The sequence below is a fragment of the Crocodylus siamensis genome, chromosome 3 (genome assembly GCF_052110815.1).
Source record: "Crocodylus siamensis isolate JL-2025a chromosome 3, ASM5211081v1, whole genome shotgun sequence".
NCBI classification, from domain to species: Eukaryota; Metazoa; Chordata; order Crocodylia; family Crocodylidae; genus Crocodylus; species Crocodylus siamensis.
The window spans coordinates 127,912,566-128,200,923 of NC_143397.1; the positions used below are offsets into that span (position 1 = coordinate 127,912,566).

Sequence of the window (288,358 nt, forward strand, 5' to 3'; positions counted from 1 at the left end):
TCATCGTGGGAATAGTGCGAGATTGAATGTTAGCTAGTATTATATGTAGAAAGAATCATGCGTCTTGTTGGTCTTCAGAAAGGGACCAAGCGGGAACAAACTTCACTTACTCTAAGTATGAAAACCTTCTGAATTTCATGATACATTTATAAAATGATACATCCCACAGAAGTGACACCAATCTAAATGCCAGTTCATAAAAGGAAACTTTTCACGTATACTTAGAAACCATTTACCCTCTTGACTTGCAGGAAATCTAAATGCTGAAATAGCTAGCTTATGTACTGTATTTTATTACTGGAAGCATACTGTTGAATGCATTCTTAACGTACCAACAGACAGACAAGTCTTTATTATTTCAGGTAGTGCACTGCTGTCTATTAAAATTTATAGTTATAATTTGTCCAAAACAAAGCTAATTTAATCTTCACAGATTCTAGGCCTTCTTGGAGTGTCTAAAGAGGACCTGGTGAAAGCAAGCTGAGTTTTAAAATCCTCCATTAATTCGCACAAATTATGGCATGCCAATTCTGGTAGCTTAACACAGATGGGAGAGGAGTTTTATTGTTTTATACTGGAAAAGTCATTAGAGCTATGGCAATGTGCAGAAAGTTAGCCAGCAGAAGCCAGCTCTGTTTAAATCTTCCCATTCTCCATGATTCTAAAGCAACATACAGCCCTTTGACCAAAGTGATGTCAGTGGAAGTTGCACCTCAGAGGACAGCCTTACTTCTCACAGTGTGTTATTGTTCTGTATTATCATTTCAGGCTTCTTTCCACTTGTTAAACAAGAGTGGCTTCCCATTTCTTCCACCCCATTTACATCCTCTCAAGCAGCTTCTATGATGGAAAAGGACTTAGATCATGTAGTTAATCTCCTGCCAATGGAGAATTGTTCCTTACAGGATATTCTCCAGTCGAGTTTTAAATGATTCAAGCAATATTGATGCCACAGAGGTTGCTTTCTTCGACATTCTGCAAGGTTTCAATTTAACCTTTATAGTACTTGATACTTGTGGGCTACGCTAATATATTTCTTTGGATCTATGGTATGAAGCTGACTTTCTTCTCTGAGGGCTTGATCCAGTTCCCACTGAAGTCAATATAACTACTGACTTCAATGAGAGTTGGAGTGCAACCCAATCATTCCCTTTAAACTTCAGAGTTGTTTCAAGTAACGGATAACAGGAGGAAAATGCCTTCCATTGTTTAAAGCTGGGACTTTAAATTTTAAGGTGAAGAATAAGAAGTGCCAATTTAGATACATAAACTGTTTATCAGAACCCTTCCTTACATGTTGGTTATTTCTCTTCTGAGCTAATCTTGACACCAAGCCCTATTTATCTTTTCAGCATACTACATAAACTTGTCACTTTGATGCTTTGGATTTTTATAAGTAAGTATTCCTATCTCATAACTGCATGTAATTTGGCCTTTCAGTTTCCCATAAATGCCACAGTCATGTTTTATTGGATTTTAAAAAGGTACAGAAACAGTGTTTTGGATAGAGGTCAGCCTGCTGCACAAAACTTGGAAGAGAACCTAAGCAAAGCAGCTGATGCCAAGAGAAAAATCAAGCAATGATTCATGGTGTGTTTACACCAGGCAGGAGCTGGCTCACGGTGGGAGACAGCTTTCTGCTAGCAGACTGGAACTAAATTCTTAGACAACTTCATGCTGCCAAAGAATTTCATCATGGGGTTTCCTACAGAAACCTATTGGCTAATGATGCCTTACAGCTGAAAGGATATTCTGTGTCAGTACCCCACAAAGGGGTTTTTGGGGTTGCAGGATTTTTTTTTTCATTAAACTGACAAAAGAAAATATAGAATTGTGTGTCATAAAAAGAACATCGGAATACGGTCTTGCCTTAATGAAGGGCACAGAAAAATTACAACCCACCCATCCCTCTATGATAAAGCCTTGTGCACTTCCCCTGGCTCAAGCAATATGCTCCTAGCATTCAAATTCTGACTTCCCTCTTCTGTCCCTGGACAACTAAGCAGATCCTTTTTATGCTCCAGATAATCTGACAAAATCCATACTACTTACGTTGCATCTTGCCCAGCAAATTCTTACTTGTTTTTTCTGCCTATGGAGCTTGGTAATACCTCACTTTGAATTTCAAATATGGGTTGATAAAGATGTATGTAAAATTCATCACTGTTAATCTTTTGTGGCATGAAGACAACATGTACTTAAGAGCTAAAGAGTTTCTTTCAGCATTTCAAAAGGATTTAGGATCCTATGGATGAAGATAAACATCCAGTGTGGTTTTTCCCCATAGTCAAATCAATAGAAATCAGGCTTTTGAAAATCTAGCAATTCATCTGCATCTTTAAGTATCAGAATAACTGTTATAATTGAGTTTTAAAAGAACAGGACTAAAATGAATGCAATTTAGTAAGTGTATGAGGGGTGAATAGTTACTGAAGGTGACAAGTGGGTGTTAGAGGAAGAGAATTCAGTTTCAGTGACAAAACTTTTGTAAGTGCTAATTTAAATATCTCAGGTACATTCTGTAGGATGGGAATAAGGGTATTCCTGCCAACCGCTCCAGTAAAGTCAATGGGAAAAACAAGGCATTTATAGACGTGCTCTGGGAGGCAGGGCTAACAAGTTTTGCTAATTAAAAGTGCCTAAGTGTTATGTGCATCAGTGTCCCCATGCTGAAAAAATGGTGGCAGGGCACTTTGAACTAAATCTCAGTCTATGAGCTTTAGTTCAAAGTGCCCCGCCGCCATTTTTCAGCATGGAAACACCGACACACACAATGCTGGAGGCTGCAGGAGTGCATTCATTTCTGCACACCAGCAGACTTGATTGAGTCTGCTGCAGCACACTGGATTTACAGTGTGTAGGAGCAGCCTTCCTGCATGTGTGTAAGTGCCCACAGTGTTTTAAGCAAGGCTTCAGAAATCCACATTGAGCTCCAGGGTAGACAGGCCCTAATACTGATTTATTTGTTTGCTGCTAATAGTTATAAACTCACAAATTGGCCTGGCAAAGAAATATTTCAAAGCTTTAGTTAACAGATAAGAAATGCTGAGTCTTTATCCTGGCATTATGTATTTTATTCTCCACTTTTCACACAGTGCTGACATTTTCAGATTGAGCTGCACACATGCAGTTCAGCTCTGCATTTCCCCATTAACCAATCACCACCAATTCACAGTCAGTTACTGAAACTGCCCATGAGGTGTACTGTTTTCACCTTTTAGTGGCTTCATTTTCTTTTTGGCATTTCATAGCTATTGCCTTCCCTCTTGCTTCCTGTGCCCCACCCTCTCAACCAGATTTATACCTATTGGACTACTCGATACGAGATTCTGGTTGGCTGTTGCATCTTAACCATCTCTCCTGCAGTCACAATGTCATCGCTTGACATGTGTATCAACGATATTAAACATCAAAGTAAAGACTGCCAAATTCTCAATAATTTGTAATGGGGTTTGGGTATGTAAATCCTTTAGATAGTTTTAAAATTTTCACCCTGTGGTAATAATTCCAATGTTACTACTTTCTCCTGTTACCCAGAGATGGGGGTGTCCTATTGTTACCTCTACCTTCAACATGGGAAGTTAATTTAAAGCAGGCTTGTCCAACATACAGCCTGCAGGCCACCATGCAGCCCACCAAGCCATTTTCTGAGGCCCAAAGAGCTGTGATGGGAAATGAAAGTAAAAACTGTTTACTTTCGTTCCCTTCCCCAGCCCCTCAGCAGCTTCCTAATGGCTGCTGAGGGCTGGGGAAGGCAAGGTTCCCACATACACCATGGCAGCTTGATGTGCCGACATGGTGTGCCTGCAAATAAGAAATTAAAGATCTGTGATGCATTTCAACCAAGTATTTGAAAACTAGGAGGCATGAAACCATGTTAATAGAAAGCTCTGCTAACCTTTGGAAAAATCAGATCCCTGCAACAATTCTCTGGAGTAAATACAGCATGATGTCAACAGAGGTTTTGCATTCAAAAATGATTTTTACCCCTCTGCAAATTGTGGGCTTCCATGTGGACAAAGGCAGGGAATTAAGGGTGCATTGGGGTGGTACACTCCTCTCCAGCATTGCTAGGGGGATGTTTAAAATAAAACAGTGCTACCAAACCAAATTGTTTTTATTTTGGATTTTAAACCACATTTCCAGACCCATTTCACTGTCACTTCCTGCAACTTCATTGGTGTTAATGGTCATATGACATCACTTCCTGATGTGATACCGCTTCCTGTGAGGTCTTTGAATATGGCTTGCCAGCCCATGGAGTGATATAAAGTTCATGATCCGGCCCCACATTCAAAAAGGTTGGACACCTCTGATTTAAAGCAAAAGTCATGTAAAAAGCAATTCTCACCATTCCCCAAAGCAGATCTTCAGTTCTTGAAAACACACCCCTGCACAACTCAAGTTTTGGTTTGTGTTCTAGGAAGCCGGGACTAACAGTGTGGATGGAAGTAAAATACTTGAAACATTTCAGACACCTTTGAAACAATTCAAAGGGTCAGCCATACAAACGTATGTGTTTTTTGGAGTGTTGCAATAGTAGCTGAAGTGCTCCAAATTAGTACCTCTTGAAATGAAATATTATTTTGTAGGGTTTTACTTTGTTATACGTGCACAGGGATGAGGAACAAAAGGTCCTCAAGAATCCCATTGTGCTCCCTTGCCCTGCCACCTGCCTCCTTTCTCAGGGGAGGGCAGGAGTCTGGTGAAGGGTCTGGCAAGGTGACTGATTATCCAGCTCCTGGCTTCTACTCCTAGACCCCTGCCACTGGTGTGCTGGGGTCTCCAGCCCCAGTCCCTCTTACATTTCTTCTTGGGTGAGAGAGGGAAATGAAAGGAGAGGTTCAGGGGCCAGGGAGGCCCTGCAATGCTGCCACAGACCCCCCACTGCTGCCCCCCACCAAACCCTGGTGGGGCTGCAGTGCTAGAAGCATTCCCAGTACTGGAGTGCATTCCTAGCTTCTGCTGCTCCACTAGATCCCTGCACCCATGCTGCTTCTGGAGCCAGTCCTGTGAGACGGTGAGGTTCACTACTACCACAGACCCTGCAGGATCCTTATCATTGCCCCTGTGCCAGACGCTTGCTGACCTCGCTGTTTCGCTAAGAGATATCCTGTGCTCTCTGGAACAACCCCTGGCTACAGTGTGTTCCAGGAGCAATTCAACTGTGGGGGGCATGGCAGGAAGTGCATGTGTGTGCCCCAGGCAAAAAGCTACCCTTTGGAAAGTTTTCCAAGCCTGTTACACTTGGAAGCATTGCAGAGGTTACTTCTGTCTGCACCTTCAATTCATCAACTTGGAGGATGGTCAATCTTTAAAAAGCTAGCTGTTGTCTTTATAAACAATGACCTCCTCATTCAGCTCATACCTATAAGGGTAGTTGTCACTCATTTTATGACCAGTTTGCCTCACTGAAATAAACATTAAGGTACCTGCCAGTTTTACTGTATTTTTCAGTGATGCTTCTCTGTTTTCACAATGCAGATTCATCTCAGCAGGAAATTACTCTAGTAGTGTTCTTACTTATTTACAATTCAAAGCATGATAACACACTGTGGGATGCTAAGCTCTGTAGTCTTAGGTCTAGATTGTTGATTCAGGTATAGTTTGGCAGAGATAAGTCAAATCCCTGAAGGCTCTTTGGTGGTACATATGGAAGGCATTAGCATCCTCAGACCAATTGCTACTGGAATTAACACACCAGCTATTACTGGCACCCATTTTCCACTCTTAGCAGAGAATTATTCACCTTAGAAAACTTTACACCCTCCTTCTGAGGCATGGTTCTCCAGACAGATTGGCAGCTATAGCCAGAGAGAGCATGCTTGCTTGCCGACAGCTTTCTCTCTTCTGTGCCTATTGGACAAATCAGTCTACCTCCAGAAATAATGAGTGCTTCAGAATAAGTTCTGAAAGAAAGAACAGGCTTTGGAGGTATATGAAAAATGTGATAAAAGGCAGCATAGGTTTTCCAGAGGTAGATCAAGCAAACTGCTCATCTTAGGGAAATAGCATTGAATATAGTCAAGTCAAAGGTCTGCCCAAGCCAAACAGCTCATCAGGCTGGTGTGGTTAAAGCACACCAGCTTCTAGAGTCAACAGCACACAAAGAAGTGATGCAATTAGCTTCCCATCCAGTTCCACACCTGAATTAGACACTATGGGTGCATCTGCACATACACCCAACTGCTCATTTGTCACTGTGCAGTCATTTAGTACTTGCTAAAGCTTTATTAAGTACTAAATGACTGCATAGTAACTGCCGTAACTGCACAGTCCTGGCTGCACACAGGTTGTTTCCGACCCTACTGTGCAGTAGCATCTGCATCACAGTTTGTGCCTGCTGACAGCACGTCACTATAGCAACAAGCTACTTTGCTGTAGCTCGTCGCTATAGTGATGTAACATCTCATCACGCCCTCTATGAAAAAGATTCCTTTTGTTAGTTTTAAGCACACTACTTTATAAAGAGGATTATAATGATGTGCAGTTGCAGGAGCTGGGCTTGAGGACCTAAGAGATTACTTCCAGTCCTTATTCTTATTTAACGAACGTAGTCTTTATGGTGATCAGTCCCCTCACCACATAGCCCTCAGCCATATTGTTTTCCAGACCTTTATAATAATTTCAATACTGAAAACTCATATACCGTTTGTTGAGGAACTACTCCATGACTCATTCAGACTTCTGGCAGAGTCTCAAAGCACTGAAGCATGAGGTGGGGGAAAATAAACCTCTGTGTATTTCATTGCCCATTGCTATACAAGCTCTATTTAGGGCTTGGTGGTTCATGACACCAAGATAGTTCTACCCTCTTCCCAAATCCCCTTGTGATGTGAATGAAGGATCATGTTTTCTAAGCTGCTGATGTAGCACTCAGGGAGCTCGCTGACAGTTTGGAACTGGTGAGGTTATTCTTTACTATCCATGGAAATTCCAGCAAATGGATTGAGTGTATATGTCGATAATCCCTTTGGTGGCTCAGTGTTAAAAATTCTATAACCATTCCATGCTGCTGCTGAGCTGGAGACAGAAGGACAGCATAGCTTTTATTCCTCCTTGGTAGTAACCTGGTAAAGGATCATCTGGAAGCCAGTAGGAGCCTTCAAGTAGCATGTGCCAGAGGACAGACTGACTGCTTGGATGACCTCCAAAACTGACAGCAAGAATACTTCATCACCAACTGTGACAGCTTCGTCATGGTCTGAGTACTCAAACAGCCATGTTAAACCCAAGGAGTGCCAAGTGTAGCAATGCCCTGAATAAATCTATATGAGGAAACAGTTATTCAGAAGGAAGCCTTAAAAAGAATATACAGATATAGTGTGTGATACATTAAGAGGGTCTAGACAACTAGATGCAAGAGCTTGCCCTGCCACCTGCTTTTCAAGTGTATTCAGTTTATATTTTTATCCTTCATCTGTAATTTTAAAAGTTCTGTATCAGCAAATATTGTCACATCTTCTATAAAACCAGTGAAAATTGCATTCATACTTAGGTATAAGAATCTGATTCTATCCTCAGTTATAGGAACATGATTTTCATTGATTACACTGAGACCTGAAAAATTAGGCCCTGTGGTTTGGATTTTCAAACCCTGATCATTCATCTGAGGCACCTAAATTCACAGCCTTTTAAATAGAAGTATCCTGATAATGAAAATGTATGGGTACTATAAAACTAAAAAGTAACTTAAGAAGTTATAAGACTCCAGGCTTCTTAAGTCAGACATAGTTCGATGGTGGTATTGGTTAGTTCTATTTGTTTTGTAGCCCGATCATAACATTTGGCTATAATCTGAATACGTATATTCAATGCATATTTTACTCCCCTAAATTTACTGCATGCATTAATACATATTTTTGAGCGTGTTAAATTAAATACATGCTTTTATGTTAACAGTAAGTCTAAAAATCTCTTTAAATTATTCAAATTTCCATTTTGCTGCTAAAATTAGAAAAAAATTCTGTCTCTCTGTGAACTGAGACCTTTTGTGGTGGAAGAGCTTGCACATTTCTTAGGACTATGTAACCTGCAGTCTCACACTTCTGACAGGGTCACCCATGCCAAAACAGACCTGAGGGGAGTTTTCAGATAAACAACAATCCAGCCCCAAGTCTTCAACTGCAGATCACGCAGACGAAGATGTCAGGATTTCAATGGCTGTAAAGATGGAAGAAGGCTGCAGCAAGTTTGAGGTCTCCTGTTGCCTAGAGTTCTCCATTGCCACTGGGCCCAGATCTCTACCTTCTCAAGTTCGTGTGGTTGCTGTTTTCACGCACCAGCTTCCTCACATTAAACAAGTCATGGGCGGGCTTCTACCATAGGAAACAAAACAATCTCCTATAACAACCTCCAATAAGCCCTGTGGCAATGGACTAGAGGTGATGGAAACAAGACTAGGGAATTCAGTAGTCTCCATCCAAGAATCAGCATTTGAGTGGTGGTAGACTGATGACTGTCTTGCATCTGAAATCAGACAGAGGTGCTATTCAGCAGCTTCTGCCATGGCTGAACCATGCTACTCAGGATCCCCTCTGCTCACCCCACGTGGGGAAGAGGCTACAAAAGGTGTTCTAAACCTATGCTGTCTCATCTGCTCCTGGATGGATAACTGCATCCAGTGGGATCACTCTTTCTGCAGTCAAAAACATCATAAGACGACAATGTTTTCAACAACATGGAATGTCTGCACCTTGGTGGATAATCAAGGCAATGAATGATAGGGAAAAAAGAACTGCCATCATCTCCAGGGAACTAGCGAGATATGCATTGACACTGCAGCTCTGAGTGAGACAAGATGACTGGATGAGGCTCATCTGAGGAAAGAAGGTAGAAGCTATACCTTCTTCTGGAAGGAGAAACTGCCCCAGGACAAATGCAGTGTCAACTTCACCATCAAGAATCTGCTCGTCAGTCAACTTATGGAGCTTCCTGTGGACATTAATGAACATCTTATGACCCTCCATCTTAAGCTCAGGAACAACCAGTACTCCGCCATCATCACTGTATATGCCCCAATGCTTGAGGCTGACGATGATGTCAAAGAACAATTCTACTCCAACTTTGACCACATACTGGCTAATACTCACAAGAAGGACAAGATCATTCTACATGGTGTCATCAGTGCCAGTCAGACATGACCTGGAACTCTGGAGTGGCACCATTGGGAAGGAAAGACTAAGGAAAGCCAACTCCAGTGGTATCCTCCTCCTGAGTGAATGCATAGAGCACAGTCTTGTCATCACAAACACCATCTTCAGACAGAGTCATAAATACAAGATCACCTGGAGATACCCTCACTCTAAGCACTGACACTTCCTTGACTATGTTATTGTGAGAGTTCATGATCTGTTACACAATTTGCCAATGCTAAATCACGAGCGAGACCTTATAAGAGAGGATAAGACAAAGTGCCGCGGTTATTCATTAAGTGCTTAATACACACACACACACTACACATTCATTTCCAGATTTCTGTTTTGCACTGGTATACGTTACCAGTCTTGTTGTTGCTCAGATCAACTTAGTGGCCGGCTAAGCTGATCACGAGTAGAAGCCGGGCTCCTGCTGGTCCCTCTCGTCAGATGAACCGATGCTTCAGGATGACATGCAGAACAAGACTCAAAATTGATATGTCTCACCCTACCTTTTATAGCTTTGTCAATTAACTCAGTCCTCTGGGCTCTGCTGTATTATTGCTGTGTTCTTCCTTGAAGGTTGATTGCCATTGTTCTCTCACTGTTCTGGGGCAGATCCTTCTTGTTTCAATTTTTTATCTGTCTGCATTCGTCAGTCAGTCATCAGCTAATGTTTTCCTTTTCCACAGACACACTGTCACCCATTCACTCACACACACAGCATACAAAGGTCGAGCATTTGTGTCAAGCTATGGAACAATACAAAATGGAGTTTCATAAGGCAATATAAAACTCAAGAAAATGCATAAAATTTTAAAACTCTATTTGTATAACAAATTTAATAGATGTCTGTATCATGCAAGCCATGCAAGGAACCAGTGACTGGTGGATGGATCACTGTCTTGTCAGATCAGCATTCTCCAAAACTCCAAAAACAGCCAAAAGCAATGCAAAGGATTCTCCACACCAGATTTCTTCAAGACTCAAAGGTCTATAAAGATCTCCAACAGTGTCACCATGAAAAGCTCTCTGCCCTGTCCACAGATTAAGGCAACATTGAGGAACTCTGGAAAGGATTTAAAATTTCTATCCATATGGCCTATGCTGAATCTATTGGCTATACCATCCATTGACATCAACACTGGTTCAATGAGAGTGATGCCACGCTCCTAGTCCTCGTCAACTAAAAAGAAGGACTTACTCTTCTAGGCAAGATGACATTTCATCTCAGCAGAAGATGTATCAGCTGCTCAAAGCCAAAGATCAAAGGAGGATCCAGGAAATCAAAAGCCAGTGGTGGCAAGATGAAGCCAAAGATATCTAGCTCTGTGCTGACAAACATGACACGCCTAGCTTTTTCCAGGCAATGGAAGCCATCTACAGCCCAACTTCCCATGGCCCTACTTTTCTGCAAACACAGGATGCCTCTACACTCCTCGAAGAAAATTATTCTAGCCAATCTAGAAGAAAGAGCACTTTGAGGCACTTCTGAACTGTGAGTTGACTGTGGCTGACACCACCATTGAGTCCATTCTATAGCACCCCAGAAGTAGATCCCTTGCCTATACTCCTATCCTAGAAGAGGTCTGGCAGTGCCATCAAGGAAGCAAAGAACAAAAAGGCTACTAGACTGGATGGCTGATGAAATATATAAGATCAGTGGTGATGAACTGGTACTGAGATTCCACAAATTTATTCTTAGCACATGGAACAATAGATTCCTGGGGACCTGAGGGATGCCAACATCATGACTATCTTCAAGAAAGGGGATAAATCTGTGTGTGGGAGCTATCCAGGTACCTTCCTTTCCACAGGAGGGAAAATCCTTGCCCTCATCCTCCTGAATTATCTTTTACCTATTGCTGGGGCAGTCCTGCCAGAATCTCAGTGTGGTTTCAGACAATCCTGTGGGGCACTTGGTATGATCTTTGCTGCCCATCAGATTCAAGAAAAGTGTCAGGAACGACATCAAGATCTGTATATGGCCTTCACTGACTATACTAAGGGCTTTGATTCTATCAATCATGAACCTTGTAGAAAGTACTGGCCAGATTTGGATGTCCTGAAAAGTACATCAAGGTCCTGAAGCTCCTCCATGACGAGATGACTGTGAGCATTTTATGCAGCAGATCAGAAACAGATCAATTTGTCATCTGTACTTGGGTCAAGCAAGGATGTATCATTGCCCCAACTCTGTTCTCCATTTTCCTGACAGTCATCCTGGTTCTGTTTAAGGACCACCTTCCTTCTAGAATTGACACTAAGTACAGAATGGATGGAGGGCTCTTCAATCTAGGTCATTTTTGCTCAAAGACCAAAGTACTCAAAACAACCATCCTTGACCTTCAATATGCTGATAACTGTCATCTTTGCACACACTGACGAAAATCAAATGGCATTGGATTTTTTAATTTATCGAACTTTGGGCCACTCTCTCTCAACATCAGAAAGACTAAAGTGCTCTATCAGCCTGCTTCAGGCCATGAATGTGACCCCCTTTCCCAAATTACCCTTGAAGGGAAGATCCTGGAGGTAGTTAAACACTTCACCTACCTCGGTAGCTGCCTCTCTCAGAAAGTGAACATTGAGGAGATCCAGCACAGGATCCAGTGTGCAGGTGCCTCCTCTGGGAAATTGCTTTGGCAGGTTTTTATTCAGTACAATCTCTGAAAATACACCAAGATTCAAATCTACAAAGCAGTCATCATCTCCACTCTTCTTTATGGGCGTGAAACTTGAGTGACTTACTGTTGTCATCTCAAGAGCCTGAAGAGGTATCACCAACAATGCCCCCAGAAAATCCTCCACATCAAATGGTAAGATCATTGCACAAATGCTAACCTCCTTGCTGAAGCCAATGTTACCAACATTGAGTCAGTGATCGTCAAGCACCAACTCTGTTGGTCTGGATATTGTGTGCAGATGCCTGACTCAACTCCCAAAACAAGTGCTCTACTGCCATCTCACTATTCTTACAGCTATTGTTCTATGTTTCTTTGTTTCATCCACTTATTGTAACAAAAGCTGGCTGGGAATTTCCTAATAAAATACCTTTTCATTGCAAACTTCCCATCTGTTGAAACCGAAATGCACGTTCCAATTTTGAAAAGTCTGGAATTTCTGGTCAAAAACAGGAGGAATAGAATGTTGAGGGAAGAAAGGCAAGGAAGAGAGACCCATCTAACTATTCATGTTGGAGTAATCAATATTTTCAGAAAAGAGTCCACTCAAGCAGACTGCAGGTAGCTAATGTTCAAATACCTGTTCTGTGCGATTCAGAGCAGGGGCTTGAAGCTTAGTCTCCCAAATGCCATGTAAATACTTTTACCTTTTTGTACAGAGTCAGAATCCATCCTGTTGAAGCTGCTTCACCAAAATTAAATAGCCATTAAGAGCCCAGAGAGATAACAGGACTTATTCTATAACCCAGTGCTTATTACACTCACCTGGGATGTAGGCCCAACATTTGGGTCACTGCTACACTACTTATTTATTTATACAAAGCAAAAGACCTTCACCTCAAATACCCAGTAGTCTGGTGATAAAGACATTCATCTACACAGTGTTAATCTTTTTATCTGGATGCCATGCAAGGTTAAGCCAGATGTCTTTTACAAGTCTAAATATGCCGTCTAGTTACCTTCTCAACCAGCTGTGTAATCCTATACAACCACATCAAGTTGATTTGACGAGAAATACTTTCCATAAGAGTAATACAAATCATCTTTGGCTCAGAGCAGCATATTAAAGAAATTGTAATCCTTCTATATATCCATCTGTCCAAATACCTGTGTTTCCCCTCTGTGTTCCATTACACTCCTGCTGGCACCTGCCTGAAGAAGGAGCCAATCAGGATTAGGAAATTGGCAGAGTGGTGCAGACTTACTGCCTCCTCTGAAACAGGGAGGAGAAAGAGTTGTAGCTGGGCTTCATGCCACAGAACTGCTGAGATGAAGGCAGCTAAACTAGGCATAAAGGAACTTGGGGAAGCAAGCTGAAGGTGTTTTTCTGTGAGTGATAGGGATGGCGTGTGAAATGGTGATGCATATGGTTTTTTCCATTAATATGGATTACCCCTTTGGTATCATGGCTTTCTTTCAATAGGCAACAACAAATCTAGAAGATCTAAAATCATTATTCCTCTGAAAAATTAACAGGAAATTCAGACAGTAAGGACAGACTGACTAACAGAGGTTGCCCCTTCGGCTTTAACCTCAGTCACCGCTTGTTTTTTAAATTGGTTTTGGCTTGCCCATATTACAACAATGTCGCAAGGTGATTATCTCAGTGTATGGCTGTCATGGAGAAAGTGTAGTAACAGTGTACTTTGTGGAGCATAAGTAAGGTACATAGGAATATTATAGTCCAGCTGCACCACAGCCTTGATACTTTGAAATTCTGTTTGTTACCAAGAAATGTAAAAAAACAACACCCGAACTCTAAAAAGTGGTGACATAACCGATACGTTGTTCAGTAAATTCCCAGTGCAAACTGTAAACAGTTCTGCAAATCACTAATTAAAAACTGAATACTAGTGTGGCCATTCACAGATGAGTGTGAATTTAATGAGCAAACTGACTATATTGTTCACGATAAATTAAATACCAAGAAATGTCACTGCAGAAAGTCAAGTAATACAATTATTAAGGCCCCAGCACCATTAAAGGATATAGACACCCAAAGTGACTAATTCCAAAATGATGATCCTCCAAACCTTTGTTGTGCTGCTGCATAATAGTATTTATGGTGAAGTACCAAGGTGATGCCCCAATGCCCGAGTGTCATCAGTTGGACTGATGCAGCTGCTTTTTTTCTAAATAAATTTCTCCTATGAGAAATCTCCATTATATTAGAGACTGGGATGTATTGCTTCCTTCTTCAAGTCACCATATCTAACTCACGACCCACAGATCACATGCTGCCTAAGCTGCCATAGGCCACTGGCACCTCATCATAATATAGGATGTACCATGTATGATAGGTAGCTTATGTCCTCATTTGTCTCTTCTTTTGCCTCCACGGGGGCGAAGGTAGGGGATGTGGGGGGAAGGCTACGGTAGGACTGGAACTGCCTTGTTTGTGTCTATCTAGGCAATACTCTGGTTTATTCTGAAGATCCAGCCCAGCAAAAGCAACAGTATAGCAAGACCTAAGGGATGGTGGCTTCTATTCTATTGGAGGGATGTGGGCAAGGGGCTTCCGCAGGGCTTGGGCCTCAGGCCCGCACTGTTCAACATCTTCATCAGTGACTTGGACGAGGGGGTAAATAGCACCCTGTTCAAATTTGCTGATGACACTAAGATGTGGGGGGATGTGGGCATGCTAGAAGGGAGGAATAGGCTGCAATCGGACCTAGACAGGTTACAGGGGAGGGCGGACAAGAATAGGATGGGATTCAACACTGACAAGTGCAAGGTGATGCACCTGGGGAGGAAGAACCAGCACCATACCGACAGGTTGGGAAACTCCCTTCTTGTCAGTACAAAGGCAGAAAAGGATCTTGGAGTCACTACTGATGCCAAGATGAACATGGGCCAGCAGTGTGGAGAGGCAGTCAGGAAGGCCAACCGTACCTTGTCATGCATCCACAGATGCATCTCAAGCAGGGCCGAGGAGGTGATCCTCCCCCTCTATGCGACACTGGTCAGGCCGCAGCTGGAGTACTGTGTCCAGTTCTGGGCACCGCACTTCAGGATGGACGTGGACAACATGGAGAGGGTCCAGAGGAGGGCCACTCACATGATCAGGGGGCAGCAGGGCAGGCCCTATGAGGAGAGGCTACGGGACCTGAACCTATTCAGCCTCTACAAGAGAAGGCTGAGGGGGGATCTAGTGGCCATTTACAAACTAGTCAGAGGGGAGCAGCAGGCACTGGGGGAGTCCCTGCTCCCCTGTGCACTACCAGGAGTGACCAGGAATAACGGTCACAAGCTGGCAGAGGATAGATTTAGGCTAGATATCAGAAGGCGCTACTTCACTGTCAGGGCAGCTAGGATCTGGAACCAACTTCCACTAGAAGTGGTGCTAGCTCCTATCCTGGGGGTCTTTAAGAGGAGGCTGGATGAACACCTTGCTGGGGTCATTTGTCCCGAGTACTCTTTCCTGCCATGGCAGGGGGTCGGACTCAATGATCTGCTCGGGTCCCTTCCAACCCTAGACACTATTCCAAACGTAAAAATGTGACCTTAACAAAACCAGAGTCACATTTCTAAGATAAGTGATTACCCCAGATGAGGTAATGGACCCCGAAAGTTTTCTGCTGCCTTAGATTTGATTGTCACTAAGGATGTCTGTGCAGTCTAAGCATTGCTCATTTTTATCATTTATTCATTAGATCTTGTCTAATGTGGTGGCCTTACTCACAGCCTTTACTTAAGAACCAAGTTTGTTTTCACTGGTTCTCTGAATCCCAGCTGGCCTTCAATACACTAAAACAAGTTGTCCCCTCTGCCCCTATTTCAGGGCACCGATTCTTGCCTGTGATGCATCCAGTTGGGCTTTCCCCTCCCAGACATCTGACCCCACATATTGTTAGGGACTGAGGCATGGGCAATCTGGCCTAGTGGTTAAGCACTAGAGGCATGGGTACAGGTCAAGTTGGTCTCCCAGGAGCTAGGGTCATGGGGGCATCTGGTGCTAAACCTGGAACAAGGAGCTGAAGATTAAGTCAAGACAGATCAGGGCAAAAGCTAGGGCCAGAGCCAGAGACAGGGTAAGCCAAGGGTTAATCCGGAGGAGATGCCAAGAGTCCTCCCAGAACTAGAAGCCACAGTCAGAGCCAGGTGTCAAAAAATCAGACAATTATCATGGAAGTGCACAGAGGCTCAGAAGCAAAAACTTTTAACTTTGCTCAGACAAAGAGACTGCAGGTTGGGCCTGGCTTTTAAGGGCTAGAGCAGGTGGGGCTTGTTGCGTGTAGCTTCTGAGAACTGGATACTCTGATCGCCTCAAGCAGTCCAGCTGGGACCAGTGTGCTGCTCTGGGCTTGCTGCAAGTGACACTTGTTCAGAGGTTGAATTACCCTCATTTTCTGACTGGGGTGAGCTAGGTCCATTACACAAATCTCCCAGACACCTGGGCATTTCTTTCATGGAAGCTCTCTCCATAGAACACAACTGTTGGACAAAGAGCTACTGGCAATTTAAATGGTATTCAAAGGAGCTTAGCTCCTAGTCCAGGTACTAACTGACAACAAGAACTTGCAATAACTACCTGCAGAATGCACAAAGCTTAACATCAAATGACAAATCTGCTGATCTTTATTTTTACCCAATTTATTTTCATTATCATTTATTGTGCTAGCACCAAAGAACAATAAAGCTGGTGTATTGTCACCAAATGCTGTATATGCAGTACTCTGCTCACAAACCCATTCCACAGTCTTGAAACACAAATTTTTCATCAACAGCATCACAAGGAAAGTATGAAAATCCTCTTTGTGCCATGCTCCCCCTGTATCCATTCGCTGCTCAAATTAAACAGAGCTGACTGTCTGTCTGGCTCTTGTTTTTGGTTTTACAATATACTCCTCCTACATAAGGGGTGCCTATACACAACCAAAAGCAAGCTAGAATGAGAGGCACTTTATAGGAGTCATGATCCCCCACTGGCAGGACACGTCAATATTTCTAAAACCACCGGATCACCCTTCAAACACGAGGGGTGCCATAATTGTACACGGATATATAGAGATGTAATAAGTCCTGTAAAACTAGCTCCCCTTGGCTCAGCCTGGTATTTTGGGCCTACGTTTTGCTCCTGCTCTAGCCTTGGTGTAGGAACTGAGGGACAAATTGGGCCCCTCTGCCTGGAAAAGCGCAGGCTCAGGGGTGATCTGATGGCTGCCTATAAGTTTATCAGGGGTGTTCACCAGGATCTGGGGAAACATCTGTTCACCAGAGCACCCCAAGGGATGACAAGATCGAACGGTCATGAAATCCTCCATGACTGTTTCAGGCTGGACATAAGGAAGAACTTCTCTTTACTGTCCCAGCCCCCCAGGTTTGGAATAGACTGCCACCAGAGGTGGTTCAAGCACCCACTTTGAATGCCTTCAAGACACTTTTGGATGTTTATCTTGCTGGGATCCTATGATACCTGCTGACTTCCTGCCCCTGGGCAGGGGGCTGGACTCGGTGATCCTTCGGAGTCCCTTCCAGCCCAAATGTCTATGAAATCTATGAAATCACTACCTTTTATGGCCTGCAGTAGGAAACGTGAGGGCAACTAGCACTAATTATAGACATTAGTGGCAAAAAGAATATAATCCCAACAGCAGAATCCCTGTGGAAGAATCTCAGTTACTACAGGGTATAAGCAGCTGTTCTTTGCAAGCCTCTCAGAACAGGAGCAGTCTTTTCTTCTGTTTGCAAAGCACAGATGCCACTAGAAATCTGTGCTTTCCAAACAGAAGAAGACTGCTACGTGTAATAGTCTGAAGATGTGCTCAGGTTAGACTGAAGAGGTATTTTTCCCGACCTACAGCAGAAAATCTACACAAGGTGTAAGGGATCAGAACTTATCCACATGACAGGATCTGACTCTAGTCAAAAGTGGTTCCAAATGAAACAAAATCCAGCCCAAACTGTCTTCCAGGCTTGGCTGGTTCCATGGTTCCTCAGTCCAGACCTTCAGTTCTCTCTCATTAAAAAGTCAATCCCACTGCCCCTTCTGAAATGGGTCCCCTTATATCCAGGTGGTGTGATGAGCCACCTGCACCAGCAAGTCAGCACAACACAACTAATATTTTCCAGGAGCATTATCTAGCCTTAGGTAACAGGGTGAATTTCATGTTTCAATGCCAGCCTCTTACAGTTGGCTTTGCAGTTTATTGCATTAGTAGCCACTTGTGTCCAGCTATAAGGTATGAGAGTATGAGTGTACCATGTAAAGCAGAATTCATGAGGGTAGACTATCATTATGGACCAATGTGATTCAAGTATAATAAATAAATAAATAAATGTAAACATGCCTCAAATTCATTCTTTAAAAAAATAAAGCATAGAATAAAGTAAGTGAAGTCATACCCTTTGTAAGAATTTCAATAAAATTCATCAGCAGACATCAATTCAGCTAATAATTTGTAAATTGTAAACTCATTGCACAATGTTTGATCAGACATTAATGAACGAATAGCCATGTGAGCAACTGGGCACCGATCATATAACTTATTCATGCCAGACTTGCAGCTGAGCCTTTTGACCACTACTAGTTGTACAAAGCACAGCTATGTTATCACAAAGACTATCTGTTAGTGCCTAAGGAACAAAAATGAAAGGGCTTTGTTGTTTTTCAAATACTGGAGTTATTTGAACAGCAGTCAGTTCAAAACATTAAAAGTTAGCACATTCTCATGGGGAAGAAGGAAAAATGCAACAGTAAGAAGATAAAAAAGAGAATGGCTTACAGGGTTTAGCAAATGTATAATACATCCATTAAATGTACAGTTACATTCAAAGACTTGCATAACAGCATCCAAAATGGATTAGACTTCTATTTAAAATAGCTACATTAAAACTGTCACATTTGCATATGTAAACCTTTCATGAGTACATAATTTTCTGAATAGCCTTAGTCTGAAATATTTGAACGTACAGGAATTAGAGGCTGGTAATGTGTAGCCTTCCTTATACTAATCAGTTTACCGCATGAAACTACCGTAATACCATACATAGATGCTAAATCTTCCAGTAACATTTTTCTATTTAAGCAGGTGATTCAGCCTTATTATTTTCACTTTCTTCAGCAAGAATATGCTTTACTGTTTTTTCCAGATGTGACTTCTTAGAAAGCTGCTATGCACTGAAGTTTAGATAGTTGCTATGCATTTAAGAAAGGAAGCATTTGTAAAATATGCTGAGCTGTGGCTTCGAGTACATATTACTCAGCTGCATGGTTCATTGTTCTTCTTAAAAGCAGAGATGCCTGGTTTTGTGTACATAGCAGTTGACTGATATATGTTGCACCAAATTGGCCATTCTCAACATGGCCAACAGTGAGTTAACTGAACCCAGAAAATAATAGATAAGCCACAGTTTAAAAGCATAAAATATGAGATTCTTATTCTCAAATTATATATTGGGCAATAAGGCCAAAGTATTTGCATAATATCTATTGTCCTGTGTAATATGGAACATGACACCTAATATGTCTGCTCCTCTAAAGTATATGCAAATAATTTAATTCTATCTTGATTTTTAATGCATAAAATACAAATCTAGACATAGTGTGCATATGGTAATATATGGGGGAATAATTACACTATTTGTACAGTTCTCACATATCTAATACATTTTATGGAAAACTTATAGAAGTACCAGTTGCTCTCACTCCTTGGTGGTTGTGTCAAAAAATGCCTAAAAGCAACCGCTCCAGTTTTTCAGTCAAGTATGAGTATAATTTATTTTCCTCTATCCTCAAAAAACTCAGAGACTCTTGATTAATAATGCTGATCCTCCAATATCATTTATGCAAACAACACCGGTACAAATAGATAAAGCTTTTCCCCTTGCTTTGTTCAAAAGTGCCCCTTTCTCTTAATGGGGCCCTCCACATAGGCTCTGGTGGGTCCTTTTTGCTTATAGTTAGAAACCTTTGTGAATATAAAGTAATTAAAGTGACCACCGCATGACCCCTTCCTTTCTTCCCTCCTAAGACTGCATTTGTTTTCTGATGTCTAGTCACAAGCAAGAAAAGAGGAAAACTAAAAGTTAACTGAAATAGTTATTTTTATGACATCCTTTGTCATTAAAGGAAATTGATGGTACGTCTAGCCATATCATTGACATGTCCCAGGAAGGCTTTCCTCAGCAAGGCTATTCCTCAGGAAGGCTTTCCCCACCTATGTGCTCCCACTTGCTCATGCCAAACCTGGTAATACATTAGTGAAGCTGCTGCTGCTCTCAATCATACCAGAAGCTACATTTTTGAAGAGCAGCCCTGGAAGGTCCCCTCCAGAAGGGCTTCACTGCATTTCCAAGTTCAGCACGTGCAAACAGGAGCAGGTGGGTAGTGCACACTTGTCCTCCAAGGACACATTGTGGACATCATGTAGACATACTCTGAGTAGACATGAGGTTAGATAGTCTAGATATAGGAGGCCATGCTTTGCAGACATACAGTTCAGGAAAGTCAGGGAGAAATAGTGACAAGCATGAGAAAGTCAGACAATCTGACTTTAAAAAAAAATAGTGATTGTTCTCTATTATCTTCTTCCAACCAATTGCTCAGAGCATCCCCCATAACGGACAGCTAGACAAAGCATTAGAGCCCTCTCTAAGCCCTGGGTGCCCCCATTTAGTCAAAGAGCTGAGAAGTCTACATATAGTTTCATAGTTGCTAGGGTCGGAAGTGACCTGAGCGGATCATCAAGTCCGACCCCCTGCCATGGCAGGAAAGAGTACTGGGGTCAAACAACCCCAGAAAGGTGTTCATCCAGCCTCCTCTTAAAGACCCCCAGGGTAGGAGACAGCACCACTTCTCTTGGAAGTTGGTTCCAGATCCTAGCTGCCCTAATAGTGAAGTAGCACCTCCTGATATCTAGCCTGAATCTACCCTCTGCCAGCTTGTGACCATTATTTCTCGTTACTCCTGGTAGTGCTCAGGGGAACAGGGACCCCCCCAAAGCCTGCTGCTCCCCTCTGATTAGCTTGTAAACAGCCACTAGATCCCCCCTGAGCCTTCTCTTGTGGAGGCTGAACAGTTTCAGGTCCCGTAGCCTCTCCTCGTAGGGCCTGCCCTGCTGCCCCCTGATCATGTGAGTGGCCCTCCTCTGGACACTCTCCATGTTGTCCACATCCCTCTTGAAGTGCAGTGCCCAGAACCGGATGCAGTACTCCAACTGTGCCCTGACCAGTGCCGCATAGACGGGGAGGATCACCTTCTTGGACCTGCTTGAGATGCATCTGTGGATGCATGACAAGGTGTGGTTGGCCTTCCTAACCGTGTCCGCACATTGTTGGCCCATGTTCATTTTGGCATCAATGATGACTCCAAGATCCTTTTCTGCCTCTGCACTGACGAGAACGGAGTTCTCCAGCCTGTAGGTATGGTACTGGTTCTTCCCCCCAGGTGCATCACCTTGCACTATGCTTTATCTCAAAACTATAAGAATAACATTGTCAGTCATCTTAAGCAAAATGGCCTGCTGCATTATTTAGTAGAGATTCTAAGTTGAAGAGGACCCATCACTTCAGTAAAATTGTTAGCCTAACTCAGATAAATGGCTCATCCCTTCAGTGTCTGGAAGGAACTGTTCAAATCCTTGGGGGAATCATTGTGTATTCATGTGCAAAAGGAGAAATAGTTCCCTAGACTACAAAGAAACCATGTATTACCACTGACTATAAGGAGGATTTAGAAGTTTAAGATAAGATACCATTCTTTTTTCATTTGTGGAAAGTTATTTGCATAAATCAGGGGTTTCCAAACTGCAGTACGCATATCCCTGGGGGAATGCAAGGAATTTCTAGAGGTAAGCAGGAGAAATTGTGTAATGGCAGATTTCATTTTCATTATAATAATAATTGATGTTTAAGGGGTTAAGATATAAAACATATGCTCTTAGGAGTAAGTGGGCAGCTGGTAAAACTAGAAGGGGGTACACAATAAGAAAATGTTTGGGAACCTCTGGTATAAAGGTATAAAACACTTGCATCATCAGAACGCTCCAGGCAGCTTCAGCCATTACCTTTTTGCTTTGTTTCATCTTCAGCTGTGAATTTTAAGCATCTTACACATTTTCTCAGCTCAGCCATACAAAAAGAATGCCAGGCCTTTTCTTTCCATGCCTTGCTGCCCTTGTAAGTCACCATAGGTTGGTTCTGTGAAACTGATTCACTTGATCCCTAATGAATGGAAACCATGGAGGGATCCAAGAAACAATGCAAAACATGATAAGGTCACTGCTACTGCAACTCAAATATATTTTTCTGATGCAAAATTATGGATCATAAATAATTTTCTACAAATGCAAAAGAACAGTATCACATCTTAAACTTCTAAATCCTTCTTATAATCAGTGACACAGCGTGGTTTCTTTGTACTCTACGGAACCATTTCTCCCTTTGCACATGAATACACAATGATTCCTAAGGACTTGAATGGAAGCTGCTTGAATGAATCACAGTAGAAAAGTGCTATAAGAATCTTTTGCCTTTCCTGCTAGTCCAAGGGACTTCTTACACTCCTCTGAAAACTGCCAACATCTTAAGACTCCATGGAAGGTCAACTTAGAGAAAGCAGTCTTATTTCTGTCATAACCTGGTAGGTATCTTGAAATGGCCTAGTTCAATTTAGCCTTTAGTTATTTTGCTGTAATTTTTCACATGGAAAAATACTACTATAGATTTTTTAGGTAGACACCATGCAAAATCTATCATTTAAGATGACAATTTGCTGTACAGGAATGCCACAGAAAGTGACACAAAACTGATGATGAAATCTGATTTGAAGGAATTTGTCACTTAACATTTAAAGCATGTCTGTAACACCTGCACAAGGTAGGTCTGCAATGAGGTAGAGAACACCTACCCCGTACATACCAACTCCTGAAATGGAAGCAATATAGCCTCCTAACCATGGGCAAAGTTACTGACACGCACCCTGCACCACATGAAGGCAGCTTTATTACTTTCATTTTGGGAAGTAGCACAGGCAGGACCAGTGTACGTTACTCCAGTGCCCCCTAGTATAGTACCAATGTGATATAGACAGGCTTTTAAAGTCAAGCTTCCTCCTTCTAAGGGGGAAAAATGTTACGCATTAAATTTAATTATAAGGCTTGTACTTTTCCTTTTAATTTGCATTTTTGCCACATTACTTGCAGCAAATCTTGCCATGCTGTATAAGGCTGATCCAACGCCAGTTTTTAGTTCATCCTATATTAGCTCATTGCCACAAAATATTGTCAAGTCCTAAACATCTCAGACAACCAATTAAGTGAGAGCACTGCATGAAAGACTTCAAGCTTTGTACACAAAGTCTTAATTTTCTTCAGCATAATTGATCTGCCAGATTTAACCCTTGGCTGGTGAAGACTTCTGTAAGATGCTACCGTGCTTCAGATGAAGCATGAAGGAAAGTGAAAACTGATGGCACAGCAGTATGTTAATCTGAAATTCTCACCCTGTAACCACATCTGAGATCACTGTGTCTCAACAGCGGTGTTGTTTTAACAGTTCTGATCGTATATAAGTTAGTATGGTCATTTGTTCTTCAGGCATTCACTCATTCTATCCACCTCATATTTCTTTTCATACCAAAGTTAATAAATGAACTGCGCAGTGTCCAGATGATTTCCCTAAAAATTAAAGTAGTGGTTGAAGTATAATGAAATATGTGTATGTATTTCTATATGTGCACACACACATACACACACACACACACACAGAGCCCCTAAATGTTAATATATTGCTTAGAAATGACTGCCTTTTCATTTTTCCTACTATACCATTTTAACATTTAATATTTAACACACACACACACACACCCCTAAATCTTAACATACTGCTCAGAAATGACTGCCTTTTTTGTTTTTCCTACTATTCCATTTTAGAGATAAGGCTTGATACATTTCTGCAAAAAATAAAAATAATTTTAAGCCTACCCTGTCGAAGTAAAGATAGAGACAATTTGTAGAAGCCAATCCAACACCAGGGTGGTGGTTCCATATCACAAGGGAGCTGTAGCTCGGGAAGTGATCCCTAGTCTAACTCAGGGTGGTAAACGTTTCAGATGAGGAATATACCTTTACTCAGGAGTGATGTGGGGATAATTAAGCATTGTTAATAAAACTTGTAATACTTTATTTTCTGGTATAGAGAGGTGTAAGCAGATTCCTGGCCTGCTGTGCTCCCTTATGAGCACCTCAGCCCGTTCTCATAAGCAAAATAGTCCTTAGATAACAAGTATAAGCCAACAAAACAAAATCCTTCTGCTCTGTCCTCAATGAGAGATCCTCCTGCCCTGGTTCCCAGCACAGCAACCTAGGCTTCTCATGCAGCAGGCAGCTGAAGTCACTGCTTTCTTCCTCTTCTCAAACTGCCTCTTCCCAGGCTTCTCTTAGCCCTTTTCTCTGGGGTTTAAAATTCCCAGCAGGGCACTCCCTTGTTACTAGAAGGCCCACAACGGAAAGCCCTTAACAGGGCCAGCTGCCCTTTTTTAAGGAGATCAACCGCTCTCTTACAAGAGACTGCAGATGTATATCCTATGTGAGTTGATTCACCTTGGTCCAATTCTCAAGAAACAATACTTAAGACTGAAACAAAATAAACGTTCAATTAAAAAACTAGAAACATGCAGATATGTAGTTGAGAGAAGAAAAGAGATTAGGCAACTGGTCACCAGAGGAGAAGCAGAAGTAGAGACAGCCACACAGGGAAGTTCAGGTTAAATGATGCACACCCACAGGTGGTCTCAAAGAAATAACTATTTATACCATGGAATGCAGTGAATTGAAAAAGTGCAGAGCCATAGTCAGTCATGGTAGAGATGCTCGGCACTTCTATGGGCTTTTCTGAATGTTTCATGTTTATAGAGTGCAGTAGACTTCAAAAGAATGTAGCCTCTTCCCTCCTCAGAGAGGATTTCTGTTATGAGGTCATGGAAGTGTGAATTGTGCTGGTAGTCTAACTAACTTCAGATTTGATGGACAGCCTAAAATGAAACATAACTGAAAGATAAAGGAAACTGTATTCCCGAAAGAAATCAGACACTTGAACATCACTCTCCTTAAATGTGGAAAAATGTGGAAGCAGTTGGCTAATGTAGCAGAATTAACAACAGGCAGCAAAGTCTGAAAGTTTGGTGAGGTCAATATCACACAAAGCACAGACTAACTGGTAGCATTCCAGACAGGGTACTGGGGCAAGGAAGGGCATTTTATGAACAAGTCACTAATCAAAGTCTTGCAGATATTTGGGACAGCTGAGACTATTAATGTCACTGAAAGACAAAAAACAATACAAGAAATACAAACCATTCTTTCAGTAACTAAACAGATGTTTCCAGAAGACAGAGGTGGGATAGAAGGGGTTTGGGAATGTCTCTTCATTTGATATGCATTGAGAGCCAAACCCAGAGAAAGGCTTATGTGCCTAATTTCCACTTCAGGTATCTAGGAGTGGAACTCTACTGCCCCCCCCCCATGTGTAAATGACAGTTTTGTAACAGGGGTGTAGGTTGTACCCATATTGGTCTAAGGACATAGGCAGACAAGGTTCTTTAAGTATCTTTGGGTATCTGATATCTTTTGTTAGACCAGCTCAACATTTTCAGCCATGCTTCTGTGCTGTGGACACATGAGTGGGTGTGTGTATGCGTAGACTAAGCACGCACGGTGAGACTATGCAATGGCCAGACATGTGCATGGCTACCTGAGCCCTGGATAAAAGTGAAAGGGGAGGAAAGGGACCCTCTCATGCCACAGATTAAGCTTTACCCAGACCCTTCTCCACTGCACAAAAGATGAAGTGGATAGGAAGCAGTGCAGTGGGGAAATTTTTGCTCCATCAGGAGCAAAGGCTCAGACTAGAGCCTATGTCCACTGCTCTTCCAGAGAAGCATTCATTTCACTGAGCCAGACATATTCGGACTTGCTGGCTTCTTCCTTGCCCCACATTTCTCCTCCTTTTGTCAACCCTGGAGAGCTGGAAAGGGCATTAGAGAAGTGGGCAGGGCAGGGTACTGCAAAATCAGAAAAATGTCAGTTCAAACTCTTTCCTGGGCAAGGGGGACTTCAAGGCTCTGACTTTCTGGACTAGTGCCCTAACCATTCATCTGTCAGGACTAAAACACTCAAGAGTCCTCCTCTGGTATCTGTCAGTCATAGGCTTTGCAGCAGCTATATTCTTAGGACTTAGATGCAAGTACACATCCAGCTTGGGCATATATAAGTGGCCACATACATGCCCAGCCAGTTTATAGCCTACTGCATAAAGAGTCACTAATAGCTTGCCAGTCCAAGGAAGGACTTCAGTTGCTGTTTTTAGATGGGTACTAAAGACTCTAGTAAGGCCTTACCTCCTTGATGAGTGGTTTAATCTTCCCATTTCCCAAATATCTGGTCCTTCTACAGCTGAGTCAACTTTTTGCTGGATTTGTTGTAGGGCATGTGGCCCAAAGCACTGCAGCACTGCCCTGACCTGCTGGAAATGTTCTTCCCAGGTGCTTCTGAATATGACTACATCATTGATGTGTGCTACAGCACACTCTTGATGTGGCTACAGTATCTTGCCCATTAACTGCTGGACAAGCATATGTCTACACACATACTTATGTATGCACACTGCAGATATACAACTAGAAAGCTGCCACTTAGATACAGAAAGGGAAGTAGAATTCTACCATAAAAATACAAAGGGAAATAGAATTCCTCCATAAGCGCCATCTAAATCCAAAATGTAGATCCAGTTACACTTCCCACCTGCTCAACTTTTGCTTGTCTCTACAGATGCCTAATTTTTTTTGGCATGTATCTTCCCCCATGAAAATTCTTCTAAGTACCCAACACTGCCTAATAGCTGATGGTGCCAAAAAGCCAGACCCCTAGCTCATACCCACATCTGTCAGGTTCTACAAGTGAGGCATTGACAGAACAAGGAGCAACTGTCTCAGGTTGCAGCAAGGGAAGTTTAGGTTAGATATTAGAAAGAATTTTTTCACTAGAAGTGTAGTAAAACACTGGAACAGGTTACCTAGCTCCATCCTTGGAAGTTTTCAAAACCTGGTTAGACAAAGCTTTGTCTGGGTTAATCTAGTTGGGGATGGTCCTGCTTTGGGCGGGGGGTTGAACTCCTGAGGTCCCTTCCAACCCTAACCTTCTATGATTCATTCTCCATCCAACTCACCTAAAAGGCTTGAACCGGTGAGCATAGCTGTCAGATCAGACCCCATACCAATCCAGCCAGAGAAGGAAGTGGTAGGGGCACTCCTATTTTTCCCCAGTAGGCCAGTGTTTAGATGACTCAGTGGATGCATATCACTCTGGAGTTTATTGCTCCAAGTGTACTGTGTTTGAACATATGCCCAGGACCACAACACACTGAGCCAGGTTGGAGCAGCCCCACTTGGTAGAGACCTGGGGGTCAGCCTGCCAGCCTGGGGTTGCTATGACCCAGCTCAATATGCTGTGGAGCGGCTGGCTGGGGCACGGGAGACTTGCACTGAAGCACCATCATTGACCACAAAATGAACATGAGCCTGCAATGCGATGCTGTGGCTAGTAAAGCAACCAAAATGCTGGCTTGCATCCATAGATGCTTCTCAAGCAATTCTGGGACGTCATTCTCCCCTTGTACTCAGCTTTGGTGAGGCCGCAGCTCTAGTACTGTGTCTAGTTTGAGGCTCCACATTCAAAAAGGATGTGGAGAAGCTTGAGAGAGTCCAGAGAAGAGCCACGCGCATGATCAGAGGTCAGGAAAACAGATCTTACGATGACAGGCTGAGAGCCATGGGGCTCTTCAGCCTGGAAAAGCGTAGGCTCAGGGGTGATCTGATGGCCACTTATAAGTTTATCGGGGGTGACCACCAGGATCTGGGGGAACGTTTGTTCACCAGAGCGCCCCAAGGGATGACGAAGTTGAACGGTCATAAACTACTGCGAGACCGTTTCAGGCTGGACATAAGGAAGAATTTCTTTACTGTCCGAGCCTCCAAGGTCTAGAATAGACTGCCATCGGAGGTGTTTCAAGCACCTACTCTGAACACCTTCAAGAGCAAATTGGATGCTTATCTTGCTGGGATCCTATGACCCCAGCTGACTTCCTGCCCTTTGGGCGGGGTGGGACTCGATGATCTTCTGAGGTCCCTTCCAGACCTAATGACTATGAAATCTATGAAACCCTGGTGCTATAGCCAGCCCTTTCAGCATCTACACATGCATTGCTGCAGGGTAAAGAATTCCGCTGCAGGACAGTACTTGTATTTACAAATACTAACTTGAGGTGGAGTTAATTAGTTTCCTGTGGCCTTATAGTGTTGCCTGTGTAGACAATGAGAAACATTTACTGTGGAGATAATTAGGCAACTTGGCAGTAAACACCTCATGTAGGCACTCCCAGTATGTGGGAGACTTAGATTTAATTTCTGTTTGGGGCAGAGAATTTGAAGCCACATATACAACAAAATTAATGAATTTTCAAAGCTGAAACTCAGGCAGTTCTGATATTTGGTAAGCCCACCAAAACAAAGCTATTTCTCAGAAGATCTTGCCTGCTTTCCTGACAGTTTTTCTGTATACTCATGTACATAAGCATTTTCCAATTCACCTAATATAATGTCTATAACATGTCATGAGAAAACTTTTGCTTGCCAAATGGCACTTAGTAAATCATTTAGGGTCTGATATATTTCAGTTACTTCTACTTTCAGAAATGTTAAGTACTTTTTAAATGGATATAGTTGGGATTAGTAGGCAAAATATTAGTCAAGGATAACAACGCTGCTGGTGTGCCAAAAATCACACAAAAAAATATAATTAGACTGCTTTGTAATTATTATTGGATAAGAAATTGCTCTTTCAACACAAAAATAAAAATAAAACAAGCATCTAATTTTGAATCATTTAACATGAATGGCAAATAAACATAACTTCCCTTTTTTGAGAAATCTAAAGGTTGCTACAGCTAGTTGCTAAAGGTATTCTAATAAATTTCACTGTAAGATACTTTTCTTCTGTTGCCACTCAATGGTAAGAGGCAATTACTGCAGGATTCCCTACCTTGTTTATGCCCACTACTTAGCTGTTTAAAGGACTAGATTAATTATGACACATTCACCTGGGAAATATTGACACTTCTTAGTGCATGAAATTCTTTTCATTTCCTTGTAAGAGACTACAGATGCATTCTCCAGATACATATATACTATAGGAACAGAAATGATGCATAAATCAGTATAAGTGATCAGAAACTGGTTGAAATCTGTAACACAACAGAAGTTCAGAAGACATACACAGCTTCCAAAGTTGACAAAACTAGTTTAAGATAAACCTAGATGGATGTGATATCAGGCTTAACTGATTTAGGTTTAAGCAGTTTATTAAACTTCTGTTCCAGATCCCTTCCAGGTTCAAGTTAACTCACAGTCCTCCAGCATCCCAGGATGTTTTGCACCTCCCACACAAACCTCCTCTCACAGGGTGGGCGGGCTACTCTTGGCTCAAGCTGTCTGCTCCAGCAGAGCAGGGAGGCATGCTCTAGTGCCCCTGGCTTCTGGCCTGGGCCACTGCAGGTATGTGGCTGCATTTCCAGAATCAAAAGTAAATGTCTGTTCACTTGCTTATCAATTCAATTCATGTAGTTTAGACTAACCTGCAAAGATTACATTGATTCAGCCTCAGGCTTTTTGACTATCTTTACTTAGCCATAATGTAGAGAGCCAAAAAAGATCAGAAAGATCACTGCACTGCAGGGTAGAGATACCTAAGTTAGTTCTAAAGTTAAGTTCAGGTGCTAGTAGCACAGGCTCATCTAGTTTTCCCTGCTTAATGGCTTTCTCAGTAAGTTTAATAAACGTGTATGTGGATAGTGAAAGTGGGAGAGTAGGGAACAGCATATGACAGACTTTCTTTTGGATCGCTCTGCAAAGATCTGATACAGCTTTTCATAAGAGCTATAAGTTCTTACAAAAATACAAAAATTCATAAGTAATCCATGTTTTCAAAATCAAAATATATTTAAGAAATTTTAGGGCATTTTAAAAGCAAAGTCTGAATCCACAGAGAGTTATTTACTATATTAAAATATGTTGTAAAACACAAAAATCTTCAGAAATTCAATCTGGAACAGGATCGCAATGATACCAGAATAATTGACCAGGGAATTTGGCTCCTGATGTGCCTGGTTTCTACTTTCTGACATGTTTCTAAATATCTTTTTGGTCAAGGGAAATAATCAGTTTTTCAAACCTCATTAAAATATTTAAATGTGACAGATTTATTGTTGCTATTATTTAATAAAACCTCCATTCAAAGTACTAATGCTTACCCCATACTTCAATTGTTGAGTATTCCTTCACCCACTTTGAGTAACTTGAGAATCCAGAATGAATCAAGGCAATTCACAGTAGTACTTACTCTTGCTTTTTGTGCTAAACCTAAAGGGCAACCAGCAATCCCTGTGATTTCAGAATGAGACTATAGGGGCTTGTTAGAAGGTGTTAATAGCTGTAATTTGCACTCCTGCCCAAATCCTATGTTAAAGTTCATTCAGTTACTTTGCTAGCCTAAAATTACTGCTGGAATTGTATTTGGGATGGTGGCTTTCATCACTTTTCACCCTAAGGTAGTCCATGCAAGTTAATTAGCTATTATACTTTACTCATTAGGTAATTGTATTTTGGTAGAGAATAAAGTGCCCCCTTCCCCTCCCCATATAAGGACCTGACTATGTGGTTATAAAACAGGCAAAAATCCTGCAGATAACTCTGAGATTGTGCATTAATTCAGATTTACAACCTGCTTTGAGGTCTTGCTTGAAAAGAAGGTGCTACATACTGTAAATAATGCTGTTATATTAAAAACAGACCTGTTTTAAGGAATAATATGCATGGAGAGGTGATAACTTTATATCCTGTCATGAATCCCATCACTATGAAGGATTTTTAATTTCTCTTGAAATTCAATAAATGGTACTTTAACTGGATGCCTATCTGGCCTTGTCATTATTCTGAGTCTTCATCTAAAACTTACAAGAGGTATACGGCAAGTGTAGGCAACCCCTGACACACGTACCAGAGCATGACACACAAAGTTATTTTGCTTGGTACGCATGCCTTGGGGACAGGGATGGGGCTGTGCTGCTACAACAAGGATCGAGCCCCTTGTGGCTCCCCCACTATCCACCCCAGCCCACCAACATCTTAAATGTCAAGGTTGTAGGTCTTTTTGGCATTCTCCCCAAAAGTTTGCTGACCACTGGTATATGGTCTTAAAAAATTATTCATATTTTACTCTAATTTAAAAGTGCGCAATTAGCAGCAAATAGGGCTACATATAAATTGATATCAGTGACCCATAGAGTTTAAAATAAATTCTGTGCTGCCTTTGAATTCCATGTTCCAGTGACATGACAGATGCACGGGAAAGTGCTCTGTTTCCCAGGACCTAAGCCTATGGAGACCAGGCAGTGCTAACTTATTTCCTGGGGAAATCTGTAGGATGCCAACTGCATCATTCTCTCAACAGCCCCTGCTGGCTGAGGGACATTTCTCAAGGAAGCTGCTTAGTGCTGACAAGATCAGGGACTCCCAGACTCACAGCCTGTTTCTAGTCTCCATAATTTATGTAACTCCACTGAATTCAGTGCATTTACTCGTAATCTAAATCAGGGTCAGGGAGAAGAGCCTGTGGGTGCATCTACACAAGATGCTTAATGCGTAGTAGACTATAATTCTGCTGCACATTAGCACGTCAGGGCAAAAGCCATGTTAATGCACTCATGTGCAGTAGAATTAGTCTACTGCGCATTAAGCATCACAAAAAGTGTGGGCACCTTTGCTACTGTGCAGTAGTGCCAGCTACAACACATTTAGCTAGTACCTCATGAGGTACTAAATTTAATGTGTATTAGCAACAGCACATTAATGCACATGTAGACGTGCCCTGTGTGTATCCATCTTCTGCTGTGTGAGACTCATGTTAAGCTGGAGGGGAAAGGGAAGACTTATTTAAAGTGCCAGGGAAGACAAAAAAATCAAAAATGCAAGCTGATTAAAATAGACAGAAACAGAGAGAACCCTGAGGGAACAGAAATATATCATTTTTCCTCCTCTTCTTCAGGATTTTGCCAATGTGCTGCTTTGAAAATCCTCTTGTTGCAGAGAAAGTTCCCAGATCTCAGATTTGCTAATGACAGAGGGGAACTGAAGGGGTCAAGCTTAGCCTTGCCTCTCACTTTGACATGCTACCCTTTGTTGTGTTTGATGTTTTATAACTCTTGTCTCTACATTTCTCAAGGTACAGAGCTATGATTCTGTGGTGAGGATTCTTGAAAGCAGATCTCAGCAGGCTTTAGGCTTTCAGAGCTCAAGTATTGGATCAGTTATGCCTATTTTACCTCCCATTTAGAGCAACTTATCATCACAAAGTGGGAAAAAGTTGAACGGTTTTACACTAATAAGCGTTAAATTCTCAAAGAAAAGGCTCTTTGCTGTATGTAGTTAGATCAGCCCAAGGGAAGTGGGGTATACGGGAGAACCAGGCAAAAGTGATACTGTGTCACAAATTGAAAAAGGAGTCATTCTTTTGTTACTAATAGACACTTTAAAATATTTTGTCTGCTATAGGTGAGATGCAGATCTAGTTAAATGCAAGAATATTCAGAAATCACTGATTTCTAAAAAATGCTGCTTTATTCAGAGCATGTAGGAGAGTAGAATTTTGCCAGTTCAAGGAAGGCCAGAATAACCATTCTAATTAGTGCATGATGCACATGTGGCAGGCACTAAATATCCTCTCCAAATGCATTGCATTTTCTACAAAGAAATTAGCCTCCTGTTGACACAAAGATGCTGCATAGTGACTTTGGTGCTTCAGCAGATCTGGTCACAGTTTGCATGCTCTAAGTTGGATCTACTCAGGAGACAGAAATCTGTATCAATGTCAGTCATCTATTTTTGATTTTGTGCACAGTTAAAGTTAAAGACAGTATTGCCATAGAGTTGAGTGGGAACAGCATTAGACAAACAAGAAGCTTTAAAAAGCTCCCTGCCTCATTTATAAGCCACAAGCTGTGCAGACCTGATGGTAGAGGTAGGCGGCATGGGCAACTGCCCAGAATGCCATGGGCAGGGGACACCACACACGGAGTCCATGCTTACAGCAGCACTCTTCCCCTTCCCTGCCCCAACCCAGCTGATCCCTGCCCCAGGCAGGAGGAGTGGTGCCCAGCCCAGCTCTGCCCCCTTCCTCCAGCCACTGCTCAGGAGGACCCAGGTCAGGCACATGAAGGCGGCAACAGTAGTGCTTGCCTGCCCACCTGCCTGGCACACCATGCCAATCTGCCTCCCCACTGGACTGCACTACTGACTTCTGGAAGGGGAGAGGGGAGCCACTTCTTGTGGCAGTATACAAATTCACCAGGGAGGCAGCAGGGAATAGGAGATGCTCTGTTTACGAGAGCGCCCCTTGGAATAACTAGGAACAACAGCCACAAGCTGATGGAGAGTAGGTTTAAGTTGGACATCAGAAATAACTTATTCACAGTTAGGGTTGCCAAAATCTGTAACCAGCTTCCAAGGGAGGTGGTGCTCTCCCCTACCATGGGGGTCTTCAAGAGGAGACTGGACAAGCACCTGGCTGAGGTCACATGACCTCAGCACTTTTTGCTGCTACTGGCAGGGGGTCGGACTCTATGATCCTTTGAGATCCCTTCTAATCCTATCATCTATGATTCCATGAATAAAATAGGGGGGTGCCAAAATACAAGTTGACTTAGAACACCATTTTCCCTAAGGCCGGCTCTGCAGCTATGAAGAACAAAAACACAAGACCTATTGTGAATTATTCTGAATTACTGACATTATTCCGTGACTTGGAAATCATTTATTTCAAAGGGACAATGCAGGGAAAACAATTCTACTCAGTGGACATGTCTACACAGCTCCCGGCCAGCCTCAGCTGTTCAGGGATGTTTCTGCCTAGATGGGGTCTGGATGGGAGCTGCCCCAGAATTGGGCCAGGTCCTGGCCAACCCACAGCTGGACAGGAAAGCAGAGAGCTCCCCACTCCCAGCACTGCTCCCCACCAGTCCCCCAGAAGTGAGACAGCTTCTGGCCAGCCCCCAGAAGATCAGGGATTTCCCTGCCCAGCAGGGGACTGCCTGGGAGCTGCCCCAGAATTGGGAAAGCTTCCAGCCATCCCCAAGCTGTGCGGGGAACCTATGCTGGGCATGGGGCTTGTCCCTATGTGCATGGGACCAAGACAGCTCTGCAGTGGCAGCTGTCTCCCAGCCCCATGCACATCAGGACCCCTCCCAATGTGCATGGGGCCAGGAGACAGCTGCTGTTGCAGCCAGCAGAGCTCTCCTGGCCCTGTGCACTTTGGGACCATTCTCTGTGCAAGCCTGGAGCTCTCCCTGGCTGCTGCAGGGGGCTAGAGCAGGGTAAAAGCAGCCCTGTTCCAGGGTGCTCCCATTAGGAGCAGATTTGCTACCAACAGAGAGCACATGTAGACATGCTTCCAAGGAAGGCTTACCACACAGTATTTTACTGTGTGGTAAGCCTTTATAGAATGAATATCAAATGTAGTCATGCCCTGTGAGAATTAACATAATTACAGCTAGTCCTTTGTGGCTAATGTGCAATATATTACTTTTGCAGTAAGGGCCAGATTATGTTCTAGCTAATAGACATCTAACTGGAATTATATGCCGAAGTGTGATTTATTCCATGGTGTTCAAAGGGTGCCCATTAATGCACCCTCTTCTGTAAAATGTCATTGTCAGACCCTTAAATTCAAGCCACAAAGAGCAGCAAGGAGGTGGAAGACCCAACCCCCTTTGCATTAACTATTTTTCAGGGACTCAAACAGAGTTGAACAGAATTGTACTTGGATACTCTATTCTATTTATATGCCTCATAGGCAGAAGGGAGGGCAGGGTAACACCTTAGAGACTAACCAGTTAGTCTTTAAGGCCAGGTACGGACATTACATTTATTGTTTGGTAGGCACGCAGAAAGTGCTCTACAGTCGTAACTGAGCAGACAGTCAGGGCACATAAAGCACTGGAAAAATGGCATATCCCATTCTATGATAACCCTGGCTGGATGTGGTATCAAACTACAGCACTGTAGGTTAGAGCACCATAACAAACAAATATCTGTACCAGATCCCATTGTGACTCACGATAGGTCTCATTCCATTAGCAGCCCATGGGGCTTTGTAGTACCCCTCTCTACTCCCCTACCCAGGGCAGAGCACTAGCATTAGCCAGAGCTCATGTGGTGCCTCAATGCCAGGCTGGTCCCACGCCTAAGCAGTCACTGACAAGAGATAGCAAAGCCTCTGTCCCCATGCCCACCTGCATCCTCCCTCTGGTTACAATAGATCCCTCCACACAAGGAAAAGTACTTATTGCTGAATTTCTCTTATTGTACATAGTCATGGGAACAGTTGCGCAAGTGCTGAACGTGAGTCAGCTGCTATTTTGCCTCTACTCACAATTAACCTGTCTTATGAATTGATTCATCTGCACTGATTGCTGGCAATGAGCAAGTAAATGGAAGTAAAAAATATACTTGAAAATGCCCATTGGCACACCTAAGCATACTAATATGTATCATCACTATTTTCCATCTTGTCTGGGGAAACCAAATGTATGTGTAAAATGTAGATTGTGAGAAGCACTTATACTGTCTGTGCTAAATGCTGGATGCAGGACCCATGAGTCCAGTTCACAGACCTGTAGTCCTAAAAACCTTGGATACATTCTCTGTTCTCATGTTTTAAAGCCAATTTCTAATAATTCTGTCACTCCAGTAATGGCTTGAAATTGTGCACTTGATAGAAAGCTGTTTCTGACAGCCTGTTACAGAGATGCATAGCTTTTTTTGTCAAGATCCCACATTGTTTGCTTTATTAGTTACTGTTTTTCAGTTGTTGCTTTTCCTGGCTGTATGAATAATAATATCCAATGGTCTTGCTAGCCTTAATGTAATATTCCTTTCTTACAGCCGTGTGGGAACCATTATCTCAACCACTCGGCTCCTGCTGCAGTGCTAGTTTGTCCAGGATGACTTCCAGATTCTGCACCTGGACAAGCTGGCATGTGGCCCAACAGCACTTTTTCTCCTCCGCTCTGATACGATCCATGGGGAAAGTCCAATGAGTGCCAGCTAAATCTGATTCTCACGGAACAGACACTCACTGTATTGACCCCTCAGGGCAACCCCCAAACTCCCTCTTATGATTGTGGGCTCATCCTGGCCCTGGACTTGCCTCCTCTCAACTCCTGCAAGCTAAGCAATCCCTCCTGTTGTCTGCAGGCTCTGCATGTGTGCATGAAAGGCTGGCTTGTGGCAGACCACGTGATGGACCCAGGAAGAGCAGCTGAACACTTGCTGAGTGAATGAAAGATGTGTGTACAAGGTGCTCGCATAATGAAGAAAATTTGTTGTCATTTAGTATTTCCTTTAGGAAGTAAAGGCACCATAGGGAGATGTGTAGGCATGCCATTGAATAGAAATCAGTAACTGTCTGAAATACCCCACAAGAAAAATGAGGGGTTAAGGGCCAAACAGGAAATTGTAAAGAGCAACTCAGAGTACAAGGAAGTATGGTGAGAGCAACATATGCAGAAGGGCCAAAAGATACAGGAACAGAGGATAGCAGGGTTTTGGTGGAGGACTGTGTTATAGTCCTGTTGCTTACGGATATAGTGCAACCACACTGCAAAGTCACCAGAGGCAGTGAGTGGCTTAGGAGGACTCATGTCCAGAAGTTGAGCAGGGATTATAGGTGGGGAAGCTCTTTGGAACCGCTTCAAAATAGTGGTGGGAGCACTTTAACTAAAGACGCAGAGGATGCTGGAGCATGCTAGCACATTCCAGCAGACTTCCTGCAGGTGTCCCGCACATCTACAGGCACCCTTAGTTTCCTCTGATCATCTTATCACCCTTCTCTGAGGTAGATGTCCTTAGTTTGCTGACTGTCAGTAAGCTTGACCATCTGAGACTGCTTTAGATCATTTTGTTAAGGAACGCCTCCAGGAAGAGGAGGCATCATTTCAAATCTGCTGAAAATTTAAAAAACAGCTACCATTTCAGGGGTATGTTCTGTTTGCTGCAGTGAATATAATGAGCACCTATGAATGAAGCTACCCAGATCAAGTCTTTATAAAACCAAATAACATGTCATGAAGCAGCATAAAAAGGGGAAATGATTCACCCTTAGCAAGTTCACAGATGACCAAGCTGGGAGGAGTAGTGGATATGCTGGAGAGTAGGGCTAAGATTCAGAGTGACCTAGACAAATTAGAGGATTGGGCCAAAAGAAATCTCATGAGGTTCAACAAGGCAAAGTTCAACAAGGCAAAGAACAAGTACAAAGTTCTACATTTAGGATGGAACAATCCCATGCTCCAGTACAGGCTGAGGACTGACTGGCTGGGCAGTAGCTCTGCAGAAATGGACCTGGGTGTTACACTGAACAGTAAGCTGAACGTGAGCTAACAGTGTGCCCTTGTTGCCAAGAAGGCTAACAGCATACTGAGCTGTATTGGTAAAAGTGTTGCCAGCAGGTCAAGTGAAGTGATTATCCCCCTCCATTCAGCACTAGTGATGCCACAACTAAAGTACTGTGTTCAGTTTTGCACCCACCCTCACTATAGAAAGGATGTGGACAAATTGGAGAGAGTCCAGCAGAGGGCAATGAAAATGATTACGGGGCTGAGGGACATGACTTAGGAGGAAAGACTGAGGGAACTGGACTGACTTAGAGAAGAGAAGAGAAGAGAAGAGAAGAGAAAGCAGCCTTCAACTACCTGAAGGGTGGTTCAGAAGAGGGTGGCAGATGACAGAACAAGGAGCAATCATTTCAAATTGCAGCAAGGGAATGTTAGGTTAGATATTAGGAAGAATTTTCTCACTAGGAGGGCAGTAAAACACTGGAACAGATTATCCAGAAAGGTTGTGGACTCTCCATCCTCAGAGGTTTGGACAAAGCTTTAGCTGGGATGATCTAGCTGGGGATGGTCCTGCTTTGAGCAGGGAGTTGGACTATATGACTTCCTGTGGTCCCTTCCAACCCTAGTGTTCTGTGATTCTATGACTGAATATTATACACTGTTTTATAACTTACTGATTTTAGTTAGATCAAGATTTTCATTATATACTGTCAGTAGGCTCTACTTATGGGTAATCCCTAGCAAAGCCATCTCAAATGAAAGACAAGCCTACTAATGATTACTAGAAAGAATGAGATATAAAATGTAAAAAGTATGTTCTGTTCAGTTCACAAGGTATTGTTTTAAAATGGAAGCTCTTCAAGCAGTAAAATGTACACCCTGCCTAACAACTTCATTTCTGATGCATATGAATAAATTGATAGTTAATAGGCAGTTTAGTTAAAGAATGAAACAAGCTAAATAATATGTTAAGAATTAAACAGCTCCATTAAAATGAGTTTAAATAGGTACAGTACATTTAACCTAATATATTTTTACCCTTAAAATAAATGCAAGGAATCTTTTTTGTAACCAGATCCAGTTTTCCTTCTGATGGTAATATGGTATATTGGGTTTATAAATGAAGAGATGTTTAAAAGAAGAGGGTCTAAGTCCATCTAATCAGACTTCCTATGTAGAGTCCAGAGAATTTCAGTCACCCCTGTACTGAATCCCAAAATTTGGGTATGCCTTCCAGGTTTCTCCATTGGACGTTTTGTTGTCTGTGTTCGGTTAGACAAGATATTTAGGGGTACTCTCTGCTCCAGGGTGATGAGCTGTTTTGTTGACCACTACCAGTACCTCACTTAATAAATCTGTCAGTGACCAGAACAGGACCAGCACATCCAGGAGAAAGATTCAGTGCCTCTTCAGAAGGCTATTTCTGATAGAACTCCCTGGATGAAGTTTAAGGTCTGCTATTGCAGAGGGGTATTTAGAGTATCTCCAGATCAACAATAATTGCCTTCTCAATTCATTACATACTTTTCATTTTTGATGGCACGCAGAGGCCGAGACAAACTTCCAAAAGCCACTTCTCTTTAGAGGTCAACAAACAGGAAAGGGGCATGTTACGAACACCTAACTTAAGTTAAAAAACAATGAATGATATCTCAAAAGTACTCCTATTATTAACGTAAGATAAAAGTTTCATAATGCATCGTTATTATTTAGTGATATTCTGGATTTTAGCTGATTGACAAACTTGAAACTATTTTCTTATGAGAAAATGACATTTCTGAACAATGGGTTAACTGAAAAGTTCTCGTTTGGCTTAAATGATTTTCCAGGGGAAAAAAGTCAAAGATAACAAAGCCGCAGTTAGGGGGTTTGTGTAATTTCATCTAATCAGTTCTCCCTGAGGCATTGCCAAGGGTCTTTTAGAGGCTATTGACCCCTGTGCTTTTATGAATTTCCCCATGCCTTTCACTGAACACTTTAAATAAACAGAAGGGAACCTTCCCAGATCAATCACAACAGTAAAGGTCAAACTTCAACACTTTCATCACTGGAAGAATCTTTTCAAGTCACTTTTCTGCTCATCAGTTGCAGCACACACTGGAGTCACATGATAATCCTAACAATTAGCTTGTCAGGTATGAAACAAGGACAATAAAAGCAACAATTTTACCCTTTTTGCAAATAAACTAAAATGAAGCTAGTTGTTTTCTAAGATATGCTGAAATCCAGCTTCTGGGAAAAATTCTCCGGCATTAATCTAGAGCCTGTGAATGCTTACAATGGTGATTACAAGCATAATTGTTTTTGTTAATTTTAAGTTCTAAAATAAAACAGAGTTCAATTTCATCTAGATTTTGTAACTTTACCTTGGTTTTTTCCCACTGACACTAGAATTTTCAGTTTCAAGCTCAATACATATAAAGGTACAGGAAGGCACATAGAGAAAAAAAAACTTTATGGAAAGTGAAGTTCTGTTATCTTTGGTTTCTTTGCATTTCAGACACTTTATTGCTTATGTAAGTACAGGTACAGGGTTCTTAGCCCTGAAAGCTAAGCATTATTCTCCATCCACAGCTCAGATACAATATGCATAGTAACAGTGGACACTTCTCTTTTTTATTACTTCATTGCATCTCTAACTTGAATTAATAATTGGATTTACATGTCTACATTACTTGGCTGAGAATGCTAGAGGGTCACTAATTGCGTCTAATCCCAATCAGAAAGAGAACATTACCTTGGGCTTCTGAAACTCCAGCCCAGAAAACTCTGTATTTGGTTATTCAGTCCTGCAACATAATAATTTTTCTTATATATCCCCTACTCACAATGGAGAAGGCTGTTCTTGAAAGAGCTGTTCAAAAAGACCTGAATTGCCTTTATTATATCAATTGCAACTGCTCCAGCTACCTGAATTTGGGCTTCTCATAGGAAAAATAAATATAAAGTAATTTTAATCTGTATGTTGCAGTAATGCTTAAATTAATCAAACATGCTTGTGCCATTGTGCAAGACATCATATCACAGATAATCATCTCTACCCCAGAGCAGAAGAGACAGAAAGTAACAAGGGGATAAGACAAACAGATGAGCCAAGATAGAAGGAGGAAGGTGGGGAGATAAAATTATTAGTATATACACAGATTTTAATAAATTTGCGATAATGACTCATCACCTGCCTTCTTATGAAGCTGCAGTTTGACATATGAATTACGAAAGAGATTTGAGGATGGGTTTTAAACAGTAACTTTCCTTATTTGCGAGGGGTTCTTTCTAGAGAAAGGGATTTTTTGGGGAAATAAGGATGCCATCATCCATAGAGAAAACGCAGGAGTTGCTCTTGCTCTACAACACTGATTCTCAATCAGGGTACTGCAGTGCCTGGGGGTGCTGTGAGACCCTTTCAATGGTAGTGTGGGATGCCTCACAATATTAGCAGTTTGGCATGCAAACATTTACATGTGATTCTCAAGATAAACCCAGGGCTTTCAAATAGTAATCCATACTGTCAAAAACATTTTTGTGACATGACTTCTTTGAAACAGAAGAATTGGTCTGCTTTTCCATAGTCAGGAAATAAGTGAAAAGAAAGAGCTGGGATGTTCCAAGGGGTGCCTTGGGTCTATCATGGGGTGGCTGAGTCTAAAAAGGTTGAAAACCACTGCCCTGAGATAATGGTTCATGTAAGGATAAACTTTGAAGGGACTTAATTTAAATATTTAAAGCCAGAAAAGATGGCTAGATCATCTTGTCTGAACCTCTGTGTAACACAACATCATAGAACTTCATGCAGTTACTGCTGCCGCAAATGTAAAAGCTTTTCTCTTGCTAAATCCCATCTAGAAAGTAAGGGTCAAAAGTTTTGTCTGATGCAGTACAAGAAAAAAATTGAATAGCAGGACAAAGAGAAAAGGGTCCTTTTACATCATCTGATTAAGTGCATGTTGGTTCACAAAAGCTTGTACTCTATTTCATTAGTCTATTAAAGGTGTAGATCTATCCTGCCTACTAAAGGAAGGGAGGCAGGAAAACAGTCTCAGCATTTGCATTTTGAAGAGAACTGAGGGGGATGATTCACAGATTCACACAAGTTTAGGGCTGGAAGGGATGTTGTGAGATCATCAGGTCCAGCCCCCCTGCTCTGGGCAGGAGAGATTGCTGGGGTCAAATATCCCAAGCAAGGTGTGCGTCCAGTCTCCTTTTGGAGATCTCCAGGGTATGTGCCTGCACCATCCCCACTGGGAATCTAGTCCAGCGTCTGGCCACATGAACCATGAAGAAGTTTCTCCTTATATCCAGTCTGAAACCTTCTGCTAGGAGTTTATGATGGTTGTTCCTGGTTTTCCCCTGGGGCGCTTTGGTGAATAGTCGTTCGTCTAACCCCTGAGGCTTACCCCTGATATATTTATAAGCTGCCACCAAATCCCCGCAAAGTCTTCTCTTTTCCAGGCTGAAGACTCCTGTATCTGTCAGCCTTTCCTCATATGGCTCACTCTTCAGGCCTCTAATCATACAAGTGGCTCTTCTCTGGACTCTCTCAAGCTTCTCCACATCCTTCTTGAAGTGTAGCACCCAGAACTGGATGCAGTACTCCGGTTGCGGCCTCACCAATGCCAAGTAGAGCGAGAGAATAACTTCCTTAGTTTTGCTTAACATACATTGGTTGTTGCATACCAATGTATCATTTGCTCTGCTAACTAGCATCGCACTGGTGGCTCATATTCATTTTATGGTCAATTATGACCCCCAGGTCATAGCATAGCACTAACTAGCATAGCACCACTGAGCCTGTAAGTTTGTTGTGGATTTTTCCTTCCCAGATAGAAAACTTTACACTTCTCAGTGCTGAACAGTATCCAGTTCTGGTCTTCCCATTTAACTAATCTGTCTAGGTCCATCTGAATCATCAGCCTACCCTGATATGTGGCTGCACCTTCCCACAGCTTAGTGTCACTGGTGAACTTTGCCAGTGTGCTTTGCACTCCCACATCCAGATCACTGATGATCATTGATGATTCCGCAGGCATATTAGAAACTGACAGGAGACCAATAAAGATACAAGGGCCAAAATCTACCCAAGTAGTTAGATGCCAAACTGCCACTTCAGGCCCCTAAATATAAAAATTAGGTCCTCAAAACCCCTCATTCAACTGTCACCCAACCCATTAAGCACCTAAAGTCCTGAGCCAACTAAGTTTCTAGCAGTAAAGGTCCTTAGACATCTAAGAATCTCCTCTGAGCACATCCAGACCTGTGTAAATTAGTGGTTCCCAAACTGTGGGTTGCAGTGAGGCATGGCAGTGTCAGTGACATTGAGCTGTGCCCCTGGTGCTGCCCAGTGGGCAGGGGACACCTCAGGTTGGTGGCCATGGTATTGTGGCACTCCTTCCTGCACCAGGTCCTGCCCACTGGGCCACGAAGCACCTGGGGGGAGAGCAGCAGGGCAGAGAGCCCCCACCCCATAGGCTCCCCCATCCCATAGGCTCCACTCCAGCTGTGCCACCCATGGGGGAAGGGACGGGGGTGGGGAGGAAACTGGGCTCTGTGCTCTGCTCCAGATGCAGCAGCCACTGGCTCCTGTGGGCAGGAATCAGGGCTCAGGAGCTGCTGGGGCGGTGGGTAGGGGGTTGCAGGCCCCGGGGCACCAGGGTGGTGGGTGGGGGACTGCAGGTTGGGTGTGAGGGGCACTAGCAGGGCAAGGGAGCTATGGTTTGGGAGTGAGGGGCATTGGCAGGGCCAGGGGGCTGTGGGCTGGGAGTGAGGGGTCATGCTGAGGAAAAGTTTGGGAAGCACTAGTGTAAATATTCACAGTATTGAGCAGACTGGCACCTAGCTCATAACTAAAACCCATCTGGATCTATTTACCATATGTTCCTCCTCTCTGTCTCACTTGCAAGGCCCACTTTGGGACCTTTTTTCAGAGGACACCCACTAAATCAGACTTTATACAAACAAGCAGAGGAGGGGGAGCTGCCTCTCTCCCTCCCTCCCTCCCCAGCCTCCTGGTTTTACCCAACAGTCCATTGGTTCGTTAAAGCATTTCTCAGGAAGGTGAGAAAACTGAACCCGAGTCTCTCACACACTAGGTGAGGGCCATAATCACTAGGTTCTTAGGGAAGAAGATGGTGGGTCCTTCTCTTACTAAAATGGGCCCTGGCAGCAAGGTAAGTGAAGAAATGTTTAGTTGATGGGGCTTAGGCTTGATATAGGTGATGGTTAGGGCAAGACTTCAAAGGTTTTAGAAATGCTCAGAACCAGACATTTAAATGCCTGTGTAAATGCCAAATGTAAGTGTCTAAGGGATTTAGGCACCTGCTGCTTGCAGACATTTAAAAGAAACAACTATTCTTTAACAGAAGAAACAGCATGTTAGTTTAACCCAACTCCACAGCATGTGTATAGACTGGGCACTTCAGTGGGGCTTTATGACACTTTTATCTAACGCTGAGTCAATCAGCTATTAGATAAAAGCCCTGCTAAAGCGCCTGATCTATACAGACATTGGATGAGCAGGATCCAACTAATGCACTGTCTCTTTTGGGTATGCACTGGGCTTGGCACGGGAGTGCACCAAATTTAACATCTGCAAGCAGCCTATATAGTTAGGTGGCAGATGAATGAGAGTTCCCAGGATCTGCATTTTGGTTTATGGTGCCAACAGTGGCAAGTAAGTAGTTTTTAGGCGTCAAGTCCTTTAGTGGATCTAGCCCAAGATGATTGGGATTTGCCAAGAATTGTGACGGTGTCGGTGGAGAGGAGGTTGAACTGTAGCGATGTGTATAAAGAAAGAGCAAAATTTAGATTCTGTCTCAATATACAAGTCATAAAAAATAAATTGAGGGAAACACAAAATCAATACTATGGGCTTGAACAACACAAAGGTAATTATGTTGTGTACCTTCATAGGGGGAGAAGAGAAGAGAAAGGTATTTGAGGGAAATAAAGTGGCTTGTTTTGGTCATTCTAAGTTTCAGCTGCCAGATGGACATCTACAAGGATATATTATGTGGACACGTCAAGATATTAGAAGATTTTTTTTTAAATGGGTGCCTAAAATTTTGAAGACACTTTGAAACTCAGCATTTCTAAAAAATTAGATCACTTAGGTGCAGAAAGCTTGACAAAGGTTTCATGAGGAGGTGGCTAAAGTAGTGGAAAGCTGCACTGTTTTTCCAAAAAAAAAGTTAATATAGATGCTTGTAAATTCCACGTGTAGGGTTCTCAGTATGAATGTAAGTGAGGGGTCTAAGTGTGACACCAGGCATAATGCCCTACTTCTTCAAGTTCTTGAGTAAATGTAATAAGTGTAGATAGTTTTGCTGAAACTGGTCTAAAGGGACAAATTAATTCAACTTAATCAAGTTGTTTTTTGCTGGAGTAAAGTGTAAAATCTAAACATCATGTTTCTGAAGAATGTCCAAAGCTCTAGTTGGAGCGGTTACTAAATTTTTTGCCTTCGAGCTTGAAATTTCTTGGTTGTGAGAACATGTGTGAATAACAGTTAGCAAAAAGGCCCCTGGACTCCATTTCATTACTTGAGTGACAGTGTATGACAGAGGTGGTTTATGGTGTAAGAAATTAATGCCATGCTGAGCTTTACCGTAGTTCATACAACATAAACCCAGGCATGTCAAACTGGAAAATAAGAGTCTCAAAATATATCTTTTAAGTTTATATTTAACCTCCCGCATCTGTGGCTTTATGATTTGAAATGCTCTTTGTACAAACAACTTTTTTTAAAGAACTAGTAGCTCCAGAAAACTATGAATCTATTTATATGAAATGACAAAAATGGGAAACACATAAAAACACAGAAAGTTTGGGGAAGCTATAAGCCCTTCTTTTTCAAAATATACTACAGCGTCCAATCAAGGGATTTACATTTCCCAGGTTATTCCATAACTGACCTTTTTGCTTTGAAAATGAACAGTAAAAAAAGGCCTGAGTAGGCTAGCAGTGGGAATTCTATTGATCCCTAGAGTTAGATATGGGTAAGAAAAGAGATCTCTGAATGTTATTAGGGAGAAAAATGTTACTGGGGCTTACCATTTTAGAAGGAGTCTTTTAACTTCCCAGATATGGACTGTAATACCTGCTACCTACAATAGAAAGGCCCAGATATTTCTGGATGTGACAACAGGCATACTTTAGCAAATTGTCACTTAATTGATAAGAGGTGATGCAATTTTAGGGTGCCTATAGATGTGCTCGGGGGTGATGGGGAGGTTTAATAAGACTAAAACACTTCACAGTCGCATGTATTTCAAAAGAGCCATGAGGGATGCTTTTACTGAAATTATAGTTTCATAGTTTCATAGTAGCTAGAGTCGGAAGGGACCTAGGTAGATCATCTAGTCCGACCCCCTGCCTTAGCAGGAAAGAGCACCGGGGTCAGATGACCCCGGCAAGGTGCTCATCTAACTTCCTTTTAAAAATCCCCAGGCTAGGAGCCTGCACCACTTCCCCTGGAAGCTGGTTCCAGGCCCTAGCCGCCCTGACTGTGAAGTAGCGCCTCCTAATATCTAATCTAAACCTACCCTCCGCCAGTTTGTGACCGTTATTCCTGGTCACTCCTGGCAGCACACGGGGGAACAGGGACTCCCCCAATACCTGCTGATCCCCCCTGACCAGTTTGTAGCAGGCCACAAGGTCCCCCCTTAACCTTCTCTTGTGGAGGCTAAACAGGTTCAGGTCCCGTAGCCTCTCCTCATAAGGCCTGCCCTGCTGACCCCTGATCATACGAGTGGCCCTCCTCTGAACTCTTTCCATATTGTCCACGTCCCTCTTGAAGTGTGGCGCCCAGAACTGGACGCAGTACTCCAGCTGCGGCCTGACCAGTGCCGCATAGAGGGGGAGGATCACCTCCCTGGACCTGCTCGAGATGCATCTGTGGATGCATGACAGGGTACGATTGGCCTTCTTGACTGCCTCCCCACACTGCCGGCCCCTGTTCATCGTGGAGTCAATGACGACTCCAAGATCCTTTTCCGTCTCCGTGCTGGCAAGAGGGGAGTTCCCCAACCTGTAAGTGTGGTGCCGGTTCTTCCTCCCCATGTGCAACACTTGCACTTATCAGTGCTAAACCCCATCCTATTCTCATCCGCCCACCGTTGCAACCTGTCAAGGTCAGCTTGTAGCCTATTGCACCCTTCTAGTGCGCCCACATCCCCCCACATCTTAGTGTCATCAGCAAACTTGAACAGGGTGCTTTCTACCCCCTCATCCAAGTCACTGATGAAGATGTTGAACAGCGCGGGCCCGAGGACCGAGCCCTGCGGAACCCCACTGCCCACATCCTTCCAGGTCGAGAAGAACCCATCCACTACCACCCTCTGGGTGCGGCCCTCCAACCAGTTGGCGACCCATTTGACCGTGTGGGCATCGACACCACAGTCTCCCAGCTTTTTGATGAGGACAGGGTGAGAGACAGTGTCGAAAGCCTTCCGGAAGTCCAAAAAGACTACATCCACAGCAACCCCTGCGTCTAATGATTTGGTGACCTGATCGTAAAAGGCCACCAGGTTGGTCTGACAAGACCTGCCACTGATGAACCCATGTTGGTTGCCCCTGAGCATGCATTCCCCCGCAAGGCCCTCCTGGATGTGTGCCAGGATAATTTTTTCAAAGAGCTTACCCGGGATTGAGGTCAGACTAACTGGCCTGTAATTTCCCGGGTCCTCTTTTTTTCCCTTTTTGAGGATAGGGACCACATTGGCCCTCTTCCAGTCCTCCGGCACCTCGCCAGAGCACCACGAGTGCTCATAGAGCCGCGCCAGGGGTCCCGCAATGACCTCGGCCAGTTCCTGTAGAACCCTAGGGTGAAGATCGTCCGGACCAGCGGACTTGAACACGTCCAGCCTCTCCAGAAGTACCCTAACTAACTCCTCGCTAACCCTTGGCCCAGGCGTGTCTCTCTCGGGGCCCGAGGGGGGCCCAGCAGGGAGGTGGCTGAACTGGTCCCTACTTAGGAAGACAGAGGCAAAGAAATCGTTAAATATGTTAGCTTTGTCATCTGGCATGATGACTAAGTTGCCCATCGTGTCCTGCAGGGGCCCCACATTACCCAGGACCCTCTTTTTACCCCCTATGTATTTGAAGAAGGACTTCTTATTGTCCTTAATCCGGGAAGCTAGTCCTATCTCCAACTCTGCCTTGGCCCTCCTGACTGCCCCCCTACATCCTCGGGCGACTGTAACATAGTCCTTCTTGGTGATGACCCCATCTCTCCATTGGGTATATGCCTCCCTTTTAGCAAGGAGACATTCCCGGATGCTCTTAGTGAGCCATGGGGGTTTATGTGCCCTCCTGCTCCCTTTGACCCTTGTTGGGATTACCTCCCTTTGGGCATGGAGGATCATCTCCTTAAGGAGCAACCACTCACCTTCGACATCCGATTCCCGAATTAATTTAACAAGTTTTAGTTAAAACACCCCCATGGCCAATTTGAAATGTGGGATGCTCAATACATATGACAGTGAGGCACACTGAAGTGTTCTACTTAGAATGGTCCTGCAGACTTGATTAATCTACTTAGAATGATCCAGCAGACTCGAAAGCTGTGTCAGGTCATACAATGGATACCCAGATAAATGCAAAAGGTTCTTTAATCATATAAATAAAAAAAGATTGAGTCTTCTATGATGCATTCTAATTAGAACATGTTGGAGCATATCTATGGGCACCCTTGGATTTCATTTTGACAAGTAACTAGAACTTAACAGAAGAGCTGGTAGTAGAAAATAATCTTCAACTATGAGATCATAAACTGATACATTTTAAATTAAATGGAAGGATAAATAAACATAGGTCCATAATTAAAGTTCTCAATTTCAAAGGGGCTCACTTTGATAAGCCAGTTAGTGAAGTCAATTAAATGGATGAACTCAAGGACTTGACTGTAGAAGAGGTTTGGAATTTCTCAAGTCAAAGATGCAAAAGCTATCTGGAACTTGAATCCTAAGCAAAAGGAGAAATCCTGTAGGGAACAGCTCCAGACCTAACTGCATGAATAATCACCTCAAATAGGAATTTAGGAATAAATAGAAGAGGGCCTATATGGAATGGAAAAAAGGCGTAATCAGCAAAGAAACTATGTCTTACAGATCAGGAAGGGTTGGAATAAAGTGAGAAATGCTTAAATGAAAGTTGTGTCAGATCATGCAATGGATACCCAAAATCGATGCAAAAGGTTCTTTAACCATATAAATAAAAAAAGACCAGGGAAAAAAGTGAAGCTATTATGAAATAGGCATATGGTTATTACTAAGGATAATTTAGGTATGGCTCTAAAAACTAAATTAGTACTTTGCCTTAATTTTCAATTAGGCAATTATATTGAACACAGTGGTAAAAGCAGAATGACTGCTGAGAATGATGATATGGAATGGAAATTACCACATCTAAGGTGGAGAGAAAGAGCTTGATACACTTAAGTGGGGGGACTGTATCATCTGTATCTTAATTCTTATACAAGTAACTACACATCATTTTCATACCTGGATACACCAGAGATCCCGCGTGTTGGAGCAGACTCGATTAATCACATTGTTTTAGTTCAAAAGTGAACCACTGCCATTTTCTATACACTGACACACATTTTGCTACTTACACAACTGCAAGCGATGCAGCGCCAGGTGTTTTTCAAAATGCACAGCGCTGCAGAACTCACATGTGTAAATATGCCCTACAAATCTAGCAGCAAAGACTTTTAATGCATTTGTCATAAGATGCATTTGTCAATGAGCCAGTTTTGCTCAATCTGTTTTATGAAGCACTTGTGGAGAAGGTGCATGGCAATGTTCTGGTGCATGTGCTGCTAGTGTTTCACACCTCTGGAAGACTGTCCAAGCATGTAGTGGAGGGTGCATAAAGTCAGCATATGGCTGAGATCTTCCCACTGGAAGTGAAAGTGGGAGCCTATCTGTGCTTTACCTCAGTCAGGGTACTACCCCCTGCCAAGAAATACACCCACTTTATAGAAATGGGAAACTTCTCCCTAGCTTGCTTCTGCAGCCATGTGGTTGAGGACAAGCTAAACTTGGGGGCATCCAAATCCCAAGCCTCTGGGCATGGGTCTGCATGTAGGACGCCCGCCAAAGGGTTTGGAAGCATCTGAAGCCCCAGGCAGGGTTGAAGGATACTTGCCAGTAGCAGAGCCACATATAGTTCTTGTAAGACTCATGGATTTGGAATTGATTTGGCTGATTTGGCTTGGAACACAAAAAAAATTTCTTAAAAAAAAAAAAACATTAAAAAATGTGGTGATGGGTATATCCTTGACTGCTTGTAAACTCCACAAGTAGGGTTTTCAGCATAGTTAGCTTCCCACTGGCCAGCTTCCAGTGGGAGGATTTTGGCTACACACTAACTTCATGGAAATGGGAGATTCCTCCCTAGCTTGCTCCTGTGGCTGTATGGCTGAGGGCAAGCAAAACCTGGGGGCATCTGAACCCCAAGCTTCTGCACATAGGATACTTGCCAAAATATCTGGAAGTATATGAAGCCCTAGGCTGAAAATTCTGGGGTGGAAGATACTTGCTGGTAGATGGGCCACATATGATTCTTGAATGATTCAAAGGATTTGGAGCTGATCTGGCTAATTTGATCTGGGACTTTTAAAAATTTCCTTAAAAAAATAAAATGCAAGTTTGTCCTCAAGACCAAAATTCACTTCTCAGGTGCTTCACATATTGTTCTGTATGGATGACTATACAGTAACTGTCCATTCTGAACAGAGCTTGCAAGCACACTGGCTGCTTTGCAAGGGCTGCAGACAAGTCATGGCTCACAGTTAGCATAATTAAAGACCAATGTAATCTATCAGCCGGTTCCACCCAGAGTGATGTGCCACCCACACTGCACACTGGTGGAGACCAACTTTCTGTGACTCATGAGTTCCACCAGTTGGCCAGTGTGTTGACAGTTTGAATTAGTATTGATGAGGAAGTTGTTTTCCGCATCCTGAAAGCAAACACAGCTTTTGGCAAACTGACCGAGTGGTTTTTAAGGCTAGTTTAAAGCTATCAATATTTCCACAGAAATTAAGGTTTATTCTGGTTCTTATTACTTTGCTTTATGAGAGTGAGACCTGGATATTATACAAGCAACACATCCAACTCAACCTATGTTTCTTGCATTCTCTCCTGACAGTCAGATGATTTGCTGAGTATCCAGGGCTGAGGTGCTGAGATAAGACTGTTGTTACAGCAGTGAAGCATTGATAATGAAGGTGTAGCTCCATTGAGCTGGTCACATTGCACACAAGGATGATGAGCACATGTCTAAGCAGGTGCTAGATAAAGAACTGGAAGGCAATCAGAGAAAATGAGTCTCTCTGGAAGTTCCTCCTTATTCAGAGCAGCATACCAACTTACTTGAGAATCGCTGGCTGCCAGGACATGGTGATGTCATGTGAGGATCAAACCAGAAATATTGTGGCAATTTGCATGACAATTGCATCAGGCTTCAGAAGCAACAGTGGCAGAAGCCACAAACCATGCTCCTAGCATGGGACTGTAGCTTGAATTACAGCTTTTTGTCTCAAATTGGCTTGGTGGGTTACATGTGTACTCAACTGCACTGCTAGGAGTCCTTTGATCACTCCTTTGGCTGAGGCAGCTGGATTGATTGGCCTTAGATGTTTTGGCTGGGTTATTCCTGAATTTGTAGGACTGCCAATGTCCTTGTCTTGATGGATTTTTGGGCAACTCCTAAAATATTCTTCTATATGCCAATTATCATTCACTTTCCTCTGAGCATAAGGGCACCTTTTTTCTTTTTTATGCAACATGTAGTTAATTTGTGGAATACATTGCCACAGGAGGTGGTAGAGACAGATAGAATAGCCAGGTTCAAAAAGGGGACTGGATAGATCCATTCATGGTTATTTAACAGAATGGCTGGAGATCTTTTCTCTGACATCTCTAACCCAACAAACATCAGGTGCCAGGTAGGATATTCAGTAGGGGATAGATCACTCTAGAGGTATCCGGTTCAGTGCTCTCCCTGCATAGCCTCCACCCCTGCCACTGTCAGGGGCAGAACACTGGGCTAGATGGACCATTAGTCTGACCCAATATGGTACTTATGTTCGAATTTAAAGGCTCTGATCTATATAGCTGAACCATTTTGTTTTGTGATAAAGATACCTCAAAATCCTTTTTCCCTTCTATCTTGGTTATATTTTCCATTTGAAATGACAGAAACACTGGGTGTGACTCCAAGTTCTCTCTTAGGTCAAGGTCCCTGGAAAGATCTGTAGAACTGGAAGAACAAGGTTATATGGGAACTGCAGTTCACCTTTCCCAAACCCAAGGAATGGAAAGAGACACTCATTTCTAGACTGTCTGAGTCACAGCATTCCAGCTGTACCTCAGGAAACAGTAAAGTTCAGCACCTCCTCCTTCAGTCAGTGGGGAGCGGTGCAGGGAGGGGAAGAGCATAAGATCATGCACATTTCTGTCCTGCTGCGTATTGATTTTTATGCTGTCTTCATCACCATATCTGAACACCTTCCTGCAGGGCATCATGTGATAAAACATTTGTCATGTGTCATTCATTGTCTCCCTCATTTCTTCTCAAAGGGGGGGAATGATGTGCACAACATAGGAGTTTGGTTTTTGCAGTGAATACCTTTTGTTCTGTGACTGCCTCCTCTGATACAGACCAAGAAGTTCATCTTGAACTTGAAGCAGCAGGTGGGAAGGTTTCTGATGGTTCCTATTCATTGCACAATGTGGAACCAGGCCCTAAAAAACTGTCAGAAACAAAGTCCATTTAATCTGAACCCTTGCTTTACCAGATGCTTCAGAGAATGGTGCAAAAAAACCAAAACAACCCAGAGTGGCCAATTTGAAATCATTTTGTCATTGAGAAGCGTCTCCCAATCCTATCAATCAGTAGTTACTGACACTTTATTCTGTTGTATGGGGGTTTAGATTCCTTATCAGGTTACAGCCTTGTATGACATCACTATTCAAAATCTCCAAAACGTGCCAAAAACATTCAGAGAGGAGAAACAGAAAGGAGGCCTTGATATTTTGAATGTAGAAAACAACATGGATTTCAGGAGGGGAAAAAAAAATCAACAAACTTCAGAGGGAGAAAATAATATGAAAGGGGCAGGACATCTTTGTATGGAATTGCTTTTAATCAAATGATCATAGCAGCAGCTATAAGAAAGTTGAAATTGTGAAAGTATTTATCTATGAATTCTAAAGTTAACACGTTGAGTTTCATTGAAGGAACTGAGCAGTATTATCAGTGTGAAGCTATTATAATCTGATTTCTGTATTTGAAATACCTCTGAAGAGTCATGTGTTCTTTTTTTTCTAATCTTAAATAAATATGAATATTTTGGGCCAAATACTGTTCCACCTACTGGCCATTTCAGTGGAGTTTAGATGCTCCAGTGCAATTCTATCCTACCCTGCTCAAGTCCGTGAAAATCAATGAATTAATCTACTTTTGTAACATACCATCATCTGAATTTTAAGATGGAGTCACAAAAAGCAGGAAGGAGGGGGATCCACCCACCTTTTGTATTAACTGTTTTTAGCAACTCAAGCAGAATTGAATGGAATTGCACTGAGGCACCTAAGTCCACTCACACTCCTAATAAGTCGACAGGAATCTGGCCCTTTCAGTCCCCTACAAGTAAATCATTGGTTAAAATGTGAAATGTTGGCTGCAACATTCATTCTCTGTTTAAGTTCTGTATGGGAAAGACATTATTTTAAACATTAATTTTGTCAGAAAAGCTTTTTTTTCAACAGAAAAAAATCACCTACTTTAAAAATGGGTGATGTAGTTGTATCATGCTTTGGGAACGAATGTATAGGCCAGAGTGACCTAGGCCAGTTTAACTAGCCAAAAGGGGAGTGAACCGTTGGCAGGTGATGGGATCAGCATGTATACAAAGTCTCTGACACTGGTACCTCCAGAATTGAGGGTAGTTGAGATGTGGTTAACAGTCCAAAGTCTGGAAGGGAATTTAAGACACCTCTCCATGGCTCCAAACTTCCCAAGACTGACAGTTCTCTCCCATGAATATTTGCTAAGCTAGAAATATGGCAGGGGGTTGTAGCTGTAAACAATGGCATATGAGATCTGAATAGATGATCCAAATCCCTTGAGTACTGGGAATTTTTTTTAACAAAAACTAAAGTCTTTGTTGGCAAGAATATGTCCACTGCAGACCAGCTGGGTGAATCACGGTTTAACAATTCACGTGAACAGAAGTCACATTTTGATCCCACTCCTAATATAAGCATTCAGAATTCAGTGCAGCACTAAATTAAAACATGCTGCTCCACTGCAATTTCAGTTGAAATCTTGAAAATAATAGCACCATTAAACTAAATAGACTCCATGCCTTTGGGAGATAACAGAATAGGGGTTAGGGCTCTCACGTGCAAAGTGGAAGATCTGGATTCAGCCTCAATCTCCCACTTCCTGTTCCACTGGGACCTGGGCACCACTACAACAAAGCCAAAATTCAGTTCTGTCAATGTAAGGCATACTTTGCGCACATGTAAAGCATTGTGCCTTTTTGGGTACTTAGGCAAAGTTTTGGTACCTTCCAGCACCAAAGTGAATCACAACAGAGCTTATACAGCAGTTAGGTACCTAGGTATTCCAACAGACCCCCTTTTGAGCATGCTCAGAAGCCCAAGAGTCAATACCTGGAGAACTTTACAGTCCAAAATTGAGGGATTTGATAATTTTAGGCACTAAACGTACCAGGACCGGTTTGAATTTCTCTTAGGGATGTAGGCACCTATGAGTCCTATTTATATGCCAGTAAAACCAACCCAAATCAGATGCTTGCAGCCAAGTCCTTTTGCAGATCTAGCCCTCAGTACTGTATGTTTGAAAGCCAATTACTGGTAGTGCTGTAGGGTAAGCCAGGCTGAAAGCTAGAACTTGCTTTCCTGAAATATTTGTAGCTTGTGTTTGGCTGTAGTAAGCAAACCAGAAAATTCCTAATGTGTCATTGCCAGCTGCAAATGATGTATGAGAAACTCTATCAGAAGTGTGGTTCTATGAATCAGACCAAAATACTCTGCCAGCCCTGTGGCAAAAAGCTCCTTTAAATTGAAGCTGAGGAAGGCTAATCTACCCTTGACCTACAAGGAAAGCAAATATTTAGTCTTGGCCTCAAAACATATAAGGGATGTTCTATGTCTAGAGGTCACACATCTCATCACATACGTAAGCTGAGCACCATGCATTATCCAGATTTTTCTATTAAATTCGTGGTTTGCCTGCTGTCAACAGATTGTTCCCTGGTAGACCAATGTGACTTAAACAGAAGAGGGAGAAAGGAAGTTAGAAATACATGTAACGGTACTTAAAGTCACGTAAAACTCCTTTACACCCATGTTACGTATAGACTCAGATCTAGTTCGTTCTGCATACTCCTTGTTTCTCAAGTGCAAGTAAGTAGGCCCGTGAGAGTAGGCAGCTATTTGATCCGGCTTCGGATCCAGCTGCTTCAGGTGCCAGGGATCCAATCCAGAGATCCAGACTGGGTTTCTGCTTCGATCTGACTGAAGCGGCTCCGAAGCTTCGGAGCCGCCTCAGATATCCAGCCATAGGGTATAATGGGAGAATCAATGAAATATCTATAACTTTGTTGTCTTGTGTCTGATTTGGATGAAACATGCAGGGATGGTAGCCACTGGTGAGGCCACAAAGCCTGCTATGTTTCATGAAGATAGGTACAGGGGTTTGGGGAAAACTGCACCCCGAATTCTTGAAAGCAAAACTTATGTCATGTGTATGTGTTACATCACGGTGGGGTGAAAACCTCAGGGGTGGTAACCCCTGGTGAGGCCACAAAGCATGCCAAATTTCAAGTTGAAAGGTCCAGGGGTTTGGGGGGAACTGCACCTCAAGCTGCTGACAGGCAAAACTCATGACACAGATGATCCTGTGTATGCTAAGGCACAGCGAACTGAAAACTGCGGGGGTGGTGGGCCCTGCTCAGGTCACAAAGCCTGCCAAGCTTCAAGGAGATAAGTGCAGGGGTTTGGGGGGAACTGCACCTCAAGCTGCAACAAGCAAAACTTGTGACATGGGTAACACTGTGTGTGTTAAGGCACAGCAGAGTGAAAGCTGCAGGGATGGTAGCCCCTGCTGAGGCCACAAAGCATGCTAGCTATCGAGGAGATGGGTGCAGGGCTTCTGGGTTTTGGGGCCTTGCACCTCTAGCTGCTGACAGGCAAAACTTGTGACATGGGTGCTTGTGCAACTGATTGTGTCTGTATTGGGGCAGTTGATTGTCTGTATTGATTCCTTCCTCTCCTTAGTCTCTGGTTTTGTAGGTGTTAATTTATGCTAATTAACTGGTTACATTAGCTAGCTACTGTGTATTGGCTGGTACCTGAGTGAATCATGATTTACTGGTAGTAGCTTAGCAGCCAGGCCTGCAGTAGTGGTCCCCCCCGCTGCCCCAAGACAGACACAGTTGCACAAGCACCCACGTCACAAGTTTTGCCTGTCAGCAGCTAGAGGTGCAGGGCCCCGGAACACAGACTCCCCCTATACCCATCTCCTCAATAGCTAGCAGGCATTGTGGCTGCAGCAGGTGCCACCGTCCCTGCTTTCACCCTGCTGCACCTTAACATACATAGTGTCACCCATGTCACGAGTTTTGCTTGTCTGCAGCTTGAGGTGCAGTTTCCCCCAAACCCCTGAACTTATCTCCTTGAAACTTGGCAGGCTTTGTGGCCTGAGCAGGGGCCACCACCGCTGCAGTTTTCAGTCCACTGTGCCTTAACACACACAGGGTTATCTCTGTCATGAGTTTTGCCTGTCAGCAGCTTGAGGTGCAGTTCCTCCCAAACCTCTGTACCAATCTTCTTGAAACTTGGCAGGCTTTGTGGCTTCATGAGGGGCCACCATCCCTGCAGCTTTCACCCCCCTATGTTGTAACATGTAGACATGACACAAGTTTTGCTTTCAAAAATTTGGGGTGCAGTTCCCTCTGAACCCCTGCACAGATCTTCTTGAAACCTGACAGGCTTCATGCTCTCAGCAGACGCTACAACCCCTGCAATTTTTATCCAAATCAGACAAAACCAACAAAGTTATAGATATTTCATTATTTCCCCATTATACCCTATGGCTGGATCGCCGAAGCAGCTCCGAAACTTTTCCGAAGTGCTTTGGAAGCTCCGAACTGCTTCGGAAAGCCTAACAAAGCCAGCACTTTGGACATGCTGCTTTGAATGCTGAAGCATCCAAAGCTTCTCCGGATCTAAAGCACGGTCCAAAGCCTTGCACAGCCCTACAAGTAAGGTCTCTTTTACCTTTTGAAAGTCCAAAGGTCAGGTCTAGATATAAGCAGGCCACAGCCTGTGCCCAAACTCTCCCTGATTTAGTGTCTTCTTTTCTGAGGACCCTGCCCTATTTCTACGGTATCCTGGAGCCCAGGAGCAGGTAGGAAAAAAAAAGGGCTGGCCTGGCCCTTATCAGCCTCCATACTCTGAATTAGCAGCAGCCCTTCTGATGTTAATTCTTTCCCTCTATGCTAGTGGGAAGAGCAGAGTTAACTTAGATGCACCTTAGACCCCTTTATAGTAAGAAGAGTAGTGGTGAGAGCCAGACAAATCACAACCTCATTCCAATTTCCTACAATAATGTACACCCTATACTGCTGCTCAGAGAACCTGGATAAGAGAGGCAACAGGGCCATACAGTTAGAAGCCCTCATGGCTGCTCTGTCACTCCAGAAGATTCAGAGGATCTTCAGGAAATATCAAATCAGAAGATATTTCCTCTGCAAGACTCAGATTCAAGCTGAGAAGATGAAGAGAGGTGCCTACATGGAGTAACTAGGAGTGCTTGTGCTAATGGAATTACATAAATGGGAAGAAAAACAGAGCATCTGGGGATGGTACAGAACAGCTGCAGCTGGGGAAAAATGGCCCATCTCCCAAGCCCACATACGTGGCATCTTTTCTAGAGATCCTGTCCTGCAATAGGGAGTTTTGCAGCTGGTGCACTACAGCAGGGTTTGGCAATCTATGGACCACGTATTAGATCCCATGAAGAGACCCAATTTGGCCTGCAGAGGTATAATATGGCATGGGGGATCAATAGCATGGAGCTTCACTATTCCACCCATCCACTTTGCAGCACTCTCTTCTGCTGCAGTCTACTGCTCTGTGCTGGATCTGCAGTTGCCCTCACTGCAGAAGGGATGGAGATCAGTGTTGAAGGCAAGCCCAGACAGGGCTGCTCCAGAGGGTTGAAATTACAGCCCATAGTGGGGGCCAGGTCACAAAAAGTGGCCTGTGGGGGCCAAAGGTTGCCAATGCTTTCACTAAAATTCTTCTGGTAGCAATGACTAAGCCAGCGAACAAGCACAGAGGGTGGGCTTCATAACGCCCAGGAATGTGGAAATGCTGGGGAAGGGGAGACACTGAGGAAGACAGAATGGCACAGCAGTAGTAGTCATAGGGCTTGAGGCAATGACAGAGGTGCCATAAGAGGTACGGCTACAGTGGACCATTACAGGAACACAGCAACAACCAAACCAAGCAGGATCCAGGCATGAGAATGGAGTTGAAAGCAGGCTTGGCCCCTTTCTCTTGCCTTCCTCACCACCTTGAAGTTCTGAATGAGAAAACAGTTCTAACAATAACAGGTTTGGCATTAGAAGAGAACAGCTTTGAGTGTAAGGCAGAGGCAAGGGGAAATGTGCTGCATGCTAGGCAACTGGTGGCACAGTACAATATGTGGCTGACGGTACAGCTGACTGCTGCTCATTCAGAGGCCGGTTGGAGCACTGCACTGTGGTGAGCTTTTCACTGTGGAGCAGAGGAAGGTTAGTTGATTGGGAAGAACCACAGTGCACATAAAATAGGAGGGGAAAGGACTGAGAATGGAGAGGATGGATCAGGCAAGCAGGATAATCTCCCTGACAAGAGACCCCTAGGGTCTTTTTGAGGACCCTGAAAAGTTGAAGTGGAAATGGTGACTCTACCACACCCATTACAGGACAGGGATGCCTAAGTGAGGGTGTTTCCTTCCCCTTCGTCAATGCTGACCTTGTGAAGGAAAAGCTTGAGAGGCTGGACACCTTCAAGTCAGCGGCCATGATAGTTTACATCCCAGAGTACTCAAGGAGCTGGCTAGCATCATAGCTCAGCCCCTTGCACGGATCTTCGAGAGCACCTAGTGCTCTGGTGAAGTGCCCAATGATTGGAAAAAGGCCAATGTAGTGCCTATCTTCAAGAAAGGGAGGAAAGGGGATCCAGCAAACTACAGGCCCATCAGCCTGACCTCTATCCTGGGGAAGGTCTTAGAAAAAATCATCAAGGAGGCCACTCTTAATGGACTGGTTGATAACAGCACCCTGAGGGATAGCCAGCACGGGTTTGTTGCGGGTAGGTCATGCTTGACCAATTTCATTTCCTTTTACGAACAGATGACCTATCACCTGGACAAGGGGGAAGAGATTGATGTCATATGTCTTGACTTCAAAAAAGCCTTCAATCTGGTATCCCATGATCACCTCTTGGTGAAACTAGCCAAACTGTGGCCTTGGGTCCACCATGATCCGCTGGCTGGGAAACTGGCTCCGTGGTCAGACCCACAGATGGGTAATTGACGGCAGTCACTCATCATGGTGTCCTGTGACCAGTGGGGTCCCCCAAGGCTTTGTCCTTGGACCCATATTGTTCAACATCTTCATTAATGATGTGGACATTGGACTCAGAAGCAGACTGGCCAAGTTTGCCGATGATACCAACTTTGGGGTAAAGCATCCACACCTAAGGGCAGGGGAGTAATCTAGGCTGACCTTGACAGGCTCAGTAAATGGATGGACGAGAACCTGATATGTTTAACATTGAAAAATGCAAGGTTCTCCACCTTGGGAGAAAAAACCTGCACCATGTCTATAGGTTCGGCAGTGCTACACTGACTAGCACTACGGACGAGAGGGACTTGGGGGTTAGGATTGACCACAAGATGAACATGAACCTGCAATGTGATGCTGCAACTAGTAAAGCGAGCAAAATGCTGGCTTGCATCCATAGATGCTTCTCAAGCAAATCCCAGGACGACATTCTCCCATTGTACTCGGCCTTGGTGAGGCCGCAGCTGGAGTACCGTGTCCAGTTTTGGGCTCCGCAATTCAAAAAGGATGTGGAAGAGCTTGGGAGAGTCCAGAGGAGAGCCACACACATGATCAGAAGTCAGGAAAACAGACCTTATGATGACAGGCTGAGAGCCATGGGACTTTTCAGCCTGGAAAAGCGCAGGCTCAGGGGCAACCTGATGGCCACCTATAAGTTTATAAGGGGTGTTCACCAGGACCTGGAGAAACGTTTGTTCACCAGAGTGCCCCAAGGGATTACAAGGTCAAATGGTTATAAAGTCCTGCAAGACCGTTTCAGGCTGCACATAAGAAAGAACTTCTTTACTGTCCGAGCCCTCAAGGTCTGGAATGGCCCACCGCCAGAGGCGGTTCAAGCACCTACTTTGAACGCCTTCAAGAGAAACCTGGATGTTTTTCTTGCTGGGATCCTGTGACCCCAGCTGACTTCCTGCCCCTGGGGCTGGGGACTGGATCCAATGATCTTCCAAGGTCTCTTCCAGCCCTAATGTCTATGAAATCTATAAAAGAAAGTTCACCAGAACAATGGGATGTTTGTAGTGGTCAGCATGATACAGACTCCATGGCTGCAAAGAGGTCAGAAGACATGATAGACCTTATAGACTAGTTAAATCAAGTTTTATCTCTACTTAGAAATGCAAAGTTATTACAGAAATGACAAATATGACTTTTCATAACCCATTAGGAAATAAGTGGCATTTTTTTTCCAAAAGGGCATTCTGCCCTCTTGTGGTTTTATACCAGCATAGACCCTTTGACAAAATTGTCTTGTTGCTTTCCAATATTTTTTTTTTTTTGTACTGCTCCCTATCTCATTCCTCAGTTGTTAAAAAAAATCTGGGTTCAGACCTCAGGGTATAGTAAGCACACAGATGTCGATGTCGTAATGTGTTGTCCAACCACAACCATGACACTGCTGCAGATAATTCTCAATACTTGTTTATTTTGGAGTATCAAGTTCTATCTAGTGATGCTGTCATACAGATATCCCACCCTGTTACAACATTATACTTGTAAACTCAGCTTTTTACTCCCAGGCTCTGTTAATGATTCTTTCCATTGCTTAAGTAAGAGATCTGACTGGAAGCTTTATTGGTAGGTGTCACAGTTACAAGACCTTCTGCACCACCATCCCTATTCGAAGTCCAACCCAGTGTTCACATTCTTTGCAGGCCTTGGACCTTTACCAGACCTAAAGGTAAAATTTCAGTTTTCCCACACTTACCCTGGAAGCTATTGTGGTAGAGCACCTTTGGTGCCTGCCACTTTAAAGCCTTAGACCTAGCAGTAGAGCAGCCTGCAGGTGGTTGCACTCTCAATCAGGGGTCACATGGCCATCAGGAAGCAGTCTGAGTTGGGGAAGAGGGCTCAGCTGCTGGCAACAAGAGCAGGCCTGAGCAGGAAAGCCAGCAATTTGCTGGCTGCAGCTATAGGGAGAATTGCCTGGCTAGAGCTGCTGCTCACAATAACTTGAAGGTACACAGCAGGAACTATGGGGGTGGCAGGATGTTTCTAGTCCTCAGGAATAACAAAACTACACCTGACTAGGGTAGGGTGGTGTGGTGAGGTTGCCTGTCGTGTGGTGGTCCCCAGGAAATGCCACAGCAGTTGCCTTCTTAGTGAAAGCAGTGACCTCTCCTGGAAGATGAAACACCCCAGACTGACATGGTTCAGAATACACCATGGCTTCACAGAATAGCTTCCCCACAAAGGGGGCTTGATCTTGTATTACACAAAAGAGGCAGGGGGCATGCAGTAGTGGAATTGTTTGTCAAGACCTGAACTTGTGTTTTGATCCAGTGTCCATGTATCCACAACCCATCTAGATGAACTTTGAACCCTTTCCGTAAGCACTTGTGACCAGGGTCAGTGGAAATAAAGACACTGAATGGTATCTCCAGATAAATGTTGCTCAAATGTGTCCACTATTGAAAAGATAGTATCTGAAAAAGTAAGCAGTCTGTCACCTACAAAAGCTTATGCCTTTCTGAACCAGTTAGTTTCTAAGGCTGTGTCCAGACGAGCGTGGCCATGCAGTATGTGGCTTTGCAGACCCATCTGCAGCACCACACACTGCACATTCAGGTATTTCCTGTACTGCTACCTTGCATCACAGGGAGCTGGCGGGGGGGGGTTGTTTTTTACAGTTGTTCTCATTTTCTTTACCTTTTCCTCGTTTTCATTTGGATTGTTTTTCATATTGATCTAGATAGTTTTCCTTTAATTTCTATTTCCTTTACCATTTATTAGTTTCATAGTTTCTAGGGTCGGAAGGGACCTGAGCAGATCATCTAGTCCGATCCCCTGCCATGGCAGGAAAGAGTACTGGGGTCAAACGACCCCAGCAAGATGTTCATCTAACCTCCTCTTAAAAACCCCCACGGTAGGAGCCTGCACCACCTCTCTTGGAAGTTGGTTCCAGACCCTAGCCGCACTGACCATGAAGCAGCGCCTCCTGATATCTAACCTAAACCTACCCTCTGCCAGCTTGTGACCGTTATTCCTGGTCACTCCTGGCGGTGCTCGTGGGAACAGTGACTCCCCCAATGCCTGCTGATCCCCCCGACTAATTTGTAACAGGCCACTAGATTCCCCCTCAGCCTTCTCTTTTGGAGGCTGAACAGGTTCAGGTCCCGTAGCCTCTCCTCGTAGGGCTTGCCCTGCTGCCCCCAATCATGTGAGTAGCCCTCCTCTGGACCCTCTCCATGCTGTCCACATCCCTCTTGAAGTGCGGCGCCCAGAACTGGACACAGTACTCCAACTGCGGCCTGACCAGTGCCGCATAGAGGGGGAGGATCACCTCTTTGGACCTGCTCGAGATGCATCTGTGGATGCATGACAAGGTAAAGTTGGCCTTCCCAACTGCCTCTCCACACTGCCGGCCCATGTTCATCCTGGAGTCAGTGAGGACCCCAAGAACCTTTTCCGCCTCCGTGCTGACAAGAGGGGAGTTCCCTAGCCTGTACGTATGGTGCCAGTTGTTCCTCCCGAGGTGCATCACCTTGCACTTGTCTGTGTTGAAACCCATCCTATTCTCATCCACCCACCCTTGTAACCTGTCTAGGTCTGATAGTAGCCTGTTGCATCCTTCCAGTGTGCCCACGTCCCCCCACATCTTAGTGTCATCAGCAAATCTGAACAGAGTGCTTTTTACCCCCTTGTCCAAATCACTGATGAAGATGTTGAATAGTGCGGGCCTGAGGACAGAGCCCTGCGGAACCCCACTGCCCACATCCTTCCAGGTTGAGAAGGACCCATCCACTACCACCCTCTGGGTGCGGCCCTCCAGCCAGTTGGCGACCCATTTGACTGTGTGGGTGTCTACACCACAGCTCCCCAGTTTCTTAATGAGAACGGGGTGAGAGGCAGTGTCAAAAGCCTTCCAGAAGTCCAGGAAGATTATATCCACTGCTACCCCTGCATCTAATGATCTGGTGATCTGATCGTAAAAGGCCACCAGGTTGGTCTGACAGGACCTGCCACTGATGAACCCATGTTGGTTGCCCCTAAGCATGCAGTCCCCTGCTGGCCCCTCCTGGATGTGTGCCAGCATAATTTTCTCAAACAGCTTGCCTAGGATCGAGGTAAGACTAACCGGCCTATAGTTACCCGGGTCCTTCTTCCTGCCTTTCTTGAAAATAAGAACCACGTTGGCCCTCTTCCAGTCCTCCGGTACCTCACCAGAGCACCACGAGTGCTTGTAAAGCCGTGCTAGGGGACTTGCAATGACATCAGCCAGTTCCTTTAGAACTCTAGGGTGGAGATCATCCGGACCGGCTGACTTGAATACGTCCAACCCCTCCAGAAGCTCCCTAACTAAATCCTCGCTAACCCGTGGCCTAGGTGTGCCTCCCCCGGGGCCTAAGTGGGGCCCAGCAGGGAAGTGGCTGTTCTGGTCCCTACTTAAGAAGACGGAGGCAAAGAAATTGTTTAACATGTTAGCTTTGCCATCCGGTGTGAGGACCAAATTTCCCAACGCGTCCTGCAAGGGCCCCACATTACCCGGGACCTTCTTTTTACCCCCTATGTATTTAAAAAAGGACATTTTATTGTCCTTAATTTGGGAAGCTAGTCCCAGTTCCAGCTCTGCCTTGGCCTTCCTAACTACCCCCCTACATCCCCGAGCAACTACAGAATAGTCCTCCCTGGTGATGACCCCTTCTTTCCATTTGATGTAAGCCTCCTTTTTAGCAAGTAGACATTCCCAGATGCTTTTCGTGAGCCATGGAGGCTTGTGTGCTCTCCTGCTCCCTTTGATCCTCATTCGGATTAACTTCCTTTGGGCTTGGAAGATCGTCTCCTTAAGGAGCGACCATTCTCCTTGGACATCTGGCTCCCCTCCCCTCCCCTCCGGGACCTCAGCGCTTCTCCAACTATCCTCCTTAGCTCATCGAAGTTTGCCCTCCTAAAATCTAGGGCCGCTGCCTTACTGCATGCCTTTGCCATCTTGCGCCAGATGGTGAATTCCAGCAGGCAATGATCGCTGTCGCTCAGGTGGTCGAGCACCTGTTGCCCCCTCACCAGGTCATCACCCATGGCCAGCACTAGGTCCAACAAGGCATCTACCCTGGTGGGGCTGTGCACCTCCTAGGTTAGATGGAGGTCCTGCACTCTGTCCAACAACCTACATGAGCGTTCAGACCTGGCTGACTGTTCTTCCCAGCAGATGTCCAGGAAGTTCAGGTCCCCCATGACTACCACATCCTTAGCCTTCACTACCTCTTTGAGCTGACCCAAGAATTCCTGGTCAAGCTCTTCTCCCTGGTTGGGAGGTCTGTAGTAGACTCCCACCATTAAGTCTCTTTCCCCTCAACTGCCTTGTACTCTAACCCAAAGCACTTCAGAATGCCCCTCCCCTGACTCCTTGCTAATTGACGAGGATGTGTATTCCTCCTTAATATAAGTCTTACTCATATTTTTATACTTTTCATGTATTTTAAATTTTTCATGATGGATTTTTGTGTTTCAGAAGATTTTGTTGTTAGGGTTTTTTGTTTGCTTGTTTTGGTTTGTTTTTTAGGTTTTACTTTTTTCCATTTTGTGTGTGGCAGGGTGTGTTTTCTGAGCCATTTTTTATTTTGTGTGTGTGTAGTTTTGGATTTTTCTTTTGTTGCTTACTTTCCATGTTATTCTGCATATTTTATCTGCTAAAATTCTAGCCTTTTCATTATTTTTTCTCTTGGATTCTCTTTGCATTTTCTCAGTTTTTATGTCATTTTCCATATTTTCTTCTGTGTGTGTCTGTAGAAGAGTTCAGGATGACAAATGCTGTAATCTTGAATCCTTTTATATCTATGTGTGTTTATAGGTTTTTATGGTACAATATTTGGTTTTGTTGTTTACAGTATTTTTACTTAATACCATTTATTTTTTCCGTTTTTCTTTAATTTGTATAAGTGTATATTTTTTTTTCTTTTAGGATTTCCATGTTTTAATTTATTTTAATTATTTTTCTCTTAGAGTTGTATGCAATCATCTATTTGCATATTTGTATCCCACTTTAAAATTATTTGAAGGCATTCTACATACTTTTATGTCTCTCTCTAGGGAGTTAGTTTTTCTTCCTTATTTTTTTTTGCAAGTGTGTACCTACTCATTTCTTTATATCAATGCATCTAGAGCCAATCCAGTTTAATATACTAGCATCAACACTTACATCTATCTGTCCATTTACATAACTGTAATACTTGTATCAACTGTTTCTCCTATTTCCAGCATGTAGAATAGTAACTGTTTTTAAACAGAGGTATATTCATAGTTTCATAATTGGTAAAGTCAGAAGGGACTTGAGCAGATCATCAAGTCCGACCCCCTACCATGGCAGGAAAGAGTACTAGGGACAAACAACCCCAGCAAGGCGTTCATCCAGCCTCCTCTTAAAGACCCCCAAGGCAGGAGCCAGCACCACTTCTCTTGGAAGTTGGTTCCAGATCCTAGCCGCGCTGACAGTGAAGTAGCACCTCCTGATGTCTAGACTGAATCTACCCTCTGCCAGCTTGTGACCGTTATTTCTAGTCACTCCTGGCAGTGCATGGGGGAGCAGGGACTTCGCCATGCCTGCTGGTCCCCTCTGACTAGTTTGTAAATGGCCACTAGATCCCCCCTCAGCCTTCTCTCACGGAGGCTGAACAGGTTCAGGTCCCGCAGCCTCTCCTTGTAGGGCCTGCCCTGCTGCCCCCTGATCACGTGAGCGGCCCTTCTCTGGACCCTCTCCATGTTGTCCACATCCCTCTTGAAGTGCAGTGCCCAGAACTGGACACAGTACTCCAACTGCGGCCTGACCAGTGTCATGGGGAGGATCACCTCCTTAGACCTGCCTGAGATGCATCTGTGGATGCATGACAAGGTACGGTTGGCCTTCCTGACTGCATCCCCACACTGCCAGCCCATGTTTATCTTGGCATCAATAGTGACTCCAAGATCCTTTTCTGCCTCTGCACTGACGAAAAGGGAGTTACCCAGCTTGTAGGTATGGTACTGGTTCTTCCTCCCCAGGTGCATCACCTTGCACTTGTCAGTGTTGAATCCTATCCTGTTCTCATCCGCCCACCCCTGTAACCTGTCTAGGTCCAATTGTAGCCTATTCCTTCCTTCTAGTGTGCCCACATCCCCTCCCCCCCAATCTCAGTGTTGTCAGCAAATTAAAATATCTAACCTTTTAATGAGTACTGACATCTTGTAAAATGAAAGTCACATAATAGTCTTTAGCCATGTTAGACTGAGCTTGCTGTGGCTTCTTCTACCGGCTTGATGAGGTTCTTACAAAAAGGACTTTTCCTTTTTTGCATATTTTTTCAGGAGTTGATGTCATCATCACATTTCAGACCCCTACATGAGATTGTGATAAAAAGTTTACCGTAAACTAATTCAATTCACTTATAAATTTCTGTATTTACCTGTATGTTAGAAAAAAAAAAAATGGGTGATTTTTTTTTTTTATCTAGGGACTTCACAGTTATAAGTTGCATTATAACTTCACAATTGCTTTGCAGATTGATGAAATAGCCCTTTCCCTTCTTAATCTACAGTATTTACTTGAATCCAAGATGACTTCAAATTTAAGATCACTCCCCAATAATTAGATTCTAGACATGGAACATCTATGAATTTCTTATAATTGTCCATGTCTAGAATCTAATTATTGGAAGGTAGTCTTAACTTTGTCCTCCCAGACATACTGGTACAGTGGGGCAAGCAGCAGCAGAGGGGTAGGCAGTGGGGGGCAGGTGGCAGGAGAGTCAAGTGGCCTGATCCCTGACCCTTGCCCTCTACCCGCCTCCCCCCCATGCTTGCATTCTCTGATGCCTACCCTGCCCCATGGTGCCTGCACTTCTTAGCACCTGTCCCTCCACCATCACTTGCCCTTCCTCCTGCTTACCTCCCCTACTGCCTGAACCCCATGCCACTGCTTACCTTCCCATAGCAGCTCCAGCTGGGATCCACTCCAACCAGAGGCAGGGAGCACAGAATATGTGCTGCCTCTGGCCCCAGCCCAGCCATGCAGCACCTGTTGCAGCAACCTTGAAGCGGGTGCCAGAGCTGCCACTGCCACTCTCTGGATGTGAGTAAATACAGTATTTCATTTGTGATCTACCTTTTGTTTGGCTCAAGTTTTCAGTTAGTTTATCTATTTCATGCTCAGGAGACAGAGTACTAGCAATTCAGAAATAAGGTGTGTTGGAAGGGGTGCATGTGAAAAATGGCACAGTGGTTGTGCCACTTTTGGAATCACAGGATCATAGGGAAGTAGAACTGCAAAAATGTAACTGCATTTGCAGTTGCCCCTATGAAGATGCCAAGCTACATGCTTTGTGAGTTACTTTAAAGGCTAAGGCTGGGTTGATCTTTGATCTTTGCTAGTAGGCCTGCAGTATCAACACACACTACAGCGTACAGTTTCAACATTAAGCCTGAATTTATTAGTTTTAAGTTTTGAATAAAATTCTAAAATTCTTCTGTAATTTTTTTTACTTAGTACTAAGTTAGTCTGTTGCAGCCTAGAAAATCTAGATATAAATATAGCGTTCCTATAAAGTTATTTTAGCACAGTACAAAGAACTTTGAGAATGTGAGGCAGACCAGGTTTTGGAATTTAAGTGTAGTGAAATTTATCCTTAATTGTGAATTATATGCTGTTAAGATTTTTATTATCTTAAAATCGCTACAAAGTGAGGAGCAGCATGATCTTTTTATGTGGCGCTCAAGTCCATTCATGTCAGCCTCCTAAACTTTCTTCTCTGTTAGAAATCATAAAAATAAGGGATGATGTCTCTAACCTTTGTATTTTTGGTATCAATTAACTTTCCAAGTCAAAGAATCAAAATTGGACCCAAGTAGGAACCGTTTACTTGGTCAACCAACTCCTCTCCTTCCATTCATTCCTAGTGTCTATGTTCAAAACTATAGTGAACTTTGTCTGATCAGGCTGTGGCACTGGCAGGGCATAAAGGCTCAGACCTAATGAAAGACTTGCATTTCTGTGTGGGCAGTCACAGAGACTGCCACAGAACTTCAGATTTGGGAGAACTAAGACTCATTATTTGATGTGGGAGATCATTAGTCTCTTGGTATTAGGAAAAAGTAAAACAATTTGACTACAGATATGTAGAGTCAGCAAATAGCAAGGAAAGAAGGAGCCTGGCCAGTGCTGCTGAAACAAATGAACCCTGTATTTGTTTTTCCATGCCAAATTGCAAGAAATGAAACCTTCCATTAAGAAATAAGCAGCAAAACAATAATTCTGATTCCTGACAGTAAAATATACTTGGTGCCCTAAACACATGGAGTACACAATAAGGAATTGTGATTGTGGCACAAATTTTGGACTCAATAACTTACACTAAATTGTTTTTATACATTTACAGCAGCTAGAACTGTAAATTCTAATCACTGTTGCAACAGCAATGGCATCAGTGTTATAAAATCAGCTGACACTGCTTTTGTAAAAACATGTCCACCATTTCTTTCCTATACATTTCATATTCCTTTTTAAATTCAGCATAAAGCTCCAACAGCACTTTACATTTGCCTGGGAGAAGAAATCATATGACTTTTTGAATTACTGCCTTAGCTATGACTTGCAGGTATATCAAAAATACATCTGGGTTTTGTGGAGTGTTGTTGTCATATGTGTGACTAATGTCCATTTTAATTGGCGAAAAGACTCATGTGGGACTGCAACATTATAACCCATTTGACATATATGTTTTGAGATTACATAGGATTCACAGGCTGTATTCCAAAAGATGTGATCCCTGACCACTAGGGCAGTGCAAATGCCAGGGGTCTAGACTGGCATAGCATGCACATTCTACAGCCTACCATGCCAACATCCTCTATGAAACCAACTTCCAGATGGTTTCCTTTATGCAATCTGAGGAAGAAAGGGTACCATGTTGGCAGCTGACATCCTCTTCATGTTATTTAGTTATAGTCTACATTCATTGGAATGAATGCCTGAAACAAACACTAACATATCCCTTGGGCAGAAACAAAATAGACACATATGTTTTTTCCTATTAAAGCCATACTTTAACCAGTTCTTATGCAGATAGGCAAGAGCAGGGAGGAGGTTGCAAGAGCCTTACTAGGACCGGACAACCTTAGCACAGGGTAGGCTTTTTTCTTACTTCTCCAGGAGTACCTTGTGCCCCAAAGCAGGAGAAGCAGATGCAGTCATCTTTGGGTTGGCTATTTCACGTGTGCCAAACTTCAGACCAATAAGCAAGAAGGAGCAGGCTGCCCAAAGAAGGGACGTAGCAGTATAGGCATTCGACTGGCAGGATTAGAGAAGTGTTGAAGTCAATAGGGCCCCTGTCCAGGACAGCTTGTAGGACTGTAGCCTAAATATGCTTCAACAACAAAAGATTTTCCAAGGAAGTTGTGTTTCCAAGTGTATTTAATTAAACTCAGGTTAGGAGACCATGATATAAGCTTTTCAAGGATGATGATATGCAAAAAATGAGGCTGAGCTTGTGAGGTGTTTTTCCTGTCCAATTCTAGGTTCCTGGAAGCAGGAGATACTTTTACTGACTGTGATGTATCCATAATATTCTGATAATCTATAATAATAATAAGCTTATTCTGTCTGCCTGGTGCACTTTGATTGGTTATCTCAGCAGCCAATCACAGTGCTTACTGAAACAACCAAATCAGACTGCTCCCGACAGACAGAATAAGCCTGTTATTATACTTAGGTCCTGTGGCATTTCAAATAGATATGTAGGTAAGTCAGAGCTAGAATGAAGCCATGGGGCGGGCAGGCTCTGCCAAAGGAAAAAAAAAAAGTGGTGGGGGCCAAATCCTTTTTCTTTTCCTGGAGCCTACCCACCTTTCCCATGGCCGGGGGGCACACTGCCAGTGGGCCATGAGCTGTGGGGGAGTCTGCTTCCCTCTGCGGTGGCAGCACCCACCGGTATTGCCTGGGCAGGATGCCAGTGGGTGGGTGCTGCCTGGGGGGTGCTGCCGCCATGCAAGGAAGCACTGGGGTGCCCCACAACTCAGGGGCTCTGCGACTCACTGGTAGCTCACTCCCCAGCTGCAGGAGATGCAGGCAGACTCCAAGAGAGAAAAAAAAAGATCAGGCCCCTCGCTACCTTTTTTCCCCCCCTCAACAGAGCCTGCCTGCATGAACTGCTGTTGGTTGCACAGCAGTGCTTCCCTCCGCAGCAGCGGTCCATCCTGGGGCTGCCCAGCCAGGGTGTTAGCTGCGCAAGTGCAGCCCCAGCTCGCAGGCAGCACCTGCCACATCCAACGGGGCATGAGGTGCTGGAAGCCCAGGCACGCTTAAGGAAGTTCAGGTTTGGTGCGCATGCAGTACCTCATTCGCTGTCCCATGTACACTGTTACCAAATTTAATTGTAATATGTTGCACATGTATACTGTTATGCAATTAAAACATTAAAAAGGACAATTAAAACACTAAAAAGGGTAACTTCCTCATGTGTACAAAGGCCCTCTTATTCTATAACTATAAACAAGTCACAAGGTCAAACTTTTAACAAAATATGTATGTATATTCCTAAGCCTGTATTTACACGTGGACAGCTTTATGTAGCCTTTTCAAAGATGAGACGTTTTGATTCCGTTAAAGTATTTTGTTAAAGGATAACTAAAAATCTTGTATTCAAAGAAATACGTTTGCTATCAAAATTTAATTGCAAATGTTGTGTGGATTTCAGCTAGTCGAAATAAATAGTTTCATAGTTATCCACTGATCACATTGGGCATTTATACACATACCTTTTCGTCCCACGATGCGCTGGAGAGCCACCACTTTGAAGCAGACTCTATTAATCAAGTATTCTCTGCACATGAGCTGACACACATTGCGCTGCACCCCATGCAGTTGTATAAGCAGTGAAATGCATGTCAGCATGCAGAAAATGGTAGCAGTGCACTTTTGAACTAAAGCACCTCCAAGGAGTTTTAGTTCAACAGTGCACCATCACCATTTTTTTTGTGCTGACACATATTTCACCACCTATACAACTGCAAGTGTCACAGCACGGGGTACTTTTCAAAGCACCTGACACTGTGGCACTTGCATGTGTAAAAATGCCCACTGTCACATTTTCAGGTAACTGTGAAATACCAAAAATTTATTTTCTCCTAGAACTCAAATCGTGCTTTAGATTTATACTTTTTATAGCCTTTACTTTATACAGTTAAGATGTCTAGGTTGTTTGTGTGGTATTGAAACATGTGCTTGGTGTGATCTTGAATGCTTCCTTTTGATTTAGAATTTTGATATATTGATTTTAAATTTTAATCATTCTAGAAGGAAGTCAGCTATGACTAAATCTGCAATGACAAGGAAGATGGGCGCAATCCTTAGGTCAGAAGTTTTTGTCTATAGACAAAAACTTTTTAAAGAAAACCTAGAAGCATCCAGGCTTGGACAGAAAGGTTAAGGTGAAGTTTATATTTAGTTGTTTTTACTAAATTATCAATAAAGAAGACCCAAGAAAGTGGATATTTCTGATCTTGTATACCTGCAGACTTTTGTTTGGAACCGTGTCTTGGTTCCCCTGACAGAAACAGGTCCTGGGGGCAGGATACCAGTGGAGAATCATAAAGGATGCTCTACAACTATAAGCCTGTTACAGAAGTGTAACAAATCTAGACCAATCTACTTTTCAGCTTCAGTAAGATGTTGTTGTTACATTGCTCCCTGACACCCACTTCTGGACTGGCCCATCATCTGTTCTGGGTCTGTTTGCTTGCAGACAGTACCGTGTGAGTGGCTGGCACTTCAGCTCTGCCTGTTTACCCCCTCAGGCTCCATGCCCACACATCACTGTCCAGCTAGGGACCCCAGGGCATAACCGGTAGGCAGTCAGACACATAAGCCAATCTGGATGCCTGCGTATCACTACATATGACATTCTGCCTTGTAGGCATGCAGAGCAGCTCCTGTACTTGTACTGGGAGCCCCTACATCCTCACAGAATGCAGTGGAATACCACTTAGTTTCTAGGCATCCAGACTAGGCTTTTCATCCCAGGGAAATGCAGATGCCCAGACTGAATATTAGAATACCACCACTAATATACTACACTTCAAGCAAATAGCACTATATAGCTAATCTAGTACTATGGCACTGGCCATTCTTACTTAGAAGACAGTATATTTTAACCATTTGGATTCCACAGCCTTTTCTTTAACTCCAGATCTGAGCATTACATCACACATATTTCAGATAAGTTAATACTAACACAGCACTCCATGCATCCAAGGGCAAATAGCCTGCAATTCATCCACTGAGCTAGTGTTGCAGTCTATGTAAAGCCTGCAACACCTCAGAACTGTTACCTGTCAGCTCCATGTTCTTTGGGAACCCTGACACAGGATGCAGACTGTCTGACTCACAAAGAATCACCCCCCCCACCTAAACAGAAACTGATTAAGATGTAGTGAGAGACACACCTGAAACCCTCCAGATAAGGGTGACAAAAGTGAAACTGCCCTAGGTCTCATTTGCATCTGAGATGGCACCAGATGACCATTCATTTACATGAGAGATGGAGAACAGAAAGCCTGAAGCAGAGACTGCAGTTAATTGTGGGATCAGAGGAGCACTGCATGATGGGGAATCTGTGCTCCAAATGCTAATCAACCCTCACACCCAGCTCAGCATTTATCAGACAAGTTCTAATCTGGATTTACAAAGGACTTTTCCTCCCCACCCCCCCTCCCCCCCCACACACACACCTCTAAGCAAAAGTAAGTTTACTAGGCATCTCGGGCCGTACATTCCCCGGTCTCACTATGGGAGGCGTATGTAAACTTAATTGGCTAAAACTCGGTTGCCGGGTTAGGGAATGATGAGGCAATAGACCAAGTCCAAGGGGGTATGGATCACATTTGAACAATGGTACAGGGTTCATCACAGTGTCCAGCCCGGTGGACCCCTGACCACAAGTGTTGTCATACTTTTCCCGAGACGATTGGTGGAAGTCCTCTCCACAACAGGTTATGAACACTCCAATAAGTGCCTTAAGTCTATTAAAAGACTACAGTAAGATCTGGAAAAGTCATGCTAAGCTGAGGCTTGTTCACAGCAAGTAAAAATCCAAAACCCTGATGCTGCAATCTATTGTTTCTGAAGACACCAGGAGTTATCCCATCAAGTATATCTGCTATCCATAGGAATGTCAAGCTGGCTCCAAGTAGGTGTTTCCTGAGTATCAATCAAGTTCCTGAGATGTTCCAATCAGATAACCCCTTGTCAATAGAAAAAGACAATTTGATTTACACAATCGAGAATGCGTGAAAGAAGCTGAACTGAGGGTATAAAAATCTGTAAAAGCAGCAGCAGTGTGTGCTGACACCACCCGCTTTTTTCTGGAGAGGCTGCAGGAGGAAGATCATCTCCCTTCAAGGATCGTGCTGAGAACTTTGATCTGTCAGCTTTGCAACCCGAGTGCCTTGGACTGGTGAGATCCCAGCTCACTCTCTCTTTTCTCTTCTCTCTCTCTAAACATAGATTTCTGAACTTGAACTGTATTAGTTAAGCTTGAGCTAAGTTTCCCCAAATACTTAGTGAAACCAGGGTATACTGTGACTGTGTTTGTTTTTCCTTTGCATGTCTGTTACTACTAGTGTCAATATATATTTCATCTACTTAGCAATAAATAACTTTTATAGTCAAACTGGTAGTAATTGGGTATATTTTTCCTTCTTTACTTCTCTTTCCCCACTTGCTCTGCAGCAACGCTCCTTTTACCTAAGCTAAAGATCCCTGTGTAGCCCAAAAATACTGTGGAGTCTGCTCATCAAGAGGCTAAAAGATTGGGACATGCTCAGTTTGAAACACATAAGGGGATCAGCTTGTACAGGCTGATTGACCCAGTTTGGCTCAGACGTGCCCTAATGAACTGAATGCTGGCCCATGAGGGTGTCATCTGGACACCCAGCTGGATTCAGAGGTATTCTGTTTAACTGTATGCTTCTGTCTGACTGTAGTTATTGTTGCTCTGATGAACTGATTCTTGGCATATGAGGGTGTCAGCCTGTCCATGCTAATCAACCCGGCCAGGTCAGGCGTGTCACATTAATCTGTGTGTGTTTGTGTGTATGACTGATTTGGGGACTGGAAGAACCCAGCCCCACTGAAGTGAGTCCTGCAAGATAGCTCCATTGGGGGTGATGGCTTGCAGGGGAAGAAATACAGCTCCGTATAGAAACACCAGTAACACAAGCAGCACATTAATAGAATTACCAAGACGCTAGCCCTAATAAATGAGCACACCCCAAAGTAGTGGGCAAATCTGGTAACAGAACCCAGTAATAACGGTGAATGTAAGCATACCAAGCATTATGTATTTTGCAGGGGGAGTTAATATTAACCCCAAATCACACAGAAGAGGCATAAGACTGTAGATGACAAACAGAGTGCAGATGGATATATACTCTTAGTTGCTCTTAATGTCCTTGAACTAAATAAGCATTTAGATGCCTTCCAGTTTTCCTTTCATTAGTTATTACAGAAATATAAGCTTTATGCCCTGAATAACACTGTATGGAATTCCCACTCCACTTCTGCTAAATCTACTTTACAACTTAACAAATTGTTAGCAATATTTTTCCCCTTCTTCTCTCTTAATTGTGTACATCTGGGTCCAGTTCATTTATAGATTGGCTGAACCTTGTTAATGCATTCAGTCCCACTGCAGCAGAGGTTTGGCAGACATCCGGCTTAATAGTCTCTTGTGGATGCTGAGTCTTAGAATTTAATGACATGAAAGGATCAAGTTCTTACCTCCCACTGATCAAGTCCCATTGGAAGAAATGTATTTTGGGTGAGGTCTAGAAAGACTTTGTTAGAGTGTTTCTTCTGGTAGTGATTACAAAGCCATTTGTGGATAAACCCAATGCATTCAAAAGGGGTGTCTGTATCAGAGGGAAAGAACATATTTTCTAGCAGTCTGCTACATTCATATGTCTCTTACCAAGTTTATGGTGCAAGTTGTTTCCATATTAACTGTTTTAATTTTCACTGAGCAAAGAGTTTTGTCTGAAGTAGTGTGAGATGAAAGAGAGATTCGCGCACTGTAGACAGCCATGCACATTCATAGATTGTAAGGCTGGAAGGGACCTCAGGAGATCATCGGGTCCAGCCCCCTGCACCAAGCAGGAAAGATACCTGGGGGTCAGGTGACCCCAGCAAGGTGTCTGTCTAGTCTCCTCATGAACATATCCAGGGTAAGCGACTGCACCACCTTTGGAGGGGGCTTATTCCACAGTCTGGATATCCTAACTGTGAAGAAGTTTCTCCTAACGTTGAGCCTGAATAGGTCTTCCAGGTATTTGTGGCCATGACTCCTGGTTTTCCCTTCGGGTGCCCTGGTGAACAGTTGCTCACCAAGCCCTTGATGTACTCCCCTAGTGTAGGTGGATAAGCTGCTATCAGGTCCCCTCTCCACCTTCTTTTCCTCAGCCTGAAGAGTCCCAGATCCCTCAGCCTCTCCTCATATGGCTTGCCTTTCAAGACTCTGATCATATGGGTGGCTCTTCTTTGGACTCTCTTCAAGCTTGCCCACACCCTTGTTAAAGTGTGGTGCCCAAAAGTGCTCCAGCTGTGGTCTCTCCAATGCTGAGTAGAGCAGAAGAATCACCTCCTTGGTTTTCCTGGAGATGCATCAATTGTTGCATGTGTAGAAGAGTAGGGGGAGTGGGAAGAGGAAAATCTATGCTCACTCCCTTCCCCTTAGGATCTGGAAGTCAAGCGGCGCCAACAGTAAAGGTGAAGGACACAGGAACGGTTGAAACAGGGCAACTGTAGAGCCTGTTCAGATGCAGCAAACAGAAGAAGCCCCTAGACAGGTCTGGGAACGTGGAGAACTAAACCCTTACCTGCAGAGCACTCTCAAGCGGAGGGGAGAAGTATCCCGGCGGGGAAAGCCTGTGTTGCAGTGAGCCCCAGGAGAAAACAGAAACAGTCTGGCCCCCTTAGGGTTTCCACTGGAAAACAGAACCCCTGGAAAGGGAAAGCCCTATTTGGAAACACTAAAACAGGGCTGGAACACCCCAGGCTGTTCATAACCTTAGGGGAGGAGTCACTTGATGTTAACTCAGCCCAGGTGTCTCCCCTCAATTTAGGACAGATTCGCTACAACTGGGCACCAGAAACCAGCATTGATAGGCTGAGAGTGCAGGGCAGAGCCCAAGAGGACCCAAGCAGTAGTGAGAGGAAACACCCTGCACCAAAGAGCAATGGTGGCCAGGGATTAGGAATACCCCTGCCATATTTTTGCATTTTTGCTTCCATTGGACTGTAGAGGCTTCCTGGGAGTCATCCAGGAAGGTACTGAGAGCCACTCCTACCTGTGATGCCTTAACAGCAGAAGCCTGTTGTACTTAAGTCTGAAGGACTGCGGTGGGGGTACTGGGGCTGGAGGAGCCCCATGTAAGGCCTGTGAGGCTCTGTTATAGGCCATAACTGATTATTTTGGATTACTGGACACAGCCCTGATGGCAGAGCCATTTTTTTCCTTCTCAGGGAGAGAATTCTCCAATTATTACCATCAAGTCGTGGCAGCTGAGTGCCCCGAGGAGGTAGTGTACCCTTAGGGGTGCACAGTGCTGGTCAAGCCATATACAAAGGGACTTATCCACACCATGCAAGAATTTTATTTGCCCAACTGGTTACAGCATCATACTGCTGGCTCATATTCATATTGTGTTCTATTATTACCCCCAGGTCCCTTTAATTCGTGGTGCTAGTCAGTTTGGTGCCACCATGCCTGTAGGTGTGTTGGGGGTTGCTCATCACAAGGTGGAGCACTTTACATTTCTCAACATTGAACTTCATCAGATTCCAGTCTGCTCAACTTGCTAGCCTGTCTAGGTCAGGCTACAGATACAGGCGATCTTCAAGCATGACCACACTCCCCTATAACTTGGTGTCGTCTGTGAACTTGGTCAGTGAGCTCGTCACCCCCACATCCAAATCATTAATAAACATGTTGAAAAGTACTGGACCAAGCACCAGCTCCTGGGAGACACCACTGCCCACTTCTCACCAGGATGACACAGATCTGTTCATACAACTCTCCGGGTTCTATCCTGCAGCCAATTTCTCACCCACCTGACTGTCTTGGAGTTAAGCCCACAATCCTTCAATTTTCTCGCAAAGATATTTTGGGATAGTAGACCAAAGGCCATTTGGAAGTCAAGGTATACAATATCAACCTGCTCTCTCATGTCCAGGTGGCAAGTTACCTAGTCATAGAAGGAGATGAGGTTGGTAAGGCAAGACCTGCCTGCAATGAAGCCATGCTGGCTGTCATTCAGAATTTTAGCTTCTGCACAGTTATCACAGATAGACTCCTTGATGAATCCTAGGGATTTTCCCTAGGATGGAAATTAATGCTGATGGGCCTATAGTTACCTGGGTCCTCCCTCCTGCTCTTCTTGTGGATGGGCACAACATTGGCCTTCTTCCAGTCCTCAGGGACTTCTCCAGAGTCCCATGAGTTGTGGAAGTTTCACCAGGGGTTCCTCAACGACTTCAGACAGATCCTTCAGCTAACCCATACAGTGAAATTCTGGCCTTCCTAATCAACAGCAAAACTCTTTAACTTCACCCTCATGGGACAGCCAAAGCCTTAATATTTACCCATTCACTTAAGACATTTTATAAATAAAAATCAGAGTAGTCATCATCTGCAATATATTGCATTCAAGGATGATTGTCTTCCATGATTATCTTATCTGTGGGTCCGAAGATGGCTGATGAGGCCTATCTGGGATCAACAGACTTTGTTACAACTTGGGCAAATGTTTAGGTATGGGGTGGGTGGGTGGCTCTGGGTTCTTGGTGCAGTCTACAACATGCTGTTTCTGCTGTTCCCGTTTTTCTATCTCCTGTTGTCATCGTCAGGATCAGAGTACCAAGGTCACTGTAGCAGCCTTTTCCTCCATTTGGGGTGGTCCTGGGCGATAGTCTCCCATGAGTCGATATTCATGATGCATTTTTTCCAAGTTGACCTTGAGGATATCCTTGAAGCGCTTTTTCTGCTGTCCTCTTGAGCATACACTTTGGTTGAGCTGGAAGACTAAAACTTGCTTTGGGCATCTGGAATCGGATATCCAGATGACATGGCTGGCCCAGCAAAATTGATGTTAAATGATCATCACCTTGATACTCCTTATGTTTGCTTGTGAGCGTACACTAATGTTGGTGCATTTGTCTACCCACTGAATTTGAAGCATCTTCAGAAGGCAGCATTGAGAGTAGTCCTCCAACATCTTGAGGTATCTCTTGTACGTGGTCCATGTCTCAGCTCTGTACATTAAGGTGTGGACCACAACTTCTTGATAAACTGCAAGCTTGGTTTCAGATCTGATGCTGCAATCTTCAAACACCCATTTCCTCAGATGCCCAAAGGGTGCAACTGCACACTTGAAGTGATGATAGATTTCTTTGTCGATGTCAGCATTCTGCAAGAAATGGCTTCCAAGGTACGGAAAATATTGAACATTCTCCAGTCTCACTGTGAATCTGAATTACCAGAACTGGGGACTGCTCATTAAGAGCTTGTTGACACAGGACTTTAGTTTTCTGAATGTTAAGTGTCAGTCCCATTTTCTTGTATGCCTTGGTAAAGACAACAACTGCCTGAAGGTTTGCTTCCAAGTGTAGCACACACTATAGTACCATCCGTGTACTGGAGCTCTATGACAGGGGTCATGGTGGTTGTGGTTTTGGTTTTGGTTTTGGGTGAGAGCTGGCTGAGATTAAACAGTTTACTATTCTGTTGCCACCACCTCCAGGGAGCAGGGGATAGGGGCGAGGCCAGCTATGCTGGCCTTGCCCTCCTCCTCTCTCTGTCCCGTGTCCCTGCCATCATGACAGCATGCTGTCACTTGTCTAAACACTTCTTCGTACTCTGATTGGCTGTTTGTCAGCCAATCAAAGCATGGATAAAGCATTATGGACAGACAGACACACAGACAGACAGATTAAGGCTTTTATAATATTAGAATGTTTGTGACTGATGGACTGCAAGGAGTTATTGGAAGTCAGCCAAAACAGTCATGTGTTTATCTCCTGCCTGTGAAGCCTTAACAGCAGGAGCCCTTAATGAACCCAGAGAGCTATGGTGGGGGTGTAGGGAACCCCTGTTATAGGCCTATAAGGACTCAGTCTGGGACACAGCTGATTATTTTGGGCTAGTAGAAAAACAGCCCTGATGGCAGAAGCTGGTTTTCTTCCCCCCAATAGAATTATACCTTAATACCATCAAGTCATGGTGGGCAAGCATCCCAAAAAGGTAGCATACTCTCTAACAGGGTATGTGGCACTAGTCAAGCCATGAAAAAGGGGTCCAACTACAAGGTTCAGCAAGGACAAGTGCAAAGCCCTGCACTTAGGACGGAACACTCCCATACACTGGTAAAGCCTGGGGGCTGACAGGCTAGGCAGCAACTCTGCAGAAAGGGACCTGGGGGTTACAGTGGGCAAGAAGCTGAATATAAGCAAACAGTGTGCCCTTGTTGCAAAAAGGCTAATGGCATTCTGGGCTGAATTGATAGAAGTATTGCCAGCAAGTCAAGGAAAGTGATTACTCCCCTCTGTCCAGTACTGATAAGGCCACATCTGGCCTCCCCACTACAGAAAGGATGTGGACAAATTGGAGAGAGTCCAGCACAGGGTGACAAAAATGGTGAGGGGGCTGGGGCACGTGACTTCTGAGGAGAGGCTGAGGGAACTTGGTTTATTTAGTTTGGAGAAGAGAAGGCTGAGAGGGGATTTAATAGCAGCCTTCACTACCTGAAAGGAAGTTCAAAAGAGGATGAAGCTAAACTGTTCTCAGTGGTGGCAGATGACAGAACAAGGAGCAACAGTTTCAAATTGCAGTAAGGGAAGGTTAGGTTAGCTATTAGGAATAATTTTCTCACTAGGAGGGTAGTGAAACACTGGAACAGGTTACCCAGAGAGGTTGTGGAATCTCCGTCCTTGGAGGTTTTCAAGACCTGGATAGACAAAGATTTGGCTGGCACGATCTAGTTGGGGATGGTCCTGCTTTGAGCAGGGGGTTGGACTAGATGACTTCCTGAGGTCCCTTCCAGCCCTAACTTTCTATGATGTTTCCTGATACAGAATTCAAGGGTCTCTTTGCAGGCACTGATGATGATGGACTTGAAAGCACCCCAAGCACTGCTGACATTCTCCCATTGTTGTTGGTTGGAATTCACCAGTTTTTCATTGCAGCACTTGTGGAAGAAGTCCTGCTTGAGTGGGTCCTTGAGTCCTTAAATATTGATCTTCTGTCAGCATTGCTTCTGATGCAGTCATCATTTGGGAGCCAGTTTGAATGACATAACCGAGTGCACAAATTAGTTATCAGTCCAGCAATTGTCAGCTTCTAGCATAGTTCAGGTGATGTGGACATCTTTGCAATCTTTGGTTTCACAGGTGGCATCAAGAGTCAGGGCATATGCGCCTGGACAGTGGAATATTGGCTCCCTGGTAATTTCATATGGAAAGTCATGGGGTACTCATTAATTCTGATAAGGAAGTCAATGAGTTGGCTTATTTTTGATGGCAAAAAAAATAGCTCAGTGAAGCCAGCATTCTCCTTCCCATCTAAGCCACCTCCTTGTTCTTTGAGGTGCCCATCTCCCACTTACCAGATCTTGCTCAGTACAGCAATATCAGTGTTGTATCACCTGAGTTCCTGAGCCATGATTGCGATGTGATACTATGGACATTTGCTATTAGGATTGTCCATGAGGGTCCTGATGTTCCAGCCCCTGAAATTTATTGGTCTGTTGATTTTAACCACAGTAAAGGTGATCCCACTGGACATGGTTATCTAGTTAGGAAACTGACCCACATACTTCACACAGTGCAAACTCTGGTATACTGACTGCAGTGCACATCATTAGTACAGGCATGGCATATGGCAATTGCTCCAGTTTTTCCAGGACTGTGCCACATGCAGTGCCCACTCTGGGTAGTCCAAGACCTGTGCTGCATGTGGTGTCTGCACTGGTCTGTCTGGGACTGCTATACATGGCACCTGCTGCAGCTGATCTGGGACCTGCGCCATGTGCAGCATGGGTCCTGGATCAGTCAGAGCAGGCACCATGGGCACTAGATCCAGGATGTAAAGGGTGAACTGACAGAGGGTGGGAACAGCCATTCTGTAGCCCAGGCCAGCCCATGGGGCCAGCCCCATACCATTTATCCAGCCCATGGACTGGTCCTGGACCATTCATCCTTCTGTGGGGCAGGATGCATTTGACACCCTTGACCTAAGGGAATTAGTGAAGACAGCTGGAGTGAGGAGCTAAAGAATGTGACTGTGGAAGAAGCCTGTGATCTCATAAAGTCACAGGTGCTCAATTTATCAGGAATTAGTTTCCCAGACAAAGGTGAAACCTTACAGGAAATGGATCCAGACTTAAATGGATGAGTTCTGACCTAAACACACCTCTATAGTGTACAGTATTGTCATTCTGGAGTTTTGTTTCCTTTGGATAGGAAAAAAATAAATTTTAATGTCTGAACTTAAAAATGGAAATATAAGCATATGAACAATGCTATGATCATATTTCTTCCCCCCAAAATCACTTTGCATATTTAAGGAATTGTGATAGTATCTTTTTAATGGTTTTATCATGTTCAAAATGTATTAGTCTAATATGCAATTTTGTAAGCTCTGGAAAGCATGGTATCTATCAAAATATTTTAAAAATGTGTGATGCCAAATCAAAAATCTAGTTCATAAGTAAACAAATGGGATACAGTCAAATGGCAAATATCTAATCTATTTCAACCTTGTCTAAACCACATGAGATTGCTGACAGCCTTTGGTCTATGGTTGGGGAATGACAGAAAAGAGTAAACTGATGTTTTCATTCGTAGGCTACCTTTTAGTTTAAAAATTCAAAATGAAAACTAATATGTTGCACTTAGTTAATAACATCATCTGATTTCTTTGTCATGGAAATGTAGATGCAGTGAGAAGATAAAAGTCCCTGATCCATTAATGACTGATTTCAATGCTTTTTCTCAGCCCAAGCAAACCCCATCAAAACTCTACAATGCATACTGAAAAATATGCAAACAACAAAAACCTGATTTAAAAGGGGAAAAAAACCCAAGAGATGATCACTTTTAGCATTGTTAAAATGCTGCATTACAGCTCAGTATTTTAGAAATTTATGAAGCATTAGTTTCAAAATCTAATACATTTCTCCTGTCCAAAAAGAAGCTCTCAGGAGATTAAAACAAATTATACAAGAAGACTGAACAGTTATACAGTGGAGAAGAAATATTAGACTGTCAAACTAGCAGTTAAATTTCTAACTACTGCTAGAGGCAAGTATTTCACAGACTCTACCTAACTCTATTAACTTGCTCGACATGACTATCAAACAGTGACAAGCTATGAGTAAATATTGACAGGAATTGGCTTTTAAGTTTTTTATGTTAAAGCACATATCATAAAAGATGGGGCTGGGGGCTGATGCTTTGCTTTAGTGTGGATGGTGCTAAGATGCTGTGGGCACATATTTGGATTTCTTGGTTTTCAGAACTCTGGGACGGAAATCAACATTTTGGGAACTGCAAGAGAGCTCATAGCAACATTAGTTTGTATTAATAAAAGTTGTCATCAATATTTCACGTTTTTTAAAAATAAAGAAAATGTTTTGGGGTAGCTGTACATGACGATTTACACAGTTGTGGATGTTTTTCTTATAGTTGAGATGCTGCTGTGGCTAGATGAAGACTAGAGAGAGATAGTTAGCTGTTGTTAGTCTGAAGGCAGGCAGAAGGCAGGGTAGATTTGCACCTTATAGATGAACCAAATCAGAGATGCATAGCATTAGGTTTTGTAAGCTAAGGGCCCCCAAGTTTTGCTTGCCCTCAGCCACATGGCCACAGGAACAAGCTATGGAAGAGTCTCCCCTTTTCATAAAGTGGCCAAGACCTTCCCACTCCAGCTGCCAAGTGGGAGGTTTACTATACATTACTTTCGCAGGTATTAACCCCAGGTGCAACTAGGAAGACCGCCTCAGTGGTCACAGTGTTTCCCTTGCCAGGTAAGCATAAACACACTACACTTGATCTGAGCCCACAAGAGGCCGAGAAGGGGTTATAAAAGCTAATCCAGGAAATGGGATAAGAATCCATAATCTCAATTTAGGCCAAGGGGTTGTCTGAGAGCAACCACTCCCAGGTCAGTGACTCAATGTCCAAGGAGGTTAAAGTGTTCTACCACAGCCCTGTACGCCCTTCTAGAATTTATGTCAGACCAGTGTTCATTCATTCTTATACATAGGAATCACCCTGTCTGTCCAATATAGACAGCAGAGTGGCTAAAGCAGAGGAGATAAAGAATGCCATATGACTACTATGGTTCCCCCTTCCAGCGCACTTTGTTAGAGTGGAATGGTAATTATGGCTGCGCTTTGAAAGGTCTGCAGGATGTAGCAGCTGGCATGGTCAGTAAGGCAAATTCCAGTCCCAAATTCTTGTTCATTCTGAGGTAGCTATGGTAACTTTAGGCATCTGTAGGCTGCTTCTCCCTTTCTCTGTCCCCTGCCATCGTTTCCATCTCACTGTTCTCTTCCCATCCCATTTCAGCTGTCAACATGCAAAATCTTTCTCCTTGCTATCTGGTGCCCTCTGCTGCACTGATATTGCATGCAGCAACAGCTTACTGGAGGGTTGCATGTACCAGCTTTTAGCCAAAGCTGTACCACCAACCTGGCTCCATGGCCCCACTGCATTCCTTCCTTCTAGACTTTTTGTCCCAGCTTTGCTTGACCTCCCCAGCCATGCCCCTCACTCACCAGTCAGGCCTCCCTGCACTTTCATGTCAGTCTTTCCCCACAGCCTGCGAGCAGGCTGTTGTGCACTTTTACTATGTATTTCCTGGTTTTCAAAGGTTTTAATATTCACCTGCCTTCAGACCTGCGTTCTACATTCTGGTTTTTGGGAGGAGGACCAGGGAGAAGGGTTCAGGCCACTCTAGGTATGTCTGTAATGTGTCCCCAGCACTCCCAGGGAGGCTGCTCTCACAGATACCCTGCCTGCCTACTCCTGCTTCTTCTCACGTATACCAAGCCCATTCACATGAGGCAAGGGAGATGCTCTTCAGGCCCACCCATATCTGAGCTCAAGCATGCCAGGGACAGAGACCTTGGTAGGTACAGATATTCAAAAAGCCTGAACCAAAATTGATCAAACCTTCACAGGTCTCTCTAAGCTGTATAGATTTGATCAGGAGTGAACAGAACACATGTTCACAACTTTGGGAGGGGGATCAGGGGTCCACACAGATGCCTGCACTGGCAGAGACCAGAAGGCAGGGGGCACTCCCAGACACCTTGCAGTTTGCCAGCCAAGTGGGCTACCCGGTGTGCCATGGTGGCCCTCTCTGGGGCTGTCCTGAAAGACTAGGGCTGGGTGTGGGGGAGGGTCCACAGTGTGCTGGCAGCCAATGAGCGGTCCAGGCATTCCAAAGAAGGAAGGATCAGGCCCCTCGGAGCATGGCATGAGTGGCAGCCGAGGGGCCCGATCCTTCCTTCTACAGAGCCCCGCTGTCCCTGCTGCCCAGTGCAAATCTCCTTCCCCCCTTCCCCCACCCTGCCTGCATCTGTCCTGGCTCTGGTCTGTGACAGCCTGGAGCAGCAAAGCAACAGCTAGTGCATCTCCCCGTGAAAAGGGACCAGTGGCGAGAGACGCAAAGGGGCCTCAGATGCTGGGGGACAGCAATTTAACGTGAATCAAAAGGGAATCTGGTATAGAAGTTCAATAGACCGGTCTATCCTAAACTGATTAAGTTTGATACCTCATTAATCCAAGTCTATTTTAGACTGGGTTCCACCATTTGTAAACCAGTTTATGTGCCCCAAATTTCTGTTCTGTTATGAGGATAGACCAGTTTTCAGTCACTTAAATAGTTATATGTGTAATGTCTGTACCTGGCCCTTGAAAGCAGCCAGCGGAGGGGTGCCCCCAGAAGAACTTCCCTGCCACATTTAGTTTGGCATGTGTAGGAAATAGGCTTATGCAGGAGAAGGCAACTGTGAGGCTTATAGTCACCTCCACCTCAAACCAACATTTATACCTGACACCTGCCCTCCACCATCATGCCTCTGCTTGTTTGAACTCAAACCTGTTTCACTTCCCCACCCCAAATCCCCACACTCCTCTGGTTCTCTAGGTCTCCCTTCCTTCACAACAAGCACTCGTATGAGTTTTTCAAAGTTATTACTTCTGAATGTTCTGCCCTGCTCAAACTCCATTTTGCCTCTGCCTCCTCTAAGCAGGTCCCGGAAGGTGGGGATTTTACCCTGGCACCTTAATTTTTCACATGTCCTCCATCAGTCAGATTTGAACAGACACTGCCTAGCAGTTTACCCAAGCTCACTGGCTACTGCATTGCCTTGAGCTACCAAGGTCAAAGGAACAGTGACTGGCCAAGAGCCACCTTAGCTATTGTGTCCAAACATGTGCAGTGTATTCTGTTTGACTCCTCAGTGTTGGGCTTTTAGCTGCCTTAAGAACAAAACATTCTTTGGTTGAATAACTTTTTTAAGTTTTGCGTCTGTGAAGGGATAGTGGTGCCTTCACAATGCGGAAGAGGGGAGGGAGTGAATATTAAAGACACTCTGGGGCCCAGCAAGATCCATAACTTTGTTTCAGAGGGCCACACACCACAAAGACGGTAGACTCTGTAAGCCTTAAGAGCTAGAAGTCTTCCCCTGGGGAGCTGTAGAGAAAATGAACCCAGGCATATACCTCTTAATTTCACAGAATGACCCTGAGACAGGAGACTGTACCGTCAGGACTATGTTAAAAAAAAGGTCCCTCCTCTTCTTGGAGGTTCATTGTAATGTGTAATTGTTTTTCTCCAGGACTGAATTGGAATGTAATCCTAAATTAGTCTATCAGGCCCTACTTGTACCACATCCTAGCCACGTCTCCATCACTCGTTCCTGCTGGAGATGATCTCCTCTGTAGAGATATGCATTTGAGCAAGAATATAAAGCTGAATCTTTCACATCCAGCAAGGAGTTTGCTGTTCTGAGATGCTCCTATTTCTTCTTTCTATTTCTCTTTGTGGCCTTAAAAGCAATTCCAACCTACAGCTCTTTCCTTTGGATGTGTTTTTTAAATGGGTACCAAACCACCCAAAGATGTACCTTTCAGGGATTGGAATTCTCCAGTTAAACATTTACCACATTTGAAACCATCTCTAATTTTACACCCTGCGCTAAAGAGTCCAGGTTCCTGCTGAGGGCTATAATACCTGCATTTTTGACAGCTCTGGATTATCACGTTTGGTTCACTCTTTCCTTATATGTGATGACCTTGTACAGTCTTTGACATTTGAAAAGCAGAGCAACACCAACTTTTTTTCAGAAAAATAAACCTTTAATCAACAGTTTTGTTCTACAACTACTCTTAAATTAGAGATTTTACATTATCACCCAGATAATTCGGGTATATGCTCCCCTTCTCCAATTGAAGGGAATTGTTAGCTGGCAGGTGTGCTGTGGGGGAACTGCAGACCGCTCAGTTTCCCTCCATCCCTACAGAACCAGGCCAGGACAGTCAGGGGACTTAACAATATACACATTTATTTACATTAAATTGTCACAAGGGAAAGGAACATGGATATAAACATACGTACTATATATATATAAATAACATGAACAATATCCTCTGACTAAATGCTATAAAACCTTACATCAGTGTTCCAGATACAGGTAAACATCTGATTTGAAACAGATAAAACCCAAAATAAAGACAGACAGCCAACAGATAAACTATATATAACTATAGGTGAATGTGGCAGGATGACCTCTGGGGGTGCCATGACCTCCCCTAGTGCCCCCTGGCTACCGTGTCAAGCCGGTGTCAATGCACCCTCACCGATCTCGCCCGCCACATCTTTGATGTTTTAAATGTTTAGGGGAGGCTGCCTTTTCTATCTGCTTTGACACGGTGCCTTGATGTAACTTAGCCAATGATCTGTCCAGTTGCTCCGTCACCCACACCGGGGCCTGTGCCCCGCGCTCCCCGCAAATCGGGGCTCAGGCGGCCTCAGCCTTACCTCGCCCCAGACCACTTTTCTAGGTCCTACGCCCACCAGGCTTCTCCCAGTTGGGGTTCAGGCGGCCTCAGCCTTACCTGGCCCCCAGACCCCTTTTCCTGGATCTTACACCCACTGGGCTTTTTGCCTGTGCCCACACTGGGCTCCTCCCCATACTGCCCCACTGGGGCTGGGGTCTATACAAACCCCAAAATGCGGCACCCTCTCTGGTGCTAGAAATCCCCCCCCACTGCTGGGGAGCTCCTGTGAGGCCTCCTCCACCCCTATAGCCTCGCCCAGTCCTCCGGTGATATACCACAACAAAACAGAAAATACAAAGCCCCTGGCTATAACGTAAATTCCCAGCGAACCTGGCTAACCTTCCTTCATATCCCTGTCAGGGACCTCTCTACCCCATATCATCACGCCAACCCTGCTCAAGCCATCCAGCTTCCTTAGTAGGCCCACCCTGCTTGCTCCAGGAGGGCTCCTGCTTCTTAGGCTGCCAGAGAAGAGCTGGCTCTGGCCTCAGCCTTGCTGTTTATATAAGCCAGGCCCTGCCCCCTTCTGGTCAGCTGATCAGACTGGTTGTCTTGGCAACCCACACCTGTGCTGCCCTGGTGAGTGGCAGCTGAGCCCATATTCCTGTTATCAGTAGCAGGCACCCTAGTGCCCTGCTACAGTGAACAATAAATAAGCCACAAATAAATAACAGGTGAAATAATAGCAACACGGGGTTCCAGCAGAGCCCTAGGACCCTACTCCTCTCCCTCCCCTGTGGGAATCCTCTTTTCCCTGCAACTCACTCTCAGGCCTGGTGAATGGCCCTCGTCCTCTGTGCCAAGCTGCTCTCTCACCTGCAGTGGGCTTCTAGGGCAGTCACTGTTCCCTGGAACAGGGCTCCGCTATGCAGGGCTTCTGGGGCCTCTGGCTTGGCCCTGTCTGCTGGCTCAATAGCCTGAGCACCATCTGGCTCCCTCGACTCAAACTTATGCTATGGGTTAGAGGCCTCAGCTGCCTTGTGCAGCACCAGGCTCGGTCTGTTCCCTGACCCTCTGTGCAGCGCCTCTTGCACCGAGCTCCCAGCCTCGTCCTGGGGGTTGAGGATCTGAGCCGCCCAAGCGTTCCAAAGGTCCTACTCCATGCACCAGCCTGTGCACCACATCTCTGACCGCACGCCAAAGGTTGGAGACCTGAGCTGCCTCACACAGCTCCCAGGGTCTGGACACCATGCTGCGCACCAAGAGCCTAGCTGCTAGAGCCGTCTTCTATTCCCCGCCAATGGAAGTCTTTAGGGGCGCTTCCAGGCTATTGCTTTGCCCTGCTGAGCAGCTCTCCTCAGCTCTTCTAAGCCCTGCTCTTCTCTGTCCTGGACATGCTCTCCTTATGCTGGGCACACAGCTCCTTTTATACGCTCCAGGGCTCTGCCCCTGAAGTCTTCCAGACCTAAGTGCTGCTGTCTTCAATCAGGTCCAAGGGTGGGGAGGTCCTTTCCCCCTCCCCTCAGGAAAGGGGTGTGACTTAACTCCTTTTGCTCCCTTCTGATTGGTAGTTAGGCTCCACCAATCAAAACAGCAAGATTTCAAGCTTGGGACTTAACCCAAGGTTCAAAGGGGAAGCCTGCTAGACCTTATGAATTTGCTTTTTCTCTCTCCCTCCTTGGCCCTACAATGAGTCTATGCAGAAACAGTAAGCCAGACTGCTAAGAGAACAGACACCATGTTCTTCTGATTATACCCCAGTGCTGCAGAGGAAAGTGAAAAACACCCAGAAGCTTGTACCAAATGCAACTAGTGACTGGCAAAAGCCCTGAGAAATGGGATTACAAATAACATCCACACTACAAAAGCTACTTTTAGACCACAACAGAGGGACTGCAAACTCATGGACCCCATTCCTTGCCCCACCACTTTACTTGGTAAGCTTGGCAGAAGAGCCCTTCCAATTCTCTACCCATTAAGGACTTACCAAGCAGCTTCTCTGGTTAGATGGATAGCTCAAACTAATTCAAGAGTCATTCTGATCAATTAATGAAGATGCACTGCTAGAGGTTCTCTCTGTAGCTGTCTGGCTGCCTATGAGGCTGTAGAAGGTGTGATTGATTAAGAAGGTGCTCTCATTCTTTGTATTGTTTGGAGCTATCACTACCCAATGGAAGAAAAGGTAGCAAATGATTATAGATGTGCATATTTTTACACGTAAATCTACTAAACAGTATGTTCATACTGATGGGCTGCTTGACTATTCTTGAGGAAAAGTTGAATATCTAAATGGTTACAGCAGCCATTTGGGTTGTAGGAGACCTGGTTTCCAGCCCTTTTATTGCCAGGGAGAGGAACACACACTGCCTGCTGGTACACACCTCTCTGCAGAGTGGGCTAGCTTCAGTCTTTGACAGGAGCCAACTGCAAAATAGCATATGTCCTACTGACTGGAGTGTTCTCCTCAGAGGAGGGAAATGTGAGTTTGAATCTCCACAGGCACAAGAGGGTTTTTGACCTGGATCTTACCCCTCCCAGGTAAATATTCTAACTGGACTAATGGAAAAAGGAGAACCTCCCTGACTTGACAAAACAGCACGTCCCTATAAGCTGGAGTATGGACAATGGGGATATGAGTTGGAGCAAAATAACCTGTTGAGATCCAAATGTCTACTGAGCATGGATACACCACCTTTTTCTGAAAGGACCAATTTGGTCAGCTTGGCCACACTTATGGAGCTTTTCCTGGGGACAGAAAATGGCATCTCCCAGAGAAGGCACCACCCTCAGCCAAATCTCAATGCTCTGCTCCAATGTAGTAGAGGACTTTTGAGCTTTTCTAAGACACAAAGGACAGAATATTTTAACAAGGAAAAAAATAATCTTTCTTTAGCCTCTTGCTTGGATGCAGCCAAATATTTTTGGTCATAACTTTACAACCACATTTGAGTTGAAGTAGATGGTCAGTGTGAAAAACTTTAGCCCAAAGAGGCCAATGTTAACAAAGGTATAAGCCAAAGAAAGAAGGTCTCAGACCGCATCATACTGAGCAATTTCAAATATGATGGGGAAGTTCTAGTCCTGGGGCTGCTTCTCGATTTGGGGGAGGTCTCTGAGCTCCCATGAGACAGATGAGCAATAACACTGACATGAAAGCCATCTGCACCTTGTGGGGCAAGGGAGAGATTTGTGTAGGTTAGATCTGCAAGACTGCCAAAGGCACTGCAAAGAATGGTTGAAAATTGTTAGTTTATTAAAAATTGAATTATTGCAGATTTGTTACTGATTAAAATGCACTGTGCTTTTACTTGGAAAGCGGCGATGTGAGGATTGTATATCTCTAAGAGGTAGGTGGAGTTGGAGAGAGCTGCAGGGACAGCATGATACCTGTGTGTGTGTATGCTGTTAGCAGAAATAAAGAAACTTCTTTGTAAATGTGGCTCCTGCCTCTGCAAACTGAACCCTCAACACAAGAACCACTGACCTAGACACTCCTGTAGCCAAGGCACTGCACATCCTGTGTGTGCATAGGCATCTAGGGCAATGCTCTGCACAGGTTATGTTTTTGTCTTAAATTGTGTTCTAAGTTTTATTCTGTTCTGTTTAGTTAAGTTGGCCACTCAGATGCTGTTTTCAGATGTCTTCTTTTGGATGGCAGTGTGCCATGATATTTTGCAGCACAGCTTGATAAGATCTACAGACATTGCTGGGGCTGTCCTCCCGCAGGGCAGGACTTCTGCTCCTCCCGGGGCTTCAGGGAGCTGACCCTGCAGGAAAAGGGCTGTGGGTGATGCCCGATTTGGGGTGCCCCTCTGCAAGTGGAGGTTTCTTCCATGTGGGTGGTGCAGGGAAATCCCTGCAGGGGATTCCTCGAAGATGTTTCTAAAAGTATAGAGGGGGGGGATTCCCCTTCCCTGCTTACAGACTGGGCATGCCAGGGGAATCGCTCTGCAGAAAAAACTCTCAGAGGGGTCTTCCTGCTCCATGCTTGCACACTGTGCTCTGACCCAGGGTACAGCAGCATGATAGGTGCACCGGGGCTGGCACTTTTCTCTGGAACCCAAGGTCAGGGAGACATGTGCAAGCAGAGGGAGTTCCGCCCTCTGTGGTTGAATCCCATGCAGAAGGATTCTCCCAGCAAACCTAGTCTGCAAACACCCAGGGAGTTGGTAATTCCTTCCTCTGTGCTTATAGAAATACCTTGGGCAAAGCCCCTGAAAGGGATTATCCCCTGCCCCAACACAGGGGGCCTTTCCCTGCAGGATCACCCTCTCCCACCTTAAGCAAATAGATGTTGGCCACAAAACAGCAGCACAAATTATTACTGAATTTGCTGATGCCACAAAATGTAATCACTTGTGACACAACAAAGTATGATGTCTATTCACTTGCTTTTGCACCTCCATGAAAACTGTTATGGCAGCACAAGGTCAATGTCTGTTTGCAGTCAGAGGGAGACCAGGGAGTGAGCACAGCAACAGGCCTTTGAGTTGGTGCTGCTGCTACTCTCTGATTGGTTATTTACTATGCCATGTTTCATTTTATTCGGTGAATAATAGACCTTAAGTTAAATGCTATTTTTGTTTGTATCCTATAACTAGGAACCTACCAAAATTATGATTTTGAAAATTTCACAGAAAACACAAAATCTAGCATTATCACAAAACCTACAAGAAAAAAAAGAAAAGAAAACATATTAAAAATAAAATGCTAGCTCCCCTTTGCAGTGGCATTGCTGCGCAGCCCATGGGAGGTGAGGGGAGATGGTGGGGGGGGTCTGCTGTCTGCACAAAGGAAAGCCCAAGATGTCTGCCACCCCTGCCTCTTACTGCTGATTGGCTGAGAGGTGTGCCTGTCATGTGGCCCTGCCCCCTCCACCAATTTGCGGGAAGGGCAAGGCTGCGTGATGGACAGCCCTCTGAGCAAATCATCGGTGAGGGGCAGGGCCACTGGGGCCCCTTGGCCAATCAGAGGCATGGGAGGGCCCTGCCACTATGAGCCCATGAATATGGCAGCCAGCCCTGCAATCTCCCTATGAAATTGGCCAACTGCCTCATTGAGTTAGACAGACCTCTAACTATAACCAGTGTTAAGTACTGGGCCTCCCAGTGGAAGATGAGGTCCCTCACCCTTGGCTGATCTGCTGTTAACTGTAGTTTACCAGTAATGGGGTTATGGTTGTATTATTCAACAAGTTTGCTTGAACCTGCTCTTCCAGAATTCTGGCCCTGTTCCTCCCATTCCCCCTGAAAAAGGGTGTTGGAAGTTGTAACATCATCTGCTCTGCTTATCTGTATGGGCATGGGAAGAAGTGGTAGGAATACGTTTCTCCCACCTTTATGCTTGCCAGGGCTCATAGGAAAGCTGCATGGTATAAGGTGTGGGTATGGGGGTTTCTCATGACCCTGCACAGCCACGTAGGTCTGGCCATGACATACCAAAGATCGCACTGCAAAAAAGCAGCAGACCAGAAACTAGAGACCAGCCTCCTTAGTCCAGGCTTCTCCAGTTGTCTCCAATAGACTATGCGTGCCCCACTGTTTATTATAGTCTGTCTCTTCAGGTATTTGTGAGCCTTGTCTATGTCCTCTCTGAATTCTTCCCAAGCATACGTGCACCAAAGCTTACAAGACCCCATGTAAGAAAAGGAAGCATTATCATCTCCATGTTACCAGTGAGTGGAACAGTGAGGCAGGGAAGTGACTTGCCTAAGGTCACATGGGAAGTCTGTGGCAGAGCCAGGAAATGAATCCCATCTCCTGAGCCCCAGCATAGCATGTCAAGTGCCAGATCTGCTTCCTCAAGGCATTGCACCCTCTTACAGGATGCTTGCAGAAGTGGTAGAGTTTAAAACTGATCCTTTTACAGAAGTCACACCTCCCTTCTAGGGCAGTTTCTAGATGGGGGACAGTTGCATGGGCAGATCTAAAATTTGGAAAAGGGGTGGGGGCAGATGGTGAGATGCATCAGCACCTATAAAACAACATTTATTTTTCTCCAGTTAAAAATAAACCTAAGGCTTTACTAATATGCCAGAGGGCTGGGGCTGTATTATGTTAAGATGGAAACAAAACCAAATAGAAGTGTATAGGAACAAGTTAAAAACAACCTGCAGGGCAGCGAGACAGGATCTTCACCAGCAGAAGCAGGGAACAGGCAGCAGCAGGGCAGAACAAAGGATGGCTTGATCAGGGAAACGTCAAGACCTTTAAAAAGAAGAGCGCTGGTTAATACTGTGGAACAAAGAGTTTAGAGTAGTGATTCTCAACTTTTTTTGTAAAATTTCTGACCCCTGCTGCCTCCCATCCTAAGTATCTGGGGCAGGGGATGGGTGTGAAGGGCAGGGGGGATGTGTGAGGCCTGAGGGAACTCTGCCAGCCTGCAAAGGGAAAGCCAGTTTCCCACGTTTTCCTCCTTTAAAGGAGAATCCATTTTTAAGGTTTGTTGATCCATTTCTAAAGGTTGTTCACAACCTTTTTGTATTTTCTTGCAACTGACTTTTGGGCCGCAACCCATGGGTTGAGAAACGCCGGTTTAGAAGGGATTGGGGAGATGGCAACAGGCCACGGAGCGACTCCCTCACTGCTACCTAACTTGAAGTGCTGCTGCCACAGGTTTTAAACTGTGGTTGGAGCGGGAATTAAAGCAGGGTGAAAGTGCAGGGCAACCCCCCACCCCTGGATCCACCGCCTCTGAGACAGCGCTGTCCTGCCCGCCTTGGCTTGAACCAGCAAAGTGGCATGGAAAGGAATGCAGGGAGGTAAGGCTGGAGCCCGAACAGGCAAGTCACCAGGTTTAGTAAGAACTCCCAGTCTTCGAAGACCAACGTTATGCCCCTCTTCTTTTTGCGGGACACAGCCTGCTCCCTCCCAAAGGAGCAGCACCTCACGGCCCCAAAGCGGGGAGAGGGGGAGCTTCGCCCAGATGTGAGCAGCTGCTGGCACAGCGCTCCCCCTCCCTGGGAAAGCCCAACTCCCAGCAGCAGCGTTCAACAGGCAGCACCCACCGATTGGCCGACCGCAGAGCAGCGCTGCTGACGCAATGGGCGGGCCCTCAGATGATTGACAGAACCCTGCACCAGCCACGGGCCTTCCGTGGCCTCTAAGCTCTGCCCCTTGTGAGGGAGGTGGGCGGAAAAAAAGAACGTGTTCGGCGTTTGCAGCTTTTTGGCCTTTGCGCGCGCCGTCCCGCTCTGGAGTCTGCGCGGAGGGTATTGGTGGTGGAGAGGCGAGGCGAGGCGAGGCGTTGGCCATGGACTACCGCGCGGTGGTGATGAGCCGGGCCGTGCCGGGGCAGTTCGATGACGCAGAGTCCTCTGATAGGTGAGGGCCGGCGCGAGCGCCTCGCGCTTCTCGGGCTGGGGCGCCTTAACGGATCCCGGCGGATAGGCCTTAAAGGGGCCGCGCCAGGGTTGGGGGGGGGATGTGAAGCGCTCAAGCTCGAAAGTCCTAAACCAAATAAAGCGTGTCTCATGGAAAAGATGCTGTTTTGCTGGCACGTAAGTAACATCCCAGAAGTCTTTCTGTCTGGTATAGAGCATATATGTTACATGTATCGCACAAGTAGTCAGCAAATCCTGTGGCAAATGTGATCCGCCCCCCACCATGCCAAGTTACGGTCACGCAGTTGGCTGGCAAATGGCACAATGTGAAGTCCAGCTGGCTGCATGTGCAAAGTAGCGCAACATTTGCTGGGGAATCACGATAAATGTAGCCCAGCCGGATGTGCAAAGTAATTGCTGCACAATTCACTGGCAAATTGCACAATAAATGTAGCCCAGCTGCACATGCAGAAAAGCAATCGCATGCAAAGCCTGGCTATAAAATGAGCTAATCCGCTCTGAAGTTATTGCTTGACAGTGTGTAACAGCTGTATAACTGGTTTCTATTCTGATTTCATTTGAAGGTGTAGCAGGCCCTAGAGGTTTTGGGGAAGGGCAGTGAAGAATGTTCTCTTCTTGTCCTATTTCATAGCTTGGTTGGGGCCACACTTAGTCCTGTTGGAAACATGATAAACCACTTTATCATGCTCTGGTGCAGGAGGCCTCGTACCTTCCAAAAGACTCCTTTTCAGGGTCACTGCTTGTAGAGCAAGCTAGGTTAGTAGTTCAGGCCAGGTTATCCCTGCAAGCTTCCTGGAGGCCCCAAGTAAAGTCTTAGAATCATAGAAAATTAGGGTTGGAAGGGACCTCAGGAGGTTGCATCTAGTCCAACCCGCTGCTCAAATAAGGACCAGCCCCAACTAGATCATCGCAGCCAAGGCTTTGTCTACCTGGGTCTTAAAAACCTCTAAGGATGGATAATCCAGAACTTTTCTGGGTAACTTGTTCCAGTGTTTTACTACCCTTCTAGTGAGAAAATTCTTCTTAGTATCTAACCTTAACTTCCCTTGCTGCAACTTGAGACCATTGTTCCTTGTCCTGTCATCTGCCACCACTGAGAACAGTCCAGCTCCAGCCTCTTTAGAAAACCACTTCAGATAGTTGAAGGCTGCTATTAAATACCCCCTCAGTCTCCTCTTCTCTGTAGACTTCTCTAGACCAGTCTTGTTGGAGAACTTCTCAGCTAAGCTCCTAACATGGTGTAATACAGAGCGATAATAGGCTGGATAGCTATAGATTTTTTGCTGATTGCAGTAGAACACAGTTTGTGTGTAGATTGGTACGTTGTTTTTTCTTTTTTTAAGTGAATATACCCAAGACATCAAAACAACCAAAGAAGAGGCAATAAAAGTTGAAAATCAGCAGCCACATTTGAATGAGGAAGTGGACACTGATGAAATGGAGGATGATGATGACGATGAAGACTGGGACTGGGATGATGCAGCTGGGAGACTCACCAAGCGGCACGCTACTGTTGGAGGGTGCAACCCACAGGTAAAAAAAGACATTAATGAGACTCTAATAACAAATGAGACTGTTGGGTGCAAAATGCCGGTTTTGTATGACCCCAAGAATAAATGCAGATCCAGTCCTCTCCTGACACTTGGAAGAAAGTGCTCTTCTGATATATTTCTCTTCCTTACATGCCCAGAGTATACCGTGTAACCCATATCCACTCTCTTCCCACTAGATATAAGACAGTGTGCTTAACCTGCCCAAGATGGGGAAGCAATATTGTATTTGCATTGATAATAATATAGGCAAAGAACTTTTGAAAAACACATCAGAGGTGAATGGTTTAGAAGGGAATTTGTCTTTGCTGTACCACTGAATTATAAGTACAATTTCAGAACCAATTTCCCTTATACTTGGGGCTTTGGCAGTGAAAGCAGAAAGTGTCTCTTTTTTTTTTATTGGCGTACAAGTACCTTATCAGAGTATTTGGGAGCAGTGACCATGTCATTGTAGCAGGTTTGGCATGTGTCTGGTAATGTTTTTTGAGCTCTGAAAAAAGTTCCTGGCAATCAGGAGTTAATGAGTATTTGAAATTAGGAGCTCATGCTGAAGTGCTGCTGGGGAAGGGATGGGAATCAGTTTATCTGTGGTAAGCCAGGCATACTACTTTGTTCTGTCTTTGTGCCCTCTGCATCTCTCCCTTAGTGTTCCCTCCATCTCCCTGGGTGCTTTGCTTCCTGTTTTTCCTGATCCTCATGTTCCCGTTCCCTTTTTAGCGCCAAACTAAAAAGAATCCTACTGGGGCAGCACTCAGCTATTAGGAATTTTTATTCTCCCCAGATGCTGGATTCGCTTAGATTATATCAATTCTAATTATATTCCATGTCAATTTCCTCATAACATTTATTTGTAAATGAGGATAAATGTACAGGTGGTTTAGATACATGATTATAATATTGATTTATTCCCCCCCTCCCCCAAAGCTACTGTATATATTTAGAAAGGCCATCTAGGGAAGGTGAATTATATAACAAATCCTTTGTTTCAGGCAAATAGACAGATCCCTAGTTGCAATTCAGCAAAAATGTCCACTCCTACAGACAAGGCTTTAAGAAAATTTGAGCATAAAATTAATCTAGGTGAGTATAATCCTATCATGTTTTATGGTACTAGGTATCTCTGACCTGCTGTTGACCAATTTGGATTAGTTGTAGGAAGTAGAGCTACCTGACTGTTCCCAGAGAGTTGAAAGGTTTAACATCTGATGTTACCTTCATACTTCCTGTTGGCATAATATAGTTTGTGAAGCTTTTTCTCTTCCTTCAAAGCCAGCTTTTTCTCTGTCCTTCTGGCCTCCCTATGAGGTAACTCTTCTGGTTTCAGCCAAGAAACAACCTGTTTTGTAGTCCATCCAGCCACCATGCACATGTGCGTGCAGTGATGGTGGTCATGTTGCTGTATAGCATACCATTGTGTTTTGTACCAGTAAATTTATGTCTAGGTACATTTACTTTACTTAAGGTCTTTCATGCTCCAAGTAATCAAAATGAGGAATTAGAGCAGTGCATTGAATTATTTTAGGCAAACACAACAGGTGTTACACACTTGGCCATAACGCGATGGACATCATAATTGTTGAGAAGGGAAGTCACAGCTTCCCTTTGATTACCTAACAGAAGGTGTTATTGCTTATGTTGTCTGTTGGAAAACAGCCAGGGATGCATACCTTCTGAGAGAGAAGGACAGAGAGGTTTAAAACTAACACGTTGTCTGATGGATAGCGTCTCTAGGCATCATTTCATCTTCAAAGCAATAGCCGTGTTGCTGTCCTTTATTTCTTGATTAGATCTCAGATGCGTACAGGATGCTAAAAGAATATGTGCCTCTATGGGATATGTTTTAAAAACTTGGTTGTTATCTGTATTTTTCTGTTCCTTGAATAACATGTGTGAGCAATCTCTGCTGACAACAGAATTGCAGCTGCAATTTTGAATATAGAAAACCTTTGATGTGCACTTCTCTGTGTGTTTTTCAGATAGGCTAAATCTGGACGACTCTGTTATAAACAAAGTCACAGAAAAATCTAGACAAAAGGAAGCAGACATGTGAGTAACATGGGTGGCTGTTTCAACTTTTCTGATGAATTTTCCAGAACTCTTATATGTTTAAATTCTTTTTTTCAAAAGAGCTGTAGTTTGATCCACATTGCTGGATAAACTGGAAAGAATTTATGCGAGAAGTCCCTATCCATTCTCTGCATTACATTTTGAAATTTTAATATTTTTCCTATAAAATGTGACTGTTTGCTGGGTTAATTTCCTATATTATTGTTAAGACTTGATCCTGCTTTTGTCAAAGTAAACAGTAAATTTTGTTAACATCGATGGCCGTGGGATCAGATGACAAAACAGAAAATACTAGCCCCTTCCCCACCCCACCCCTTAGCTAGAATAATAAGCCGGTTTTATCTTTCCTTTCTCCTTCCTCCTAAGCTATCGTTCTTGAACTGTCAGGTTAGGAAAATTATTGGGGAAGCTGTGGGTACTCCTCTTGATCTGATGACAGGGCAAATGAATGAGCAGTCAAGTGTGTCTCAGACATATGAGTCTGGTACCGAGCTGGCAAGGAAATTGTCCACTTATGCTCAGAAGGTGTTTAGGAGGAAGCAACAAGTCTTCTTCAATAACAAAGGATACTGAGGGTAGAAACAGACATTGCCTAATTTTTATGGCAGTACAGCTGGCAAGCAAATAGACATCCCTATCCTTTGTCACACCATATCAATGGCTCTAATGAAACGTAGTGTAAAAATCATGATGCTTTATTCTGCTTTACTGATCCTGCACACCCCAGGAATTCTTATCCAGAATTTGGTCCTTCAGACTGGAGCAAATGCCCAGCTTCCCCTCTCCCCCAACTTAGAGATGAGCTCCAGGCCCCCCCTTACAAAGATGTGCCCCAGGGAATCTCACGGCACCTTATTCAGGGGCATGGTCCCCACTTTTGGAGACTCGCCCCAGGATCTCCAGGGACACATCTCTGTAAGCATGCCTCCACATTGAGATCCAGATGGCCCTGTGCTTCTGTGTGAAGCACAATTTGGCATGGGACCTGGTGCTGGTCCTTGCTTGCAGGCCCAAGATATTGGGAATTCCCCAGGTTTTGCATTGCCCTGCACAAGGACCTGTATCAACCTTTGCTTTCACTTGAGGCACAGGTTGGTATGAGACCCAGCCCGGGTCATGCCAAGGAGGCAAGGGGCAATGAGAGATGCAGGGAATCCCCAAGCAGGGGGGACAGGTTATCCGTTGTCCTGCATCAGGCAATGTGTGTTTTCCCAGTTAAGTGGATCCAAGGACACATCCTGCCACAGCTGATCCACCTCAACAACAACTGTTTTTTCTCCTGAATTTTGTTTTGCCTAGGTGAAGCAGCCTTGCTTTTGTATGCACTGAAACCTCTTCCTTTGTCATATCCTTATGTTTTCTTTGACAGAAGAGAAACCAGGTCTATCATGGTAATAAGCAGTTGGATAGGATCATGTATTATATTTCTTCCCTTCTAGGTATCGAGTTAAAGATAAATCAGATAGAGCAACAGTAGAACAGGTAAGAAGTCTTAAATATATTAGCTGTTTTTGACTGAAGCAATACCTGTGCTGAAATTTTGGGTACTCTGGACTTAGTGCTAAAGCTCTTTCTAGCTTCCAGGAGAGCCTCATTACATTCCATGTTTCTCATTTTCTTGCCCAGCTGAACAAGTGTATTTAAAAAAAAAAAAAAAATTGTGTTCATATTCAGTTGTTTTGGAGAGTGTTTTTATACTTCATATTATGATTTTGTTGTAGTATTCAGCTGAGATCTTGTAATTTTGTAGACTTGGAATCTCATTTTTAGCTCTCCTTAGATGTGGAATTTTCTATGAAAATGGTGAAATTGTCATTCCCTGCATCCACATCCCCTCCCCTCTTTTTTTTTTTCATCTACTTACCTTTGCCCCTAAGGCTAAGGTAAAACATCAAGGGTGTCAAAATCTTATGGTCCCACAGGCCAGACAAGTGGTATGGGCCTAATCTGTTGGCTGGATTGGACCCACAGACTGTCATGCTGCACCAACTCCAGGCATTCCAGGTCCACACTCCATGTAGTGCCTGTTCTGGTTGCTCCAGGATGTGCCCTGGATATGGCATGGAGCGGGCATGTACTGAAGTGGGCACTGCATGCTATGAAATCCAGGAGCAGCTGAAGAGGGTGGCACATGGAGCCATGTGGCACACCCTACGTGCTGCCTGTGGGTCCACTCGAAACCTGTAGGCAGTACTGGCAGCTGGATGAAAGGACTTTGCGGGTCAGACCTTTGATGCTTTTGCCCTATATTGATCGCCATGTACTGTTATGATTGTTTATTACATCACGGGTTCTCTGAAGTGTAATGCTTACTGCAAGTGCAAGTTGGAAGTAGCTCTGTTATAATGTTAGGATGGACCTAGGGGTGCACATCAAGCACCACATATGAGAAGGAGCATATTTTTCTTAAGCACTTTAAAGAAGTAACAGCATAATGTCTTGGTAGAACACTGAGCTGCTATCATGTGGTCCAATCAGTGCTATGATGCTATGGGTCCTTCAGGTCAAGATTGAGAACGGGATTAAAAAGAAAATTAAAGTAGTTATGCTGGCTTTTTTTAATTATTTACTTTGAGGTATTGGATCCGAGGACCCGAATGATCCTGTTCAAGATGCTAACAAGAGGTGTCATATCAGAGATAAATGGCTGCATCAGCACAGGAAAAGAAGTGAGTTTCATTGCAAATGGCATTCTGTGGTCTTATTCTCATTGTGCAGGAAAAAAATGTAGTGTGCTCAGGAGGAGATAAAATAATGCTAGTAGCAAATATTTAACTAAGTTTTATTTGACTAGCAAGAAGTTACAAATTATATTGATTAAGTTAACTTTTTCTACTTTCTACTAATCGTATGTGATGAGACTCAAAAAACCATGCTGTTTAATAAGCAGAACTTGGAGAACTTCTACAAGCACTTAAAGTCCATCTAACATTTGTCTTGTTGAAATTCTTAATCTTTATTCTTTATGAATTTTGTGGCAGAACTACATTTCTTGGTTAGCTAGTTCACATTACGGCAGTTTTGGGAGCTGACAGTTCTCGCACACACAAACCAGTCTCCATTTCTATGCAAAGATTGAATAACTCAGTATTACTGTGAATTTCTTTAAATTACTGTTTACCACTTTTGCAAAAATACAGTCTGTGTACTAGCACTATCAAATTGCATCACAAATGCTTAAATTTATACCCCAGGAACAAATTACAGGTTTTTTTTGATATCTTATCCCTGGGCTGGGTATTTTTTTTTTTATTTTTTTTTTCCATGTGCTCAGTTCATTCATTATGAGTGCAGTGGGTTGGCATAAGACACCATTTATTTCATAGGCCATGTTTTAGGGACATCAGTTTTGCACAGTTCTCATCTTAGCGGTCTGCACAGAGGTGTTAATACTTGAAGCCAAAGGCAAATTAATAGCAAAACTCCATTGACTTTAGATCTTCAAAGCCGAACACCGTTTCTAATAATTCTACAGACCCCCTTACTGATCACTGCAGTGCTTGCCTGTGCACGTGGTTCCTTCTGAGGCAGTTTGCCCACTCTTATAAGTAGAGATTTTCAGGATTGAGCTTGAAGAGCTGAGAACCAGCAGGGGCCAGGGAAACTCCTCTTCTCTTGGGATGACTCTCTTCCAGTTTTCTGTATCGGGGAAGCCTGTTGTAATTATGCATAAGTGAAGTTCTCTACATACCTATTTTTGTGCTTTCTACTTGCATTTAACGTTGTTGTGCCATTCTGTGCCCTGATTATCCATACTGCTCCCTGTGAAAGATACCCTATACTTGCATGGAACCATGTTGACCATCATCATCACTATGTTCATGTGGGTGCTGGATTGAGGCCCACAGATTTTTTTTTTTTTCTCTTCTGTACTTTGTTCTTAACTGTACATTGAACAGGTTGGATCTTGTTAATTGGATAGAACATGTAGAACATTGGATATTGTTAACATCACCACTTTAATATCTGTACAGGTTTTAATGTAGAGCATTTTTCCTGACAAAAAATAGTTAAAGTAGTGTCTTCATGTGGTAGGTATAACTCTGGTTTCTGTTTGACTCTGGAAGGCAAGAAATCTGTCTCTTTGCAAACTTTTTTTCCTTGCTAAAATCCTGTTTTTAAATAAGGAAACCTAAAATCAATGAAGCAGAATTGCTTCTGCGGAGATCCCCTGTGTTACTTAAGAAGCGGGGGAGAGACTGAGTTAATAACCTCTTACTCCTCTGTTGCGTGAATTTGTGAATGTTTCTTTGGCTTTGGTGTGTGCACTATGAGCAAATTTCCTAATATTTAAATTGTTCTCAGGATTTTAATGTTGTTTCTGTCCTTCTACCCCATTAGGCTAATGTATATCATGCCAGTACAGCAGATGGAGAAAACAGAGCAATAAAAATTTATAAAACCTCTATCCTGATGTTTAAAGATCGGGATAAATATGTGAGTGGAGAGTTCAGGTAAGTTGGAGTTGTTCTTTTCATAGTACAGTACTAACTCTCTCCAGCACTAGCTGGATTGTCCTACAGTTCTCTTTGTTTCTCTCGGGACATAAACAGAATAACCCAGAAATGTTGAAATTGTGATGCTTTTTTATGTTTTTAAGATTTCGTCATGGATATTGTAAAGGAAACCCGAGAAAAATGGTGAAGACTTGGGCAGAAAAGGAGATGAGGAATTTAATAAGGTAATTTTTATAACTTAATTTTTGTCACAGGAGGCAGAATAGAGATGTGCGTTAGCTCAATTAAATTGCACCTGCTTCAGTTTTTGGAAGCAAGAGCTCACTGTGTCAGAAACATTATGCATCTCTGATTCTAAATCTATAAGGTACATCTCTACCCTCTTTCTGCCTTACTTAAGACGAATACAGCTAACTCCTGTGACAAATTACTTACTTTTTGGTATTGGCAGGAATTAATGTAGTTATGAGGTGATGTCAGCTCAGCATCCCCCATAAACTGGGAATCAGTGGGACAAGGTGGTAACATCTTCAGAACTACTGTCCGTTCCCAGCTTTGGTGTCCGGGGCACTTTTCATTCATTGTCTGTTAATAGTAATTTAGAATATTCCTTTTACACTTCTAATGGGCAAGATTGTATCTGGCCTGCACAGTGGCCCAAAACCCACAACCCTTACTTGGGCAAGATTCCTATTGGCTTCTGACAGATATTGAGATATATTCCATGAGGAAAGACTACAAGGTTCAGCACTTGATATTGGGCTTTGAAATTCATACTCTTTTCTTATGAGGCTGGGAATAGCACACTTGTAACATTAGACTTTCAGTAAATACATTTAGGCTTTCCATCCATCAAGCCTGTTTTTAGCAATTACTGTATTGTCTAAAGTGTGAAGCGAATAGTGATTCACAGACACTGAACAGAGCCTGTGGAAGAATGAAGCTTACATTAGAGTCCACAAGGTGAAGAAGATTCTCTCTTTCCTACACTCATGGTCCCCAGATGAGGAAAGTGCCCAGGAAAGAGACCTCATTCACTGCCAGGGTCTCCAGCAGTGTCATCCATCGCCTTCCAGTCAGGGATTTCAGAGGCAGGTAATGGCTTTCAACACCTGATCCAGAGCCAGTGAAGATCAGTGGGATGAGCCTACACACACTAATGCGCTTTGGGTCTAGTTTTAAAAGAATCAGCATGAAAGTAGTTTTTGTCTCCCCATGGAAGACATCGGTGAGACCTGTTTCTTCCCCATAAGCAAGGTTAAAGCCAAATGGTGTGGGAGTTTGGAGTCTGAGGACTCCAGGTCTTGCCAAAACCTTCCTCAGAATGGGAAGATTAGAGACAAGGAGATGATGAGAGCTAGTGTCATTGTCAAGGGCCAGGTTCATCAATGACTTGTTTGAGTGATGCTGGCACCCTGCCCTCATCAATCAGTTATTGGCTCTTTTAACCTTTTGCAGGAACAGTGTTTTCCTATTAAGCTTTTTAAAAGTTTCTCATTATTCAGTGTAATGCTAGGAGGGGATTCTTTCTTCCCACATCTCATTGGCGCTGTCCTTTTTATTGATGCCACTTTTACAGTATGCTCTACCTCGTGCCTCTGCATAATGGCTCAGAGTCCTCTTTTCTTCTGATAGTTATTGGTTTTTTGTTGTTACAATTTTATAGATTGAATACAGCACAGATACCTTGCCCAGAGCCAGTTATGCTAAGGAGTCACGTGCTTGTCATGGGTTTTATCGGTAAAGGTGACATGTAAGTATGCTCAGAAAACCATTGAGAACTTTTTTCTTCTCTCTAGGTATAAATAAAGGTAGGCTTACAAAAATGTGAGTTTGCCTAGCATGTGGTATACGTTAATGATGAATTGTGTGTTATCCTTGTATACAACTGAGATATAAAATATAAAGTTTATTGATAGCTGTTGCAGAGGGTCTGCCTCTTTCTAAAGCCTCATCCTTGCATCAGAAGAGCGAGTGAAACACCCTTTGTTAGAAAGGGGCTGGGTAGGGTCATTCTGTACTTCTCTGACTACAGCTGGTAAAGATTAATTATAAAGTTCAGAAAAGGTAGTGCAGGTTGTGATATGTTTAGCCATGTAATTGGAAAGGCTTACTGATTTATACCATGCAGAAAAGTTAATTTGGCATTTGTTAATGTAAAAACTTAACACAACATAGTGATGCAGCTTCTCTGCTGCTGTAAAACATTGTTATTCTGTTATTTTCAGTGGGGTTGTGTAGCCGATACTATATTGGACTAGCTTTGCAGATGAGTAAGTGGTTGGATAAATCACTGAGGCGCTGTTGCTCACATTTAGAATGGATGAATTAAGGACTGTGGATAAAAGACAGAACAGGTGTAGGTAGTATAAGATGGAAGAATTTATTCTGTTTCTCTCTTTAATCCAAGGCCTGCTCCTCTGTTGAAAAATGTTCAGTTATCTGACTCAAAAGCCCGGGAGTTGTATCTGCAGATCATACAGTACATGAGAAGAATGTACCAGGATGCCAGACTTGTTCATGCTGACCTCAGTGAATTTAATATGCTGTATGTTTTTAAACCTTCCTTTGTTTTGTAATATTTAAAGTGTAGGTATTGGCAGCTTCTTTACATAATTCAGAGCTGTGCAATACTGATATCCCTTTAAAGGAGTGTGTTTGTTCCCTTTATAGCTCTGCTTTTTAATATGTACAGACCTTCACCCACAGCTCTCTGAAACAGGAATATTTTCCAAGCTAAACTGAATATGATATTCAGTGGGTTTTTTTTCCTTTGGCTGATGAATAAATAAGTGAGCTATAGTAGTGCTTGGGGTCACGTTGTAACTGTGATAGGCCAGAAAAAAGTGAGAAGCAAGGATTTTTAAGTGAGCTATGGTAATTGTTTTCTAAAATTGTTTTTTGTGCTCTCTTCCAATCATATGAGTAATTTATTTGGAAAAGAAATCCTAAAATATGAAGTGAATTAAATAGCAAAACCTTGGATTTCTGTTCCAGGTTTGAAGCATTCTTTTTTTTCCCCAATGATAGGGTTTAAAAAAAAAACAATTGTGCTTATTCCTCTTGGTGTCTATCCAGATACCACAATGGGGACGTGTTCATCATTGATGTATCCCAGTCAGTGGAGCATGACCACCCACATGCTTTAGAATTCCTCAGGAAGGACTGTGCCAATATCAATGGTGAGTAACCTATTGTTCAGTTCCTCTTAATAGCTTGTTTCTTAAGAAATGTTAAATGTGTTCGCTCTCATATTCTTTAAAATATGATAAAGCATTAGTAGAACAAAAAGAATATTGTTAATGTTCACTATATTAATATCTGTACAGGTTTTAACATAGTGTATTTTTCCTTACGCAGCAGTATTTAAATTAGCATCTTCATGTTGCAAGAAATCTCTTTGCAAACATTTTTTCCGTGCTGAAATCCTTTTTAATTTTTATTTATTTTTATTTTTTAATAAATAATGAAGCCTAAAATCATTGATTTATTTCCATAATTGCTCCTGTGAAAATACCTTTTGTTACTTGAAGTGGGGAGAAAAAAAGGGAAGTGAGTTAGTAACATCTCACACTCACTGTTGCTGGACTTGTGAATATTTGCTTTGGTATCTGCGCCACCCACTCTATTCTTTTAAATGCTACACACCTTTACGTGTTTCAGGGATGTATGCGGTAGCTGTGTTGTCTCAAGACAAAAAGAAATACAAAAATTTAGAACTCTTGATTCCAAAATAATAAGCCCAAAAGCTTGCAGAAAAGGGTTGGTTTTTTTTTTGGTTTTTTTTTTGCAATTTCTCAGTTGGTCTAATAAAAGGTATAATTTTTGGAACCAAGAGTTCTAGATTTTTACACACCTTTTACAAATTTCTTAAGCCCTTCATCACAACTCTGCTTTATTACTTCCGTGCTAGTCTTTACTTTGTCTAGCCCTACTACAAGGATTTTAGAGTGTCTGTGATTCATTGCACTTTGTATCTCCTCTTCCTGTGAGAATTACTGTGATCTTAAATGCTGTGGTCTCTGAAAACCTTGGCAGCTCCTCTCTTACTAATTCATTTCTCAACTGTGTTTGGTTTTCTTGTCCACTTGGAGTAGTAACCTTAGAGAAGATTAGTCTAGCTACTCCCTAGATGACATTGGTTTTAAATTGTGCGCGGAACTTTATGTCCCCCTTCAAACTTCAAATTTAGTTAGGATTGGCATCTTCAGCCAAGTAAGTGTAAGCCTTGGCAAACTACCTTTTAGCCCAGGATTTGTACCATATGTTATATAAAATATTAGCATGAACTTTGGTATGTTCCTCAGAAGACATCTCTAATGATTCTTGGTTGAAGTCCAGACCTACAAACTTTACTGTCTTGTATCAAAACAGTTTAATCTCAGTGTTATTAAAACTGCTAAATCCTTTGTGAAGGTGACACTTTTTCCCTATTGCTTTTCTATTGATTTGTGATCTATTCTGATCCCGCTTAAGTCCTTTTAGGATTTTTTTCCATAGTTTCACTAGGAGCAGAAGGGAATTCCAAATATTCATGCCTTATTCAACATTCATTGAGTCTGGGAGATGGGCAGTTTGCATTTCACATGGGTAGGAACTATCTGATAACTGACCCTAGTGGGCTTTTATAAGCTTCATAGCATATTCCCCAAAACCAGAGAAACATTACCCTATATCTGACCTGACTTAAATGCACACATGCATCCCTCTGTGACATGTATGTTAACTTTATTGTCCTGGTTCCTGGCAGATTTCTTCTGGAAGTACGATGTTGCAGTGATGACTGTGAGAGAACTGTTTGAATTTATTACAGATCCTTCCATCACAAGTGAGAACTTGGATGCTTATCTATCAAAGGTAAGGCTTCCAGGACTTGTGCATGGAGATTTAAGAAATAAAATGAAACCTAGATCTAGGTCACCCATTTTGTTTTAATCCAAAACTGTGCTTCCTGCCTGGAGACAGGTATGTTGCATAAAGAAGCAGCACCCTACAAAGAGCCTAACATTAATTTTAACACAAACCACAGAAGCATGTTCATGTGTCCCTTGCTGGTTTGCGAGGGGTGTTGAGTCTGAATGGGGCAAACTTTTTAAAGTGCAATAAGTTCAGCTTAGTGCTGATTGATCCAGTTGGGGAGAAGAACACGTATCATAGGAGGAAGTGAATGTTGGCTTCTGTCTTGGCAGCTCAAGTACTGTTAGCTGGCATGAGTTACTCACTGTCACTGAGCATGCAAGTGGCACAATGTCTCTCCTTTCCTACTTTCCTGCTGTTTGTCTAACCTTGTTCAGTTTCAAGCAAAGGGTGCATTTAAACTCTCTCAGGCCTCACTTGTTGTTCCATCAGGCACTAATGGAGTGGTTCTCAACCTCCTTAGATTCAAGGCAGCACTTGGAAAATACTAGCTTAGTTTTCACTTGTTTTTTGACTACAGAAAAATAATAAAGCGCTGCTTCTGCCGCAGAGAGCTAAAAAAGATCACAATGGGTTAAAATATTTTTAACACTCTGGATTCTTATTTGAAATATCTGGGTTTATTCTGTGAATTATAATTTGTGCACCTAACTGCACTACCATTGCATGGTACCATGTGCATGTACCACACAGCCTTCCACCATAGTCCTGGATCCACCTATGCATGCATGGGAGCATGATTCCCAGGGCCCTGTTCTCCTACTCTGCTGCAGGGACTCCTGTAACTTGATCCTATTTTGGACTGGAAGCAGTGTAGAGAACGGTAGCATAACTGATAGGGAACAACCAGGGAAGCATCCCTGGGTGCCACCTTTTGAAAGAGGGAGGGATATCTAAATAGCCAGAGCCATAGTTGCAGTCGACTGCTGCCAGTGTTGTTGCTACTGCAGCCAGTGCTGGCCCACATGTCAGTGGCCCTGAGTGCATGTCTTCTTGTACTCAGTAATAGATTGTAAGCTAGTACAGGCATTTAAGTGGATGTATTGTTCAGAAATGTTCACCATTAGGTTTCGCTAACAGCATGACAGTTGGAAAACTTCAGGTGCTTTGCCTGAGTGGCAGAGAACAGCTTGCGGGTGGGTAGAGTGGAGGCAGAGAAATGCAAATAGGGACAGCTTGATGAATTTTCCAGGATGAGATATTTGATTAAAGAGTGAGGGTTTTATAATGCCTGTTCTATTTCTATAGGCAATGGAAGTAGCATCCCAAAGGACAGAGGAAGAAAGGTCCAGTCAAGATAAAGTGGATGAGGAGGTAAGCAAAGAATATTCTTTTTTTTTGCTTCCATGAGGTGACTTTTAACTTTATCCCTTTTGCAACATAATACATTTTCTTTAAAGCTTTATTTTATACACAGAATGTTACATTTAAGATATTGGTAGGTCCTAAACTAATTGAGGAGGTTTTAAGGTATTAAATGATGGGCAAAAAATCTTCTGATCATATTTTGCATAATCTCAAAGAATAATAAAACACAGTGAGGATTTTGGACTTAAATAGATTTCCCTTCCCCTCCCCCCTCATTATTCATATTGATTTAAAAAAAAAACAATTCTGCTCTCTTTTCCCTTTCCCTAGATTTCAGTTTAGTTCTAATTATAGTACATGTTGTTTTTCTTCCTTTTATTTTTGATGCAGCAGTAGTTAACATGGATTGGTTGCATTTGCATCATCGAAGATGTATGTTGTTCTGGAAATGTTTGGCATGCGCAGCATAGGACAAGGTTGTTATCTGAATTGATTCCTAAACTTTTTTCAACAGCAAAGCAATAGATTAAAATTTAAAAAAAAAATGGTTTTAGCAATCAGTGGGCACTTTGTACCGACTAGAATGTAGAGAGAGGACATGTTTTGGGCCTTTTGCGGCTAGTCTTCTAAGCAAATGCCTGATCTTGGGAGTACTGGTCTAGCAGGTACGGCGTATGCTCAGCACACACTGAAATCAGTAGTGCTGTACACATTCAAACCTCTTTCTTTCCTCTTAGATTTCTACAGGTTGCAGCTTTCACCTCTGGCTTTTATTATGCTCTTGCCCCTGCAGAGGCCACAAAGCCTGCCAAGTGTCAAGGAGATAGGTGCAGGGGTTCTGGGGCCCTGCACCTCTAGCTGCTGACGGGCAAAATTCGTAACATGGGTGCGCATCAAACTTGGCAAGCATCATGCTCTCAGCAAAAGCTACCACCCCTGCAAGTCTTATCCAAATCAGGCAAAAAACAACAAAAGTTATAAATATTTCATTGATTCCCTATTATACCCTATGGCCAGATCTCCAAAGCGACTCCAAAGCTTCAGAGCCGATTCAGCCGAATTGAAGTGGGAAACCGATCTGGAGCTCCGAATCGGATCGCTGGCATCCAAATCGGCCGGATCCAAAGCCAAATCAATAGCTGCCAATTCACGCAGGCCTATTGGTTAAGCAATAGCGTATATTCTAAAGAGATCCTAATGTGGTGTTAGGGTAAATGAGTTGTGTATTCATAGACCCACTACAACAAGAGACAATTTCTTGCCAGTCAAGTATTCCAAGGTGGTATATCTAAATTATGGCTGCTGTCTGAGCCCAGAGGATTATCAAAATAACTTATAAAGAACACACGATGAAGACTTTCTTGCATTCTAAAGGTTGTCTAACTATCTCAACTGTGCAGGTGGTCCAATAAACAATATTGCCCTAAGGAATCCTTGCCTCTTTTACAAAGAAGAGGAATAATCAGCACAAGATGGGAATTAATTTATCTGCTTGTTTCTTTTCTCTGTACTAGGTGTTTAAGAAAGCTTACATACCTCGAACCCTGACCGAAGTTAAAAACTATGAAAGGGATGTTGATATCATGATGAAACTGAAGGAAGAGGATATGGCATTAAATGTTCAGCAGGATAACGTAAGTAGACTTTCTGAATTGCTTTGTGCAGCTTGAGTTCACAAAACAAGATAAGCCAAGGCAGTTTCATTAACCATGGATTGTTATGGAAAGTCCCCAGTGCCTCTTGCCCTTCTCTTTACTGGTGACTCCTCCTAGTTCTATATGAATGCATTACCCATACCTTAGAGAAAAAATGTACACAGGTAACACTAGCACTTCAGCAATCCTGATTCTTCAGCAATCACCTATTCTTTTTAAGTGGATGTACTGTAGCTTTCAGGTGCCTGGCAAAAATATCCGTTTGGTTTCAGAAATCCTGTATATAAATTAATATACTGCCGGTCTGTATGACAGGAGTATTGCTTGCAAATCAAGCAAAGTGACCCTTCCAGTCTGGTGTATGTGAGGTCACACCTGGAGTGCTATGTCCAGTTTTGCGTCTCGCATTTCAAGAAATCGTGGACAGACTAGAAAGAGTCCAGTGGAGAGACAAATTTAGTCTGAAAAAGACTGGGGCTGGAGTGAGGAGATTTGATAGCAATTTTCAAATGACCTGAATCATGGAATCATAGAAAATTAGGGTTAGAAGGGACCTCAGGAGGTCATCTAGTCCAACCCCCTGCTCAAACCAAGACCATCCCCAACTAAATCGTTCCAGCCAGGGCTTTGTTGAGCCTTAAAACCCTCAAGGATGGAGAGTCCACCACCTCTCTAAATAACCCATTCCAGTGCTTCACCACGTTTCTAGTAAGAGAGTGTTTCCTAATATTCACCCTAAACTTCCCTTGCTGCAACTTGAGATCATTGTTCCTTGTTCTGTCATCTGCCATCACTGAGAACAGTCTAGCTCCATCCACTTCGGGACCACCCTTCAGGTAGTTAAAAGTTGCTATCAAATCCCTCCTCAGTCGTCTTTTCTGAACATTAAATCAGCCCAGTTCCCTTGGCCTACCCTCAGAAGCATGTCCCCCAGCCCGCTACCTATTTTTGTTGCCCTCTACTGGACTCTCTCCAACTTGTCCATATCCTTTCTGTAGAGAAGGGCCCAAAACAACACAGTACTCCAGATGTGGCCTCACCAGTGCAGAATAGAGGAGAATAATCACTTTTAGTCATCTGGCAATACTGCTGTTAATACAGCCCGGTATGCTGTTAGACTTCTTCACACCCAGGGCACACTTGTTGCTCATATTTAGCTTATTGTCCACTGTAAGCCCCAGGTCCTTTTCTGCAGTGCTGCTACTTAGCCAGTTGGTCCCCAGCCTGTAGCAGTGCATGAGGTTCTTCCGTCTTACTTGCAGGACTTCGCATTGGTCCTTGGTGAACCTCATGAGGTTTCTTTTGGCCCAATCCTCCAGCTTGTCTAGGTCACTCTGAATTCTAGCCCTATGCTCCAGCATATCAGCTAGCCCCAGCGAGGTGTCATCCGTCACATATTCCAGATCATTAATTAAGATGTTGAAGAAAACTGTCCCCAGGACTAACTCCCGCGGCACTCCACTGCTGGCTACCAGCTAGACATCAAGCCATTGATCACTACCCATTGAACCTGATGATCCAGCCAGCTTTCTGTTCACCTTACAGTCCATTCATCCAACCCAAACTTCCTTTGCTTGCTTGCAAGAATGCTATGGGAGACCTATCAAAAATTTAGCTAAAGTCAAGGTATATCATGTCGCCTGCTTTCCCCACATCCACAGAGCCAGTCATCTGGCAAATCGGCTTGATCAGGCATGACTTGTCCTTGGTGAAGGGCAGTTAGAAAGAAGATGGAGATAAACTCTGTAGCTGAAGGGGACAGGATTGGGAGAAATGGTCTCAAACTGAAACAAAGGAAATTAAAATTGGAGATTAAGAAGAATTTCTTCACTATGAAAGTGGTCAGGTGTTAGAACTGGCTACCTAGAGAGGTGGTGGAATCGCCTTTCTTGGAAATTTTCAAGACAGATCCTTGACTAGCTTCGTTCAATCCTGCCTTGAGCAGGATGATCTCCAGAGACCCCTCCCAACCCTACTTTTCTGTGGCTTTATAAGCTGGTATCTGGAACCTAGTAGTGGGACTCAGTAGTCGCATCTACACAAGATGCTTACTGCACCATAGCTTGTTACTACTGCACAGTAGTATCGCCAGGCATGAACAGTGATCAAGTGCTGCTGCACAGTAGTAACAAGCTGCTGTGCTGTAAGTGTCACCAGGCAACCGTGCAGGGACACTACTGTGTAGTCACACTGGACACAGCACAGTCATTTAGTACTTGGCCATGCAAGTACTAATTAACTGTGCAGTAACAGCTACAGTCAGCTTCTTGTGTAGATGTGACCAGTGAATACTTATTTCCGGGACTCGCTGCACTTTTGAAGACTTAGGTGTTGTTCTCATTTACACACAGTAAAGTTAACGTTCATCTGCTGACTTCTTTTTCTTCACCATATTACTTGCACAATAACTGTTTGTAAACAGTAGACCACATAGTCTGTACCACTTGTTCTCAACCTTTTTAGACTCGAGGCATCCCTCAGAACATGCCAGCTTTTAGCTTCAGCTTTCTTGACTACAGAAAAATAATACAGCAGTTCTTTTGTTACAAAGAACTTGGACCACAACAGGTCAGAATGACTTTGATATTGTGGATTCCTTTTTGAAATCTCTAAGTTTATCTTGTGAATTTTGGGTAGGTGTTTGCACACCTAATAGTGCTAATATTGCACCTCAAAGTGCCATGACACACTGGTTGAGAATCACTGGTATGTACTGATGGCAGTGTCTCTGGAGTATAGAATTTCTTCCTCCCCACCTCCCTCAATTTCCACATTTTTTAGTTCTTTTATCCTGCTCTCTCTGGAGTGGGGACTCTTTCTACGTGTTTGAACAGTGTCTAACACACCTTGTACATGGTTGCAATAGATGCCAGTATTAGTGAGCCAAAACACCAGGCCTTCCTTGGCTTTATGGGAAAGACTTGTATTTTCTTCCTCGTATCTTCAGTAGATGTTTTCTCCTTATGAAGACTTACAGAAACAAAACATGATCCTAGATCTATGGTTTCTTAATCCTGGTACATTAAATCTGCCACCTGTGCTCAGAGAGGGGTGTTTGTATACATCTAATCTGTTGCGAGTGTTTGGAAGAGGCGGAGAGAGAAGGGAAGAGGAGGGAAAATAGTGGAAGCAGTGATGCCCGAGGCTCTAAGAAATGTGTTTTCTCTGGTTGCCAGTTTTAAAATGGTGAGGGGTCTTTTTGTTTTTTCAAATAGATTTTCATATATTTGTCTCTCTAGATTCTCTACCAGACCGTGACGGGAATGAAGAAAGACTTATCTGGTGTTCAGGAGGTAAAGAGGATATCACCGCTGTTTTATGCAAGATGAGGCACTTTTTTTTCAAGGAACCATTAGATGGTTGTTACAGGCAGAGCCATCTGGCCAGGCCTACATTTAGGGTGGGGAAAATTGATTTCCCATTGCAGAAAACTTACTTAATATGACGCATGGCATTATCACTAGTACTGTTGCATTTAATGTGACTTGTGTTGTAACTGTTGTGCCTAGAGCAGGGGTGTCCAATTCCATCAGGCTTTGAGGGCAGGATGAGGGTCACTGGACTAATCTACAGCCTGAACTGGAACTGACCTTCCTGTGCAGTGCCTGCAGCAGGTAGTACAAGGGTAGGTCTGAGGCATTGCACACAGTGCATGTCCTGTGCTAATGTGTACACAGCAAGCCCTGGGGCTGGCCCATGCTGCATGCTACACACAAGGATGCACTGACTGTGCGCACTACATATAGGCATGGGGTGCATACTGCACATGGCGCCTCACCAGACCATCCCTGCACACTGATTCTGGTGCAGCCCAATCCATGTCAGCCCCATAACCATCACGCCTCCTGAAACATGTCCCTTTGCCTGCACGCAGGACATGCGATGCAAGGTCCAGCCCACGTGCTTCATGGGGCTGGTGCCAGCATGTGCAGTCTGTCTAAAAAAAAAAACAGGCCAAACCATATAACTCCATGAGCCAAATCCAGCCTACAGGCTACATGTTTGACACCCTTGGACCTAGAGTAACTATGCAGAATAGAGAGAGGAGGTTAGCCATGTTCATCTGAAGACAGGCAGAAAGTGGTACAAATGTACTCTCTAGACTAGACTAGACTAAATCGGACATGTAAGCTTCCCTAAGCAAGCGCTCACTTTTGTTGTGAGCAGGAGCATAGCATCTGGTGAAGTGAGTTCTTTCTCACAAAATCTAACTAAACCAGTGATGCATAAGTTCATAAGATACATCTCTACCTTGTCTTATGCAGAGTAAGACTTACTATTATCTAATGCAAGTGTTGAACTACAGTGCTTCAGAACACAGTGGATAAAAAGTATGCATAAGTAATATTTCAGGAGATGCAGATATCCCACTGCTGGAAATGTCATCCAGGACTTTTCAGCTTGTGGAAGCCGTACACAAATACAACCCTGGAAACCTTGACTAAAGTACAAATATAACCATGTGAAGGGACTAGGTTATAAAATGATCTCCAGTAAAATCTTTAAAACATCAAATAAAAACAAGTCTTTCTTAGACTACAAGGGAAAAATACTTAAAATATTTAGGAGGGAGTTGATAATAGTGCAACTGCAATAACACAGAAGTATTTTTTTATCATTGTTATTATATGCTGTACCTTTTGTGTTAAATTTGGATTTTTTTTCTCATTTTTTCTATTCCAGGACCCAGAAGTGCATTACAGTAAAAGCCGTGTTACCTGGCATTTTACTAACTGGTGTTTCTCTTGACCAGAATTTCTGGCCAGCTGAACGTTGGTGGGAGGGGGGAGTTTGCACACAGCAGCTGCCACCACCGCCACCCACCACTCTGCGCTGCCTCCGCTCTGTGTGTGGCTGCTGCCACCACCACCACCCCCCGCTCCACATGCAGCTGGTAACCCCCATGCCTCATGTAACTGGCATTTTTAGATTGCCAGTATCCCCCATTTCCCACTTACGGTGGAAAACAGGGCTTTTACTGTATTTTAAGTAACAAAGATGCATATAAGCTGAAGGCTTGTTTTCTTAGCAGTTATGCCACTTAGTGTTACATCTACTTTTTTTATCTGATACTGAATTATAACAAGCAAGAAAATCCATGTGTGTATTCTGTAGGTTCCTGCACTCCTTGAAAAAGAAGTAGAGAAGGAAGCAAACTCAGATTCAGAAGACAGTGTCAGTTCAGAGGATTCTGGTTCAGGCTGCAAAGAAGAGGGAGAGCTCCATCCCAAAGATCAACCCACTGAATCTGGCCTCGATAAAAAGGTCAGCTAGCCTGGAACTCTGTGCTGTCTCCTTTCTGTTCAAATGATGATGCCTGTTTCTTTTTCTTCTGTGGGGGTGGGATTTCTACTGCATAGTGGGAACAGCGAAACATATAATTTATTATTTTAAGTATTTTGATTATGGAAAAAGAGCAGGGAGTGAATTTCCATAACCAAGTTGGTTGTTCCCTTTTGCTACTTACGATGTTTGTACAGAGTGCTATTTAATGTACACATTCCTACCCATGCCAAAAGCTAGAATAAATTAAAGTTTGGGCAGGGAACTCCAAGGGAGGTTGGGAACAGTATCCAAAACATTCAGAGCACAAGGCAGTTCTTCAGTTTCTCCAGTTCCTCTTTTAAGCTAGAAAGAGGGTGAAGTGCCATGTTCCACTCAGTTTGTTGAGAGACATATTTTAGATCCTCTGTTTTTAAGAATTGCATTTATCATGAATTCCTGGCTTGAAAAACTTTTGAAGTTTTGAAATGTCAACCCCGATTTGAATTGTATGGCTCATGCTCATCTCCAGCAATCAGGTGTTTTAATGTTCTAATATGGTATTTGAAAACTAGAACCAAAGGTGTTTAACCATAACCTTTTGTAACACTAACCTAACAGATGTTGTCTGCCGGCTTGTAATCACCCAGAAACATTATGTTTAATGAAGCATTTGTCATTTTTCATAGGAAAGGAAAAAGATGGTTAAAGAAGCCCAAAGAGAGAAAAGGAAAAACAAAATCCCAAAGTATGTGAAGAAGCGGAAAGAAAAGACAGCAAAAATGAAGAAAGGCAAATAAATCGGCTTTGAGTTTTAGTAGCAAGGTGGAAATTACAGCTGATTGGTCTCCTTCAGTTTTTTATATTTTTACTTTGTGTTGATATAAACTCTGAATTGACCTTGATTGTGGGTTTTTGATGGGATGCAGTGTGTACTGCAGAATGGATTGAGTACTCCTATGTATATGAAAAGCCTTTACCATAATGTGGTAGCTCTTCTTCCACTTCATGAACTGTGCAGAAGAGGGAAATTCTTTATGGTATTAACCCAATACAAAAGAAGAGAAATATGCAATTTTGTATGTTTCTCTTTCAAGCAGAGGAAAATCTAAATAGTAGTATGGATATCCAGTTTTATGCCATTGACATCATGATCTGCATTTTTCATTCTTGTAGGGCCTGAAGATTGTAGGGCCTGAAGATGGGTCCACAAATCCTTATTCAGATGCCTGCATAAGAGTCTGATCCCAGTAAACTTCAGTGGCAAAACTGCCACTAACTACTATGGATTTTACTCTGAATAGCCTCTTTTTCCTGCCTCCCACCCCTACCTCCCAAGGTACTAAGTGCTATGAATGATAAGCATCTCTGAAAAACCAAGTTGCATATTTAGGTCTCTAGATATGAGGTACCTGGCATTAGGCACCTCTGAAGTTTAAAAATTTTGATACAATTTTTAAGTACTTCAGTGAGAAATTCTCTACCAACTAAGACTCGTTTCATATGGTTGATGTCAGCTGACTGCCAGCTGCTGAGAAGTGCCATCTCTTCTTAAGCTTCTAAGAATTCTTCGGTGTCAATAGTTAACCCACTGCAGCTGTCTTTAGAAGACTCAGCAAGCACTGAGTGGTACAATTTTGACATCCAAATGTTCCCTATTTCAGTGAAAATATCTTTACTGAGGTTACAACTTAAACAGTGGCTTCTTTGTTGCTGTGGCTTTGCACCATCCACCTATGAAAACAAAACATTGTTATATTGTTGCTAAAATAATATTTCAAAATACAAGCATAATGCTTTGTTACCAGTATCCTTTTAAAAAGAGATTTTAATCAGGTTCTAAAGCCCAGTTAACATGATGCTTAAGCAGATGCAGTACAAAGCTTATTTAATTAAAAGTTGCTTTCATTCTCCCCTCTGGCTAAATGAATAGCACAAATATAAGCATTTGGTTCAAACAACTGTGCTGCATTATATTTTAAGCTTGTAAATGATGCTACATTTTCATTAAAAGGCATGTGTCATGTGCCACACACGGGTATGCTGCAAGCTGGCCACATCTGATGCAGAGTCTAGGTCTACAGAGTCCTCGCTACCCACAGTTCCTATTCTTCATTGACCCAGATAAGCAAGGCCTGAAACTTAGTCTGTTCGATTTGCTGTGCTTCCATCTCCTGCAAACCAAGCTATGTAAAGGGGTTTCATGCGAGGCACCATTTCCCCCTGAGAATTTAGGCTAAAATTTTGAATGGCTTCCAAGAGGAGTAAATATAAGTGATGTCTACACTTATACTATCTAGAGTAACTGCTTGGGATATTACCCCAGGGATTCAAGACGTGAGCCAACAGCTAACCATCTAGACTTGTGGGATTGGGGGGCATTCCCTTATGGGCATATTGTTTTGATATAGTTGAAGATAGTAGGTTTTTAAAATTCCTTACTGGTGTACTCGGGTGTGCCATATGCTTTGTTGAGGGAAAGTTGGGTGCTGGATTTAATAAATCTGACCTGACTTGGCTTGGGAATTTATAGGACACTCCAGTTCTAGATGAGTTAAGCCAGGTCATAGTCCATCTTGCTCAAGTACATGAAAAACAACACAGAACATGGTTGGGTTGTCTTGCTCTTTACTTTCTGCCATTTGGCATTAAAGCTAAGATAGAAGTGTGTTACAAAAGTAGAGGCTTTGGTGGCTTGAATAGGGTGAAATAGGATCATGCTTAAGCACCTGAAGCCAATTGAACTAGAGGTGGAATAAAATCTGGTCCTTTGCCTTACTGGTGGGTGTCTTGTAAATTCAGTTGTCATATAAAGACAGGTTTGGGCTGGGCGTCAGTGCATGGCTTCTCTTGTACGTTAGATACAGGCTCTGTTTGTTTAACTGTTGCACAGACACACTGGAAGGTAGAGGTGTGCAGATGACTTCTCCCTGGCAAAGCCAGTAAAACCAGCTTTGCATGTAAGGATATGCCGATGTGAAGGTTTCTACTATGCTGAAGTGATATTTAGATGAGACGATGCAAAACTAGCTCTGACTGGCCTCTATTGTACTGCTGCATGCTTGCTGCTGGCAGTAGTCATTCATTCAAAAGCCACACCTAGAATATTCCAAAAAAGAACTGACCCCTAATGTTTTAAGAAACCATAGTCTGTCCTGTAATCTATCAACAACAGCTGATGGTGAGGGCAAAGGATTAAAGGAGACCTCTCAGTAGCCCATTTGCAGGTACAGATATTTCCACAGCAGGAGAAAAGTGAGCATGCAGTCATGTGTCTGCAAAAGTGGTGCTTGCGATCCATTGGGGGTGTGGTATGAAACATGACACACAGACCAACTGGCTCTTCCAGCCCTGCCACCTCCTGCTCTGTAGAGCCTAACCACCCCCCAATTCATCTGCAGAGAAGATTTAACAATGCCAGAGGGAGAGGGAAAGCATGCCAAGGCCTTTCCACCCTATCGCCTAACTGCCCAGTTTCACTCCCCATTACTTGGACAGGGAGCAGAATGAGGTATTGGGCCCTTAATTCAGATGCAACAGTGATAGGGAGAAATAAAGCACTAGATCACCATTTTGATGATTATTCAAAGAGATGATGATTTTATATATTGTGGCTTCTCTCACATATTAGATGCAGACTGGGTTTATTTAACTGTTGCACAGGCTAAAATGATTATATATAATAATCTTGAAATGGGAATTGCATGCTTCCTAGAAAATTTGTTTCTTCTGTAAAAAGAAAAAAAATATATGTATAGCATACTCCCTCTGAGAGCTGAATTTTCCATCTTTAAAGCAGCATTTGATTCCATAGAGAAAAGAAAGTCCTCTAGTCTTAGCAGCTAGTTTTAATTTCTTAGCATGACTTTTTTTTTTAACTTGTGATCATTTTTACTTCCTCTAGGGGGAGGCACAAGTTCTTGATTGTAATATGCTGGAAACAATATATATGGGCTGCATTTGGGGAAGTTTTTTACCTGCAAAGGTTTTTATTTTTTAGTTGTATCCCTTTGAAAATCCAGAGATTAGTTCTGTTGTCTTAAAGAAAGTGAAACACTTTATTTATTCCGTGGGACTTTGGTGTGAGGACTGCATATTCAGATCCAGTATAATTAAGAGTGAATTCAGGCTCGGTTTTGACATGTACTTCAAACATGCCAAAGCTGGGGTGCTTGAGTCTTGTTAAACTGGTTTAGACTAGTATAAAAAGAACAAGCTCTTTTCAAAAGATGAATATGAGTCCAGCCTTTGATTTTGACTAATTTCAACACCCTGAAGTGTGCAGATTTCAGATATAAAGTCTTCTCAGGTCTCTGTTAGTGAATGAAAAGTGGTAATAAGGTTTGAAATTGCAAATGTGTAGATAATTTATTAAGTGTGTGTATGTGCTTACTCACTCTCATTGTATGATCAAACAGAGAGACTTTGTGTCCATATGACAGCTCTCAGAGCAAAAGAATCCAATGCTAGGATTTTGGGGGCACAGTCCACAAATTGCAACTTCCTGTGCAAGAAACTAGCAAATAATTCCTGTGCCATGATCTTGAGTAATGCACATGGCTCCCATGCTACACAATGTCCTGCAACCCCCCAGTATTTGACTGTTGCTTATTTCTTCCCTCATCTGCTCCTTGCAGAGCTGGTTTTGTGATGCTTTTTTTTTTTTTCCCCATAAAGAGGCATTTAAAATTTAAACAATAAAAACATGTTTAAGTTTACTTCAGGGAAAATTTTACCCAACATGTGCAAGACCTAAAGTAACATCTTTTGTGTACGTTATAAACACTGTGACATCTGTTTTAAAAAAGAAAAAGCCAGTGTTTTATCCCTGTCTGAGCTAAACTTTTCTTTCTCAAGCCCTGCTGTTGTGTGGCACATTGCACAGTGCTTGGCTGCTTGCTTTCCCTTGTCTGTGGACATGCCTGTACTCAAGCATCAGCAGATTCCAATCTTGCAAATATTTGTGTATATGAGTAAGCTGGACTAAAATGGGGTCCCTCACATGCATAAACTTACTTGCTTTCAGAAGTAAGAGCAAGATCAGGACTAAAATTGCTGTAAACGCATGACAGCTTTCATAGCTCTGTCACAGCGATGCTTCCATTTCAAATGATAGAGCAGTCCCACAGTGTAATGTAAATGAAGTGCCATTGTGGGCTTGGCAGATAGCTGTTGCTTTTGTTGCCCTAGTGCTGCTGAAACTTGGGGGTATTACTCAGTGCTTTGTCATAAACTTGTGTATATGCAATCAGCACAGGCTTATCTCTGCCTTCCCTTGCCTGCTTCATCCCATACAGCCATGTTCTTCTGGGCCTACTGAGGGCTAGTTCTACACGAGGGAGGAACGAAGGAGGCATGTAGACTAATTTCAGGGCAGTTTCAATTTGATCAGGATACCACTCCATGTGGGGGGGGGATGCAGATAAGATGGCTGGTTTTGAAGTTATTTCTGTCTTTTGTGGCAAACGGCTGTACAGCATGGAGCAAATAATTGCAATGTGAAACAGGTATGGTACAAAAGAGAGACTTAATTCAAGGGAGTTGGCATCCTCAATTCCCATTGCTGCTAATAGGTGTAGAAGGGAGGACTGGGCATAATGCATTGGTGCAGAAGAGACTCTGGTATGTTCAAAGCCTGCTAAGAGACTTAGATTGATGGGACCTGTGTGGTCGACTCCCCTGGACTTCTTTAAAAACTACGGTTTTAATTGGGTTTGAAGGAGGGGTAATTCTGTGGAGAGAGTTGCAGACTCTTCCAGTTTTTTCACTGAACAGCCTGCCTCTGAGATGAGAGGAAAAAATGACTGGCAAAGTAGAAGATACCACCTTTTAAACCTGTATTTTCTGTAAATGTAATGGGCCACATGGCTTGGTGCTTTTGCTTAATGTTTAATCAGTGAACAGAAAAGTAGAAAGGAAATGGAACTGCAGTCAGCCTGAAAATGAACCAAACTGACTTGTAATTAACATCTACAACTTTTTTGACTAAATTATTTTATTTTTATAAGGTTGTAGAAGAATTTTGAATGCATTCCTTCACTGATTTTTCCTTATATTAAAACTGGGGGGCAGTAAAACTCTTTGGGATGTGGTCACTATTAGAATAGACAGTGCATGTGCTCAACCAGGGGTAGCCAGCCTGCAGTATGCATGGCATAAGTGGCATGGGCAACCTCTGCATGTGCCACATGGCAGATCAGGGAAGGGACCTGCAGCATGGTGGCAGGTAGGCCAGGAAGCAAAAGGCAGAACAGGAGATCAGGCAGGGAGCAGAAACAGCGGCAGACCAGGCAAGGAAAGGGGATCTAAGTGGCATGCAGGGCTAATTTATGGGATGCCTGACAAAAATGTTGACCTGTGCTGTGACAGACCACCAGCCTTATTGTTGGTTATCCAAGAACACCTGTTGGTAATGGCACTGGTTGCATACATGGAAAACAGATCATCGCTATATGAAAATATGAAGAGTGCAATCATTTAGGAACTAGCTCTGTATGATGTGCCAGTTCTGTACCTGAACAGGCCATCAACCACCATTAGACCAGCTATTGACCTGTTATGTGTATCCTGCAGCTGTTGACCTGTTATGTATACCACTAAGAGAACATTGCTCAAAAGATATGAGCAGCAGTCAATATGGTATTTGCTTTGAGACGCACTTGTTTTGAAATATAATAAGGAGCGGCTTGAGATGCTGCTGTGGAACAACGGCAGTTAGGTGGGGCTCTTTGAACCAGTGGGAAAACCTGAGGTACTAGAACAGCAGAAACAGAAAGTGGTGGGGGAATCTTCTAAAAAAACAGAAGAAAATTGTTGCTGATATCTGTGAAGAGGTGGAAACTCTCATAGGTTCTCAGACTTGTAGTTGCGTATTTAGAAGAGGTGAGGGAGACCATGGGAGGATTCCCCTCCCCCGACACACACACACACACACACACACACACACACACACACACACACACACACACACACACACACACACACACACACACACACACACACACACACACACACACACACACACACACACACACACACACACACACACACACACACCCCCCCCTCTCCCCCATGGCAGCCATGCACTATACTGAGGGCTTGCGTGTCTTTTGAGCTGTAAGAGGCTGGCACAACTTAGACTTATGCTTCAAGCTTCTGCTACCATAGTTGTGTCAGTCCAGGCTGTAAAGAGGTGCATCCCTGCATGATGCAGGTGCATCAGCCAGAACCTCTGCTGTAGTGCTAAAACAGTGGTTCTCAATCTCTTTAGACTCAAGGCATCCCTCACTAGACTCAAGATCCTTCCATAACTTTTGTTTAGTTATTACTGTGCTTACCTCCTTGCAGAGGGGGCAGGTGGAGCAAGCCTGAGCCTGTGTTTATTCTGTCTTACCTCCCCACATCTGATTTATCTTCTCATATCTTGATCGCTCTTCAAAGGCTCTTGTTGCACCCTGGTCGAGAATCACTGTTGTATAAGCACGGTTTTGCTGATATGACTTCTTTCACTGTGGGAGTGTTTGTGCTATGCATCCCAACAAAGTTTTAGTAATAAGAGTAGTGTGCACTTTAGGTACACATTGACCATCCGGCATCCCAGCATTTCCTTGGTGCTAAAGCACACCAAGTGTCAATGGGCTTGAAGTTAAACCGTGCACTGCATTGGACAGGCAACCTGTGCCAAATGGCAAATATGACCGTTGTACTAAGGTGCTTTCCAGATGCAATCAGAAGTATCGCAGCACTTTGTGAAAGAGCAGATGGAAATACATTGGGTCCTTGCATTAAATCACTGGGTCCTTGGTTTAATACTGCTTAGCTTTAAAAATAATACAAGCTTGGTGTTCTTGGAAAGAAGGCCTGAACTGGAGCAGCTGGCTTCTTGCTACTTACTGTTTATTGCCTGTCTTCCAGCAACACTCAATGGATTCAAGTGGGGCCCAGCCCTGTTGGCCTTTTGCAGTGTTACAGACTTACACACTTGAAAGGAAGTCTGGTCACTGGAAGGCGGAACAAGGTACCAGCTGGGCTAGCCCATTATTATACAAATTATGTGTATGCTCAGTTGAATTCCAGCCACTAGCAGTTGGTAGCATTCTAGAGGCATGATACTACCTGCAGGGTGGCTACAAAGAGGATGGAGCTAGACCATTCTCAATGGTGGCAGATGACAGAACAAGGAGCAATGATCTCAAGCTGCAGCAAGGGCAGTTTAGGTTAGACTAGGACAGTTTAGGTAGGGAAAACGGTCTCACTAGGAGGGTAGTAAATCACTGGAACAGGTTACCCAGAGATGTAGGATCTCCATTCTTGGAGGTTTTAAGACCCAACTAGACAAAGCTTTGGCTGGGATGATCTAACTGAGGATGGTTCTGCTTTGAGTAGGGGGTTGGACTAGATGACTTCCTGTGGTCCCTTTCAACCCTGGTTTTTCTGATTCTAGGATGCAAATCTGAAGGAGAGGTTCAGGGGCAAATAATGTAGTGACTGGGTCTCCAGGTCTTGTCAAGGAGTTTCAAACAGGCAGCATGAGGGAAAGTGCTGAGATGTTTGAAGGACAGAAACCAACAGCAGTAAGGCTGCAGTCCTCATGATATTGTAGTTTGGGAGATTCTTTCATGACCCGACCCTCCCCCCCACACACACACCCTGCCACACACAAGCTACAATGAAACCCTTCTCAAGGCTACAGGCCAAACCCTGTCAAAGTTGCACCCCATGCAACTCTACTGGAGTCAACAACTGTCTGTTCTGCAGCTCTTGCCATGTGCAATCATATGAAGATCCATACAATTTCTGATAGAAGTCATGTATGTTCTGCACTGTGATAGCACACTCTGGGATGTAGTCACTGCTACCTGACTAATGCTGGATAGCCAAAGTCAGTAGAGTTGCACAGGTGTAACTATAGGTGGAATGTGGTATAGCCTCAGTAAGAGGTTCCAGTGTGGTATGAGAGTTTTGGTGGGGCTAAGAACAGTTTCTGGCTCTTCAGTCTCCATTCAGAAGGTTACTTTCCCATATAGGCAGCTCCTTGGGATAATTGCATGCTTTTTAGAACCACCCATGAGCAATTACTTACCTAAGCCCTGCCCCAAACTGACATCCCTGCAAAGGCCAATAAAGCAGCAGCAAGTGTTCAGACCATTCCAAGAAAAGCCAAGAACTGCATAAATAAAAAAATAATAATAATGCAATGGCTCATTCTTCCTTTTTAAATCTTCTCAATAGGAAGAACTTTTGTGCATTTTTGAGTTGCTCCAGCAAATGGTTTCTAAAGTCAGCAAAGGTATTTTATGCCTAGGCTAAAGAGGCTGTTTATTGTTTCTCTTCCCCCAATCATGAATATTGCTCCCTTTAGGGATCAATCCCATGAGATACTGAGTGTACTCCTTTTGGGAGTGGAGGCCAGCAAATACCTCTCGTTATAAGGCTCGGTATCTCTTTTGGAGTGTCAATTGGAGATGCTTCCCTCTGCCTCATTGGGTCCATCCCTTTCAGCACCTGAAGAGTGTAATGTTCATTGCTTACCTCCTGAGGAAAATAAACTTGCACTTGTTTTACTTATAACAAAAAAAAAAACTGCTTGTGACTTTATTGAATTAGGTCCTTTGTGTGGGAGGAATTCAAAAGTCATCAAATTCTTTATGTGATAGGTAAGCAGAGAAGTTGGAGCCAGATCACAGGAACTGCATCTTGTGTAAAGTCCTGTCTGGGCTAGCAGGCATACCAGCCCAAGACAGAAGAATTACGTGGTTTTTTTTCCTGTTTTGCTTTGTATGGGAACAATACTACAGAAAATGACTTGCTAAACAAACAGTGAAAAATTGAATGACTTGCAAGGAGGTGAAAAAAGTAATTGGAGGAGTTAGCAGGGAGAGATTTCTGCAACTTAATTTAGATGATGGGAGGTCAGATGCTTTCCAATTGCAAACACAACTGCCTCGGCTTGCGCACTTTTGAGGTGTAACCCTTTCATGTGCACAGCTGCATGCTGGATTCCCACAGTTAGGAATGATGGTTAGAGCATTTGAATCTTATATTGTAGCCTGAGTTTATTTACATAGTATTTATTAAATAACCCAGACTTGGGTGTGATGTGTGCTCCTAGAGAAGCTGCCCTCTAGATCTCTGCGATTATAGCAAGCTGTCAGTTTCTCCCAGACAGGTACAAGCAAGTCCATAAAAAATCATTTTGGTAAAGTGAAACCAAGCTGGAGCATCAGTTCTTTCCTCTGCTTTCACACACAGGCCTAAGAATTGAAGTGTTTCCTTCATTTTCAAAGGTACTAGACTTCCTTTTGGCCCAAAATAGGCACTTTGCTTACATTACAAAAGGATGTTTCCACACTTTGATTGCTGTCATGGCTGTGTCTCAGCAGTGGCTCTCTTAAAGTTTTACAAGTAAGGCACAAATTTCTCTGAACCTTTAAAATCAAATTTTTAAAAAATGCTGTGGCATTTTTTTGTTCCTGTGCATTCCTGACCCAAACTTCATTGAAGCCAATGGAAGTCATCTCTTGAGTTCAGTGGGCACTTAAACCCTGTGAGGTGTTGGACTGGAATCTAAAACCTCCTCTCAGGTAGCACTTCTGTCATCTGTTCTCATCAGTGCCCTTCCTTCCTTTCTCGGGGTTCCTCTTCCTGCTCATCTCTGTGACTTGGAAACCACTCTATCCACTTACAAAGCTCAGTCAGTAAAAATTGCCTGGTCCATTTTTCTGTGCTTGAAATGCTTTTGTACATTTGTGCATATTTGAGTAGAAAAAAAAGATGCAGACCTCAGGCTCCTGACACGTGTCCAGTGTGGTTCTGGTGTGATTGTGGGTCGCTTCCTTTAGCAGCCAAAGCGGTTAATGTTGAGTGATGTGAGGTGACATGCTCCACCCTGTTTACAGTCTCTTGAACATAATTTTATCTGTCTCTTGGGAGCAAAGGTGCATGGGACGCTGCATGGTTGTCTCAGAGCATTATACACCTTTCTAACTAAATGCTGTGCAGGTGTCCTAGGGAAAACTGGGTATCGCTAAAATGTGCTAGTGCAAAGCCAATAATTCTGCATATGAGATTTTAAGCTGGAGTGTAAGGTCAGCCTCCTGACTTCTCTGCTTGCACACAACACACTAAGCTTGCACTGTATTTAAGAGGGATGTGAAAATTCCTACGTCCACTCCAGTGAAGCTCTTTGAATGTATAAGACACAATGCACAAAGTTGTGTCACCTATGTAATTCCCAATCTCCATTCCATGGTTCCTGTGTGCTCAGCAGCTTTTCTAAGTGCAGCAATAGCCAATGCAGTGCTCCAGGCACGGGCGTCACCCAAGCTACCTTAATTGCTGAAACCAAAGCTTTGGCTTGTAAGTTATTGTCCTGACTTTGCTAGCTAAGCTGGCTCTGCAGCCTTAGCTATTTTGGATGTCTTTAAATGGGGTATTCAGATGTATGGCACATGATGACTGCTTAGTGTAGCCTTCGTTATCATTTACAGAGAGAAAGTAAATTGGCTGAAGAAAGATTTTTATATTGGTTGACTGGCTGGGCTTTTTTCTTTTCATCAGAGATCAACAGAAGACAGAACCTCAAATTCAAAATCCCCTTAATCTCAGAAGTAGTTGACTTTAAAAAAAACCCCACCCACTCACAGTGTTTTTTGCTTTGGTGGTGTTGTCATTATAAAATGGCAAGGACTCAGAGCAAGGTCACTTTCTTCTGAAACCAAAACAAGGAGCTTTACAATAAGAAAACAATATCTTTCCTAAAGCCTTTCCTTTAGTCCACACTTGCAGCCATTCTCCATCTATCACAAGTGGTACCTTAACTATGGTTAATATTATTTTCCTATTTGCTTTGATCAGTTCTAATGAACATGCTTGTAAGAGAAAATAAAGATTATCCTCTGAACTTCTGCCTCCACACAACACAATTTATTCATGGAGAGCCTCACAAGGATAGGAGCAAGGGTATATTCACCCATAAGGGTGAAAAAGCAGATTGTAAATGACCCTAGTAACCCTTAAATAAATATCAACTTTTTTTTTTCTTTCAGCTACATGGTGTGGGAAATATCAGTAAGAGAAAAATTCAAACAGAACGGGGGAGAGTCTTGGCACAACTGTGGGAATAGCCACAAAAAAGAGATGCACGGTTAGTTGCAAAACATTATCAGTGACGTGCTTGGCATCCATGATTCACACCAGTGAGATAATTTCTATTTTTAAATGTTGTGATGGAGCTATTTCTTAATTATCTCGACACAAAGCTTTTTCAGGGGGAGTGGACACACTGAAAAGGCTCTGTATTTCAACACTCAAAACTAGCAACAGAATAAAATCCTGATCCTCTAGACACAGGAGTAGCTGTGCTGCGGTCACTGAGTCACATGCTTGAAATCAAGCACGTGTTGACAGGATCAGGGTGTACTGGAGCAGGAGAAAAATCTGTTTTTTCACTGCATTTTTGCCAAGCAAATTTCCTATATAGAGTGTGTTTCTGACCTTCTTAAAGCTCATGTACTTCCACTGAAATAAGTCTCCTCCAGTTACTGTCTTCCAGATACAGAGCAGTCACTGACTCTTCTAAACCTAGTGAAAAAATCTGCATTCCTTCTGCAGACAAGCAACCATATCTCACCTACTGCTCCATGCTAATGGTGACAGAATTCTGCTTTCTGGCTGCCCTTCAGTTAAGGAGCAAATAGCAAACTCTAAGGTTTAAAACCAGACATCTTTGCATTTTTCCTTACAAGAGCAAAAATGAAGCATTATGACTTTCAGAGAAGTGGGCAACTCATAAAGACCAAAAAGAAAAAATATCAGTGAGGGAGTTAAAAACACATCAGGGTAAACAAGAATGAAGAAGAGGTGATGAGTAAAGTTGCAACCCCAGAATTCAATCCACAGTTTGATGGAGAAACCAGAAATACAGGAAGCTCCATTCCAACTACTCCTGCATTGGCAACGTGTAGAGGGTGCACATGGGTGCCCATGCACCCCGAGATTGGTGGTGCACACTCCCAAAAGAAGCACTGCCAGCAGTTGCCACTCACCACCTCCCTCCTGCCACCAACACAGCTTGCAGTGTCTGTAGGTGGTAGCTGACAACCAGTTGGGTAGCTGTGAAAAGGCCTCTTGGAGCCATTTGAGAATGCATGTGGGTTTGATGTAAGTTTGGCTTTTTGGGTGCATCCAAATGAGCACGGTATATGGCACTGCAAACATGTTTACAGTGCCACATACTGCACAGTCCTGTGTTCTCTGCACTGCGAGGGCACACTGCCAGACCATGCACTGCTCCATTTTTTTTTTTCCCTGTGGTTTTTTTGACCTCTGGATATTGAGGGGTCAAAAATAAATGTAGAAAAAAACCCAAAGCAGCACATGCTTAGGCAGCAGCACTAAAAAGTGGAGCTGGGCTACTGAGAGCTGTGCTGCAGCTGCTGGCCAGGATCACCATCACTGAGGCTCCGAGAGGCCCCCAGGGCCCCAGGTAAGGCTCCCCTATGCCACCCATGGCAATTTGTGTGCTAAAGTGTGCATGGCACAGACATTCCCTGGGAACAAGAAGCAGCAGCGCAAAGTGTACTTGTCCCCAGGGAACCAAACATCTACACTCATGTGAATGTGCCCTTTGGCACCGTGGTTAGCACAGAGTAAAAAGGCCTGAAGCAAAGCTAAATAGTAAGTTATGGGGGTACATGAATGACGCGTGCCCTCAGAAGCTGGGGGGGCACAGCAAGCGGTGGCAGGGGCATGGTGGCAGTGAGCTCCTGCATGCGGGAGTGCAAGGTGGAAGTGCAGGTGGTGGTGGTGAGTGCCGACTGGTTGTCAGCTACCACCTACAGACACTGCCGGCTGTGTTGGTGGCAGGGGGGAGGTGGCAAGTGGCAACTGCTGGCAGTGCTTCTTTTGGGAGTGTGCACCGCCAATCTCGGGGTGCATGGGCACCCATGTGCACCCTCTACACGTTGCCAATGTGGCAGTTGAAACCAGTAGTAGTAAGGGAAAACCTTGGACTAGAAGAGGAAGAACATTTTGTCAGAGCTGTCCTTTGGGGGTGGGGGTGGGAATCGGGGCAACCGCCCCAGGCCCCACACTTTGGGGTGTCCTGCGGACAGTGCCATACATGTCACGTCCCCCCACTCCATGCTCCGGCCACTCACCGCCCTGCCCTCCTCCTACTCCGCACTCCAGGCTCTCGCCACTGCCCCGCACAGGCCCCACATACCCCTAAGTTCAGCTCTGCATTTTGTGGACTGGATTCTCTTACTAGAGGAAACAGATGAAGGGAAAGTAAAAGAAAAAGATGACAAGGTCTTTCCTTGGTCAAATGTGTCATCTTGTGAGCCAAAATTCAAATTGTATGAAGCATCCTCACCAGAATGTCTCCCTCCCACCAACACAAGCTGGACCTCTTGTGTTTGAGACATAGACATTAGTTAAGGTCTTGGATGGGAGAGGGGAGCTGTTCTTTATAACACCCCATACAAATATGAATGAGGCCTCTGAGGGAATCTATTGTACACTGCTTTGGTACTCAGTGTGAGGTCTTTAGTGCCAGTTACGACCCTGGTTAGTTCTTAAAATCATTTGCTGTCAAGGGCAGGGACTTTTGGGGGGTCTTTTGTTGCTTCTGCAATAGAGATGAATTAACACTCAAGTCATGAGAACCAGCCTTAGTTTTTGCTATAGAGGATTGATTCTCATCACTAGCAGCAATTTCAAACCCAGAATTCAATCCACAGGTTTGGTGAAGAAACCAGAGATACAAGAAAGAAACCCTGAGAAGCAGGATTCAGGCAGCTGTGGTGCAGCCTGCTGGAACTAGCTGAAAATGCATGTACATTTGATGCAAGCTTACTTATTTGACAACATGGTTAGTACTGAATGGCGTAGTTAGTAATCTGAAATGTGTAAATCCAATGGACTTGTTCCTGATTATCACTCCTAACATCTCACCCAGTGCAATTACTGAAACCGTGAGATCCATTAGAGAAAGACCTCTAGTGATATATAAATGAAGAAAAGCAGTTGCCATGAGAAAGAGTCCACATGATAAACTATAAATGAGTTTAGGATCTTGTTCCATATTAGTATTCAGCTTCACAGTTAACACCTCTGCACATATCTCAGAACAAGAGTTATTTAAGCTGAAGAAGACTGAGGGTTATCAAGCACTGTCATCCTCACTGTGTCATATTCTTCTTATGAAAGATCCTTCCCCCCATACCAGCTAATACAGGGATCTTCTCTTTTGACTGAATCAAAGGAATGCACAGATCTATGACTGTCAGAATCCAAGGAAAACCTTCTGTACACATTAGCAGGGTCTGTTGTAGCCACAGTCAACTATTTTCACCTTAATGGGTTTTATTAACAGAAGTACCACTTGCAAATCAAGGGCAGTGATTCTGCCACTCTATTCAGCACTACTGAGGCCTCACTTGAAGTACTGTGTCCAGCTTTGGGCCACACTTCAGAAAGGATGTGGATGCTAGGGAAGCATGAGTGACTGGTTCCTCCTGAATCGGGGGGGGGGGGGGGGGGGGGGGGGGGACACCTGCAGAAGCTGCCGAAACTGTCAAGGGGGGGCACCAGCATCAGTGTCGGCCACTGGGAGGGCACATACACCCCCATGCACCCTCTACCAATCGCCTATGCTGGGAAGTATGGCTTATGAGGAAAGGCTGAAAGAACTAGGGTTATTTAGTCTGCAGAAGAAAAGCACCTGCCACCACCACTTTTCACCACTTCGGCACATGGGGAATGTCCACAGCTGTAGGTTGCCAACCCCTGCCCTAAATAGTTCAAATGCTGATGGGCAGTTTGTCAGTGATGTCATCATCATTGCTGCCAAGGTGCAGCAGAAATCTTTGCTGCCTGCACTCACTGTCACTGCTGATCCCCAACTCCTCTGCAGTGAGAGGCACAGATACAGCAGGCTCTGCAGCAGAGGGCAGTTCTGTGGAGGGGATGGGCAGCACAGCGCAGTGCCATGCCACTGATCCCCCGTGTGAAATCAGACCTCTGTGGCCCAGATCTGGCCTGCAGGCCATAGGTTGCCAACCCCTTCTCTATAGGGTCACATCAATGATTGCTGCTGGGCCCCACATCAGCAACCCCTGTCATGGAAACTTACAAACATGGACTTTGGATACCAAAGTGGATTGTTTTGCCACCAGTGTCGACAAGTATTCATAATTCTGTACTGGGGAAGACACTGGCTAGTTCTAACACATGCCTTTAATTTGAAAGGGTAGTGTTTGAGAAACCTGCTCCCTCTCCCATTAATTCTCTAAACCCTACAGAAAATGAAACAGTGAAAGGCACCCTGGTTCCATGCCGTTTCAATGTAGACTCATGAGCTGTGGTTTTCAGACCTCCTGTATCAGGAAAAGCATCTCTTACTCTTACCTGTTTTCCTCTTTCATAGTAAATAAATAGGCCATGAGCTAGATCTACCTACAGCAGAGCAAAACTGGGCTTTTTGCCTTTTATTTGGGGCTGGGGCACAGGAACTTCTGCAAGAGACACTGGAGAGGTGCTACAGAATCAGAGGACCATATGGGGCTTTGTTAGGTCTTTTCTTACTTTAAAAAGAATCATAATTTGAAGGGGGCTCCATCTTTTCACTCGCTAACATTTTCCTTCCTATGAGGTTTACCTCACTAAGAACAAAGAATGGGCAAAGAGGTTTCAGATCAATCCTCCTCCAGACAGCCAACGACTACAGAACTACCACCGCTATTAGCATTAATGAGACAGAGGGGAGATTGTGCATTCCAGCAGGAAACTCCTACTCCCTGTGCTATCTAGCCAGACCCTGTCCAGGAGGCTCTGTGAAATTTCAGCAGCCAGTTTATCTGTACATTGCTGAATCTAAGTTCACAACAGCAACTGGAATGAGAAACAATGGGACTCCTCCATTATTCATCATTTCAGACTATTTATTATTATCACAGTCTAGCAATGCCTAGTGAGTTCAAACAGAGCTCCATTGTTACTGACAGACCTATAATAAAAGGTTGTCCTTGCACTCAGGAACTTACATACCAAGCAGATGAGGTAGGAGAAAGTTATACACACCTGCATAAGTTTAAATCATGTTGCTATTTACCTAGGTCCCACCAGGAGCTGAAGGCCTAAAACACCTAACACTAGAGGGTAGGAGTAGAGGGCACTCCTGGCTACTTCACCCAGTTACTATTTGGGCTTGTCTATACTACAGAACTGCAGCCACAGTAGCTATGCTGCTATAGCTATGTTGACAGAGCCCAACCTTATCTTCATTATCATTTTGCAGAGCCAAAGGAAAGCTGCATACTATAGCAGTCTCCCATAGCCACCTCCATGCCTATTCCTAGATAGAAGTGGTGCTCTCAAGCAGTGTTGTTACTGATAAGGCTGCCTGGTAGACTGGAAGCAATGCAGTATTAACTCCCTCCACTGGGAAGGCAAAATTCTTTGGGTAATTCTGATATCTTTTATTAGACTAACTAAATACTTGGAAATTTTTTTCGTAGCAAGCTTTCAGGTTTAAAAACCCTTTGTCAAGCTGAGGAAACATCTGCAGTTGGTGTGTGGGTTTCTCAGAGGGAATGAATAGTAAAGAAGCCAGAGGCTGGTATGCATGCAAGAAAGCCATCCAGAAAAAGTACACACCAACTGCAGATGCTTCTTCAACCTGACAAAGGGTTTTTAAACCCAAAAGCTTGCTAAGAAAAACTTTTCTAACTATTTACTTGGTCTAGTAAAAGATATCAGATTTATCCAAAGAACCTTTACTGCCTATGTCCTAAGAGCAACAGGACTACAACCTACAGCTCCTCTGGGGAGAGGGAGTTAATTAACTTGTGAGTGGGCTAATTGAATTGCTGCTGTCACTCATGGTTGCTAATTAACCCACCTTAAATGTTGCAGAGACAGGATTAGATGGAGCCTGCAGTATGATACTGCTAGACACAGTAAGTTTACCTTGTAGCTATGACTGAAGAATCTTCTTATGTGACACTACTAGATAAAGAAACATTATGCTTGGCCATAAGGAAGCAGAATTGTTCACTGACCATTGAAATACAGCCATCTTATATTAGGGAAAGCTGCACATTTTTATTAGCAGCAGGCACTAGCATAATAGTTTATACCAGAAAAATTCAAAATGGGAGCCCGCTGTGTATGAATATTATACTTGAAATATAGCTGGACAGATTAGTAAATTATCCTCAGCTGTGGCCACTTTGTTTTTATATTTCTGCCTTTTTGGAATTAAAAGAGCAGGGATGATACCAGTATGATGCCTAGCATCTTTTAGGTGCTCTGGCAATAAGGACAACAAGAAATCCTTTTTTTAAATACATAGGGGCAAAAAGAAGGTACCAGGTAACGTGGGGCCCCTGCAAGACACGCTACGAAATTTGGTTGTCACACCAGATGGCAACGCTAACCTATTTAACAAGTTCTTTGCCTCCATTTTCCTGAGCAGGGACTGCAACAGTCACCCCTCCTCTCCCCCGCTGGGCCCCCCTTAAACCCCAGGGGAGGTGCACCTAGGCCAAGGGTTAGTGAGGAACTAGTCAGGGAACATATGGAGGGACCAGACATATTCAAATCAGCTGGTCTGGACAATCTCCACCCTAGAGTACTGAGGGAATTGGCTGAGGTCATTGCGGGACCACTGGCACGGCTGTACAAGTACTTGTGGTGCACTAGTGTGGTGCCAGAGGACTGGAAGAGGGCCAAAGGGGTTCCCATCTTTAAAAAGAGGAGGAAGGAGGACCCGGGAAACTATAGGCCAGTTAGTCTTACCTCGATCCTGGGCAAGCTTTTTGAGAGAATTATTCTGGTGCATGTCCACGAGGTGTCAGTGGGGGAGAACATGCTTAGGGGCAACCAACACGGGTTCATTAGCAGCAGGTCCTGTCAGACCAACCTGGTGGCCTTCTATGACCAGATCACCAAATCCTTAGATGCAGGGGTTGCAGTGGACATAGTCTTCCTGGACTTTAGGAAGGCCTTCAACACTGTCTCTGACCCCATTCTCCTTAAGAAACTGGGGGGCTGTGGTGTCGACACCCACACAGTCAAATGGGTCGCCAACTGGCTGGAGGGCCGCACCCAGAGAGTGGTAGTGGACGGGTCATTTCCCACCTGGAGGGACGTGGGCAGTGGGGTTCCACAGGGCTCGGTCCTCGGGCCCGCACTGTTCAACATCATCAGTGACTTGGACGAGGGGATAAAAAGCACCCTGTTCAAATTTGCTGATGACACTAAGATGTGGGGGGATGTGGGCATGCTAGAAGGGAGGAATAGGCTGCAATCGGACCTAGAGAGGTTACAGGGGCGGGTGGACAAGAATAGGATGGGATTCAACACCGACAAGTGCAAGGTGATGCACCTGGGGAGGAAGAACCAGCACCATACCGACAGGTTGGGAAACTCCCTTCTTGTCAGTACAAAGGCAGAAAAGGATCTTGGAGTCACTACTGATGCCAAGATGAACATGGGCCGGCAGTGTGGGGAGGCAGTTGGGAAGGCCAATCGTACCTTGTCATGCATCCACAGATGCATCTCAAGCAGGGCCGAGGAGGTGATCCTCCCCCTCTATGCGACACTGGTCAGGCCGCAGCTGGAGTACTGTGTCCAGTTCTGGGCACCGCACTTCAGGATGGACGTGGACAACATGGAGAGGGTCCAGAGGAGGCTACTCACGTGATTAGGGGGCAGCAGGGCAGGCCCTATGAGGAGAGGCTACAGGACCTGAACCTGTTCAGCCTCTACAAGAGAAGGCTGAGGGGGGATCTAGTGGCCTGTTACAAACTAGTCAGAGGGGACCGGCAGGCATTGGGGAAGTCCCTGTTCCCCCGAGCAGGAGTGGCCAGGAATAACGGTCACAAGCTGGCAGAGGGTAGATTCAGGCTAGATATCAGAAGGCGCTACTTCACTGTCAGGGCGGCTAGGATCTGGAACCAACTTCCAAGAGAAGTGGTGCTGGCTCCTACCCTGGGGGTCTTTAAGACAAGGCTAGATAATCACCTTGCTGGGGTCGTTTGACCCCAGTACTCTTTCCTGCCATGGCAGGGGGTCGGACTTGATGATCTGCTCAGGTCCCTTCCGACCCTGCTAACTATGAAACTATGAAAATATATAAGTAATTATTCATCATCATCCACCTCCTCCTTATCTTCATCACCATTTTCTTTTTTATAGCATCGCCTCTGCAGTCAAAACTTAGATAGCCACACACCAAAATATAAGATAATAAAAACATGATATACCACCCTCTTAAAATGATAAGCAGTTATTGGCCTGGTGCCTCAGTTAACCTGTCTGAATCACCAGCAGTGGATTAGGCTTATGGTGATAGAGGCAAAGAAGGGAGTCCAGCTTAAAAAGGGAAGGCACTTGTAAGACACAGCAATGTATAGAAGACAAAGACTGGTTATTCTGTGAACAACTTTGAATATCAAGTCTTAATGAGAGCCACTAGTTGAGATGGGTTTTATGGGGGAGAGTTCCACTTGCAAAACTCCATGTAGCAAGAGCATGAGTACCTGTTGACTTCATAGTTGGGAACCCTAAACGGGAAGCAGTGTTTGGATATAGCTACATCAATACAAGACTCAGGGCGCAGGTCTCAAATGAGGCAGGGGCAATTTACTGACTTGTCTGAGTAAGGAACTCTGCTGTGAACAGATATACTGGCAGGTTTGGGGAAAGGAGATTGCATTAATAAAGAGGTTGCAAGGGTTCATGCTGCATCTTCAGGGGCATTGTGGGTTGGAAACTCTGTTTTCTTTACACTCAATACACAGCTTTTTGGGGGACAACAAGGAAAGAACACATTGCTGAGTGTTAAAAGATGATTCTTCACACTAGTTAAAAGCACACACAGAAGACAATATTTATAGACCTAGCGATAATCCTATTTTCTGCCCTTCTGATAGCTTTATCTTGCTGACAGATTTTGCATTTGCCAGTGAAACACTTGAGCTCTCACTGAACTTTTAATATCATGTCCCTCGGTCCGGCTCAGCCCTTGACTGGTCTACAGAATGTGCTGTTCTTTCATCCCAGCTTCTGATTTCTCTGTGTTTACATAGAAACAGGCACAAGGAGGGGGACGAGGTTGGTAGGGGGGTAAGGGGGAGAAATAAAGCAGATTTGTTTATGGATAAGTTGAAGAACTTGCTGATGGAGTATTTTACTCATAACCTGGCAGATGCATTACTCACCGGGACTGGCTACTCCTACTGACAGCTAGAAAGGGCCTGGGTTTCTCGCAGCTTACCTAATATCCATTGCATTCTCCACCAAAACTCTTCAATGGCAGATATAATTATGTTATTAAAAATCAGACAGGCAGCAGAAGGACATTTAATTATTTGAAATTGCATGTAACATCGCTACAATAGTAACAATCAGTTTTTTTGGTTCCTGAGATGAACGGATGAATGAAAGTTTTCATATGAGCGATTATAGGCAAATGACTACATATAGTTCTTTCAGCAAACAAGGAAGCTGCAATATCACAGCCTGGGAGAAGACTAAGCAGCAGTCAGCAGAGTACATGGTGACGCATTTGCCAAATCCATTGGCTACAACTGAATATTCCTTCCACCTTTGTTTATGTAAATCAGGTATGCATGGCTGGTTGGGGAAAGAAGAACAGCTTTGTAATTCTAGGATTCAGAAAGCCTAGCTTAGGTTCATTGTAACCAGTAGTGGCCTTAGAGGAGGGCAAACGGGGCAACTGCCCAGGGCCTCACACTTTTAAAAATAAAAATTAATTACACTGAATATGTGTATTATCAGTATTGTATTAAGATACTTTCATTGCAGTTTCATGGATAGGGCAAAGTGAAATTAAAATTGAAAATGTCCAACTTGTTTATAGGTCATCAAAATTAAGCCTCTAAGGGACCCCAAATGACACTCTTGCCCAGGGCCCCAAGAACCCTAAGGCCCCACTGTTGTAACCTCTGGCAAATTGCATTCTCTCTGGGTATTGCCTAACAGTCAGTTTGCAATGAATTAAAAGGGATTTCACCACACATCAGCTGCTCCATGGTAACAGTCTCTGTATCTCTTCTTACCCTGGCTAAATAGAAGCTAAACTGAAGCAATTACCCCTGAATAAAACGGAGCTAAATTGCCCTGGATTAGTTTCCACTTACTGTAGGGTAATAGCAGAGACACACATGCCAGTAGGTACTTGGCATTAGGTAGTCCATGGTAAAGTCCCCCCACACTTTTAACTCACTGCAGTTTGCCCAAGCCACCTGTATACCTTAGTTTCTGATCTATTAAACAGGGTATGGTATAAAGTGTCCAGATTGCAGGGGGAGGAGCTCTTAACCCCTGCCAACAGTACAGGGAGCTGAGACTGTCCAGATAAAAGGATATTTCAATTTCCTGCAGTGCATGCAAGTGGAATTCCAAACTATGCAGTGCATTTGCAGGAGAATAAGAGTTAGACCATGTGTCCTGACTCTTAAGCCCCTGCTCTCACTACTGGCAAACCTGCTTGAGTTTAGTCTTCTATTTCTAACACCAATAATTGGTGAAGGGACCTGGTGTTTGGAATCAAGTTGTCCGAGCAGCAAGGATAATCTGGGACTGTTTTATCCCTGGCATTCTCATCCCAGGAGATGCTGCAACAGAGCTGAGATATCAGAAGTTGTACTGTTGTTCACAGCTGCTGAGACATGGTTCCCAGAAAGCAACCAAGCAAAGTGATGTTTCTCCTTCCTCATTCAGGGACTTTTGAAAATCCTTCCCTAACTACATGGTGATGGCGATGTAAGGCCAAAGACAATTGCTGGATTGGGGGCGAGGCTTGGGTTATATGAGGAACACAAAAGAACACAGATACAGTGAATAAGTGGAAATCCATCCCCACTGTGAGAGTCAAGGGATATCCAGGACCACTTCCACCAATCTGCCCTTAGTTCCTTCTGTCTTGAAAGACTCCCAACCTTTGGAGTCCTGAAACCAGAAAAGAAAATGGTCTGAGATGGAGCTAGGATGCAACACTTGCTTTGTCAGGAGAGCTTTAGCTAAATGTGTAGGAGGAGCTGTGGACTCGTGTCATGTTACTCACTAGAATACAGGCAGTTAGCACACAAGCAACATACAGCTTCCTTGATGTCCTGGGTCTGGACACCTTCATCCACCTGTGGTGCTTCCCTGAGAGCAAAGATGGGTTGCTTTGTTCACCACTGGGTCCATAGTTCAGTAGACACATTGTGTGGCTGGGAGATGGGGATTGTGAGCGGTAAACCAGTCTAATCTCATGCCTGCTTCCTTTCTCTCCTTGTTCTCTTTGTCACAACGCATCATCTTCTTGGGGAAGCTGCCATGCCTTGATTATTATTATGGCTCTCACATGTGTTTCTTTTAATATTGCGCTTCCTGTAAAATCATCCTATAATATCTTGTGCACAGAGCTTGTAGTCACCTTAAGGCTGCACAATATTTCAGGGACCAGGATTTCCACTGGTCTCAATGTCCTGCAGTAAACATATTCCCAGGGCCCTGAACCCCTGTAAGTTGGTTGTCTTTAAATTAAAAAGCTTTGTAGAGCTCCCTCTGCCTTTTCAGTGGCGTCATGCCTCTGTTGGCCCTGTCTACTACAGGGTACATGTGCTGCTATCAACTGCATCTTGCCATGCTATAGGTGTTTCCTGCCATACCCAGCCTGCTGTTATTTGACTGTCAAGTCATTTTTCAAGAGGGTTGAGTAATGGAAGGAGAGACAGGTGGGAACAGGGCACTTTATGTATTTTCTTTCATTCTTTTGCAACTTAGTGGTGGAGTTCCTGCTCTCACATGGAAAATGAGCCTGGGGAAGGGAAGGAATGTAGATACTTCCTCATGTCTAAAATGTGGAAAGGAGGCTGTCTCTCACTGAGGGGAGTACTGTTTCCTCCACACATGTTGCAACTGGGGTTATTTTCATTTTAGTCTTTATACTATTATTTCAGTGCAGCAGTTCCATAAAAAAACTATCTCACGTTCTTTGCCTCATTGACTGCCAGTTCCTTTAAAGGACTTGCTTATGGAACAAAAGAAAGCAACCAGCCAAGGTGCATGCTGCAACCTGCACCAGCAAGTAAATGGCTTTAATGCAATTTAGAGGGAAGGACTGGGAGGGTGGAAACTCCTTTCTTTCCACACCCAGATGAGAAAGTCAGCTGTGTAGGAGCTGAAAGCTCTACAAAAGATGACAGAGGGGAGCTTGCTGCTGTTCCCCAGGATAAAGGTGTGTCCCTTTAAAGACTCTGTTCCTGTGTGGCTTTATGAAGACTCAGTAGGAGATGGCTTGTCCTTGAGATATTTGATTTAGTTGAGGTTGCTTATTGTGAAGCTGTCAAGATGGCTGTGTTCAGCCCTGGGAAAACAAAGTGCTGGCTGAAGGGATGGTAATGGCACTGGCTCCAAAAGACAGTCAGAGCCAAGCCTTGGAGTGAAATGTATTAGGAGCAAGCCAGGTGTAAAGGGACAGCACTGGAGTAAACAAAGGTTTGCAGGTGCAGCCTTTTAATCTCAAAATGTCCCACGTGGTTGCCTAACATTTGGATCCAAAGAATTCAGGCTTCTCTGGGCTGCTGGGCTGGCAATGTTTGTTTCAGCTAGCTTTACAGTAGCAAATACAAGAAAAGGAAAAGTATTCTTTTTCCTTTCTGGAAACACCAGTGCCTTTTTATTCCAGATTGCACTAACACATTGGTACCTAGGAGAAAAATATACAGCCATGCTTGCCATTCTGAAGCATGCAGCCCAGGCCACTACTTCATAGTGGATACTGGGCTTGACAAAGAGCTTGTCTAAGCCACTTTTTCAGTTCCTCTGTATGCTGGGTTTGCTCACCATACCCTCCATTTTTTCTTCTTTTTATAAAGGCTTTTTTTGCATCTACCTTCCTGGCTGAGCCTCAGCTCTCTTACTAGTGTTGAATATACACAGTTAGCATTACTCTGTGAGTAGTATCAGCAAGTCAACTCTGTTGAAACCATTGTGTATGGATACAGACCTGTATAGGACAAACAATAGAGTAAACACTGACTTCATCCTAAACAGGAAAGATGCATTGCAGCACATGCATCCCTGAAGATGCAGAATACAGGAAGGGTGCATTTGGCCCATGGCTTTCTACTAAGTAGCTGTCAACACTCTTGTGGTTAGTACCTCCGCCCTGTGTGGAGGGTGATGCACAGTTGCCTCACCCCAAGCAGCACAGAACAGCTGGAGGCATGTGCTTTAGAGCAGTGCAATATCTTTTAGGACTCCCAGAGTGCAGGATGAACCTACCTGCTTGCACTCCCAGCTCCCACATGCCTTTGTCTGTGCTGCGTGGTGCAGAGGGAGTTCATGGCCAGGTCCCCTGCTCCTTAGGGGACAGACATTACACATAAACCAGTTTAAGTGATCAGAAACTGGTTTAAATCTGTAAACATGTTCAGTGCATATAATCCAGTTTAAAAATGGCTCAGACTAGTTTGAGATAAACCTGGCTGAATGCAGTATCAGACTTAACTGATTTGACTCCAGTTGGTTTGTACAATGTCTGTCCCAAACCCCTTGCTGGTTTAAGATAAACCAGACACCTGCAGCATCCCAGAATGCTTTCTGGGCTGGGCAGGGCTCTCTGCTCCACAGCAGGGCTAGCCCCTCCTCTCTGCACCTGTCTGGCTTCCCTTGGCTAAGCAGGGATTATTCCCTCTGCCTTACACAGACACCTCCGCATTAGCTACCAGACTGCATGCTGACTACAGTCATGCTGTTGGGAGATGCTCAAAGCAGACAGGTTTTTTGGAGCTTATCAACAGGTAGCTTAATGTCCTTCCTTGGAAACAGTCTGAGAACAGCTGTTTGCTCCCCCCCACCCTCCACCACCACTCTCTACTAAGCACAAATTCCCCCCTCCCCTCTGCCTTACTGAGAAGGTGTCTGTGTATTAGCCAGAAGACCACATGCTGGGTCTGTGCTGAATCAACAGGTAGCTGGTAATGTCTCTTTGTTGTCTTAATAGGGCAATAAACACTGAGATAGGGGTGATAAAGTCCTCCCCCCCCACCCCGGCTTGCTTCCCTGTCAGTTTGCTGCAGACAGTATACCAAAGCAGGGAGGGAGAGTGAAAAGCTCTGTATCATCAACAGATGCATGCACTCCACACAGCACCCCTTGCCTCAGAGTGCCACCCTGAATCTGCAGGCTGGTGACACCCTCACCACTTGAGCAGCAAGTGAGGAAAAGCCTGGATGGTGCAGGCAGGGTGGGGGTTTACACCCCTCCCTAATCAGAGCCTCCTGGTGAGGATTGGCTACACCCCACTCAGCTCAGCACTCGAAGGAAAGGCAGGGCTGCTCTAGCACACCCTAGCTTCTATTCTGAGCTACTGCAGACATGTGCCTGAGTTTCCTCAGGCCAGAGAGACTGTCTGTATGGTTGGAAACTGGTTCAGCCTAGCCAGGTTAGACTAACCTGCAAAGGTTGAATCAATTCAGGATCAGGCTTTTTGAATGTCTGTCCCTAGCTTGGGTTGGCTAGCATCCCAAAATCCTTAGCAAGGAGTGTGTTGGTGGCCATCCCATGTGCCATCAGGGAACTATTTATTGCTGTTTGGTTGACACATATGTAAGCTGTAGATTAGAAAATTCTGATAAAGGTACAGGAAGTTCATCTGTTGGGGAGAGGAGTTAGGAAGATGTTGTGGATATCTACTTGTATTCCTTTATGTTGAATTCAGTTTAAAACTCTTTACTTTGAATGTTCTGAATACTCTTTTCTTTTAATGAATGACTGAATGCATGAATGCCAGCTCTGTCTTGGGCTGATTGTGTAAATGTTGAACTGCTAAGGGGGGGAATTCCCTGACTTTTAAGGCAATCAATAACAGTAAATATACTCCTTGTCTACAAATGATACACAATTGGGAAGAAGAAAAGCTTGTTTTTGAGTGTAGAAGTTGAGGCGCAGATGTTGTAAACAGGCATTCTTTGCATCCAGTCTGAAATACTTCAGAATGAAGGTGGGCCTTCCTATATTTAATTTCCTTGAAGTCATGTAGTCTAATAAGAGACCATAATGTGGATCCTCCTATATGAAGTAAGTAAATTGATGGATCTGGACTTTGACACAAAAATATAGCTCCTGACCTAAGCCTCTAATCCTTCACTAAGTTGACAACACTTCTTTGGGTCTCAACAAACCCATCTCACTATTAAATGCATATTCCACAGACTTTAAATATATATATTCTCTATGCCTATAGGTAGCTTGACTATCTCCCAGAATGCACTGCAGACAGAGAGCCACTAAATAACTGGATGGTTGTGTGTCAGTACATAAAGATCCACCAGTTATAGAAGCAAGGTGAGCATAAGAATTTAAGCTGATGCTAGCCAATGTCTGGAGGCTAGCCCCTCCAAGGCACTGTCAAACTGGGCTGAATTTGAAGGATTGCAAAAGATGGACTCTATTTTTTCATGCCATGCTTGTTGCAGGAAGATATGTCTGCCACTTTGATCTTCATGCCAGCATAAAAAAAGAGCCAGTTCCCAGCTCTCAGAGCTGCCTGAGAACATCTGGGCACAGTCAAGGAATTGGTCACACCTCATGTAAAAATCAATAGGAGACAGGTACACCTACTATAGCTGAAGTATCAGATACAAAGCAATGCTGTGTCTTTAAGGTATCTGTCTATAACTCAGGATGCAGAGGGAACATCCTGCAGTGGGAGCACGAGGAAGATCTCTGGCTTGTGTCCATGTCCCCATCTTACCTTTTATTTTCTGAGAAGACCAAGTACATGGGAATGTTTGTAACATTGTCTTGCAGAGTCAGCCATGATCTGATCATCCAGCAGATCCTTTATTAATTGCAAGCTGAAAAGACACATTGTATGGAAGCAGTCATTCGTTTAACATTTTTAAGAACCACTAGTGCAAGAGCATATAAGGAAACCCATGGCCTCCACTCCAAATACTTGTCTGCTTGCATGCATTCTTTTACCTGTGCAGAGTCAAGAACTTGTTCTTTGTGCAATGTTTGAACTTGTACAAAGAACAAATTCAGTATTCCTTGGCATCAGAGATGTGTGGTATGTCTTTGTGCTGTGATTTTTTCCCCCATCTCTTCTGCTGCGATCAGGTAGCATATTACTACTGCTCTGGATTGGGAGACACAGTTTTGCTGCCAGTTACCCAGAATTATAGACCAGTCCTGCACTTTTCATTGAGACTCTGGTAGTTTCAGGTTCAGTTCCTGACTTATTTATTTTATGGTCCATGGTCCAAAATAACACTTTGACACTGACCTTTTCCTTTTGAAATTACAGTAGTTGATTATCCAAACACCAATTAACCAAACCATTCAGTTCTTCAAACATGATAACAGCCTGCCTGATGCGTGTGGTGCAAATGAGAGAAATGGTGACTAAAACAAAGAGTTATTCTAACAAGTGAGGAAAAAAAAAGAAAAAAACTGGAAAAAGGTTGTATCTATATTGTATACTTTATTGTCTACAAATGGTTGTTTAATACATATTTAATTGACTGAAACATATGATTTTTTATAAATGTTTTTTTGTCCTGGTAAGTTTGGGACGCTCTCTAGAATGATTTAATAGTGTCTTGGGCAAGATGATGCTCTGTGCCTTGGCTTTTAACTAGGAAGTGCTACCCTTATGAGGGATACTCTGCTCCAGTGCCTGGATTAGCTACTTCTTTGTACACTGAATGCAGGATGGAGGATTTAGAAACTAGCTCAGTCTGGCAGGCAGAGGAGTTTAAAATACACCTGTAATTCTGACCTACAAAGATGTGCTGACCTTTGAGAAAGCAAGTTGTGCATTTTTCTTTAGCTAGTGGAAATTGGCATTTGGCCATTTTGGGGAATGGAAATGAACTTTTTGGATTGGCAGTCCTGGACCCTTGTGGCTAATAAAGCTCCAGCCACACTATTAACAGAGGTCAGAGGGGTCCAGAGAGTGTCCTGAGGGGTCCTGGCCAAGCCCCAGCTGTGGGATATCAGTCCACACCCTTGATATTTGCAATTGGATGCAGGATCCTTAGTTGTTCCTGCCCTGTCAAACCCCTGCCGTGGCCCATGGGGGGTGAAAAGAGAAGCAAAGCTGCTTTTCAGTGGGCTCTGGCAAATGGACATATAGCCTTTTTGGGTAGACCTGTGCCACATCTCTTTTGCTGCCAGAATGGTGGAAACTGTTGTGAAACCTGGTCACAGAAATTGCCCTCAAATCATGGTTGGTTTCTACCTAGTAAATGGGAACCCTGAAGTACTAAGTAATGATTACTTTCAGCTAGGGCAGCTTACCCTTGTGTGAAACATGGTGAAAATAACACTTACTGCAACATAGGAGCGGGCACATACAGCAGTTACACCTGAACAATTAATGCATGCTCCATCGCTTTTAAAGCTGTGAAGTGGTTGGCTCATACTCTTAGGGCGCATCTACATATGATGTGACGTAGCTGTAGTGACATGTTATAGCACTGTTACTTTGCTGTAGCAGCACACTCCCCTGTTATAGCACGCCACTACAGCGAAGTAGCTAATAAAAATAACCATGCACCATGTGTACAGGACAGTATGGGGACAGATGTTTTCCTTTCTACTGATGTCCAATGTCACTGTTGCTTTGCTGAGGGTTAAAGTCTATCCAAATTACATGTACCTGCCCAAGAATCTGATTGTCTGAGTGTGGAGCTATATTGAATGGTTGAGGCAGGAAAAGTCATTGCTTTTTCAGAGTTTCAGTGGTACCTCTTTTTTTGAGAGGAGAAGAGGCAGGAAGGAGAGTTGTACCTATGTCTCTTCAAGGTAAGCAAACTCAGAATAAGGATGAAGTGTTCAGCCAGCATTAATGACACAGTAACCCAGTTTGGCTGGGGCATTTGAACTATGGAAACTGAGGAATACAACATGCATGGTTTATTTAAAAAATGCAACAAAAAAGGCTTGTATCTTTGATTTTTATGGTTTAGACATGGGATTTGGGAGATCTGGGCTCAGGTCCTGGATCTGCTGCAAGCTTCCTGTGTGATTTTGGACAAGTCACTGAATCTGTTGTTGCCACAGATAGTCCATCTGTAAAATGGGCATATCCTTATGTCACATCCTTATGTCTGTCTGTCTGTCTCTATAGAATGTAATATTTTTGGATCAAGATCTGCCTTTTACTGTGTTGGTGCAGTGTAGTGGGCCCCTGATCTCGAAGCACCTTAAGGTGCTGTTGTAATATAAGTAACAGCAACAAGCCTTTGGGATGTTTTGGTCAAATAAACCCCAATGCTGGGAATACAAGGTTGAAATACATACAGCTACTCCTTGCTTAATGTCATAATTACCTTCTTGAAAAATGCAACTTTAAGTGAAACAGACTTTAAGTGAAATAACCTACAGCAGTTTAAGTGAACCATGTTAAGCGAATTCAAATATGTCATAGTAGTTACCTACTAGCAGGCGGCAGCCAAACAACATTATAAATGAGCATGTTCTCTAATAGATAAGCAGTGTAATAACAAAATAACATTAACTGGGACAACGTTAAGTAAGGAGTACCTGTATTCTGCTACCAAAATATTAATTCAATTCCAATTTGCCTTCTCAGGAAGTAGTTACTCAAAGCCATGTCTCTCATGGCACCCCAGCTACACCCAAAATTACATTCTAAACACGGTAATTAATTTGGAGTCAAAATGCTTTGTGTTGAAAGTGTCACTCTCCTTGAAAATCTTGAATGTTGCACGAAACTTTCAAAGGGCAGAGTTTAGCCTTCTGTGCAGGGAATGTTAATACACAAAAAGTAGAAATGTTTGAGTGATATTAAGATAATTTTCTCCTTGAATCTATACAAAATAGAAAACAACTTTAGACTGAAATCATCATGGTTTAAGGCATCACCTTTCCTGTGAGATGTACAAGCTACCTTTTCACAGCCCTTTCTTTTTCAGTACCAGCCTGGGAAATATTTCTAGACCTCTCTCAACATATGTATCTGTTTACTTATATGACCAGCATCTGTATTATTTCAAACTTTTATGTTCATCCCATGAACTGTTACGACTTCAACGTGTCAACTGTTCCATCTGTATCTGGACTAGACTATAGAGACCTCTGAGGCACACTTATATAGTGGTAGATACACTGGTATTAAATAGGTATAGTACAGATTGATAGAAGACATATTCAAAAGTCTCCCTCCTTGCAGAGCTGTCAAGAAGACTTAAATGAAACAGAAAATCTGTCTTCTAAACAAAACTGTATGGAGTGAAATGTTGGTTCCACTGAAGTCAATGGCAGTTTTGACCACAGTGCGTCTATCGACATGAGACTTTTACTGTGCATCTGTCTAATTAACTGGGCAGTAAACGTCTCAGCATCTACATGTGTGCTCCTATTAGAGCCATTGAAACTAATAAACTTGACAGCATTTGTATTTACAGGTCCTATCCTGCTGCAGAGTTTTTTTCATATGTAGCAGTGCATGTGTAGACACTGAGGTAGCTGGCTGGAGCAGGAGAGGGCTTCAATGCGGGGGCTGCCTGCTGCCTAGCATATTGAACCTAATCAGAGCATCTTCTGGTTGGCAGGCTGATCCCCTGACTGGCAGCTGGGGGTGCTGTGATCGGTCTCATGTGATGTGTTCAGGGCACATATGTAAATTGTGCATCCAGGAACTTCCCAGAAACAATAAGCTCTGCAGTTTATTGCTGCCCATTAATGGCATGTGTAGACACACTCAGTGGGGCCAGGGTTTCATGCAGGGTATTTTAGCACCCGATCCTATGGGGTATAATCACCTTTTTTGTAGAGTATTTTCCAGGTATCCTGAATATTCTCCAGGTACCTTTGTTAAGTGCCAGTGTATAAACAATGTTCATGGGATTCAATTATTCTACTTGAAGGATTTACAAAGATGATTTTTTTTAGGGGGGGGTAGTGGAAGAAGGCAGTAGCTTTTCTCTTTTTCTTTTTGTTAGTTAGTTATATTGGGGTTCAGAAATCTCAGATTCTGAACTATTCTGAATTCTTCGCAGAAAAGAGCCTGCACATAATATTTAAAACTGCAGAGCCTAGGGACTGCCCTGCTGTTTATCAATATGAAAAGACATACCCAGAACCTAATTAAAGCAAAGCTCATGCCATAAATCTGTTGGCACCCTGACTGAAGCTGGCATTCCTTGAGAATGGGAGATAACACTCCCTCTTTTGCACCTGGTGCTTTGAACTTGCTTTGAAACAGTACTAGAGTGTAATCAGGTAATCTTATTTTGTTATAACAGCAGTAATAATTATGAAGCCACTTCCATTCTATTGGCCAGACTGAATGTCTAATTATAGTACTCATGAATTCGAGAGGGATTTCTCAAAGCATGGTAGTGAAAGACAATTAAGGGCTATGAGAGAGACAGGGAGGAGGAAAAACAGAGAATCCAAGACACTCCTTGGGGTAGGGCACTTTATAAGTATTAAATAGATGTGACTCATTAATGCCTGTAGTCCTAGCAGAGTAAGTTTTGCATGCCAAATGGAAAATTGTTTGCCTCTGCAAAAATCATAAAATTCATGTTACAACAAGCTCTTCAAAGGACAATTCTTATTAAAAATATTACACAGAAGTGGATCTCTCTCTGTCTCCATGCAAACTGAACACTGAACACAAGCTTTTGTGTTTGGGTATGTGTTTGGGGGAGCCTGCTGAAAGAAGAGAGAAAGAGGGAAAGCAGGAATATTACGATATTTTTAATAAGAAAAGGTGATCAGAAGGGAGGAGCAAAGTTTTTGGTTTTGGAGGGGGTTTTTTCCTTTGTTAAAATATGGCCAAATCCATTGGCCTATTTGGCAGACAAATCACAGTGGTCTTCTTTTAAAAAACTGCACAGAGAATTTGGAAAGCAGTAAGGCAGGATATAAAAATAATTGGGTTTTGACTTTTCTGCAAGTTTGGCACTGAGATGTGCACACATGCCTGTGTGTTTGCATCAAATGCATCTCTGACAAAAGTGCTGCTGAGGAGGGGAGAATCTGCATGCAGGTGAGGACAAGTCTATGAACTGATTAAAATTGGGTTCTGTTGCTCAGGAAATTCCCCACCATCAGAACAGGCCCACCATTGCTAGTGATACTAAGAGTGCTACTGGGGCCATGGTTTTATCATAGAGTTGTGCAACCACATTCAGAACATCTTGACCTGACACAGGAGTTAAAAAACTACCTCTTCAAAAAATACCTTTCTGCTATAAAAATTAAACTCACAACACTAACTCTCCCTTTCTTCCCTTAAATCCTGCCAACCAACAAGAAAGTCAAAACTAATAAAATAGCTAAGAAAAAAAACAAAAATCTAAAACCTTTCCTCAAAAGTAGTGCCAGAGTTTCCATGAAGTCTACCAGGAGACTCTGCTATCACTACTGATTTCTGTGGAAGGCAATTTATATGCTAGGATCATAGAAAAGTAGGGCTGGAGGGGACCTTACAAGGTCATCTAGTCCAGCCCCCAACTTAAGGCAGGATCATCCCTAATTAAACCTTCCCGTCCAAGTGTCTGTCCAACCTGCTTTTGAAAGTTTCCAAGGATGGACATTCTATAGCTTATCTAGGTAGCCTTTTCCAGTGCATGACAACCCTCACAAGCAAAAAATTCCTCCTAGTCTCCAGCCTAAATTTCCCCTGCTGTAGCTTGAGGCCATTGCTTGTAGTCCTGTCACCACAACCATATAGGAAAAACCCAGCCTCCATCCTCTCTATAATCACACTTCAGGTAGTTGAAGACTGTTAGCAAATCCCTCCTTGGTCTTCTCTTCTCCAGGCTTAATAACTCTAGTTCTTTCAGCATTTCCTCTTAAGTCTTGTCTCCCAGGCATCTGATAATTTTTTATTGCCCTGCACTGGACTTTCCAAACTGTCCACATCGTCCTTGAAGTGTTGGGTCCAGAATTGGGCACAGTCTTTCAGTTGAGGCCTCAGCAGTGCTGAATATAGTAGAAAAATCTCTTTCCTTAATTTGGAAGTGATCTTACTGTTAATACAGCCTAGGATGCTGTTGGCTTTTTTTTTCCCCAACAAGAGCATGCCGTTGGCTCCTATTCAGTTTATAGTCCACCATAATCCCCAGGTCCTCCTCAACCTAGTCACTCATTCCCTAGTCTGTATTTATGCATACAGATATTCTGTCCCAAGTGCAGGACTTTGCACTTGTCCTTGCTGACTCTCATTTCATAGACTGCAGACAATTTCTCCAGTTTGTCCAGGTCATTCTGGATCTTAGTTCTGCCCTCCAGAGTATCCCAATTCCACCCAACCTGGTGTTATCTGCAAATTTGTTAAGCATGTGCTCAATCCTATCATCCAAATAATTGAGATGTTGAATCGTATCAGACTCAGGACAGACCCCTGGGGAATCCCACTTGATACCTCCTCTCAACTAGACATTGAGCCATTGAGGACTACTCATGGAGTCTGATGACTCAACAAGTTATGTATCCACCTTACAGTACTTCTGGCTAGATTGTATTTCATAGAATCATAGAAAATTAGGGCTGGAAGGGACCTTAGGAGGTCATCTAGTCCAACCCCCTGCTCAAAGCAGGACCAGCCCCAACTCAATCATTCCAGTCAGGGCTCTGTCTACCTGGGTCTTAAAAATCTCCAAGAATGGAGATTCCACCACCTCTCTAAGTAACCTGTACCAGTGCTTCACCACCCTCTTAGTGTGAAAGTTTTGCCTAAATATACAACTTAAACCTCCCCTGCTGCAACTTGAGACCATTGCTCTTTGTTTTGCTATCTGCCACCACTGAGAACAGCCTAGCTCCATCCTCTTTGAAACCCACCTTCAGGTAGCTAAAGGCTGCTATCAAATCCCACCTCTTCCTAACAATCCTACTTCTTGGAACAACATCTCATGGTCAAACAAACTGAACCCTTACTGGTGACACCACCCATACAGCCAGCTATGCATTGATTTTCAGGATGGGTCTATTCCTACCCAGGCCTATGGACTCCCTTTTTATTGTCTTTTATGTCCCTTGCCAACTGCATCTTGAATTGTGCTTTGGTCTTCCTACTCTTGCCCAGTACTATGACCCAGTTTCCACTTTTTATAGGAATTTTCTTTTTTTTTGCATTTCAAGTCCTTGAAGAGATCATTGTCTAGCCAGGCTGGTTCTTTTCTTCCATCTCATTGGAATAGCTTGCTACTGTACCCTTAAAAGAGCCTATTTAAAGTAGAGCCAGGTCTCCTGGACTTGCCTCCAAAGAGATTCTGCCTGCCAGGTCCCTGAGTTTGTTAAAGTCTGCTTTTCTGAAGTCCTTATTCTGGAGCTCTCCCTTCTTCCTCCCTTTAGGATCCTGAATTTTTATTGTTTTATGATCACTGTTACCCAAATTACCTTCCACCTTCACATTCTCAGTCAGTTCCTCCCTGTTTTTGGGCAATAAGTCAAGAGCTTTCCCCCTTGTTAGCATCTCGACCCTCTGAATAAGAAAGGATCCCCAACATACTTCAGGAACTTGCTTGTGCAGAGCTGTGTTTCCCTCTCAACAGATGTCCCAATTATTAAAGTCCCCAATAAGAACCAAATCCTGTTTAAAGAAGACCTTGTCTGCCTCCTCCTCTGTATTTGAAAGCACATAGCAGATGCCCACCATGACATCTTTCCTGCTGCTCTCCCCTCTGAACTTTACCCACAGGCTTTCAACAGGCCTGCCTTCCACTTCATACTGCTCCTCTGAACATATGTACATACCCTTTATATATAGAGTGACACCTCCTTTTTTCCCCTGCCTATCCTTCCTGAATAAGCTATACCTTTCTATGACTGTACTCCAGTCATGTGAATTATCTCACCATGTCTCCATACCCCCAATTATATCATAATTCTGTGATTGCATTAGGACTCAAAATTCTTTCTGTTTGATGATGAGTGGCAGTCTAAAAATCCTAAGAGAAGTATAACCTCTGTCACTCTAGTGTCTAAGCAATGAGCATTTATGAAGTAGGGAAAGTGGATATGCCCTGTTTGCAAATTACAGAAATTAAGTGATTTGTTAAAAGACACACAAGTCTGTGGCAAAACTGAGAACTGACCCTACATTTTCCAAGTTCCAGTTGTATGACTTGAGTGTATTTCTTGTATGACAGGATCAAATTAAAAGAAAATGTATCCTGGATAGTAGGAAGCTATCATTAGTGGCTGTTGTACCCACCAACGGGACACAATAATTAATTTAGATTGGATTTAGACCCAAGCATCAGTGAGTTTAGAATGTTATCCCCTTCCTCAGTATTTTCAAGGTGCCCATCAGTGGTGCTTTCTGGAGGACTCCTGATCTCATAGCTGAGCCAATGTCCAGTTTATGTTGTGTTACCTTCCCCTCTCCCCCTGCTAAGAGATCCTAAATTTGCCCCAAGCAACTAGTACTATAGTTATATTTTTCCAGCCCCAGATTTATTTCTGGCCTTAAACACAAAAGCCAGGTTTTCAAATTTGGGTTACCAACATTTGGCCGGTAAACCCACATTTAGGCACTTACATGCTTGTGGCTCAGGTTTCTAGGTTGCTACACACCTGCAGCTCCCACGGACTTCAGTGAGCTCTGTGGGTGCTGAGCACTCTGAGAATTATGTATTTTGTATTGTATGCTTAATATGGGCACCCATATTTTGAAAATCGGAACAAAATATTGATGTTTTATGTCATAAATTCTTTGCATCATGAGGGTATTTCTTTGGAAGGTTTTTTTCTTACATGTTTGCTATTTGATGCAATTAGACTTATTCCAAAACACAAAGAAATGCTCATAGGGATGTTGTTATGAGCCTGAGGGATAGTTTCTTAGGCAGTTATAATTAAAAACAGAATCCCAAGGGGAGTGATCTATGGACTCCACTAGTAGCAGGTCATCATTCCCTTTTCCCTTCCCTTTTTTTTTTGCTGGGACTGCAAAAACAGTGCTAGAGACTGCAATAAAGGGTCTTTTTTTATGCAGCTAGCAGCATTGTGATTTAATCCTAGCCATGACTTGCACTGATATTGCTTTACACCAGCATGGTATGAGTGGATGAAACTTTTGTATTCACTTCTGTTAGCTGGTGTAAAATTTGGTCCATTAAAAGCAAGTGGTATAGCACATTATGTGGGCCACTGTTTTGGAACTGCTCAATGATGAAATCTTGTTCCTGTGCACACCACTGCAGAGAAATGGAGACACATCTTTATAGCTAAACAAACTGCCTGTATGTCACTGAGTTCACAGAGGAGCACATTCTAGGACAGGTAGGGTCCTAAGCTGGAGCCAGGATGAAGGAGCAGCTGAGAAGGAAAAGAGAGGAGAAAGGAAAATGCAGTATTTCCAACATGTTGGATTGCTAGACAGAATGCATTTAGTTAACACAGTCATGGGAGCCTTTCATCCAGTTGCTGACAGGATACCAGCTTATTTAGCCATAGTGCAAAATGAATTTAGCTTAATGCCCTCAAATCAAACTGGATTACATTTGTGCAGCTGGTAAATATAGCAGCTGAATTCTGCTTTCAGTAACATCCATATAGCTATATCAAAGTGGGAAAGAATCCAGTGGTATCCTTAGACTTTTAACTTTAGGTAAGTCTACATGAAAGAATGAGTGAACACCAATCTGACATCAGCTGCAGAAAGACATGCAGGCCTGTGGCAGAACACTTTAACCTTCCTGAACAGTCTCTTGCTGACATGAGAGTGGGTGTTCTTAGGCAGATAAGTTTTTAAAAAAACAATTTGAACAGAAAATTGTGGAACAAGAAATCATCCATAACCTGGATTGTCCTAACTATCGTTTAAACAGGGATAGTGGATTCTCATCTCATTACCTGGATTAGCTTTTGTGACTCCTTTGTTTATATGGATTTGGTTGTTGTTGTTTGCCTCTCCTAGCATTGCCCCCCCGCCATCCCTCCACCTCCTTTCTGCCTTTTGTATTCAAACTTCTCCGTCCTTATACATTGCTTTGTACACGTCCTTTCACAGCATCTGATGAAGTGAACTTCAGCCCACAAAGACTTGTGATATACATACTCTGCTAGTCTATAAGATGCAAATCTAGCCTGACTTTAACCTCAGTCATGAAATCATGGCCCCAGAACAGAAGGGACATTGGCCAGATCAAAGATCATCTGTTGGTTTCCCCAGCCAAATTGATTAGCTCTCATTTAAGTGGATTGAATTTCTGCAGGACAATGGTAGCTGCCTTCTAGGGCTGAATCAATGGAAAATGGGGGTCTAGGTACACCTCAAATGGGGCTCCCCCCAGTCCCTACCTCCTGTGTTGCTGTCTCTCACTGAGCTGGCAATTTCAGCAGTGACCCACATGAGTCACCTGCTTTTTGGGCAGACTAGATCTCTCTTCAAGATACAGCACACAGCCTACTTGAAGCAATCTGGAAGAAGGTATATTTGGCCCCTGCCACATATACACAGCTGCCGTGAAAGCCATTTTCTAGACAATCTCTTGAGGACCTGCAAATCAACAGCACTAACAATCCATGCATGGGTCATATCGCTGCTTTCAGAGCTAATCTGTCAGGCTGTCTTCAGACTCAGGTAGACAGTGCCACATCAGCTACATGTGGTTCATGTTTGCAAGCTGCCCTGTACAACCAAAAAGGGCAAAAAGCATAACTGCAAAAAAGAAAGCTGAGATTTTGCTGTTGTCATGACTTGAGAAGGGCCCATGTCACATCCTCAGAATGTGCACAACTTAATTCAGTCCTGCTCTCACTCTAGGCCCACTCATGTTTACATCTTATTTTAGAATCTAAACCACCTCTGGCAGGAACCTGATGTTCTGACATATTTTAAAAACACCATAGACACCTACACAACTGTAGGTAGATTATTGTTTCTGATGGCAGATTTTTGTCCGTTTATATGCATGATGCATATACTAGAATGGTAAACAATGTGTTTTATAAACAAAAGGGTTAAAGTCTGTTCTTAGTGATGTGCAAATCTCCCATTAAAATCAGTTCTACTGTGCACTCAAACAATGGCAGAATTTGCTCAATGTCAAAACCACTTAGATTTTGGCCTACATTCTATATTAGATATGATGCACTTTATAGTTCTAGACTTTAATTATGTGTGTGGTACAGAAGATGATAGATATTCTGTATTATTAAAATTTCTTTTAAAAGTCAAAGTAAGATTACCTGTAGCTAGTGGTATTTCTTTCAGAAAGGCCTTTGTGTTTTTAATTGATGTGTAAATTATAGACCATAGATATACATATAAGAAAGGAATGTCAGTTTACGCTTAGCAAGGGGCTAACATGCCAAGGGGCCATCAAGCAAGGTGCACATCTCCAAAGTTAATTGCTGTCTATCGCATATTAACAAGAGAGTTAGCTGAATACTCCTCCACTTTCTAACTGCTTTTTCCTCCCTGTACTTCAGAACATTTAGTTTAATCAAGCAGATGCAGGGAAGTATTGTTACATGAACATGACTTTGTATCCTACCAAGTCACTTGTTCTCTGGTCATTTTCCAAGCTCAGGACATGGTAGAAATAAAACTGAGATGTTCCCCCTTACTTTGAGCAACCAAGTGTAAGAATGAAATTGTTCTGTTTTTTTCTTTGTTCCCCATAAAGTCAATACTGTTTATTGGTTTTTATCCTAATCAAGTACCTTAGTGTTGTTAGTCACACTCTCTGGAGCAATCTGGTGCATTGCAAATGGAAGGAGATGACCATTTCCTGAAACTATCTAATTCAGAAGAACAGAACTATGGGGATGAACATAAAGGATGTTCAATTTCATCCCATCTTCTTCTGTGTCTGCATTGATTTCTCAGTCCTGCTCTTCCTGCTGACATAGAGGAAGATGCTTCAGATACTCAGAGATGCATCTAGAAAAGGCTGAGATGTGAAGAGAAATCAGGTAGCGCGGCTATTAAATCCTAACCTCTAGTCTTTTATTATACTTAGAAAATCTGATAGGGCAGTGAATGGGAAGGATAAAGGAAAAGGAAATGGGAATTATTCTCTTCCAGTGACGTGCATCTGTATTTGGGGAGGAAACTGAAATGCAGCAGCTGTTTAACGATGAAATGTTTATACCACGTTTACATAATTTTGTGCTGTGGGCAAAGAACAGAACTATATTCAATGGAAACTGTGGGTGAAATTTAGGTACGCTTTGGAATATGGTCACGATAGCAGAACTAGTCTCCATGCTTTTAATTATCATAGCATTTTTTGTGATCTCTTCTACCTTCCTTGCAGTTGTTATCACTCACAACCACAGTAAATCCAGCATGAAGCAGATACTGTTAGTTTTAAGAAATGGCAGTATCTTGTTCAAGATAGAAAAACTTTTAATATACAGGGTCCAAGAGCTTGACATTTTTAAAGTTTCCTTCTGACTACTGTGGTTCTTTTGAATGGTAGAGTAGGGCTAACTTTAAACTCGGACATTAGGCTTTGTTTTATCATTTTCCCGATTTGTAGTTTATATCCTACTATAACTGAAGTACCTTCTTATGGGTCTTTGTGAAAAAGATTATTTGAAATCTTTTGCAGGCCAGATTAGCCTCTGATAAAGCCCAAGGCACCTTTAAAAAAAGTCTCTTAGCTAGGCATCCAGAGACTGTCATAGTGGGGAAAACTCTATAGAGGTGGTTGTAGAGCTCAATGTCACCTATACGGTTTCCCAAAGAGCAAAGGATACAGTGATCGTGGTGATATGGGCATGAAGGTGCATAGAACTCTAGCAACATCTAATTGGCATACTATCCTGTCAGGGGGAGTGAAGGCAGATATTAAATTTGGCGTAATTTAGGGAAGCCCTTGGACTTCCCTACATTATTCTACAAGGCAGACTGGCACCCAGCAGCCGCACAGATTGGGAAAAAAGGTGGCACCTCCCATCCTCTGTTGTGATAAGTAAAGGACCTCACCCTTATCTTCTTCTTTATCCATTAGGAAAGTAGCAATCCTTTGATGTGCAAATTAAAGAGAAAGGAGCAATTGACAACATTGCGAGCTGTTTGGAGGAACTGGTGCACTGTGAATTTATCATCTTTCTTCAATGCACATTGGATCTGATTCTCCATTGCACTATACCGTGTGCAGTCTTTTTATACCAATGAAGAATGGAGGAAAACAAACAAATAAATAAACCTAATCAAGCAAATTCTTTTTAAGTTTGGTTTGTAAAAATGCAGGCTATAGTAAACTGCCCTTAAAGAATGAAATCTGCCTTAATATGTTACTCCCTCTTTCAAACAAATGAGAAATGCGGTATTAATTATGGCAGTAATAAAAAAAAAAATACTGTGATCCTGATACACCAGGATAATCCAACTGCTTTGCAGCACTGAAGAGGTGACAGGTTAAGACTAGTTAACTTAGTTAATGGAGGATTCACCTTAACCAGGACAATCCCTAGGAGGCACTGAGCCACTGGAATGGAACTTAAATGACCCTTATATCTTGATTTCTAACCTAGGGGCAGAGCTAGGGAAAACCCACAGCATGTAATGTCCTATTGACCCCTTGTCTCTTAGGGCTGCAGGCGGGGAGGGGTGGGGGGTATGAAAGTTAGAGCAGCCTACAGCCAGCTTTACTGTCAAGAAAATATAAAAGGTGACTTAAAGCCAGCACTGTCCCACCTCTTGTTTTGCTCTGAGAACAGCTCAGCTGGGTGGCAGCATCTAAGCTGGATTTGTAACAGTTTATCTATTGAAAGTGGACTGTATTGCCCAGCAAACCACAGACTCATTTTAATTATCACTGCTTGAGAATTAGCTGCTATACGATATTTATTAACAGGCAGTTGCCAAATACTTTAATAGTAAAAGTAGTAAGAATATATAGTACTTGTTATACCGCTCTTGCTGCCATCAAACGTGTGTGTGTGTCATCATTGATTCATGAAACATCGTTATGTTAATTTTAAGAAAGAAGAAACAAATGTAATAGAAAATAATGGACCTTGTGCTTCACCATCCAATTTCCATGGATGAAATTGTTTGAACTAAGCAGCTCTGAACTCAGATTGTTGTCTGCAATGATGAGAAAAATAACAATCAGCTCTGTTGGCTTTTTCCACCTGCAGCAAATTTGCTAGGCATTTGAGACTCTTCATGTGAGTAGTCAATCAGGTTTTACTGACACACAATTCACCACACCCTTTCTTGCAAGAGCCTTTTCTGCAGTATATGGAAACAACCATGTCATTGTCACAATGACTTTCTCCTGAATATCAAGAGTTACTTACTCTTCCATTAATCAGTACCATTAGCATTTCAGGTTGGGTGGCATGCTTACCTGGAAGAGCCAATACATGGGTTCTGAAGAAAGGCAGCCCATGAATACTAGCATGAGGTTTACTTCTCTAGACCTTTTGGTGCTAAATCAGAACTGCTTTCTGGGGTGGTAACTGCAGGCACAGTAGAATTAGGTTGTCTTCCTTTTTAATCACAGGACTGGTTGTGGTATATCTAGGCTTTTAAGTGGATTATGCTGCCGGGGGCTATATGCCTGGCCAAAATCAGTAGAAATCAGTAAGTCGGTCTGAGATAAAGAAATCCCCAGTAAAGTAGTACTGAAGTTATCTGAGCCCAACAGTTTTGTTATTAAAGGAATGCCAGACAAATTTATCAGCTCCATTGGCTTTGGAGTACAAGGGCTATAGTAGCTTACATCAGCTGATGATCAGACCCTCCAGGAAGAAGGGAGTTCATGGCTCAAAAGTCTGTTATGAAATAACCAAGCATCACCCCATTTTTGTTTTGAGATATTAAGGTAACATAGATTGTCTAAACTGCAGTTTAAGAAGTGAAATGAGTGTGGAAGCTTCTAGATTCACCTTCACTTCATAAAAACCACTCAATTTAACCAGTGGTGCCATTTCTCAAAGAGACCATAACATAGGAGCATACACTATATAGGAGTATACACTATATATTAGCAAGGTACACAGTGACCTGTCTATAATGTCCAAACCTGGGGGAATCTTAAGGAAAACAAAACAGAAGAGAAAGAAATTTGAAGTCATCTTCAAGTTTAACTTTATGATGAAACTTCTGTTTGAAGAAGTCATGACATTGAGTGCATCTAAGTAACAATAATAAAGCTTAATAATGAGAGTACATTCACACTTGCATTTGCCAGTACTCAAACATCTTATCAGACATATTGGGTTATTAACTTGTTTTAGCTATGATATTTTTATGTAATTGTTCCTTTCTTAAGTGAGAGAAAGAGGCTGTTGAGACAATGTCCTTAAGATGCATTGCTATAGGAAAAAACCCATGGTAGAATGGGATAGCAGCTGGTATTAACAACCTGTTTTAGAGGATTTCAGCTGGTCACATGCATTCACTTTTATAATATAATAAAATATAGGTGTGGTGGGGGAAGGTAGGCAGCTTTAGCTTGTCAGATTCATTTGAGTAGTCTCATTCAATAAGAAAAGGTTACTCTTTGCTAATATCATTTTGGTGTAAGTTGTTCTGGGTGGGGTGGGTGAAGAGGAGATTGTGCCCTGGCTCACCTCCTCTGTCCTGACCAGCCCTGCTGTATGAGCGAGAATATTACACCTTCCTAAGGACTCCCTTTTCTTCATGTAGATTCCTTGATGTCTATGTCGCCCTTGGGACTCTGTTAAAAGGATGACAACCCCTGGCTTCATCCCTAGGAGGCAAAAGACTTGGTAGAAGAATTCTACCAATATTTTTTTTTTTTTTAAATTAAATCAAAACTTGAGGTGGTGAAATCAGTGGATTTTCATCTCTTCTGTGTGGATTATTCCTCTTAGACAGGCAGAGTCAGATTCTATTTAATCTATTAGGTGCCTAAATATGATCCTATTCCATCCTGCTCAAGTCCTTGAAAACTGGTTAATGCAAAAGGCCCTGTTGTTTTATGTGATATGGTCACCAACCAGTGAATCATGAACACCACGTGCCCCTGGAGGCCTGGGGGCATGGTGAGCTTCCGCAGGTGGCAGCAGCGCTGTTAGCAGTGGGAGTATGGCGATGGTAAGCGGGGAGCTTGTGCAGCGCTATTGGCGGTTTTGGCAAGCACCGACCAGCAGTTGGCAACCACCCACAGACGCTGCCAGAGGCTATCGCAGACTGCCCACAGATGCTGCCGGCAGTGGCGGTGTCAGGAGGGGAAGGGCAGGTGGTGAGCGGCAACTGCCCATAGGCACCGCTGGAAGTGTCGGCAGCATCTTTCACAGGGCGTGCACTGCCACACTCAGGGGGCACATGTGCACCAGCATGCACCCACTATGTGTCACCAATGCAGTGGATCTTGATCCACCAGTAGATTTCAGAGCCTCTTGCAATTAGATTTTGTCAGTCTGTGGGGGAGGGAAGGGATGGGAGCTAGATTGAGACCCCTGTGGTAAGGGGCAGGGCTGCAGAGGCAGGAGCAGGGGTAAGTTTGAGTGGGACCCCGGCTGGGTGGGACTTACCTGCTGGGGAGGCGCACCCCCAAATAATTTTTTTCCCCCTCTGCTTTAATCTGCCCCCCACCCCTGCCTTCCCTCATCACAGATTTATCGGCTGGGGGTGAGGGGGTGGCAGTGACGCACAGTAGATCTTGGGTTGAAGTACCAAAGGTGATCTCCTTGTCATGGGTGGGGCCTAGGAGCGGCTGTGATCTCACTAGCACCCCCTGCTGTGTCAATCAGGCAATCCAGCACCCTCTACTCGCCCGCCATGTCTTTGATGTTATAAGGTTCAATATGGGAGGCTGCCTCTTATCGCCCTGGACACCGTGCTAATACTATTCCCCGTTCCGAGTGGGGTGCCTCAATGCACCCCTGCCTTATGGGCAATGCGTGCCTCCTACCTCCCCTTTAGCACGCCCCAAGCCTCACAGCTCTTCCTGGATGTTATCCGGTCCTTAACCTTCTGCGCCCTACCTGGCGCCCCTGGGCTTGGCCCGCAACCAGCACCCTTCTCTGGCGCCCCTGGGCTTGGCCCACAATCTGTATTAGTTATTTGTATTCATTATCTGTATCAATTGGGCTCAGGCAGCCTGAGCCTTACCTGGCCCCTCTGGTTCCTTGGGATTCCTATTGCTGCGGAAGCCCACTGGAACACCTTTTAGACCGCACCCGTCTTGGGGTGACTGTCAATAATACATGCCTCCCCCTTGGGGTGGTTTTATATTGTACGTGCCCCACCTGGGGCCTCTCTTCAGCTTCTCGGCACCTTCTCCGGGCCCTAAATAGCCCCTGGGTCACCCTTACCAGGCTAATCGCCTTTACAGCACCCACCCTAGGCTTCCGCTCATGTGGCTCCCACACCTGGAGCCCAACATGAGTCCCTACAGGCTTCACTGTGGTGCTTGGCCCCTTGAGCGGGGTCCTCTGCCCTGCTCAGGCCTCTCACTATCATTCACCCAGGGCTACCCGCTGTGCCGCCTCAGCACTGAATAGCTGTGCCGCCCCAGGCACCACTCTGTTGCCCACACAGGGCACTGGGAACCCCCACGCAGCTGAGGAGATCCCATGAGGCCTCCTCACGCCCCTACAGCCTCACCCGGTCCTCCGGTTACGATAACTAAACCATGAGTCAAATGGCTGCAACATAACAAGAAGCCTTCTGGCTTATAACATACGGTCTACGCTTCCTTGGTGCTCTAACCATACCATAGCCACTTGGGTGGTCATGCTGCAACCCCCTGCCCCTGCCCCCCCCTGCCCCTGCCCCTGCCCCTGCCCCTGCCCCTGCCCCTGCCCCTGCCCCTGCCCCTGCCCCTGCCCCTGCCCCTGCCCCTGCCCCTGCCAAAAGGGAACTGCCCTCTAGGCTCTGGCCTGGGCTGTTTATAAAGGCCCAGCCCTGCCCCCTTCTGGTCACATGACCCACCTGGTTGCCACAGCAACCAGCACCTGAGCTGCCCTGGAGATTGGCAGCTACCCTTCTCTACTGCTTAGGAACAGGGCACCTCAGTGCTCCTGTGACACTCCTACTTAAAAAGATTGGAGACCACTAAGGTTAAGGTGATGGTATGTTACGAAAGTAGGGTTGTTACATTTTTTACAGTGATTTATGCAGGTTGAATAGGATCACACTTGGGTACTAATATATAGAATAGGATCTGGCCCTCATATTTTACTTTAAGTAAGCTTAGTTGCTCCTCTAGCAAAATATTTGTCAGAGAATTTAAGGATCTCAGGATCTGGTCAAAAAAGATTGGGCCTAAAGTAATGGCAGAGTAAGGTCTAAATAATATATTTTTTTGTTTCCATGTAGGATACTGACATTTTCCACTTGTAGCTGAAATTTTAAGGAATACCTATATGATTTGGTATCAACCTAATTAGCTATCCCAGTTCTACCCAATGAAAAGTTCATATAAAAATATGTTAGTTTTGTAGAATAAAAATACTTGTATCTGTTTAGAATCACATATAGAACATTAACCACTTTGTGTTTCAGTTCCTTCCATTTTACTATTCTTGTTAATTTTGGTGTTGCTACTACCATGAGCAGCAGAATTCCCTGCCATAAAGCACACACTGCTTGTCCAGGAAACAGTTTTTCATTTGGCTGATTTCTTTGATTTCTCAATCAAACTGATCAGATTATGATTTACTTATAAAAATGAATGGGTCACATTCTTGCATGGTCTAAATTGGCAAAACTCCATTGCTATCCTGATTCACACCAACTCAGGTTTTGCCTGGAGCAGTCCCCTCCCTCCCATCCCTGCCTCATATTTTTACTTGGATCTAGTTGTGGCCTCTGTTCCAGTGCTGTCTCCAGATATCTCCCGTTATGTAGGACATTGGGCTGACCTATTCAAACCTACACCTGTGCACTCCTTCTGAAGTCAATGGGAGTTATTGGGACTGAAACACTGGTTTCTTGTTTAGATGTCTGAACACTGATTTAGGTGACTAAAGTTATGCACCAACATTTGAAAATCTTGAATTTCTGCATAATCATGTAATAATGAACTATTTCTGTGTTTAAATAAACCCTTTTATCGGCTTCAAAGATTGGGGACTGGAATATCAGAGGAATAAAATTCAGGCATCTCTGATCCCTTTAAGTGCCTTGTTTCTTTCTGCACTCCTTTCCGCTTCCTGAATGTCCCTGAAACATCAGACCTAAATACTTGCTTGTTCTTATTTGCTCAAGCATGGTGCTTTTCTATACTCCTTCCTTATGCCTAGAAAAAAACAAATCATGTATGCCAAATGCAGTCACTCGCTTCCTTAAAAAAAGCCCCACTGAAAATTCATCTGTTCTCTTACAGTCTGTATCTACTGCCACAGTTAATCTTTGTATCGTAGTGCTCTGTATTGTCTCAGAATGTGCTTATCAGGGACCTGTTGCTTGTTTTGAACAGATCACACAATGTTACAGCTGTTAGGTGTGCAAATACGATTCACAAGATAAACCCAGAGATTTCCAATAGGAACCCATAGTATTAAAAACATTCAGGCTAGTTGTGGTCTTTTTAAATTCTTTTCTTCTGAAATGATCAAAAGAATTGCTCTAGTGTTTTTCTGCAGTCAAAAGTCAACTGAAAATGAAGATCTGACATTTGCTGAGGGATGCTTTGAGTCTAAAAAGGTTGAGAACCGCTGTGCTGGGAAGCTGCAGCAGCCAACACAATTCAGAATACCCCTGCGGCTGCTTTAATTCATCACTGATGTATCAAGCATAGGTTGGACTGAGGATCAAGGAGCTAACAGGTATTTTACAGAGGTCTTTATGGACTTTGGCAAATGCCCATGTGTGTGCACACAAGCATAGGCACACACTGTTCTGAGTGAAGAATAGACTCACCCTTAGCATCTATCATTTAAAAAAAAAGACTATATTGTAGAGCAGCTGCCAAGAAATCTACAACCTGAGAAGTCATAGAGGGCACGGACAGATGGTCTAACTCATAGCACTTTTGAAAGACAGCCATGAGATGCACAGACCCCCTTCTGATGCAACAGACATTCCCTGTTGGGTGGTGATAGGGGAAATCCAGCTGATCCACTTTAGAGTGATTCAACTGAGGAGCTGCCTGTCTGTAGTGTCTCCCCTACCCCTCCACTCCCCATCCCCAGCTCTGGTGCTGTCAGCAGAATGGGAGGGGTAGGAAGTAGTGAGCTCAGGTTTGCCCAGCCTGAGCTGAAGCTGGGGCAGATGGATTGGAGCCCCCTGCCTTGGAGTGGGGCAAGGTGGGGGGGCTCCAATCCACCCACTCTCACTCCAGCTCAGGCTGGGCAGACCCCAGTCTGCAACTTCCTTCTGCTCTCTTCTCTCCCTCCCACCCTGCAGATGGCACCAGGGATGGGCCTGGGCTGCATCAGCCCAGTCAGAAGTTAATGAAGGTGCAAGGTACAAGGTTTCCCAAAGGGATAGTTCTTAATTAAGCACTTCTTAGGTAGCCGCAGTTTGCCCTTCCCTCTTGGGGCTGCACATCACTGCTGCTGGACAAGGAAGGTGGTCAGAGTAGGACTGTATCTCCACCTCCTCTTTGTTTCCCCTGTGTGCAGATGCCTGACACAGCTTCCAGAACAAGTGCTTGAGTTCCCAACTTCAGAACAGCTTGATTTCACAGTGGCCAGAGGAAATGCCACAAGGATGCACTGAAGATATGCAAGAGAACAGATGCCAACAACAAGATTTGGGAGAAGCTGGCTGCCAGTGCCAACTGACACCAATGATGCCACAACCTCAACCAAATGGCATCCCATTTTGAGGTAAAGCATCTCCCCCTCAAAGCAGAGCAGAGAGAGCGGAGGAAGGAAAAGGAGAAATCCCAGCCTACAGCCTAACTCCTCTGCAGAAAGACCTGGAACTTCTCAAGGAGTGAACTCTTAAGGCACCTCAAGACCCATCAAGGAGCCATATCAACTTCAAAGTGAGGGATTGCCACTGCTGCTGGGGAGGTACTAGGCTGCAGTCCCTCCATCCCAGACAGTGCAGGGACTAGTTATTCTGAGTCCAGCAACTACAGCACTCCTGGCACCCTTTAGTGATGCCAACTCTGTTTGAATTTGTTCTGGGAGATTTTATCACAACATAACAACATGAATGGCTTCACCTCAGGAAGGCAAGCACACATTTTAAAAACCTACTGGACTCCATTCTGAAGACATTGCTGGGGCTGGGAGTGGGGAGGGACAGGTCTAGGGGAGAACAAATGCAGACTTGCCACCACTCCAAACTGCAGCTGAATCCCCCAACCTGCCAGACCCAAAAGCAGACATCTGTTGAGTCTGGGGGATCACTGTAACTCATGGTACTTCCTTCAAGTGCCATGAGTTACAATGGGGAGCTGTGTGTCTGTCAGTGCTCATAATCAACACCTGATGAAGATTGTCTTTGTTTGACAAGCTTTCAGATGCATCTCAACTATGCATTTGGTCCATAAAAGATATTACCCTAAGAAATCCCGGCCTTGGGCAAGTTTTTTTTTACATTTCCTCATTTATGTCTCTTGCTGGGATCATATGACCCCAGCTGACTTCCTGCCCTTTGGGCAGGGGGCTGGACTCAATGATCTTCAGAGGTCCCTTCCAGCCCTAATGTCTATGAAATATATGAACTGTATAAATTGGATTCAACAAGTATCCTTTAATATTATTAACAATTATTGTCATGCAATTAAATAGATATTAATACATTTATACTGTATTAATAAACATTTTATTTCATGAAAATAAGAATAATATTAAAAGATACTTGTTGAATGTATACATTTATTACTATTAGTATTTATAATAATAGATATGATTTAATCTTTATTTTAATGAATACCCTATCCTTTCTCTCCTGGGTGACTCTCAGCAGCCTCCTGGAGATGTATAGCTAATGACTCCAGGGCAATTCTGGAGGGTTGAAAACTCTGGCATCGTTGCCCCATGTCACCCCTCCTGCTGCCTTTTCAGTACAGCACCGAGCACAGTGGCTGCATGCCCCCTTCCAGTGCCAGGAGGGGAGAGGGCAGCAGCCAGGATGCAGCGTTGCCAGGTCTTAAATATGAAATTATCATATTTGCTGAAAAACTATTGTACATGGAAAATATGCTAATACACATGCAAATGAATATCATTATTTACTTTATATTGCTCACTCTAAGGCAGTGAGTGAATGAGAACTGGGTCATAAAAGTTGAATCATGTCTTTATTTTGAGGCAAGCCATCAAAAGAAAGTGCTGACAGCAAACCCAAAAGTCAATTAAAAGGATTCCCTGTGAGTGACTTGGGTTTGGCATAATGCTGCATCAATTAGCTGCCTCAAAAAATAATACATTTGCAAATAAATAAAATAATTTGTTTGCAAATATCTAGTTGCTCTAATAAAAGATACGCCTCTTCCACAACTTCTAATTCCTTTTGCCTCTAGACCAAGTTGGCAACAACCTGGATGCCTTAAAAAATATCTTTTATTAGACCAACTCCAATGGTTGGAAAAATTCTTCTTAGCATTTTGTCGTTTTAGAACTTTTCCAGCAATTTGAGTTGGTGTCATAAGAGACTGGATTTACCCAAAGAACCTTGTCTGGCTGTGCCCTTAAACCAAGTTACAACCAACACCCCTCAGAAATGATCCTACATTTGGGATCAGATCTCGTGGCAGAAATTATGTGTTTTATTAGACCAACTACATTTTTGCAAAAAAAAAATCTTTAATTGCAAGCTGTCGGGCACAAGCACCTTTCTTCAAGCATAGCAGAAAAGATTGTGAAAGTCCTTCTGAATAGACATGAAAGTTTGTATTTCATAGGAAGAGACTGTGATCACCTGAACCCTGAGACTGCCCCTGCCTTTGTTTCAAGGTAATTTGCATCATCACAGAACCTCACAAGAGATGAGAGGCTCCATACCAGCTATGAACTGAGTGCCCAGAGGAATATTCCACCTATTGACTCCTCTGTGAAATCCTATGAAATATGAACTTTCATTTCTACCGAGAACTTTTACAAACTTTTCTCCAAAGCCCAATGAAGGGTGTTTGTGCCTGAAAGCTTGCAATTAAAAATAATGTGTTGTGAAAAAATATAGTTGGTCTAATAAAAGAGCTTGTCTCTACTATGAGTCTGTTCCAAACAGATTTTACCACACCTTCAACCATGAATGACGTGTATCCACAGAAGCTGGGGGGGGCACGGCGACTGCCTGCGGACAGTGGTAGTGGTGGTCAAGGCCTATCACGGGGGGGCCAGAAGGACCATTTGGCCCAGGCCTCTCATTCACGGGCCCATTTACCGGGCCACACCGCCTGTAGTGCACTATGAATTAATATTTCTTTTAATATACCGGAAGCCTCAAAAAATGGAAGTGGCCCGGGCCTCTCTCAACCTCTGAGAGGGCCTGGTGGTGGTGAGCAGGGAGCTCCCTCAGGCAGCCATGGCAGTGTTGGCCGTGGGGGGTAGGGTGGCAACCACCTGCAGACGCTGCCAGCAGTGTCAGTGGCAGCCAGTGGTGTTCGGTGACCGCCTGCAGGTGCCGCCGGTGCTGGCGGGGGAGGGAGGTGGTGACTGGTGACCACCTGCTGGCAAAGGTGGCAGCAGTCAATGCCAGGAGTGCACCACCAATCACAGGGGTTGCACGTGCACCTGCGTGCACCCCCTACACGTCACCAATGCCTACAACTCTTCTATGAAATATCAACTTCCATTTCTACCCAGGAGACCTCTTACAGTCTTTTCTCCAATGCCCGAAGAAGGGTGTTTGCGCCAAAAAGCTTGCAATTGAAGATTGCGTTGGGTTTTTTTGCAAAAATGTAGTTGGTCTAAGCAAAAGAGATCACCTCTACCACAAGTCCTGGTTGCTTTTTTTCCTCTAGACCAATACGGCTACAACCTGGATACCTGTTTGGAACAGTTCATGTTATACACGGATGAACATTTTTAAAAATGTCCACTATACATTGATGCACATTTTAAAAATGTTGATTATACACTGATGAATATTTTTAAAAATGTCCACTATACCCTGCTACAGCGGTGCAGGTTGGAGCCGTGTGGGTGTGAGGCCGCACGCAGACGAGGCTCTTTGGGTGAATAGAAAAGAGACCAGATTCACCTAGAGCCCCCTGTTCGCCCCCCACATTGCTAAACACTGTTTAAACGCCCACTACACAGCGGTGCCCGTGAGGCCTGTCCGAAGGGCGCGGCCCGCGCAGCAGGCGAGGCGCGGGGCGGGCGCGGGCGGGTCTCGCGGGGACTTTAAAGCGGCGCCCCGAAGGTGTGGCCTCGCCTTTCCTCAGCCCGCGGGAGGAGACGGAGCTGCAGCCTGGCCGGTGACCGCGGGAACCATGAGCGTGAACGGCGGGTCGCAGCCGCGGCTCAGTACGCTGGGCAGGATGGCGCGGGCCGACTCGGGCACGGACGTGCGCTACGAGCTCAGCTCCCATGTGGTGGGCGGCGGCGGCGGCGGCGGGGGGCACACGCACACCCACAAGACCTACTACTACAAGAGCTACGGAGGGGATATAGGCATGGACGGATACGGGTAGGCGCCCCCGCCTGGCCCTGGCCTGGCCCAGCTCTGCGGGCAGGGGCAGCAAGCAGGATGCCCCCCACCCTTTCCCCTCCCCTCCTGTCCGTGCCCTCGTCCTTCTTCCCTGCGCCCTGGCAGCTCCGACAGGCGCGGCGCGATTCCCTTCCCACCCTCATTTCTTACCGTTCAGATGCTGCCCCTCCGAGTGGACATCTCGGCTGCTTCCCGCTCCTGTCATTACAAAGCCCCCAAGCCCTTGTCTGGCAGGTTGCAGCCGGGTTGGTCCGAGAAGGGACATAGGCAGACAAGGGTCTTGGGGTACCTGTGATGAGACCAACTCAAAGGCCAGAGACAGACAGGAGACTTTTACAGGTACAAGCGATCGGAAACTGGTCTGTACCTGTAACAGAAGAGACAGGTTGGGCCCACCAAACCGGGCTCTACCCAGAACAGAGCAGAAGTTCAGCCCACATAGACTGGTTAAAAGGGCAGAGCCCCGTCAAAGAGATGTATCCCCCCCACCCCCCCGCCAAAAGGGCATTTGTGTGCTGTGTGCGACATAGTTGGAAGAAGAGTTTTCCAGCTTGTTGACTTGGTCTAAGAAAAGGTATTGCATTTCCCCAAAGTGGCACTTGTCGGGGCTAAGCAAAGCTCCCTGGGCTGCAGAGAGAAGCCGCAGCCCCAAGCTGTCTCTTGATGGAATAAAAGAAGTGAAAGAAAAAGATAGGTCTCTCTTTTTTCCCCAACCCTGCAGCACAGGAGGGATTTTTAGTTTATTTTTTTAGTGCCCTGGGAAGGGCCAGTTGCCTTGTGTTTTGGATTTACTGGTTAGGTGGAGGGGGAGCTTTTTAATGTTGTGCCAGTGAGTGTTAGCTGGCTGGAGGGCTGAGAGCCAGCAGAAGTAATGTTTTCACCTCCCATAATATAAGCACCTGAGGCTGTCCTGTAATGGCGTCTGTGTGGGTGAGCGGGCAGAGAGCAGACAGTCACTTTTGCTCTTTGCTTTCCATCAGGTTCCTTCAGCATTAAACCCTGGCAAGCAGCTTCTCCAGGGCTGGCTTGGAGTCTGTCTTGAACCCCCAGCTTTACTTTTTCCAAATCCAGCTCCACTTTGTTGTGCATCTTGCAGTACAGAACCCTTTGTGAAAAGTGTGTGGTTCCACTTTTCATCTGCGTTTCCTCACTCTTCAAATTCTCTGTAGAAATGTTACTACGGAGTTAAATGTCATCTCTCTGTAGATTTTTAACATAAATCTCTTGTAGTCACTCCTGCTCCATTGATGGCTGGCCCTTGGCATAAGTGGAGGTGGTCCTTTAGAAGAATTAATTTATAAACAAGTTTGGTTTATTGATACTGCTGCAAACTAGGTTTAAGCCGACACTGATTTAAATAAACGTTAGACAGTATTTTGATACAGTAGAGCTTGCAGTCTTTTTTTGTCCTAAGAAAGCTAATTTTTCTTAGCCTCCAGAGTGCAACTATGGGATTGTTTAATTGCTGCTTAGATCGCTTCTTAACTCCCTATTCAGTTTCTCTGATGGAGTTACATACTAGATGGATAGATGCAAGATGGCAGGGTTAAAAAGCAGAAGAATGTGTAGATGTGTTTATCCTGGTATAAAATAGCATTAACAATATAGCTCATTCTGATTTTGTAAAGCAAAATAAACTTTACTGATACAAAGTGCCATATACCAGTATATAACTGTACTAAGGACTCCTACTGCTTGTCAGTATGCCAGTAAAAGAAAAAAAATCACATCACTAAGCATTATAGTTAAGCACTTAAAATTTTAAAGAATAAATCTAGTGCAGACCAGGTTGAATAGGTTTTATTTGCTCATGCATGTCTTTCTTATCTCTGTCAGCCTTTGTAACTTAAAGTCCTGATTCTGTAACATTCCAGATGAGTAGATTCCACAGGGAGGAGGGAATTCTGACTCCAGCTCAGGGTTAACAACGAAATTCTGCTCTCACTGATACCGGTGTATGTTCAGAAGTGTTATGGAGTATGATATGTGGCCCATGTTTAAAGAAAAAACTAAGTGCTGTTGTCAGAGTATATGCAAAAGGTGTTTTCACCTAATTCCTCTGATTAATGATTACCTTCAGTGAAAAATAGCAGGAAGAATTTATTTTGATTGTGCATTGGTGCTGCCTGCACCAGTGTTGAACCATCTATAACAAATCCAGCACTTTAACTTCCCATTGTATTGCCAGTGCTTTTTTATTCCAGCTCAGGCACACCATAAGTACACATATACATCAAACAAGAACATACAACTGTTAAATGTTAAATCAAGTAAATCCATAAAAGGGAAGTGAAAAGAGATTGCACAGCCTGCACTTACAACTCTGCTCAGGTGCATATCCTTTGAGAGAGGGCAATGCAACAATAAACAAAGCTATGCATTGTCTGGTTCCTGTGACTCGTGCTCAGACTTCCAGTTCTTAGTTTATTTATTTTGAGGCTTCTCTGTATAGGTTGTGATGAATAACTGTTAGTCCATACTGCTATATTATTTTGAAATCATCTATAGTAATAAAATACTTTATAATACCTATTCATGTTTCAAATCTCAATTACTGTATATATAGGCAACAATCAAATATTGCACTAGGGACATATAACGTCAACAGGCACTTGGGATTCCTTGATGCAGTACATATATGTATAGGGTGCCTATATGTATTTAGACTCCATTAATTGAGTCTGCTGGAGTGTGGTAATTACCGCACTCCAGCAGACTCTGGCGTCTTGTGTATCAGCGTCCCTGTGCTGAAAAGTGGCAGTGGGGGCACTTTAACTAAAAGCTCATTCAACAAGCTTTAGTTAAAGCACCCCTGCTGCCATTTTTCAGCATGGGGATGCAGATACATATGACGCTCCGGGTGCTTTAATTAGAACACCCCCTACTCCTGGAGCACATCTATAAATGCCCTTAATTCCAAGACCAAAAGCTGAGGTATGGGGTTTTTTTAAGTGTCTGTTCTGCCAATAAGATCCTACTGCAAATGCCTTACACTTTCATCTGAAGTTATACATGCAAATTGACCTTCACAGGTTTTACCTAGTGTAATTACATCGGCTTCATTGCAATTCCTTTTCAGGTTTTCTTGATCTACGAGTAGAGAATCTATTCCTTTATAATCTAGACTCCTTCAATTTTTTGTTTGTGTTTTGTTTTCTTAAATTTTACTAATAATATAAGTAGGCAAACTATTTCAAGATGAACTTAGCCTGGCGTCTTTAATATTAGTAACCTTGTCTTAACATCCTTTCATTTATCCTAAAGGGCATATCATTGCTTTCTTTTTTATTTTTTTTTATTGATAGGGCCTATTCCTACCTGGGGTTTGCACTAAAAATGCCTCTTGACTTCATCAGGAGGTCTCCTCACGGAACCTTATTTCCATAATTCTGGTCCCACCATCTAGACATTCCAACAGCACTTCAGGAGTGTAGGAAATGTATAATATAAAGACAGGAGGTGATTGTTCAGTAGGTTTTAAATAGTTCTTTTTTTAAACATTAAATATCTTTCCTATGCACTAGGGAGTATAGTTGAAGCGTTGGTATTTCATTAAATCAATGATTCTTTTAGTTAGAATTCATCTAAAATGCACATAAATTATACTTCTATTGCTGTAGAACTAGGAAGTAATGTGCACTGTGTACAGGATTTCTGTTGCTATCAGTGAGGATTGTGTATGTAGTGAGTGGGCAGGATCAGGGCCATGATAAACTCTTTAATAGATTTGTATAAACTGCATTCACATTGGCAGCTTTTATGCCAAAACTTAGAAATGCTGACATGACAAAACCCCTCTTTTTTTTCTTCTTAAAGACTAACGCTACTGTACCTTAATCATAAATGCAGTCAGGTTCCATTTGGGACTCCTTCCTGCTCCCTTGGGGGTGTATTCTGCCAAAGTTGTTCACACTGAGCTGCATATTACTCACAGGCGCTCCCTACCCTAAGGCTGAGCAAGCTGCTTTTGCAACATTCCCAGCTTCTGATCTCCTGGGAACTCTGAGTACAGATACTTTGTTTGACAGTGAATCATACCACCGGTAAACTCCCAGTGCAGCTATCAGTTGCTTAGTTAGGGCTTTGCTTATATTGGTAAAATCCAGGATACAATAAGGGAAGGGGGAAGAGACAGTGGCAAGTTAGGCAATGTTATCTGTCAATCCAAATTGTCAGGCACCTGAGACTTGGCCGTAAATCCAAATTCATGTACTAGCTGAAGTTGACTCCAGCTTCCACAAGCTGCCAGTTGCAAGGCAGCAGGAAATTCACATGGAGGCCCTGGACTAACTATCCACAGCTGGTCAAAACAGGAATGAGGCAATGACTTTTTTGAGCGATTATCTTTTATTGAACCAACTGCATACAGTTGGAATGATGTTGTAGTTGTGATGGTCCAGGTAATAAGTGCAGCAAGGATTTTGGGTAGTGGTATCTCCTATTGGACCAGCTGTATACTCTTGGTCCAAGGAAAGATATCATCCCCACAAAAAATCCTTCTCTTACATATTCCTTGGACCTGCATGACTACAATATCACTTCAATACTACTACAAATAAGGAAAGCAAGTTTCAAATTTTCTTTTGTCCAGGCCATACTTCCCAGGGTCCTGAACAATAGGAGGAGGAGCCACATGTCTCCTTTGCACTGATACTGATTGCTGTCCCTTTATAGCACAGAGTTGTTAGAGAGTAGCAAAAAAAAAAAGAGAGCAAGAGAGAAAATAGAAATAAAAGAAAACAGCTGTCTTGCCAAGTGCGCCACAAACTAGCATAATGAATTACTGTATTTGCATCAGGAAAGAAGAAACCTGTTCCAGCAAAATATAGTAAAAGCTGCAGCAAAGCAGGCACTGAAGTAGTGTGGAAAGTAGGAAAACTGGACTGTGTCTATAATAACTGGCCTTTTTAGAGGAGCATGGGTAACAATGCTTCCCTTACAAGCTGGATTTGAAAGAATAAAATCTTTCCTATGAAGGGAAAGGAATCCACTTTCAAGAGGTGGATCTCTAAAGGAGGTATATTTCTACATCTGCTTACTAAACTAGCACCTTTGGTCCCAACAACAAGCTATCCTAGACTTAAAAAATGGGAGAGAGCTTTATCTGGGTAAATACTAGTGAAGTATAATACAACCAGCAAATAGAGCTTTTTAAAAAAGGTATTGTTGTTCCTACTGATTAACTCTGCAGATTTCATTCATAAAACACTCCCACAAAACTGGTGGAGCTTTGCATGAGTTAAGGTCTGCAAGACTGAAGGCCAGTCTTGATACCACTAAAGTTGGTGTGAGATTTGCCATTGACTTCAGTGCCACATTGACTTTCCCTCTCTAGTTTCTATTCTTTCTCCATGACAGAATTAAGGGCCAGTCCTGAAAAATACCAGAAGTTCACCCTTCACCCCCCTTCCAAGATACACTGGTCCCCTCAATTTCTTTTGAATTGAGGATGTTCCTTATTTCTAAGCGGGTATTAAGCCTTCTCATTTGAGGACTTAATATGCAAAAATTGGTAGTTACAGAAGTGAAATTCTGTTCCACTTCTGAATATGTTACTTTGCTACTGTCATTCACCTTCTAGGGAAAACAGCCTTGTTTTCTAGTATTTTAATTTTAGGTGACATCTATTTCAATGGCATGGATAGGCATATAGCTACCTATTTACACATACCTCTATTTTGTTGGATTTTCCTATACATATGTAGAGTTCATGACATCTAGTTCCTGACTTTTGCTAATGTTTGTTGTGAGCATATCTGTCCAGTGTCAGGAACATAAGTAGCATGAAGTAAATACAGTATTTTAGTAGTCTTTTAATAATGGTGTATGCAGCATTTGGTCCTGGAGTTTGAAATCCAGTTCAGGGTTTTGTTTTGTGTTTTAACTAATGCAGACTGAGAATATCAAGTATTCCCTTGATGAATCTGTTGCATGTTCAAACAAGTTTGTGGGGGTGAGAATATGAGGGGGTTTTTGAGGTGTGGCCTTAGAGATGGGAATTGGTTGATATTTTGAGCCGGAGATAAATATAGTTTTTTACTTTACATTTTAGAAGAGGAAAATGTGTTTCTCTGGAGCAAATGTTTACCTTTTCTACTAATTCTATCTTTCTGGTGTGTTCCCCCTTAAATCTAGGCCAAATCTTTGGCCCTAATGCATCCACATTTTTTTGTTCTGTGGGTATAAAGGAGTTGTGGAGCTGCCATTGTGTAGTAGAGATTTGGCTGAACTGTAGCTACATTGATGCCTTGGCTGGTATAACAGCCCTTTGAGATCTGTTAACACTTTACAGCACTCAGAGCAGCTCTTAGACGTCCTTAATTTACACTGAGGACATGCAGGTTTTTAAGAGCTGCAGGTATCCTGGCAGTGCAGAAGAACTGTATAACTGTTTGCTCATCCATTGAGTCCTGCATCACAGCACCTTAGCCAGAAGTTGAGGCTCAAAGATCAAGTACTTCCAGAAGATAATTCAGTTTGTAAAAAAACATGCTTTAAGACCTCTTTAGGCTACTTCCTCCTGTTAGAAAATTTTAATGACATGCATTGTGTCCTAGAGACTTACTTTTATCTCAGTTCTGACACTGATTCATTGTGTGGCCTTGGGAGTTTCTGTGTTGTTGCATTTTAAAAATGGGGACAACACTGCTTCCTTGTTTTCCACCCTTGAGAGCTGTGGACATAATTGTTATCATTTAACATTCATTGTTATGGGATTGGGCTCCACTGTGTGAGGTGCTCTTCAGGCTCATGCGAAAACTTGGTTATAAAATCTTAAGATTCACGTTGGTAGTGATCAACCCTCAGGCAAGGGTGGGACGCTGTGGAGAAATCTTTCGTCCTTGCTCATCCTATACAAAGGCTGCTTACGACAGTGATTTTCTGGCACCTCCATCTTGTTCTTCCTGGAAGAATGGAGGAGCAGTGTAGCAGAGGAACAAACTGTTTCATCTGAATGCATGGAGAAAATATGAGCCTTCCATATACAAGGAACAGAACTTGAAGAGACTATGGCTTGGTCACTCCTGCTGTTCCTCTTGGGATGGAGGAGGATGGGCCTCCTGAGAAGTAGAGGATTCCAGGCTATTTATTAAAAGCTTCATCTCCCAAGCATCAAAAGCAGCTCTGTTGTTTAGATGGGTACAGAATAATTGAATGCTCAAACATGGTACCCACCCTGCTGGAAAGTCATGAGTTTCTTTTAAAATAAATATTCTAGTGTAAGACCTCAGAAGGTGATTAAACATATTCCAGACCTAGATTCTGATTTTCCATTGAGTTATTCTTTTTATGCCATTATAATTCTGTGGGCTTTAATTAATTTACACTTACATAAAACTGGAGTAATAGTTGTGAATCATCCCCTAAATGCATAGATTTAATAAGAATGAATATATGTTAATGTTGTAACGCTGAGAAAAGGCTTGACCTCTGCTATTTTTTCCATCTCTGCCTAAGTGGAGATTGTATAAATTGCAGGTTCTTCTAAACTAAGTAGAAGGGTGGTTATATGGGCAATATGTATATGCTGCCTCTCATAGTGGCCAAGATCATATAGTTTCCCTCATTATTATGACAGAGAAGAACACATTATACATACACATATACATATTTTATGTGCGCATGTGCATGCACGTGCACACGCGTGCGCGCGCACAACACACACTACATAAATAAATAGAAAGTTGAATTGGTTTTGTGCTATTGTGGTGTTTTTTAACTTTATTCACAAATCCAACTTATCAGATAACAAATTTAGCATTTAAAGATGCATCTAAACCTCTAAAACAGCATTCTCAACCTGTGGGTGATGACCCAAAAGTGGATCACCGGCATATATAAAAGGGTTGTGAACAAACTTTAAAACTGGACCAACAAACTTTAATAAATGGATTTTCCTTTAAAGGAAAAAAACATGGGAAAGCATAGCTTCTCCCTTGTGGGCTGGCAGAGTTCCAGCCTGCAAAGGGCTGCTTGGGGCCCCCCATGCCCCATCCACTGGTGGGCTGGGGCCTGGGGACAGCAGGCCAGGAATGAGGGACATTGGGTTGGGACTGGCCATCAATTTTTACAAATGAGTCCTGGTACAAAAAAAGGTTGAGAACCACTGCCCTAAAATATACATGAAAATGGATATCTATCTTCCATCAACAGTGCTCCCTTAACCCAATTACATGTCCAGAGGAGTCTTATGTTCTTTTTTTTCTCTTCCTTTCAGTCTCTGATAGTTCTTTTATCTTTCAATTAATGTTAAGCTTTTCTTTTTTTTTCCATTTCTGTATTTGCACTTCCTGAGTTTTCTTAAGAGCTCTGCATAATCCAAATCTAAACTGTCTTCTACTGTCTTTGGTTTTAAATTTTGTATTTATTCCAAATTTGTTCCCGTTGTTAGCTCATAGAACTGGCAGTCTCCATTGTGGTGGTTTTTATGTATCAATATAGGTGAGTGCAGGTGTTCCATTAGTACAGAGTATAATTATGCATTCATACATTTTTTAGAAAGTGAACTTACACTCTTCTTGAGCATCAATATCTCTTTGTTCGAGTTAATCCTCTTCCAATGTCAGTCTAATTCCCTGGACTTAATGGAACTACAGCATCGTACCAATATAGGATCCAGTACTAACCATCAGTCTAGTGATATGCAGAACCTTTCCATAAATTCATTGAGTTAAAGAGCAGAGGGGACCATTAGAACATCTAGTCTGACCTCCTGTATATACTTCATTGCATTACACTCTTTCTTTGCTCTGCTGAGCCCAATAATTTGCATTTTACTAAAGCGTATCATACAGAAAGGCAAGGTTCTTTGTGTAAATGTGATATATTTTATTAGACCAACTAAATAATTGGGAAAAATTGTTCCTTGCAAGCTTTCAGGCTCAAACACCCTTCCTTCTTCAGGCATAGGGAGAGTCTGCTGGTGTTATGTGTTCTCCATGGTGGAAAAGAAGCCAGTATACCATATAGAGAACACATAACATCAGCAGACTCTCCCTATGCCTGAAGAACGGTGTTTGAGCCTGAAAGCTTGCAAAGAACATTTTTCCAACTATTTAGTTGCTCTAATAAAGATATCACATTTACCCGAAGAATGTTGTCTGCCAATGTCTTTAGACCAACACAGCTACAACAGACAACCCCATATCATACAGAAAGGCATCTATCTACATTTGGGTAGGGGCTTATGATCTAGATACAGGGATGTCTTCCTTGATCAGTACATGCCAGTAAATACATGGGAGAGAGAACTCCATGGACTTGTATTTGTTTTGTCATCTACCTTAGTTCAGTAGCTGGTTTATGTGGAAAGGATATTATTTTTCTGTGATTCTTAAAGTCCTGCATGTGATACAAAGGAGCCTTTTAAATTTTTATGCATTCTTTGGGCCTCACCTCTATTAGTGTGGATCATTTTGGCACTTTGAAGTCAGTAGAGTGCAACTGAAGTCAATGGAGCTATGCTGATGCACACCAGGGCCAGAGCAGGTTCCTTACTCATGCTTTTAAGGCGTTTTACTCTTGGAGGGAAATACTGCTTTCACAAGCTAGTAAGAGAAATTACTCAAAAACAAAGCTTGTTGAAAGAAATCATTCCATTTTTGTGTTTGACTTTTTATGAGGGTGAATAATTATGGGTGGAAAGTCATCTTTGATGTCAGGTGCCTATGGGTCCAAAGACAACAGCTCAGCCCACATAATGTTATGGGTATAGAAAAGGAGGGTGCTGTGAGGGCTGGGTTAAACTCCAGCTTGTAACAGTTAGCTTTTCAACATTGTTTTCTTTAGTCTGGTTTCAAAATATGCAGGAGTGCACAACACGGTCAGTATCCATTCCTTTGTTGCAGCCAAAGAGTGCAGAAGCAGCTTGGGAACGAGGTGTGTCCAGAGTCAGCTTTAGATCTTTTTTGTGCTTCTCCACTCCTGGCTGTTTTACTTCAGGCTGCGCCCCCTTGAATAAGCTACAAGTTTCCAAATTAGGATGTCCTAAATGATTTTGAATGCCAGTGATCGAAAGTAGCTACCATTGCAGCTGCAGATTGGCAGGGCACAGGGAGATTGTATCTCTTTGCCCAATCAGGTCCCCTTTGCCTGCTCCAGGGAGGCAGACGTAGCACAGGAATTTCTACATAAACTCTTTCACGTAAAGGTTTCCCTACACATTGATCCTTACAAATTTAACTGCATTTGTTGATCAGCCCAAATGCTGGGAAGAATTTGGGCCTATATTTTATTATAGGTCCTGGTCAAAGTCCACTGAAGGCAACAGAAGGATTCCCATTGATTTCAAAAACTGCAGAGTTGCATGGTCACATGAGTGGCCTTTGTGGCATGAGTGGGACAACTTATCTTAAAGATCTGGGCGTTTAGTGATTTGGAATGGGAAAATGTGACATACTGTGAGCACAATACACTGAACTGGGTGAGGCTGGGAAGTTTATACATTTTCTTGTGTCTCCTACCAGTGGTTAATGTGTGTTTTAGGTAAATGAGTCTGGAAATTGTCTGTGCTTGTCTAAGGGCTTTGACTCAGATAGTTAGGAGTGGTTCTCAGCTTGAAGGACTTCGCCCAAATTCAGCTAGCTCTGGCTCACTCTGGTGGCTGAATCCCAGCATGGACGAACACTGATGAAGCAATCTTGTACCCTCTGATGTGTACCCTCTGATGGAAGGATCTGTGGGAGAAAGGGAAAATATAGTAGATGCTACTCAGCGCTCAGCTAATGCTCAGCAGGGCATCTCCACTTTGATCCGGCCACCTAACTTGGGTTTCCTTATTTTCATACAAGGTTAGAGCCTTGAAAGTTGTCTTTTGTTACTTGGTAGAACAGAGACATTCACTGAGTCACCTTCACCATTCTTGATTTGCCTCATGAGTGACTGTACTAGCTTCAGATGTCAAGGATACTTGACTCACTTCGGCTCGCTGTTGCAAAAATTCCAGTAATACTTCTAGAGCTAAGAGTATGCTGTTCCATATGATCATTTGTAGAAGGTTCAATTCCCAAACACAGAATTCAGAACCAGGCTCAGAGTAGCGTACAAGACACAGGCTATATTTTATCCTGGATTTCAGAGGAACAATTCACTGTTACTCTTGCATACTTTGAATAAGTGCCTCTGGTATTGTCAAGACTATTTGTGCTGCCATCAAAACTTTCTCTTTTTTCCAGCACAAGCTGCTTGTTTCTGCTCAAGTCTCTGGTGAAACAGCCATATGCGTGTGCTTATAAAATTTATATCTGTTCCCACAATTTCTTATGATATGATGCATTGTAGCTTCACTGAAGAATAAAATAGGAGGGGCAAGAAACGCATTGGTCTTTATGAAGCTGGACTATATTTATTATTTCATACAATTCTTCTTAACTTGTTTGGAGCATGTACTCCTGTAAATCTTTTTAAACTGATGCTTGGTTAATCCCACACTTCACTGTTGCTCGTATTTTTTTTCCTCCAGGCAAAATGGCACCGGCACAATGTCCAGACGTCAGAACACCATTCAGGACCTTTTGCATAATTGTTCGGATTGCCTGATGCGTGCAGAGCTCATAGTACAACCTGTGAGTCCCCTTGTATTATGCTTCTTGTGTATGAATATTAATGTTATAGGGAATGGTATACCATCCCTTTCACAACGTTAACTCAAATTCTGAAAAAAACCCCATCTTTTTCTTTTCATATTGATTCCCTTCATATGATTTGTAAGGGCAAGCTTACCTTTCATTTATTGGGCTGGAATGGCCTTGTGAGATCCTCTGCTTTCATTTGCAGTTGAATTTTCAGCAGAGCCATTTGAAAAATTCAGAATATCCAGATTGTCTGGTTAAGGAAAGAGACTTTTCTTTGTCTTGATTGCAGTCAAATTCCACTAGTTCTAATTTTTAGTTTTAGATTAAGGCCGTAGCCAATGCAAGTTGTCATTATTAATAATGGTATTGCCACTATATATTCCTCCAAAATTTATTGTGTGAGACTTTTCTGAGCTGCAGCTGCCATGAACTTGAATCGCTCAGAAAAATCCTGCTGAATCTCTTTTATGTGTTTTTAATGATTGATACGGGCATATGAAACTAAAATAAGCATTCTTTAAGTGCTGCTTCTCAAACGTATTGGGCACGTCCAGATGAGTGTGGACATTTATTTCCCCAGGGACAAGTAGCAGCCGCATGCCTTTTTCCCTGGAGAATGCCCATATCACACATGCTGTGGTGCACAGCAGGTTACCCTGGGTAGGGTAGAGGAGGCTGGGGCCAGCAACTGTGCTGTCCCCAGTATCCTTATCTGAAGTCCTGAAGACCTCCTGGAGCTGCAGCCATGAAAGGAAGCCTGGCTGGCAGCCAGAGTGTGGCTCCAGCCAGCCAGGGTCTGGTTTTGGGCGGTGCACAGATGAGTCTGTGGTGCCACATACTACATATCCAAGCTTGTCTAAATGCAGCCATTGAGTCCAGTTTTACTTGGAAACTACAGCACTCTAGATCCAGGCTTGGTCCGTGGTCTTTCATGGAATTATTTTGGATTTACAATGAAGGAATTACATTCAGTCCTGTCAAGAGCAAAGCACCTTGAATTCCCATTGAAGCTTAAAGGGAGCTTAGGGTGCCGAGTATGTCATGAAGCACTGAGATCTGAGTTAGGTGCACAGCTTTTGCAGCTGCTGTTATTGAAAGGAAATGTTAAAACCTTCTGTGAGCTCTGGGAATGAATGATCTCTGTGGGTCAGCCATTTGTTTCCTTTCCTGAATTGTTATTCATATGTGCAAGTTTTATGTAAATGTCTCTTCCAGAGTAAATATTGCTTCTTTTAGTACATGAAACCATATATTTCAGCAGCATTAAAACAAGGAAATCATTGATTCCAGCTCAGTGTCATGTGTTGTGCTGTTTACTGCATTTACTTGTATATAAGACAAGGGTTTTTCCCCCAATTGGTACAGAGGGAAAATGCCCTGTCTTTATAATTCCATACAAGGAAATGTCACTGAGGACACTGTTTATCATTAAACTGCTGCTGAAAGCAGCATGTGCTCAATAATGAAACCAAATATGAAGCTAATTAAATGCAACCAACACTGAGCATAGTTTTAAAACATATGACCCATATTGGGCAAATACACTGATGGGAACCTACCACAAAAATAGGTTAATCCAGCCCATCTGAATAGTGCCCATTAAGTGCAGTCCCCCTCATTGCTGACTCTTTTTCAAATCATGGTGAGCCACCACATTGCACCCATTTCACCCAGAATCCCTCTGTTGCCTCCTTTCTCAGCCTGTCACATATGATTAATGTGGCCCTGCCCTCCATGAGGTTAAGCTGGCCCAGGTTGCCCTGTGCATCATCTGCATGCAAATTTTTGGAGCATCCCCAGACTTATAACAAGAACACCTGGTTCCACCCTCCAGTGGGGGCTAATTAGCATATGGGTCCTCTGTGGGGGGTATGTGGAGTATGCACACATACTGAGAAGTGCTGAGCTGTGGCTTCACCATGGCTTGTAATGCTGTTGACTCTGGTGGGGTTCAGCCCAATGAACTGTGTGATAAATCATGAGACTTTGGCTTTGGACTAATATCATGCATAGTTTGCTCTACATATAAGTAGGTACCAAAGTGCTGCCCTACAGTGTGTTTATGGAGTCCCTGGCTTAAAACTTGCAGCAGTTTCAAAAAAAGATAACATCAATTCTGGATGAGCTAAGTACATGAGTACTATATGCAAATTGTTAGCCATGTTTAATTAAACAGCCATATTTAATTTCAAGGTTATTGTTTTCAGATTTCCTCCTCACTTCTATGTGCATAGGGAGAACAGTGTCTGACTGTAAGGAGAAGGGGAAGGGGGCTGCTAAGGGAAAAAGTTGTGGGGAATCTGAGATCAAAGGGCTGCCTGCCCCTTCAGATTTTATTTTCCCTGCTGTAGCAGTTGGAAGGAGGCAGAATTCAAGACAAACCTCCAGTGATTAGATTCTAAACCTGGAAAATAATAAATTTATAAATTTTCCACATATAGAGTATGGTTATTAGGGGGTTGTCTTATAGTCAGGGTCATCTTCTATTCAAGTAAGTACACTAATTTTTATTCTTTTGGAACCAAGAAGCAAAGTCTGTCAGGCTTTTCCTCTCTGAGTACTGAAGTAGTACTGGCAGAGATGACCATGTCTGCAGAGGATGTGTGTAGTCTGGCTTTGTGAGGTGGCACAGACAGTCATGCTGGCCTTTGTGCAGTGCCTGGAAGGAACAGAAGTAGGGCTGCCATAGCTTTGCTGCTGCTCCATCCCTGGTCAGGATAGCTGGCTCCATTCAGAGGGAATGCATACTGCATTCTATAGGGAGAGAGGCTGTGACCATGATTCCCAGCACCCCAGGTGCTCTCTGGTGTGAATCGGGTATAATGTTTAGCAGAAAGCTAAAAAGTACAAGACAACCCTGCCATGTAAGGGCTTTAGCACTTGGCTTCTGGGATAACTTCTCAGCTCTGAAATCGGTGGCTGTTCTGACATTGACTGAGACTGTCAATAGATTGACGATTATTTTAACTACAGGAAGGTGGGAAATACAATCATTGGGAGCAAATATGGAAGCATTTTTTATTGTGAGAAAAATCCATACTTGGGTATAGTATTTTCTAAGGAAACCTAAAGTTTGTGGAACCTTATTTTTTGGAAAGTTTGGGTTTGTACCTATAGTACTTGCAAGTTACATTAGTGGGAAAATTAAAGTAATAATATTAATAATTATTGTTTTTAAAATATGAACAAAGAATTCAGAAATAAAGTCAGATTTTAAAATGATCATGATACTTTTTAATCCACATTTATTTCATATTAATTGATCCATTACCAGTTAAAACTGACAGGTCCCTAAATGTGAAAACTGTCATCTTTTATCTGTAGTTACTCCTGGTACAACAGATCTCTGTCTATTACAAAAAAAAAAAAAAGAAAAAGCATTGAGCTTGGATTTATGCATCACATGTTTTCATTTTAGGAACTGAAATATGGAGATGGAGTTCAGATTCGAGGAAACCGAGATCTGGAAGAGTGTCTTGCACAAGCTAATGACCAAATGGATATCCTCAGTGGACTGATCCGAGAGCTGAGGGAAATGGGCCAGCCCTGTGATATGTATCAGAAAAGGTGACTGAATGGGGGGACCATACTTCTGTCCCACTGCAAACAGAGAACCTTCACGTTGTACCTGTTCAGTGAGTGAGATGGTGCTGATCTCATTCACACAAGAGTAAATCTGGAGTAATACCCCTGACATTTGTGAATTTACTCTGTATTTGTTCTGCTGTAACTGAGACCAGAACCTTTCCTTGTGGTACAGACTCTTTGGCCTGAAAAACTTAGCACTATTTTATTCCTCCTTTTTATTTTTTTAAGATATAATACACATTTTGCATGTTGAACTTAGGGGGGAAGCCAAGCCTCTATGCAGTTGGAAAAGAGAACTTAACATGGGTGTTAAATATGTGGGCATTTCTGCTGTGGAGTTTAACAGAAGTTATTATTTGCCATGCACTTATACATGCCTTATCCTTCCTCATGGAAAATACATCTTGCTGCAAAAAAAAAAAAAAAACCCACCAAAAAAACCCAGTAGATATGCCCTGCAGTCTTAAACTTCTCCCAAAGTTTCCTACTTAGTGGTCATCTTGAAATTTTTATCAAGATTCTTTCCAAATCTAAATGGTTGGAGATAGTGTGCATGCTTATTGGTTCAGGAGCAGGTATGAATTCCTAAGCTTACCTACTTTCCAAATATTGTCTTGGTGTTAGTTAGCTGTTTCCTTTCCCTTTTTCAGGCTGCTTCAGCTTCAAGAGCAAATGCGTGCCCTGTTGAAAGCCATAAGTATTCCTCGCACACGGAGGGCCAGCTCTAAGGGTGCTGGCTGCTTTTCCTCTCAGAGTGGCTCAGGCTGGGATGAGTACACTAGACATGTTACCAGTGACTGCTTGAACTGGATGAGACAGCAGAAGGTAATCCTGTCCCACACACTGGTAGTATATTAGAAAATGATGCAACACCATATCCCTGCTGCACCTGCTCAAGATGATTAGTTCTGCTGAGAGCCCTGGAGGGCAGCACTGCTTCTGGTCTGGGAGGTAGCCTGTGTGGATCAGTGCTGTGTATTGCCAGGGTGGGGGCATTGCCTCATTGCCTGGTATGGTGAATGTGCGGTGTGGACCTGGCTTAGTTATCTTTATCATGGCTGGAGAAGGAAAATAGGCTTGTTTGCAATGGGATGAAGTTTTAAAAGTGGCTGCTTAAATAGCTCTAGCAAAACTTCCATGTGGTCCTGCTGCATATGCAAAAGTCCCATTTGCCTTTTTGCACCAGGGAGCTATGTGGACAAGTGACTGAAGACACCTGTTATAAAATACAGTCCTTTCATTCGGTGCTGTTGAAGTGATATGCCTGTGTTTGTGATATAACAGTTCCAGCCAAGTGCAGCCTTGCAGAGCTAGTAGAGGAGTGTGGAACATAATTGTAGTTGGAATCTGCATCTGCTGTGCCTCAAAACTTGAATTTCTCTCTCTCATTATTTTTCCAAACAAATGACTTATTTATTCTGTGGTTACAGTGCTCCAGTCGAGGGCATCCATGTAGCATGCTGTGTTGATCAGATGGCTTGTATGCAAACCACATGAGAAAGGGAGATTTTTTCACTCTCCCTGTGCTCTTGCATGTTAATGCAAGTACCAACTATGGTTGAGTCTTTGGGGCAGTGCTATAGCTCTTGCACAAAGGTATATTGTAGGGGAGGATACAGAAGTGGAGATGCACCACTTTTGTAGCAGCCTCTGGAGGTATTGTGGCTTTGCAGGCTAGGAACTGTCAAGATTTCTCCAGACACACTGTGGTGAGGGAGCATATGTAACCATTGTTATACTTTGGGAGCTTTCACAGGGCAGGTTGCTAGCTACAAACCAGGGTGAAGGGCCACAGTGTCATTCTTTCCATCAAAAGTAATATATAATACCTCCCCCTTCCCAGCTCCCCATTCAGACACATCTGTACCTGGAGAACATAAGTAAAAATGTTAGCAAAAAAACTCTGCTCTCCTAGGTTCCCTGCCCCTGCCAAAATGTCACTGTTTCATCATTTGGCTTTTCTGAGAGTTCACATTTGTTTTGAACCCTCTTCCTTGTCTCCTTTGCCCTACCATTTGTGTCTCACTCCCCTGGCATCCGGACTCCAGATACTGAGCCCAGATACAGGGCCAATGTTTTCCTTAGTGATGCAACAATACAGAGGAAATCATTCACAGCTATCTGCTAGAATGTTGTTTCTTCTTTCATGGTGGTTTGCTGAAAGGAAAGGCAGATGCTGAGTCCTGATCAGGTTACCATGGTGTACAGTGGGACAGCACACTGGAAGCCAACCACCCCCTTGTTTACATGTTGGCCATCATCCAAGGTTGCCCTTGCTTCAAAGGCTTTGGCAGATCTTTAGCTGAAATGAGAAGGGTCAAAGTCCTGTGTAATTCTTAGATGGCTGACTGCATAAAATGGTTTTGCTTGTTGGAGTCTGGCCAGCTTCACCTAAGCCAAGGCGTGGCTCAGACTTTATTATACCTGCTGAATCACAAAGATTTTGCACCAGATTGGGAATTGTCAGGTTGAATCTTGAAACACAGGTTTAATTTTTACGCATATGCACAAACATACATAGATTAATTTAGTTCTGACTTTGCATTTTGCAACCTGGTAATCAGCCTCTGTGTAGTTCATTTAATGATGGATCCTGTTTGAAAACAATAAAACAAGGGATGATGATCGTGTGACTTAAAAGTCAGTGAATGTTCTGATATATTAACACTTGCAAAATACATGAATGTTGTTCTAAATAAAATAGTGCACGCTCTGTCCTTTGCTAGATCTATGCTGCCTGTAATGAGGGGTTTCACAAATATAACTGAGTTTATCGGAAATGTAATATGTGCAACCACAAGCAGTGTTGGCTCTATGTTTTCACAAAACTGCATTCATCTCACTAGGACTGAATTCTGTTCACCAGTGCAATTTCAATAGTGCCACTAAGGTTATGCAGTGTAATATAATGGCCTAGGGATGTTAAAGAGGAAAATACACTTTCCAGTGTGATTTATGTGGTCTAGTTTTAAATAGGTCAAGCAGTGGCTTTATTTTCTTTTATTTTGGGAGCTATTTATTACATAAGCTATATAGATTTTAGTTTTAGAAAACATTAAGTCATTTGTATGAACTTCCTTCTGACTTAGTCAAATTTCCTTTGATGTGTTTCCTGTTTAAGGCAGTGTTACTACAATGATGAGACAAATACTTTCCCTTTCTCCTTAGGCTCAGATGGAGTTAGTGACATGGGGTTTTGATGCAGCTTCCATCGAGCAACAAATTGCTGACCACAGGAGATTTCACAATGCCATTGGAGACTACCGCTGGCACCTGGACAAAGTGAAAACTGATCTGGTAAGAAACTATCTTCTCATTTTTTTAGATCATGTACTCGAAGTTCATATAGGCAGCTTTTTAGCGTAACTAATGCAGTAAGGATAGGTAAGTGGCTTCTGTTCAAAAGGGCTTGTTGTTACAAGGACAACAGTTTTAGACGCTGATGCTTAATATCCCCCCTGATCCTTTTTTTTCCCCTCAAGTATTTTTATGAAAATAATGATATTTGGCACTTACATGGAACTCTGAAATTATGCAAACATAAACAAATTAATCCTTGCAACATTTCAAGGCGATAGATAAGGATTATTATTCTTACTTTATTAGTTAGGGATAGATTGGACCTTCAGAATACAGCCCTGAGCAAGAGTTTGTGTGAAATTTTTTCCCATCTGAAGAGCAGACAGGAGAGGTATCTTGTTATTTCTGAGGTATCTCTCAGACTTCTGCTATTCCCTGTTAGTTCTAAGGTCAGGGGTGTGGAAACCTTATAGAGCACCCTTGAAAAGCTTGCATCCTTCCATGTATGTGTGTGTGGAGGAGGGGTGGGGGTGAAGGAGCTTTCTATCCTTCTTTCCTCCATTTGTTCATATGGTGGAGTATCTGGAGAGCAGAGGCTGCACCTTGCACTAGACCAGGACCCATCTTCTGTATATGGGTCTTACTTAACCAAGAAGAAGGGAGTGGTGGCACCTACTCCTTTTTTAGTCTTTTTCAAGGACAAGTAAGAAAGAGCACAATCTAGCCCTCTGATTCACCAAAGGCTGCCATGGGAGTTGGTCACAAAGCCAGGGATAGAACCCAGAACTTCAACTCATAGTGTTCAAACTGCTAGACACTGCTGCCTTTCAGACTCCAAAGCTATTTCTAGAACCAATAAGTTCCTGCACTCACTCAGGAGAATGGCACAGGAGATGCTATTCAGGAGCAGTTCTGTGCTTTGCAGATGTGGACCCCCTGGCTTACTCTGCATCTCTGAGGCCTGTGCCAGCTGTCCTGGAGCTCCCTTGTGGTGATGACATGCAGTTCCCCCTCCATAAACCTTTGCCAAATTATACACAGCTTGGACCTATGGTAACAATTGTTTCCTTCTCTGTGAAGAGAATGCCAGCAAACAAGCAATTAAACTGAGAAAATATGTTACCCATCCATGATGCGGGATATGAGTTCATCCCATGCTCATATCCATCCATTTTAGGATAGATTTTGTCTAGAGCTCTTGTCCCTTAATATTTAAATATCTAAACATGCCAAGTTTACTCATCTCTGTTTTGTCAAATTAAAGGTACACTCTGTAATTTTTGTCCTTGTTTCAGCGTGAAAAGGCTGCAATTCATCAGATGGAGGAAGAATTTGAAAGCCTGCTGGTAAGCACAAGACTTGTTTACATCCATCTCCTTTGTAACATGGGCTGTATGGTTGTGTGCAAGTGTTCATTCAGGCACTCAAACCCCAATAGATTAGCCCACCAGCCTTATCTGTTGTGGTAGAGGTTTCCACTGCATCGACCATTTCTTACATGGTTGAAGTGCTGTGAATGCTTGTTCACACAGCATTTCAGTTGGTGGAACTACGATTGCACTGGTTGAAATGTGATGTTTGTATGCACCTTATCTGTGTACACGTAGTCTGGACTTCTCAGTCAAGGACATTTAAAATTCCAGTGGGATGATGACTGCATATCTTACAAGTCCACCTTACTATAGTCTGTTTTCACTTTTTACACCCTGCGGTGCCCAGTTTGAGTTAAGTTTGAGCCAGAACCTTAGCTAGCATAAATCAGGCATAGCTTCATCTCAGTTGAGGGTGAATCTCTGTTTCCACTGTTGATATAAATCAAGGAATTCAGCTAAGACTAAACTTAAAGGAAGTCTAAAATCTTCAAACAGAAAGTAAGTACCAAATTTTTCCCTTAGCTATGCACATCCTATGGATTCAGTTTTTATTTACACTTCAGTGAAATCTTTAGGCAACACATACAGATTTTAGCTTTTTGGATGATTGCAAGTGGCTGGGCTGTGTGTCCACATTTGGGACAGAAGGAATTTTTTCTCTTATAGGATCTGTGTAGAAATAGTCTACCAGCCATTGCCTGTGTCTTTGGCGTTCTAGGGGCCCCTGTTGATTGCAGCTGTGTCACATGCTTTTATAGGGATCCCATACATAGGATCCAAGCATCCTGCCTTCAGATTAATAGCTTGTTTTAATGTACTAAGGATAAAATAAACCCCTGCATAGGGGAGAGGCATAAACCTTATGCACTATATAAATCAGGGGCAGGCAAAATATGGCCTGCGGACTGCATCCAGCCTGCCAGGCCATTTTATCCAGTCCCACGGGGCCCCTAAAAAAATTTAGAAAATGAATATTTATCTGTCCCAGCAGCCTGTCACAGCTGACAAGAGCCAGGGGCAGTAGGACCCAGGGGGATCCTCAAGAGGACTGAGCAGCCCAGCCCTGCCCACCCCCAGCCAGTTCCCTGCTTCTAGCTCCCACCCTGCTCCAGTACCATGTGGCTGCAGGCTGCATTGCCAAACCGGGGAGTACGGGGGTGCGCTGATACGTGTGTGTGGGCAGGCAGGGACAGTGTGTGTGGGTGTTTGCGTGTATGCGAGCAGGAACAGAGTGCGTGTGTGTGCTTATAGGCTGAGTCCCACAGGCACACCCCACCATACACATGCACCCACACACCCCCTTGCACTGCCATACACACAGACCACCCACATCCCCTCACAAGCCCCATACCCACCCAACCCCACATATCCACACACACATCCCCATGTTCCCTCACCCCACACACCCACAGGCCCCCACAAACCTATACCCACCCCTCACAATATACAAGAGTAAGACTTCATTTTAAGCTACTGTGCAATCACCTCTATGAACACTACACAAACACATGTAAATCAGGACAGAAATATTTTTTGAAATCAAATTAATGAATGCTGTAGATGTGTCCTTTTTCGAATATAATTTGGTATTTTTCTGGTTCTGAGATGGCAAAACCCTTTGCTGGAAGGAGTACTTCTGGAGTCAAGGGGGGGGACTTCTGGTGACAAAGGTCAGGGGTTAGGGGGTGGGACTTCCAGTCACAAGGTGGCACAAGGGGGCGGGGTGTCTGTCAAGGGGTGGGGCAACAAATGCAGCTCCCCCACAGCTTGCCAAAGCTCAGTAAGCGGCACTCCGCCCGAAATAATTCCCTGCCCCGACATAAATCCTACTTAAGCCCAGTCTACGGAGGAGTGAAGTTAATGTTTTGAAGAGGCAGACTAGATTTTAGAACATAACTTACTGACAATGGCTTTAGTTTGTTTAGAGCCCTGTCTCTCTCTCTCTCTATGCATCAGAGCACTTTTAGACTTCTTCATTAACAAAATCAGTTGTGTCTGTTATACTGTTGGCATATGAATGCCGAGTGGTAACGGTAACATGATATAGGAGGGCATCAGGAGAACTGGCACTTCCCCCCCCACCATCCTTCTACTCTCTGCAGCTTTCTTCCTATAAAAACACTTGTTGCTGTAGCACCTGAAGTTCAGAATAGTGTGAACTATAGCAGACTTCTCCCTTGCTGGGCTTTCCAAAGAAGTGTACATATTACAGTAGCAAATTTTACTGCTTTTTAGATTGGTAGAATTGTCTAAGATAATTTCCCCCTTTCAGAAGTAAATAAATACCCACCTTTAACAGCATTCACCAGCAGCCCCCATTCCATGGTTCATTTTCATATATTGAGCTATTCTGGTTCTAGTACATTCATGGTTGAACCTATTGGTTTCAGAAGCCAATACTTTCTAGACTGTGCTTCTTAATAAATCCAAACACTTTTGTCCATGTTGTTTATTTCCAACAAGCTTTCCTACAGTAATTTTTTCAAGCGTAAAAAAAGTTTCACCCTGAGATTCTGACCTTCTACTTTTTGTTTTATTGCTCCTTATGGGAATTCCTTGTAGAAACAATCCTTTGAGAGAATGGATCAACTGCGTCAGTTCCAGAACCTAATCCAGGCCACTAGCAAAGAGATCATGTGGATCAATGACTGTGAGGAAGAGGAGCTTCTCTATGACTGGAGTGACAGGAACACGGATATTGCCAGAAAGCAGGAGGCTTTCTCTGTGAGTTAGCACCATGGACTTTTTGTGGAATATTGTAATGACTGTGCAGCCAGAAGACCGACAGCAGGATGGGAATCCCTTCATTTCTTAAGAAAGGGCCTGGAAGGGGCTTCCTGAGCAATAGAGTCCAGTTCTCTGTATTCACAGGCCATTGTTATCCCCCTTGATCCTCACACCTGCAACCACATTACTGTAGATATTTTCATCTGCTCTGCTTGGGTAGCTCCTGTCTCAAGTGTTTAAATCAAGACTGAATACTTTTTGGCAGATGTTCTTTTTGATCAACAAGAAGTTGTAGTATCTTATAACCTTAAAATCTCTGTATCTATGGTGCCCTTTTGGAAATAGCTTGATGACTTCAGGCCAGTTCCTTAAGGACTGATAGTCACATATAGGAAAAAAAAATGATATTGCTATTAGTACTTGTTGGCACACCCAGCACGAAGACCAAGGATAAAGAAAGTTGCTTCACACAGAGATTAGACCCTGCTCCACAGCAGCTACACGTGCAATAATCTGGGAGCAGTTTACTCTCAAGTAAACTACTTGAGAGCAAACTCTCCTGGGCACATGTGCAGAGAAGCAGGATCAGATTTGGTACTCATAGCAGCAGACTGCTCCCATTCCCTGTGGCCCTGCATTGGGCCTCTGCAGCAGCCAGGAGGAGTTCTAGGCTCTGCAATCACTGGGCCTGCGCTGGAAGATCCTTATCTTTCAGGCCAAGTCCCCTGGTTGTGGGGCCTGGACTGGGAGATCCTAATCTCCCAGCCTGAGCCCCGCAACTGTGGAACCCAGGCTGGGGAATCCTGATTGGCTGTACTGTGCAGTAAAGCATCTCATGCAGGCGCGCCCACTCTCTAACATCAGGAAGTAGAGTTGTATCCCTTCAGCTCTAAAAACCTAGCAGCCAGTGGGCCTGGCGAAGGAGCTGTCCTTAAAGTTAGGAAGTTTTTCCACTATCCAATCCCCCTCGCTGCATATTAGCCTCTGACTACTTCTACTATCGCTAGTGGATGTGGACTTCCAGTTATATCCTTCTTCTATGTGATAATCTTTTACAAGTTTGTAAAGATAATACAATATGATTGTTAAATGGCTTCTGAGAGTTGTTTCATGTTTTGCTTTGTATGCACAGAAACGCATGAGCCAGCTGGAGGTGAAAGAAAAAGAACTTAACAAGCTGAAGCAGGAAAGTGACCAACTCGTGCTCAGCCAGCATCCTGCTTCTGACAAAATTGAGGTAACTTAAACTGCTTCTGATATAACTAGATCCCATAGCTATTTGGCAGGTGACATTCTCAGTGAAATGGAAGGCCTGTAAACTAAGTCCTATGTGGGAAGGTTGCTCCAGGGAGATCTGTTGAAAAAACTGAAAGTGTAGCATGCATTGAGAAAATTAATATTTCATGTGAAGCTTTCTAAGTTCCTGTACTTCCCAGGGATTGACTTCCCTGAGAAATGGCTTGCGGGCAGGTAGGCATCTCATTTTGTTCCTGTCCTTGCTTACCTGCTGTGTTTTGAAGGCAGCTACACTTCTTTCAGGACTGTCAGTACTTTATTTACCCAAATCCAAGAGGACTGTGAATTTATGATGGTGCCCCCCACAGTTAGGTTCTATACATGGGAAATATATATATTTGTTATAATTTTCCATGTATAGAATCGAATTACTGGCGGATTGTCTTAAATTTGTCCCCAGGGAAATTTAAATTTGCATCAGGGAAAGTAATGGCAGGGACTCCTGGCAGGCAGTAGGGATCAGATGGTAGGGGAAGCAGTAAGGAAGCAGGCAGTGGGTGTAGTAGGAGGCAGGCAGTATGGAGGTGGACAGGCAGGCAGCCAGTCCTCTGCTGTCTGTCTCCTACTTATTCCCCCCTACCCTTGTGCCTACCTGTCCTTTCAAAGTCTGACCCCCTTCTGCCCCTTTCCTCACTTTCCCTTTCTCTGGCATCAGCAGGGTCTGCCCCTGCTCCAACTGAGGGCATAGAGCACAGCCCACACCCAGCCCTGTAGCAGCGGTGCGGAGCCAATATTACTGCTGTGGGACCATGTGTCATGCCCCAGGCTGGAGTGGGGACAGAGCATGCTGGCATTGGAGCAAGGGAAAGTTGGGTGGTTGGGCTTGGGGAAGGGAAAGCAAGGGACAGAGACCCAGGAGATATAGGGGTGGAGGGTTCAAGTCTGCAGGGAGACAGAAGCAGTACAGGGGTGGGGAACAGCAGCAGTCTGACCCCTCATCATCTCATACTCAATTCCAAGACTAGGGGCTCCCCCACTCCAGTTAAATGGGAGGGAAAAAACCTCATCTTGTACTCAGGTAAATACAGTATCTATCAACATTTTCTCCAGGTAAAACTCAGACAATGAGTCTGCACCTTGAGCAAGGATGTATGTTTTCAGAACTTGGAATACATTGTCCTACTTGACACTGAAAGAGATGGCATCAGCTTGAAAAAAAAACACGTTTCTACCTGGAAATGTTATAAATGCTTTAGTTACAAGAATATCTAAGACCAGTTGAAAGGAGGTAGTGGGGGAAGTGATTTTTCTCTTTCAGTGTGCTTGTTTTGTGTTTTTGTCAGCACTTTATGCAAAATCAATTTACCCCTTTATGGTTAATTAGCTGATTTATTTCTGCCTTGATAAAATATATCAGTAGTGAATAAAGCATTCAGAGTATACAATTTAAAGAGAACTGGATGAAAAAGTAAAAGAAACAGTCATATTTTTATTTTTAAAATTGTTGATAGTTCTCCTTGAAAAATATTTGTTTACAATACTAGAGTGGCATTTCACTTTTCCAGTCATTCCCTCCTTCAGTTTATGCATTTTAGATTTAATGTGCATGAAGTAGAAGTAATCCATGACCTCGTTTGTATCTTAGTCAAGGAAACATGCAGATAACACATTCAGGTTGTCCCTCTGAAGCCAATGTACTATTTGCCTGAGTCTTGCAGGTGTTTGCCTCAGCAGTTCCTTAATTTATAGTCACTTGAAGGAAGACAAAATTTATTGAAGACTGAAAGTGAGTTGGAGATGCATGCAGTGAATCATGCTGTTTTCTGCTTTCTTTATTTTATAGGCATACATGGACACCCTGCAAACTCAATGGAGTTGGATTCTTCAAATCACCAAATGCATTGATGTGCATCTAAAGGAGAACGCAGCCTATTTCCAAGTGAGTTGTGGTTTTGAGTAATATTTCTCCTTGCAGCGCAGACACTTATGGATTGAAATTCCATTGTTTTCATGCTGTATTTTTTTCCAGTAAGAACTGCAGGCTTTGGCCTATGTGTTTTGAATGTCATTAGTACTTCATAGGAAATCTCTTTTCCTTTATTTCTTAGTTCATTCAAATATATCCATCTTGTCATTAGGTAAATGAAAGCCATGCTTTCTGGGATAAAATCATCAAATTTCATTATGCATAATTTTATTTTAAATACTGTAGTTCTGAACAGCATGTACTGTGAGTCCTTTTATTAATTTTGTTTGTGAAAATGTCCATGGTTCCTTAATGGAGTGATTAAAGAGTTGTACATAACTTGAAATCACACTCCTTTTTTCTGTAGTTTTTTGAAGAGGCCCAGTCCACTGAAAGCTACCTGAAGAACTTGCAGGATTCCATCAGGAAGAAGTTCATCTGTGATAAGAGTATGTCCCTCCAAGCCTTACTGGAGCAGATCAAAGAACTGGAGGTACTATCACACTTGACTATACACATTTAGGGCCCTGTTTCTACCAGAACCAATGGCACAACTCTCACCACTTCCAGTGAGAGTAGGACTGGTTTCCTGTTCTATCTGCAGTATTCTGCAGTGTACAAAAGAATAATGCCACTATGGTGGGTCATTCTGCTGATGTCTCACAGACCAGTCAGCACCATTATTGGGATCTGAATTTTAGCACTTTGTTGGTAATATTGTTGAAAGCTTTGTGATACAGCATAGGCCCAAAATGTATTCAGCAATTGAATAGGCTAGAAAATAAAGAAAACAGATATCAGTTTAATTTAACGACCACAGCAGTCTTTTTCCCCTAAAAAAAAGATTAAGCTTAATAAATGATCGTCCATGATATGTTTATATTGTAGTACTCTCCTTGGGAAGTCTTTACACTTGCAGGTCTTTTTCAGTTAAAACTTTGTGTGTTAGGAAAATGCAAAGTGACCTAAATAGGTTTTTTCATTATTTGAGATGGAGGATCATGGCATTATTTCTTTCTGGTTTCATTCTTGTATGGTAGGCTCTTCTGTTTGACTGTATGTCTTTGGTATCTCACTTTAAACAACTCATAGGTCTGGAGGCAAAATACAGTAAAATGCCTTAGTAGCTTGAGCTAGCTTTATAAATAACTAATTCAATATACAGCATATATAATAGACCAATTACTGAGCCCATTAAAGTCAATGGGAATTTTGCTATGGACTCTAGTGAGATCTTTCTGCATTTCCTTGTCAAGAAACTTCAGTGCTGTGAAATGAATGGGATTTTTTTTTCAAATAGACTTCTAAAATGTACATTCTCTTTGCAGAACGAACGAGAAAAAATTCTTGAATACAAGAGGCAGGTGCAAGGCCTGGTGAATAAATCTAAGAAGATAGTGCAACTAAAGCCACGCAACCCAGACTACAGGAGCAACAAGACCATTATGCTCAAGGCGCTGTGTGACTACAAACAGGATCTGGTAGTGTACTCTTTATTGAATGAGAATAAGAGTTGTATGAAGTAAAACTAAATCCTGAATGTTGCCAATGCAATCTGGTTCCATCAGCTTCCAAATCAATTTAAATTAAAATAAAAAATACACTTTCTTAAATAATTATAATGGAGCTAAGTTGCTTTAGTCTTGATTGATCAGAAAAAGACATGATAATCTTTCTGTTCCCTGATTGGATCAAGTCACAAACTGTTCTAGAGCAGATAGATAGATACATGCAAGCAGAGTTTGCCTGTGGAAGAAGGCCTTGGGACTGCTGGAGCTCCATGCAGATATGGCTGGTGTAACTGGCATGCATAGTGCCTTTGATAATTACTGAGATGCATTGAGCCTCCTCACGCAACCAGCTTAAAAGGGAAGCAATTTAAAGGCATAAGCGGTTCCTCCCAAATCAAAACCTACCCATCTCACTCTTAAGGTCTTGCTTAAGATTAGGGAGAATACTTTAATAATTAATATATAATTATAAATTTATAATTTATAATAATTCTCCTGTGCTTCTTACAGAAAACAGTGCGCAAAGGAGATGAGTGTATATTAAAGGATAACAATGAACGCAGCAAGTGGCTTGTGACTGGCCCAGGAGGAGTGGATATGCTAGTGCCATCTGTCATCCTCATTATTCCCCCCCCAAATCCATTAGCTGTGGATGTTGCTACTAAGTGAGTGACTGAGAAGGTTTGGGGAATTATGCCTAAGTTTGGGTATAGACTGAAGAGTTTTCTTAAAAATCATCCTCTATAAATTGGGCTTGAGCCTGCATCCTTTAGTCAGGTGCGTGGGTTAAAGACCAAGTCTTTATTTTTTTAGAACTTCACTCCTGAAGGAAGCTTGTAACATCCCAGTTCTTAGCCTAAGAACATTGGAGTCATTGGCACTGATACAGGCTAGAAAATGGGTGGCCAACCTGTGGCAGGGTTGTCACAAATGGCACAGACAGCCTGTGTATGTGGCACGTGGCAGATTGGGGAAGGGACTGGCCCAGGAAAACAGTGGCAGATAGGGCAGGAACAGAAAGCAAAGTGGCAAATTGGGCAGGGAGAACAGGGAAAGAAGAAGAAAGCAGAGCAGTAGATTGCAGAGGGATAGGAGCAGAAAGCAGATCAGCAGATTGGGAAGGGGATAGGATTGGCACTTGAGGAAGGTGTGGGGCTCATTTGTGGTTCATCTGCTAAACAGATTGGCTCCTACTGGACTAGAACATGGCTGTTCTAAACAATTTCAAAACTTAGCTTTGTGCAAAGCAGCTCTAGCACTGAAGGATTTTAGCACGTGTTTCTCCTCCTACCTTCTCAGCTGAGGACTCCTGAGAATCTGATTTTTCCTTAGGAAAAATGTTTCTTTTCCTTTGTGGGTTTTATGTCACGTTTTTGACATTGCCATAGAGTGACCTGGCAGAGGGGTGGAAATGGGGTGATGCTAACTCAGGCTTAGAGACACTGGCTGGGGTTCCTCACGGTTATTTTACTGGTTCAGGGGTAAGAGGTATAGAAATTCTAATCAAATGTGAAATCTTCCTCTCCTCAGAATTGAGCAATATTATGAAGCTATTCTGGCTCTGTGGAACCAGCTCTATATCAACATGAAGAGCCTGGTGTCTTGGCACTATTGCATGATTGACATTGAGAAGATCAGGGCTATGACAATTGCTAAGGTGGGTGTTCATCCGGCTTTTGCTGTGATGGAGTTACGACTTTCAGCCTTTTGCACAGTTGCATCAGTTTGATAAACTTCTGTACCAAATGCTACACACATTGTCTATTCAGTTATGTGCTCTCTTACGGATGCTGGACGGGAATTCTAAATACCATTCAGTCACACTCAAGAAGTTTAGAGCAGTCCAAGCCCTGTGGCAGGGTAGGGCACAAAGTAGAAGGCAGGAAGGGACTAGTAAGGCACTTGAGCCTAGAACAGTCAGTCATCATGGAACAAGCTCAGAGAACCAGTCACTGGAAGCCCAAAGTGCTAGTACTGCCATCTACTGCACCCCTGAGCAGTGGTAACACATGTACCGTTGTTTAGAACCAAGGTACAGATTGTTTCACGGTTGTGTGGGGCAAGGGGCCAGATGGTATCTTCCACTGTTATTTGCTGTTTAAACATAGCATGGATATAATGTAAGATGAGCTAGAGAAGAAATTTGCCATGTTGTTGCTTCAGTAGCTCCTACTGTATTAGGTACTGATAGATGCTGAGCTGTGACTAGTCGAACTATTAAGATGCCAACAACCTTTTTTTTTTTACCTAAAGGTGAATGTACTACAGTTTACCCCCAGCATCTTTTTGTTTTAGTCATTCAAGCACTTGGGTTTTTTGTTTTGCGTGGGGCTTTTTTGCAAGTGTGCATCCTGAACTGTTTGAGAGCAGAGCTGGTGATTAACCTGCTTCAGATGTTTCCTTTTTAACCATTTCTACCTCTTTTGTATCAGCTGAAAACAATGCGTAAAGAAGATTACCAAAAAATAATAACTGACCTGGAGATTCATTACCAAGAGTTCATCAGAAACAGCCAAGGCTCAGAGATGTTTGGTGATGAAGACAAAAGGAAAATCCAGACTCAGTTCACTGACGCCCAGAAACAGTATCAAACCCTGGTTGTACAATTGGTACCTGGGCAACGCCCATCACAGACAGGTTTGTTGTCAGCCTGTTATTTTATAGGGACCAAATAGTGGAGTTTTTTGTTTAATATGTTTAAGTTCTGTATTCTTCTAGGCCTGGTCTGATGTCCCCACTAAAGTCCAGTGTCAAGAGTTCTATTGACTGTAAATCTTGGGTCAAGCTATTACTGATGCTGAGATCAGAAGTGTATCCAGGCAGCTCTGTATCCACATGACACCCAGGGGAGGCACCAGCTGCTGTGGTGCCAATCACAGGCACACAATTGGCCACCACTGTGGTCTTGTATATTTTTGCACCCTTACTCCTCAGAAAGGCTGTGTCTGGGGCTGCTGTTCTGGTGTCATTCCCCGCCCCCCCCCCCAACCTCAGGCTGCTGGCTGAGATCCTTAAAGTCCCTTTAAGAGGTTGGTCGTAGTACTTTTGTTTTGCTTTTTGGGAGCAACTGGCACGGAAGAATGGCTCAGTGGTAAAGATACCAACCTGGAATTTGGGAGACCCAGGTTCTCAGTGTCATGCCGTGCCACTGACCTGCCAGATGACCTTGAACAACTTGGAATTATAGAAAATTATGGTTGGGTTGGACCTCAGGAGTTCATCTGGTCCAACCCCCTGCTCGGAGCAAAACCATCCCCAACTATATCACCCTAGTCAAGGCTTTGTCTAGCCATGTCTTAAAAATGTCCAAGGGTGGAGATTCTACAGGGTAACCTGTTCCAGTGCTTTTCTACCCTCCTAGTGAGAGTTTTTCCTAATATCTATCCTAAACTTCCCTTGCTGAAGCTTGAGAACCATGGCTCCTTGTTCTGTCATCTGCCAGATGACACAAAAGTTCCTAAAAGCGAGATCCTTTTCCATCTATTAAGCACCTAAATGTGATGCTATTCTACTCTACTCAAGTCCTAAAGGAAAAAAATAATGCAAAATACAGATGAGTTCATTTTTTTCTTATGGCTTTCTTAAGATAGTAAGCCCTTTAACATGTTTTCAGGGACTTCATCAGGGTAGAACTGGATCACACTTAGGCACCTAAGTAAACTTGGGTGTGTAATAGGATCTGGCACTTACTCTTCCACTGCGGGACCCAAGGAATAACCATCCTCACTGCAGTCTTCATCAAATTATCTATAATCTGCAGTTTCTCTGAAACCCATGTTTACTCCCCACTGGTATGAATCTGGTTATCTCCTACTGAAATAAATGGCAATTCTGTGAGATTTGCATTGATGGAAATGAGAGTAGAACTTACTCTGCACAGGATATTTTCAGTGTTTAGGAAAAAAACCCTCATTTTTGCACTGCTTTTTTTTCTTTTCTGGTAGCTGAATTGTCCCAAATTTTCCTTAGAGTTACATAAGAACGATTGAAGATGTATGTTCTTAATCTTTCAAGGCAAGTGAACTGTTAGATCAAATGAACCTTGCAGGGATTTCTCTGTTGAGGATCCCTTTGACAGATTTCATGTACCAATAATTATTCCGCAATGCATTTTTCAGTGGTATCAACTGAAACTACCCTGATAGGTAGTGCACCAAACACAGTTGTGGTTGACAGAAACAAGGAACAAGAGAAGCAGGAAGCATGGTTGCTGCTGGAACTCCAGAAGCTTCGTCGGCAAATTGAAGCCTGTGAGATCCGGATGATGCAAAGAGGCTCTCTGGTATTGGATCAAGGGACTGCCCATGATTTTTCAGTCAGAATAAAGGATTTAGAGGTAATTGTATGCTTTGCTCAGTGTGAAAATTTTCCAGAAAATTGTGCAATAGGTATGTCCCAAATCAAATGGGAAACTACATCTTGTTTTTAACCTGTATATCTGTGAACATAATTGAGGAAAGGATTTTTTTTCAAATTGGAACTGAACATGGGGTGGAACATCCTCCCCCTCCTAGGGGATTTAACAGAGAGAAAACAGTCTGATTTTTAGAAGTATTTCACTAAGCCCGTAATCATTTAGTATGGCTTCCTGTTAAGCTTTATACAAGTGAAAGTAGCATTAACATCCTTATGCACAGGTAATGCTGATGTAATTTATGCACAAGATTTATGGGTTGTACTTACCTGTCACTGAAGATTTTAGAGGGAAATGGAGTCAGCAAAAGAAGGTATCTCTTCTGACCATAGCTTTTTGAAACCTGAGTTTGGTCCTTTACATAACTATTAAAATGAAGTAAAATAAACTCTAAAATAAACTGGATTGGATTTTTCTTCAGTGTTGCCTTTTATGAAAGATAACACAGTGGTATCTATGGCTTCTGAGAGAGGAAATCAGCTTGTTACATTTGAGTGGGCTCTGTCTTGTGGGTAGAATTCCTTGGGGAAACTGAGGCTGCAAAAGCCTCTGGAACAGCAGCAGCCTGGCACCTCTGGTGGGTGGGATGGCATGTCTGAGGGGACTCTTTGATGCTTCCTGTGAGCACCTCTGTAGGAACTCTGTGTCCTATTGAGCTGACCTCTGTAGTTGTGCAGCGGCAATAATTGACTTACCAGTAGGGTAAAAAAAGTGGAGGCAGTGGTTTAGTCCTCACAGAAATCTGTTAGACCAATGGAATGGCTTGAAGGGACAGACTAATGATATGTAGACTGTAGAATATGTCTGCAAAAATAAGCCTTTTTTTTCTCCTCTATCAGGGTGTACAGAATGATTCACAAATCATTGCTGAAAACCTCAATAAGAGTAAGGATTTCCTGCCTAATTTCAGAGGCTCTGACAAGTATGTCTATTTGCAGTCAGAGATAAATGCCTTGTTTCAAAAGCTGGAAAACATTAATGGCATTTCTGCTGGATATTTAGACAGGTAAGATGATGAAAGCCATCACAATACATTAATAATCACAATACTGTAAATATTTCATTTTCCTCTTGGGAATCTGCTTTGGAAGCTCAATAATATAAAATGATGCTGTATTATGCAGAGGCTTCCGCTCTTACAAATATAGAAAATGGGGAAAAGAACTCTTAGCAATCTGTTTTATAACTTGTTTTTAACAAGTTTAGCAAGTGTTGTTTAGCAAGTGTTGCAAAACACTTTTGAATGTTCTAAGTCTGGATTCTTTATAATGACCCTTTATGGAGGAAACCCTTTATCTAGGCACCCTACCACATCTGCTTTAAAAGAGAATGTGTATATATTTGAAAACCACTGGTGGAGCTTGGTTTTCTTTCATGTCACAGACGTGCCCTTTTGACTAATGAGAGAGAGTGTATGAAAAGGAAATAGCATCTTTTTTTTCCTGCTTAAATTCATAGGACTGGAAGGGGCCTGGTGGCTCATCAGATCCAGTACCCAATTAGATTTACACAGCAGATTCACTTTTGTTCGTGTTGTGTATTGCAGCTTGAATGCACTGAGGTCTCTGCTCCAAGTTATTCTGCAGACGGAAGATGTGATCAGAGTTTTTGAAATCAGACTCAACGAAGAGGAAACCATTTCCTTGGATCTTGATAAAGTGGAGGCTTACCGAGCCTGTCTAAAGGTAAGAGGCTTAGTGCCTGTTGCAATGCCATCTTTCCTTGTAAGATAGATCCTTGGCTGGTGTAAATCAGGCCAGCTCTGCTGATTTCATTGGAAGTAGGCTGATCTGCACCATGTGGCATTATAGTGTTTTGGAAGCTTCCCAGGTATTTTACCTTTTGTCATCTCAGATGCAAGAAGCTAAATCATCCTTTTGTGCCAGCTAGTGGCTTCCTGCTGCAATAGGGTTTATCTCAAATCTTCCAGTAAGAGTTATAAGTACTCCATAATTACAGGATGAATAGGGATCATCAGCTTTGCTAGCAAATAGAGTTGGATTAAATCATTTTTCACCTGGACATTATGAATATGCATGGACTACACTGTAGCAGTTAGGATATTTTATAGATGTTGAAATTATATTTTAGGCTCCTGGGGGCTTTCAGTAAAAAGCCTGCGAGTGGAATATTGCAAACAGAAAACAGACATTGTCGTTCCTCATATTCAGGCCCCTATAGGCTGCTTCTTGTGTAACCTACCTGGAGACATCTGAAGAGCATATGGGGATAGATAGACAGATACACCTCAATAAGAAAAGAGTGACAGCCTTTATCAAGAGCGTATTTTGATTGATTAAGTTACTCTATTGTTTTTAGCTGGAGAGGGCACAACTACTTTGTATTTTGCTGTAGTAAAATCTAGTCATGGAACTAATTTTACCCATCACTGTCATGGCAAGGGGATTCTCTAGCCATTTTCCCTTCTTACTGCTGGGGAATCAGGAATAAGGGGGTATGGTTGGAGCAAATGAGTGCACAACAGGTGCACCCCTATACCACAGCAATCAACACCTGCAGTTGTAGCTCTTGGGAGCCCGCTGTAGCTGGTGTAGGTTTGAGCAGTCCTGGAGTACTTGAAGTTAAGAAACTAGAACAAAGTGAGCTTTACTGTGTGAGACCCTGTATTTGTGGTTTATTTTAAGTCTACAAACAACTAATCTGGAATCGAGAGAGGTGTCTCAGAAATGTAAAGAAAAATAAAATAATTGCTAGCCTTAAAATGAAGTCTGCACCAAATGTATTTGGCAATTTTGTGGCCTGATACAACAGGGATTCCATATGCAGATAATTTTTTAGGGAGATTTTCAGGTATATAAATCTTTTTTTTCAGGTACATAAATCTTTAGGGAGATTTTCAGGTATCATGCAGCTCTTAGAGAGGCTGCCCCCTCTCCCCCTTTTTTTTTAAACTATTCTGTACAGTGAAAAAAAAAAACAGTGATGGTAACTTCAGAAAGTTTGCAGCCCTTTCATCACAACACTTAATATTTCCCCTAACTTTAAGCAAATGCTCAAGTCTCTCTCTCTTCAGCAAGTAGTAGGGTTAGAACAGTGTTACAGCTGTGATAGTCCAGGAAACCTGCAAGAAGCAAGTTGTTTTTTTTTGTTAACATCTTTCACTGGACCAGTTCTATAGTTGGGAAAGATGTTGGTCAAATTTACAGGCACAGAATGCCTTCTTTAGGTCTAAGGAAGAAACAAGCGCAGCCTCAGCTAAATAGTAGATAAAACCTTGCTTGTATTCAGCAAAATGCTAAGCAGCGCAAAAACTGGAAGCACATGCTAGAGTTCTGTTGACATCAGTAGTCAAATGTTTTGCTGAATCAGAACCTAACTGCTCAAGTCAACTTCTATAACATACTCTGATGTTGTAGGTGAAAATTCAGGAACTGGTATGGAAGTAACTGCATGTCACTGTGTTCTGTCCTTCAGAAAATGAAAGCAGACCTAAACATGAAAAAGTCATTGTTGAGTACCCTGGAATCTGAGATGCAGAAAGCACTGCAGTTCCATTCACAGTCCTGCCAGACCTATGCACTCTATGACTTGGACTTCGGAAAGTTCACTGACAAAGTCACCCAACTGATAGATCGCTGGCAGAGGGTAGACAAACAGATTGATAACAGGTTTGTCCAGATTTCCTAATGATTTTACTTCTAAACCCTTCTTGTTTTGAGGTAATCCATCCATGCAACCATCTACTGGCATAACTGGGAATTGTAGTTTTCCACTGCACAGAATTTGGTTTTGTGGTAGTACAAGAAAGAACATACTAAACCTTTATGAATAATTGTAAAAAAATAAGCATGGGCATACTTGAAAGGACATTGTCCAAAATGCCGACTTTGGCTGGGGCTTAGGGCATGTTTACAGAAACTATTACTGGGAGAGTTTTTGTTTTTAGGCCTTTTTACATGGTATCAGAACAATTAATTATTAGGATTTAAACATTTCCCTGTCGCTGTTTTTCCCCTTGAGTGCTACAACACTGTGTGATTGCCTGAAAACCCAAAAGTGGTACCATCTGGAAAAATTTTAAATCAGTGTTTAAAATGGGGAACTTGGAAGTGATTTGTCTCACTTTTCTTCTTGTTTCTCTATGCAGGTTCAAGGTAAAAATAATGTACATAGACTTGTTGCATATAATTAAAATTAAAGTAAATAGCGTAAAGATTGAAAGTAAATTTATTTCAGTTGTAATGAACCAGAGTCTTATCCTGAAACTCTTACTTCAGACCAGACAGTTCTCAGTTGCATTAGTGAGTGTAGATTCTGCTTATGTTTCTGTAAATTCAGAATAACCTCACTGAAGTCTGACATCTTGATTCTTTATAACAGGTGAAAGTTGATACAGCCCCTAGTGAAATTTTTAGAAACTCTCCAATGACTCTAGTGAAATTTTGATTCAGAAGCACATACAGTCTACTCAGAGCCAACTCTAGGGGGGTGAAAGGTCTGCGGCAAATCAGCCTGTGTGGGGCTCCCTTAACATTGTGTGGGGCTGTGGTACCCCCACAAAGGGGGCGGGGAGTCCTCCGTGCTTTTTCTGTGGTGCGAGGCTGAGCTGCCAGCTCCAGGCGGGTCCTGCAGGAGGGGCCACGGCCACTCTACCCGGCTCTGGGGGCCCCTCAAAGCATGGGGCCCAGGGCAGTCACTCCAATTTGCTATACACTAGGGATGGCTCTGGGTCTACTTCATGTACAAGTTAGCCTCTAAAAAGCCTTATTAGACAATTAAATACGTGTCCTGATTTTTATAATTACTAAGAATTAACACTTTCCTCTGAAAATGAGGCCACTTTATTTGGGTACTTGGATGCTAATTTTGATCTGAATCTTCTTTCAGCAGCTGCTGTCGTTTTATTAATTTTAGCATTGATAAAATTATTAGAAATACTAGAACAAATTGAAAAAGAAAGCATATGTTAAACTTTAACTGGTTGGTTGGTTGGTTTGTTTGTTTGTTTGTTTTTTCCTTTCCCCAGGTCCTGGGATCTAGAACGACAGGTTAAACAACTGAAAATGTACCGAGATTTATACCAGATTCTGAATAAATGGATCTGTGATACTAAGCACAGACAAGAATCTATTGAATCTTTGAAATTAGGAGATTGCAACACTATCATGAAATATTTGCACGAGCAGAAGGTATGTGCCCCCTATCTGCTATGTCTTCAGTGAATTGGACTTTTAAAATGTTTCAGGAGTGAGAGAATTTTGGCATGCCAGTGTTGGCTCCAAATTTATGGCCTGTTTAGAATGATAAATAACCTTAGGCAAAAAGATGCCTGTAGAAAGGGAGGAAGTAAGGAAGTATTATCATTCCCATTATCCAACAGGCCAGCTAAGGATGGAATACAGGCCCTGGGAGGTTCATAGTACCTATTGATACCTCTCAGCCATGCCCTTTGAATTTAGTCCAGGGGAATCCAAGTTGATGTAACCAGGGGCTGCACGCCTCTTTTGGACTGGAGCACACCACAGGAACCTCTGAGGCAATTTTTAAAGTTCCTAAAGCAGATGAAAATCCTCCCTCCCTTCCCTTTCCGCTCCCCCACCTGCCTTTTTCTGTTGTCCCGGGATGGGAAGGCACCAGAGCCATTCCTGCTAGGGGTGTGCAAAGCGGCCTTATTCGATTCAGATTTGGCCCAAATCAGGGACAGTGATTTGATTCATTGATTTGGATCACTGTCCCTGATTCAATTCGGCCAAATCCAAATCTGCAGATTCAATACTGATTCAGAGAATCAGTGATTCGGCCATAGACACGGCTTCAAATGTTCAAATGACCTGAAGTGGACCGGGTCTGCTGCCGAGCGCACTGGGGGGCCCCCTGCATTCCTGTGGAATGCTCCATGTGCCCCAGCATCACAGTATTCATGAGCCCCTGCTACCTAGAGGTATGTAGAAAAAACATTTAAAGCTGTGTCTGTGTCCAAATCTCTCCGAATCAATTCGGAGGGTTCTGATTCAATTGGCAGCGAATTAAAGCGTCCTTTGATTCGATTTGGATTCGGCCACCAAATCGGGCCAAATCTCCACTGAATCGAATTGGGGACTGAAGCTTAGCACAGCCTTAATTCCTGCCCATTGTGTGGGGGTGCTGGGCTTAACTGGGGACGGGGACAGTGGCAGCAGGGTTGAATGGGGGTTTCTCTTCCCCGTGGTCTGATCAGGAAGGATGGGGGGAACTGCTTTTTCTCCACACTCTTGCCACTGTCTCCTCCCCAGCTGAGCCCAGCCCCTGCTCAGCCCAGCTATCTCTAGAACTTCCCCACTGCTGGGCAGTGGAAAAAGCAGCAGCAGGTAGAGGAGTAGGGGAGAAGGGGAAGAAGAGGGGAGGAGGCTTGCCTCTGAGCAGGGAAGGGAAGGGTGAAGGAATTTTCACTTGCTTTAAAACCTGAAAAAATTCCTCAGAGGATCCTGCAGCACATCTGTCCACACTGGTGGCACAAGAGGCTGGGAGCAAGGGGTGCAGCCACCCATGTAGTGCAGGTTGCTGCCCCCATACTCCCTTTGGGAAATCTTGGATCCATCCCTGGATGCAACTTACCTGATACAGAACAGGAGGAAAAGCAACTAAAACAGTTGTAAATGGATTAAAGTCTCAATCAGAATCTAGGGAATGCTAGATTTTGAATCATCCTGGATCTTGGAAATGCCTACCTATGGACTGAGTAACAACAGAATAAGGTTTGTAGGGCTAGGGCTTCCCTGGATACATCTCTATTATAGTTCATTCACCTTTTGGTAGAAGCAGCAGGAACCTGCTGCTCTCCTCAGTAGAGGGGAATCTTAGCAAGTGGAAATATAGTATGTGTTTATCCATTCTTGCTCGTTTATTTATTTATTTATTTATTTATTGGCAGAACTTGCATAGTGAAATAACTGGAAAACGGGACAAAGTGGAGGAAGTTCTCAAGCATGCAGATCAGTGCTCAGCTGCAGTCAAGGTACTTTTTATGTTATAACTTTTTGCCAAAATGGCTTTTTGTTACAGGAGCCCTATCCTGCCACGTTTTACAGGCAAAATTCCTATTCCATATTTATTACTGCTGCATGTGTGCAGAAATGACCAAAGTGTAAATCATTTTGGTATACAGAACTTAATGGGAGGAAACTGTGTCCTCTGTTGCTTGCAAATTTAGGCCGAAATCTTCCTTTGAACTCTGTAGCTCCCATTTGCTGCATTTCTGCAGAAGACTTGAACACATGGTTCAGCCAAACCAAATTTTGCCACTTCTTATATAAAAGGATGGAAGTGGACAACAGACATATGGCTCCTGAGTTGCTCAAGGAGGCAGAGCTGGGGGCACAGTATGGATCAGGAAGGAACAGCAGCACAGTTGCCGCTGTTCCCAAAAAGATGCAGAGTTCAGGTTAGTGCATCATCTTTCTATGCAGCTCCTTGTTTCTCCCAGCCACCTCCCATGCTCCTCAGTAACGACTTTGCTATGCCTGGCATTTTTATAAACTGATATTAGATGGAGAGAGAGCGAGCACTATTTCTGAGGAGGTTTCAGGGGAGAGTGCTGCATAGAACAGTTGCCCCAGTGACTCTTTCCATCTTGCCCTGCTACACTTCCTCAGCCAAGAAGAAACACATACCTTTCCCCTCTGTACACCATACATACACTCTCTTGCTCTCTCTTCTTCTGCCCCCAAGCTGTCTTTGTGACACTTGTACTGGTCTGATTCCCTTTCACTGTGTAAACAGAGCATATAGCTTCTTTCAAGCAGTAAACACTTGTTTACTGTTTAGAAAATCCAGATCATGAATTTTCTCAGTAATAGTTAAAATGTGATTTTTTTGTTTTGTTTTGTTCCTTTCATTTCGCAGGATTATGAACTACAGGTTGCTTCCTATAGCTCAGGATTGGAAACCTTGCTCAATATACCTATCAAAAAGACTATGATTCAGTCTCCCTCAGTGGTCATTCTGCAAGAGGTATCTATTCCTCCCTATACACCTCCCCGCCCCCTTAAAGAACTCTTTTAAAGTCATTTACTTATATGAGATTTTGGGGTGAAGCCATCTTGCTGAATCCCAGTCACTAGCACTGCTGTAGTTACTGCACAAAAAGCATGTGCCTATTTCGGATGAATTCACACCTTAGTTTACTCCATGGTTACTTCCTTTGGCTTAAGCATGTAGGAGTTTTAAATTTCATTGACAGGATATAGGATTTAGGGTCCTAAGTCACTTTTTAAATTGAAGGAATTGAAAACTTTCAACAACCTGAAATCATTTGTGACTACATAGAAAATCAGTGAATTGAACCTGGGATGACACATCATATCTGTTGTGGGGCAGTAGATCTTGAAAAAGAAGGCACACTTGTCAGAAGGGAGCGTTTTTACTCTCTGAAATCTTTGAGGGTTAATGGGAGTTTTATGAAGGCCTTGAAAAGAGCATGAACTTTGCAGTCTCTCAAGAGATGATTTCTGAAATCTGTTTAAATCCTTTAAACAGCCCAGGATACCAGTCTGCTCTTGGACAGTTTTCAGGCATGGCCTGATAATGATGCTTCTTTTTCTTTTCAAGGCTGCAGAAATTCAGGCTCGCTATATAGAACTTCTTACAAGATCAGGGGATTACTACAAATTCTTAAGTGAAATGTTAAAGAGCATGGAAGATTTGAAGGTAATCTGTTTGTTTTACTATCCATTTTACCATTATATTAGCAAAGTATTAGTGCTTAGAACTTTTCAATTTAGTAAACTGCTGAAAAAGTAAAGTTAAAAAGCACCATTACTTGTATGAATCAGCAATGAATCCTCACAATGTTCCTGTAAGGGTTCTCATCCCTCTTTTTTTATAGATGAGGATGGTAACTTGCAGGGTCAACTTTGATGTGATTTGAAAGGTGGAGCATATTAGACTTTCTTGCATACAGGGAGGGATTATTAGAAGGATACTAGATGAGTATAACCACTCCCATTGGAAAGCAATGGAAGTGCAAGTATGTAAAAATCTGTCCTACTGCAAATAAATCAGGGGGGGAATATAGAAAATGGGGAAAGGAAATCTTAGCAATCTGTTTTATAACTTGTTATTTTTAAGATGTTTTGGATATAATGTTTTACAACAGTTGTCACAATAAATTTCCTCCATATTTATTTTACAGATGAAAAACACCAAAATAGATGTCCTGGAAGAAGAGCTAAGACTTGCTAGAGATGCAAATTGTGATGTTAATAACAAGCATAAATTTCTGGAACAAAATCTGCAGCAGTACCAGTTGGATTGTTCCCAGCTCAAAGCAAAGCTTGTGAGTCTGGAAGAGTTGAAGAGACAAGCTGAGATGGATAGTGGCAATGTTAAGCAAAACCTGGACAAATGCTATTGTCAGATCAAGGATCTCAATGACCGAATCACCCGACTGACTTATGAGATCGAGGATGAGAAAAGGAAAAGGAAATTGCTAGAGGATAGATATGAGCAGCAGAAGAATGACTATGATCAATTACAAAAAGCAAGGCAAAATGAGAAAGACAGCCTTGGTTGGCAAAAGATAGAATCTGAGAAGGTCATAAAGGAGAAGGAGTACGAGATAGAAAGGCTAAGGGTTCTTCTCCAGGACGAGGGCACACGGAAGAGGGAATATGAAAATGAGCTGGCTAAGGTAAGGAACCAGTTTAACGAGGAGCTGAGTAATTTAAAGAACAAGTATGAAACTGAAATTACAATTAAGAAGACCACAATCCAACAGATATCTGCACAGAAAGATGAGGATGCAAAAGGTCTCAGAAGCCAGATGGATAGGCTGGTGAGGGAAAACCGAGACCTGAAAGATGAGATTGTGAGACTCAGTAACAACGTTTTGCAAATCACAGATCAGCGAAGGAAGGCAGAAGAGGAAGCTCTTCAGCAGAAAGCCTGTGGTTCTGAAGTGTCGCAGCAAAAGCAGCAGCTGGAGCTAGAGCTGAAACAAATCATTCAGCTGCGCAATGACGATAACTGCCGGTATAAGCAGGCACTGGAAGAGGCTGCCTCAACCATCCAGGACAAAACAAAAGAGTTAGAAAAACTAAAGATTCAGCTGCAAGAAGAGGCTAAGGGCCGATGGGAACTTGAAAAAGAACTGGCTAAGGTAAGGAACAGTTTTGATGAGGAGATTATTAGTTTAAAGAACAAGTACGAGACAGAAATTAATATCACAAAGACCACGATTCATCAGGTTACTTTACAAAAAGACGAGGACACAAATAAGTATCGAGCACAACTTGACAACGTCTCCAGAGAAAATAGGAATCTGTGTGAAGAAATTAGGAGACTGAAAAATACATTAACTCAAACAACCGAGAACCTTAGAAAAATAGAGGAAAATGCTCACCAGCAGAAAACAGTTGGCTCGGAGCTCTCGCAGAAGAAGCAGCAGTTGGAGATTGAACTAAAGCAGATCATTCAGAGGCACTCTGAAGAGAACCTGCGACACAAGCAATCACTTGATGAAGCTGCAAAAACAATTCAGGACAAAAACAAAGAGATTGACAGACTGAGAAAGTTGTTGGATATGGAGACAAACCAGAAAAAAGAGATGGAGGAGGAAAATAGTCGGTTAAAAAGAGTTCAATTTGATCTGCAGAAAGCTAATGCTACTGCATCAGAGACCATCAACAAACTGCGGGTCCACGAACAGGAACTGACACGACTGAAAATTGACTATGAGAGAATTTCACAAGAGAAGAAAGGAAAGGATCAAGAAAGCATGAAATTCCAAAGCACCATGAAAGACTTGCAGCTCCAGAAACAGAAGCTGGAGGATGAACTCAGCAGGCAGAAAAAAAATGCAATGGATGAGATATCAAAAAGGAAGACATTAGAAGAGGAGTTGGAAAACATGAGACGGTCTCTCAGAGAGCAGTCAGTTAAAATCACCAGCCTCACACAGCAGATAGAGGAAGTATCCATTGTAAGGCAGAGGAAAGAAGATGACCTTAGGCACCAGAGAGAGGCATTAGATGGCCACGTAAGAGAGAAGCAGAGATATGTGGAGGAAATAAGAAAATATACATCAGAGGTTGAAAATTTACGTCATCAGCTGGTCCAAGAACAAGAACAATTGAGACAGGCTCACCTACGATATGAGCACTTGCAGAGAGCTTCTGAAGACAAAAGCAAAAGTCTGAATGAATGCAAAATAGAAATAGAACGACTTCAGTCTCTGACAGAGAATCTTACTAAGGAACACTTGATGCTAGAAGAAGAGCTGCGAAACTTAAGATTGGAATATGATGAACTACGAAGGGCTAGAAGTGAAGTTGATGATGAAAAGAATGCTACTCTTATTGAACTAAGGAATCAACTTCAAACAAGCAACACGCAAACCCTGGAACTTCAGGGGATGATTAATGAGTTACAGAAAGAAAGGGAAAAATTGAGACAGGAAATTGAAAAATTCCAAAAGCAAGCTCTAGAGGTATTAAAAAATATTTGATCACAACTTTACTCTTTCTTGGATAATATAATTAACTTAAATAGACATCAGTGTAAATCACACTCTGTTATTCAAATGCACCGCGATTCAGATTTATTTTTTCTGACCTCTTTTTAAATTTGATGGTAAAATATAAGGCCTTATAGCAGTAGGGGCAATGCAGAAGGACCAGGGGGCTGTAAAACTGTCTTAATTATTTAGCTGAAGATTCCCCTGCTGGTGTGAGGAATTCTCTAGCCCTCCACCAACTCCACAGTTATCTTTGGGGAAGAGCAAGTAACTGGATTGCCACTGTGTGTTCATGCTGGCTAAAGCGAGCCCTAGAGAGTCAGAGAAATCCTGAGGCTATGCTAAATGGCACCAGGAACTGATGAGCTACAAACCCTAGGACTGAGGAGCTGAGAAGTAGCACAGAGCCACCTTTGTCCTCTCTCCTTTGGTAGAATGCATCTCGACTTGCAGCTCAGACCTTCTGAAAATTATACTGTGAGCCCATATTTCCTGACTTAGGGACATATGTGATTATGCAAAAAAAGAAAAGAAAACCCTACTTTATTCTTCATTTTTCTGCCTTGTTGCTTGCTCAAAGGACAATTTATTGCATACAGTTGAACACTTAGGAAACCTTACCAGTGATAGAGTTGAATCAACATACATTACTTGTAGAGTAGTGCAACAAAGCAAATTTGCATCTGCTCTGCTTTGTTTTCCAGAAAGTAATTCTTCTGTACAGTATGTATGGACATAGTTACTAGTTTTGTGAGTGTGATATAGAGCCAAATTCATAAATTTGGAGTTATAGTAAGACAACTTTACTGTTCTGCTACCCTGTCAACTATTTACACACAAGTCTCACACATGGAATACGTTGGTACCTGTGTAAGGTGTTTCACTATTGATCCAAAGACATAAATTTGGGCCAGGCTCTGAGCCCTCTCTCTGAGAGCTGCTCTGGTTGATCAGGTACTCGTTTACCGTTAGTTCCTGTTGACTTTGGAGTCAAAAGTGGCCAGGTGCATCCTAGCCGTATCACCTCTGGCTACAGAAACTGGTATGCTCTAATTGTGCTGCCAGGTGAGCCAAGTAGGCCAAAAAGGCCTTTGACCTTTTGATATTACATTTTATGTGCATCTGAATTTCTAACTATGACGGACACGACAATAATCTACTACTAATAATCTGTAGCTAACTTAATATGCTATGATTCAAAAAGAAAAAAAAATCCATTCGTGACCTTTTTAGCTTCACATTCATAATCTTTAAAAAAAAATATTTTACTGTTGTTTCCCCAGTTTTCCTACCTTTCCCCATCATCTCCAGTCCATTCATTTAGTCTGATTTTAGCTGTCCCCTCCCCCAAGTTTTGTTTGTTTTGTTTTTTGTTTCATTTTGTTTTACTTTTTAAACCCCTAATGTTGATTTTCTTTTTTTTTAACAGAGTATTTGGTGTGTGAGTGTGTGTATACACATGCCACATGGAAACATTAAATGAATTTAAATGTAAAGGAACACAAATATAAATGTTTGGAGTTTAAAATAGCAAAAATGTTAACAGGGAAGGGAAAGACAAGTCTATTGCTTAAATCTGTTTGTGGCTGATTCTCTGATGCTGTAAACAGACCAGGTCAATGGAGATATAGTCCCTTATGCCCCCAGAGTATGCAGGCTGGCATGTGTCTGTACATAGATGATGCAGAAAATATAAAAAATATAGTAAGAAGGTATCTCATTACCAAAAAAACAAGTCTTCACTGAATCTTGAAGATGAGAAATTTAAAATGGGATCCAATATGCCTATTTCATTTTATTAGTGTAAGGCAATAAATTCCAAGTGGCAATAAAACTCTTTTCTGTGAATGTGCAGATATATATTTAAACATGTCCATAATCTTGGATATGACCTAGTAATGTTCAAAAGAATTTTGTTTCAGTGTCAGTATGTGATGAATCAAATTTTTGGAAATGGATTAAAAATACTATAAGCAGACAGTGTAATTGTAATAATTCTCTCCATTTTTCTCTTTTTGAATTTTAGGCATCCAACAGGATTCATGAATCTAAAAATCAGTATAGTCAGATTATGCAAGAAAGAGAGACCCTATTGATAAAAATAAGTGCTTTGGAACAAGATAAGGCAAGGCTGAAGAGATTAGAGGAAGAGCTGAACCGTGCAAAAATTAGCCTGGAATCAGAGTCTCGTTTGAAACAACGGCTGGAAAGTGAGAAACACCAGATCCTGAATGACCTAAACCAGTGGAAGAGTCAGTATTCCCGGACAGAAGAGTCCATTAGAAAGAGTGAGGCTGAGAGAGAAAAGAGTGAGAGGGAGAAGAATGCCCTGAGGTGTGAAATTGAAAGGCTACAAATGGAGATTAAGAGGCTTGAAGAGAGGTACAGGTGCAGACTGGAGGAGACAGCCCAACAAAGCCAGTTGCAGTGGGATGCTGAGCGTCTCCAACTGCAAAGGGAAATAGAAAAACTTCATCAACGCCCATATGGATCCTGCAGGTCTACACAGACAGAAGAGGACTTTGTCATTGACCCTTCTAAATTGTTGTTCAATGGGCTGCGGAAAAAAATTACAGCAGTTCAGTTATACGAATGTCAACTGATAGACAAAACCACTCTGGATAAATTGCTGAAGGGGCAAAGGTCAGTGGAAGAAGTTGCTGCTGACCTCGAGCCCTACCTGAGAGGAGCAGGTGCTATTGCTGGGGTCTCTCTTTCTCCAAAGGAGAAGTACTCTCTGGTGGAGGCTGAACGGAAGGAGCTTCTAATCCCTGAGAACACAGTTCTGCTTCTAGAAGCGCAGGCAGCAACCGGAGGTGTTATTGACCCACACAGGAATGAGCTGTTGACCGTGGACAGTGCCATTGCCAGAGATCTGATTAACTTTGATGACAGAGAACAAATCTATACAGCAGAAAAAGCCATTACGGGGTTTAAAGATCCATTCTCTGGAAAGACTGTGCCAGTGTCTGAAGCCATCAAGAAAAATCTGATTGACAGGGAAACTGGCATTCGCCTGCTTGAAGCCCAGCTGGCTTCAGGAGGCATTGTTGACCCTGTCAACAGTGTTTTCTTGCCAAAAGATGTAGCTTTGTCCCGTGGGTTGATTGACAGAGACCTGTACACAATCCTGACTAGCCCTCGAGGCACAGCAAAGAATTTAATTGACCCCATAACCAAGAAGGCAGTCAATTACACACAGCTAAGGGAAAAATGCAGGATTGAACCCCACACTGGTCTACTGCTCCTTCCTGTGCAGAAGAGAAGCTTGTCATTCCAAGGCATCAGGCGGCCTGTTATGCTAGAGGAATTGGTTGACTGTGGAATAATTCCAGAGCCAACAAAAATAGGCATTGAGCAAGGGACAATAGATCCAGAAATGATTCGTGAAGAAATTAAGGATTTCCTCCGGGGATCCAGCTGTATAGCAGGTATCTACAATGAGGCCACTAAGGAGAAACTTAGCATTTATCAGGCCATGAAAATAGGATTGGTTAGACCAGGTACAGCCCTTGAACTTCTAGAAGCCCAGGCAGCAACTGGTTTCATAGTGGATCCTGTCAGCAACATGAGGCTAACAGTTGAGGAAGCTTACAAAAGAGGTCTTGTTGGCATTGAATTCAAAGAAAAGCTTCTGTCTGCTGAACGAGCCGTCACTGGTTACAAAGACCCGGAAACAGGAAATATCATCTCCTTGTTCCAGGCGATGAACAAGGAGCTTATTGAGAGAGGTCATGGCATTCGTTTGCTGGAAGCCCAGATTGCCACTGGTGGAATCATTGACCCCAAAGAGAGCCACCGTCTTCCTGTAGACATGGCTTACAAGCGTGGCTATTTCAATGAAGAGCTCAGTCAGATTCTCTCTGATCCAAGTGATGATACTAAAGGGTTTTTCGATCCCAACACAGAAGAAAACCTAACCTACCTGCAACTGACAAAAAGATGCATGATAGACAAAGAAACAGGGCTCTGTCTTCTGCCCTTGAAAGAAAAGAAAAAGGTGGTGCAGACTTCACAGAAGAACACGCTTAGGAAGCGGAGGGTTGTCATTGTAGACCCGGAAACAAACCGTGAGATGACAGTGCAAGAGGCATACAAGAAAGGTCTTATAGATTATGATACCTATATGGAACTTGCTGAACAGGAATGCGAGTGGGAAGAAATAACTATAACAGGATCGGATGGTAGCACAAGAGTTGTCCTTGTTGACAGGAAAACTGGAAACCAGTATGACATTCAAGATGCTATTGATAAAGGTTTGGTTGACAAGAAATTTCTTGAACAGTACCGTGCTGGAAGTTTAAGCCTTACACAGTTTGCAGATATGATTTCCTGTCGGAACAGCGGTGATGACGTATTCCGACATGAGTCCATCAGTAAGTCTCCCACCGTGATGAGCGTCAGAAGTTCTTCGCTGATAAGGAACGGTTCACTTTCAGAGGTCCCAGAGGAATGTAGTCCCATTGCGGCCATATTTGACACTGAAAATCTGGAGAAAATCTCCATTTCAGAAGCTATGCAACGGGGCATTGTTGATAGCATTACAGGACAGCGGTTGCTCGAAGCCCAGGCCTGCACTGGTGGCATTGTGTGCCCTGTCACAGGTCAAAGGCTTTCACTTCAGGAGGCAGTTACTCAGCGCATCATTGATCAAGATATGGCCACACGGCTCAAGCCAGCTCAAAAAGCCTTCTTAGGGTTTGAAGGTCTAAATAACAAGAGAATGTCAGCAGCAGAGGCGGTTAAGGAAAAATGGCTGCCTTATGAGGCTGGTCAGCGCTTCCTTGAATTCCAGTACCTTACTGGTGGCCTTATTGACCCTGAAGTGCGTGGAAGAATAAGAACTGAGGAAGCCATCAAGAACGGATTGATTGATGGTCGCACTTCTCAGAAGTTGCAAGACATCAGCAACTACCCCAAAATTCTGACCTGCCCTAAGACCAAGCTGAAAATATCCTATAGAGATGCAATGAAACGGTCAATGGTGGAAGACATCACTGGGCTCAGACTATTGGAAGCTGCTTCTGTTTCATCCAAAGGTATATCCAGCCCTTATAATGTCTCCTCTGCACCTGGCTCTCGCTCAGGTTCTCGTTCAGGCTCACGCAGTGGATCCAGGAGAGGAAGCTTTGATGCAGCCACAAGTTCTTCATATTCTTACTCCTGTTCAACCTTCAGCAGCAGCTCTCTTGGGCGTTCGTAAAAAGTCAGCAAGGGTATCTCCCTTAATTTCATTGTATACCTTTTTACTCTCAAATAACCAACAGAAACTGGTTTGTGGTCATATTATTTGCTTGGGTGCAATGACCTACTGGGAAAAGTCACATCCACCCTCTAAAAAGAAAACATGTAAAGACTTTTCTAGGTCTTCTTAACTTCTCTTTTTAAAGCTGTAATATGTTTGGGGTGCAGGCTTGTGCAACAAACATTACAGGAGAGCAAATGCAACAGTTACGAGTTTGGGGTCTTTTAAAAAAAAAAGTGTTTGAATGTTTAATTACTCTCTTCCTGTATATTAAATATGCTACAGTTTGCTTCTCCCATTAACCAAAATTGTCCCCAAAATCGTAACCTGATAATCAAGATTTGAATGTTCTTTAGTAGTTCACTGCTTCCCCAGCTAGCTTTTTTTTTTTACTTTATTATTTTAAAAAAAAGGGAGAAAAATATTGTGGAGGAAAAAAAAATCCTTATCAACATGTCTTCTGCACTGCAATATGAAAAGCCATATCCTTTTCAAGAGCTATTGTACTTAACTATAGCTGATTGACTGTTTGCTCAGTTACAATATGGTGCATATTTGGGGATGTTATAAACATGTGCTCTTCTTTCACCGTGACCTAAGTATTTTTTCTGTTAATTTTGCTTGTTTGTTTTCAATGTAACATCAACAGACGTGGCTGCATCAAATTTAGCTATTCTAGGCAATAAACTTTTGAACTTTTAAAGTCTCTGAGGCTTGATTTTGAAACTTTTGAATGAGTGCACTTTGGAAGGAAAACTTAGAGAAAGACACTTTATTTGTCAAAACAAAAAGAAAACTATGATAGAAGCACATGACATTGTCAGTGCAGACCAGAAACATTTTGTCCCCATGATGCTGGTCCTATTCTATGCATGAACACAAACCTAATCCTGCATTGCCCAAAAAGAACATGGAATCTGAACTCTGACACTGTCCCCACCAGAAGCAGAAGGCCATGTTTCACATGTAAAGAACTGAAGGGTGAGAAGAAGAATATTTCTTCCCCTGGTGATCCAGCTAGCGCTGTTTGCAACTTCAAGCAAGAAACTCTGGATGAGATGCTCCCCTGTCTTAGGGTAGTCATTGCCCATTTCCAACAAAGTACAGGTGCCAATATCCATCATAGAAAGCTGCTTCTAAAACTGCAAAACTACCTTAATAGCTCCTGTAGTGCTGGCTCTATTGGGCCTGTTGCCAGCCATTACGCCTAGGTACAGACATTCAAAAACCCCGAGGTGGAATTGGTCTAAGTTACGTGGTTTTCTGTAAGTGGCTTAGTGTAGATCAGTAGCGAACAAAACAGACATTTGCCCTTTGGTGGGGCATGGGCAAATCTTAGCCCAGGTTCTGCCATTTTTAAACCAGTCTGTGCGCTGAACTGCTGTTCGGTTATGGATTCCGATCACTTACTTTGGTAAAGTGTGTTTGTACCTGGCCTACAAGTTAATCTCCTCCAGGTTTTTTCAACCTCTGTGCTGGCCCACTGTACCAGAGCAGAGCAATTCCAAATTCCAGATGTACAGACATAATCTAAAGCCCCCTTAGTTGCACTGAATTGTCAGCCAGGGCAGAGGGTTGGTCCTTAAGGTTCATGACTTGGAGTGGAGCCAGAAGTATCAAGTCTGTACATGCTGGCTGTTCCATTGCCATTCCCTGGCACTCCCTAGTAGATGCATCATTCCTATCAATCTGACCACTTAACATTAACACTGCAATGGGAGTTAACAAAAGCCCTGGTGACAATCCGAAAACCTTGCCAAGATACTGGATAATTTATGTGATGTGCTTTTTGTTAGGGTGGTGCTTATAAAAGGTGAGTAAAGTAATGGAATTTCACATCTTTGGCTCCCACTGGAGCTTAGCTTGTAACCTTTGAGTTCCTACGTTGTCTGAAAATCAATATCTGTATCCAAAATCACATCACAAATCATCCAAATTATGGTTTTGTTCAATTGTGGAACTAAGAAGCTGAATTGAATAGTCTTGCCCAGGTATTTGTGTAGTTGCAGTAGGTAGGCATGTGAGTATAGAGTGTAGAGATGAATCCCCTGGAAAAGCTTGGGACCTGAGCATTATACTTTGACAATATAATTTAAGCTCACGAACTGAGCTGTTGAGCTAGGTTGAAGGGATGACCCAGTTTCTGAACAACATCTGCTGATCTAAGGGAAGGAGCAGCTTTTTGCAACTTACTGACATGCTTGATTTATAAACTGTTTGTCTCACTAGTGTTAAGTTGATACAGTCGGCTTGGGCAAGTGCCGAGTGGTTCCATTGGCTGCATGTGTGTGGGTCCTGTTGGAATTAGTAGGAAGAACCTGTGCGCTCCAAATGGCAGAGTTGCTCCTGTGATATCGGCACGGTTTACATAAGCAGGCTTTGGCATCACAGAGTTCCCTTTGTTAGAAAGTTTATCACCTCCCCCTTTCATGCGCAAATCATACATTCTGTTGCAGCAGGCAGTCAGAAATCTGCTTCACTTTGCTCAAGTGGCCACCAGATGGCTCTGTAAGTGCACTGTTCTGCACACTATGGCCAGATGGCTAAAGTTTTCAGCCCTTCAATGAGGATCTCTTTGGGATAGTCCGACAGGGTGCAGTTATGCTGGACTGTGCCATGTGAGAGGGCTCTGCTTTATGTCAGTGTAAAAGGTCTCCTACAGAAGGAGAATTATATAGACCCACCTTCTTGGAATGCTCAGAGCCAGCCTGGATAGGATGCAGCAGTAAAGGCATTCCAAAAAATCTCTGGAGCACCCAAGCATGTGCTAAGATTCAGCTGGAGCAGACAAGAAGTCATTTGCACAAGCTGCTACGGTGATGGGGTCCCTTACCAGTACCCAGAGAGGCCAATCAAGCTAGAAGAGCTTGATCCAAAGTCCACTGAACTCTGTAAAGATACTCACTTAATTCCAGTGAGTTTCGTATTATGCCTTGTTTGTTTTCAGTGGTTTACCAGCTCTTCTTGTGGGTTCAGCTTTCCATTTAGAAGGGGTGTGGCAGGTCATTCAAAGGCATTTCTATAGGTTCTTTGTGAGCTGCACTTGGGGTTTGGAGTTGGCTTACGGCCTTCTCATCTTCATGTTGTTGCATGCTATGCAAAGCAAGTGGCCTTTGGTTTGACTATAGAGTGCCTGCTTCTCCTCTGCTGCCATAGGAATTCAAAACAATAGAGATGTGTGCAAGGGCAGGAAGATGCATTCTGTCACAGATTTTCATGCTTGCTATTCTCTTCCTACCACAGGGTCAGTTGTTTGCAGCCAGCCAGAATTTTCATCAGTCTGTCAACTGTCCAGCTCAGCTAAAGCAGATGGCTGAAATGCAGTCTTTTTTTTTCACCTTGTCACTTTGTCCTCAGAAGGCTTTTGTTTACTAGTGCTCCTTGTCTGACCGAAGAAACGAAAGGGCTAAATAATGATTTAAGACTATATGCCTGCCTTAGAACCTCATCACATATTTAGATTCAAGTGACTTGACTCTGGGACAGGGCGTGTGCAAGAGTAACAGGCCTATTTACCCACTTACTCCAGAACCAGTGGTAGGAAGGAACAACAAATAGACAAAGCCCTGGTCACATCCTGCCTTACTCACAGGCCACTGGAGTTGTGCCTAGGGTAGTAATTTCGTTCTAGTATGTGCCACTCCTATCCACCCATGCACTGGGTGGGAGGTGAAGGAAGTATAACTCTGAAGGGTACCTCTTAGCCACAGTGGATGTCTGTACATGCCATATGTTTTAATTATTAAATTAAATAGGTTTATAAAATTGAAACATTTATTTTGGAGCATCCGTGTTTACGTGCATTAGGTTTTCAAACGAATTAAGCCTCAGCATGTCACATCTCTGTTTACACACACTAGGCTTTCAGATGAATTAAGCTGGGTCCCTGGCTGGTGCTGCAGGAGAGCAGGATGGTCCAGTGCTGCCCCCCTTGCCCATGCCCTGCCACAGCTGTGGCACAGCTCCCTGGAAACAGGGAGCAGGAAAACGAGAGAGAAAAAAAAAGCCACACGAGAAAAAGGAAGTGGAAGCAATTTAAAAGCAAAAGCAATTTGAAGGGGTGAACTACAAAAAAGTTGCAGCACCATCTGGTGGACGAAGAGGCTCATTACATGTGGGCAACTATTTTGGGCTGAGGGCTGCTCACTGAGTTTTGGGGAGCTGACGAGGGCCACATGGTTAGCACCACGCCTTGACAGTTGCCCTGTTGGGACCAGAAATCCTGTCCCCAACCCCTGAACTTTGCCAGCAGACGTCCCTCCCCTTGCCCTGGAATTACTCCTTTTGGGAAGAAGGGTGTGTGGCAAAAGGCCACCTCTCTCTCTCCCCAAAAACTCTGCTTTGTGACAATTTGGTTAACATGGACCCGGCAGAGGGCAGACATCCCATCTCTTTAGGTAACCTGAGTTGGATACGTTCCTGAGGGAAGGAGGAGTCCTGCTCTTTCTGCCTACATGACTGACATCACATACCTGGGTGAGGGGCTTACACTCCCTGTTGTTCTAAGCAATGCCAACCTGCCTGGGAGGGGGCTAGAAACCCTGCCAGTCTTCCCAGCAACCAGTGATGCATTTCAATTTAGTTGGCTGGCAGCCAACAGGTTCTGGTCTCGATTGGACCAGGTAAATGAGGTCATAAGGGTGTGATGGGCTAACTGGCAGTGACCTGGCCCAGGGGTTTTGAAAGGGCAAAAAATGATTGGAGGACTTTGGATTCCCTTTCTATACCAATCTGGTAATGATTTGGCCCAGGGGTTTTGAAGGGGTAAAAGATGATTGGAAGACTTGGGATTCCCTTTCCATACCAATCAGGCCCCAGAGTCACTCCCCCCCCCCCCCATGTCCCGATTGGCCCCTTGGGTCACCTGGAGGGGGATAAAAGGGGCAGCATGGGATGACTCAGGAGAGAGACTAGTGAGGGACAATAAGGAAGGAGCTTTGCAGAGTTGAGCTGGCAGGGCAGGAGCAGTGCCCCAGAAGACCCTAAAAGAGCAGAACCTGCAGGTAGCAGTGGACCCTCAGCAGTGCAGTGTGCAGCTGGCAGGAGAGGCTCCCCACTGGGCTCCAGGATCCTCTGGGAGAGGCTGCAGCCAGCAGGAGAGGCTCCCCCCACACCAGGAAGGATCTGAACAGCAACCTGAAGGGTTCCCAGCTCTGATTCCAGCTCCTCCAATCAGAGGCCAGGCAGATCAACATGAGGCTGGGGCTCCAGGAAGACTAAGGTCCCTAGCAGGTGGCTGTGTGGCAGTGTTCCTGCCTGCTATATGGGAGATCTGGGTTCAAGGCCCACCTGGGGTGAACTGTGTTTTTCTCCCTTTCTCCCCTTCCAGGTACCAAGGCCTGATATTTTCTTGCCATTTGACATTTTGCATTTTGTGCCTTTCTATATTTCACCAACCCATATTGTTTGGTCTGCTGTTTGTGTTTTATATTTTGTTAACCCTGTTTTTTGTCAGTGATTCTAAGTGTCTAACCTTTGTCGAATCCTGCCCCCTTGAGGCATTGTAGTATCCACTATACCCTCTGATCTATACCTGTTATGTTCCCAGTATTAAAAGGTATATGGTTAAATCCCCATTGGTGATCTGGCTCTTGCTCTATAGGGGGAGGAGAGTCCCTACACCTCCCACAGCGCTTGTGAACTTACTTTGATCCCTTCAATTGGAGAGGGAGTACTTCTTGGAGTACTGCCCAGGTTACAAGGGTTATATAAGTTAAGGACTGCCCAGGAGGAGGGGCAGTGGCCATGATGAAAACTCAGAGAGAGAAGAACTGGACCTTCTCAAACTTCCTCTCTCTCAAAACTCATGATCAATGAACCGCCTGCCTCCAGAGGGAATCTCCACCTGCCTCTGGATGACATTCGTGAGTAAGCTACCTAAGATCTAACTAGATATATAGCTTGCAGTAACTCAGATGCGTGATCAAAGGCTATGCAGCCACCCTATTTGCTCCGTGGTATTTCTCTAATATTGCTCTACCCTGTACCCTCTTCCAAACCTACTCCTTGTAATCAATGAAGTTCTCCTTTGTACCTAGCATGGGAGACTTATTGGGAGAGGGGCTAGATTATGCCTTGGAGTCCCCTTGGTTTGGCTGACTAAGAGAGATCGCTATTTGTGCTTCAGTCTTAGGGAAGCACCCCAAATTCTTGAAGTGGGTCAAGTATCCTTGAGGGCTACTAGGCCTGTTTCCCAGGGGGCACAGTGCCAGGATCAGGCCAGACCCTGGGTGGTGGCAGCACTACCCCCAGGCTAGTGGGCGTGCTCCAGGAAGGGGGTCGGCTAGACGTGAGGCACTCAGAGCCTGGAAGGTGGTCAGGTGGCTTGGCACAGGAGCACCACCTACTGGCCTGCCACAGGGTTCTGCAATCTTGAAACCAGAAAAAAACCCAAATCATGGTAAAAAAAAATATAACATCTACTATAACTTATTTTAATTTTATTTAAAAATATTTTGGTACCGATGTATGTGTTTATGAAGAGTACCTAGAGGTGACTGTGTTAAGGAGTTCGTGACCCCTTGCGGAGCTGTTCCCAAAGACACAGAGTCACTGTCAGTCTCAAATTTATTTCAGCATGCTGGGCACCCTGAGCAAGCTCAGAGGCCCTGAATAAAACTGTTAGAGGCGATTTATAGTTTACAGACAAGATGCGCGTGCAGGTGGGAATTTTCCACTGTGAAAGAAAACAAGATATCAGGTCAGTGCAAGAAAACTCTTAATTGTTTCAAACTGGTTTTTGGCTGCATGCTAACTAATAGGGAGGGGGCTGCATTCTTGATTGTTTCAGACTTCAAAGCGACTAGGCCTGTGTCTTATCAGCCTGTCCTTGAAGCTCTGAGTCTGCTTTATAGTTAACTTCTACACTATTATTTATGGTCTTGTTAGCAAGTTCCTACAACTGCATCATAGCTCAAAATACAGTCCTACTGTATGTTGTGTGTGAGTGATAGAGGGATGTATGCAGTAGGGTGTGATTGGGGAGTATGTGTGGGGGGGGTGGGTTATGGTGGGTGGGTGGGTGTGGAGAGGTGTGGGGTATGTGGTTGGGGGGGGATTGTGGGAGGGGTCAGGGTTATGGTGGGTGGGGTGAGAGAGAGAGGGGGGGGGGGGCCAGGCTGTTAGCTCTATCGCATGTGGCTCTCGTGGACTGCATGAGAACCTCATGCGATGCAGCCAGGCAGATCCTGTGCCCAGGTTCCATGCTCCTACCCCACTCTGGGTCCCTGCCAGTCCCAGGGCTCCACACCCACCCGCCACCGCCATTTTGCTCTTTTCCCTCCCACATGCTTGCCTGATGCTTCTCCCACTGCCACCGCTTCCTAAGGCCCCCATCGCTCACCACACTGCTGGCACTTCCCGCGGCCACTGCCACTTCTCATGCTGCTCCCTATGCCACTTCCCATGGCTCCACTGCACTACTTCCCATGGCTGCTGCTGCTTCCCCCACCACTCCCCATGCCTCCCCTTGCTGCTTCTCTCCCACCCCCACCCACTGCTTCCCACTCTGGCTCCAGTCCAGCCCAGCAAGCACCATGGGGCTCCCAGCTGCTGGGTGGTTCACAGAGGTTTCCCCCACTTCCTCTGTGCAATCTTATTTTACTTTTCACTTGGACAGAGGGAGGCAAGGAACAGCTCCTCACAAAGTCAGAAGCCTCAGGGGCTCCCAGTTGGGGCTGTGGGTAGCAGGTGGGTAGGAGGCTGGATGGAGCCAGGCAGGCCTTGCTGCTCAGCCACTGTGTCCTGCCACAGGCTTTCCTTGGGTCCTACTGCCACTTTCTGCCTGTCATTTTTGACAGGCAGCCAAGGGCAGATCAAATTTAATTTTCTAAAATGTTTAGGAGCCCCATAGGTGGAATAGAATGGCCTTGTGGGCCAGATCTGGTGCATAGGCTGTATTTTGCCCACCCCTGTACTAGGCAAATGTAAAAAAGGAAGCTATTGCAGAAATGTTCAGGAGCTTGCCTCTCTGGATACCGGTAAGGGACCCCCATCACCATAGCAGCTCGTGCAAATGACTTCTTGTCTGCTCCACCTGAAACTTAGCACATGTTTGGGTGCTCAAGAGATTTTTTGGAATGGCTTTGCTGTTGCATCCTATCCAGGCTGAGCCTGAGCATTTCAAGAAGGTGGGTCTATGTAACTCTCCTTCTGTAGGAGACCTTTTACACTGACATAAAGCAGAGCCCTCTCACATGACACAGCCCAGCATAACTTCACCCCGCTAGACTATCCCAAAGGGATCTGCATCACTGAAATAGATGGGAGTTTTGCCACTGACATCAGGGGAAGTATAGTTGGTTTTTCAGCTATTAGGAAAGCCAGTTCTGCAGAAATCAAGCCTTGATGATGATGAGAAAACTGTGATCTTTTTATGGGACTTTACTGAATTTACTTCCAGACATACAGAACGGCTAATTGCCATCCTTAGTCAGGAAATCATTCTACTGTGGAATGTCCCAGTGTACATACGGTAGTGTTGTTTCTACAGCACAGCAGGTTTCAGACAAAGATTGAGCTTGTTATTGTCTCCTGGTTAATAGCCAGCTTTGTGAATTCCAAAATGAGAGAAAGAAATATTTACAAAACAACAAATGCGAGACTCAGTGTAAAATTGTTTGAGTTAATAAATCATAAATAGTTGAACAGATTTTTTTTCTAAAACCGTTCACGAGGTATAGGGTAAATTCTGCTCATCTACATTGTCTAAATCTAGAGAAACTATATACTGCAATAAATCACTGAGTTTAAGGAATTAAACCTGTGAGTATGATTTGTCCCTTCTTTGTTTATAACACAAATGTGAATGAAATGTCCAGAACAAAATCTAAGTAAAAAGTCAGGTTATTGTAGTATGTATCAACGGGTAATCAAACAACTCAAGAGCTTTTATCAGCACACTCAAAACTGAGCAGTGCGTGGTACTGAGGGAAGAATCTATTTTGAGCTGGACTTAGTATAATATTTACTTGCCTACAGTATTTGTACAATGTTCCCATTGCACAATTTGCATGTAGAATACAATAGTATTACAAACTCTGTGTATAACAATCCTCTACTTATGATAATTCCAACCGATTTTTTTTTCATGATTATGATGCAGCAAAATAATTAACTTTATTAAAGCAAATGCTCTCTTAATGAACTTTTCTCTGGGTGGCACAGGAATTCATTGTAATGATGAGGTAGCACAGCATATGACTGAAATATATGCTAAAGAAATAACAACAGTCGGAGTTCCATTCGTAATGGGTTTCTTTTGTCCCGTTAGCCAGTAATAAGAATTTTATAGTGGGTGTTAGAGACATTGAGCTGTTTTTAGCTTCTTAGCCTTGCATTATTTCTCATTTACAGTTAACTTGCTGGTCCCTTTACAGATCCCTGTTCTGCCAGCAGTTTTGGAGTGTAGATACCACAATCTGTTGCTTCACACAGGCCAGGGATGCCTGCAGGACCAGGAAATCCAGGCTGCCCAGGAGGGCCCCTGTATCCAGGAGGGCCTGTTGGGCCTGGCTGGCCATCTTGGGCAGTAGCAGGATGTCCAGGAAACCCTAGAGAACAAGAATGAGATCAGGAAATGACATAAGAGGATGAGGGAAACTTGAAGGAGTTGAATCCTTCCTCCCCAAACCAGGGGAGGTTCTTCTTCTCACGCTGGTGTGAGGGAAGAGTCTCTCTGTTAGCACTGGTGGAGTTATACTTGTGTTAAACTGAGAGCTGAATCAGCTCATGGCATGGAGAAATTCAGGAAAATCAGCAAACTGGGAGGGTTAAAAGAGGCAGTGAGAAATTTAGCTGCTGACTCAGGGGGAATATTCATACCCACTCCATGAGCCAATAACAGTGTTGGCCTGTCTGAACCTTCCTCCCCTCCCCATGTACACAATACATTCACATAAAACAAAGCTCCTTCACAGAACCCTGTTAAATCAGTACAAAGTACGGCTTCTCCTTCTATGTAAGCCAAAACCACAGTGCAAGCAGCTGAATACTTTTAAAAAGTGTTGGGGAACATTGGGTTCTCTGCACAGTCTTGTACTAACAAGTCCTATATTATTAATGCCTTGCTTCAAGGGGTGGAGAGCTGATTTTTTTCCTTATAAAAAAGTCAAGAGAAAACAGTTGCAAGGGATGCTCTGCTCCCTTTTTCTTGAATATTCCTAACAGCTGTTCTCATGATATTACCAAGATCCTCACAATGTCATCATTAGCGCTGGCTGCCATCAAAACCTTCACATTTTGCAGAAAGAGAGAGAGAAACTAGCAAGTAGTAAACTTATACTTGGAACAAAAAAAATGTGTAGGGGATATTGTGAATAGCTTGAATAATGTTGCATATTTGCATCGAGGCTTGTAAACATTTTGCTGTACAAAACACAGTGATTCAAAAGGTTGCATATCAACAGTTCAAGGCTGAATCTAGGAACACCTTTGTGGTAAGAATAGAAAGAAGTAGAGTGCAAGGGAGTTTAAAAATCCTCTGATGATACATTTGGCCATCATTCATTACCTATAGACCCCGGAGGTCCATCTGGTCCAGGGAGCCCTTCACCCAGATCTCCTCTATCACCTTTCTGGCCTTTTTCTCCTATGTGGCAGAAAACATATAAAGACATGAACATGAGACTTGCTTACAGAGGATTATTCCTTATCAATCCATATAGAAACATTAATTTCTCTACCTGGTTCCCCAGCTTCTCCTTTAGCTCCAGGAAATCCAGTAGGTCCCCTGGGGCCAGGTTTCCCAGTAAGTCCAGGAAGACCTGGTTTTCCCTGTTCAAATAAATATGAACAGCTTTAATTTGTAAATAGCCCAAGCAGTGTGCCTGACTTCATTGTATTTGGGAAAACAAAAAAAACACAATAAAAAACAGAAGGGATAAGAAATGCATCATCAGAAGAAAGGAAACAAATGTCTTCAAAGTTTCATGCCAAGTACATCAGAGTTTACCTGCCTTTTTCCCAGGTGGTCCTGCCATGCCAGGAAGTCCTGGGGGTCCAATTAGTGTCAGATTAGCAGTGGGACAAGCGCTGGCACATTTGTATCTGATACCTGCTGAATATTGGGCTATCTGAGCTATGATCACATTACGACACAGTTCATACATGTGCTCCTCAGGCATTCCTGGCCCCTAAGAGGAAAGTACTTGTTTATAACACAAATAAAACTGATATCCTATTGAATAACACTCTAGGGAATTCATTATACTGTAACTCAGTAGTGCTCAAGCTCTTGTTTTCATGACAGATCAAACCTGCGAAGCAGCATCATCCAGACATGGGGTCTCCATGGGTTCAGAAATTTGGCACGGTAAGAGTGTTAATTGCTCTCAGAGCTGTAGCAATTAATGCTGCTACCCTTCCTTCACCATCAAATTTCTGGGCCTGTGGAGAGCTCTAAGGTCCAGATGACATGGCTCCACATCAGGGGTGGGCAATTATTTCAGGAGGAGGGCCGCTTACTGTGTTTTGGCAAGCTATCAAGGGCCGCAAGACAGGCAGTCAGGGGCAAATAAATATTAATTTTCTAATTTTTTTAGGGGCCCCGTGGGCCAGATAGAATGGCTTGCTGGGCTGCAACCAGGCTGCATTTTGCCCACCCCTGCTCCACATGCTGGTAGCACCAGCATCTCATCATCCTGTGGCAAGATCTGGCACGCAGGGTGACACTGTGGCCAGATCCAGTACACTGGGTTGTGCCAGCATGTGGGATAACACCCATGGTCTAACCTCACATGCCAATCCTGCATTGAATAAGGCCCATGGACAGACGCTGCTGTGGACTGGTCCCACACCACTCATCTGGCCTGCAGGGCTGCTATAAATATTCACCAAATAATTGGATGAACGGTATATAGCTTTTGGTTTGTTCAGAAACTGCTCAATTTGAATTTTTCTCATGTGCAATGGGTCACCACAGTCCTGTGGTATCTATTCAGGGCAAATTTTTAGGAAGGATAATAAGAAACAACCCTTGGCAAATGGTAAGCAACAAATATTGACTGGAAAAACATCCCTGTATGCATCAGAAGTTGTTGACTTTTTTTCTGGAAGGTTTAGACAGGGATGGACTGGCTGACCTCCTAATGTCCCTTCCTGCCTCTTCTATGACTGTATTGTCTGCATCTATGGCTGTACAAAGAACAGGCATTAGTACATCAAGCCATTTGTTAACTTTGGTGCTAACGGAGAAGATGATGGAAGTAAACACCTATTTGTAGGAATCTGAACAAAGCTCATTTTTCATCTTTAATTAAGCCAACTTTCCAGGCCCGAAGTGATCCCCTCCTCATCGGAAAACGAACACTGTATCTTCATGGCATCAGATTTCATGATACTGTAAATTCTTGTTTGTTCAGCAACTTACTTGAATATAGACACCAACATTTCAGGCAGCTTGGCACTGGCGCTTGCTTCATCCCACTTCTAAAAAGTGTTCGGGTTTTGTTGTTATTGTTTTTAAATTGATCATATTGCTTCTGAACACATCAAATAGTAACAGCAGCAACCTTTGCATTAAGCTTTATTCAGAAATGCAGCCAAGGCTTTACAGACAATGAACAGACCGAGTTTGGGGACATGGAGATTATATAGGAAGGTGATTCTTTTTTTTTTTTTTTTAAGTTGTGGGGAACCTTGCTTTACTTTTCGTACCTGCCGGCTTACTTGTATATGAATTTAGAGCTGGTTAAAAAAGTGCTAATAGCTTTAAACACCAAACTCCTCTCATGATCTAAAGAGTAGGCTGAGTACTGGCACCAGCTGTGCTACCCCAGGAAGTGTGCACATATGTTAATAAGGAGCAGGGACTTTACAATGCAAGAGCTGATGTGTAGTAAGTACTCAGATGCCTGTAACTACCCCAAGGTAAGTAAAAGCTGAACTGGGGCAATTTAGCTTTGTTTCATCCAAGCTGCCTTATTTTATTGGCTTTTACTTACCAGAGGCTCATTGCAGATGCATTAAAAGTGACCTTGCACCAGCTGTTCCATAGTAAGTCTCCATCCCCTGCTAACTCATTGGAAACAGCACCTGCCCAGGGTCAGCCTAAGAGTACAAAAGAGGGCTCAGAGGCAGCGCTTCTGTGTCTGCTCCTAACTTTGCTGTGACCTTGTGGTATAGTCTAGAGAGAGTCTTACAACTTCATTATGCCCCTGAGCTAACCTGAAGGACTATTTCTTTAGTGAATAAACAGAGCAGTCTGCGTGACTGTTTGATCTTTGGCCTCTCTGCAGAGTTTTTTTTTTTCAGCAAAAACACTGAGCTGAAAGTAATTTGTGATTTGTCCACTAGGAAAACTGACCTCTGATAAACCAAAGCAAAGCAACAGCCACTAGAGATCAAAACCTCCCTGGCCCTTCTGATTCAGGCTAGACTTGTTCTAGAGACAGAGATAATAGACTCTATTCTGTCTACTGTCCTGAGAACAGGATAGTTCTTCTGGGATGGAAAATCTGACAGCTGTATAAGCAGGAAAGTGGATGGGGGGAATCCTGATCCTCACAAAATCAGGAAGAAAGGGAGAGAAGGAACACCAGAGCAGCAAGAACTGAAAAGGGAATCAGCATAGAAAAGAGAGGAGATAAAACATACCTCAGGTCCACGAGGCCCTGGAGATCCAGGGGGACCGATTATTCCATTCTCCCCCACAAAGCCTGGAAAACCTCTTGGACCAGGTAAGCCAGGGACACCTCTTTGGCCTTCTGGACCAACTGGACCAGGAGATCCACATTCTCCTTGCTGTTAGTGGAAATTTGACAGAGAAAATGAACAAATGGGTATCTATTCCCCCACCTTCCTCCTTTTGCCCATCTACTCTTCTCCATTGTTCTGTCTGCTTACGTGTATAACAAGCATGCCTGTGCTCATTCAGCACTGTAAGTAGTGTTATAAGGCAGTCACATTTAGAGTTTCTGATGAGCAGTCGTGAAACCTTGCATGTCAGGAAGCCAAGTGCCTTCCTCCTCTGCACATTGGAGGGGAAGTGCTTCAACTTGGAAAATTAATTTGCTTGTCCAGAGTACTGATAAGTGATCATCTCTGCTCACTATCTCCTGTTGTGAGATGTGTTTAATAATTTAGAGCAGCACACCCAGGAAAACTGAATGATCAGTTTTATATTGATGACCCATTCAATTAGTAGTCATTCAATTGATTAATATGCAGGGTGGTAGATCACTGAGAGGAGTTTTCCTGAATGGCTCATGCAGTTGTAACTCCACCTTGATTCCTGCTACATGACTTCCCTCTGGCTGTTTTGGGAACGGTTTTCATAGGAAAAGGGCTCACTTCAAATCAAAATTCTCAAGTTTCACATGGGTAGAACCAAAGGGATATGGAGGGTACAGTTGCACCCTCCTTTTTGGACAATACCACAAGAGCAAGAGCCAGTAACTTCTAAGTCTCCAAAGTAGGTAATAATTCTCCCCACTCCTTTCACCTCCGTGCTCAGCAAAATGTCCCCTCCCTGGCCCACTGCTGTCACTGTCCCTAGCTGGCCCAGGGGTGGAAGGAGCTCCAGATCCCCCCTTACCCCACTGTGTTTGGGCTGCATGGGGAGATAGGCTGCTTAGGGGAAAGCAGCAGCTGAGGGAAACATGTTCTCCCTCCCTGCTCCCTCCAGACCAAAAGCAGGCTCAGGGAGGGGAAACAACAGGGCTGAGCCTGGCTCCCCATGTAACCTGGCTAAAGGGAGAGGCAAGAGTGTCTCGGAAACCTTCCCCTGCCTCTCACACCCTGTCCCAGGCTCAGTTGTGGGCAGAAAAGAAAGGGAATGGGAGGAGAGGGAACATGCTACTGAGCATGGAGGTTAAGGGATGAGAGGGGTTATGGGGGAAGGAGCCTTAGCCAATCTGAAGACTTAAAAAAAATCCCCAGCTGCTGTTCCTGCACCATGGTCTGCCTGCTTTTGTTGCTGGAGTGGGGGGAAGGAGGAGGATATGAGATCAGGGTGTAGCCACTCCAGCCGTCTCAGTTGCTGTTCCCACAACTCCACTCTACAAACTCTTGGATCCACTCATCAAATCTTACCATATAAAACACCAGCCCCATTAATGTCCATCCTAGTCCAGCAGGCAAGCCACTTGCATGTTCATAACACTGATATCACATAAGCAGGTTGCAAGCTTTGGGGTTTTCTTTCTCCCCCACCCCGCAACTCCAGAGCCAGGGCAAGTTTTGAATCTGGGATTTAAGCATCAAGAAGCTGATTCTGGTGAAGGTTTATGTTCTGTGTTGCACACACCAAGGAGCAAGCCCTTGACTTGGCATGCAGTATGAGTAACCAGATTCTCCTCAGTCTGTGGAGCAGCAGCCCTGAGGTGTGGTGGCTGTAATCTTTGAGCTCCAGTAGCCCTAATGGCTGGCATGCTTCTCATAAGCAAATGGGGAATAACTTGTGGGCCATGCTAGCTGCAGTCCACAGCAAACATGTTATGTGCTGGAACACGGGAGTGGGTGGTGGGGCTCTCAGTGATGCAGAATACAACTCTGCTGCCTGTCTTGGAGGATGGAGCTCCTTTAATTCTGACCTCATTTCTGAGGCCAACCTGTTTCCTGTGAAGCAGCTTCCCTAACAATGGGAGTCAAACAAATAATTCCTCATGACTCATCACAGCTACAATGGGCACTATAGCAAAAAGCACGACATACTTGGCCTTTGTCTCCCCTGTCCCCGGGATCACCCTGCAAATTGAAACAATAAAAAGTCAGCTCATTGGTGTTAGCATTTGCAAGGGTCTTGAGCACTGTAACAGGAGGCCTGCTCGGGGCCAATCTCACTGTGGCCCACCTACCTGTTTCTGGGCTAACCACCCACATTCTCACCCACCATGTCTTGTTGTTAATTAGTTAAATAGATGTAATTAAGCAGGAGGCTGCCCATTTCCTTCCCCAATGCAAGGGGGCGCTTTCTGCAGCTACTTTCCTCCCCTACACCACAGCCCAAGCCTCGCAGATGGCATCCAGGTGTCATCATAATCACCAGCCCCCACACTGGGCCCCAGAATCCTCCTGATTGAACCCTGCCTGGATTCTTCACCTCAGGCAGTCTCACCCACTTTCATACTAGGCAGCATAGCCCCCTGAACTGCTTCCCCTTCAGGTGTGGTTCCCCCAGGACCATCAGCTTACTAGCCCTGGCCCCCAGGCCCTCAGCTCTTGGGTGTTCCTCATGGTGGGCCCCTGGCCCTTTGACCCTTCCAGTCCTGGCCCCAGCATTGACCAGTCGGGGGAAGTTCAGACAGGCCTGAGTCTATGTCCTTTCTCTCTCTCCGGGGATTCACCCTCCAGGCCCTCCAAACAAGGGGTAGCCCACCCAGTTGTGGGGGCTAGGAGTTAAGGCACCCCAACCCACCTTTCAGCAGGGTGGTAACTGGCCTGGCATTTCCTGGGGGCTCCTGCATCACTGAGAGCCCCACCACCCACTCCCAACAGGGTACAGTTTTAAGTCATACCCAGGACCAGGAACTTTCCAACCATCTCTTACCTCATCTCCAACAGCAGAACTGCCCTGTTTATATGGGCAGCCCCAGATCCAAAATGGCTGCCCTCATCAGGCACCTGGCGGCCGCCAGCTCCAGGCCCCCAAAGTGGCAGGCACATACAGTGCCCTGCCACAAGCACCATCATAAATTTCCAAGGGCATGAGTTGTACCTGGGATCCAGCATCCCCAATGTCTCCTTTTCTTCCAGTATCACCCTGTAAAGGAAGGAGTCATAGCATTGTATATTTTGGATATACATGGATGGAAGGTGTGATCTAGAGTCTAAATCACACTGTCTTTTTCCCTAGAACTGCCACTGCCTTGAAGAATGGCCTAGGGCAGCATTTCTCAACCCATGAGTCATGACCCAAAAGAGGGGTGCAAGACTAGATAAAAGGGTTGCAAACAAACTTTAAAAATGGTCTCTCCTTTCAGTATGAAAAAACATGGGAAACTGTGGGTTTTCCCTTGCAGGCTGGCTGAGTTCCAGCCTGCGAGTGGCTGCTTGGGTCCCTCTGCCCCACACACACCAAACCCCTGCCCCATACACTGGTGGGCTGAGGCCTGGGGATGGGGAGCAGTGGATTGTGAGTGAGGGGCACCAGCAGGGCCAGGCGGCTGTTTTGTACTTAAACTATTTACTGGGTCAGGACTGGCCATTGGTGTTTACAAATGGGTTCTGGTACAAAAAAGTTGGAGAACCACTGGCTTAGGGCAAGTCATAGACATTCTTTGTTATTTGTTTTCCTCATCTCTAAATTGGAGATTCATTTTTCAGTGGAGTGTAAGGAGCACGTGTTATTTGGTAAAGTGAGGTCTATGGATGAAAAGCACCCCACACCCACATCCAACAAAGCCCCCTCACCCCATCCACAATTTTAGGATTCAATGGGCATGTCTACATGAGACATTTACTGTGGAGTTACCTAACTAGGTCTGCAGTAAATGTCTTGGTGTCTACATGTGCAGGGCTGTTAGGACAGAGTAAACTAATTGACTCTGCTGCAGATAGTGCTTGTAAGGGGGTTTTTTTGTTTTTATTTTTGTTTTTACTCTGAAGCAACACATGTTTAGATGTGGATGCAGCTGGCTTGGGGCATAAGGGAACTTCAGTGCAGGGACTGCCTGCCAGCTAGCCCCACACTGAAGCACCCCCATGGCCCAGCCAGCCCCTGTGGAGCAGGTTGAGCTAGGTCAGAGCAGCCCTGAGCTGGCAGGCTGATCTCCCAGGCCCTCTGCCAGCTGGGGTTGCTCTGACCCAGCTCCATGTGCTGTGGTCCCAGGCACACATTCAAACTCCAGCATGGTATGCACATTAATTGCATGTGTAGATCTGCTCAGTGTTAAGACAATCCTCCTTGTCATCAAAAACAGCTCCTCTCATGATCCAGATCCACAAGAGTACAAGAGGGTACTTGAATGTGATAATAGATTTCCTTCTACTTTAAAGCAACAGTTCAGGCTTCCTGAGAATCCCCTATCCCTGCTCAGCCCAGGGAATATAGCACTGGGATGGTGCATAAATGCTGACCTGCTGTGTGGCAGCAGAAGCATCATTATTTTGGTGCATGAATCAGGTTTGAGGAATCTGAGAGAGTGCCTGAGTTCTTCCTCAGAGCCTGGGTGGTATGTCATACTTAGTTCTAAGTGTCATGACCTTACAAAACCCAAATGAAATCTCCTTTCACTGTAACACTCCAGAAAACCTTGTGTATTGTAAAACTCATCCATAAATCAGAGTGGTACACCAGTGCCATTATGAAGCCATTTCTGTGCAACAGCATATTTATAGTTGCCTTTCTGAAATATATACTTCAAAAGCAAATAAACCATACCTTTGGGCCTTGATCTCCAGTCTCACCTTGAGCCCCCTGTGGAAAAGACAGGCAACAAAATAAAATTATACCCAGGGAAGACTGAAGTAACCATATGAGTTGGTCATTAGTAAGCTGGACTTTTACCTTTTGGCCTTTTATTCCTTTAGCACCAGGTTTACCTGGTAGGCCAGGATCACCCATTGCACCTTTGGCTCCCTGCATGGAAAAGAGACAGAGAATCTGTAACTGTTTTCTACAAATCCTGTTAAATTAGATTTCAATACCAGTTTTAGTTTTTTCTTTTCTGTTGCTTTTTTAAACATTTAATTTGAATTTATATGTTGGGCTCATTCATGATGTCATGGTCTTCACAAAGTCTCCTTGCTAGAACACATCTGGTAAGAAAAGAAAAAGTCTAGCAACTCTTTGAATGGAACAACACACTTATGGAAACAGTGAATTATCTTCAGCATAGAATAAACCTAAATGGTAAAATATGGTGGCTGTTTGAAAAGTATATTATCCTTGTACTTAAATTCATTTAACATGTGCACTGTGTTTGGTTTATTCCCAGATGTATTTAGAGTGCTGTTTACTTGGGAGTCTGATTCTTTAAGATACCTTTTACTTGGTGCACTTGAGAAACTCCAGTCATCTGATGGGGCTCCCAGCTGCAGGAGTGCATGGCTCACTCCCGAAGCTTGCTGCTTGTTGGTGCAGGGGGAACCCAGGCTTGGTTGACAGATCCTACAGAACAACGGCCCCAGATGCCATCCCTTTACCATAGGGCAGTGTCTGCAAGTGGGAAAATTTTCTGCTTATAGCTCCATGCCTCAAGAATCCTCTGCAGGGATTCCTGGGATGCTCATTTCATGCTGCTGCACCCCAGTCTGTGAAGCCTGCACCCCAGCCCATGAAACCTGCACCCTGGGAATCCCCTGCAGGGGGATTCTCATGGCATGCAATAATCGGACAGACATCCTTCCCTATAAGGCATCAGACCCTTGACTATGTTTGATTATGCAAATAGTTTGGGGCACTTGGAGCATGAGAAGGGGCAGGGACATCTGTTCAGTCACAACTTATGCCTCCATAAAAACATTTATGGCAACATAAGGGTAATGTCTGTTTGCACCCTAAGACTGTAGCTGGATTCTGAGACAGGTTAAAAAGTTTTCTTGCACTTTGAAGATAGCTCTTGTGTGGCTGTGTAAGAAGACTTCCTGCCACTCCCTCCACCTCTGCATGGCAGCTGGGAATAACAGCATTCCCCTCTCCAAGCAACCCTGGATGACCACGTTACTTCAAAGGCCTCTGGCCCCCTCCCACTCTTACCAACAAAGGTGAGTGATTTTCCCACATCACTCCATGGCCCAAGGCAGTTCTGTCCCCAGTGCAGTGATGGTCCTCTTAGACTCATCTTAGCCCAGGATGAACACCTTGTTCACAGAAGAATTTTTTTCCTATGTGGTTTTCTGAAGGGCATAGCTCTTGGGAACACACAGTTACCTCTTGGTATATCCCTTACCATGTAGCCTGATCTTCCTGGTGGTCCCTTGGGACCCTGCTCACCTTTGTTACCCTGTCAAGGGAGCCAAAAGCAAATTAAATCTCTGGGTTTTTTTTCCTGAAGACAAATCAGCAATAACACAGTCCTCATTTTAAGAAGGGGTGGAGAAGTTAAGAGAGGGTTCAGAGGACTGTGATAAAAATGATAAAGGTGTTACAAAGCAAGCTGTATGAGGAAAGGTTGAGAGAACTAGTCATGATTAGCTTGGAGAAAAGGCAATTAAGGAGGGGGATGTGATAGCTGTCTTCAAATACCTGAAAGACTGCCATAAGGGGGAGACGGGGAGAACTGTTCTTTGCTGCACAGGGTAGCATGTGAAGCAATGGCTTCAAAGTAGGTTTAGATTAAGTATCAGAAGATGCATCTACACAAATTGCGTTACTGCAGAGTTGAAGCTGTGCTGTAAAGTACCCCTATTAGGTTGGAGTAAACTAATTAACTCTGCTATAGGACACTTCTGCCCAATACATGTGCTATCCTCCAGCAGAGTTATTTACTCTGCTGCAACATACTTGTAGACAGTGACTGGGGCTGCCTGCTGACTAGACCTGCACTGTAGCACATTCATGCCCGAGCCAGCCCCTCTGCAGCACACTAAGCCAGGGGGAGCAGCTCTGGGCTGGCAGGCTAACCCCCTGGACAACCTGCCAACTGGGGCTGTGCCATCCCAGCTCAACATGTTGCAGTCCTGGGCAGATGTGAAGATACTGCACCCGGGAGCAATAAACTCTGGTACAAACTGCGCCAGTGCTTTTTCTGTCAGATTAATCACATGTAGATGCCCCCAGAAAGAACTTCCTTAGTATTAGAATAGTGAAACAGTGGAATAAACTGTGGAATCTCTTTCACTGAAGGGTTTTCAAGAAGAGTTTGGATACACATTGGCTAGGGGTGATTTAGTAGAACCATTCCTGCATTAATGCAGGGGGTTGGATGGACTGCCCCTTGAGGTCCCTGACAACCCAACAATTCTATGGTAATTGGATTGGATCTATTTCAACACTTTATGTCATGGTTAAAGTGAACTTTTTTTTTTAAAGGGAGCTCAATTTCTCCATGTCAAGTTATGTTTGAGATGGGTTTTTGCATTACATGACCAGCAGGAAAGTTAAATGATTAATAATGAGAGTATAATTATATGTAATCAACTTCAGTGGAACCTCTGAGTTTCCTCTGACAAAAGTTTTAGGTTTAAATTGGAACAGGGTAAGGTCATGGAGTGATGGACAAGCGAGTCATGTAAATCATATTTTTGCTAACATCTTCATTCCCTAATTCTTGTATTGGTTATTGTTAATGGTGGCTCTCTTCTTTTTGTTTAATTATCAAGTTGTTTTTACCTTTGGTCCCATGAGTCCAATCTCACCCTCTAATCCTGGGATTCCCAGTGGACCCTACAAAACAATGAAATATCTCTCAGAACAAATTTTTATTGCCTGAAAATGATTCAGTTAGATCTAGGTCAGTGTTCTTACATCTCTTCCTGGAATGCCATCCAGGCCTGGGATTCCCATAGGTCCTTCATCTCCCTGAAAATCATAAGAACCAGGTATTCAAAATAGCCTCTCAAGAACATTCATTAAAATAATACAGAAAATCTACCATTGCTTTTGTCTGTATGTCTTAGCGAATTCAATACTCATGGAAGATTCTGCCTCAACACCCCTGAAGACTGAAGTTTGTTACTGAACAACAGACAACTAAGGGCCAGATTCTGTTCCACCTATTAGGTGCATAAGTGGATGCAGGGGCTTAAGTGTGATTCTATTTTACCCTGCCCAAATCCTTGAAAAACAGTTCATGCAGAAGGTGAGTGGATCCTCCTCCTCCTCACTTTGTTCTTTGTAACTCAGTCTTAAGGGTCAGATAATGGCAATTGACAGAAGTAGATTCATTGATGCATTTTCTGGGCCTAGAGCAAGGTAGAACATGATTAAACCTAGGCACCTAAGTCTACTTAAATACCTAAGAGGTAGAATGGTCAAATAGCCACATAATACTCCACCAATTGACCTAAAAATTGATTTGATGGGACTATCTCCAAGGATGAGAAGAGATGAGTCTCCATGACTGTTCCAAAAAGTGTGTACTTGTTCCCTATGTTCTTCCAGCTTGGATCTCAAAGAAAGGTTTATTAACATTTCAAGAAACAATGACAATGGGATGGTGGAAGTTCATGCATGATTGGAAATAAGATGTCTGAAGAATAGCTTACAATGAAATCAGTTGTGCAGTAGGAATAGGGTAATGTTTTATAGCCAAGCAGCTTGTATTTTCTCTCATGTAGGATAAAATAAGATATTTGAACTATGTATTCTTAAAATCCTCTACTTCCCTTACTGTTATACCTTTTCAATACATAAGCGTTTAATTAGTTCCTAGTCCCTGCCCATTGCAAACAATATCAAAGCTCCTCCTGACTTCACTGGGGCAGGATATAGTGCTTAATCCAGCCAAAATAGACCTTTTTTGTACCTTAGGCCCTGCTTCTCCAGTTTCTCCCATGGCTCCTGGATAACCCTGGGTGAAAGGGAAAAAGGAAAATTGAAGGAATGGTGGTACAGTAATGTTAGGTAAAGGATGTCAAACAGTTCATGAATTTTGAACAGAACATTATATTTTTCACCTCTGATAAGACATAGATGGTGCCCTAGTCCCTTCTGATCTCTTGTAGCCCATTGCAGCTTTTGGGATTCTGTTTTTTTCAGATTAAAGAACTCAAATTTATTATAAGGTACCCAAGGGAGTGCTCTGTGGCATGTCACATGAACCAAACTAGATATCCTTTTGGATCCTTTTGGGCTAAACAGATATTGTATGTTTGCCTATTATCACAGTGGTCTGGATGTTATGATGCAACCAGGTCCCTTTCTATGCTCCCAAATTACTGTGTCACATCAGATCTAGATCTCAAAATGGGTCTGGTGCAAAAAAGACAGTCAGGTACAATCAGTGTACACAACAATTCTATTTCACTTTGATTTTTTTACAAGTCTAGTTTTGAAAGATGGGTCTTACTAATCATGTAAAATAAAGAATAAAAAGTAACAACAGAAAGTATTTCTATGCTTAGGGAGGGCTGAAGCTTGCCTGCATGTTATGCAGCTATGCATCAGGAGAAAGTGCTCAATTGCTTCAATACCTTTTTGATTCAGTAATGTTTGCTTTTCATTCCTTTTAATTTTTTTTTAAGCAATAGCAACTTTAAATAGTAGACAACAGTTGGGAAATGAGACTTAGACCCATCCATTTAGCTGAGCCTATCCATTTTAGGTATAGTACCACTGCTGGCATCCTGATTCTGTCATTGTCAATGAATATATTGCTCCTTGAATAGTCCTGCTAAAATCAGTGGGAATTCACTGATGAGCACTTTCTCATTGGTGACAGCCCTGTTAATTTCAATGGGATTACTTGTGAGAGGTTCACGAGTGTAAGGAAGGAAGGGCAGGTTGGCACCAGAAGTGTCCTGTGTACTAGATTGAGCTGAGTCAGAGCAGGCTTGGGCTGGCAGGCTGAGCCTCCGGGCCCTCTTCCAGCTGGGATTGCTCTGACCCAGCTCAATGTACAAAGAACTCTTAGTCACCTTAATGGGACTCTCACCTGCTAAGGATTTACATGATTAGACTTTTACCAATAGACACATGAGGCACAGTTTGCTGCCTTCTAGATTTACCATAGATCCTTGCTTTCCATGGACTCCTTTGGGTCCATTAGCACCAGCAAAGCCCTGGGACAGAGATTTGAGAGTTGTTATTTCGATGTATCTTGTTCTTCACTAAATTATATCTATAACTTGAGTGTTCAGTCCATTCTTGAATGAGTGACTGCATCTGCATTCCAGTTTCTGGCTCGTCATTATTTCTCATGCTGGTAACCAGCATTCTCAGTATGAAGACGGGCAAGAATAAGTGAAAAAACTGGACCCATGCACACCCATTTTTGGCTGGCTGTGTATCTCTGTCCCCAGCAGTAGGACTTCTCCAGGCATGAGGAAAGCTCCTGCTTAGCCCTCTCAAGCAGAATGGCTAAAGTGCAGCAAACATGAAGTGATGGGGGGCGCTTTGCAGCAGAGCTGTTGCTACATTGCATGAAGAAAGTCTGAATAAATCAGCTACACTTCCTCCAGGGGGTTCTTGCAGCTGTTTGGATCCTACATTAACCTTGACGCAGCTCTGAGCTAAGGACATGGCATAAACTGCACCATCTCAGAAACAGGCTAGGATGTACCATGACTAAGGCATCTCTCGGTCATGACTGCCCTTGTTTCTGTCTTGTTCTTAAAGGTTATACTACCAGGAACCTACTATATGCCTTGCTCCACCCACAGAAGCAGTGTAGCTGCATTGGCACAGCACTTCAGGTGGCATAATTAGCACTACTGAGTGGCAGTGCTGATTAGCCTAGCTCCATGTCAATTAGCCTGCCTGCAATGCTTCCTAGATACATTGTTTTTGGTTCAGAAAGCAGCTCAGCCTGAGCAATTCCGTTTTCTATGTAGATGTTGCCAATAGCTGTTTTGTGGGTCATTTTTGCTTTCCCTTCTATTTTTAAAAAAGGATATTTTAAGTATAATATATTTATGATGTATCAGATTTCCTAGGTGTTTCTAAAGGCAACACAGTGGGAAATTACCTTTGGTCCATCTGGCCCTGGAGGTCCTGGTTTTCCTGGTGTTCCTTGTGAACCCTAGTTGACAACAACACAAACCCAATGTTTCACTGGCTTAATCTAATTAGATAATTAAAGAAAGTACCAATGGGCAATGGGTGCATTTAGCATGGCTATAAATCTATTTTTTTTTATGCAATCAGTTTTGGAAATCCTATCTTGTTAGAAGTAATAAGATATGGTAGGGGGTTTTCCCCCTCTAGTTTGTGGGGAAAATTGACATACATGGATACATATGTATAGTCCTTAGCGCACAGTTTCTGAAGCATATTAGAAATGGTCACTGTTCAACACCTGAAAATGTCTTTGTGACATTTCATGAGTCTCTGCACACAATTTACAGATATATCAGAATGAAGGAAGCACTCACCAGCAGTACATTAGGTGTTCCAGAGGAAGGCATAACCACTATAAAAGGCTGTTAAGTACATGAGGGAAAAGGTTTTTTGAACACGTGTGTTTTAAAGATGGGTTGTGTAAAAAGTTGGAACAATACAGCATTGTATGAAAATAAAATGTTTCAGTAAAAGGCAACAAAAATACTCAGAGGGCTTGAAGAAATGACTCATCAATAGTAATAGTTTGCAGTTATAAAATTTGAAATCTAGTAGAGGTTTCAAGACCAGCTTCTTACTTCAAGTGCTGGGATGTCTGGAACTGGAATTCTGGTTCAGTCCAATATAAAGCAAGGATGCAACCATGCAGGCAGAAACCTGAACCCCCCTGAAGTTTTGGTGGGCACATGAAATTAATGCAAGACAATAAACTCTGGTACACTTCGTGCTGCAGTTTACTGCTCCCAGGCAGAGTGTCTTCACATGCATCTAGGACTGCAGCACGTTAAGCTGGGGTGGTGCAGCCCCGGCTGGCATGGGACCTGGGGGGTCTGATGCCCTACCCTGGCTCAATATGTTGTGGAGGGACTGGCTGGGGCATGCAGGTACTATACTGTGGGGCTAGCCAGTAGGCAGCCCCCACACTGTAGCACCCTCATGTCCCAGCTAGCTGGGTCACCATCTACACGTGCATTGCGGAGGAGTGAATAACTCTGCCATGGACTAGTACTTGTATTGGGCAATACTATCCTACAGAAGAATTAATTAGTTTACTCTGGTGTCTAGATGGTGACCACTGCAGAGCTAATGAGGTAACTCCACAGTAAGCATCTCATGTAAATACACCCATTGTGTTCGTATTTGAGGAATTGTGTCAGGTCTATCTTTTCTCATTAGGAGAAATTTAAAGGTCTAAATATGTAAAGCTGATTTAACATGCATACACAAGCACTCATGTGTGCAAATAGGTAACATGTATGGAGCACCAAGCTTCAGGAAATTATTCATGGTTTCAAAGCACTGATGTTGAGAGAAGAAGTTTTTTAAGCAGAATATTGGTGAAACCTTCCTAGTAGTAAGGTATGTAGAACTGTGTAAGTTGTGGAGTACAGCACATAACGGATTCACTTACCACTTGAGGGCTCCTACCAAAATGCCTCCTTCTGTTGCTGGGTATCTGGGTTCCTTCTCCCTCCTCTGGCTTCCACTTCCTACCCTCGCCCCTGGGGGCAGGATAGCTCAGTGTGTGTATGGTACTGGGGGAGGGGACATGTTTGCAATCTGGCATCAGTGAGCCAGATACTCAGTTTTTATAAATGTCTATAATTCCACTGAAATTAGTGGCACTTCTAACAATTTATGCCTGCAGAAGATTTTTTTCCAATGTGTTTCATTTTCTGGTACCAGGTTTTCATTCTGGCCTATTCTTGGTACAAAAGTAATGGGCCAATAAAGTATTATTTGTACCAAATAAGCTTATAGGGGGAGAAGCTTATTATTTAGGTACCAAAGAGGTAGTCTGCCTTAAGTGGGAACGAGGCCACTGGTCCCAGGCACTCAGCATCATAGACCAAAACAATTGCACTGTGTTACTTTTGCACTCCTTTGTGCTGCTCCAGCTGTTCGGGAGAGAAGGACTTGGAGTGTGAGCTCCTTTGGGCCCTTGTAGTGCTCTCGCAGTGATACTCCCAGACTGTATCACTGTTCCAGTCAGTTGACAGGCATAGACTCTGGGGACTCTACACCCTTGTTTTGGTTCACCATTTTATATGACCAAGGTATACTAGGACCCAGGGTCAATGTGCTTTATCCTTTTATTAATCAAGCAACTGCCTTGATATTGCTCATTGCGGTTGTCAGTTAAAGTAATGAAAATGGGAGGTGAAGAAAAAAGAATCCTGGGAGAATATAAGTGAGTGTTAAAGGGATTCAAGGTTGTTTAAAGAAATCCCAGCAAGAGAAGACAACAACATAAAACGAAAATGAAGTCATCTGACAAGAGAGAAAACATTGATGGCCAAACTGTGACTAGTGTCAGTGGTCCACTGCTAAAATGCTTCAAGGTTAAATGCCTGGTACTGTGAGAAAGTGATTATTTATAACATTCATGGTGCTGGACCTTGTTTTTTTGTTTATGAGTCAGAGAAAGCCACGTAGACACAAGAAACTGCCATTTTGTACCTCCTCCCCTGGAGCACCAGAGCTGCCATCCTCACCACTCCTCCCAATGTCACCCTGAAATGCAAAAACAGCTATTTCTTCTGGTCTTAGATGCAACTGAATCCCCACAGTGATCCTTATCTAGGACAGGGAGACAGACAGACAGACAGATAGACCCCAGTTGCTTACTGCTTCTCCTTTTATTCCAGATTCACCTTCCAGTCCAGGCAAACCAGGTTCACCCTGTGGGAGAAAAGGATTCAGAAACAGGTGAGCTGCTTAGTTTAAAAAAGGATTGCCATGCTTTTGATCCACAAAACTCATTCTGAGAATTAATAGGACATGCCTGTTCTCTCTCCTATGCCCAGACATTTTCTGCATAAGAATACAAATAGTTAATAATTAAGTAATAATTAACAATTAAGAACTTCAATCAAGGATCAGGGACCTGCCAGGCAAGGGCCTGCACAAACAAATAACAAAATGACAGTCTTTGCCCAAGGTAGCTTTATGATATAGATATTGGAAATAGATATTGAGTAAAGTAGACAAGATAAATAAACAAGGAAAATGAGTCTGGGAGGACAAGGTAACAATAAATCAAGTAGAATTTATTTTTAAAATGGAAATACCAACCATTACCGTCCATGTTACCTTTTTCCCTGGGGGACCCAATTCACCTCTCTCTCCAGGTATACCGATGAAAACCTGAAGTAGAAGGCAATATTATTCATTTGACTTTAGAAGGAGAAAGATCAGCATCATTGTAAAGCATCATCTTTTGTGGTCCAGAATTTGAGGGCTAGGGACAGACATTCAAAATGCCTGAGTCTGAATTGATCCAATCTTTGCATGTTAGTTTAACCTGGCTAGGCTTAACTGGTTTGCAAGTGCACAGACATCCTTCTCTTGACTGAGAAAATGCAGGCACATGCCTGCAGTGACTCATACTAGAAGCCGGGGGCAGAGTAAGGGGGGATCTAGAGCAGCCCTCCCGTCCCTTCCACAGTGCTGAGCTGACAGGGGTGTGGCCAAGCCCCAGCAGGATGCTCTGATTAGGGAGGGGTTCCCCCCACCCCACTGCTCCTAACCAAGAAGGGAACCAGGAGAGAGTTATACAGCATTTAGTTACACAGCAGTGAGTTACACAGGGAGTAACAGAGCATTTAGCACCCCATCAAAATGCATCAAAACAAAACAAAACAAAAGCCTCTCTCATTAGTTCAAGCTGTTCTTAAACAGCTTTTTCCAAAGAAGGAATGGAGGGACATTACGAGCTACCTGTTGATTAGCTCCAAAACCCCTAAGCAGACACTGTCCTGTCTGTCTGTGTCCTGTCTGCCTTACACACTGGGCCCAATGATTTCACAAGTCCCTTCCAATCCTAAACTTCTGTGAATCTCTCCACATTAGCAGCAGGCTACTGTCCATGCTGTGGGAGAGAGGAGCGGGGAATCCCTGCTTGAGCAGGGAGGATGCGGGCAGGAGGAATCCAGGCAGACTTCACTGTGCCTGCAGTCTCTGCCAGAGCTCCTGTGAGGGAGCAGAGGGGTGTGGCCAGCCCTGCTGTGGAGCAGAGAGCCCCACCCAGTGCTGCAAAATATCTGGGATGCTTGGAGAATCTGGTTTAAGTTTAATCAGGAAGGGCTCTGGGACAGACATTGCATAAACCAGTTCAACCCAAATTAATTAAGTCTGATATTACATTCAAGCAGGTTTATCTCAAACCAGTTCAGCCATTTTCAAACTGGTTTATGTGTATTGAACATCTGTTCTGTTACAGGTTTAAACCAGTTTCTGATCACTTAAACTGGTTTATGTGTAATGTCTGTCCCTAGCTGAGATGATTTAATTTTTCAGAACCTGTAAAAAAGAAGTCATAAAAATCTTGGAAACTGATATGCATATTTAAGGCATATCTGGCCCATGATAATAGAAGATGAATGATAGAGATCAAAAAGAAACAGTGATCAATATTATTCCAGACCCCTTATGCTCATATGTTTCTAATTAAACTCTTGCATACCCCCTGCAGTGCCTCACACTGCTCTTGGAAAAGTGCATAGGGTCAGTTGATTTTCCATTTCCTTACCAGGGCTCCAGAATATCCAGAAGGTCCTTCAGAACCTGTTTCTCCTGGATCACCCTATTGCACACAAAGTGGAGATATTTAGGCTATATGCAGACAGTCAAAAAGCCTGAGGCTGAATTGATTCAGTCTTTGCAAGTTAGTCTAAGCTACAAAAATTGAACCAATAAGCAAATGAACAGATATTCACTTTTGATTCAGGAAATGCAGCCACCTGCCTGCAGTGGCTCAAGCCAGAAGCCATTGGGCACTAGAGCCACCACGAGTCAGTATGGGCTGTATGTTCACTTCCTCTTCCTGCTGCCCCCAAGGTCTCTGGGATTTGCACTCCAGACTTACAGCAGAAGGACTCTGCAGGGTTGCTCGTCACTTCCTCTTCCTGGTCCTCCCCCCCCAGTGCCTCTAGGATTTGTAGTCCATAGAGGCAGCCAGCACTAAGCAAGCCAGCAGGTACGTCCTTACTTGGGAGAAGAGAAATTTAATGCCCCCTCCTCCCCCAGCCCCCAGCAGGCGTTTGCCGGAGGGGGGGCGGGGCCAGTGAGCCAGTTAGTGGGGCCAGTGAGCCAGCCCTCACTGTTCCAGCTAGGGAGGAGAGGGGTGGGGCCAGCCCTGCTCTCTGGAAGCCCAGCCCAAGGCTACAAAATGGTGGGATGCTGGGGTACTCTGATTTAACTTGAACCAGCAAGGGGTCAGGGACAGAAATTTCATAAACTGGTTTGACCTAAATCAGTTAAGTCTGATACCACTACATTTAACCAGGTTTATCTTAAACCAGTTTTGGCCATTTTGAAACTGGTTTATATGCGCTGAACTTCTATTTCTGATCACTTAAACGATTTATGTGTAACTTTTGCCTCTAGCCTTAATGGCAAGTTTATAGCAGTGGCAGCACTGAGAAAAGCATGCAATGCCATTTTCAAGCTGACATGACTTTCATCATTAGCTAACTTTGCAATAACATAAGGGTTAAAACTAATCCTGCAAATGTAGTGGTAAAATACCTGCTCTCCTGAGATGTACTAGCAACTTTGGCAAAAGGGAGCCTGCTCTGCAATCATTTATAAATGTTGTGTGCAGGATTCAGGGTTGGGATCATAGGGAAGTAGAGTTGGGAGGACCTCACAAGGTCATCTAGCCTAGCCCGGCGTATAAACAGTGGCTGAAGAAAAGCTACTTCCCAGGAAAATATTCAGGATGGTTAACTATTAGCTGTGAAGATGCTATCTCTAAGCTCTAGCCAAGTTATAACATTTGTTTACCTAGTGCTATGACTGCGCAAATCTAGTGCTATGACTGCGCAAATCTAAAGGACTATAACCAGAAAATAGAGTCAGAGCATTGCTATACATGTGATGGTCCAGGAAATATGATAGAAGCATTAGATTTTTTAGTAATATCTTCTATTGGACTGACTGTATAGTTGGGAGAGATACAGGATAAGCTGTTGGGCATAAAGTGTCTAACATGTCCTCCAACTATATAGTTGGTCAATAGGCGATACCACCAAGAAGCCCCTTTCTTCTTGCATATAACAAGATAAAAACACACTTGTTGGCTTGAGGTGATGCAGCTGTAGCTGAGAAGCTGTCTGGATGGACTCCTGTGGTATGCACTCAGTGAAAGGTCAGCAGTGCAACTAGCTCTGTAACCATGACACTATCTCTTCCTATTTAACAACTTGGTGAGGACACCAGTATATAACAGCTCCAAGCAGAGCCCAACAGAAGGCCTATTCATTATGGAAATGCAAATCACACCCTATTTTGAGAGCTCTAGGTGAGGAAAAAGTCATGCCCTGGCCTGTGAATGGAGTTTCACCTGCTCTGAATAACATAGCATATGATTGCTATACAAACTAGAGGTGCAAGGAAAAAGTGATTAGGCTGAGTAGAGATGAGAATCTCCAGGGATTTCTCCTCCCATTTTTGCTCTACTTTGGTTCTACTTTCCTCAAAATTTGGCCCTTAAACTCTGTAAGATGGTATTTAACTAATAAGCCCTCTACTGATATACTAATAGTGTGGGCAGGAACCCTGTTGATATTTGCATTTGTTTTGGTAGTGAATGCATTATCAGTGACTAGCAAATAGCAATTAATAGAAAATCAATTTTATTTAATTAAATTAAATTAAAATCCCCTTTAAAATAATAAAGAGAGTCCTCACTTGTGGTCTAGGATTACCTCTTCTTCCAGGAGACCCTTTTACTCCTTTGTATCCCTATGGAAATATTTCATTTGCTGATTTTGCTTTTAAAGCCATGTAGAACACATTTATACGTGACAGCTTATCTGATATACCTCAGATTAGACTTACTGGTGTTTATCTCACTCACTCACTCGCACACACCCGCACATACTCCCTTCCATGCCGAGGCTAAGGAAAGATGATCCATGAGCATGTGTAGAACACAGGATTCATAGAATCTCAGCCATTTTCAGTAATGACTAGGAAACAAATTGCCAAATTGCTAAATTTAGTGAATGACCAAGTAAACAAATACAACTTGAAAATGGTCACAGCCTCCCAATATTTTACATTTTTCATATCTTTATTTTGGATTCATGTATTTATTTTTCATGGACTATTCGACAAGTGTAGCTCAAGGTGTCCACTCCTATTAGTATATCAGGGGTGTCAAACCCTGCAGAGTTTTAGCTTCCTTATCTGCAGAATTCCCATATGCTACTGTCATCATTGTTGTTGCCATCCTCATTAATGGCCCCAACACTATGAGCTGTTCAACAGCTCCTTCAATTTTAGGGGTCTCAGTACCTGTTAGGTTCAGGTCCATAGCTTGATTTTAACTTCTGTTGGAATCAAAAGTTGCAGAAGATTTAGAAAGCCCTTAACATACAGCTGATGAGGCCTCAGTGAAAGTCCATAGAAAGTGCATGATTGACTTTCAGGGAAGATAAGCTGGACCCAAAGTTTACAGCCTTATGAACATCTTGCTTTGCTACCTTAATCAGCGACCTCTTGTGTTCTCTCTCAATGTACAATTATCAATTACCTGTCTTTCTTGCAATCCTGGGAAGCCTGAGGCACCTTGATCACCTTTTTCACCCTGATGAAAATGAGCATGCAATGTTTTATTACCCAAGCGGACTGCTGCAATAAATGACAAAAGAGGCCACAATTTAAAAACGTGGGGGCGGTACACTCTCCAGGTCCTGGTTGGACTTTCTTTGTATTATTTTACATTGAATATTAATCAGGTACCCTACTATCTGACTACTCTTTGACTAACTAATTGGTAGAATGGGAACTGTTTTAAAATAGTGAGTATGAAAAGCAAAGATGAAAACTGCTATATGTGATTATTGCAGAGGTTAAATGGCTCCTGTCTTCACAGCATCTAGGAGCCCTCCCTGTTCATATTTTAGGTTAAAAGCACAAATATTTCCCAGATATAAGACTCAATCCTGAGAGTCCTTAGCATTAGTGAGAATGCTTTGTATTTCTCTTGTCCATGTCAAAGAAAGAGACTCTCATGATCAGGACTACAACTTCAAAGACTAAAAAGCAGAAAGCATGGCTTTAATGGTAATCAGGTTCTCCTACAAGGGTTGGATTTTATGTTTCAATGCTTCTAATAGAGCAGTGAGAATAACATTTTACAACATTTGTCACAGAGGTTTGTACTGAGGAGAGGGAAATAAGAATCCTAAAGAAAATTCAGAGATTTTGGTGCCTACTATATGAATAGGCTCTAGGCTAACAATATTTTACTTTCCAGAGCCCAGTCAAACTGTTATCAGTCAATTCCAAAATGTAAATAAGGAGCTGATTGCGTTATTATTATACTCAAGAGTAAAAGTACCTCAGATATTGTGCTCAGGAAAAGCCTATTCACTATTAAGTTTCTCTTATTCATGTGTACAGGAGAAGCTTAAGTCCATAAAAAGTCACACATGATGGAGCAGCAGCAGAAATCCATACCTACAATTTAAACATAGGCTCAAATCAAACTAACTGGGCCTCTGTCATCTGATGCAAGCACAAGCAAGGTGATAATAGAGTGTAAGTGATGTGATTTACCCCCACAAATAGGGCAGCTCTGCTGCTTGGACTGAGTACAGACATTCAGAAAGCCCAAGACTGAATAGATTCAATATTTGCAAGTTAGTCTAACCTCCATGGATTGAACCAGCAAGCAAGTGAATACACATTCACTTTTGATTCAGGAAATGCATCCACATGCCTGCAGTGCCTCAGGCCAGAAGCCAGGGAATGCTAGAGCGAGACCTCCCTTCCCTTCAACAGTGGCCAGGCTGGAGAGAAGCTGAGCTGGGGGGGTGGGACATGGCCAGGCCCCAGCAGGCTGAGTGTGACTGGGGAAGGGTTTAAACCCTGACCCTGGCCTGCAAGGACCCCAGCTGGGGTCTGCCTGGAATGTGTAGGGGGAAACAGCCCTTACCAGGCTTCTGGTGGGGATGGGGGAAGAGTGTAGCCAGCCCCCAGCCCCTAGCTAGATGCTGGCCCAGCATGGCCCCCTACAATGAAGGGGGAGAGGGGATTTATTCCCCACTTCCTCCCTTTTCCTCCTGGGGGATACCAGCTAGAGTCTGCCTGGCCAGGGTGCAGCAGCCCCTTGCAGGGTACCTCTCCACTCCAAGGGTGGGAGCATAGCCCCCTGAGGCAAAAGGGGCAGGGAGGGGGTTTATTTCCACCTCCATCCTATCTCCCACCAGGGACCACAGCTGGGTTCTGCCAGCCCTGACTGCCGCCCCCACAGTTTGCTGCAGCCTGCACAGGGTGAGTGGTGGTAGCATCGGGGAGAGGGGGCTTAGGGGGCTATGTCCATCCAAAAATTCAGCTTAGTCTCCATAGCTACCCCTCTAAGCCACCATCACTTACCCTGCACAGACTGCGGCAGTTCTGTCTATCCCGCTGCCACCCACAGCGCAGTCCCCACACCACGAAGAGGCCTGTACTCCCCAGGACACTGTGTCAGGGTCCCTCCCCCTTCACTGCTCCAGTGGCAGGGGTGGGGGCATGGCCAGACAGTGGCTGGCATGGCCTCTTAAGGTAAAGGGGGCAAGGAGGGAGTTTATTCCCCCCTCCCTCATTTGGGGACCCAGCTGGGGCCTGCTTGGCCAGAAGGAAGCAGTGGAGGAGGCAGCTGGAGTTGGCAGACCCCAGCTCTGGTCCCCCAAGGGGAGAGGGGAAGGAGAGGGAAATAAATTCCCTCCCTGCCCCCTTTGGCTCAGGGGGCCATGCTGTCTGGCTTCTGCTCTGCACTGGCTAGACAGCAGAGAGGCAGGGCCAGCCCTGCTCTCTGCAGCAGATGGCACAGCTCAGCCCAGGGCTGAAAAGTATGCTGGGGATACTGGAGGACTCCGATTTAACTTTAACCAGGAAGGGGTCTAGGACAGAAGTTCTATAAACTAGTTTGCCCTCAGTCAGTTAAGTCTGATACTATATTCAATCAGGTTTATTTTAAACCAGTTTTGGACATTTTGAAACTGGTTTGTGTGCACTATTACGGGTTTAAATCAGTTTCTGATTACTTAAACCCGTTTATATGCAACTTCTGTCCCTAGCCTTCAAGATGTAGGAGGAAATTCTGGCTCCAGTGAAATGAGTGATTGCTGTTAATTTCATTGGGCTTCTACCCTTATTTCAAAAGAGAACCTATTTTTTCTTTGGAAAAACAACATTAGACTTTTATTTTCATTTTTTATGAATCCTTTGTGCTTTATGTTGTATTTAAAAGCAACTCTTTAGTAATTTACAATAGCTTATTCTGCTCACCTTTGTACCAGGAAAGCCAGCATAGCCAGGCACTCCAGGCTGGCAACTGCAGGTTTCTGGAATCTCCCAATATCCTGAACTCCCACACTTGGGAGAAACAGATTCAAAAGAAATGCAAATTAACGGAAAGGTCTTCAGCACCTTTGAACTATATTTTCCTTGTGTGTTTAAAGCAGGGGAAAACAGACTTATTTCTATTTTTCCATCACTGGGCTTTGGGAAACTCACCCGGACATCTTCCTGTAAGGAAAGAACAGAAGAAAACAATGAAAAGAGGGGAGAATAATTGCATTAAAATTTTAGAAAAACAAAGTGCATGCTTGTTAGTTGCAGTCTAAGCTCACCACTCCAGGTACTTCACAGCATGTTTCGTCCTCTGCCCGGTTGTGGTCTGTGTAAAGCTGAAGTTGCTGCACATCCACCTGTTGTGTGAATGAATGGAAAAAGAATTCAGAAATCCCAGTAAGGCTCCACTTTCAGCTTGCTCTTGCTCTCAACCCCGCCAATGGAGGTACAGAAGTCCAGAGCAGTTTCCAATAACAGAACCAGTTTCTTCTCTGCTTTGGGAGAAAGAGCTTAAATCTATGGGTTCTCTATTTGTATTTGTATTTATTGGTAGGATGGCGCCATGCCATCTCTGTGTGAAGAGAGCATTGAGGGAGAACTGGATCGAGGCAGAGAGCTTTGCATTCTGTTCAGGGAGCAGCAATGGCTGCAATTATTCTTATATCTTGTAGCAGTGAGCACCATTGCATTGGTCCTATGAAAGGTCTGTCTTGTGCTCTCCTGGACCTCTCCCAGTGGGTCAACAGTCTCAGTTCTCCAATAGTAAATTTGTGTTATGGGATAACAGGGTCAAGCTCTAAGCTGGTTGTGCCAAATCAAATACTTTGATTATCAGGGCAGACACTTTGAACTGAACTCTTTCTTTTCAGTGGAGAACCAATGCAGATAGCAGATCACTTATTGCAGCTTCTCTTGTTAAGAAAAGAAGGGCTTCAGCATTGTGTACAAGAAGGCCTGTTTTCATTATTAAATAAGTTGGGGTAAGATCCTCTGCAATGGAAACTGACCCTATTCCCTAATTTTACTCGTGTTCTTCAGGCTCAATTTGCTTTAAGTGAATTCAAGACAGGCCAGGCATACCAGGAAACAGGTTGGCTGTGATTAAAAAGCCATGTCATGCTAATGTAAGTTAACATAAGTCCCTATTCAGAGTTATGAATATAGTTCTTTTGGAATGTTTCTGGACATTCAAGATTAAGAATAAGTGTATATGTACTAGAGGAGCTCTTGGGTGAGAATTGGCAGGATACAGCAATTTTTAGTTACATTTCTATACTATATAACTTCATTATGGAATAAGGAAAAAGCACTTCTATACTCTGAGGTTCTAGGAATGTATGCATATAGTATGCATAGTCTGGTACTTACCAGTGTAGTGATGTCATCCTTTATTCTCTTGGCCAAGACAATGTTTCCATCTGTCCTGATTGCTCCATAATGACTGACAGGGGCAGTGCCCACTGGCTGGCAGTCTATATATAAGGTAAGCTGGTTTCTCCTGGCACTAAGGGCAAGCTTGTGCCATTTCCCATCAAAAAGCTTCTCCACATTCTCAAAGGTAGCGAGCTCACTACCCGATGCTTCTCCTGCTGCACTGTATATGTCAACTGCAGAGCTTTCTCCATAGAGACGCAGCCTGAACTGATCAGCTCTGGTACTGTCCTTCACTTTCCAGAGATCCCACACCACCTGAGAGGTATCCTCTCTCATTCTGAAGGTAGAAACTACAGAGAATTCCTGGGAGAGCCCCTGTGGGAGAAGTAATCTAGAAGAAAAAGGTATGAAAGAGCTTAGGAAACTTTGTCATGTTGTTCAACTCTAAATTCCATTGCAAGTACTATGTTGAAATTCACTGTGATACTAAATAAAGATATTAACAAGAGAAAGGGGCTGGTACAATCCCAGCTCAAAGGCCAAAGACCTTGCTGATGTCATCTGACGTACCTGGTTTCTCCTGTAACGTGTACATGTGGTCCGAGCTGATATGCTGTCCGGTCACTTTGTGATCCTGGAACAGTATTGACTCCAGAAGCACTGGGGACTCCTAATTCTCGCAACAGATCAATGACTAAAACAGAACAGCAGTCAGCATGACTATATATGAGAAAAGGTGTCAAAAGTAATTGAAAATAAGTCATTTGCTTGAAAAGCTTTGGATGAAAACTGCATGGTTTACCACTCCCACTATATAAGCCTGCCACCAGCCTCCTTTCCTATTGACTTTCAGCAAACCTTATCAGCCTCCTCACAGTATGTCTTCCATGAAGGGAAGGACTGGGTCCCTGTGCAGCTCATGCAGGCAGGCAGGCTCCAGGGGGAAAAAAAAAAGATCAGGCTCGCAGGGTTTTTTTTGCCCCCCGCCTTCAGCAGAGTCTGCCTTCCCGGGCTGCTGCCAAGCTGTGCCTGCATGGGCTTCCTGCAGAGCCCCTGAGCTGCATGGAGCCTGGTGCTTCACTCCATGGCTGTAGGGGCGGCAAACTAAAACACCTCCTAGGAGTTTTAGTTTGCTGCTCCCCAAAGTCATTTAAGGCACATTACTCTGTTGAATGTGCGACAGTGGCTAGACTTAATGTGCCATACACCGAGGATGTGTGCAAACACCAACATCATTAAAATGGTGCAAAAGCATTTAATTCACTTTAAAGTGTTGTGCACGCATGCCCCTCATTTTGTTTACGTGTGCCTTTTGACCTTGGCCACAACTGAAATAGTCTACTGTGCTTTGGCACCCCAAAACCTAGAGGCTCAGCTTGATCAGCACAACCACACATCCTGGCATGCCATTATGCAGACTGGCCAAGGCTGACCTGAAGCCTCCATCAGGGCCTAACTATCTGCCCACTCCATGACACCAAAGTGGCTGATTGGATCAGCTGACCCTCCACTTCCCCTATACAAGTTCATGAGCAGGAACAGGAAGGATCCATGCAACAGAGTTTAACCTGGTCCCAGGCTGCTCTCTACTTGCCACTCAATCTCTTGCATTTTGATGCCAATTCCACTTTCCACTTAATGTCCTAGCTTCTTGGCCTGGCTTGCTCTCTGACCGCTCTCTGCCCGATATCCCATCTTCCTGACTCAGCTTGTTCCTAGACCCCACTCTTGGACTGACCTCTGGCTTCTTCAACCAGCTTGCCCCTGAATTTTGCTCACTCCTGACCGTTCGGCACCTTGATCCCTCAGTGGTCTCAGACCTGATCACAATGAGATGGTGTGACAGATCTGGCCTGTGGGTCATATGTTTGACACCTCTGGTCTAACCTGTTAGTCCTTCTCTTATACAAGTGTATGGAGCTTGCTCTGACACTCTAGAAATCCAGCGCCTTGAGGCAGACTTGATTAATCAAGTGTGCTGGAGCACAAAATTGACACGTTCCGGTAGTCTTCCGCATCATGTGTATCAGCATCCCGATGCGTCACTGCATTGAAAAAAATGGCAGCGGGGCACAGCAAAATAAAACATGTTCAATAAGATCTAGTTCAAAGCAGCCCACCACCAATTTTTGAGCATGGGGATGTGCAGGGATGCTGACACACATGATGCATGGGTGCTTTTAATTAGTGCAACTCACTAATTAAAGCACCCAGCACTGCATCCCACAACATGCGTAAAAATGGTCTTGTGTGTTAGTTTCCCATCCCCTGCCACCTCCCAGACAATGGCCATATGCATTTTGAAAGAAAAAGTCATGGGATGCAGAAGACGTGAAACTCTTGAGTGTTTACCTGGAATAAAAAGTATATGAAACAGTGGCTTGGAGTATAACACAGAAGAATGCAATTAATAAGTAGATTTCAGACCTGAGAAGGAAACCATCTGCTTGAGAGAAACATGCACTCTGAGAAATAGAATGGGGAATGAAAGACAGGCACATCATGATAGTATGGGATTTAACAGAAGCCTTTTTGAGGAGAAAGGCAAGCAAGACAGCTCAGGTTCAAAGGAAGGAAGGAGCCCCAGCCAGGGAGGCTGGCAAACAATTTGGCAGGATTACTAGGTTCTGAAAACACAGACAAAACTTTCTAGGAAGCTGCTGCAGCTTAGAGAGTAGTAGTGAGGTATTTCTGCTTTTGTTTCTTTATATCTTTCTCCAAATGTAACAGCTGCTTTTTCCTATTTGTTTTTTTTCCTTGTCCTATGTAATAACTCCTATTTTTGTTTTGTATCTTGGGCTGTAAAAGGACATCTCATTTGATGCATGCCTAATTGCACTAGGGGTTGACCCAGACCAAAGCATACATGGCACAGGCATTTACATGTTACCCTTCCAATCTCCATTTGCTGCTTCTTTAACAATAGGCAGCCAGCAGCAGCACACGGCCTAGCCAGCTTGTCCCAGAGATGTCCTGCACTAACCTTACAGACAGAGAGAGCCACATCCTGGGGAAAAAGTGTTGGTACATTTTATCCTCCATTCTTCAGAGGGACTTGAAGGGAAAAAGTAGACTTGTGGTGTCTGTAGGACCCCAGGACAAAAGGCTGTCTCCTGGGACAAATATGGTATCTATTTACAGTCTTACTGATTGTCTTGTGATGAGTGATTTCACAGCATCTGACTCTCACAAGAATGGCAGACCTCATTCTTTTTCCAGCCTTGGGGGACTCCACAGAGCCATCCTCCACCAGGCTGTATGATCTGGTTAGGTTGTTGGTTAAACTGGGGTTTTGTCAAGGAGAAGAGTTTCCTCAGAGCAAAATTCAGTGAAAACCCCATGGACATGAAGTAGGACAGCTGGGGAGAGAGCTGGGATCATCACCCTGAGGTTTGTCACTGTATTACACATACCTTCTGTTTCCCCTGAGACATTAGGAACTGAGAAGGGATCTTTCTTTCTACTGAATGGTGTCCTTGTAGTTAGGGTAATAATTTCCTTCGCACTGTCATAGGACTCTGTTGGAGTAGGATAAGTATATTCCTCTCTGTTCAAATAATATCCAGAAGATCTTGACTCATTATAAGCAGCCGTGGTCTCCTCTAGGTAATAGCTGCTAGGGTAGTCTGTTATGTAAGGGAAGCTTGTGGTGGTCATCCTGATGTCATTTCCTGATTCGTAGCCATCGATAAGTGTACTGTCTGCTTCATGCACATACAGATATGATTCTGCCACTGTCCCCCTGTCAGTACTTTCAACACCTAAAGCAGTAATGAGATACCAATAAAAACAAAATATGAAAATGTTATAGAGATAAATAACGCCTTCACACTTATTTCTTTTCCTTGCTTAGCAATCCAATGTTTTGGGGTATATTCAGAACTATGTTGATTAAAGAGGAACAACTAAGCCACCCATACAGTTCAGTGGACATTTTTGCTAGAGAAAAGCAAAATTATCTGAATAAACAGATTGAGATTGATAAGAAAAAGAAGAATATCATCATGTACCTGACTGGTATCCCGAATGCTCTTGCCCACTGACATGAAAGAACGACATAATAAGAAATATACAGGCCACTCTGCAAGTCCCACCTTTGCTCCCTTGCACAGTTGACATCTGAAAATACAGGTACGAAAAAAACCCAGAATATATATGAGTAAGACTAGAAACCATCCCTGTCTTCATCCCTATGGAGGTATTTGTCTATTTAGTTTGTCATGATAGTTATAAAAAGCATGACAGCAGTGAAAATGCTACAAGAAATGTAACTGGAAAGAAAAAATGCGCAATGTTTTTGTCCCCATATACAGCTATTATTAATAATTATTGAGTTTAGTCAGGAATATGAATAAATAAAAGCCCAGCTGTGGACAAGGCTGGACATTCCAGACTGCCAAAGATGGTTGCAGGATGACTTCTACATTAACCAATATAACAGGAGAAGATTTTAAGGACCAGTTTGTTTAATTTAGCTTGTGAAATCTGCAAGCAAGACAGCATGCAGCCATGCTTTTGCCTTTACTGAATATGGATGTGTTTATGTATGCAGAAGGATAAGTAAATGTGATGGCTATATACAACAAGTTAAAATGTATTTGTCACTGCTGTATTTGACATTGCTATAAAATGTCTAATGGGTACTGGAAAATGGCTTCCACAAAGACCTTGCTATAAAATGTCTAATGGGTAGTGGAAAATGGCTTCCACAAAGACTAGCCGATCAGCTTGAGACAAGTAACCAGAACAACTGTGAAATAGACATTTTGCTGTCTTTTTCTGCATGCTATAACAACACATACATAACCCTTATTAAAAGCGGCTTAATTTAGGTATTAACAATTTTGTATAAATCAGTATTAAAAGTTAGAACTTGCTGGGTGCATCTACATGTGCCGTTAAAGCAAAGGGATAAAATCCAGAGCTGTTTGAGCTAGAGTACAGTATTTCTGGGCACAGCGTCTACACATGCACCTGGGACAGCAGCAATTTGAGCCAGGCACAACAACCCTGGGCTGGCAGCAGGTTCAGGGAGTCAGCCCCCAGGCTCCGGATGGTGGCATTGAACGGCGGAGGGGCTGGCTGGAGCACAAGGGTGCTGAAAGTGTGGAGCTGTGTGGCTAAATGACAGGTAGCCCTGCACTTTAGCACCCTCATGCTCCAACGAGCCCCTATCACCATCTATGCATGCATTTCAGTGCAGTTACTTACTCCACCATTACTTACTTACCCTAATACCAGTAATACTGCATACATGTAGACTGTGATGCTTTACTGTGAAGCTAATTAGTCTACTCGGTAAAGTGCACCTATAGATGCACCCACTTAATACCATTAGTTATAAAGCACTTATAGTAATGTGAAAATGACCCACCTCCCCAGAATTTCTTACTGATACATTTCAGTCTAAAATCTTAATTTTAACCTAATACAAAATTGGTCCACAATGATACCCAGATCTTTCTTCTACTTGACTCAACTTACTGCAGCTTTTCATATGAGTAGTTGTTCATGTTATTTTTTCCAGTGTGTTTCTCTACATTTAGAAAAGCATCTGCCTGAAATTCTTCAGTTTTCTCTAATCTTCCCCAATCTAAATAATTTTGCATCATCTACACATTTTGTCCCTATTAGCTTCCTTTTCCACAACCCTTATACAGTCACAGGACTTTAAAAGCTTCTCTACTAAAGTTATCCTTCATGAAAATTGACTTTCTCTTTCTCTTTCTTTTCCATCTCTTGGCATTTTTTTCATTCATGGCAGTTATGATCTATGAATGACTAGTTTTCTTCACAGCCTCCAGTGAGGGAAGAGTGGTGGTTTTATAGTTATGGCACTGGATTGGGGGATTGGGGCGTTGGGGATCTGGTTTAATTCCTAACTCTGTCCAAAACTTCCTGTCTGATTTGAAGTTGAATTCATTTTAATCTCACTGTTTCTCAATTCCCTGTCTACACATTGGAGACTTTGATATTCTCCTCCTGAAAAGAGCATGGGGCATGAAGGCAGAGCATTTAAGAGAAGGGTGGGCAAATATTTGGGCTGGAGGGCCACTTAAGGAGGTTGGTGAGCTGTTGTGGGCTCTGATGGTCCAAATAGGCTTGGTTGGGCCTTGGCCTCATAGACTGAGGTCCCACAGTGATGGTCCTACCTGCTTTCTATAGGCATCCCTACTTTATATTTAGCAGCTCAGCTTCCTGCAGTCCCTTCACAGCATCTGGTGAAGTAAGCCCTCTGCTTGCAAAATCTTATGCTATACATTTCTCATTCAGTTAGTTGATGAAGGTGCAAATCTACCATGCTTTCTATCAGACATTGTACAGGCTTCTCCACCTTAAAGTGACTACAGTCTTAATATTATCCATCACATTGCTGGGATGATCAAAGAATGCTAGCAGCCTGGGAAGCAAGTCATCATCTTCTGCTAGGAGTTACATAAAGCTAATGTTAGTTATTGTTTCAAGCAGTTAGGTTGGTAAGGGAATGGCAATGCCTGCTACCTGGTAGAAGTACTGCGTATTTTTCTTAGCAATTCATTCTTAAGTTCCTTAGGCATCATGGCTACACATTCTCTGGTCTAGGTTGAAATCCAGACTGAGTTCAGATCAATGGCAAAACTCCTGTTGACTTTTGCCCAGAATTTTAACCCTGGGAATTTATGACTCTTAAGTTCATCAGTTTGTTCCAGGGCCTTCTTTTTTGATACCTCAGTCTTTGACAGACCCTCACCTCTAGTACCTGAAAAGAATACATGTGGGTGGTGATGGTATTTCTCCAGGTCCCTCCAAAATCAGATGTGTACTTGATATGTCTCTTCTAACAGATCTTCACTGTAGTATTTACTAGAGGAACTGAAAGAGCCAGTGGAGCAGCCCATAGACAGCAGGGTCACCCTTTTCCTCATTTGGTCAGCCCCTATAAGAAGTTTTCTTCCCAAAAATAACAAAGAAATCATTAACCTTTCCTGAAAACATTATCCTTTTCTACTTTTCTCTCTGCTCTTTGATGGTCCAATGGATCTAGCAATTCTCATGGCCTCTGTGCCTTTAACATATTTAAATCACTTCTTGTTATTTCTCCCTTGAACTCTTTGTGGTAGTCAAATAGCTTGATGAAAAATATAAAGCCTTGCTTCATTTTTTTCCGTGATGAACCAGTAACATAAAACTCCAGATTATATCGAATTCTAGCAGATAGTGTCCTACAAGAAACTGATTTTACTTTTAAAATGTTCTTTTGAAAAAGTGACATATAATTTCACTTAATATCAGACAAAAACAGGGAAAAGAAATCTTTACATATTAGATTTCTTTACATATTGCACACATTCATTTTCTAGAATAACAGAAAATATACTTTAAAATGTTCCAGCCCATTTTGCGCAGGATGCATTCATCACCAAATTTCAAACTACATATTTTTGGTAAGATATGGGAAAATAAAATCAAGCATAAAAATTGTAATTTAAGTTGCCATTTATATTATTTTACTTTATTTTGCTAGATAGGTAGAGGCATTCATAAAGATACTCTTCCGTGACCATTTTAAAAAAGACAACAATTTTCACAAATGGTGAGGAAACAAGCAGGCAAAATACTTACAACTCCATGGTTTACCTCAGTAAAGACAGGCCTATATAACTTTGAAATAATAGGTATGTTGAAACAAAGGCACAATATTTGTAATTTGATTGACATATAATTTTAAGAATGTAAAATGTTACCACAACATGTGCATTTACATTTATTCAGCTAGTAGCAAACTTTCCTAATTTATTACATCATTCATAAAGTTATTATAGTGTATTTCATTGTGAACCAGGCCCTCTGCTCATGTACCAGCATTTTACACTGATGTGAAACTGTAAAAGATTAAATGCATTGTTATGAGCAGGGCTCAGAAGGAACAACCTGGTAGCAATCACTGACTGAGATTTTTGCTAAATTTCTGGCTTACCCACAGAGTGCATAATTAAACAGAAGCAAAATAAAATCAGGATTCTCTCTCTTATAGGAGTCCATATCATGCATCAACTCCACACCCATTCACAATCCTGAAATAATTTTGTGGCAAGCACAACAATTACTTAGTAATTACTTAGCAGTTACTTATAGCTGGACCCAAAGAGAGCCAGAACCATCAGTTCTGATGCTTCAAATTCTTAATTCCTGTTGACTTCAACTAGGACAATTGTGAATTGAAATTACTTAAGTGTTGTAACTGCTAGGTGTTTTGTTGTGTCTATATCCGAGAGTATACAGGTCCAAATTCAATCACAGGCTCCACTTACCACTAAAGTGGAAATCTTTCCAGTAATTTGAAAGAATGTGGATAGTGTCCTATAGAAAGATTTTTAACTTTTAAATAATTGTTACCTCTAAAACATGAGACTATACTATGTATTTACACCTTTCTTCTACATTCCTTTAAAATATTACTGAGACTTTAAAACAAATTCTGAAGTTAGATGAACCAATAATTTTGTTCATGAAAAGTACAGAATTATTTACCTTTACAATAATTTTAACTAAATGTCTTACATCTACCTTACCACCATGTCAATCTGGATTTGTAGGCATTGATTTAATAAACAGAAAAATGAACATGCACTGTTAGCTACATAACACTCAGAAATGGTCAACTACAAGAATGTGAAACATCAAAAACACGCACATAAAATACATCTCAGATGATACCTTTTGAAAATATCTACTGCCATCTGATCATAAATTACTTAAAAAGCCAAATCACCTTTTTGGAGAAATTTCAAGAACTGAATTAACCAGTCTGATTTAACCAGATTAAAAATTAGAAATGGCAACTGAGGAGGGAAGAAGAGAGGTTTCACTGTACCTTTCTACTTGAGGCTGCCATACTTTTCCATCTGCTAATCGCTGAAAGCACTCTCTAGTTATGGTAACAAGCCCTCTTTTCCTTTAATACGTCCTCTTAAGTGTCTGCATATTTTCTCTCCCTTCCTTGGCTAAGCACTTCAAGGCAGGAATTTCACCAGCTTTTCTGTTTGCCTTCTGGTTCAAGCTGAGTGAGACTGCTACTTACACAGCCTGCAGCCATCCTCAAAGCGGTGAGAAATATTTGATTCTAAAATGCAAATATCTGTTTCCACTTCTGCTCTCAGCCCTCACCTGGCCTCTGACCCACCATGATTTATGACTTAAATAATACATAATACTTTCTCATCTTTTACAATTTTTTCCTTTAAAAAAATTAGTATAAAGTAGTATGTTAAGAAAATGTTAAAGTCACCCAGTTAGAATGTAATATTACAAGACAAGGCTTAGTCAAAAACTAAAACAATTTCAACCCAGTTGCATAGCATATATTCAATATTTTCTTCTTTCATTCTTGTTCTTATTCTTCTAGTTATAACTAAATATAATTCATTTTAAACATTTTAATAGTGTGTACCACATTTTTATTATTTCTTGGGTGCTCTCCCCTTCCTTTCACGAGAGAACAATTTGCCTTCTCATGCATCCCAGAAGAAACATTCAGTGGCCTTACATGCTTCTCCAACTGTTGCTCAATCTTCCTTTTCCCTTTCAGCTCTGTGCTCAATGTTAACATGATATTTAACTATTGCCTTGATTTCATCTCCTGCAGTTCTGCCTTTGTCCTTTCCCAGCTGGATTCCTTCTTCTGCACTAAACAGAAATCACTTTGATGAAGATCTCTGGTTAAATCTCAGCACCTACACTTCATTCTCCTTCTCTGTGACCTCTCTGCTACTGGAGATCATTTACTCCCTCTGTGGTTTTGCATCATTGTTTTTGTGATACTGTCCCTATTGATTTTCTTATTATCTTTTGGAAAGTCCTTTCAACCTTTCTATTAGCAGGGCCTTCTTCTCTTCTTTTTTGCCTCTTCATCCTCCTCCTCCTGTTGCTTCCATGCAGCACCCTGGGTAATCACATCCATTCCTACAAGGTGCAGACAGATGTGCAGCTCCCAGCTGCAACTGAGAACACTTTGCAGGAAGCATTTTGAGTTACAATGATCCCCTGGACCAAACAGAAGTTCAGCATTGGTTCCAGGGATGAAGGAAATCTAGCTGATGGCTGAGGCTGCAAAGTTTTCAGAATGGGAGTGGGGAAAGAGAGCAGGAGCTCATTCTAGGGGTTCCCCAGCCAGGGCTGCAGGATGGGGTTGGGTGAATTGGAGCTCCCCTGAGAGACCACCCCCCTTCCATTCTGAAAATACTGACAGGCTAACAGAAAGAAGTTAGAGAAGATGCCCTGTTTTGAAACATCATCATCTGACACCCCTCCCCACCATGCAATGAGGGGTCAGATTTTCACCTGATCAGCCATTTTTAAAGCTGTCTGCAGCCATGCAGTTGTGTTTGGTGATGGATATAGACTTCTGTCTGTGGCCAGATAAGGCAAATCTTGTCATTTCTGTCTGCATCCACAGTTTCTACTACTGTCTCTATAGTGGTGATTTTCCAATCTGCTGCTGCTTCTCAGCACTACTTCATTTCATCCACTTCTGCATCTCATGTTAAAACTCAAATTCCTTATCTTCCATCCAAAACACTCTTCTGTCCAAAACTCTTTTGGCATAAGTGGTTGTTTTCAGTCCCTGAAATAAAAGGTTAAAAAGATATTAACCTGCCCTACAGCAATAAAACTTACTCTGCAAGGCCCAGGGTAGTAAGGAAAGAGAATTTCAGTAATCACATTATTGATGGTGAAGCATTTCTCTGTAGAGAAAGGCAAACAGCTAATGCATGTTTAATTTCATAACAGGACGTTTTTAGTTTTCTGCAAGATCAGGAAACTCGATCTCATGTATACGGGCTTCCCAAGAGCTTGTTATAAGGAACTGTCTATGGTGCTGAAGCCATTGTTTAGGCTGCCATTGACGTATTGACATTGGCAATCTTAGAGAAGGTATATGTGTGTATGCTGCACTTGTCAGATGGGACAGTAGATAGTATTATGGAAATGAGAACAGCAGCAACAAATACCAACAATAGTAATGAATCCAGGACAGCAACTAACTGATCTCGAATCATTTCCACTGGGCTGCATCTGGGGGCTCTTTCCTTCTATATAGGAAAGTGTAAACTAGAAAAAAAATACATTATTATCAACAGCTTTGCATGGAGTGAATTTTGCAGAGAGACAGTGTGCCTTTGTTAATACATGCCTTCATTTTGAAAATGACTCTTAACTCTATGCTTCAGCTCTAAATTTAGGTGAAGCTGTTACTACTATCTCTGTAGAAGAAAACTAAAAGCATAGATAATTATGCATACACTGACTACATAGATATTAATTATTCCATGCTAAGACTCATTTTATACTAAACTATTCTTCTGTTTTGCAGTTATACTGGAAGGAAAACTTTCCCCAGGAGTATTTGGGAAAGGAAACAGTTCAAACTTTTTTCCATCTCTGTAGTGGCATTTTGCCATTGTCCATCAGTGGAACAACCAATGTAAAAGAAGCCTCATAGCAAAAAAAAAGTCTTAACTTTGTTCTGTGTTCTTCTTGGATGCATGCTGATCCATATTAGGAATTGGATTATCTACTTCATTCATAGGTGTTTAATCCCTACAGCTACCAGAGAGGAAACAAGTCTTATGACAGAGTGAAATTAAGATATTATCCATAAAGGTTTCAGGGTGTCTTAGTGTTATAAGGGAAGAAGCTATAGTGTCAAGAAAATATAAACAAATAATTCTGTGAATTATTCTAGGATAGAATGTAACCCTTAGAAATAAAGGAGAATTCAATTACATGGAGAATTCATCCACCCAGGGAACATTTCTAAGCACACACTCTATAGCTGTATGGGAAAAGGAAAGCAAAATTATATCAGAGGGAGAGACAATTCCTTAATGATAACCTGTTATGGAAAGGATACCTAATAGGTGATAAATTAATTCCTGGATACAAAGAGATGAGCGATAGGATGGGTGGGAGAAATAAAGTCGGTAAAAGTGATAAACTATCTTTCTGGACAAAAACAGAGATATGGGTATTGGACATGAGAAATATAAACCACAATGAACACTCTCTTCATTCACCTTGTAGACATTATAGCTGAGTTTGCTGGAGTATGTAATCTTGTCCCACTTCAGAAATGTGTTGAGTCCAATATGCAATAACTGTACTGATAATAAAAGAGAAAAGATCAAGTGTAAGCCATTGTTCATACAAGATTAGTATTGTTTATTTTCCCTCTCCTTCTCCCCCTAAGATATTTGATCTTAGAAATGGCTGGAGTCACTCAGACTGCTATCCCCTGCACCAGGAATAAAAAAAATTATAGCATAAAGAGGGAGAATAATATGGACCTGTGTAAATCTAAGTAACAGGATTTTTGTTTTTCTTCCTAAAGAATCTTTTCACTCTAAGAAATGATGGTTTTACTCCATGGAAGTAAGGCATGGCAAGCAAAAGTGGCAGATGAGGGACAAATGTACTTGCAAGATCTCCATAATGGAAATCCAGCTTGTATTGTGTGACTGCTTGCAAGATAAGATGGACATTTGGATCTGTAACAACTTAATTCATATAAGGAAGGGCAGGGAGCTATTTTATGATCTAATTCATTCAGAAGGGCATGGGCTTTTCAAGACTACACCCTACTTTTTAAGGTGCTATGAATGGACTTAGAGAGAGCAGGGGTTATTAAAAAATGAAGAGACATTTAAATGCAAAGAATAGGGAAAGTGAGGAAAGAAGCGGGTAGTGCTGAAAGACAAAGGCAAATTGAAAAGATCAAAAGGGATAAACAAAGCAGTTAACCCACTGAGGGACACACTATTTATAAAAACTTGTCTAGGTAATTTGCTAATAATCAAGAGTCACTGCTGAAATCATACTTAAAGCAATCTGGTCTCTTTATGATGTCTTGTGCAAGTTCAGATTCAAGTTGGTTCTTCAATTTTGTTGTTTAAGAACATCTGCTCTGAGGTCAGTGATGGACTGTCCAGGGAAGCTAACCTAATTTATGCAACTGTTTCTTCTCTGCACCAATACCTCAGGCTATACCCATCCTCAAGGTGAAGGTGTTTAAGCTACACCTGTTTCATATCCTCCATGAAGAAGAGGAAGTCTAGGTTACTAGTTCCAGGTGTCCTCAAATGCTCTGAATGGGCACTCCTTATTGTTCAAAATGTCTAAATGTTTCCTATGTAATAAGAACATAGGTGAAGTAGATAGTAAAATATAGAGGACCCAGGAGTCTTGTACAGTAAACTGACATATAACTTCAAATTACCTGGTAGAGGGGAAGTTCTTCTCTGAAGGCTCTCTGAAAAGCAGACTGTCATTGATGATCACTGTCAGGCTGACTCTTCCTGAGAGGAGCTGGCACACATGTGTCTAGAGGGAAGGCTTGTCCTTAAGGTAGCCATTTTGGTCCGAGTCCTGTAAGGAGAAGGAGACAAGAGAGACTGAAGGATGAGTCCAAGAGGACAACAGTACATAGATTTGAATTTGTATAATGTTATTTGTATCCCTATTCATGCATGTTGTGTGTTGATTTTGCATCTATGTATACTTTTTTAAACTTTACACTTGGCAGCTGACACCCTTTTATTGGGATACATGAATCTGCAGATAAATGGAGGCCAGTGGATTGAGTGGATGACTGAAAATGAGGACAGGGACAAAGACCTCCTAATGTTGGACAGTGGTGGTATGTACCTTCTCCAAAGAGTTACAAAACCCACTCCATGTTGCTATAGCTTCTCCAGATGACTGAACAGCATGTGCACCATCTCTACCGTGTAACAGTATGCTCCAGCCCTGGGCTAGATGTCCCTGTAAGAGCTCCTTCCAGACATTCTGGGCTAGGCACTGGGACTGGAAGCAGGAAAACTCTCTCATGTTCTAAATAACCTTGTCAACTAGTCCCCTAACACGTGGAAGGACAAAGTTATATGATTTGAATGCCGGGACCAAAAAAAAAAAAAGGTAAAAACACAAGTGAACAAAAAACCCTGCACTAAAGGAAAGAAAGGAATAGATTGAGACAGGAAATCTAGTAAGACTAGGACTGAAAAGAGATGGAGAGACACCATGCCTGAGAGGTGACTGGGGCTGATTGGGACAGGATAAGACTGGAAAATGGGACTGGCTGGGTAAGGAGTCTTGAGCTGTGCATCAAGGGAATGTGGGCTGATGCTGGGGATCTTGGATGGCTCCTGTGGCTTTGTAAAATGCCACAACAAAACAAAAGTTGCAGGTACTCACCCACATGAATGATGGGACAACAAATGAAGTTGCATTTTTTTATTCTCCAGCAGTGAGTCCTGAGCACAACACAGCCTATGAAGTTACTATTTCCTATATTTTTCAGAATCCTGCTGACTGCAAACCTGCATAAAAGAACAAAACAGACACACAACTGCGATTGCACTGGTTCCATTGTTTTTCTATTCTATCTGCTGACTACAAACCAGCCCAGAGAGACAAGAAGGAGTCTTAGCTTTTATTGAAATGGTTCCATATTGTTCTGTTCTTTATGGCTATATATATTTATGACCTCCTGTTTTTATATTGATGAATATATGAAACATTTCAAATGGCTAATTAGCACAGACCAATGACCCTATATATAATTAAAACTTTTCAGAACTAACACAAAAAACACCTCTGAAATGAAATGAAATAAGTTGTTTTTTCCCCACACAATAAAATTGTGACCAGAAAACCAGCTATTTCAGGCAGTTGCCATGCTAGAAAAGGCTGCTATGTTTTCCATGATATGCAGTGGAATATCATGGAATAAGTTCCGGAGGTGTCACAACTCAGTGACTAAATGTGGATTGTTTTGTCCCTCAAAGTTTTGGGAAAGTGTGTAAGAAGGGGGATTCCCACTCTGGGCAAAGAACAGTGTTTTTTTGTGGGTTTGAAAAAAGCAGGGAAAGACCCATGGGAGGTCATTTATAACATGCAATTTACCACCCTGTGCTACAATCCAGCTGAAATGTGTACCTAGCCCCATCATCCTACCTCTGCAGTATCCTATCTCTGAAGTGCCATCTAGTGGCTCCTAGCACAGATTGTCCATTGAGAAAATAATGATAGATTTAGCTGAATTAACTGCATGCCTAAAGGACAGCAGCCTGTCTCAGTCCAGACAATGATTGAACAGTCCACTCAACCTTTCAAATTCAGCAGCATAGGACCTAAAATACAAAGCATGTAGCCTGCCCTGGCCACAAGATGTGAACAGAACAATACCTGATGAATTAATACCCACATCAGTTGGGATGTGAAGCTACTTGCTGCACCTGGCAAAGAGGCAGCAGTAAAAATAAAACTAAAATGATCTTTGAGTAGATTTGCAAGTACAAGACCATGGGAGAAATGGGAGTGTTACTGTCATTTATCCTTACACAATATATAGGTAGGTACAACAACCTTAGCGTGAAATAACTGAAGTCAAAATTATGGGGCATCTGGTATAAGCTAGTGTATGTCCACTAGCATTCTGTGGACTTTTGCTAGCTTACACCAACTGATGGTCTGGTCCTCAGGGGACCATAGTGTTGTTTAAAGCTAAAGAAAACAGAAAAAATGAATCATTGCTACTTATTAATCTCAACATCAGTTAATGCAATTCATTGTTCCCCTAAAATTACTGAATTCCTTGTGGGCAAACATTGTTACTACATTGCTTTATAGCTCTTAGTTCTTTAAATAACTCATCAAGTTTCACTACTGGTCCTTTTCTGCAGTTGACAAAGGAGCAGTAGTAGTGCACTACAACCCAGGAAAAAAATGCAACGCCTTTTAAAATTAAAAAGATATTACAATCTTTTCAGTCTTCTAGTTCTTTTTAAAAAATCTTCATTTAAAATTGCTTTGTATTTATTCCTTTCATATTCCTCTTCTAGGTGGAATCAATGGAATATCCATTTCTGGGTGCCTTAATGTGTATCCGTCATAGCTGCCAGAGGCCCTGCCAATCAACAACATTATCACAAGTAAAAACTTTACAAGAAGAGCCTAAGTAAAAAGAAAAATTAGCGCCTACAGGAAGAGTGAGTTTGGTCCTAAATCAGAGCATCATGGTAATCATTAAATCACATTTTGCAGCATAGCTAAGGGAGTTGCAATTTGGTTACCTTGTGAAACTATCTTGGAAATGAGTATGGTGTGATCACATAGACTGAGAAAAGCACCTTGTTTAATTATGCCCCATGCTTAAATTTCATTTGACTTCAGTGATACGTAAGCAGGTGTTTAATGTTCTACACATACTCAAATGCTGTACTGAATATAGATTCTTTCCCAAATTAGGCCATTATTTTCTGGGATATCTGGGATATATCTGGGATATATTTTCTGGGACACTGGGGATATCATCATTTGTACTGGATAGGTATCCATGTTTATTTATTGATTTATTAAATTTATACGCCATCTTTCCCAAAAAAGTCCCAGGGAAGCCTAAGTAATAGACAAAATAACATAAAAAAGCAAATAAAATTTACAAGATGGACCAGAAAAATGTGGTATTCTAAAAATAGGATTCTATTTAAACTTGGAACAAGATTTTAATTACAAATCTATAACTTTAGATTTTACCGTATGAAAAATTCTGTTCAACTGGGAACGTTCTCAATCGTGTTTAGCCAAGTTGGCCTGTTGCATTTTAATTATCCCTGTTATTGTCCTCAAATACTATGCACTTAAGGTCAGACATACTTCTTAACCTGTCCAGATCCAAATATCTGGCATAAGGTGTGGCAAAACCCCCAAAAGAGACAAAAGCTATTCATGAAGGAAACAAAGTATTCCTTTTACGGAAAAAAAATCTCTGCGGATTCAGTTTATAATTATACATTTCTGATGTAAATAATCTCCAACAATAGAAAATAAGCGGTCACCAGATTTGTGGATTATGTAGTTAACTTGGGGACTAGAAGGAGTTGTAGCCCTTGACCTTGTAAAACATATGCCTGATTTAGTGTTAGATACAGAAGAACATCTGTGTTATCTGCGTTCTGTTGATGCACAAATCATGATCAGCATTTATAGGCTGTACTCCTGTACATCTGCCACATGAATGCTTTCAAATTTCTTTGGCTAATGAATGGTGCTAGCAAATTAAGCATAGTTTTCATAGGGCACATTTCCAAAGAGCAAAGATTTTCCCTTGAAAGTTTGCAAAAATGCTTTCAGGTCACCATAAAATATCTGCAAAGCAAAACATGGATGTTTCTCAAAGTTCTGCTCACATACCACTTAACTTAAATGTGTTTCCCTTTAAAGCTGGTAGCCTATACTCATGTTTGGGAAGCTGATCATAGTAATTTAGGAACAGAAACTCCAGACATGTGGCTGGAATATGGTTGGGAGAAAAATAGAAAAACCCAAGTTAACTGGCTCTGATAATAATTTGAAATGCAACTATCTAATTATGCTGTTTTCTGGTGAGATCTTGGAGAATAAGGGAAAAAGTGCAGGAAGCTAATTGATTTTGTAGTTTTGAAATGATTTATGCAGCTTTACATATTCAGTCACTTGTTATTTTTACTTAGCTTTTGGCTGGTAAAAATGCCCCTATCAAGCCATCTGAGCATATGTACAAAGTCAACCATTATCAGATTGACTCAATTTGCCAGTTAAATGAGTTCAAGAAACTGCCAAAAGAAAAAATGTTTAGCGGATTAAAAATTTGCATACTGAAATTCAAGTCCCCTATAATTATTGGAATCCTTGTTTTCAATCGCGGCATAGGAAGGCGGACACTGAGACTAGATACTGAAGCTCAACCGCTTTCTCACCACTGAAGAATTCTTTTCTTCAAGGCCAAGGAGTGGAAGCAGACACAGCCACTGCTTCTGTGGTTTTCCTCATGGAGACAATGAGGGCATGGCCTTGCATAGAGGAACAAGGAAATAAAATCAGTAAAAAATAAGATGACTGGGCTGGATCCAGATGTGGTGGCAGTGGTGGGACAAGCTGCGGCAGAAGTTAACATAACTGTTGCTCACTCCCCACTGCCAACATGCATCTCCAATGGGGTTCCATGCCCTGGATTTTGGCAGCAAGCCCTTCCCCTGCTTGCCGCACCCCTGAATTCCCAGCCTTTCTACAAGCTCTGTGGGCCAGACAACATGGCTCTGTGGGCTTTGTGTTTCACACTCCTTCCCTAGAGCCTTAGCACTGCTCCCAGCATTTATTTTAATGGAATAGCTTTACCATTTTGAGGATGTATTTCAATATAAGGCTGCATCAGGAGTGTGAACATTTCAGTAAGAAGTTCTGACACAGTACAGAAGTAGCTCATCAACTGCAGCAGAGCTCTGAGGACCCTTTTCAAAAGTGGCTTTAAGTAACAGGTATGCATGTGTGCCCTATTAAAGAGTGGACTGTTCATGGATCAGAAGCAGTTTACAACACCCTGACCAAATCATGCCCCAGGCTTGGCACTAACTGTTCTGTGCTTCTGTAAAAATGTATACCCCCAAGGCTGTGGCATCCTGGCACCTTTTACAAGACAATATTCAGATATGTTTAACAGATAGTTGAAGGCAAGGCATGAGTCCAGCTACAGAAATTAAAATATATCTCGACTACTGGGAATTATCTGGGTTAAGATACACTTTAGAAACTTGAGCCTGAGCCTAATCTTTATACCCAAACAAAAGTGAGAAGCATCATAACAGAAGGCATGAAACTCAGTGTGGGAAAAGGGAACAGGAGTTAGGGGGAAAGGTAATGCTGTGCCAGTCATCTGTACATGGCAATGTATTTTCATGTTCTCAAAAAAGGTAGTAAACATCCTCAGCTTGGCTAAACTTACCATAGTTTTAGTGGCTTCAGTGGACCTACATTAATGTACATCAGCTAAAGGGCTGACTGAGAATGTTTACGTCAATGGTTTTCAAACTTTTTTCATTTGCAGACCCCTAAAATTTTTTGAATGGAGATGCGGACCCCTTTGAATTGTAAGCGTGGGTGTTCACATACTTTTGATTGCTGGTAGATCTTTCTCAGACCCCTTAGGCAGTCTACAGACCCCCAGGGGTCCAGAAACCACAGGCTGAAAACCACTGGTTTACATTAACTGTTTATATAGGAATTCTCTGTTGGTTACTTGGAACCAGAGGAAACTATGAGTAGGGTGACTACATGTTTGGCTGAGATGGTCCTGGATTTCATACGCTGGTCCCTGCCTGCCTGCCTCTGCCTCCACCTGCAGCAGTGCTGCTGCTGACTTGGAGGGGAGGAGTGGGGGAACAGTATCCTGAATTTCCTTAAAAATAATATGGCCACCCTAGCCAATATGAGCCTAAAATCCCTCCTAATGGACGGTACAGCAGTGGACTCCCCTTAGAAAGTGGCACAGCTCATCACAGTTTCATCTGGTGGCATTAGGGGAAAATTGCTTTGCAACGTCTCTCTCATGGGATGGAGCATCCTTTAAAATGTGGACACTCAGATCTGTGGCTTGTGCATGGGGCTGGAGTAGAGGAGATGGCAGAATTCACTCTCTGTCCCACTCAGTAGCACCAAGAGAGAAGTATCTGCAGTATGACCCTGCATTTGCCCACATCTTGGAATTGCTATTTGTACACGCTAGAAAGCAGGCCATGTTAGCAAGCTGCAGTCTTACTCCTGGAGTTTTAGCCATGTGATTTCCTCTGATTTTAGTGTAGGTCGTGTGGCTACACATAACCCCATACAGCTGTCTGGAAAGCACTGTGAATTGGAATGCAATTTGAAAAATGATGAACAGCACTCATTATCTCAGATACATCCAGGCTTCTGTCTGCTTTATTTTTTATAAGACGTTTTCAGAGCTTCTGTGCTAAAATTGTTCATACCCCTTTTAAATAAAACACAGCTGTAAACATCTGTCTTCCATAGCTTCCCATCGGTCCAGGTATTAGTCCAAATTAGATATACAGCTGGATCCCTGTTTTCAAAGCTTTGCTCTGGGTCATAGCCAAGCCCTTTGCAAGTAAACTCTGTTGAATGTTTTCTACAAACAGTGAACAGAGACTACTGTGACCATCCCTGTTATTCATCAACTCGTTTACTGGAAATCTTTAGAATTGTAAAACTGGCCAAGTGTTCTGCCTGGAGACATAATCTGTCTTAAAATAAACCAAAAATCACTGAAAAGGTGGTATGATTTTCCAAGAAGAGTTATAACATCAGTTCTTCAGTGATGAATAACTGTTGTGTTCTTTTGTCACTTAGCAAATTAACATAAATTATCCTTGTGCCAAGGAAGTTAGTCAAGGCAATAAAAAATATATTGTAATAGCACCATTTTCTTTATCACATTAAAGAATTCCTGGCAAGATCCCCATTGACTTCAGGGGAGCCAGGATTTCACCCTCTTTGTTCATGGTCATATTACCCTCTATTTTGTTTATAGGTGACAGTTAATAGAGAGGCAATACATGTCTGTCAGTAAGTATTAAACATGCTAGGAGCACTGCAAACTCCCAGTCAGGACTTCCCAAACCTCTGAACACTGGAAGCTGTAAGAAAGGTGAGGGACAAATACTTTTCCACTCGATATCTGCTCTGTGCCACAATGAGAGACAGAATAATCAGGTAGGTGGGCCTGTGGTCTGACTCAGTATGCCGTCTCTTATAATCATGTTCAAAAGGTAAAGGATATTTAGGATAGCAAGAAGTGGAATTTTGCTAGAGCTTAGAGTAAGGCAAGCCTGTGTTTTACAACAGGTACAGTGGAGGTTCTTGAAAGTATTCAGTTATATTTAAAATCCAACCCCATCCCTGATGTACAATACATGATTTGTAACAAAAAATATCTACTGGGGGAAAGAAAAGCCCTGAAAATCACTGCAAATTGTCAAGTGCTAGTTAAGTATGCATTTTGTTTGAAGAAAAGAGCAGCTAAATGATTATTTATTATTGGATGAAAACAAGCTATTTTCTACAAGAAACAGGCAGAGAAATATTTTGATACCATAGCCATCCCTTATCAAAAGTTACTCCCATTTCTAACGGCTAATCCCTGATATCAAAGAACTTGTAACATCAATGCAAGACAGGGACTCTTGCATTCACCCCAAGTTCACCACTTTAATTTATAAAATCTGGGGGTCCACTATAATTAAAAAGTCCAAGTTTTCTGGGGTAGAACTTGCATGGAGATGTACAAAGAGAGAAAATAACATGCCTCATATTTTTTAGGGAAAAGGGAATATTAAAACAAAAGCCTTGTGGAGACTTATGTTGTCTTATAAGGAAAAGAGTCTTGAGGAATTTCTCAGTAAAATGGTGAAATCTGTCTTGACCTTCTTGACCACAGACTGGATCATCTGGCATTACTGCAGGAAGTGGAAGTCTACATGGAGTCTGAGACTCAGGAGCAATCCAAGTGGGGTGCAGTGGTGCAATTGCACCCCTCTTTGATTCCTGCTCCACCCAGTCCTTAAAAAATAACTAACTAGAAAGGGTTGTGGCACTTCTATTCAGGTAGTGCTGCGAAAATCAACTGATTACATGGTTCATTATCATCTCCCTCATTCTTGTTAATTTCTCTCCGCCCAACAGGTGTTAATGACCCTCTCTTTTTAAATGGCCTTGTTGTTCCACTATTCAAACTATCCTTTCATCTGCAATATTGCTGTCTGTCAGCCATTCCTGAGAACCTTTGCCTTCTCTTTCACAGCCCTGCAGACTGTTTTAACCCTAGCTAACAACTTTAACTCAGGTGTGGTCTTATTAACTCTTATGTTGAAATGACTGACAGCAAAGTATAGGAGGTACTGTCAAGATGCTCAAGAAGGCAAGATTTTGTTCTATAAATCTGAATGAGGGACATACATTTCACTATAATAACTATGGAACCAATGACACAACATCTTTTGACTATTTTTGGTCTAGTTTGTTGTGTTTTTTTTAACTTTTTATGTAATCTAGCAAATTAGTGCTAGATTCTAATTCTATTCCCATAGTTATATTTGTTTTTATGTGCTCTTAAACTGAATAATATAGTGCTAGCCCCCTAGCATATGGTAAAGCTTCAAGTTTCTCTTTAACTAAAGAAAAATATGAGGTGATGTACTACACTCTCTGCACCCCTTTTTCAAAATCTTAGATTTGCCTGTGCTGAAATTTAACCTACTGCATTTGATACAAAAATTGCTTCCATCATAAAAGATCAAATACTTGAAGCTTGATATCTATGAACGAAATATTTATTTCATGCCATCTCTTTGAGCATTACTAGAGGAAATGTTAATGTTAGGAAGACGTGTCCGTGAAGAGAGAAATTTTCTAGTTCTATTGTGGCTGTGTTTTTTCCTTAAAGAAGCCTCTGAACTGCTGTTGTGCAAAGCGGCATATCCATAATTATAAATTGTCAAAATCTTTTCAACACTGCAGTGGATCACTGGCGCAGAGAAGCAGCCCTGTTTGCAGTTAAATCTAAAAATGAGTTGCTTACTGTTTAACAGATGACATTGTAAGTACTCCCAGAACCACATGCTGGCTCAGCTTGTCTTATTCTATACAGTGGTCCAGGGTCAGACTAACAGTCTAGATTTGAGGTCAAGGCATTCCCAAGACTCATCTTTCCTAAAACACAGTCTTTTGCCTGGTACTTCTAATGTTTTTGAGCACACCTCAAAACGCACACTGTATATCCCTAATCCCCCACAAACTCACCTCAGTTGTCCAGGATTTATTTCAGCTAATATATGGCACTTACTGGCTCCTTCAAAGTGGGATTTCAGTAGTTACAAATCAAGGTTGTATCACTGTAAGGGTGCATGGCAGATGGATGTTCCTCAAAGTTAAATGGATGTGCTCTGTTAAAGCAAAAGGATTTCTAGGCAGCTAATTGTCATAGTAACAGGATGACTCAAGATGACATGTAGTGGAATGTGAATCCATTCTCTATGTGTCTGCATCCTATTGATGGATTTTAAGCTGTCATTATATATGTGCAACATGTTGGTGGAGCCAGAATGCAGGCCCTCTTTATAAGGTAAAGGTTTTAGAGGTCAATATGCACAGAAATGAAAACCCAGAATTGTCTCTGTGATTTGCTACAGATAATGAATCCTGTTGCCATTTCCTCGAACTCATACCTAAAAGCAAGGGTGTGAAGAAATTACATTGCCCAGTTTAAAGGTTTCTAAGGAAGAAACAGGCTGCAGTCTACCTGTGGTTCCCCTATCTTCTTAGAGAGCCCCCTGCTGTAAGCAGTGTCTGGTAGGTGGACCTATTAGTAAGAAACTGGACTCTACTTCCTGCCCTAAATGGCAGGACTGGCTAACAATGGTCAATGCTCCTGTCACAGGGCAGAGAGCAGGACACCTTGGCTCCTGTTACAGTTGGCTGCAATGTCCATCAGTCCCCTTGGCCTCCTTCCCTATTCTCTGACAGCAAAAGAGGAGGCCATGTGCATGGAGGGCAGTTGAGGGCAGGAGAAAAGTGAGAATGGGGTTGGAGATCACCTCAGCAGGGCAGGATATTGCCCTGAGAGGTAGCCTAGAGGCCGGTGAGGGTGAGCCACACACTCTGTGCAGCTATAGGTCCCTGCTCAGGAGAGAGGTGGGAGCCCCTTGCCACCCCTTGTATTAGAACAGGGCAGTGCTCAGGCAGCTACATGAATCCTCTCCAGAGAGGTGCAGGGCAGGAGTCAGGAGTAGCAAGTGCCTCTGCTTGAGAGACTGCCTCTTCCAGAACTGCAGGAGCAGCCACCCAAGCAAGGAAGACCTGTGTCTCCAGCCCAGATTCGTCTCTTAGTTGCAAACTGAGGGCCTTGTTACATGTTACACTATGAACTGCACAAATGTTAATCAATATTAGTTCTACCTCAACTTTGGAGCGTTCAGGCCAATAGGGGACGTGTAGGACTGAAAGGTAAGAATCCTTCCCAGTCCCATTCTGAGATTTCCCCTCTGCCCCCTGGGGCTCCTGTGTTTTCCCCCACCCCTCCCTTACTTGTATTTGCCCATGCTGTTCTGTCCCAGGGGAGAAGGCAGGGAAGGGTTAACCTGCCTGACAGACAACCTTGCCACTGCTGCCAGACTGCTGCTCCTCTCCCAGCTGAGCCCTCCCCCAGAGGACAGCAGTGGCAGTGTGGGTAGCATGGCAGCCGTGCAGACAGGTTAACACTTCCTTGCCAACACCTCTGGAACAGACAGCACAGGCAGCCACACATCTGGGGTACTGGGGAGAGCCAGGGGAGGCGGGGGGGGAGGGGGGCTGGCAGTGAGGCCGATCTGGGCCAGCGGGGGCATGGGGGCTGATGCGAAGTTCACACTAACGTGTAGCCTAGAGTGGCTACACATTAGTGTAAAACAAGCTGGGTAACATGGATCAGAGAGAAACCTGCCCTGAGCTGGCATAATTTTAAGCCACCTAAAGAGTACTTAAAACTATTTTCATGTATTAATGTGTGGATAATCTAGGGAGTAAGAGCTCCAGGCGCCACCCAAAATCAACATTTAACAAGGCTCCTACCCCGCCTTCTTGACTTCAGACTAACATGGCTAACCACATCTCTCCAGCAGAGGGCAGTGCTCCCTTGGGTTGCTGTGGAGCGGCAGGAGCTTGAAACCAGACTCCCTTGCTTGCTCTCTATGCAGAGATGGGGCCTGCTCATTCAGTTCAGCCTGCTCATTTAGTTCAGTCCACAGGCAGTGCAAGAAAAGCCTTCCCGCTGCTCTCACTAGCAAGCTGCTAAATTGAAAACACAGGGAAAAGTCAGCGGTCTCTGTGTGCTTTTCAGAGAATCCCCCAGTTTCCCAGTAAATAGTACCTTTTATTCCTTTTCTATAGCTTCTTTCAGTGGCTCGGAGGCACAGGTAACTCCTGCATAGATATCAAATAATACAGATAGAAGCACCTGCAATGGAACAGTCCCTTCCTCATGTTCCTGGAGTGATACAGGTGTAGCCAAACCATTGCAGCTTTAACCTTGTTTCATTCAGGGTTAAGAGATTTAGCTCACTTCTGTTGGTAGGCTGAAGGCAAGGGAGGTTGGCACCTTAAGCTGCATCCACACAAGTAGGGGAGTGCATCTGCAGCAGCACAAATAGTAGCAGCGCCAATTTGTGCCTTTACTTTATGCCGCAGTGCATGCCCCTGCCCGTGTGTTTTGCAGTGGGACACATTGTCCCGCTGCTCCATGTGCTGCAGTGGGGGGCTGACTGGGGCACAGAGGGCATTTTTATGCATGCGAGCACCTCGGAGATGCTTTCGTTCAAAAAGCATGCCACCACCATTTTCTGCCTGCTTCCCTGTTTCAAGGCAGACTGCTTCCCAGCCAGCCAGGAAGGCTGTCCCTGTGTGTGTCCGAGCACACACCACTTTTGTGTGCTTTGCACTGCTTTTTTTCAGGGTTTTTATTTTTTGCTACCAGGAAATCCAGTAGCAAATTTTGCCCCAGCACTGCAAATCTGCAGGGCTAAGCTTGCTTTAATGTGCAATGGGTGCAGTTTGTGGCACCACAAACTGCATGTGCCTGCACATCTGGATCCAGCTTTAGTGACATTCAGACACACAAAAGTAACTGCTGAAAAAGTAAGTAGGCTGTCACCTAGGACAATTTATTCCTCTATGACTAAGTTAATGTCTGAAGTGCTCTCCTGCCCTGCGCTCTTACCTGATTTCAGACTAACATGGCTAGAGAAGCAGCCAGGATACCCATTCCCTGTCAGTGGCTGCTTCACCTTGTTAGTTGAAGTGCTTAATAAGTATCTTTGTGCGTAGTCTCCTGGGCCATGTACAAAAATAAATTACCTTTTATCGAAACTATATTGATGGGAGAGATGTCAAGCAAGTGGCACTACAGGGCTGAAGAAAGGCACTTTGAGCCTTAAAGCTTGTCTAGCATCTTTCCCAGTTATGCAGTTGATTCAATAAAAGATATCACCAAAATAATACCCTGCTTCTGGCACTATTTATGATCATGTTTCACTCAGAAAGACTCCAGTTCCAGGGTGTAGACCTGTTACCAATAATAAGCTTTTTAAAATAAACTATGCCACCTTACAATCTGGGTTTCTGGTAGTCTGCCACAAATGTGTTTCATAAAGGCTGACTTTAATTAAATTACCCTAGTAGTGTAGCAGTGTTGAAGTGAAGTGTCTTGTTGCTATTGTAATATACATACATATATATATATATATATATATATATATATATATATGGGAAAATCCTGGTTTATAGTTGGCTAAAAACAGTGACATGATGAATCAATAAAGTTTTATTCTCCAGCCTTTTCAGGAATAAACAACACTGAGTTATAAAGTAACATTAATTAGATCACACATAGCATACAAATAAACACATACTTGATGGAGGCACTTGAGGCCAGAAAAACTCTTAATCTCTTGCCATTTGGAAAATAGTTTTTATTTATTTGACATATACTACTTTTCTGGGGCTCCTGGATTCTTTGCCAGTAACTTAAAATATAATAATTTTAGAAGGAAAGCCATCAGCTTTTCCTCATCTCAACCCCCCAAAAAATATATCTCTCAAAATATTCCCTGCTCTGCAAACATCAGCACTCTTGTCCCCACAAATCTGGGTAAATAAATAGCTATGCAGTTGGTCTTGAATGTCAACAGACTTCTTCACAGAAAATATGGTGACCCTTCTCATTATCCCCTATTCCTCTTTTATATAGTGGGAATTTCAGCTCGACTGCTTTGCCAGTTGTAGCTGTGGAAGTGTGACACACTGATTACACTGGGTCATCCTCAGGTAAAAGATTTTCCTGGCTGTCCCATCACAAGTAAGTAACTGAGCCAGATCCTCAGCTTTTCTAAAATGTCTTTGTCCTATTGAGAGAAGTGGAATGATGCAGAATTACAGCAACCATATTCCTCCCCACGTCACTCCCAGATTTCAACTTTATATCCTTGTTGAATATTGCTCTGAGGGGAAAACTGTTCCATTTCAACTATGTACAGTGAAGACTTGTAAAATAGATGTTAAAGAAATATACACACAGTGAACCAAATTCTGCTCTCAGTATTACACAATACATTTACTGCAGAGTTGCCTTATTAGCTGTGCAGTAAACGTGTTGGCATCTACATGTGCAGCCCTGGAAACGAATAAAGTCAGCAGTAGGGTAGTATTTGTAAATACAAGCACTGCTCTGCTGCAAAGTCTTTTACTGCAGCAGTGCATGTGTGGACAGTGATGTGGCTGGCTGGGGCATGAGGGTGCTTCAGTGTGGGGGCTGCCAACTAGCCCCACACTGAAGCAACCTCGTACCCCAACCAGCCCCTCTGCAGCATATTAAGCTGGTCAGGAGCAGCATTGGGCTGGTAGGCTGATCCCTGGGGCCCCCTGCCAGCCCAGGCTTCTCCAAAACAGGTCATTGTGCTGCAGTCCCAGGTACATATTCAAATGGCACGCCTGAGAGAAAAAAACTCCAATACAATAGGCACCAGAGTTTATTGCTGCGCCTTAATTGCACATATGTAGACGCTCCCATTGGTGTTATTCTGGAGTAGCTCCACACCAGTTCAAGCATTCATGCTTATTTTTTGTATTATAGTTGAGTGGCAGCCAATATTGAGGCCTGGTTAGGCCCTGCCCATGAATGTAACAGACTTTCTCTGCCTCCAGAGAATTTACAAACTACTTATATTAAGAGCAGAACTTGGCCCTTTTCCTTTTGTGCTTTGTTAGAAAGGGAGATTTATTATACCTCTAAGTAAAGAGTATTAACCTCTTTCATCAGCTAATCTTGACAGTTATTTAATTAGAAATTAATGTTTATTGGAAAAAGGATGAAATGAGAGAGTTTCAATCAGCCCATTTATTTGGTATGCTCAGAATTCATTCTCTAGAAATTATTCACATCTGCAGTATCAACTAAGACTGTCTTGTACAACTCAGAACAGTTAACTTACATTTTACTTGATACCACAGAAGGCAATTCTTACCGTGATTCCATTTTTCACAGCTGGTTGTTATTATAAATCCCCAAGAAATGCCTTATACCCCAATTTGTTGTTGCTTAAACACAAGCCTGGAAAAGCACCCTACTTGACAATATAAAAATTGAAGTCAAATTTCATGTTTGGTTAATATTCATAAAGAAGTGATATAACAGGGAAAAAAGTAAAATCTTGAGGTGTTTATAGAGATACAGGAAACCTTCGCTATTCGTGAATCTGCCATTCACAGATTCGAATATTCATGATGCGCCGTGCCCAGGCGCTGCAGAGAAGCCCTGCACTTCCAGCCTCTTGCAGGGGGGGAGCAGATGGTGGCTGTGGGGTCTGACAGGGAGCAAGGAGGTGGGAGCGGGGAGCCTAGCAGGGAAAGGTAGTGTTGGTGGGGTAAGCCTGGCTCTGAGTCTGGCAGGGGAGCCAGTGGGGACTGAGCAGTGCCCAAGGACCTAGAGCAGAACCAGCAGCTGGGCAGCTGGCAGGCTGTCCTCCCCCATCTCTCTCCCTCCCATGTGCAGAGGTAACACAAAGGGAAATGTTCCAAAATAGTGCTTCGGGCAAAGAGGTACTATTGTGGCATGTTTCAGCCACTTTTAGAACATTAAAAAAATTTTGTAAGTACATACAGCTTGCCTCTTACACCATTTCCAAGGTGTTTGAAGTGTTGTAATTCTCATATCTATCCACACCCTCTGGCTTATCCTGGAACACTTCAGGAAGAGAGGACAATCCTATTATGGAAAACTGGCTTTGCAAAGGAACTTCCTAAAAATAAATGTAGGCACAACACCAAATACCTGCAGGATGTTTTCTCCCCAACTCCAAGAATCCACACCATTCTTAGGGTTTCAGTTGGTGTCCGTGGCAGAGTTCAAAGCCGTTCCCGTTTCTGTTTCTTCAGCTGCATCTTGTGTGTCTCACAATGGACCAGCTCTCTTGTTCCAGTTGAGTTGGAAGGGACTTCATAAAGTCATTTAGTCCAGCCTCTGGCCCAAGGCAGAATCATCCCTGACTAGCCCATCCCTGCCAAGTGTCTCTCTAGCCTGTTTCTGAAAGTTTTCAAAGATGAAGATTCCACAGTTTCTTTAGGTATCCTGTCCCAATGCCTGACCACCCCCAGTCAAAGTTCCTTCTCAGCAGCAGCCTAAATTTCCCCTGCTGTAGCTTGAGGATGTTGCTCCTAGTCCTGTCCCATACAGCCATCATATTCCTCTTTAAAAAGCAGTCTCTTCCCTTGTCTTTTTTCACCCTTCCACTGGAAATTTTCACTGGGTTGGCAAGAGGTGTTAAAAGTCAATGGGTCTGAAAGAAGTGACCCCTGATCCAGTTACTGATCATCCTTCATAGCCCTGTTTCACTTCCCCAGAGATAGTTCACTGTGTACCAGCTCCTTGTTTCCAAACACATGATCTAACCTACAAAGAATTATGACCCTAATAGATACTTTGCAAACCAAAAAAGAAATTCATATTTTCCGAAGAGGCACTAGGCTGTTCTCCTCCCTCTGGAAATTATCTTCTTGATCAGTGGTGCCCAAGCTTTTGGCTCCATGGGCCAAATAAGTGGCTTAAGCATGGTCTGCAGGCCAGATCGAGCCCTATGTGCCAGGATCATGCCCTGTGCACCGAGATTGGGACTGGCCTGCCCCCTTCCTGCCCTGAGTACTGGGACTGGCACTGCCCCCATCCAGCCCTGCACACTGGGATCAAGTCTGATCTAGGCCCCATAGGTCTTTAAATTTGGCAGCAAGGGAGCAGTCCCATCTAATTTCTAGACCCAGTGAGAAGCCCCATGGGCCAGATGACACAGCACCAGGGGTCAGATCTGTTGAGCACCCCTCTTCTTTACTTCAGAAAGATTCAAGTATATTCATTTTTGCTAAGAGGTTCACCAGAAAGGTTCTGCAGTGTTTGGACATAAAGCGATGAACTGTAGGACTGAGTTTATTTTGCCTTTGTCTCCCTGCTCATCCCAAAATATGAGTAAATGAAGCCCCTAGCAGTGTACTTGTGTGCCATATGGAAGTTGCTGTTTCCATGAGAAGCTGCTTTGTGGTAGATCTGCCATTTTTATCCAGGAATTAAACTGGTGTAATTGGTTTGCTCACATATAATGTGTGACATATGTAACATCTTACAGGGGCCTAACTGAAGACTAAGATAGGCCACATGGAGGCTTTACTCCAACACAGGCTTGAATGTTTAGCCCATGAGTAATGTTGATCTTGAACACTCTTCACATACACTGTTACTCCATTAATAAACAGAAGTGGGCCCTAATTGTGACAGTTTTTGGAGTTGTGTTATACTGCTGTAGTCAGTGAGGTGGATGCTAATTTTTTGGGTGATCTACTTGAAACAAGATGGGCCTGACCTTCAAAGGGACTGATCATTCCCAGCTCACACTGACTATAGGCATTCTGGGCACTTTTGAAAATCAGGCCTAAGCAGTCTCAGGTGGCACACTCAAAAATTGAGGACCCCCCAGTTAAGTGACTGCTTCTGCAAATATTGGACATGGTGTACTGTCATAAGCAGTGAAGTACTTAATTATTGTAAACTCAGTTTTGGTCAGCATCTCTCTGCTGTGATGGGCGTAACAATTTTCGTCACTTTCTTTCCAACCAAACAGCAGCTGTTCACAGATGCTCTGAGGCCTTATTATTCATGTTTTCTTAACAGTGTCAATGTATATGTCCATTTTGACAATGAACTTAAAGGTAAGGAAAGGTAGAATACTATAGTTAAAACAAGCTTCCTGTAAAACATCAGCTAAGGGTTTTTTCAGTTAGTAAGAAATTTGGGAGATCATTTCATAGTTTGTTCTTTAAAATATATTTAAGAGTGTAAGTTATACTTAATGGTCATATCTCAGCCTGTATATATAAACTGAGCTCTATTGAACACTTTAACAGAAATCAAGCAATGGGTTATTTTTTTATTTACCCAAATCCAAGATGACTTTGAATTCAAGAAGAGCCCTCCAATAAGTAGATTCTGTACACTGAAAATTATAATAAATGTATAATTTTCCATATATAGAATCTAACTATTGGAGGGTTACTTTAAATTTGTCTCCCCCTACACTGCAGTAAGGAAAGCAGAGACCAGGGACAAGCAGCGGGGAAAGCAGTTGTATGGGAGGGGCAAGCAGTCTGTCCCCTTCCCCTTGCTCCTGGTGTCTTCCCCCTGCTGCCTGTCCTTCCTGCCACTTGCCTCCCTGTGCCTGCCCCCTGCCCTCCCTGCAGCTCAAGTTATGGTTTACTCACTGAACCTTAAAATGTGGGGTGGAACTATATACAAGGTCACATATAGTGGGAACAACATGGTATGTTGCTCATGTGGTATGTGATTTCTAAAAGTTATTTTTAATGCTTAATTGAGATGTATTCTAAAGTAGGTAACAAAAAAAAGTTTCAGTGATTTATTTCATCCAGTGTTAGCCCATGGGCAAGAATATAAGATATGGGGGCTTGTATTTTAAATGTGAAGCAGTAAATGAGAATGTGCATGTGACGTAAGTTTTTCAGTTTCCTCTTGCCTGATTCATTTATTTTTGACGTACTGCCGTTTAACTTAGGATGACAGCTGTGTGAAAACTATCACTTGCAAAACAAAAACCCAGCCTGAGACTTCAAAGAATATATCAAAGTACTTGTGTGAATTGTCAAACAGAGGTAGCAAAATAAAAAGAGACATGTTGCTAATCCTTAATTTAAATTAATTATCCTGCCAATGTCCACGGTGGAAGAAAATGTCCATGTCCAATTTGAAAAATATCATGTCATTTGTTTACAAGTAAAACATTAGCAGCATTTGCAGCTGTTCCTAGAAAAGCAGTAACTGCAGCACTAGTTTATAGGCAGTTATTTACATTTTCAGGGTCAAATCCTGACCAAGACACTTTCATTTTACTTTAGCAGGGCCATTTAAGACTAATTATTCCTGTCACTTTATTTACCATTTTTTGTACTTTCTTATGCAATTCTCTCTTCTCTGGTTTGACTTGCAGGAGTCACAGCTGATTTCATCACTACTATATATAAGACACTTCCATAGAATGAGACATTTACCCCAGAGAAGGGATAGGTCAAATACCAAACCTCCCATTACCATTCTATTTGGAGATACCCAGACCTTTTGAAGCAGTTAATGAGGGCATATCAAATTTTCATTTGTTTAACTAATTTTGCAACAGGAAACTTTACTACAGGAGGATGTTGCCATGCACCTATAATAGACTTTAACTATTTATATAATAATTATGTTCAACCTTTGATTTAAGCTATCGTCTTTCTTAATGTGCTTTAATAAATAACTTATCTTTAGCTGGAAATGAGTTATTTGGAGAAGTCTAGGCTTGTGGATTTTTCTGTTGCATTTACTTCAAATAGTACTGAATAAATAGTGTTTCACCTTATGGCTATATTAAGGTTCAGAAAGAACACAGGTTCTCATCAGTTTACTAGAATGCATTATGTCAAGGTTGTTAAACTCACCCTACTCTCTGGGCTGGAGCTGGACCATGGGGCTTCTCATGGTCCAGATCCAGACCTGGAGGTATCAGGGCTATTTGTGGAGGCAAAGGGTCAAACAGTGGTGAACCAACTGACATTGGGGAGTGGTGGTGAGGTGAGTGGCACTGTGTTGGCACAGCCCTTGTTCACCGCCCCCCCCCAGTGCTGTTAGCCATGTCAAACGGGGTCCTGGAGCCCTGGATTCTGTAGCAGGCCCTTTACCCTGCTAGCCCTGGTTCCAAATTCTGACCAGGAGCCTCATGGGCTGGAGGGAACAGCTCCATGGACCTTACATTTGATGTCACTTATCTATGTTATTCTCTACAAGAAAAGCCCTCTAGGACAAATCTATCCCTGGTGTAACTGCACTGATTTCAGTTAAGTGACAGCAGGTATAAATTTGGCATATCAGCTTTTTCTGCTCATATATCTGCTACGTTTTCTAGCCTCATTAGCCTGCTTCTATCTTTATATGCTTCCTCTTTGGATACCTTTAAGAGTGTTATGTATAAGTTGTTACATTGGCCTGGGATGGCAGGAGGGAACAGCAGATGAGTAGGATTAAAAGGCTCCCTGAATAAACCAGCTTTATCAATCTATACTCCCAGAAGAGCAATGTGACGACAGACAGAAAATGAAGCATCTCAGAATTCCAAAGGAGTTAAAGCTCTCTAGCAATACATCAGAAAACTGAAATAAATTTAAGTAAAGACTTTCATCATATATATGATGGGTCAGTGGAGCTACAGCAAAGGAAGATCTACTCAAGCTATTTTTTAAATGTAGCAGGCCCAGAAGCTTTGTTGCTTTATAATAGCCTACAGCTATCAGAAGCAGAACAGAAAAGCTATGGCACAGTAATAAAAAAGTTTGAGGAATACTGTATACCCAAACAAAATGAAACTTTTGAACAGTATAATGTCCACATGATACAGCAGAAAGAATGTGAAACAATAGAGGAGTTTGTCAAAGACCTCAGATTGCTGAGCCAGACATGCAGTTTTGGAGACTTAAAAGAGTCCATGATCAGAGATCAACTAGTATTAGGTATAAGGGGTATAAGCCTCAGGAAAAGACTGCGAGAAGATCCTGAACTTAGTTTGGAAAAGGCAGTTAGAATGTGCCAAGTGGCTGAGGTAACAAATACCAGGCTGCAGAAGCTAAAGGAAAAAGCAGAACAATCTGAACTAGACAGATTACAGGAATACAAAAACCTAAAGCAACACACAGACAATACAAAAAGGAGGACCTCACAATGAAGCAGGCAAGCAGAGGTCAAAGAGAATTGCTTGAAGAAACAGTGGCCAGCTGCAGATGCTGTGGGGGTTCCCACAACCCCATACAGTGCCCTGTATTTGGTTAGTGCTGGAACAAATGCAAAAGATTCGATCACTTTGCAACACTTTGCAGAAAGGAGCAGGATAATCACACAGGAAACAGCAGGTATGTGCTCTATGCAATGATAAAGAGGAAGAATCCCTTATTGGCAAGAACAATGCAAGAAAAGTTCATTCTTCTGAGGACTGGACAATCACCCTGGACACCAATGAATTAACGGTAACTTTTAAATTAGATAGAGGGGCACAAGTCAATGTAATACCAGAATTCATTATTCAAAAAATGAAAACTAAACCTGTGTACTATGAGAATAAGAAAGTGAAACTTAGAGCATGTAATGGGAACATGATTGCAACCAGGGGTAATATAGTAAAAGTTCAGTTTGTAACAGTGCCAGGAAAGCTAGTGCCAATTTTCAGATGGCAAACATGTAAAACTCTAGGTTTGGTTAAAATAATGAGGGACTAGAAAACAACAAGATAGGGTTAGAGTTAGGGTTAGGGCCAGAGTAACAAGGGTGATGTCATGGTGGAGGTCTGCTCTAGACCACCAGACCAGGAGGATGAGGGGAATGAGGCTTTCTTCAAAGAGCTAGAGGAAATTTCCTGATCACAAGCTCAGGTTCTCATGGGGGACTTGAATCACCCTGACATCTGCTGGGAAGGGAGTACAGCAGGTGTAGGCAATCCAGGAAGTTTTTGGAGAGCATCGGGGATAACTCCCTAGTACAAATTTTGGACAGGCCAACTAGAGGCCATGCTCTTCTTGATCCGCTGCTCACAAACAGGGAAGACTCAGTGGGGAATGTAGAAGTAGATGGAAATTTGGGCAGCAGCAAACATGAAATGATTGCGTTCAGGATCCCGAGGAAAGGAAAGAAGGGTAGCAGTAAAGTAAGAATCCTAGACTTCAGAAAAGCAGACTTTGACTCAGGGAACTGATGGGCAGGATCCCCTGGGATGCCAGTCTGAGGGGGAAAGGAGTCCATGAGAACTGGCTGTACTTTAAAGAAACCTTACTGAGGGTGCAGTAACAAACCATCCTAATACACAGGAAGAGTAGCAAGCATGGCAAAAGACCAGTTTGCTTAGTAAGAAACTCTCCGGTGAGCTAAAGCATAAATTGGAAGCTTACAACAAGTGGAAACTTGGACAAATAACTAGGGAGGATATAAGAGTATTGCTTGGGTATGTAAGGATGAAATCAGGAAGTTCAAAGCACAGTTGGAGTTGTCACTAGCAAGGGATCTGAAAGGTAACAAGAAAAGTTTCTACAAGTATGTCAGCAACAAAAGGAAGATCAGGGAAAGTGTGGGTCCCTTACTGAAAGGGGAGGCAACCTAGTGACAGATGAGGAGGAAAAGGCTGAAGTACTTATTGCCTTTTTCACCTCTGCCTTTGCAGGGAGGGTCAGCTCCCAGGCTACTGCCCCTGACTGCACAATTTGGAGAGAAGGTGAGCAGCCAACAGTGGTGAAAGAACAGGTTAGGAACTGTTAGGAAAGCTGGACATGTACAAGTCCATGGGGTCATACACAACACAATACACAACCCAAGGGTGCTGAGGGAGTTGGCTGATGTCATTGCAGAGCTGTTGGCCATTGTTGTTGAAAACTTGTGGTGATTGGGAGAGGTCCTGGATGATTGGAAAAGGGCAAATATAGTCCCCATCTTTAAGAAAGGCAAGAAGGAGGATCCAGAGAACTACAGATTGATCAGCCTCACCTCACTTGTTGGAAAAATCATGGAGCAGGTCCTCAAGGAATCCTTTTCTAAGCATTTGGAGGAGAAGAAAGTGATCAGGAACAGTCGGTATGGATTCACTAGGGCAATTCATGCCTGACCAACTTAATTGCCTTCTGTGATGGGATGACTGGCTCTGTGGA

At 43.2% G+C, this 288,358-nt stretch overlaps 2 protein-coding genes and 1 long non-coding RNA gene across 5 annotated transcripts; 2 read left to right on the forward strand and 1 right to left on the reverse strand.

Annotated features, from left to right (window-relative positions):
* Positions 1 to 94,082: 94,082 nt before the first annotated feature.
* RIOK1 (RIO kinase 1) lies at positions 94,083 to 122,558 on the forward strand. Of its 2 annotated transcripts, none has more exons than XM_090039164.1 (17): positions 94,083 to 94,256; positions 95,620 to 95,809; positions 96,819 to 96,909; positions 97,806 to 97,875; positions 99,336 to 99,378; positions 100,473 to 100,565; positions 102,238 to 102,350; positions 102,497 to 102,577; positions 104,020 to 104,106; positions 104,764 to 104,901; positions 105,432 to 105,535; positions 107,104 to 107,210; positions 108,519 to 108,584; positions 110,093 to 110,212; positions 113,473 to 113,526; positions 115,349 to 115,498; positions 116,185 to 122,558. In XM_090039164.1, exons 1-17 carry the CDS (start codon positions 94,186 to 94,188, stop codon positions 116,293 to 116,295), a joined length of 1,689 nt encoding a protein of 562 aa, XP_089895290.1. In that variant the 5' UTR covers positions 94,083 to 94,185; the 3' UTR covers positions 116,296 to 122,558. The 2 variants fall into 2 exon arrangements, with proteins under 2 accessions (XP_089895290.1, XP_089895291.1); XM_090039165.1 differs by lacking the exon at positions 94,083 to 94,256 and adding an exon at positions 94,277 to 94,432.
* A 14,366-nt stretch (positions 122,559 to 136,924) lies between these two features.
* On the reverse strand, positions 136,925 to 170,456 carry LOC149868788 (uncharacterized). Its single transcript, XR_016441331.1, has 3 exons — positions 168,153 to 170,456; positions 143,274 to 143,376; positions 136,925 to 137,137 (listed from the first exon to the last, which is right to left on the reverse strand). It is a non-coding gene; the product is annotated as an uncharacterized LOC149868788 (long non-coding RNA).
* Positions 167,745 to 217,090, forward strand: DSP (desmoplakin). 2 transcript variants are annotated; one of them, XM_090039166.1, is made up of 24 exons: positions 167,745 to 167,981; positions 179,464 to 179,566; positions 182,994 to 183,142; positions 183,814 to 183,988; positions 186,332 to 186,460; positions 187,759 to 187,809; positions 190,399 to 190,560; positions 191,696 to 191,800; positions 193,643 to 193,738; positions 194,133 to 194,258; positions 195,094 to 195,246; positions 195,787 to 195,941; positions 196,807 to 196,933; positions 197,709 to 197,913; positions 199,395 to 199,612; positions 200,530 to 200,696; positions 201,237 to 201,375; positions 203,126 to 203,319; positions 204,678 to 204,840; positions 206,562 to 206,645; positions 207,533 to 207,640; positions 208,238 to 208,336; positions 208,821 to 211,115; positions 213,169 to 217,090. In XM_090039166.1, exons 1-24 carry the CDS (start codon positions 167,785 to 167,787, stop codon positions 216,343 to 216,345), a joined length of 8,577 nt encoding a protein of 2,858 aa, XP_089895292.1. In that variant the 5' UTR covers positions 167,745 to 167,784; the 3' UTR covers positions 216,346 to 217,090. The 2 variants fall into 2 exon arrangements, with proteins under 2 accessions (XP_089895292.1, XP_089895293.1); XM_090039167.1 differs by having other exon boundaries at positions 208,821 to 209,786.
* Positions 217,091 to 288,358: the final 71,268 nt, after the last annotated feature.

What these genes read in the sequence shown, in the direction of transcription:
- RIOK1 (XM_090039164.1), top strand. Translation starts at nt 94,186, where the DNA reads ATGGACTACCGCGCGGTGGTGATGAGCCGGGCCGTGCCGGGGCAGTTC. An exon ending in TTTATCGGTAAAGGTGACAT is followed by an intron (nt 104,107 to 104,763) that starts GTAAGTATGCTC and finishes CTTTAATCCAAG; the next exon opens with GCCTGCTCCTCTGTTGAAAA. An exon ending in TAAATGTTCAGCAGGATAAC is followed by an intron (nt 110,213 to 113,472) that starts GTAAGTAGACTT and finishes TTGTCTCTCTAG; the next exon opens with ATTCTCTACCAGACCGTGAC.
- DSP (XM_090039166.1), top strand. Translation starts at nt 167,785, where the DNA reads ATGAGCGTGAACGGCGGGTCGCAGCCGCGGCTCAGTACGCTGGGCAGG. An exon ending in ACTGGATGAGACAGCAGAAG is followed by an intron (nt 183,989 to 186,331) that starts GTAATCCTGTCC and finishes CTTTCTCCTTAG; the next exon opens with GCTCAGATGGAGTTAGTGAC. An exon ending in GTGACTACAAACAGGATCTG is followed by an intron (nt 195,247 to 195,786) that starts GTAGTGTACTCT and finishes TGCTTCTTACAG; the next exon opens with AAAACAGTGCGCAAAGGAGA.